The sequence below is a fragment of the Dasypus novemcinctus genome, chromosome 6 (genome assembly GCF_030445035.2).
Source record: "Dasypus novemcinctus isolate mDasNov1 chromosome 6, mDasNov1.1.hap2, whole genome shotgun sequence".
In the NCBI taxonomy this organism is placed as follows: Eukaryota; Metazoa; Chordata; class Mammalia; order Cingulata; family Dasypodidae; genus Dasypus; species Dasypus novemcinctus.
The window spans coordinates 10,674,590-10,912,495 of NC_080678.1; the positions used below are offsets into that span (position 1 = coordinate 10,674,590).

The 237,906-nt window shown below is 45.3% G+C and overlaps 1 protein-coding gene, 1 long non-coding RNA gene, 1 other non-coding gene and 1 pseudogene across 4 annotated transcripts; all 4 read left to right on the plus strand.

Annotated features, from left to right (window-relative positions):
• The first annotated feature begins 400 nt into the window (after nt 1–400).
• Nucleotides 401–230,909, plus strand: C6H10orf90 (chromosome 6 C10orf90 homolog). 2 transcript variants are annotated; one of them, XM_058298147.2, is made up of 10 exons: nt 454–1,230; nt 20,233–20,305; nt 122,057–122,148; nt 131,436–132,516; nt 205,835–206,125; nt 209,525–209,709; nt 213,210–213,387; nt 226,969–227,032; nt 229,839–229,938; nt 230,025–230,909. In XM_058298147.2, the coding sequence occupies exons 1-10, from the start codon at nt 991–993 to the stop codon at nt 230,061–230,063; spliced, it is 2,343 nt and encodes a 780-aa protein (XP_058154130.1). In that variant the 5' UTR covers nt 454–990; the 3' UTR covers nt 230,064–230,909. The 2 variants fall into 2 exon arrangements, with proteins under 2 accessions (XP_058154131.1, XP_058154130.1); XM_058298148.1 differs by lacking the exon at nt 205,835–206,125 and having other exon boundaries at nt 401–1,230.
• Nucleotides 143,659–180,746, plus strand: LOC139439137 (probable E3 ubiquitin-protein ligase makorin-3; annotated as a pseudogene).
• On the plus strand, nt 222,228–224,869 carry LOC131278658 (uncharacterized). The gene is made up of 2 exons (XR_009186037.1): nt 222,228–222,499; nt 224,078–224,869. It is a non-coding gene; the product is annotated as an uncharacterized lncRNA (long non-coding RNA).
• Nucleotides 230,910–233,723: 2,814 nt separating the features above from the next.
• TRNAK-CUU (transfer RNA lysine (anticodon CUU)) lies at nt 233,724–233,797 on the plus strand. The gene has a single exon. It is a non-coding gene; the product is annotated as a tRNA-Lys (tRNA).
• Nucleotides 233,798–237,906: the final 4,109 nt, after the last annotated feature.

The window sequence follows — 237,906 nt, forward strand, 5'->3', positions numbered from 1 at the left end:
TGCTTTTAAATTCAGATTCCAATAATTTTCAGCCTCCTATAAATCTCCACACCATTATATATGTGTGTGTACTGAGAACTCCGTGCAGGATTTGGGCAGAAAATGAGCAACCGTGCTAGGGAAACGACACCTCCATGACTCCACTCCCTGCTGCCCGTTCCTCACTATTCGGCCCACCTGACCACCTGATCCTCACACCTGTGAGTGGCAGCAGGTGGGATATTATCATTCCAGTCCCCCCGCCCCCCAGCCCGGGAAATCGAGGCTCGGGTGGCACGGCGACTTGCCACGGTTGAGCCAGCACGAGAGCACTGAGCTGAGCTGTGCCTCTTTTTCCCCGGGGCGGCTCGACGGGCTTCCTAACAGCACTGTGTCCCAATGCCCATTTGCCGCCGCTTCTGTGTCACAAACGCACTCTTTCCCTTGAATGTGTTTCTTATCTTCTCCAGGACTGAGGTCACCCTTTGTGTCGGCAGGCAGTCTGCGCTCGTTCCTTTCAGCCCTGGCAAGAAAAAGTCGGAATTCTAACAAGCTGCAACGATCACTCCTGGTTCCTTCATTCAGAGCCCTGGAAATAACTGATTTGGAGTTGAGGGGTTGGAGACCGAACACACACCGGACTTGCTGTCACTGGGCGAGTTCTGCTTGCAGAGCTCGAATGCAACAGGCAGGAGAAATGGTTCTTTGAAACCGGAGAAGACTTCCAGTTACCGGAGCGCACAGCGGTGAGCCCTGGAGATGGACGACCAGCAGCGAGAAGGAGGTTCTGAATGGCCTGGCGAGGGCACCTTCAAAGTTTCCACATCCACGTTGTTCTTCGCTTAATTGCAAGTGAGATTTCGGAGCAGCTAGCTGTGGAGCTGGAAAATGCCGGGTGAACTGTGAGCTGGGGCAGGTCCCAAGTCCCTCCTGCCGCGCTCAATACCTGGATGAAACAAAGAATTTGTGTCTGCCGGGCTCACCTGCTGGAGCCACAAGCGGCCCAGGATCATGCAGCACTCTGGAATTCCCTCTAAAACTTACCAGAGGGGGCAGGCAGGCCGCCTCGTGGGGACAGCAGCACATCGGACTTTTCAGATAACGACCTTTAGTACAGGGTTGAAAAACCATGTGATGGTCATGGATTTTGTGAAGAGTAACTGGTTTCCCGCTCAGAGAAGCGCTAACGTTTGTGTCATCCGTATGTGTGAAGGTCTGAAGTCAGCTGAGCAGGCCGCCAGCAGATACGAGGTAAGGCCAGGCCTGGGTGGGAAGCAGGGCGGCCACGGCTCGCCCAGAGGAAACCGAGGCACCGCTCATCCAGCAGACAGCCCACGTGTGCTAGCCTGGCTGGTCAGATAAATTAATCATATCGGATTATAATTGCTCTCCAGGGATTTCTCAGAGACTTTTCATCTCTTAATTTGTTTTGGTTTTTGAAATATAGGGGAGGGGGCACGTATTGGATGAGTGTCCTTTATACATGACGTACACCTGCATTTGCAAACATTTTAAGAATTTTGGGTTGGATAATTCGTATCCCTTTTTGGAAAACTGCAGTCTGTTGCTGTGAGTAAAATATTCTTAGCTCTGTAAATTTGCAACTGCCTGTTTTCAAAAATGAATTCCTGTCTTTTTTCTGGTGAGTTATGCAGGAGAATATATGTGACTTTTCTTGATCGAGTTAAAATGGAATGATTTATGTTAGGCTAAAGAGAAGAGTCTTTTATTTATTTGAGAGTGAGCACTGATTTTCAGGCAGAAACTACTTTGTGAAAATAAGGAGAACTTCAGAGATTTAAAATGTCAAAGTGAGATAAACACATTACCCAGAAGCATTTTGGTATTCTGCAGCTAGCAGGAGCCATAGCGGTTATCTCTCAGAAAGTAAACACGCATGAAATCTGATCAGCTCTTTATTGTACATGGAATAAATTATGAACAACATTGTAATAGACTCCTGTACAGCTCACTTATCATCTCCGTTGATAAATGCAATCTGAAGTTTACCAATGCTGTCGAAAATGGTAACCTTTCTGTTATTAGGAAAGTCCTCCTGAACGCTGGCAAATACTCCTGACGTTTTGTTTGCCACAATGGGCATAAGAAAGCAAGAGTGATGTGAAAGGAACAGGTTCTGCAAGATTCAAGGCTTGTGCTTTCCAGTCCCAGCCCTGGGATTGTGGATTTCCACATTTGCAAAGATGATTTAAAGGACACAGAAATAATGGTGTCAATTAAATTCAGTAATAGTTGTTCATTAATTCATTGCCAAAATCAACCAGAGTAGAAGGTGCACAATTGGAATATAATTGAAAGAAACAGGGACGTTCTTATTCACAAGTAATTAATCGGATGGGGACAGAATTTTATCATTATATATTTTTTATTAAGATCATTTTTCAGTCTTCCAGGGAGAGAAAAAACTTGTTGAATTATATTACCTTGAATTTTACAGAAATGCTCATGACTCCATTTTGACCCCTAAGTGGCAAGCATCACTCTTGTTACCTTCTCCCTGACTTTTTCTTCTACATACAACTTCATTTATTTCTATAGTGCAGTTGAAGACAGTAGGAAAAGTGCATTTTTGTAAAAAACAAAACAAAACAAAACTTCTAATATACTGTAAGTCAGAGTACAACATTTGTGTGTGTGTGTGTGTGTGGTCCAACCTGGCACTACCCATTTCAGCTAAAAACTGCGGTTGTCTGTTTGCTGCTTGAAGGTAACCTTGAGCCTGAAGTCTCAGGTTTGCGCTGATCTGAACCCTGGGGAACAGACCAGGAGTTGAGGCTGGTCCCTGGATTGTCCTTGTCTGAGTCTCCTGGGGCTTAAGAAGTGGTCCGAGCAGAGCAGCTTCCTTTGCTCCAGAGCAGGCCAGGTTTGAAAACGATCAGATAGCATCCGCCTTACCTCTGAAATGTGAGCTCTGCCTTTGACTTTTAGTAGCAAACAGTTCAGACTTTAAAATATTCTGAATCCCTTGAACTGTTCTTCTTCATATTCTTCTCACTGGGGCATGTCAGCACCACTTATTTTAGGAGCCCAGGAAGCAGGAAATTCCCTTGCTCAATTTCCCAAGCTGAACTGATGAGAGAGCCCAATTAAAAAGCTTCTGGGTCCTGCCACTGGACTCAGGCCATTGACCCCTTCTCTCTTGTCAGCTCCAAAGCCACCGATTAACCTGCCCTGAGCTTTCACCATAAAGTACCTGATGGGGTGAAAAATGAGCAAGGTCGCTGGGATGAACTCTCATTGCACAAAGGTGCTGGGTTAAAGGAGCGGGTTGGCTTTCCACTAAGAGTGAGTTTGGACATTTTATTTCTGTAAAAGCCTCATTGCTCTTCCCAGGAGGACCTGCAAATCTGCATGAGTAGAGATTAAAGATCTGTGGCCTGTGATTTTTCTAAACTGTGGTTATGCCAACATTGGGAAAAACCACCTCTGACCCAGGACAAGGCAGGACCCAGTGTGATACTAGCCCAAGGAGGGCGCAGCCACACACCCATTCAAGGGCCTTGGAATGAGGATCTAATTGCAGAACCTACTGTGCTGAAAGGGAGGGAGGACTGGGAGCAGGTGCTGGTGGGCGGGACGTGCCTCATCCTCATATTGGCAAAGCCTTTTTGATCCCTGCTGACTCCAAAATGCCCCAAACAGTTAAAAACACAATGTGGTAAGGCATTCCCGCTCCTGTGTATGGATACACATCAGAATGGCCATTGCGGGGCAGTGGATGTGTCCCGTATTGGAGTTTTCACAGCGGTCAACCCAGAGCACACCCTGAGACTCCCTAGAAGGCAGAACGTGTGGTTTCACTCCTTCAGGAAGGGGAACTGCGGAGAAGTCAGGGATGTGCTGTCATCTCGTGGGTTTTGAGTGTGAGGAGGCGTCTCCTTACCTGGGGCTGAGATCTTTCTGATGGTGTATGCAGGCCGGGGCATGCCAGCTAAAGCTGGCTCATCAGTCCACTGTGATGCTTCTAGCCCATTTAATCACCATTTGGCCATGCCTTTCAACATTTTTCAAAACATTTGTTTGCATCTCCCCTTCCTATTCCTTCGGATTGACTGACTGGTAGATTGATTACATTTGCCCAGTGGTGCTCAATTCCATCTGAGTATAAGAAACACAGTTGGACATTTAAAAACGACATATCCCCGGGGCCCTGCTAAGGCCATTCTGACTCACTGGGCCCAGGGCAGCTTCCAGACATCTGCACCAAACAACAACAAAAATGAACAAACAAAAACACTTTCCAGGTAATTTTTAAAAAATCCTTCCATTTCTCTCCTTATCGTGTTCCTGCTTTTCTCCACCTTCACCAGCCTATGGAACATATTTGTAATAGTTGTTGTAAGGGCCTCATCTGCTCATTTCATCATCATCTCTGCTATTTCTGTATCTGTTTCTACTGATGGATTTTTCTGCTGGTTATGGATCATAAATTCCTGCTTCTTTGTGTACCAGGTAATTTTTAATGAATTTTGGGTATTGTGAACATTACATTGTTCTGTTTTTGTTTTCATTGTATTCCTTTAAAGAGTATTGGATTTGCTCTGGCGTGGGGTTAACTTGTTTGAAAACAGTTTGATCCTTTTGAGGCTGGCTTTTGAGATTTGGTGGAGCAGGTCCAAAGAAAGCTTTACCCTAGGGCAGTGGTTCTCCACCTGGAATAATTTGCCCCCACCCTGGGGAAATTTTGCAATTCCTAGAGACAGTTTTGGCTGTGACAACTTGGGGAGAGTTGCTTCTGTACCTAGTAGGTAGAAATCAAGGATGCTATAAATTCCCTGCAATGGACAGGACAGGCCCCTACCACAAAGAATTATCCATTCCCAAATTTCAATAGTGTTAAGCCTGAGCATCTCTGGCCTAGGGCTCTACTTTAGTCCCATAATTAAGGTGTGACCCTTCCGAGGAGTCTACCTAATATTGCATGTAACAAGGTCTTTCTGCTTTGGCTAGTGGGAACGTAAGCTGCTTCCTACACCACGTGAAGCCTAGAAATTGTCAGCCCTACTGCTTTCTGGCAATTGTTTTCCAGATTTGGGGTAGTTTCCTCTCAAGCCTGTTCAGGTCCGTGTTCAGCCATGCTTGTGGGAGCCTTCTGCAGGTTATTTACACTCTTAAATATTTTGCCCCACAAATTCTACCTACGTTGGCCTCTCCAGACTGAGCTGTGCCTCCTCAATTCAGTGAGCCCCAGAGTTTGCTGCATGTCCCCTCTCTGAGCTGTGACCGGGAAATGGCTTGCAGGCAGTAAGCAGAGGCAATTGTAGCACCAGCTGGCTTGCTCCTCCTCTCCCGGGTCACAGGGCTGCACGGCCTGCTGTCCAAAGGCTGGAAACAATGGTGCTTCCTGGCTTCGCTCCAGCTCGCTCATGAATTAAGGCCGGCAGGTAATTCTGGTTGGAGTTTCTCCATCACTGCCGGAAGCAGACATCTCCCAGGTGATCCTGAGTTCCCACCACGGCTGAGAAACTCCCCTTCAGGCTCTCATGAATGCTTTCAAGAGATTGCAGTGAGCCTTAGGTCCCGGGAAATAAACACACTCCAGTTTTAAGTGCTTGGACTTCAAGATAACTTTATTTAGGGAATAAAGATGTGGCTGAGAGGAAACAAGAGGTAAAACAAACATTCTCTTTCTTCTTGCAGTTATCAAGAGGCGCAAAACAATTTCTCTTTCCAAACCCAGCTAGAAAGATTTAGCCAGATCAATGTCTTCAGAGGCTCAGTTTGCTTTCTGAAGCCCTGGCCTCCGGGTGATGCTTTTTCGGGGATATGCTGGTGGCTCTGGCTGCAAGGAAGGCACTGAGCCCTCGGGAGCAAGGAGGGTTGAGAAGAGGCTGCCTTATGGCGGAGAGTAAACACTTTGATTAGCTTTGCCTCCTTGTGAACCTGCCGGGACCTCCTGTCTCTCCCTGGAAGGGCTGCTCTCTGAACATGTACTTGATGTTCCTCCTAGAAGCTTCAGTCACTCCACCTGCACTGGAAGTGGCTTGTGGCCTCTGTCCAAATTCAGAAGAGGAAAATCCAAGAAGTGACAGGGAAACGGAACGCCCACCTTGCAGCCACCGTTGCACACTCACCGTATTTTCCCAGGCTGAGAATGGATTAGCACCACCCCGGGCTGCCAGCTGGGGGGCTGACCACCTGAGGGTCCACCCTGAAGCACCGCGAGGGGTCAGAGGCCACCGCCAGCCTCTACAGCTAGTTCTGGTGCATCAGGAGGTCCGTCTGGTGGTTAAGTTCTCCAGTTTCACGGCATTGGGCACTGTTATGTGCTAGGTGATGAACTTTTTGATCCAGGGCATTTGCAGCCAGGCTTTATGGAATATACCTGATATCTTTCTGGCCAACCGCCACCAGAGAACTGGGAATTGGTGGTGACACCCTGTCCACATTTCAGCAAAACCAAGTGAGAAGAGATGGTAGATGAAAGGTGACGTGGCAAAGAGTGAGGCTTCTGGAGAGAGACCTCTGTGTTCAAATCCTTGCTAGCTGAGGGACCTCATCTATGTCCAGGAGAACAATGATATCTACCATTTAAGGATGGGGAAGGATGAAAGGGCTCCTTCTATAAAAGGGCTGGGCCGAAGGCCTGGAATGGGGGCACACTCCATAGAAGGGAGTCATCGTGGATCAAGTCTCAATATGCCCAATATGTCTTTTGTGTGCGTGTGTATTTTCACAAAAGCTTTTAAAAATTGTATTGAGGCATATCATCTGTACATGGACATACATAAATAATAAGTGTATAGTAAAAGTTGTGAACTTAAAAAGCAAACATGCAAAACTTCATACAGGGGTCCCATATATCAACCTACGACCAACAAGTTGCATTGTTGTGAGACACTTGTTCAAATTACGAAAGCATATTATCAAAATCTTACTAGTAACTATAGTCTACATCTTACTTCTGGTGTATTTCCCCCCAACCCACCCTATTATTGTTTTTCAAAATATGTTTTATTACAGAAGTTGTGAACTTACAAAACAATCATGCACATGTGTAGAATTCCCACATAAGAAAGACCCCTTCACCAACACACTACACCATGGTGGAACACTGGTTACAGATTATGAGATAATATAATCAAACTATTACCACAATCATGGTCCATAGTGTACATTTGGCATACTTTTTCCATACTCCCCCATTATCAATACTGTACATCTTTGGCATAGGTGCGTGGATATTACAGTATTGCTGTTAACCACAGTCCATAGGTCACACCAACTGTATTTTTCCCATGCTGCTCCCTATTCCCACAACCCTGCAATAGTGATGTACATCTGCTCTAGCTCACAGAAGGACACTCTTGCATCTGTACCATCAACCATATTACTCATCCACCTCTGGGATCACTGTGTTATTCAGTCCCTAGATTATTCTCTAGCTTTCTCTCAGGTGATATTTACATCCCTAAACTACCCTTTCCAACCTCAATCCCATTTATAAACCACCTGTTACTATAATGTGTTACCATCAACTCTATACATTTTTACACTTTTATATTAGTTAATTAAAACTTCTATTAATACATAATTGAACATCAGTAGTCTTTCTCAACTCTCTTCTTATTTCCTAATAACCTATACTCTATGTTTTAACTCCATGCATTTATCTTTTATATTTAGTTCGTATTAATGAGACCATGAAATATTTATCCTATTGTATCTGGCTTACATCACTTAGCATAATGTCTTCAATATTTATCCATGCCCAATATGTCTTTTTATGTTACCCCCAGCCCTGCCATAGAGCCCTGTCATGAAGTTGTAGCCCCCTGGGCCCAGAATATCTGTGCTACTTTCAGATGTTCCTGCAAGCAGTCCCGTTTAATTTAGTGAAACCCTTCCCTCCCTCCTTTCCCATGCTCAAAGTGTTAGGTGACATATGCAAGTGACCTTCCATATTACTGGATTGGGATAACCCCCGGATCCCAAACAACTCAGAGCTCAGTCATTCAATCGGCCATGAATGGAGTGCTCAGTTCCCACTCAGCCCACACTCTCCTGTATTCAGATTTAAATTCCATCTTTGACAAGAGACTCTCGAGAATGTGAGCTCACCATATCTGATTCCTGCATGATAAAGCCAGGGTTCAGGCCAAAACCATTACTGGACATTTTTCATGTAAGATGGAATGTCACATATCGGCAAGGACCTAAATGGGGCTTTACCCCCTTATAAATGGTTGAGTGACTCTGTCTCTCAAACTTCATGTCCTTTAGAGCCCTCAGGAGAACTTTCTAATAATACAGACCCCTGAACTCTGGAAGTTGTAGAGCCCAGGAATCTGTGTCTTTAACGTGAGAGCCAGAGGATTCAGCTGTAGGTCTAGCACCCATGTCTGGAAGTTGTGGTCCAATATTTCCTAAACTGCATGAACCCTGGAGAAAATGACCAGGAAGCCAATGTGCATTGCCTTTGTTAAGAAAGCTGGTGTGTGACGGGGCATGGGGGTTGAAGATGTGAGTCAGAGATGAGAGTGGGGAGGGCTGAACCACTGTGTACAAGGAGAGATGAGAGTCAGGGAGGATGAACAAAGGAGATTGGTATTGGGTGAGCTGTGAATCGCCTCATTGATAGGCCCCACAGCTGTGTGAAGCATATTTGTCCTATTTTTCCAAAGTGAATATTTTGCGAGCCTAGATGATGTGGGCCGTACAGTGACATAGTTAGGAGTGGCAGAAGGAGGAGAGCAACCCTGCTCTGACCCACTCTGAGGTCTGTGCTTCTTCCATGGTCCTGGGGAAGAGAGGGAGAGGCAGCATATCTCTCAACACAGCATCTGGGACACCAAGAGGATGCAGAGTCAACCAAGAGAAAGTCATTTATGCCAGAATCAAGTGGAAAGAGGTCGTTATGAAGGCTTTCTGACTCTTTCTCTCCCTCTTTGCTTTAGACATCTTTCCTCCCACAGTCCTTTCAGGAATCACCTTATTCCAGGCCTTAGACCTCACTTATGTCCTCACCACCCTCTGGTTTTGCTGATCCATGTTGTCTTTCTCTTCCAACAGAGGAAATGAATTAAAGAGGAAATGGTGGCTTTCTATGTGGGATGACCTGTTTATTTAAAACAGCCACAGTGACAGGATATCAAGGACCTACTATGTTCTAGAAACAGTGCCAGGTGCTGGGGACACAGAGGTCAAAATATTCAGGTTCCTGCTCCTGCTCTTATGTGGTGGAGGAGGGAGACATTCCCTTGGATGTTTACATAGAGCAGGAGACCAAGAGAACTCAGCAAGACTGCATAGGAAATGGGGTTTTGGGGTACATTCTTCATGGAAGATTTAGAGTTCTCCAGGTCTGGAGGAGAGAATAAGAGTGTGGGGCAAAGAGCCAAGAAAGGGAAGACATTTTAGGCAGAAGAAAAGGCAATTTATACCCTGTGGTGCAGGAACAGAAAACCTAAACAAAACCCAGTAATCTCTCTGAGCTGAGGAGATAGGGGTTGGAGTTTAGAGACACCAAGGCAGCTAGAATTTTCAGGGCACAGTGCCCAAGTGGAGGGAGCTAGGCAGAGAAAGAGCTCCAGAAACTTGCATGAGATTCCCTCAAGTCTTTGGCTGTGCTGTGAGGGTGAAACTCCATGAAGTCAAACAAAGAACAACTCCCAAAGAATGAACAGTTACTGTAAGGTGAACATTCTCAGTGCTCACTTAGGGCCACAGATCTTTCAAGTTCCCCACCAGCCTGAGGGGAGAGACTTTACTGAATATGGGGCATTCAATAGAAACCTCAGGAGGGCCATGCCTTGACAGTATGACTAGACCAGCCCCACAGTAAAGGTTACTCTAGACCCATTCTCCAACAAGTTTAAAAACAACGCTCAAAAAAATCAGTTTGTACCACAAGCAGCTCTGCTACTCTCAGAACAAAGTTTTAAACTCTTTAAAGGACTACAACATAAACCAGCAAGCAATAATATAAACTTATGATGTCTAACATGCAATAAAAAGTATTAGAGAAATCATTATGATAAGTGAAAAAAAACAGACACAAAAGACAATATACTATAAAATTCCATTCATATGAATTACAGATTTGGGAAATCCATACTCACAGAAAGTGGATTAGTGGTTGCCAGGCACTGGTGGCATGGGGAAATGGGGTGTTAACACTAATGGGCATGTGTTTTTTTATTTTTATTTTTTTGGTGTGACAAATGTATTCTAGAATTAGATAGAGGTGGTTGTTGTACAACATTGTGAATATAATAAATTCCATCTAATGGAATGTTTTTAAATGGTGAATTTTATGTAATGTGAACATCAATTTTAAAATTACTAGACATGACTCATAATCAGGAGAAATACTAGTTAATAGAAACAGACCCAGAAATGACAGAGATTGAATTAGCAAGCAAGGACTTTAAAACAGCTCTTACAAATATTTTCTTTTTCCTTTAAATTCAAGAATTCAAGAGAAAACATCAACAGAATGAGGACATAAATAGAAAGATACAGAAAAAGAACCAAATGGAACTTTTAGGCAAGAAAAAACACAATCTACTTTAGGTAAAAATTTTATTGGGTGAAATTAATAGCAGATTGGATGCTGTAGAAGAAGAGATTAGTGAACTTGAACTTGAAGACTTAGCAATAGAAACTGTCTAAACAGAAGTCTTGAGAGAGGAAAGAAACTGGAAAAAGAGGGCAAAAACTCAGTGACCTGAATAACAATACCAAAAGAATAAACATGTGTATAATTAAAGTCTCAGAAAGAGTCAGGGGTGGAGGCAGAAAAAGAATTCTAAGAAATAATGTTGGACAATTTCAAAATTTGATGGAACACAAGAAAAAAAAATTGCTTGTCAATATATCCAACATAGTGGTACACAGGTTATCATTGGGGAGCTCAGGAGAAAAGATTTGTTTCCTCATGATTGTCCTGCATAATTTCACTTTCACTACAGCAGCCAGTTTCTTTACTTATGGCTGGGACTTTATCAGTTTAGTGTAGAATCACAGATAAATCGAAAAAGGAAAAATAATTTGGTAGATACTATCTGCATTAGTGCTTTATTGATGTGAATTACCACAGATTTAGCAGCTTAAACAGCACCCATTTATTATTTTACAGTTTTATAGGTCCGAAGTCTAGGTGTTGGTTAGCTGGATCCTCTGTTTAGGCCCTCTCCACTTTGAAGCAAGTTATCAGCTGCGGCTGCAATCTTGTGTGAAGCTCAGGATTCTCTTCCATGTCCACTGATTGTTGATAGAGTTCAGTTCCTCATGGTTGCAAGACTGAAGTTCCTTGTTTTCTTGCTGGCTGCCAGCTGGGCACCACTGTCACCTCCCAGAGACCACCTTCAGGCCTTGCCATGTGATCCCCTCCATCGGTAGTTCACAACAGGACTGTTGGATTCTTCAAGGCCAGCAGGAGAATCAGTGTTGCTTGGAATCTCTCTGACTTATTTTAAGGGCTCACCTGAATAGGTCAGGTCCATCCAGGATAACCTCTCTTTTGATGAACTCAAAATGAACTGGTTAGCAACCTCTGTTACATCTTCAAAATCCTGTTTGCCATGTAATGTAACTTAATCATGGAAGTGCTAATCATCATAGACACATTCTGCTTGTCCTTAAGGGGAGGTGCTTATATGGGACATGTACACCAACAGGGTGGGAATCTTGGGGACAATCTGAGAATTCTGCTTACCATACTATATTTTAAATTTTTGGATCTGAAGGAAACAAACAATGAAAGCATTCCTAGGGAGAGCAGATGTGGCTCAAACAGTTGAGTGCCTGCCTCCCACATGGGAGGTCTCAGGTTTTGTTCCTGGTGCCTCCTAAAGAAGACAAACAAACAATGAGCAGACAATGTGCAGACATTGAGAAAAAATAATGAGCAGACAATGAGCAAAAAACAATGAACAGACAATGAGCAAAACAAAATGAGCAGGGACTGGATGTGGCTCAAGCAGTTGAGTGCCTGCCTCCCATACAGGAGGTCTCAGGTTTGGGTTCCGGTGCCTCCTAAAAACAAGAACAAAACCAAAACAAGCAGACAATGATCAGACAACAAACAAAAACAAACAGATGAGGGAGCCATCTTGGGAGAGGAGGAACCATCCCTAGGAAATGAAGGCCTAAAGGTTAGAGCCTCTGTCTGGATGCTCCATGAGGAAAGGAACCCCTGTCTACTCTCACTCAACACTGTGTGCTCAACACCAGGTCAGCCTTTAATGAACATTTGTGGGATGCCAATGTGAATAAATGAAAGTGCATGAAATATGGTTTGGATGAAAACCTGAGACCAGGGTGCATGACGGTTGATTTACTTAAGAGATCTTCCTCTGAGTCAATACTTATATTTAGGATGCCTTCAGCTTTACTCATCTTTCAGTGATCAACAGACAGAGGAACATCAGCTCTAGTTTGCTCTAGTGAAGCTCCAAAATGGAGGTCACTTGTTTCATCACTCTTTTCATTAATCAGATTACAAATAGAGAACTTGTTTAACCTCCTCTCTGAGTCTCATTTGCATCCCTTCTCCCTCCAGAAAGGACTTTGAGGCAGCTTCATAAATGAGGTCCTTGGAAAATAGCCAGAATTTAGGAATAATAATGTATCACACAAACAAATAGGGCTGAAATCAACTGGGGGGAAATATTTTCTCAAAGTAGGCAACAAATTGTTCACCATTTTGTATCAAAAGTGAAAAACAACTTCCTAGCAAAGCAGCCTTCAGCCAGCAGTAAGTGGATTGGTCCCCACGAGACTCCTCTGCATCAAGGCTCAGATGCCTGCGATTCAACCCTCTATGTACAGAAAGTTCAGGAAGCCCATTATTTTAGCTACAAATGTGCTCAACTCCTCACTAATGAGTTCTGCACAGGGCTGGCTGCTCAGCGCTTGGCTCTAGATTCTGAGGCAGTCTGTTAAAGGGTGATGCGCACGATCACGTGTGAAAGGGACTGTGTCTCAGAGGGTGAATATAGAAGGAGAAGTCCAGGAATCTATGGGAGATGCGGCTGCCCAAATTGGCACAGTTTGCTCCTCACTGCTGATTTGATATCCAGGAAGGAAGATTTTGCAGCTCCCCCTGTGTATATACCACTGTGCTCCTGGCAGCTACCCGGGAAACAAAAATACGAAGACTCTCCATGACACAGTTTCACAGGACATGGGCACTTAGTTTTGGCTACCTAATTTTCAGGAACCAGTACAAAATAGAAATGTGAGTTCCCTTGTAGAAAAAGCAGGGGAAGTGCCATCATAACTACTAAGATATCTTTTTCCTTTCTTCCATAGTCTCTTTCTTGATTTGTCAAGGTGTTTTTTATTTGTTATTGAATGCCAATCTAAGTACAGAAAGATTAAAGTTTTAAGTTATTACCATGAATTTTACCATTCATCTGAATACTAAGTTTTCAGTGCAAATATAAAAGCATTAAATCATATATGGAATCACCTAAATGTCCCAATTCTTGTTTTGTAGCTCATATATGCCATGGATATATGTATTTCATTCTTAATGAAGCAATGGAAACGCCGCACAAACCAACTCAATTGTTTTCATTTCGCTTCTTGATGCACTTTCAACCATCTCTACTTCTAGATGATTGATGAGCAGGGAAAGATGGAAAGGAAAGGAACCATGTATTGCCTGATCTTCCCCTTTCCTTCCATGCCATCATTTTCAGTGTCAGTAGTTGGATCTCACAGGGAAGTCACATGAGGAGAAGGATGTGACAGGGCTCCTTAGTCATTAGATTTCTTAGAAATCCATTGTCCTCCTGCATTTGAAACAAGTCTGCTTCCAGTGGAAAGCATGGCTTCTCAGGACTTTCTGAGCCCTTGCTTACTCCATCATAGATGTAACACACCTATCTTTATTCATTTTGAGTTTTTGTGAATTCCCTCACACTGTAGAGCCTCCAGAATTCTGTGCATATGTTGTTTTTCCAATACTTTCTGTGAATGGGGTGGCAAGAAAAAGCAGTGGACATGCACCCTGAACAAATCTCCTCTGCCCAAGTGCACTTTCCATTGTCCCATTGGCCCTCCCTCACAAAACACAAGTACAAAGGGAACATGAAGAATTTCAAGATGGCAACAACAGAGCATTCAACCATGTGCACAGGTTGTTTGCCCCCTGGATCTGGCCCTGCACTTGTGTTTACATGAATGTGAGACATAAACGTCTAAGACAATTCTCGGTTGTAGAGTGTTCCACTAGACAGGGTAAGATCCCAGAGGTTCGGGTCCGGATACTATTTCTTGCACAAACTGTGCGTTTGCGGAATTGAAACTCTCAGTTAAACTGGGGCTTATTCCTGACATGTATTCTAAAAATCAGTCTTATTAAGCTATAATTTATATATATTAGCATTCATACTTTTTTAAAACTATAGTTTTTAATTTATTGAAGTATATCACTCATACATAAACATACATATAAACAATAAGTGTATAGTAATAGTTGTGAACTTAGTATTCATACATTTTTAAAGTATACAGTTCATTTTGTACTGACAAATGCATATAGTCATATCACCAGTACCATAACCATGATGGAGAACATCTCTGCCAACCCCAAAACTTCCCTCGTGTCTTTTGGACTCAACGCTCTCCCCCACCCAGCCCCAGGCAACTGTCATGATAGTTTTGCCTGTTCTGGAATGTCATCTACTGGAATCATGACTTACATTGTCTTTTGTGACATGATAAGTTTCTTATTATGACTTCTAGCATCTTAATTAAATAGACGATGTTACAGTGGGGCAGCAGAGGGGTGAGAGCTTGGTCCCTGATGCAGGTAAACTTGGAATCTTAACCTGACTCTGCCATTTATGAATCCTGTGACTTTGTACAAACTCTTACCTTCTCCAAGCATCATTACCTCATTTAGTAAATGGAGTTAATAACAGTGCCTTCATCTAGCATTGGTAGAGGGCTTATATAAAATGAATGTGGAAAACACTTTGGGCAGTGCTCAGCTCTTAGCAGGAGCTCAATAATGTTTAATTGTTTATCCCATTATTGCTGATATTATTAATGATACTATTGAGAATAATGATATCTCACCTGTAGAATGGGATTAATAGCAGTTCCCTCCTTGTAGAGTTGCCATGGAGATTGCGTAACATCTGTGAAGCCCTGTGCCCCGTGCCTGGCGCCTGGCATGTCCTCCAGAAAGTGTAGCTGTTATGAATATTCTGCCATCAAGCCTCTAAGGACCCTATTCTGGTATTCTTTTGAGGAATAAAAGTCATCACTTCCCCTAAGTCTGAGAAGGTGTGAGGTGTCCAGATGAGCTATAAAAAAGCTTCTCTAAGATGGCTTTCTATCAATTTAGGGGAAAAAAAAAATGCAGAAAGCAACCACCACTGTGAGAAAATAAGGCCTTTCCCCAAGGGAAAGGCCAGAGAGTTCCACACAAACAGATGCGCGAGACAAAGCCCAGGAACGCCTTCTCTCTTTTCTGTTTTTCTTCATTGTTGGTCTGGGGTTCCTTTGAAAAAGAGAAAAGCAATAGCAAATGAGTTCAAAGTTGTAGGGTTGAGTGGGCGGTTGAATTCTCAGAACTTTCTGAGATGTTCCCAAGTCAGGATAACTACAGTGTGTTCGATTTTGAAGTATTTCAAGCTTTTCAGGATCATAATTGAGGGAAAGTAGACAGTGAGGGTAAACAATTACTGGGAAAATGTTTCCATGTGGTACAAGGAATGGATTTAGTTTCAGGAACCATCAGATCCCATTGTGAAGTAAGAAGGAAATGTTGCAAACGATAGGGGACATAACAAGCCAAGCTGAAGGGAGTACTTAGGGAACAAGGGGAGATCTACCTCTTTGATATACAAAATATTTCCTCTAAGTTTGACTAACATGCCTCCTTTTGGAGTTATTCCCCACCCCACCCCCAAGCCTGATGTTTGCATGGAAATCTCCCGCCAGGTGCTTCATCCTTGCTGCTCTTATTTATTTCTACCTGTAAACAGACGGGGGCTGAAGGCTGGCATCACCCAGGTGGGGAAATGAAGAATGCTCTCTCCGCAACCCTCCTCTCACTAAACAGCCAGCAGGAGGCTGTCTGCCTCCTAGGGTGGCTCAGGAAGAGGCATGATTGTAATAATATATCCTCTTTGCATCTTGGTTCATCTCATTTTCAAATCAGAACCCCTAGCAGACACCACCGTTGAAAACATAAGTGAAGGAGAAACAAGGGGAGACGGAGAGACAAACTGCAGCGTATTCAGTCAGCTCCTAACGAGGGAATCATCCCACCATTTGCAATCAGATAAGGGATATTATCTCAGTAATAAAAGGCAATTGAGAATCTAAATGAAAAATCTAATGCTTTTCATGCTGATTTATTTTAGATTAGAAAAAGTTAAACCAGATGTAAACATGGAGAGATGAAGCATGAAGAAGGAATCATAGCAGAGGGATAAATCTCGATTTTGAGTTATTATAGGTGCAGGGTTGCATTAACCAGAAAATACAGTTGATCCATAAACTGGTCTGACATTAATTATTGTTGCAGAAGAGAGTTCAGGAGATTGAATACAAACATGGAACGTTGGCAAAGATCAATCGTGCATCCAAATTAGCCGCAGAGAGTATACACCTTTCCCTGGAGAGGCTGTGCTAACCACCTGTGTCCCACTAGAACCATTCACCCCGTGGATGGCCTGCTGTCTAGCGGGCACCTCCTACACCCTGCCGGAGGAAGGCCTTCCTTCCTTTCTAGACTCCAGAGGTGTCTGCATTATCCCAAAGAGAAGGCCAAGTCAAAAACTCTACCTTTGGTCTTTGGCTCCTTCGGGTATAAGTGACTGTGGGTCTTCTCTGTTTTCTCCCTGAACCCGGCATGTGTGCAGAAGAGGCAAAGTGTGGGGTAATGGGGGTGGCATGGTGTGTAGGCTGGACACCCCAACTGGTGTCTCTCCTGTCTTCTTTTCTGGGGTATGAAGCTTCAGTCCCCATTTGGCTTGCTCAGTGCTTTTCAAAGCCCTAGTGCCACCACTCCCTCTGCCCCCACCAATACCCCCCCCCCGACGTGCTAATATGGGGCGTGCTGAGAACATCTTCTTCCAGACGGAGGAGAGGAGCCCTGCGCGCTAGGAGGCAGGGCGAAACGTGTGGGCGTTTGATTGGGGCTGGGCTTGAATCTGGCATTTAGCAGCTCAGTGACCTACAGCAGATTACTTCCTCTCTCCAAACCCAGTGTCCTATCTCTTAAATGCAGGTGGGAATGCCTGTTTTATGGAGGCTCATGTGCAAACTGGGTGAGGGGATATATGGAAAACCCTAAACCCAGGGGCAAAGGCATGAGGGGTGCTCATTAAGGGCGTGGGGTGCGACCCACCCACCCCAAATGCAGGGCCAAGCCCGAGGTACCTCAGTGAGCGCCCTCCTGTTATCCTTGGCTTCAGCTGAGCCCACAATCCACGGTGAACAGAGCTGGACGGGGCTCTTCAGTCTTCCCCCATTGCGTGGCTTTGATAAGCCACTGTTTCCAATCTCTAAAGAGCACCCTAATGGCTCAGCAACTTAAGGGAGATGCAGTCTTGAAAGGACTGCGTTAGGGGTCACTAAACGCTTGCTCACAAAGTGGCTGGGGGCCCATCAGTCTCAATCTGTGAGGAGTGAATAGCAAGAGCTCCAGCCACGCTTTTGTTTCTTCCTGTAGGAGGATTGCCATAGATCCTGGGCACTGCAGGCCAGGGGCAGGGGTCTACCTCATCCGTCCCGACCCTAGGCCGAGAGCGCTGCCTTCTCCCTCCATCTCCCCTCACCACCCGTGTCCTTCTCTACCTCCCACCTTCCCACATCTGCCCTCCCTCCCGATTAGTATTCCTTTTTTCTTCTTCCCTTGCTTCCTCTTGTTTTCCCTCCCACCCCCCCACCCCCGCCTGAAGGGGTTGCAGTGAGCATTCAGCAGAAAGGAGAATCAAAGCCACGTTTTTCCAGGACCTTCCACCGCTGTTGGATTGAGAGTACGGTCAGTTGATGAAAGAGGTTCCAGAATCACCCCGTCATTGGGAATTCCTGGGTTGGCCGTGCCTGGAGTCGCAGAAGATGGCTCTCAGCCTTGGGAGGGGCCGGAAGTTGGGAGAGGGTGGTGGGGGCCGGTCTGCCTCCAACCACACTGGCGCACTGCGGCACTTGCTCCTTCACCATGGGGCCGGAGCTCTCGGAAGAGCACTGCCTGGTGTACCAGGAGCTTGCCAAGAAAAATTAATTCTCTGTTGTCAATGTCCTGGGTTAATTAACTTGCCAGACTTGATAGAGTTTCATTTAAAAAAAAAAATACACATAAGAGTCTTTCTTAAAAGAGCCATACAGAACAACAACCTAGGAGAGAGGCAGCTTAAAATCTCTGCTCTGCAGATTCTCTCTGCACCCCACACCCTTCCAGTATCTTCCAGACCCGCTAGATCAGGTGTTTGAAGCAGCAGAGCGATAACTCATTGCCTTCTGCCGAAGTTGGAATTTAAATGATTTTCCAGCCCATTCCAATGTTGCTGTACCTTTTATTCCTTCCTGAATTTTTTTCATCTAGTATCTAGTAGCACCTAGGACATGTCCGTATTGAATTTCATGAAAGAGCATATCTATCCCATACGTATAGCCAGCTATGGTCATATAGCCAAATTATAATACTTAGGGAAAAAAAAAAAGCAATGACTATTTGAAACACACTGACGATTAGCCCAGGCTCTTAAGGTCTGAACACTGGCCCATTGCAGCTACTGTGAACTTGGCCTCTTACACTCTCATCTGCCGCAGTGGGGCTGACAGCCACACACGCTTCCGGCAGTTGTGAGAATTCAGGGAGACGATGTGCAAAAAGCAGTGAGCACAGCAACTGGCATGTACAAAGTCTCAGGAGTTGTCGGTGTTTATCAATGATATCATCACCACTCGTTGACAGTGACTCAGTTAAGCCCCGAGTAAGGGAATCCCCGGGAGGTGGCAGGCACGGGGTGGGACTGGTCTCGCCCCCGCCCGCCGCCAGGCCCCGCCCCCATGTGTCTTTCTCACAGGGGACTTCGGGGAGGCGCCGCTCCTTTTTGGGACCATTGGCTGCAGCTGTCCCCCTGGTCATCCCTCCCTGGTTGCCCAGGTGCTGGGGATGCTGAGGGGCCCAGAAAGGGGATGAACCTCCACATCCTCTCCCTCAGCCCAGCAGCCTCGGGTCCGAGCACGTGGCAGAGGTTCGGAATTAGAGGCAGAGCTTGGACTCCAAAGACGAGTTGCCCATTCAAATAAGGCTAAAATGATCACCGGAAAGTTGGATGAGCTAATTTTTTAAAAAGATTTATTTATTTATTTATCCCCCTCCTTTGTGGCTTGTTCCATTCTTTGGCTGTCTCTACTCTGTGTCCATCCGCTGTGTGTTTTTTCTGTATCTGCTTGTCTCCCTTTGCTGCATCATCTTGCTGACGCCAGCTCTCCACAGTGCACAGGACGTCAGCTCTCCTCGTCGCTTGTCGGCGAGCCTGCCTTCATGAGGGGGCTCCGGGCCTCGAACCCAGGGCCTCCCATATGGTAGACAGGAGCTCATCCAATTGAGCCACAGCCGCTTCCCTGGAAGAGCTAGTTTTGAGCTTTGGAGTGAGGCCATGGGATATTCAGAGGGGATGAGGCAATGGTGCTAGACCTAGCGTGACCGAGATGCTTCGCGACTGCCTTGCAGCTTAGACCTTGGAACCAGGTGTCCCCCAACGTGCTCTGCTTCCAGAATAAACTTCCAAAATAAACCTTTGCCTCCGGGTGGGAAAATCAGCATAACAATCATACTCACAGAGAGAAGAATACTTTTGTATATATAAATCTTATTTCATTGGGCCTTGAAAGCTAATGCCTGAAATTTGATTGCTCATGGTTAATTAATTTATCAGTATTTATAAAAGTGTGATTTTATTTCTACACTCTTTCAGCACTGTCATGGGATAGAACAGAAATATTAGGTGTGGTTCTTCGATCTACTGGCAAAATCCCTGGTAAAATCAATGTTAGCTGATTACAACTTTTCTCCTTCCCTTCCTTCCTTCTCGTGCATTAAATAACCAAAAAACCTACCATTTATTCATCGGCAGAGGTAACTCAGGAAATAAATGGAAATCGGTATTAGTTACAACCTGTAGTTCTTCCTTGGAAGAATGGAAAGGCTCTAGGGAGGTTTCCTGATTTTTTAATAATAATGTACATTATTTATGATTATGTATCTGTCAAATAAAAAAATAAGACTGAGAAAGGTTTCTGTTTATCTTACAGATCCACAGTCGACTCTTTTCATCCCCCAAAGATCATGCTGCCTGGGAAAGAAATGAAAGTCTTTCAAGCACAGGTAAAGAACCGGGCTCCGACTGGGCGGCGTTCTCTTTCAGGCCTTTATTTACTATCTCTCTCGCCGTTATTTTTATTAATAATGAAATGTACTTTGGAGCCTAGTTTCCCCCAACAAAAGATGATAGCTCTGTGGCCCCAGCAGGACTGGAAGCTGATTTGAATTTCTAAGCACACAGACTCTGAGGCTGGCAGTCTCCATAAAGCACACAATGCAAAAGAAATATCGGTGGCCTCGCGGAGCGCACGGGGGAATCTGAGATGACCGCAGATGGCCGGCCGCGGTGCAGGGCTCTGCCAGGAGCGAGCAGGGGGACGAATCTGGCATATTCTCAGAGCAAGGCGGATGCAATTTAAACATCGGCGTCGTATCTTGGCATTCACAAATCATTTCATGAAGCTTCAATTCATAGCTACCAAACGGTCAAAGCTCTAGGTGAGACTGATATCGTCCACAGCTTTTATTAAGTTTGTTAACAAAAATGATGCAAAAACAAGCTTTTTTCTCCCCCCTTTCATGAGAGAAATCATGTAGATTTGGGTCAGCTTTTCTATGGTACTGTGAAAGGACTACTGAATTCAGAGAATCTTTCAATTCACAGACTCTAGAAAAAAATAATTTCTAAAAGGATGTTTTAATATAGCAACTTTAATTTTTTAATCCTCATTTTAATTTTAACCCGTGAATGTGGCAGATGAGTTTTTATATGTGGGAATGTATGTGTATATGTGCAGGTATATATGCATGTATGCATGTGCATGTGTATGCGTACACACATGCAGCGCTTCCTTCTCTTTTCATTACCCTCCGCCACCTTCCTATGTCAAAGATATCGGTGGCTTTGAGTTATTTCCATAACTGACAAAGTCCGCCCGAGACAAAAATATTATTGAAAGAAGCTTTCGTATTTAATCCTTTCTGGAAGCCCCCAAAGCATGGCTCACAGCTTACTCTTTGGTAGTGGCACTTATTTAGCTCGGCTTTTTGAAAACCTAACCCAGAAAGTGCCTGCGGAATGAGAATGAAACCACTGATAAAAGTTTCTGAGGGCGGAAACAGCAAAGGCAGATTCAGGGAATGCGGCGGGCCTTCTGCACCCCGCCGGCGGGCTCGGGGACTTGAGAAGAATGCCAAGTTTTCCCTTGGATACCCTGAGGAGGATCTGAGGACAATTGGGTACAGTTGACCTACTCTTTGTCTTAGAATAGGGTCATCTCTAAATGGGCCTAACCAGGCGTTTCATGGCGGATGCCTGCTCGCCAGGTACTTAGCCGCTTAATGACTAGGAAACCAGGTCCACGCTGGCCCAGAAGCCAGAGGTTCACGGGGCAGGCTGCAGGAAAGCGTGGCAGCTTCCCTGGGGGAAGAGAGGCATGCATCTCTTGACGGTCTCATTTTTTTTCATTAATTCTATCTATCTATGCAAATACTCCTTATGGAAGAAACTAAAAACAGTCCGAAGCCTCGGGCGTGCTTGGAGAAGTCAAGGAGTTGTTACCACAATGGGCACGTGCTTCCCTGGAGGTTTTCCACAAGAGGGACCCCCTTGTACTAGCTTCCTGGAAGGTTGTTTCCACCATCTCTACAAAAATGAGTCTGCATCCAGGCAGCCACCTGGGTCCTCCAGACCATCCATGCCAAGCTTGCTCCTCAGGAGCTGGACTCCCATGCCTGCCCATGTGAGCAGGGCTGGCTCTGGGATGAGTCTTTCTTGGCCTTCTCGGTGCCGTGGGAAACTCAGTGAGCAGAGTTTTAGGGCTGACTCTGGATGGCAAAGATCAGAAACCCAGCATCATAGGCCACGTGGAAAATGTTGGAAGGCAGTCAGTGAACTTCCTGGAGGAATGAATGACCATGTTGCGGGATGTCCAGGGATATAGTGTGTCAGAGCCCCCGTCCAGAGCTGCTGTCCCAATCTCTCACTCCACCTTCTCAAGAGACAGTCTGGATGGACTACTCCTGGTCAGGCTCCCACTCCTGGTCCCATCACCTCTGCTCAGGAGGCAAGGACATGCAGGAGGCGCCAGGCTCTGAGGACGCAGCCTTCTGGGTGGTGGGCAGGGGGACAGTTCTCCAAGGATGTCCAAGGATCAGGCACATGTTCCAAAAGATGTCTTCTCTGAGTAGACCTATGGAATCTCAGGTGAGGGCCGGGGCACAGAGGCCATTTGGTTCAGCTTCTTTCCGTGTCTGATGTCTGAAACCCTCCTTATCCTTCCCATACAGGAGTGGGGAAGCCTCTTCACAGCAGAGTGGCCACTAGTAAGCTCCATGGACAGAGGACTCGCTACTTTGTGAGGTGTTAGAAAACTTTTAAATTGTGTGGTACCAAAATAAATAAGCCTTCTTAGATTTCTCCAAACGTTTTGTTTTATGAAAATTTTCAAACAGAAAATTTAAATTTTTACAGTTAAAATTTTACAGTCAACAACATCTACCTATCACCAAGTACTATTTTACTATACTTGCTTTATTGCATACATATCTATCCATCCACCCATCATATTTATCTTTAATCTGCATTTACTATGCAAGCAAAGTGGAATCATTATATATTTTTAATTGGCTGGAACACTTGACCTTGTGTATGCTCTACAAAGAGAAGTTCCAGGTAGGAGATGATGTAGGTTAGGCTATGGTAGTGGCAGCGGGTTCTAGAACCATTGGAGTGCTAGGAAATGACCAATTATTTATGGGTTGATGGGGTAAAGGGGAAGTTAAGGATGTTTCTAGGCAGATAGTGCTATCATTAATGGGCTAGGAAATTCAGGATCCAGGAGATTTATGGGGACAAGGAGTGGACTATTGGGATGATCCTGAATGTCACTCTAGGGGAAGAGGCCAGTGTGACATTGCCCCAATGTCCAGGAAGCAGCTGGCAGCTTGGTCCTCGGTTCAGGACACAGGTCAGGGTGATTATCTCCATTTCCTGGGGCTGCCATTGCACAGTACCACCAGCTGGATCGCTTAATACAACAGAAACCCATTGTGTCAGAAGGCCGGAAGCCTGAAACCAGGATGTCAGCAGGGCCATGCTCCCCCCGGAACTTGTGTGGAGAAGCCTTCCTTGCCTCTTCCAGCTTTGGGGGTTACTGGCAATCCCTGATGTTCCCTGTCTTATAGAAACATCCATTTCCTGCCTCAGTCTTCATGTGGCCTTCTCCCTGGCGTCTGTGTGTCCAGACTTCCTCTTTGTATAAGGACACCAGTTGTGCTGTGACTCATCACCAACGGGTTTGGCCTCATCTTAACTAATCATGTCACCTAAGACCCTATTTCCAAATAAAGTCACATTCATGGGACTGCGGGTTAGGACTTGAACCTATGTTTTTGGGGATGCTGTTCAACCCATAGCAATTACAGTCATACCTTGGTACTCGACTGCTTTGAAACATGTCGGATATGGTACGCAATGCATTTGATGTGAAAATTATGTCCTGGTACTCGTTGTTTGTTTGGTACTTGACATGGAAGCTAGAACTTGTCATTGTGGGTTGCCTTCTGACTCGCTACCCTTTCCGCTGAAACACATGGTAGCTCTTGCCCTGTGCACATCCCATTGCAGTCTTATCTCAGCTTCTGTGGTCATTTTGTGTATTTTTGCGTTTTTTTTTTTCTCATCATGGATCCTAAGAAAATGAGCAGTGGTAGTGCTGAGCAGAAAAAAAAATTACTTTGCACCACCATTGAGCAAAAAAAAAGAAATAATGTGTAAATACGAGAGCAGTTTTCGCATTAGTGATCTTCTTAGGGAATATTGTATGCCCCAGAATAATGGTCCCCACCAGCATTAACAATAAAGAAGGGATTTCTTCAGGTGAGGAGGGGATGAGGGAGGATATCCCCAGTTCCTTGATAAAAAGAAATATGTGCAAGATGGACAAAAGTTCAAAATTCTATGGAGAAGTACCATCTGGACAAAGTTTTGAAAAGCAGAAATGTGAATTTATTGAACGACCAAACAATTTCACACTTTTGAGGAACTCTGAAAAGAAGACAGAATCGGTCCTCATTGGATCAGGTTTTATTGAAGGTCACAAAAAGTGTCAGAGCCTGTGGTGCAAGTTGAAAAAAGGCAGAAAAGAGAAAGAACCCTGGAAGTACAAGTGCCTGCTGTTCTGTTGGAGGGGACCCTCCTTCCAGCAGCACTCCATGGGGCCTCTCTCCTCACCACTCTCCTCCCACATCCCATCAGGCCATAGCCTCTTCTCAGTACAGGTAAAGTGAAATTTTTCCAATTTTAATCTAAGTATTTATTAATTTTTAGGCTTATTTCTCATGGAAAATAATGATATACAACCCGATCTTTTTACATATTGCCTTAAAAATGTGCATTGTCTTTGATTTGGGAACACATTAAATTTATTTACATTATTCCATACATGAAAAATTTGTTTGGTACTCATTGTTTTTGGTACTCCCAGAACCAATTAATGGCAAGTACCAAGGTGCCACTATTTAAGTCTTGATATGATCATTGTTTACATGTGTGTGATACAAGAAATCATGGGAAGAGGTAAGATTAGTGCAGCAGAGGTTCTATGAGATAGGAAGGGGTGGGGCTATGAAACCTGAAGGAGCCAACATTCACATGCGGGGGGTGGGAAAAGGAACCTCATCCTGGGAACTGCAGACCTGCTTGCAGCGTACTGTTTTTCTGTTGAGGGATGTAGTTCCAGTGTGGACTTTGCTATCTGTTGCCTTTGTGTCTTTGGACAAGTGCTTCCACTTCTCGGGTCTTGGTTTGCTCTTAGACACTGGTGGTCCAGGATTCACTCATCTCTGAGGGGTGGAGGGGCAGGGGGTTGCTCTAAAATGCAGTGAAGTGGGTAGAAGCCAGAATGGTGGGTTATTTGGTCCAGACAGGATGCAGAGTGCAAATGAGGGAAATCAAGCGAACGTCATCTCTGAATTCTCATTTCCGCATCCTTCATTTGCACTGTGCAACTGTTCACCATCTCGGGCACTGGAAATTCCAAGACTGGGAAGGGTGGAAAGCTAATTTCTAATGGTTACATTGTCCTCTTGGCAAAGCTTTTAAAATCTGTTGGCCTGTGTCAAATTTCTGTTTACTATGATCAATCTGATCTGAACATTAAGGGAGAAAAAAAAATGTAGGAAGGATGACTATTTCTGCCCAGACACACATTTGTTTTCAGCGTCAGAGGGAAGTAGGAAGTCTCTTTCAGATTTCCACCCAGCATGTTATAAAAAGATTCTGTTCACCATTTTCCCTTCCCTGGGCTACCTGACTGCAGATGAGACTACCTGGAGTCATGAGTTGGCAGGGATTGGGCGAGCCAGGTACCTAGTTAAGCCATTTTGGGTGAATCATTTTGGGAAAATGTATATAAAGGGAACTGGTGAAGGTCACTTGGAATTTTTAATAACTGATTCATTTGGCTTAAGAAGGTGAAATTCTCTCCCTCCTGATCAATGAAGCCCGACCATTAAAAGTGGTGGTTTTTAAAGGATGGGTCTTTGATGGATGAGTGGGATGAAGTAATTATATTTCACTTAAAACTTGAGAATAATTGAGACTTCCTTCCAACTTTGATGAGGGCAATGACCTGCTGCCTTTGTGACAGTAGTTTTGGTTCCATTAGCAATGAGACGAAGAGTTCGTTGCCCCACTAGTACATATACCCTTGATCGTGTTTCCAGGAAGAGCTGGTCATTTATTCCTTAAATGCCACCCTGAACCTGATGTGCCATTTGGTTCTATTTCTTTTCTCTTCCAGAAGTCATGCATAATTGTAGTTTCCCTGTGAACAAGGTTATGGAAGGGATACAGTATGTTTCTGTTTGTGTTCCCTGTAAAATCTGGTTTTTATTAAGATTCTAACTGTTGGAGTTGAAAGGTGGACTGTTTTCCATACAGAAGCCATTTTGCTAATGCCACAGTCTCAAACTCTCCAAGATTCCTTCCTGCCTGTCAGGAGAAGTCACCTGGTAAACAGGTGTATAAGTGGCTTTAATCAGTGCATCTTCTCTGCTCACAAATCCCATCAGTTCCCAGGACACACAATATAAACTCCTTGGCACAATATTCATTGCCCCTCTCCCCGTGACCCTGGTTTTTCCTTCTAGAGTTTTCTCCAATTACATTGTTTTGTCAGTACCTGCACTCAACACTTGCTTATATTTCTGTCTTGTTCACAGAGGCTCTTCTGTCTGAAACCCCCTCCTGGATATGTCTGCAGTTAAAATCCTCCCTTTTGTGGGAAGCTTTCCCTGATCCGCCCTTCCCTACCCTCACCTCAGCCTGCCCAGTGGTGCCCAGTCTGTTTCCAAGCGTGGTCTGCTCTGTGTTGTGCTGTGCCCTGAGGCAGAGACCTTGACTTGCCCATCTCTATGCTCCCAAGTTCAGGGACCACAATCGGTTGAACAGCATCATTTGTACACCGCAGCTACTTGGAGCTGTGTCTACACTAGGAATCTCACTTGATCCTCCCAGCCAAGCCCGCTGAGCAGGCTGGGAGTCAGATCCCACAACAGCAGTTGAGAGAGACTGACAGGGGAAGCATCTGCCTTTGGGTTTCCCCAAGATGCATGCAAGTGCTGTGCACAGCAGGCCCCTCTCCTGCTACTTGGTTTCCCTAGTCTAAAGTGACAGAGGCTCCCTCCAAGTGGAGCTGCTGGGCTCTCACTGAGTCCAGCGTCCAGCCTGCTCTGCCACAGGGGAGGTGGGGAGACACAGCATCACTTTTCTGACTCGCTGGAGAACAAGGAGCACATGTTCCTACTTTCTGCGGGAGGCGTAAAGAGACACGTCTGCGTCTGTCATGTGTACTTGTGCAGGACATTACCGGAAAGAAAATAGACCAAGCTGTTTTTGTCACAGGGGGGATGTGACAGCCCCTGTCTGCTCCTTTATGAATAATCATTAACCCCACGACACCCCCTGACTACTGCTCGGTGGCTGCTGGCCTTGACCCTCACTTTTGCTGCAGTCACCCATAATGAGTGCCAGAAGCAACTTTTTTTTCCTGTATAAGTTTCTGCCTCTAGCTTCATCTTTGCCCATCACCTGGTTCATGATCTAATTAAAATAATAATAGTAGGTAAAATGATGTACTAATTAAAGAGTTCAGCTGCAGACTTCCAGATTTATTTGTGCAGCTTCATGTCAGAAAAAATATGTCCAGGCAGATTTAACTGCTTCTGCTCAAAGGCATGGGGGCTCAATTATTCCTTGGCTGAAGGACCTCATCTCCATCTGGGGCTGGGGTGTGAGGAGATGGGAGGGAGAGAGGGACGTCAAGTGGAATCCACGAGGGTAACTATGTGTCATTTTAGAGGCAGAATGGGGACACCCATCCACAACTTCAGTTCATGCCCTAAAGCTTACGAGCCCTTCCAGACCCTCTGTGGGTGCCAGCTAGGGCATCCTGGAGCATCAGTACTGTGACCTGCACAAAGAGACTTGGTCTGGGGGTGGACATCCAGCACTGGGCTATTGCTAGAAGGGACACCCCTTGGGGAAAGCACCCTTAGGAAGCCTGCATAAGCACAGCCACCCCGTGCTGTCCGGCACGGAGACAAGTTTTAATGAAACCACTGAGCAAGGGACTTGGCTTGCTGTAGCCATTGACCTTGTCTGCAGGGGTGCATCCGAGCCAGCCAAGGAACCGAAAGCAGAAAGAGGTCTCCAGCCTCCACCCAGACCTGCAGCATCGGGTCTGGAGCCCAAGACGCTGAGATGAGCGTTCCTGGCGAAAACCATCGCTGAAGACTCTTGATTTCTTAGGAAGTGAAGGTGCAACATCTGCTGGTCTGGGTGATATTCGGTCATTTCCTGCCCTCCAGGAGTCACTCAGCAGAAAGCCCTTCCATGCTAGGAGAGGCCTGGCGTGAGAGATTGGAGATGGGGACGGTCACCCTGAGCAGAGGGGCTGGGACCTGGGATCGTCCCCGGTGGGGCAGGGAAGACAGAGGGAAAGCCTGGACCCTGCTCCTGGGAGCTGGGTGAGAGCCGGGGGGAGACACCAGGCAAGAGGTCAGTGTCTGGAAAGTGCAGCCGTGGGACAGCGGAGGCTCGTCCCGGGGGTGCCCAGGAACCGAGGGCGGGGCCGTGTGGGAGAGAGGCTGCAGGCAGGACCGCGCGGCCGAGCAGGTGGACCCCAGGGGGTGGGGAGGGCCCCAGCGTCGCTCCAGGCGCAGGGCTGTCCACCTGGCCAGCGCCGCCGCACCCCTGGGCCTTGTCTGTCTCTCCCACCCTCCCCGTGCCCAATCCATGACCGAGGCCTGGGGCTGGCCTCCTAAGGTCACTGAGATCCCCCTCTCTTCTCCATCCCTGCCGCTGTGGCGGCCTAACCAGAAGGAGCTTTCCAGACGGCGCCGCGTCCTGCTCACGACCCTTGAGAACTGGACGGTTCTTACTTACCTAAAAGGTCCAGAGGCCTGGCCCTGGTTCCCTCCGCCACCCTCCCTCCCTCGGCACCACCTGCTCTAGGCACCGGCCTCCCGCTGCCAGGCCCCGCCCAAGCTCTTCCTTGGCCTGTGCTCCTTCCCCTCGGGAACACCGACCCACTCTCGGGGCCCCTGCCCACGTGTTGCTGCCCAGCGAAGCCTTCTCAGACCTCAGACCAAGCCGAGCCTCGTGGGAGCCTGCTTTCCTCTCCTCTGCTGCACGTGTCAGAGTCAACATTGTGTGTTTCATTGTATTTGGTGACTGAGCGGCCGCCCTGGCTGATCCTGTTTGCCAGCCCCAGGCCCGTGCTCAGGGGCCCGGAAACATCCGTCGTGGGTCGAGTGGGTAGATAGAGGGAGCAGCCAAGTCCCCTGGAGGCTGGGAGAGCTGCGGGGATGGGGACACGAGCACGTCACGGTGGCTGATGTCAAACAGGCTCGGAGAGCACACGCTGTGACGCAGAGCCTCTCTCCCATCTGTGCTTTCTCCTCGTCCACCCCCGGGACAGGCCACCCCTCTGGACCGCCGGCAGCTCCACCTGCGCCCCTCGCCTGTCGGCCCCTCTCCTCCGGGCCCGCCTGGCCCAGGAGCCCCAGCTAGCGCGGGCTCTGAGTCAGGCTCATACCTTAGTGTCGCTGTGATCTGGGGCTGTGTAACTAAAGTGGCTTCCTCGTTCCCACTTCCTTGTTAATTGTTAGCTGTAGCTCAAGAGCCCCCACGAGAAAAAGAACACTTACAAATACTCGGGGAAGTCACACCTTCCTTCCCAGGGCTGTATATCAGAGGGGAAAGGCTAAAATGGGAGGGTACATCGCTGTGCTCTCGCAGGCCCTGCTGTGCGGAGTGCTGCTTGTTTGGGGTGAAATATCATTTCATGTGCTGTGGACTGAATAGACTGGATTCTGGGCTAAAGGGGTGTTTTTTCAGTTGTCTTTGCCCAGCTGATCATCTACGGAAAAGATTTTTTAAAAGCAAAAAATGCATATAAGCAAATGCAGCATAAACTGAAAGTGGCACAGGGAATTAAATGCAGTTTTGAAGCTTATCACGTTACTTAACGTAACGGTCACGCAGTGTCCTGCTTCCCAGCACGAAAGGAATATTTATGTGGCAGCTCAGTGGCATAGTCAGCGGGGACCAGGGACACTTGGGGGCAAAGCAACCCAAACAGACTCGGCTGTCTACCCTCTCATCGCACACCTATGACTCTTCATTGCTTATTTGGCATCTCGGTAAAAATACTGAGACTATCAGGCCTAAGATGGTTCTTGTAAAACATCTGCTTTTAAACGAACTCTCTCCTGACCTGCCGCTTTCTCTCCTGCTTTTTTGGGAGTGTTTCTTTCTCTTTCCCTGCACCTGTGCTTACCTGCAGGTAACTTCCTTTTAGCTCAGGGTGGTGAAATGCAGTGAGCAGGGAGGCCCAGGACTGGACCATCACGGGCTCAAGAGGTCACAACTGCCGGAGAAAGAAAACCGGCGTCAGTAACTCCTCTCCAGCCTACAAGGGACCACAAGGACCTCGTGTCCCTGGGAAAACTGTTTCTGTGTTTGCATGGGGGACAGGTAAGGTCTGGCTTCCCATTCAAAGGGGCTCTTGTTCTTGAAAGGGCCTTTGCTTCATGTTACACAGCTTCTTTGGGTACAAGAGGAGGCCTCATGACTATCAAGCCATCTGGAACATTCTCCCCTTAGGCTGGTATTTGGCAAAGCTGCCAGACCAATGGGTCAAGGGCAGAGCACATGAATGACGTTTATGTGGTTCTGCCGGGCGGCTTCTGTTTTCTACCAACGAGCCTGAGCATTTCCAGTAAGCACAGATAATGGACGGCTGGGTTTCTTTAAACCGGTTTATGCTACTTTGAGGTGCTACTTTTCCTTAAGATGGAATCTTGGGGGAAACCAATTTGTAAAACAGGTAAAAGCAGAGGGGCTCTGCCTGCAGGGGGCAGGTGGGGATTCACACCACGTGGGCCTTCTCCCCTAGGAGTCGACAGAATTGCGGGAGTGCAAGTCAAAGGCCATGGTCCAGAGGGCTTGGAAGGAGGTCACAGATCATTTGAATAAAAGTTGATTGCTTTCTCTTTGCACTTCGACATTCACGTGGTTAACCGGGCGCCCTGTGGAACAAGCAGGTTACTGCTGTGGGTCAGTCTGTTTTAACCTAGAGATATCCCCCTGGTCCTTATTGATCTGCCCCAGACCTTCTAAATCCTGAGCCCATTTATTTTACGATGCTCATGGATGTGATTATCTAGGTGCCTTTAAGTGGAGTTGGTATTGGAAGCTCTTCAAGGGTGCAGCTCTGGCACCCTCTGAATGGGCAAGAGGAGAGAATGTGCCGTGGGTTTTCCCTGGGAGATGGGATGCAGCAATCATCTATAATAGGACCGTGCTTTTAAAAGTCTCTTCCTTTTCCGGTATTAAATAGCCTTACTTTAATGACCCTCTGTGTACAGTTTCTTTTAGATCCTTCATGCCAGCCCTGGCAGGAGTCCAGCTGCCTTCTCGACTCAGAATGTGGCTTTCTTTAATGGCTCGCACGCCCTTATGTTTGATTTGTTCTTTTTATAGACTCAGGAGGTGATCTATGGGGGTGATTAAACATTGAGACAGGCAGCCTGGGGAGGTTGGCCGGGCTTTTTCCTGCACGGCTTTGAAAACAGGCACCCCTGGGGGTCAGGCCCCTCTCCTTCCAGAAGGCTGTGCTACATGGTGAGGTTTGGAAAATAGAGTCTGAGCTTGGGGTGCCCTGAGCATGGATTAAATTTGGGTCAAGGGATAAAGTCCCTCCCCTTGGAGACACAATTGGGCATCTGGATTCTGTAATAAAAATTGCTTTGGAAAACCCCAGCTCTTCCACTATTCACTCCACAACCTTGGGCTCTTAACTGACCTCTGTGAGACTCAGTTTCACGATTTTTAAGATGGGAATAATTATATCTACCTAGCATTGTTGTTAAGGGGAGTGGTTATAACAGACATAAAACATCGAATCATTGATAGTTATTTTTTAATTAGCATTGCATACTATTAATCCTACTCTCTCAAAAAAAAAACTGCAGGTGTTGTCTTAGTGTGCCAGGCTGCATGCAAATACCACACAATGGGATGGCCTGAGCTACATGTGTTTATTGTCTCAAATTTAGAGAGGCTAGAACTCCAACCTCAAGGCATTCATCCACGAGGTCATTTTTTCTCCCCAAAGTCTGGCGCTGGCTGCCCGCGGTCCTCAGGGCTCCTTGGCGGGCATCTCTGGCCCCGGTCACGTGGTGCTCTCTCTTTCCTTGCATTCACTCTTCTGTTTTCCTCTGACTTCTGGCTTCTTCCTGTGTGGCCTTCTTGCTTCTGCTTCTCTTTATAAGGCCTCTGGAGATAAGGATTAAGACCCACCCTGGTTCAGCGGGCCACCCCTCAGCTCAAAGTAAGATCTTCACAAGGTCCTACTCACCAGTGGGTTCACCACAGGGATCTGGACTGAGATTTAGAACATGCCTTTTGAGACGGCATGATTTTGCCCACACAGATACTCTTCTATGCTTATTCCTTTTATTTTATTTTTTTCTGGAGCTTTCCATCTGAGCTGTACATTGGGGGAAGGAGGGAAAAGTTTTGGTTGGGGAGAGGAAAAAGGGTGTGGGTTGAGGAGGGGCATGTAGTGGGTAAGGAGGACCTGTCAGACGACCTGGGGGTGCCACCAGGTTGTGCTGTCATGGGAGCCACTGTTGCCAGGAAAGTAGCTGGCCACAAAGCCAGTAGCCCTGTGGAGCCCTGGACTGTAAAGTCCATTGTGAAGGGTGGGCTACAGGGAGGGTGGAGATTAGGACCTGCAATGCAATCCCTCTACCACAATAGCTTTCACTGATCGGAACCAACGCGGCACCTGGCAATTTCTGGGCATTGACATCTGTTTGCCCTGTTTTTCATAATAACCCCACGAGGAAGCTACAAATATTCCCACCTGATAGACAGGAATATTGAGATTGAGAAAAGTTCGGTAATTTATAGAGTTGCTGAATCCCATCCATAGATAGAGACTGAATTTTCCACCCTGAGGTCTGCTCTGGGGGTAAATGCACCAGGAAACAAGAAACGCTTGGTGTACCAGCGCTCAGCCTATGGTGAACATCAATAGATGCCCACTACCCTCAGCCCGGGGACCACACGCATCTGGGCTCCCCTGCGTGCTGGGCCCAGCACATTGCCCAGAACATGATAATTAGCTGACACCTGGATGAATGGCAACAGAGTGTCGTGGGCCCTCCAGGTCACACAGACCTGGCTCTGAAACCTGATCAGTCAGTGATTAACTGTGTGACGTTGGTAGGGCCTAGCAGATAGGATGACTCTTGAAGATTTCCAGTCTCTCCTCTCCCATGTTAACTCTACAGTTTCGATGTCTGGGGGCTCTGGAGCTGCTCTGAGGCTACTGTGTCCCACCTTTCCTGGGGTGCCTGCAGGTACACAAACAAGGGCCATTTCTGGTCCCCACCAATGCCTGGTCTATGCCTGGCCCCATCCAGCAGAAGAAGTCAAGCCCTGTGGCTCGTCGTGGATGTGCTCTTCTTTTCTGCTGTTGCTTTTGCATCTGCTCCTCAGGCCTTGGTGTTCCTGCCGTCTGTCCGTCGGTCCTCGATTTCTACCGTTCATTGTTTCTTCAAGTCCCTGCCCTTGAGCAAGGTCAGAGGCCTCAAAGGCCGAGAAGGTCAAAATTGGGTACATCAAAATGATGGCTTGCCAGGCAGTGTGCCAGGTCCCATGTGAGCCATGCTAAACAGGACGTGGAGGGGACCGGCCCTCCTAGAATGTGTATTCTAGTGGCCAAGGATAGACAAAACTCTAGTGAAAAGACAAATGTGCCAGATTATCGCAACAAGAAGATGAGAGAGAGAAAGAAACGAAGAGATGCCCACTTAGGTTAGGAAGGTTGAAAGGGATTTGCCCTACAAGGAGCAGGGCGGGGTGGAGGGGTATTTCAGAGGAGGCAGGATGTGCAAAGGTCCTGAGGAAGGGAAGTGGGTGGCACATTCAAGGAGCTCAATTGTTGTGGCTTGATTGTAGTTAGCAACGGGGAGAGTGGTAGGATGAGAGGCTGGAGAGGTGGGCAAGTGTGGGTCCAGGCAGGCACTGGAGGGCCATGGTGCCAGGGATGGGCCTTCTGCTAAACTAAAGAGCTTTAGAGGAGGGAGCGAGGGGATTCCTTGTGCTTTGTAAGAAGACCACTGGTGTACGCTGGGGCAGAGTCAGGTCTGTGAGACCTGAAGCCCATATACTTTGGGCAGCCCTGGAGAAGAACACGAAATTACAAGTTTAAAAGTGCTGGGCACATCCGGCCATTGGAAGGGCGTCCGTGTGAGAAAAGGGCCCGAAGCTTCAGTTTCATTGGCTTCCCATGAGCCCCCTTTGATGATATGAATTAAGGGGGGCAGGAGTGAAGGTTTAGCCTGCTGAGCTGCCCAGGGAAGGGAGGGAGGTGATGAGACCCAGCGTGTGGCTGTGGAAGAGTGGACGCTCTTGGCTGGGGGTTGAAAATAGAATCCGAAGGCTTTGCTCATGGACTGGTTGTGGGTGAAGAAACATGGAAGAATTGAGGAAGACGGGATCCTCTCAATAAGTCCACAAGGAGCTAATTGGACTATAATGCCACAAGAAAAGAAACTGGGGCGCAGAGAGGCCTTGCGATTTGCCCAGGTTTTCCTTGTTCACATGCGGTAACCATCAAGCCACACAGTCACCATGTAGCCTGTGGGGTCTCCAGGGCCATTTGAGGGAATGTGTTGACTTCAGAAGGGACACCCCCGGGGCCCATGGAGCAGACTTGAACGGAGGTGCAGTCGCTCTGCCTTCTCCTCCTTGCCCTCCTGGCTGTCAGCTCCCACCGTTTCAACCCCAAGGTCCCTCTGCTGCGTCTCAAATCCCTACTTTGCACCATCTTCCCAAAGGGCCCTCAGCCCCCATTAGCTCATCCACAGAGGACCCCCTGGGCCACATCCTGTCATCTCCACCCCATCATCTACAGGGCTCAGCTCAGAGTAGGGGTCCAGGAAAGTTTGGTGGAAAGTTTTGTCTCCTGCGCAAAGGCAGGGCAGCAGGCGGTTAAGTGAAAGGCTGCAGGGATTTAAGCTCTCGAGCCTGTTTGCTTTTTGCTTGTCGTTAACACGGGGACAATGGCAGTCTCCGCATCGGAGGGTGGTGCACCTTACCCACGTCCACGCTCCTAGTGCTACTTTCATCATCTCTTTGAAGAGGAGAGAAAGACGAACAATGTCATATAGGTAATGTAGGATAAAGCTCCAAGGAATATTTGCAAATTAAAAGAGAAGTTGGTGAATCCAAAAGGATTCTAGTAGTGCAGGTTGGTGGGCTACCTTCGGGGCTGGCAGCATCGGACCCCCTCTGCCTGGCACTGTCCCTGGACAGAGCTTTTCAGGGTTGGCAGTTCCCATCTTGAATACAAAGGATGTGGATTCACTAATAGGAGGGATGTGGAATCCACCCAGAATGCAAAGCATTCGAGTCATGCTATTTTTAAGCCCAGTTGTTTTTTGTTTTTTTTTTTTTGTTTTTTTGGTGAGGACCAATTTCTCTGATAAGTTTAACTAAAATTTTAAATATGTGGAATTTCAAACTACTTTGAAAACTTTGCCGCTTTCAAGTCATTGCATAAAGAGTAGCTCCCTTCAGATGTCTGCATCTGCCGGGCAGCTGGGAGCTCTGTCTCCTGCGCTGACTTCTCACACCTGCCGTTCGGCTCCACGCTGCTTCTGCTTGGTAACTGAGATGTGCTGTGCGTGAGATGGGGGTCTTATTTGAGGGTGCCAAAGAGATGGTCTCCAGCCAGATGTTTCCCCTTCACCTCACCGGAAGTTTTTGCCAGAGGGAAGCTGCCTCTGTGGTCCTTTTAGAGACGGGTAAACTGGGCTTCTTGTTCCCTGGCCCAAAAGACAGAGTTAGCACTTAAGAAGCTGTTGTGAAAGCTTTCACCCTTCACAATTAATGCAGGGAGAGGTCAATGGTGGTAAATTAATGCTGCAGAAATCAGCCTCCATCATTCATGAGCGGCGCGGGCCCTAAATGCCACATCCGAAGGCGGCCTCTGCCTCGGATCCTGATGAAGACGTAATTGTATGGAACATGGCTTGTGTTTGGAATCTTAATTTCTGCATTGGCAATGTCACAAGGAGCCCTATTTAGGTCCCAGCTTCTTACAGAAGGGCCTTTTACAGATCTCCCCAGAGGCCAGGGTGTGCCATGGAGTGTAGCAAGTGGTCAACAGTGGGCTCTGCCACCAGCCCATGGGTGGGGACTCATGGAAACATTCCCAGCCCATGGCAACCTCCATCAGGACCTTGGGGTCGACAGGTGCCCTCCTGCCTGTAAGAAAAGTGGAGAACATGTAGCCTGGTCTCTGGAGAAACTGCAGGGGCTGGCTGAAGGACAGGAAGGAGATGCCACATGGTCAGGAGCTGTGACTGCCAAGAGTTCAGAACTGCCCACTTGGTAAAACTGGCCCCAAATTAATTACCAAACTGCTGTTCTCACTGCTGAGAGGCAGAAGCTAATGGGACTTTAACCGACCTCCAGCAAGACTGGCATCCCTTCCTGGGGCACCACACAACGTTTCCACTGGCAGTCAAAACTCAAGCAAAGGGCTCATTGTGAGTCCTGGAATTCTCCACAAATAAGAAACCTGTGAAATTATGACAAACATAGCATCTATTAGCCCAATGTCACCATTTCCAGCCTATCCTTTCCTTCCTTCCTTCCTTCCTTCTTTTCATCCATCCATCCATCCATCTATCCATCCATCCAACCTGTAATGGGTGCCAGCTTTCAGACAGGCCCTGAAGATACATAAAAAAGTAAGACACACAGGCCTTGGTGTCTTGTTTTTACTACAGCAAATAGTTAATTGACGTGCCCAAGAATATCAAAACCGAAGAGCTCTTTAGAGACCTCGCTGTCCTATTTGACCAATAAGAAACAGATGCATGGTCCAGCAGGGCTGGACTGGAATCAGGCCTCATAATCGCCCATTGAGGGAATCTTCCTGCACCACAGCAAAGGACTCATCTTCATGATAAGAACAAACGTGCTCTCCATAGGTTGGGAATAATTCCATGTATTTTTCTAGAAACACCTATTATTTTTGATAAGGGTAACTAACAAGCAGACCTTATATCAAGGAAAATTGTCCCGGGAGGTTGAAAGTGGACCAGAGTATTCACCCCGACACAAAAACAATTCTGCCAAGCCGCTGGCATCTGGGTTTTCTCTTTGCTGGAGGTGCCAAGAGAAAGAAAAATGCATAGCTTAGCCTATTAGAATTCCCCACCCCCTAATCTCTAACTACCAAAAGTCAGAAATGAACTATAAATGAGTTTTCTCTAACATAGGATCTCCTTCTGCCCCTTGCCTCACCATTTTTTTTAAACCTTGATACAGTCAAACTTCTGGAGTTCTAATCACGGAACTACAGGAATGGTTGTATGAACCACCTGGAGACAAGGAAGGGACTCGTTTCTTTGCAGGTTTTCCATTGAGGTATCACTCCCCGTAAACCGGGTGTCCTTGCATTGCTACTTCGCCAACATGGACCATAATGAGGTTTTCCTTATCTTCCATGGAGCATGTGAAGCTAGAATCCTTCTCTAGAAAGTAAAATAACCAGTTTGTCTCCATTATTGAAAACAAAAACAAAATTGCCATTCCTATCTGGCCAACCTGGTTTGATGGACTCTTTTTAAATTCAGCAAGATGACCTTTGTCATGCAAGCTGAAGTAGCTGACAGATGGAAATATCCTTGCATAAAGTCAAAAAGGAGTTTGGAAGTTTTGACAACCCCAAAGACACTTCCACTTAGGAATCAAGGTTACATGCTCCTGGTGAAGCCGTTTTAAAGTCAACCCTGTTTCTTTAATTGCCAGCACCAGCTGACCCAGGCAGCCTGCAGCGATGGCACCAATATAGCTCAGTTCATTGATCCCTGTGATTCAGTGTTTTTGCTCAAGGCATATTTTAACACTTTTAACAGATCAGCACAATAGTTCAAGGATCAATCATCGTTTCTCCCTACTGATCCATTTTAATTGTGATATCAAAGATGCAGTAATCCTTTCCTAAGTTGGAAGAACATATCTAAAGCCATGGTAGGATTTTATTATCATAGTAATGAGCCTTTCACATGTGATGGAAGGTAGAAGGTAGGAGGCTCATCTGTTCCTGAAATAACCCCAAGCTTCAGGCACCCTTGAGCTTAACGGAAGCTGCTGCAATCAGTGATTCACCCAGCCGGGTGACCTCTTTTCCTCCCTCCTCATCAGGACAGCTGTGGGTTCTGGGAAGTAAATGGTGGCTGTAGGACAATAGAGAGGCAAGCCATAATAAAGTAACAATGTCCCTCCAGGGTTCAGCTGGGCTGAGGGGGGTGGACAGGGCACCTTCCAGGAGAAGCCATCTTTATTTCCAAAGAAAGTAGGCTCTTGACCAGGACAAGAAAGCCACCTGAGGCCTTCCTCATTTTTGCATTTGGTGGAAGGTCTCCAGTCTCAAAGCTATCCTCTGTCGATGGTGGAGATGGTAGCACAACATGGGTGAATGCAATTAAGAACACTGAATTATATATTTGAATGTGGTTAAAATGGGAAAATTTAGTTTACCAGAATGTATGTTACCAGAATAAAAGTTAAACAACATCATAGAACTCTACAACGAGTGAAGCCTATTGTAAACTATGGACTATAGTTAATAGTATAATTATAATAATATTGTTTCATCAATTGTAATAAAAATACCGGAGTATTGCAAAGTGTTAATAACAGGGAAAACTGTGTGAAGGGGGAATATATGGAACTCTGTATTTCATGAATGATTTTTCTGTAAACCCAAAACTGCTCTAATAAAACAAAAAAAGCCAACCAAACAATCAAAAAAACAGCCACCCCACTGTAGGAATTAAAGATTGCAATAATAAAAAAAATAAAATAAAATAAAAGATTGCAATAAAAACTCTGGTAGACAATTTTTTAAAAAATGAAGCTACTGAATTTTCCATGCTCAAGTTAATTCACATATGGCCTACTCTCTACTTCTTTTGAGGCTATGATGCCTCTTGAGAAATTACCGAACTGCCCAAATAAGGCTAGCCAACTTAAGAAGAACATGCACTGGTTCTACCCAACGTGGCTCCCCCCATGTCTCTGCCCTCGGAATGTCTATTTCCCAAGATGCATAGGAACCAAACTGGGTCCAGTTTCTCAGTGTATGTTTCACTGGACACTAATTAAGAAGGATGCTAATTCTTGTTATATATTTTAAAAGTGTTGCTTGTTGAAATCAGTGTGGCAAACACTGGATTAATGTATGGTTTCTTTACTGAGGACCTTCGTTGTATGGGACACACATTGGGAAATGCTGCTCTGTCTCAAGGACTCCCAAGATATTTATCAAATGCCTGTTCTAGGCTGGGCCCTAAGGCTACTGATGGGAGAGGAGAGAAGAGTGGCTGGTTTGGTACAATTTCTCTATTTTCAAGAAGAAAGGGAAGAAAGCATCCATGGAGGAGAGGACTCTAGCCCTGCTCACAAAACCCAGGATCCCATCGGGCACCCTCTGCAAAGCTCTCATAATTCCTGACATCTCACCATTGGGCCACTTGACCTGATGCATCCTTCCATTGTGATTTATAATAAACAACCATGAGCCAAAGCAGAGGGAGCATCTGTCAGTCTTGGCTGCCCAGGAGCCATTTCCCTTTCCTGCCAGCACGGCAACTCCTTCCTGGGCACCAGCCTTCACCCCCTGTGTGCTGCCTTGTTGGGAATATATAGGGATGACTGGCTCTCACCATGGAAGCTAAAGGCATACTTGGGCCGATTTCCTGTTGAGCTATCCCTCTCTGTGCCCTGTACTTTAGCAAGTTCTAAACGGTGCTCTCCTGGAGTGAGTAACATAGGAGAAAAGAAACCATCAGAGGTCCTTTGGCTCAGTCCTCTTATCCTGGCCTGTCTGCCTATAAAACCATGCCTGACTCTTTATGCTCTTTAGTCCCCAGGAGACCACTTAGTTCCTACCAGCTTCCACGTCTGGTTCTTCACTCTTCTCAACAATTTTGTGAACTCCCCAAACCCTTCCAATAAATTTCCATTGGCTTAGGTTAGCCAGAGGCAGTTTGCAATGAGAACTCTGGATGGAAAACACAAAAACACCATGTTTCAATATCTTGTAATCATCCTATAGTGTTTTAGCCCTTGGAAAACACCTAGTTAGATTTCAGTTCATACTTGCTGAGTTGACCAGTGAAGTTTCTCATTTCTTTGCCTCATGGGGCTAGACCAAAAATGCCATGAAGGAATTGTTCATTCAACACATATTTTAAAAATGAACTTTATGTTCTAAAATTGTTCTAGGGGCAGGAACTATAACAATGGACAATCAAAGACACGGCCCTCAAGAATCTTCCATTCTATATGAGGAGATAGATAAATCAAGATATAAATTGTCTGGGATACGGACTTGGCCCAATGGATGGGGTGTCCGCCTACCACCTGGGAGGTCCGCGGTTCAGACCCCAGGCCTCCTTGACCTGTGTGAACCTGGCCCATGTGCAGTGCTGATGCGTGCAAGGAATGCCGTGCCACACAGGGGTGTCCCCTGCATAGGGGAGCCCCACATGCAAGGAGTGCGCCCCGTAAGGAGAGCTGCCCAGCGCAAAAGAAAGTGCAGCCTGCCCAGGAATGGTGCTCCACACATGGAGAGCTGACACAGCAAGATGACACAACAAAAAGAAACACAGATTCCCTGTGCCGCTGATAAGGATAGAAGCGGTCACAGGAGAACACACAGCAAATGGACACAGCGAGCAGACAACTGGGGGGAAAGGGGGGAGAAAAATAAATAAAAAATAAATCTTTTAAAAAAATGATATAAATTGTCAAGGAATGGTGAGCCCTGCAAAGAAAAATGAAACAAAGTAGAGAGAGATGGGGGTGCATATCTTATACGGGGGTCAGCGAAGGCCTCCCTGGAAAAGGGACATCTGAGAGACCTGGGCGGAAGGAGAGAGCAGGCGAGGTAGAGATGTGGGTCAGGACAAGGCAAACCCCGGGGCCAGGTCCTGTGTGTGATGTGTGAGAAGGGCAAGGAGGCGGTGTGATTGGAGAGGACAATCAAGGGTGGTGATGGGCGGGGGTGGAGTCGGAGGGCAGGAGGGGGCCCTAGGGCCATATTATGGGTTTTTGACTTTCACTCGAGAGGAAGACAGGAGCCCAGGGAGGGTTCTGGGCAGGGGAGGGGCGTGCTCTGACTTGTATTCTTAAAGGCGGCTCTAAAGCCCACAGTGGTGTCTCGCTGTGAACTCACCCAGAGGCTCTTGGAGCTGCGGTGGGACAGGGATGGGACTCAAGACCTTTCGGCTTTTCCTCTGACTTCTGTGTCTCCCGTGGAGGACAATGGCATGGAGCACTTTCAATTTTTATTTTTTAAAACCAGAACATTTATTGCATGACTCTTCAGGGAAATCCTTAAGGCGCCCTGGCTGCTGCCACAGCTGCCCTCCTGTGTTTAGGTGCAGTTCCCTCACGGGATCCGTGCCTGAATCGGTGGCACACAGTTTTTAAGTGCTTCATTCCACCAGTGGTATTTCGTCTTTTAGCCTTGGCACTCCAGTTACACTTCCTCTTGTGCTTGGCAGGGCAGCCACATTTGCCACAGGTCGGCCTTAGGGCCACCGTGGCGGCACACGGCGCGCGTCTCTCATTATGACGCTTTTCAAATGCTGGCGTGCCCTTCCTCGACTCATCTCTGCGGCTGAGACCAAAGACCACTTCCGCTATTTCACGTCAGAAGCTTCTCTGCATAGAGCGTTTTGAGATTGGATTAGGTTGTGAATATTTCATGTGAGGCTCTCCAATAGTGCTCCTCAGTTTGTGGCAATGACAGGATGTGTGAAAATATGTGCTTGCATCTGTAAATTAAATGATTTTACGTCAAGTGGCTCCCTGACGGGTTGTCGAGGTTTCTCTGCTGCCCGGATGTGGGTGCTTTTCTGACTAAGCGTGGCTGTCTCTGTCAGAGCCGGGGGCTGAGCCTGAGACATGGGCTGCTCAAGGGGCGTTCCGGCCAGACCCCCTGAAAAGCCTCTCCATTATTCAGGCTTTGGGGAAATGGAGACTGCAAAGGCGATGGAGTAGAGGGGAGGCTGAAGTGAGTGGGAACAATTTCTTGGAGCAGGGTGTCAACGCTGGCATTTTGGGGCTGAGTAATGCTCTGTGGTGGGGTCTGGTTGAACACTGTAGGATGTTTAGCATCATCCTGGCCTCTACCCACTAGATGGGAGTAGCTCCCTCTGCCCCCAATTAAGACAACCATAAATGTCTCTACACATTGGCAACTATATTTTTGGGTTCAAAATAGCCCCTGGTTGAAAACCACTGTCATAGACTATCCAGACTTAGAAACAACACTGGTAGAAAGAGAAATCTGGATTATTTCTTCCAGGTTACAGGGGGCGGCGAGCAGAGCCCACCAATGGGCAGGGGTAATGAAGAGTGGAAATTCGGGTCTGGGTCACTTTTCTAAACCTGATACAATTGTTCGTCAGTTGAGCTAGAGAAAACTGGTGGACATTCAAGTATATGTTTCTCTTCTTTTCATTCACTCAACACTAAATCTTTGATTGCTACTGTGTCCCAGGGACAGCGATAGACTCAGGGTAGGGGCAGCAGTGAGTTTAAGAAAGAGCCAGACGCTGTCCCTGCTGGCAGTTCTAAGATGTCCTGCGAAGTGCTGTGATGTGGGGAAGTCCTGCGTGCCAGGAGGAAATAGGGGAGGAGTCGCCCAGCCAGCCATGGGAAGGGCAGGTCAGGAAGACCTGGGCTACACCAAGCATCTGAATGAACTGGGCATAAACCAGCAAGGGAGGGCAAGTCAGGTAGGGGTGGGAGAAATGGAGAACTGCATGTTCAAAGGCCAAGGGGCAAGAGAGAGAGTGCAGGGTGTTCAGGGGACTGCACGTAGTTCAGCATTGCTGATGCAAAATAATCATAGAGCACGAATAGCTGTGTATTGATGAGTTAAAGGGAAGTCAGGGCGTTCTCGGTAACGTTTCCATATTTATACCACATTAATCTTATAGACAAATTAATATCAAGAATGAGTGGAATGGCCTCAAATAAAACAATCCATAAGGTTGTCAGACTGAAATACCCAAATTGGGACCACTTATTCACGACGGATGTCACTAAAAATAAATATACCATATGTCATCATTATCATAATAAACAATCAACATTTATTAATTCCTTCCATGTCCAAGGCACAGATGGCAACAATAGATGGGGAAGAATACTTGAAACAAATATGACTTCATTCACTCAGCAAATATCGATTGAACACTAACTGTGCGCCAGTTTCCGTGCCAACCATCAAAGACACAGAGATTAATGAAACCTTGTCCCTGACCTGAAGGAGCACAAGGCCCAATAAAAAACCAATGACTACCATATTTATCATCAAAAGAGGTGCCATGCAAATTGGTAAGAAAAGTATTAAGATCTTAGTGCTGTATCACTGCACAAAGGACAAAAGAAGGAGATGCCACTAGGAAACACATGGAAAAATAGTCAACCTCACTAAATGCAAATTAATTCATAATGAGTCTGTTGAAACTGAACATTGCTGGTGGCCATGTAAACTGATAAAACCGACTGGGAAGGAAGAATTCAACAGAAGGAAAACAGCTGTGTACCTGAGATGTTCATTGCAGTTTTATCTATTTTAAGAAATAATTGGAAGCAGCTTAGAAGTTGAGAGTAGGAAAAACAGTACATAAAGCTTGTAATCCACTCAATCAAATATATTTTCATTTAAAATGGAGATTATGAAGATGTTGCAAGCATGCAAAACTTGCTTATAATGCTTTTGTCAAAGAAGCAATGATCAATTATGTATATGAAATAAAGTCTAAGCAGAAATACATTGAATTCATAATTATGAGTTAGTAGGGAATATAGATTATTCCTCCCTTCCAATTATTGAAATTTATGAAATGTTTATATGGCTCCTATAAGTTAGTAAAATAAAACCAAATGATTAACAGACCATCTTTCCAGTCTTTTTCTTCTCCCTGACCAATTAAAAGGACTCTGGATTCTCCAACCACTTCTTCCACCCATGTCTTTTACCCTTTCACACCCTCCAAAGAGGGCCCGTTTTCTACTTTTCCTGGTTTTTGAGATGGAAAATAGAGGAGTGGGCTAAGATGGGGCAGGCGCAAGTGCTTAAGAAATACAAGTAAAGTTCTTGGATTACTTTAGAATTACTTAGTTGCCATGGACCACACCCTTTTGACCAAGACAGTGTTTGGGGGATGAAATGCATGGGAGACAATTTAGTAATGTAATGTAATATAACTTTTAAAAATATGGCTTAATTTTTAAAAATTAATTAAAGCAAACGTAATCAAGACTGCATGCCAGGACAGGCAAACAGACCAGTGGTATAGACTAGAGAGCCCAGACACAGACCAGTCTCATCCAATGAATGAGAAAGGGACCGCAGCAAGGCAGTGAGAGGAAGGGCCTGCGTCAGATAGAAATGCATGCAAAAATTAATTCCAGGTATATTGGAGACCAAAATGTAAAAGGCAAAACAAGCTGGCACAGGAAAATACTTCCACGATGGTGGGGTAGGCAACACATAAGGCATATAACCATAAAGGGCACGACTTTTCAAGTGGATTATTTTAAAAGAACTTCTCATCAAAAGACACCATTTAAAGGAATAAAAAGGCAAACCACAGAGTGGCAGAGGACAATTGCAATTATATATCTAACAAAGGATTTGTACGCAGTATTCAGAATATGTAAAGATTCCTACAAATAAATTAGAGGGAAAAAATCCAGTTCTTAAAAAAGTCAGCCTTGAATGGGTCCTTCACAAAAGAGGATATCCATCTGATGGCCAAAAAGCCTATGAAAAGTGAAATTGTTCTCAACATCAGTAATCAGCAGGAAATACCAATAAAATCTGCCACAAGACACCACCCACCAGGGTGGCTAAGACGAGGTGGAGCATGTCCAGTGTTGCTGAGGACGTGGAGCATTGCAATGTTCACCCATCGCTTGTGGGAGTGTGAATTGGTATAACACTTTGGAAAACTAGGGCTGCCATAACAAAATTACCACAAACTGGGTGGCTTAACACAATGAAATTTATTCTCCCACATCTCTGGAGGCCAGAAGTCTGAAATCAAAGTGTTGGCAGGGCCGTGCTCCTTTCAAAGGCTCCAGGGGAGAATCTTTCCTGGCCTCTTCGGGCTCCTGGAGGCTCCTGGCACTGCACCGCTGGGCGTCCCTTGGCTTGTGGCTACGTCGCTCCATTCTCTGCCTTCTTTCTGGGGTCTGCCCTCCATCTCTGTATCTGAACCTCCCTCTCCTTTTCCTTACAAAGACACTAGTCACTGGATTTAGAGCCCGCCCTAACCAGCACGACCTCAGCTTAACGATTCCTTTTGCAGAAACAGATATTGGGGTTAGGACTTGAATATGTCTTTCGAGGGGGACCCAAAATGACCAGGCAGTAAGTTCTAAAGTTGAACATGCGCCCTCTGACCAAGTGACCCAACCAGCAGGAACGCACCCCTGTGTGTCCTGAGGGACATGCAGAAGGATGCCCATGACAGCATGAGCCACAACTGGATTAGTGGGAAGCAACCCAAATATCCATCCCCAATGCAATGGAAAAATATACTGTAGCAACGAAAAAACTGGTGCCACACGTGGCAAGTAGGGTGCACAATGCTGAGCACAAATAACCAGATGCAAAGGCATATGTAAATGCTGGAAATTTCCATTTATGTAAAGTTAAAAACCTTCAAAATGAAGCTCTGGTGATCAAAGACAGGATGGTTCTGATTTGAATGGCGTGGGGTAGGGAACTAAGGGCAGAAGGTGTGAAGGAGGCTCACAAAAATTTTTTTTAATCAATGTGGTGGTTACTCAGATACGTTCACTTTGTAAAAATGATCAAGCGCTACACTTGCGATTTGTTCCTTCTTTGCATATATCTGTTATTCAAAGGAACTGAGGAGGTTTGACATATAGGAGAAAAGGCTGGGCCTGCTTGGTTATTGTCTCTAAGTAAATACAGGATTTTATTTAAAATAAGGAAAGAGAAGTCTAGCTTATATCCAAATCATTGGAAGTTCAAACAAGTTCAAATTAAAGAAACAGGGAATTGGACCCGGTAGGGAGAAAAATTTCCTGAGAAAAAGGGTAATGCAGCAATGGTCTGTGGGAAGATGGGAAAACCTCAGTCTCAGGAACCACCAGAAAGAAAACAGCATCCCAGCACCAACGGCTTGAAATTTCCATGCCAGTATTAGAAGAACCAGATAAAATAACATTTCATCAATTCCAAAATGCACATTTCATTACATTTTAACAGTTCTGAAATGGAGTTGCATCATACAGTGCATCGCACGTTACAATTAATGGTCATGTCTTTCTTGGCTCCAGGAAGTAATGGTGCTTCAAAGTAAGACCGTAAGATTGAAAGTCACCTTCAATTTGATGAAATATGGTAATAAAACCCCTTCTAGTTTCAAGATTCCCTTTGGAGTCTCATAGTATGGGAGGCTTATTCCCTTAGGAAAGCCTTTTCTGTTCCTCCTGAGGAATGTTCTCTAAGAGGGTTAGAAAGGACCCCATCCATTATGAGCACTCAATAAATATTAAGCACCAGCGCTGGCCCACAGCCAGCTCCAAATAAAAATTGGCGTATGTTAACATTTATTGCCCATGGATTTTATGACTGATGATTTCCCTCTCTGATTGTATACTCAGTGCTGGTAATGGCAATTCCCAAGGTAGGATGGAGAGAGAGCCCATGGTAGTTGCTTTTTGGGAAGGAATCAGAGGGCTTACCTTGACATTTGTTGTCACAATGAAGAGTAGGATGATGGAGGAGGACAACCTGACAGACAGAGAGGAGCCCAGGACAAAGGCAAGGACAAGGGTTTTGGTATCAGGCTTCCTTACCCTGGCAAAGCCCTTAGAAGTCCTTCTAGCAAATGAGAGGCAGTGTCGGCAAACACTTATCTTACAGAAAATAACCCCAGTGGCTCAACCATAACGATAGGCCTGCTGAGAGAACTGGCTCTGGGCGGGTGGGTCTAAAGAGGCCCAAGCCATGTGGCTCAGCCCAGTGGTTTGGACAAAGCCACACTAGTCAGGGTGCGGGGGAGGCCCAGGGCCTCTGCGCACACATTGACCGCAGTGCTCCAGCTTGCCAATCTGCAGGCAGAGCATTCTTTTCATTGGTACCCTGGGAAGAGGGTGGAGATCAAGCACTGGTCTCACGACTGTTCAAGGTTGGACAAAACACCTCAAATGTTCTCATTTAGGGTGGGATGGAGGTGGGTATCAGAGTCTGGAAGAGTGTGCAGTTCAGCCTCCGTAGAGAAATTTGAACTGTTTAACCGTGCACAATGTGGGTTTTTTTTCCCCTCATTTTCTTCTTCTTTTTTTTATTAGAGAGGTTGTGGGTTTATGAAACCATCACGACACCATGAGTGGTTAGACTTTACCTCTATTTGGATTATTTCTCTGGGTAGGAAGCAAATCAATTTGGTTTTCTGACAGCAAACGGTGCCTGCCAGATTTAGAAGAAACCAAGTCCAGGGATTTGAGGCTCCCATTGTCTTCCAAGTTAGGTAAGAAAAGGGAGGGCCAGGAAGCAAGATGCCAGGTAACAGATCAATGTTGCAGGCTCAATTTTGCCAGGGCAATGAAGGTCACTGGGGCAAGGAGGGTAGACTTGCTGTTATTTTTCTTTCTCGCTGAGATTCGGTTAGAAGGAGACAAACAGAGAGCCAGGATCAAAAGGTTTTGCTCTTCAGGCGGCACGAATTGCTACAAGCTTGGCTTTAATCATGAGCGGCCGTTAATTAAGGAGATAAATTGTACAGACCAGAGGGATGGGGTTCGGACACTCCAAAGCCCTGCCACTGACCTCCATCAGGCTACTAGATAAAGAGCTTCCAGACGTTCCGCTTTGCTCTACCCCCCATGTGCCTTTGTCCACATCTACAATGCCTTCTTGCCTCTTTCCAAGGCCCAGCTCACATTCCACCTCCTACCGGAACAAATGCAATTGGATGTCAGGCGCTCTGGTAGATTCAGCGCAGTGGGTGGAGTCCCATTTTAAAGAACATTGGCATGCTTCTCCCCTAACCCTTGCCCCGTGCTCATCAGTTCCTTCTGTTGAACTCTGAAAGCTGTTCCCTTAGGACTGCAAGACACGGGTCACCTACTATTTATTCAAACAGGGTCACTGCAGACTTGGAAACATAGGTGGTGGCAAATACTTGATTATTAAGTTCAAAAGCCATTGGTTTAAGTAGGAGGCAGACAGATTTGGAGACACATTTATAGAGCTAGTTTATGTTACTCCCAGAATAGATATAAAAGACTCACAGGCTCAGAAGGAAGGTCCACTCAGACAAGAAGAGCAGAGAATTGAGAGGCTTCTGGTAGACCATAAACCCCCGCCATGAGCAGCCAGTGTATCAGCGATCAATTGTCCAACAGAAGGATGCTCCCTGGTGCCCTGAGATATTTCTTGGTCCCTGATACATCTAGCTCGGAGGCAGCTCCCTGGTCAATGGTCCAGGACCCTCTAAAATCCCCTAGGACTGATGCCACAATCTTTGGATGACATAAAGGTGGCAGAGGCCTGGAGGGAAGGCCCCAGCACACAGCCAAACTGAAATGAGAAGGAAACTGCTTGAGGATTCCAAGCAGCTATAAATGCGAGGCTCTTGACCCATTTGCATTTTCTCTGCCTCTCTGCTCCCATAATGCCTTTTCCCTCTCTGAAGGCAGGAATTGAAGTGATCTGGGTAGAGAAATTATCTCTTCTCAGTGCAGTAGAGATGGCATCTTACTCACTTCTGGGTTTCTGCAGTGCCTTACACACAATAGGTACTGAAGAAAGTTGTTTGATGAATTACTGGAAGAAAGCTAAAGGGTGCAAAACACAGGGATTTGATTACAGAATAACATATAAGGAAATTAAATGTGTGAATTGAATCAGATTGTTGTATTTATATTTTATTGTCTTGTTTCTAATGTATCTTCTTTCATAGAAAATGGTTAGTTAAGTTGAATTATGAATTACTACTAATAAGTATTATAACTTGTCTTAAGATACCATTTCAGTGTCCTCTACCCCTCATTCAGCAGGAGAGCTGTGCTTTGTTGGTTTATGGTGCTCAGGCCCCTGTGTCGGGGGCGCCTTGTGCTAGGTTGTCACAGTAGTGCTCCCCAGTGCTCATGCCTCTTGTAACCACGTCCTTGGATGCTCCCTCCCACACTGACTCTGGACTGGGCCATGTGACTTGCTTTGACTGATGGGACATTAGTAAATGTGATGCAAGCAGGGGCTTGACAGGCTCTTGTGAGTTAGGGCTTGGTCTCTCTTGTTTCTAGGCACCTTTTGGCCTCCGCATGGATAAGCTGGGGCTAGCCTCCTTGGAGGATGAGGGGCCACATGGAGGGAGACCCAGCATCCCAGATAAAGACCCAGTGAGGCCATTCTAGACCACCCAGCCCCAGCCATGCCACCCCGGAAAAGAAGCAGCGTCTGCTAAATACAGAATCATGAAAAATCAGAACTAGGTGCTGCTTTTTTTATTTTTTTTTGTCTTTATTAAACATTAAAAAAATATGAGATTCCCAAATACCCCCCATCCCCCTCACCAAAATCCTCCCCTCATAACAACCACCTCCTCCATCATCATGAGACATTCATTGCATTTGGTGAATACATCTCTGAGCACTGCTGCACCTCATGGTCAATAGTCCACACCATAGCCCACACTCTCCCTCAGTCCACCCAGTGGGCCATGGGAGGACATACAATGTCTGGTAACTATCCCTGCAGCACCACCCAGGACAACTCCAACTCCCGAAAATGCCCCACATCACATCTACCCCCAGCAGCCACCATGACCCCTTCTCCATTCCAATGCCATATTTTCTTTGATTACTAATCACAATAGTTCATGAATCGAATGTCAGTAAGTCCACTCTAATCCATACTCTATTCCTCCATCCTGTGAACCTTAGAATGGTTGTGTCCACTCCACATCTATATCAAGAGGGGGCTTAGATTCCACATGGATGCTGGATGCAGTTCTCCTGCTTTCAGTTGTAGGCACTCTTGGCTCCCTGGTGTGGTGGTTGACCTTCTTCACCTCCATGTTAGCTGAGTGGGGTAAGTCCAATAAACCAGAGTGTAGGAGTTACAAGTCTGTTAAGGCTCAGGGCCTGGCTATCACATGGTCAGTCCAGAGATTCAGGTCCCCTGGGTATACATTAAACCCCAGCACCAACTACAGTTCTGGTGTTGTTTTAAGAGGCAGAGTATTGGAGTGATTTGTCATGCCATAAAGGCTAACTGATACACAATTGAGTCCAACATTTGGCAAAGAACAAAGAGTATTTCTGCTTCTATAGTTCTTAGATAATTTCATGTATTATCACTTAAGTAGAAGCTTATTTCACCCCTCTTACTGGCTTCATGCCATACCTTCTAATGGGATAATGTCCTTTGAGGTCCCTGAACAATGCTTCTCTCTACTGACTGCTATTCCTTAAGTTTGATGAGCCTTCCCTGGTGACTGTTTTAACCATATTTGTCATGAATCAAATGCTGACATTAGAACACCATGGAGGAGGATTTGCCCTGGGACTGGGAGCTACCCTAAGAATGGGATAACTGGTCTCCTCATCTACAAACCCAAGGTTCCACCTCCACCCCCAGATGTCAACTTCAAGCCACAGAAGTGGGAAAGAGAGGTAATCTAGATCTGATGGCTTAGCTTCAGATTCAACAGAAGGAACTATAAGACTCTCCATAGGCTTCACATGCCTCCTTCTAATGCCGAGTCCACTAAGCAAAGGTGAGCTGTGTCTATCCTTGACCTTGGAACATTCTTTGGATGTGCCTACCATATTTTATGGATGTTTCAGTTACATTTTGGCCACAGGTCACCTTGGTTCCTGTTCCATGTAATGAGCTTGAGTGACTCCTTTAATTTCTGTGGCCTGCTTTATAAATCAGGGATGATAAGAACTTACCTCCTCAAAAGTGGGCAGGTAGAGTCACAGGGGCTCATTGCAATCACCTCTAAAGTCTTGCACAATTATGCTTGGCCTATGCTTGGGCCTACTTCACAACTACATTGAACTTCCCTGATATCTTTTTATTTATTTATTTATTTATTTAATTTATTTATTTCTCTCCCCTTCCCCCCACTCCCCAGTTGTCTGTTCTCTGTGTCCATTTGCTGCGTGTTCTTCTTTGTCCACTTCTGTTGTTGTTAGTGGCACGGGAATCTGTGTTTCTTTTTGTTGCGTCATCTTCTTGTGTCAACTCTCCGTGTGTGCGGCGCCATTCCTGGGCAGGCTGCACTTTCTTTTGTGCTGGATGGCTCTCCCTTCGGGGTGCATTCCCTGTGCATGGGGCTCCCCCACCCTGCATGGCACTGGCACTCCCTGCATGCATCAGCACTGCACATGGGCCAGCTCCACACGGGTCAAGGAGGCCCGGGGTTTGAACCGCGGACCTCCCATGTGGTAGATGGACGCCCTAACCACTGGGCCAAGTCTGCTTCCCTTCCCTGATATCTTGAAGCTACCATGGGGACCCACAACACAAGGGGATTAAATGTGTGATTTAATAATTGCACTTAATCCACCCATATTATCCATGAGGAATAAAACATTTATCCTTAAGGAAGGAGCATGTCATTGGTCTTAGTGCACCCCATGGTCTCCCAGGCTGTCCGTCTGCAGCTATGAGACAAGAGGAAGATGTCAGGCCATCTCCATCAGTCATATTCTGTTCAGGTGTAAAATGCTGAAAGCTTCGGCCCATGCATAAATTGGAGGCTCATCTCCAGAGGGAGGAGGCCCCCATCTGCTCTTCAATATCTGTTTAGAGGTTGTCTCCTTGTGAATATGATTTATCCTGATTGAAAAGTTGCTGGATGCCTCTTTAAAACAAGCCTGGCAAGAGCTAGTTTGTCTATAGTGATTTAGAGGAGGGAAAGAAAGCTCTGTGGAAAACTCAACTTTGAAGTTGCTTGGTATTATTTTTCTGATTCGAAGTGGTAATTGCAAAATGTTGTACACATGCATAGAAGTGTTCCTCTGTAGGTTTGGTCCTTGGAGATCATTTAACTAATGGCAACACTGCAGTGTTGTAATGAGATAAGGTCCATTGATACCTTATGTACAAATAGTAAGGAGGGTTTATCTCTCTTTCAAGATATAAATGAACATACTCTTTGAATATTAATAATAATAATGATCAAAGAGGTGTGAAATCCAGCATTGGGCATGCCTCCCCAGATACTAGCCCCCAGAATTCAAGACCAACTCTGCTGTCGTAGATAACACATCATTGCTGCTACAAGGACAATTTTGTTTCTCCTATAAAACTACCTAACATTTCTAACATGCTGGAAGTGGAAAAGTGTTATCTGACTGCTATGTATTAATAAGACATATGCAACAATTTCTTTTTTTTTAGAAATGCCTGAATACTGGCAGTCCTTACCAGAAGAGTTTTCAGCAAGAAACCATTTTAGATGAGATATCATTCATGCCAGACATTGAGGTTTGGATAGTTGAACTCTGAGGAGTGAAAGGAAGAGCTTAAATTTATCTCAACATGAAAACCTACCTGAGCGCCCTCAAGCTCTACCTTTCTGCATATATCTGTCAAAATACACACCCATCTCCCTTCTCTCCAGCATCCCCAACACTCCTGAGCCTCTGTGGATGAGGGACAAAATGAACCACAGAAGGAAGGTGTGTGGTGGTGTACTTAGTTGAGGGTCTGGAGACAAACCTCTCTGATTAGCTTCTCTCACAGGTGGTGATTTCCAGCTCCTTTGATCACAGATTGCCATGTTTTAACCTTTCTTCTTCGGCATCTGATAGAATTTTCTACAATGATGGAAATGTGCTATATCTGCCCTGTGCAATGTCGTAGCCATGAACCACATGTGGGTATTGAGATGTGCCTAGTGTGGCCACGGAGCTGAATGCTTAATTCCCATTTAATTTTAATTAACTTAAATAATAGCCACTTATGGTTCATGGTTCCCAAATTGGATGACCCAAGAGGATGAACTGAGAGCATGTAGAATTCATGCCATTATGGAATTTGTCTGAATTGTCAGTTGTGCTACTTGGGGCCACATCTGCTCATTGCTTCTGGGGCCTGGAGAGAGCCCTGGTGATAGTGAGATGCTGGGGAAGCAGATCTAAATTATCCCTTAAACATGTGGTCAGTGAAGTGGGAAGTCCAGACAGCTGACTAAAGCCACCTTCAACAAAATCCACTGTCTTGGGGGAACTTAAGGATGAACATAGGTCTGTAATAGAAAAAACAGATAATTACAACTGTTGTCAATCATGTGGAGCAACTGGGACCTTCATACATTGCTAGTAGGATTATAAAATGGTATAGTTGCTTTGGAAAATAGTTTGACAGGTTCTCCCCAAAGATAAACATAAAGTTACCATATGACCAAGCAATTTGATTACTAGGTATATTCCTAAGAGAAATGAAAACATACATCCAAGTACATATAAAAAAACTTACACACCAATTTTTCATAATAGCTAAAAAGTAGAAACAACCCAAATGTCTGTTGACAGATGAATGGATAAATAAAATGCAGTGTATCTATAAGATGGAATGTTATTTGATAATAAAAAGAAATGAAGTACTGATACCTGCTACAACATTGACAATACTACGCTAAGTGGAAGGAGTCAGTCACAAAGGACCACAAATTGTGTGCTTCCATTTGTATGAAATGTCCAGACTAGGGAAATCTATAGTGACAGAAAGTAGATTAGGGGTTGCCTTGGGCTAGGCTGGGGTGGGGGAGATGGGGCAACTGCTGGTAGGCATGGGGTTCTCTTTATGGTAATGAAAATATTCTAAAATTGATGGTGGTAACGGTTGCACAACAATATGAATACACTAAACACCACTGACTTTTGAATTACACACATTTTTAATGGGTCCATTTTATATGACTTACATTTCATTCAAGCTGCTATATTAAAAACTACCATAAATAAAATTTTTTTAATGGGAAAGGAAGATGGGAGTAGGTGTAGCTCAAGTAGTTGAGCATCTACTTCCCATATACAAGGTCCTAGGTTCGATCCCTGGTACCTCCTAAAAACAAACAAACAAATAAGAAAAAACAAAAAAAGCCAACTCTCTTTGGGGAGCAGATGTAGCTCACTGGTTGAATGTTTGCTTCCCATGTACAAGGTCCTGGGTTCAATCTCTAGTACCTCCTAAAAAGAAAGAGAACGTAGGTGCAGAGTAAAACCATCTTGTGTGGTTTGCTTAGGAGAAGTGCACTGGCAACCTCAGGTCCATTTTGAAGATTTTAGGATGATAGAAATTTTGAAGTGGGATGACCTACAAGAGCACAGAAAGGTAACCCCTCTCCCCTCCACCCCGACCCCGCCTCCAGTCACAAGCTCTGGCGTGAAGAGCCCGGGATAAGATTTTCAGATGTGGCTCCGTGCTGGCTGTCCTTTCTGCTAACTTGTCATGTGCTTGTTTTTCACTTGTTAACTGTGGGTGAGTGGAGGTTTGACTGTAGTTATGAATTAAAACAATGAATAGGGGAGGCAATTAATTCTCATTCTAAAAAGTTTTGAAGCCTTTGATTTAATATGTTGACAGAATTAAGAGGAAAAATCTTCTAGCATCCACTCATTCAGCAAATATTCAATAAGTGTCTACTATGTACCTGGACTCCGAGCAGCCAGGAGAACAGCAGTGGCCAGGACAGGAGGGCCATCCAAGTCCAAGGCTTTCAGCTGGACCTGGGGGGGTCCCAGAGTCAGGCATCCTGGAAGGAAACAGGGGGCACACCACTTGGGTCATGTTAGGAGATTTTAAATCAGAGAGCCTTCATTTTTTTCTCCATCATGAACATTTTCTTTTTTTTTTTTGTCTTTATTTTTTTAATGTTACATTAAAAAAATATGAGGTCCCCATATACCCCCCACCCCCCTTGCCCCATCCTCCCCCCATAACAACCACCTCCTCCATCATCACGAGACATTTATTGCATTTGATGACTACATCTCTGAGCACGGCTGCACCTCATGGTCAATGGTCCACACCAGAGCCCACCTTCTCCTACATATCAGCACCTCTCTCCAGCCCCTGCTAGGGGCTGCGAGGGGAGGCCGGGAGGAGGGGGAGGCCGCCTGCAGGAACTGGACTCAGTTTGCCCACGGGTGCCCTCAGGAGGGACCCCAGGAGCGAATGCCCCAGCTCCCCTATCTCCCATAGCCCACCGTGGCCCCTGTGCTGAGCCCACGTAGGAGCCTGAGGGGTCCGGGGCCCAGCAGGCACGGGGCGGCTGGGTTCAGGAGAGGCCGCCGGGAGATGCCCAGTACCCAGGACCCTTCTGACCTCCAGGGCCCAGGAGGAGCACACCGGGGGGCCGCGTGGTCTAACTGGAAGCTCCCACGCAGGCCCCAAGCCCAGGTCCAACATGATGGGCCCGCAAAGACGTCCCCAGGCAGGCCGGGCAGTTCTGGGGAGGCGCGCAGGTCGGCACCTGCTGTGCCCCGGAGCCGGGTCGCCCTGTCGGGGCCCCCAGCGTCCTGTACGGCCTGCTGAAGCCACTGCCCCTCGGCATGGCGCGAGCCAGGCTGTCCTCGCCCGGGGCCCAGGGCTCTCCAGGAGCTGTGGGCCTTTCCGGGGGACTTCCCCAACCAGCGCCGGGCGGCGGGGGACAAAGTCTCATTTTGCGCCCTGTCATGGACGCGGCCTGTGGACGCAGCAGCTGCCCCTCTCCGAAGAGGGCCTGGGCTCGCGCTGCACCTGCCAGAGGAGCGACGGCGTGGGGGGATCGCGTCTCCGCCCCCGCGCGCTCTGGTTTGGCACATCCACAGAGGTTGCTCCTCTGAAGGGCTTGACAGCCATCCATATTTGTGACATCTTGGCCCGAATTCTGATTCCACTTAGCATAAATATGAGGCCATTTTTCAGAATGAAGTTTTGGTGGTTGTTTTTTTTTTTTTTTTGCCTATTTTCATTGCCAAGTTAAAAATGGCCATTGGGTAATTGGCAAGACTGAAGACACACAGCAACCCTCGTTTGGATATTCTTTTAACGTGTGCCATCCATTTTATTACAAGGTATCTTTTACAGTCAGTTTTGCCTTTTTCCTGAGCTTTCTTGAGGTGGCACCAGATCAAAAGGGTGCATTGGAGTGAAATGTCTACATTTTATGCAGGTACTGTGGGACCAAATCCCAACATCCATTCATGGAAAAATGTGCATCCTTCTTTTGTCCTACTATGAAAATGTGCCTTGTCTTACCTGATCAGTCCATCAGCCTTCTTACATGGATCCACGTAGCTAAAGAAATTCAAGTTTGGTAGAACTTGCAGAGAAGTGCAGATAAATTGTTACCCTAGGAAACCCTGTGTCCATTACCAGGTCTTCAGCCTTGCTGTCCCCCAGGACGTAGAGAGACCTAGTAAAAACCAGTCGTCTCACACGATGGCTTCTGAGGGAAAAAATCCTAAAATTAACTTTGCTAGTGAACTGAGGAGAGGGGCCGATACCGTACGCACGTTTGCCCCTCGGTGTTTACAGATAATCCTTCCAGCCTTGAACTGTAGACCTGAGGCTCTCCCTGAAGATCAAGGACATTCTTGCTGAAGCAGTTTTCTCTAGGTCTTTTTGAAAAGTATATGTGTATTTGTATCTGTTTTCCTCCTTCAATTAAAGAGCTCTTCTGAGAAAGGAAATGTGGAATTGAGACAATTCGGGCAAAAAAAAATTGGATAAAATACATGCAGGACTTTCCTTGCTTTGTGAAATTGTGGCTTAGGAGCGGGCCCTCAGGGGCCACCAGAGGCTGGAAACCACCCCCCTCGGCACCAGGGAGGGTCAGGCACAGGGCCAGGGTGTAGCTGCCTCCAGCCAGGAGCTGAACGGGGCTTCTGGGAGTCCTGCGTGGGGCTGGCTGGAGGAGGAGTCGTACGGCGAGGAGCTGGGCACCCGGGGAGGGAGGTTTGCGTACCAGGAACACGAGCTTCTCTTCTTCCCAAGCTTCTCCAACCTAACTTCACCTCCGGGTCTTTACAGTCACCCACCCCTGACTAGCTTGTGTGTGTCTCCCCATTCAGGAAGCTCTAAGGTCCTGCCCTTCCTTTGCTTAGAGTTCTCCCTGCAAACCAGCAAATGTTTCCCCACAACCCAACATTTTTGCTGATTAAACCACATCTCCAAGACTGCCTCTTGGGCCTGGATGTGGGATAAGCACCCCTTTGCAGGTAGAGTTTAAGACCATCTAATAATGAGGTGTTTTCATCACTTTACAGGCATTGACACATCTAACCTTCACACTAACCTTGGGGTAGCTACAATGATTAACTCCCTTTTATAGATGAGGAAACTGAAGCACAGAGAGGTTGAGGAGCTGACCTAAGGTCACACAGCAAGCAATTGGCAAAGCCAGGAACCAAAACCAGGAATATTATTTTATCCATGACATCAGGTGATACCAGTAACTCACAGATTTCTACCTGGGGTCTCCACTGGCTTCTCAAATACAATTGGTCCAAAACATCATCTCCTCCCCCACAACCTGTGAGTACTTTATTCTTAGTCTCTCTGAGTCTCTCCCCTCTGACCTTCTGCCCTAATTGCTACTCTGCATTCGTTATTTTAAATTTTGAAAACTGCTCTTTTGGGATGTATTTCACCAATGAGGTGAATAGACATTACCATATTTACTCAAATCTGAGATCCACTCAGTGTAAGATTCACCATTATTTTATGTGCAGCTAAGAAGAGCATTAAAAAGAATCCCTGCCAATTAAATTATTACACACCATCCATTGTAAGTTGCATCCTGATCTGGAGAGGTTGGATTGCTCTCGCCAGCAGGGCAAAGTTGCCTCTAAATCATATTCCAAGTGCTTGTATTCATAAGGGTTCTCCATTCCATGAAGACATCGAAGGCGCTGAGCATAAAGAGGCACAGCTCCCATCGGAGGGGACCGGGTGCTCGGGGGCGCCTGCAGGCTGTGCACAGAGGACAGCGTTTGGGAGCAGGGGTTCTGTAGAGGAGCTGCCTAGGCTGGCATCCCGGCTAGGCTTCTCCACGCTGGATGACCTTGGGGACTCTTGATGACGTTGGGGACTCTTTCCCTTGCTGTGTCTTGGCGAGCACCTTCCTCCCCATGAGGACACAAGAAAATATTGCATGTAGAGCACCTGCCAGGTGCATAGCCCGCGCTCACGGATTGTTGGCTTTCATTGCTGCTGGCGTTATTATTATACTCACAGCTGTCTGTTTGCCAAGGTGGATGCTCAGGGGCTAAGGGGAGAATGTCCTGGCAGCGCATCCCGTCCTCCGCTGTGGCTCACGGACAGGAAGAGGTGATTCGTATGCTCACACGGAACCTCTGTTTAGGGCAGTGATTCATCAAGAGGGCCTGCCCTGAAAAATGAATAGACAATTCAGGGGGCATTTTTCTTGGAGCTAGCTCTCACTCTGAAGACCACATCTGCTCTCGTGCTTGGAGGGGCAGGCTCTAAAGAGGAAATTTGCACAGGAACATAGAAAAGGGCGCCCGTTGGAAGAGCCCTGGCCCCCTCCTAATGCAAGGTGCTTGCCCGGTGTTTATTCATCCTCTAGGATACTTTGTGGCATTTGGAACTGCTGTCCAGGTAGAAATGGCAGAGTTGAGGGTACAAGAACGTCGTATGGTGCATGCACATGGCCAAGCACGAGGCGGGCCACGTTCCCTGCTGTGCAGTGAGACTCGTGGCATCCCCGTGGGCCCTTGGGAGCCGGCGTGTTTATTATTCTGGGCCCAGGAGAGAGTGGCCCTGTGTTAAGAGCCTAGAACATGGAGCTTGGTCCAGGCTCAGACTCCTAGGGTGTAACTAGAACCACCACCGTATTCTATCATCAAATAAAAAACAGCCTTTTAAATCAAAGGAGGTAATTAGTGCTAAGTGTTTCTTAAATGGCAAGGAACTCTGGGAACACTGGTTGTTGATGCCAGACATCACAGAAGATGCTTTGGGAAAACTAAAGCTAAATAAACCCCAGCCCTGTCTTTAGTGCCCCTTCATTAAGATAATGCATCTAAACACAACCGTGTGGAAACACTCACATTCAATTTTTTAGCCTATAGTTGGGTGTGCAGTGCATCTTGTATAGTTTTTATTTTAGCAGAAAAGAGGCTCTAGGCATCTTTGGTTTGGGTGTAAAGTCAGGGTTTTCCCAGGGCAGGGGACCTTTTCTGGACCCTCTTTAGCCTCTGCTCACGCTGTTTGCTTGGGCTGCTTGGTGTATGCACGTGGGCTTCCCATTGCACCTGTCCATTTCTGCGTCACGCCAGGCCGGCACCCCACCTGCCCACCCCACCTGCCAGGTGCCAGGGTTTGCATTCTCTGAGCCCTCTCAGCTCTAATCTAAATGATGTGACTGCAGCAGCCAATAAGAAAATTCCCAGGGAAGGGGCGATGGACATTAATCTTATGTCTTATTACTTGAGAAAATTCTGACCAATAAAATGTGGGGAGTTCATGCTGTGCTCTCCTTCCCCTTGTCCTTACGTACATCACAAAGTCTATGCTCCGAGAAACCAAACGCACAGAGCTTAGTGGAGAAACCAAGCCAAATATTACCCAAGCAAAGGGCATTCTCCCTTTCTCTCCTTTTAAAGAAGTCTTTAGTGTTTGTTGCATAATGAAGGAGGAAAGCATTTTAATTAATGTTAACAATTGGAAGGGGATTAGCACCCAAATCCCCATTACCAGTTTCTCTAATCCACCTCTAATTGTGTACGCAGCTCTCAGCGAAGCACTTAAAACCCGCAAGGCACAGCAGGCCACGAGAGGGTGAGCTGCCCTCTGTCTTCTGGACTTTTCTGACTGTCCAGCTTCCATCCACCCGAGGGCCCCGCGGGCTGGCCCCAGCCTTGCCTTTTCCAGGGCTGATCTCGGTGAGCCCCACCTCCTTATCTTTGTAGCGCAGGGAGAATTCTGCTGCCTGTGCAGGGGAGCTCTTAAGAGAAAGAAACACGACTGGGGAAATGCGAGACAGGTTTAAGCTGAGTTCCACTGTCCCCAACTGGAAATGTCTTCCTCAAGTTTCTGAGTTATTTTCAACAAAATTAGCAACAGGAAGTTTGCCAGCATGTATCATGTGAAGGTTTGTTTTGAAGATCAGAGCCAAGCTGAATTGTAGGTAATCACAAACGAGTCCCTCATCATTAATTGGAAAGGAGAAAAAAGAGAGAGAGCAAGAGGAAAGAAGCCCAGTAGACCTGACTCCCTGGAGTTTTCATTCCCCCCTCCCTCCTCACCTCCCCACTCCAGTCCTGGAGATGCTCCCTGGTAAACGAATTAATTTCACTCTGTTTTGACAGACTGCTTAAATCAGCTTAGAAATGCCACTGCTGAATGAGCCCAACCAAGGGCTGATTGCTTCCTCCTAAAGACCAGCTCCCATGCCAACAACAAGCGAAGTGGTGTGTTGAAAGAGTGGCTTAATTACAGGTCTGGAAGAGGAAGACACAGAGAATGTGAAGAACCAAGGAGACCGGCAGGCAAGGGGCGTGAGGACACGCAGGTGTGATGGATGTTTAAATCATAACCTGTGAGATGGCCCAGCTGGACGACGAAGTGGGTTTTGTTCTAAACATCGACTTCCAATGGATTTGGTGTTCAAAGACATTAATTCCCATATGGTCAGATTATAGGTTGTTCAAAAGAAAGATGTCAAGAAGATATTTGCCGTTTCTTTTTCTGTTCCAAGAAAAGCACGCCACGTGCAGCTATCCACCTCAGTTTGTAGCACACTGCACAGGAGGGCCCAAGGCGAGACTGGTCAACCGAATCCAGAGGTGCCGGAGAAAGGGCAGGAGTGAATGATGCTCAGTGTCCTGTGTCTGGGACCAGCTGTGCTGTCACTGGTGGGTGACAATGGGTAAGGACTGCGAGCAAGTATTTGGAGATCTCTAGGGGCCAAGTCGGTTTTCAAGAGAGCAAGTCTTGTCATGCTACCTTTCTTCATTTTCCAACATGCTCACCAGACCAGTGGGTCAAAGAAATACCATGGAAAGAAGGTATCTGGATGCCCCAGGGGCATTTGATGGGTCTCTCGTGATATCCCAGATGGGAGAGTGGAGAAGCATGGGCCAAGCAGATTCCTAGTTGATAGCGTGAAGGGTATTGTTGCAAGCCTGCATGGAGGAAGGGGCTCGTGCCATAACGTACCTTACTTTGCTTCCACATCTGTAGTGAAGCCTGGGATGACACAGAGGGACACTGATGATCAGTTTTGTGATGACTTACTTACGTGCTGGATGACAGAGTCCAAAATGAACAGTAGATGCAAAGATGAGGACATTTCACAGGGATAAGTAGAATGTCTTGCTCCAATCCAATCTTCAGCATGTGGATATATTCTCTCTTTTTTTTTTAAGATTTATTTTATTTATTTCTCTCCTATCCCATTCCCCGCCCCCCACACCAGCTGTCTGCTTTCTTGTCTTGTGTCCATTCGCTGTGTGTTCTTCTGTGTCTGCTTGCATTCTTGTTGGCACGGGGAATCTGTGTCCCTTTTTTGTTGTGTCATCTTGCTGCATCAGCTCTCCATGTGTGCGGTGCCACTCCTGGGCAGGCTGCGCTTTTTTAGGGTGCACTCCTTGCACGTGGGGTTCTCCTATGTGGGGGACACCCCTGCGTGGCATGGTACTCCTTGCACTTGGCAGCACTGCACGTGGGCCAGCTCACCACACAGGCCACTAGGCCCTGGGTTTGAACTCTGGACCTCCTATATGGTAGGTGGATGCTTGATCAATTGAGCCAAATCCACTTTCTTAGATATATTCTCTTAAGCCCCTCTTGAATGCACCTCTTCTCTCCATGCCCACCACCACCCTTCTCACCCACGGTCCTCTTCTCCCTCCTGTCTTACCCTCATTGTCCTCTTGGCCTCATTCCTGCTTTTACCCACTATATTCTCTGTCCAGTAGCCAGCTATCTCTTAAAATTCAAATCTGGTCAAGTTAGTCCCGCACATCAGCACTTTGAGACACTTTTCCTTGCCCTTAGTTTTATAGGGCTCTCTGGAATCTGTCCCTAACCTCCTTTCCAGCCTCCGCGATCCTTTCCACTGTCACTGCCCCAACCATCCAGCTCCTTGCACACACTCTGTGTTCTCCACCTGCAGGCTCTGGAACGTGGCGTTCCCTCTGCCTCGAACAGGGATTTGTCCCTTTTCATTGCTGAGTAGTGGTCCATTGTACGCAATGCCACTAAATGCTTAATGCGGTTTGAACATTCTGTTACAAGTCTTTGTGTGGACCTCATTCTCCTTTCTCTTTAGATAAATCTCTAGGGGGTGGAATTGCTGGGTTATAGGGTAAGCATGTATTTAACTTGGTAAGAAACAGCCGAACTATTTTCCAAACTGAGCTGTGCCACTTTACCTCCCCACAGGCAGTAAGTGAAGTTCACATTGCTTCACGCCCTTACCGACATTTGCCATCGTCAGTACTTTTTATTTTAGCTATTCTTGTCAGTGTCTAGTGGTATCTCATTGTGGCCTTAATTTGCACTTCTCCAATAACTAAAGATGTTGTGCATCTTTTCATGTGTTTATTAATCATTTGTTATCTTCCTTTACAAAGACTACTGTTCAAATCTTTTGCTCATTTCTTAAAATTGGGTCATTAGTTTTCTTACTGAGTTTAGGACCCATTATATAATACAGATACAAGTCTTTTGTCATCTATATGTGATATAAATATTTTCTTCTGGTCTGTGGCTTGCCTTTTCATTTTCTTAATGGTATCTTTGAAAGAGAAGAAGATTTTAGTTTTGTTGAAGTCCAATTATCAATTTTTTATGGTTAGTGTTCTATCATTCTAACTAAAAATATCCTTGCCTCTCCCATGGCACAGAGGATTTTTCTCTTCTGTTTTATTCTATAAGTTTAGGTTTTAGCTTTTGCATTCAGGTCAATGATCTATTTCCAACAGATTTTTGTATTATTTTGTGAGGTAATACTTTAGATGCATTTCCCCCTAAATGGATATTTTCCAGTGGCTTTTTTTTTTTAAAGATTTACTTTATTTATTTCTCTCCCCCCCCTCCCGCCCCGTTGTTGTGCATTCTTCTGTGTGCCCTTGTGTTCTCAGTGGCACTGGGAATCTGTGTCTCTTTTTGGTTGCATCATCTTGTTGCGTCAGTTCTCTGTGTATGCGGCACCACTCCTAGGCAGGCTGCACTTTTTTGCGCCGGGCAGCTCAATGTGGGGCACACTCCTTGTCCAGGGGACACCCCTGCATGGCACAGCACTCCTTGCGTGTGGCAGCACCGCATGTGGGCCAGCTCACCACATGGTCCAGGAGGCCCTGGGCTTGAACCCTGGGCCTCCCATATGGTAGGTGGATACTCTATCAGTTGAGCCATGACTGCTTCCTCCAGTGGCTTTTAAACTGTGAACTTGAGGAGTCACAGGCCCCCAAGATTAGGGACATGCTGGCTTGGTGTCTATGTGTCGGGGTTACTGACCTATGTTTGGGTGACCTCTAACTCCAGTCAGGGCAAGTGCACTCTCACCTATGCCCTTACTGGTCTTCCGCCCAGGATTTTATTTGAACGAAGTGCTTCACGTCTAACAGTGTTTGAATTTTGCCCAGTCCCTGTGTTACAAGATGGGGAAACTGAGCCAAGAGAAGACTGTGGTTTGTCCAAGCAAGTCAGTGCCAGAACTGGAGTTGGGAGCCCGGCCTCCTCCCACCACCACTGAGCTGCCCCGTGCCCCACCCTGCCTCTGGTTGAGGATACTGGAAATTCCTCCAAATGCCTTATTTGCAGTTTGCCTTTTCAGCATTTTAAACATTGGAAATGGGCAACCCATAAAGCTAAATAATTTAGAGCCTCTTTTTCTGATGCTGTCACTTGCAGGGGAGATAAAAGACAGGCTTGTCAGGAGGGGTGGCAGTTGTCCAAAGACTACACATGCACATTCTGAATCTCAGTGGGAGAGCCCCATCTAGCAATCCACGTGGAGCGGAGGTCAGCTCCATGGGTACCAATTAGGATATTTTTCTACTTTCTCAAGTGCAGCCTGACATTCTAATGATCCGCTTGGCTTTCCAAAGACTTTGCATTCTTGCAACCTAACCGATAACCGTAAGTGCAGGTGGGATCACAGTAAGGGCTGCGCTCCAGAGTAGAACGAGGCCAAAGAATTCTGGGAATCCTTAATGGTGGCTTTTAGATAGCAGTTAGGATGGTGCCACCATGCCCTGCACCTCCTTTTGTTCTTTTGAAAACTTTACATTTGTTTGGGAACTTTCTCCAGCACTAGAGAGAATGTGAACGTAGTCTCTTCTCCAGCACGCTGGCCCAGGGCGTCTCCCTCCCACCCCTGAGTCATGGTTATCAAGGGCCCAGGGGAGGCTGGGCTGCCCCTTTTCCCTGCACTGTGCTTGTTCTTGCAGGAGCATCTGTGGCAACTCCTCCCTTTCTTCTCCCTGAGCCTTTTTCTGCTCTACCCATGGTAGCCTCTCACTCACCTGCTGCTCTGTCTTCCTTGATGGCTCCTCCTCCTTCCCCAGCCTTAATGTTGACGTGCCCAGAGCTCCTGCCTCTTCTCCACCTGCTGTCTCTCTAGGTGACCTTATCTTGCTCCAGAATGTCAAACACTCCCCCACCCCACCCACAGAGGTCTCTCTGGTTGTCAGCTTCATTCCAAAACGTCCCCTCAGCTCCACACTTGTATATCCTGACCATTTCAACAATGGAACTTCTATCTACTAAGCTCATCAAGACATAACTCCAGGGTCAGAGCTGATTCTCCTCTTTTGCCATGTTCCACACCTAATTCTTCTGGAAATCCTGCCAAATCTTTCTTCAAAACAGATCCTGAAAATGACTTTCTCCCATTTCTACTGATTCTTCTCTCTCGATAAACCATTTCACCTCCTGTCTGGGCTACTGAAATATCCTCCTCGTGGGTCTCCTGGCCTCCGTAGAAGCCAGAGTGATCTTTGGTAGCCTATACCTGTTCATGTCCCTCCTCCCCCACTGTGAAATCCTCCAGGGTCTTCCCATGTCACACTGAATAAAACCCGGAGCCCTGGCCTTGCTGATGAGTCTCCCGCCTACCTCTTGTGGAGCTCCCACTAGCTACTCTCTGGATGTCTCCCTTTCCTCTCCCTCTCCTGAATATGTCACGCTCTTCTTGACTCAGGACCTTCGCTCCAGCTGTTCCTTCAGCCTGGGATGCTCTTGGGTCCCCATGGGTCAGCTCCTCGAGAGGCCTTCTCCTGTCCCACCCCACCCCTCTCCATCATGTCGCTCTCTTTAGCTCTCTCCATGGCATTGAGTTGGGACTGCATTTACTTACTTATGTGTTTGCTTATGCTCTTCAACCAGAATGTGTGGAAGAAGGCGCCACTTCTCAGGCTGGTTACGCTTAGCATCTAGAAGAGTGTCCAGCTCAGAGGAGATGATTTTCTGTAAAAGAGTCAAAGAATTCAGCAGTATATTTGGCTCCTCATCTTCCCAGCCCAAACTCCCTCCCCATTTCTGTGTATCTCTTTCCACAGCTTTTCTTCAGGGTCTTTAATGCCTATATTTGAGCTTTTACTGAACACTGACCTAATTTGTCTCTATTTGTGGCTCTTTCTGTTGTTTTTTAGTGAGGTCCTTCCACACTGTACTGCAACTCCTCTTATCACTTAGGAATGTGTCCTGAGGAACTCTTTCCACGCCAGCACCTACACTTCTACTTCATTCTTTGTAATGTCTGCCTGGTCTACCATAATTAGGTGACTATCCAACTATTGGTGGACCCATTTCAGACCGTCACCTGCAGTCCCCTCCTTGGGTTGCCCCTGCTTCTTAGCATTCATTTTGTCTACCCCTGCGGAAGCCTCTTTGTGCCATGGCCCTCCCGCCTGCCTTGCCTGCCCTCCCATGCAGACTGAAGTAAAAGATGCCTTGTCCAGAATGCCGAGATGTTATCCCTGGAGCGTAGATATTAACTATAACTCCCCCAAAGCCCAGTATTTGAGAAAAAGGGACTTTTTAAGACAAGGTATCATGGAACACAATAATTGGTTAAAAATAAGTTTAAAAACAGGAAGAAAACAAACAGAACAAAAAAAGTAGGTATGTTACATGTCAGAAAGCACCATATTCCTGACAATTCTGAGATCTTCACCCTGTGTCTCTCTACCACCCTTCCAGCTTTTGCCAACAATAAATCTGATTCTCTTTCTCTTGTTGCCACTTGCTCCTCCCTGAAAATCCTTTGCAGTGTCTTCTTGGCAATTTATTTCATTATGTAGATTATAGAATGGGATGTATAATCCATGCCTCACAGTTGCAATTCAACAAGGGCCTTTTTATATTAGTTTTCTTGGTCACAATGCTTGGGCCTACCAAATTTTCAAAGAGCTATGAAATAGTTGGGGCCTAAAACAATCATTTTACTAACTCCAAAATGCAAAAAGAAAGACTGAAAAATTAAAATTAACCAATGTTTCATTAAGTATCTACAAAATATCTCATTATGACAACTGATCAGCCTTACCTCTACTCAACTCTTAAAGTTATATGTGGGGTCTCTCACTAGATTTAATTGGATGTGGACAGTAAGATGCCCCAGTTCCTATCCACACCTTAAAATACTTTTTATGCAATAAAATATATAAAAGGCCAGGAACAGAGAGGCCTCCCTGATGTTGCTGCTGTGATGTCATCAGGCTATGACGTCACTGAGCGGTGACATCACTGGTGGTCACACATTGGTGGATTCTGTCATCCTCAGATAGAAAACACCATCACAGTGGTGTGACTATCAAAATGGGTGGCCATAAAACCACTTTTAATCAGTTCTATTGTTTGGATGCTACTGGAGCCCCTCACCTCCTTTCTTGATAGAGAAGGGGCTGTGCAGGGTCCATTTGGGCACTGGCTCTCTAAGAAACTTTTCATCTTGGACTTTTGTCCACTGAGTCAGATTCTGGAGGTTTTGGGCATAGGGCTGAGAGGATTTGGGGGTGGGGAGAGTGGAAAATCACTGAGGAGAAGAGTGTGTGGTGGGTAGGATAAACATGCTTTGAAATTTAATAGCCTTCTCATTAAACTGATGTTTCCATCTCCCTCCGGAAATGTTTACCTGCCTCCCTCTTTTATCCAGGAACTTAGAAAGTCTCCAGAGTCCCCCACATTCCAAGTCTAACACTTCTTCCTCCAAACTTTTGGGGGATTAGGGAATCTCATTAAGAAAATGTTCCATAGCACTTAAATGAAATTTAAGACCTTTAGGAAAGAGAAGGACATAAATGGCCATCTTGAAGGTGCTGGGTAACAATTACTGACCTGGTTTTTAAACTATGGTTTTGTGAAACAAGGGAAGTGAAGAAAGTCACGTCCTGACCGCTGCACCTGCATTTACTCATGAAGGGATGTTGCATTTGCTCAAGACGCCATCTGATTTCCTTCGGGTGCCTTCTGATTTTCTTTTACCTGATTTCCCATGTCAGCAACTGGGGACCCCTTCTGGCCTGGTTCTACACACACTCCCTGTTTGCTTAATTAAGGCAAAAGTTTTAGAGGCTGCACCTGCTGGGGAGTCCCAGCGCGAGGGATGCTAAAAGCTTTGGTTTTGACAGGGTACGCTTACGTGTCTCTCCTCCTTGAACGGATTCCCTGTGGCTCTTATTAATCACCCCTGGATATTGGTCTACAAAGGTTGTTTCTACCTTGCAAATATTATAGTAGCACAATTGCTTCTGGGATAATTGGGACTGAATATTAGAAAATGTCACGGAAGGCGTTTGTATTAAATTAGGTATTAACTTAGGAGGTGAAACCACTTAAACCTGAATTTCCCATTCATATTTTGAGAGGCTGGGGAAAAAATAAGTTGCTCAGTTTTTGACAGAGGTGCTCTTATTTCCCTGCTCGATAACCTTCAATGATTACTGATAATAGCGGGCAAACTTTAGCAGGAATTGCCTGGAGGGCTTCTTCAAGCACAGACTTCCTGACGCTGTCCTGGAGTGTCTGACTCTGTAGGACACCGGCACCTGAGCATTTGCATTTCTAACTAGTTAGCTCCTGGAGAGCCCTGCCCTCGCTGTGCTCATGGGACCCTACCTGGAGAAGCACCTGCTTATAGCATAAGGTCCGAATACCTGAACCTGGCCTGAGCACTCTCTTCCCTGGGTCAGACATCCCTTTTCAATTGACCCCCAATTCAAAATCCTTCATTTTAATGGAATGGGATGACTGTTCCTTGTACTTGCCCCATACATGCTGCACCCCTCCCTCCCTCCTTCTCTTTCTTTGTGTGCCTCTCTTGCTGTCTTTTCCTCCCTCCCTCCCTTCTTTCCTTCCTTTTCTTCCAGTGCCTAAATCCTAACTTTAAGAACTTGAAAATCACCTTCATTCCCACCTTCTTCATCTTCAGGCAGTTGGAGTGGTATCCTAGCAGGAACCTGTGCCTGCGGCGGGGCCCTGCCACCGCCCTCTCTCCTGCTGGGGGAGGCGCCCCTCGGGGACGAAACCTGGCTGCAGGCCTGCTCTTCTGCTTGGGCCCCTTCAGGGCTCCGTGAGCTCACTGGCCCACTTGCTGGGGGTGGAAGTGTGTGCACACGCACGTGTGTGTGTGCACATAGAGGGGGAGGAGGGGGCGGAAGGGCTCGTTAGACCCACCCAGGAGACCCTTTCTAAACACAAATGTCCATCAGAGTCTCTCAGGGTTGGACGTGGTGGGCCTGAGAACTGTAGAAAACCACCGTGGGTGGTGACATCCCTCAGCCCCCACCTCTGGCTTCTGGGAGAGTCAGCTACTCTCCACGCCTCTGGGTTCTGAGAAGTGGCAGGGTGGGTCCCTGTCCTCTGGTCCCAAGGAGAGGCCCGGAACCCTGGGCAGGTGAAAACAGTGGACGACCACTAGAGATGGGAAGATCCAGGCTGGCGCCACTAGGTACTTCCCAGCCCCCAGGAGACACGGCCTCAGCTGGACGTGGCTCTGTGCGTGTCCCTAGACGTCACCCACCAGATGGAGTGTCACTGAGCACGCTGGAACAGAAGAGTTGCTGTGGCTTTCCCCTTCGAGATCAAGGATGCTGAAGTGTTATCCAGTTTTATTTGTTGCTTCAACTTGCCTGTTGGTCCTTGGGGAGGTGAGGAGATGGCCTCTTCTTTCCTGAGAGCATCTTCTTGGTGGCCCCAGAACTGCCGAAAGAGCTGAGTGGGGAACCCCGGCCAGCTCGTGGTGCGTTTGGAAGCAGAGACAGCTTTAGTGGCCTGGTGCCCTCCGTGCCATGGTGTAGACGGGGCACAGCTCCTTCAGGGAGGTAGGAGGAACCGTCTGCCTTGCCAGTCTGAAGAAGCCCACACAGGAAAATGCCAGGAAATGATTGTCAAAAGGACAGAACCGATAGTGCACTACCTCATAAACACGAAACAGAATGGAATTTAAGAATATAAATTCTGAGCTTTAAAGCCTGAAATATAAAGTTGGATAAGAGATCTTTTAGACAACCTAGGGTCTGTTTTTGATATAGAATCCCAAATAGAGGAAGATGACTTCTGAAGATGAGAGCTTTTTGAGCTCTTTGTATTAGAATGCATAATGGATTTCCTTCTCCAAATGTTTCAGAGATAAAAGAAAATTACCTTGAGATTTAATGCACAGTGCTCATATTTTTGACCTAAACATATCCTTTCTTAAGCTAAAACACTTGTGCGCATGTCCACACACACAGTCACACACACACACACGAGTTTTCCTGTCTGGCAAAGTGGTTTATCGTCTCAACTTCTAGAACAGTGGTTCTCAACCAGGGGCGATGTTGTTCCCTAGAAGCCAGGGGAACTGTCTGGACACATGTTTGGTTGTCAGCTGGGAGGGAGTTGTCCCACAACAGCTAGTGGGGAAAGGGTCCTGCGGACCCTCCTACAGGTGCCCAGGCCAGCCCCGCCCACCCAAGACTCACCCAGCTCACAATGCCAGCAGTGCTGCCCGAGGTCGAGAAGCCCTGCAGATCGGCTCTGAGGGAACAGCCACCTGGTCTGCGACTTGATGGCACCACCTGCCTCCATTCAGAAGATGGCACCTGGTGCCTATTTTCAAGTTATCAGCCATCCAATATATCTTTAATTTTACCTTGGGATCCTTGGAGGTAGCATGGGAAGTTGCTCGCATCCTTGGATTACATTATTTTTATATCTTTAGAACATAGGAAAGAAATATCATCATGAGAAGATATAAAGAGAACCAAATCGAAAGATGCAAATGTCCTCCTGCATTTCCATAATTATATTATTATATAGGTGCCCCTGCCTTTATCGAACAAATTGGGACCTTTGCCTCATGTTTAACCGTGAAAACTAAAATGGAATCTGGAAATACCGATGCCTCCTTGCTGTCCTACAAGAGTTCAGCTGATGCTTCCCCAGTGAAAGCCCGCACTAGCCAGCAGGTTGCAGACGTGTCATCTTCATTCCCTTGTTTTACACATCTTCCCGCCCCCGCGCATCATCAACAGCCTCAGGTTACATCTGATTTGTTGAAGAGAATAAAGGAAACCTGAAGAGATGGGATCAGGAAAACTGAGTAAGGAAGGCAACTGCATGCTTCAGATCAAAAATGTAGAAGCTGTGGAGGAGGAGGTGAGAGCGGGGAAGATGACGGCGTAATCCTTGAACGTGTTGGTAACACACGCGCAGCGCAGATCTGTTGTCCTGGCCACAAAATCCCCTGGTGCTCATTGGGGATGATTAAGGGGCTTCTCAAGGAGCAGGTTAGCTCCAGGAAGAACAAGAACTTGCAGAGAGGACTCTGCTGGCCCTGTCACCCTCAGGAGGTGGCTGCTGTCCCTCTCCTCCTCCAGGGAGCCCACCGCCCCTGCGAAAGCAGGAAATGCTCACTTCAGCTGCCAACCTCAGGACCACATCTCCTCAGTGCGCCCAGAAGCTGCTGCTCCTGAGCAGCAAGTTGGCACCACATGTCTCCTCCCTTAGCTCCTTCCCAACTCAGAGTTCTACGGGGTGGAACTGAGTCACACGTCTGCATCCTAGCAGCAGAGAAGGCTGGAAAATGGAGTTCTTTCCATTTTCATTTTTTTCTTTTGATTCTATACTAAGAATGAGCCAAGTTCAAAACATGGAGAAGAGGAAGAGCATGTTTTGAAGCAGCTTCGTGTGTTAAAAGCCCACCAGTCCACAGGTTATCCCAGCCAGTGGGAGCTGCCATCCAGGTTAGACCCTGGCAATCTGTTTGGAGCCTCCGAAGAGGGTGACTAACCTGGAAAAAGTTGGAGGGCAGGTCTGCCCCTTAAGAAGGGAGAGGAGAAGCTACACGATGGACACGCCGAGGGAGCAAGGGCCCCGCGCCTGGGACTGCCCTCGGGGCTGCCAGGCAGAGGCGGGAGGCCCAGTGGCGTGAGTGGCATGGATCCAGCACCCTTGGGCAGCTCCGTACCAGCCGTCTCCATCTCTGACTCTCCCAACTTCAGGGCGCGCTCCTAGGAAAACGCAGGAGAGGCTGTCTGCTCTCCCCTGGTGCATAGCGGCTCATCAGGGGCTGGAATTCTCACCACCATGGGGCTTTTTTCCCCCTCCCAATTCCTTTGACTTCTTCAGAGCAAAAGGTCTGGTAAGAATTGCCCTATTTTGCCAAAAGAGCTCAGTGAAAAAGCTGATCCGGGTGTAAACAGCAGGAGGCCCGCGGTAGAGTTCCAGGGTTCCACTCTGCAGCTCAACTAGTCTAAGCGAGTTATTTCTGAGAAGCTGTGCATGACTTCTTTGGTTGGACACCTGCAGTTTTGCCTTCGAATGGTAAATTAATGCATCCTGTAACCACTGTAAATGTCAATCATGCCTGTTGGACAACAGAGCTGAGGACATGAACAAAGCAGAGAAACGGGAAAATGTGACTAGTCTCTAACGAGCAGGGCAGTGGGAGACTGCCTGGTGGGGAGAGGGAAGGTGGAAGGCTATCTGAAACACTCATCACACACACACATTTCTTGTTTATGCTGTGGAGAAGTAGAGAAAGAACATCTTGTCTTAGTGCTCTTTTATTTTTTTCATTCTGGTGAAAAGGTAGCAACTCAAATGAGCATTTGGGAAAAGATACAGATCTCCTAGGTCCAAAGAAGAGCTGAATATCCAGATCTCAGGAGGGGACAGAGCCAGGGCATCTGGCAACCACAGCAGGAAGAATCCACGCGCCTTCAACATGCTTCCCTCCCCACACCTCTCACTGGGTAGCTCGTAGAGCAAATGGATCAGTTCCCACGGATCAGGTGTCTACCCCTAGGAAGTCCATTGGGCTAAGGAAAGGCAAGATCCCATGCATCAGACCCATCAGGACCTCATATTTTTTTAATGTAACATCAAAAATTAATTAATTGGGAAGTGGACTTGGCCCAGTGGTTAGGGCATCCGTCTACCACATGGGAGGTCCGCGGTTCAAACCCCGGGCCTCCTTGACCCGTGTGGAGCTGGCCTATGCACAGTGCTGATGCGTGCAAGGAGTGCTGCGCCACGCGGGGTGTCCCCTGCATAGGGGAGCCCCACGTGCAAGGAGTGTGCCCCGTAAGGAGAGCCGCCCAGCGTGAAAGAAAGAGCAGCCTGCCCAGGAATGGTGCCGCCCACACTTTCCACGCCGCTGACGACAATAGAAGCGGACAAAGAAACAAAACGCAGCAAATAGACACAGAGAACAGACAACCAGGGGTGGGGGGGAATTAAATAAATAAATAAAAAGTAATTAATTAATTTAAAAAAGAAAAAAAACACATGTCACTGCTAAAACAGATATATAAAGACCACACTGTATTTGATTGGGGGAGAAAAGTTTGTTGCTGTATTATATTAATAAATAACATTTATTTAGTGAAAAAAAAAAGACCCACCAGGATATATAATCCTGCCATAACCCACTGAACATACTGGGGGAGAGTGTAAACTACAATGTAAACTATAATCCATGCAGTGCAGCAGTGCTCCAAAATGTATTCACCAAATGCAATGAATGTGCCACAATGATGAAAGAGGTTGTGAATGTGGGAGGAGTGGGTAGGTGGGGCGAGGGGTACATGGGAACCTCTTATATTTTTTAATGTAACATTTTTGTGATCTATGTATCTTTTTAAAAAAAGACAATTTAATAAAAACAAACAAATAAATAAAAATTTTTAAAGACCCACCAGGTTCACCCCTGTGAGTGAAGATCATTGCCACCCCAAATCCTGAACGCAGGAACCAGACAGCTGGGCTGTGCTTTTAATACACACAAAGCACTCAAAATAATCCCAGGCATGCAAGTGTCCATAAGATTCAGCTCCCTTTTTCACTATTTCACCAACATTTATTGATATGTGAGATATTCTGCAACAAGATGCAATAAAAGCATGGCAGATTTCAATAGAGCTCATGCCTGAAATGCTTTACTTCTGTTGGTTTTTTTTTGTCTTTTCTCTAGCTTTCAATAATATACACACTAATATTTTTCTGAGTCTCAAATGGTCTTTCACTTTGATCAGAGTTAAATGAAATTTGCCTGGTATAAAAGTGCATAAAAATAAAGATTTGTGAGACTCTTTCAGAATAAAATCTCAGTGAAACACCTGTGTGCAGGTTGTTGATAAGACTGCCCCTGTGGCCCCTGCTTGCTTAGAGAAGAGGTCTACCTTGTGTGCTGTTGCTACCTGGGTACCTGGCAGCAAACACTGACCCATAAGAGCAGAACTGACTTTTATTTTTTTCACTTTTAATTGAAGTGTGCTATCTAGACAGCTAAATGCGCATATCACCAGCATGCAGTCCTGCTAACTTTCAGAAAATGAGCCCACCTTTGTAACCTGCTCCCAGCTCAAGTAAGAGAATATGGCCAGTCCCCGTCAACGTCCCTTGGGTCTCTCCTCACCATCCCTCTCCCCTGGATCACCGCACTGACCAGGTGGTAGATTTCTCTTGCAGTTTGTGTCAGTAGATCATGCTGCATGTATTTTTGATGGCTGGGCTCTTTTATGAAACTTTCATATGTGTGTGAGAGTTTCAACCATCTTATTATATGCTGTCTGATTCATTTATGTACATTGTTGAGAGGAATTCCTTTGTGCAAATGAACAACTTATTTATCTTTTCTGTTGTTGTTGGGCATTTGCATTATTTCCAGTTTGGTGCTATTATGACTAGAGCTGCTGTGAACTTGCTTTTTGGTGAACGTATGTAAGCCTGTAGGGTGAGTAAACTGCTGGTCACAGGGTATGTCAAACAATTGTACAAAATGGGTTTACTAATGCACACTATCAGCAGCACTTGAGAAGTTCAGTGTCTCTACCTCCTTGCCAACACTTGGTAGTTTCCAAGTGGTTCATTTTAACCTTTCTGATAGGAGAGTAGTTGGTTTCTCATTATGGTTTTAATTAGTATTTCCACTAATTGAAAATTTTCCCCTTACCCATTAGGATGTTCTTTTTTGTGAAAAGCCTATTAAAGTACTTGGCCCATTTTAAATTGGGTCAATGGTTTTTTCGGTTGTTGTTATTTTCTTACTGATTGTAGGAGTTTTTTATATAATCTGGATGCAAGTTCTTCATTGGATATATATATTACAAATATCTTTTGCCACTCTTGTGAATTGCATTTTCAGTCTCTTAAAAGGGTTTTTTCATGAATAGTAATTAGTTTAATATGCTCTGATTTATAAATGTTTTCCCTTATGAATTATGTGTTTTTTTGTCTATGACATTTTTTCATACTTCAAGGTCATGAAGATGATAGCTTCTAAGTATTTTCTTCTAAAAGTTTTATTTTTGATTTTAAACTTTTGCATATTTATTTTATCTATCTGAAATTTATTTGTAGGTAGTGATATAAGATAGAAATCCAGATTTTTCCCATATGGGTATTCACTGGACCCAATGCTATTTATTGAAAAAATTACCCTTTCCCCTTACATTATAGTGTCTCATTTATCATAAGTCAGGTAACATACATGTGATGGTCCATGTCTGGGTTCCCTATTGTTTCTGCTGGTCACTTCAGTCTTCCCTTCACAGTATCACACTGTTAATTTCTGTAGTTTTATGATGTCTTACTATCTGGTAGTGTACGCCTTTCAGCTTGGTTGTTCAGAATTGCCTGGAATTTCCATATGAATTTTGGAATCACCTTGTCAATTTTCAGAAAACTCCTGTTGGAATTTTGCTGGTGACACTGATGGGGTTAAATTGAGCTTATGGAATTTTGTCAGAGAAAATTGAGATTATGATATAAGGTCTTCTAATCCATTAACATGGTATGTATTTATTTTTGTCTTCTCTATTTCAGTAATATTTTGACGTTTTTAGCTTGGAGGTTTTACACAGCTTTTACTAGATTTATTCCTGGATGTCTTATATATTTTTTTATCCTATTAAGATAGCATCATTTTAAAAATTCATTTTCTATTTGTTTGTTGCTCGTAAACAGAGCTTCAATTAAATTTTGTATCCTGCTCTTATACCTAGAGACTTTGCTAGTTTCACTTATTATTTCTAATAGTTTTTAGATTCTCTTAGATTTTCTACATATGTAATATTCTTATATTTAAATAACAAGAGGTTTTTTTCCCCTTTCTCTTGCTTCTGCATTTTATTTCTCTTTTTTGCCTTTTTTCACTAGGTCAGGCTTCCAGGACCAGTTTGACGAGAAGTGGTTATAGCAGCCCTTTTTATTTCATTCCTAACCCTGAGGAGGACAGCGTTCAATGTCTTATCATCAAGAATGAAATTTGTTGTGGATTTTTTAATACTCCTTTTCACATTAAGGATGTTCCTTTCTAGTTTTAGTTTGCTAAGAGTTTTTTAAAATATCATGATTAAATATCATAAATTTTATCAAATATTTTCTACATCTTTCAAGATGCTTGTGAGACTTGCATTTCCCCCCCTCTATGTGTATATTACATCAATCGGTTTATTGAATGCTAAACCACCCTTGCATTCCTACTTTATCATGATTTATTGTTACTTTTACGTATCGTTGGCTTTGATTTGCTAATATCTTGCTTAGGATTTTTGCATTTTTATTCATAAGTGATATTGGTTTCTAATTTTCCTTTCCTGTAATAATTTTTCAAGTTGTTACATAATTTGCATTTCTTTCATTACGTTCTCCTAAGCATATTCTTATATGTGTAAAAGCTACTTATAATTTTTCCTATGTACTACTCTTTTTCCAGTTCTCTCTTCTGTTGTTTCTTCTTTTCTTGCTGATTTGTAGGGTTTCTTTATACATTACAGAAATTCATCATCTGACATATATTTCTGCCAGTTTGCAATTTATCTTTGGTTTTGTTTGTGGTATTATATTTTTGTCACCATGTGAAACATCCTAATTTTTTATGTTGTCAAATTTTCCAGTTTTCTTAACTTCCAGATTTGGGGTCTTGCTTTGAAAGGTGTTCTCACTCAGAAGTTATAAAAACAGCAACGTCCCATTTATTATGTTCCAATGGCAACGTTTAGATCCATTTTCTTCGGCTTGTGAAATGCCATCAAGCGACCCTCTTGTGCCAGACATTCCGTTGTGTGCTGCGGAGCAGGCAGGGGACCAACTGTCGAGCTTGCTGAGCTGAGCGCTGGGGTGACTCTGAGTGGGGAACTCATCTGTGCCAAGACTTCTCAGAAAGGCATCCATTTCCCCTGGCCGTGAGCTGGGCCACAGGGTCAACCCCGCAGGCTTCCCGGGACCCTCCCTCCAGGGTCTCGCCCGCTCCTCCCTGGAGGTGCTTCAGCGTTTGAGGCACAGGGGAAGGGGTGCCTCCTTGGCTCATGATGGGAGGGAAAATGAATTCATTATTCATGTGCTGCCTCCTGCTGGGCCTCCTCCGGCTCAGGTGGCAGGGAGGCTGCCTGGCGGCCGAGGCAGAGGTGGCCGTCCAGCCCGCTGACCCCGACTGCCCGGAGTCCCCGCAGCAGGCACAGCCCCACCAGCCCCGCCACCTGTGGTCCCGACCGTTCCCGCCCTGGTGACTCTGGGCCGGGCTCCCTGCCAGCCTCACCCGCCCCCACTGCACGAGAGCACCCTGGTCAGTCCCAGCAGACTCCCAGGCTTGGAACGAGATTGTGGGCGCCCCTGGGGGTGAGAAATGAACATGTCCTGCCCTCGAGTAGTGACTGCATCACGCTTACTTTTAACAGAAGTCCCCCTGTCCCCAGAAGGACACTGCAGGTCAGCGGCTGGCTCCCTTGCACTCGCTGGCTGCATCTTCTAATTGCCTTTATGTTTCCATTTGCAACTCCTTTAAAAGGGACTGGAGCCAAGCACAACCTTTATTTCCCTCTGGCGATCGCCTGCCAGGCAAGTGCATCTATTTAATGGAAGTCGATAAAGCCTGGTCCAAGAGAAAGTGCAAAGGAAAGGGGTGGAAATGGCACTGGAGATTGGCATCTGTGGAGGTACTGCAGGGGCGCGGGAGGGAAATGCTTCTGGGATCTGATAAAGATTCTATTGTGACTGGAATTATTTTACTTTTTTTTAAAATGAGATCACATTGATTTGAAAGACCGAGAGAGATGGAAGTGTGGAAAGAGCGAAGCTGTAGTCAGCATAATGAAACATAAAAGATATTCATGAACCCCGCAGAGAACACCGAGGTGGAACAGTCACATGGGATTCGCTTCTCGTAGGAACGGTGGCATTCTTGTTTGGTTTATTTCTTTTCAGCAAAATATCTTCAGTAAAATTGTATTGAAATAGTACCCTTGAGAATGACTTTATAATAGTCTCCCACACTTCCCCTAAAAGAAACCTTTCCTGGATTTCCCTGAGATAAATTGCAGGAATTAAACTGCATTATTCCCAAGTTTTCAGGAAATTCAGTAAGAACCCTATATAGTCTCTAAATTTTCCTAATTAAGTTTAAAGGATCTCCTTTTATTGCTTTAAAATCATTGAGCATTACATTAGAGTACCACGAAATAAAATCACACTAACTGGGTTACAACGTATTGGCTTCTAAATGCATCTGACTCTAGCATCTTCAACAAGCTTGCAGCCTGCATTGGGGAAGTTCCCGGCGGAAAGAGGGCGGTGTGGAAAGTCCACCGTGTGCCAGGGCTACTGGAAACGCACATCACTCTGGCTGATGGACACAAACGCTTATGAAGTCCCTGCCCCGAGGAGTTGCTCAGTCTGTGGGCATAAAGGATGCCATGCAGTGGAATTAAAAGAAGAGATAATGCCGCAGACACCCAGGTCTGCAATAAAGCAGGGGAGAATGGTTAGTGCAGGGCCCGGATTGGAGTGCAAAACCCGTGTTCACAGAGAGGCTCTGGCTTTATTTAATTTTTAAAGAGGTGTTTCTTGTAGCTGCACGCTGTTGCCTCTGGTTCACAAGGATCACAGTGAATCATTTGGTACGGCCACTGCATAACGCGCTGGGCCACCAGCTAGAAAGAAGCATCACTTCTCTTCTTCCTTATTTTTTTTTTTTTAAAGATTTATTTTATTTATTTAATTTCCTCCACTCCCCTGGTTGTCTGTTCTTGGTGTCTATTTGCTGCGTCTTGTTTCTTTGTCCGCTTCTGTTGTTGTCAGCGGCACGGGAAGTGTGGGTGGCGCCATTCCTGGGCAGGCTGCTCTTTCTTTTTCGCGCTGGGTGGCTCTTCTCACGGGCGCACTCCTTGCGCGTGGGGCTCCCCCACGCGGGGGACACCCTTGCGTGGCACGGCACTCCTTGCGCGCATCAGCACTACGCATGGCCTGCTCCACACGGGTCAAGGAGGCCCGGGGTTTGAACCGCGGACCTCCCATATGGTAGACGGATGCCCTAACCACTGGGCCAAAGTCCGTTTCCCCTTATTTTTTTTTTAAAGTGAGGGCGTCAGAGCTCCGTGGTTCAGAAGTCTTTCAGAAGTTTCAAGGCCCCTTCACCTGAACTTGGTGTTCCCGTGCCGAGGGTTGGTGCTCATGGGCACAGTCTCAAGAACAGTTTTGATGCTGCTGGTTGGCAGTGTGTCCTCGCTGGGCACTAGCACCCCTGGGCCCCAGGCCCCCAGCAGTTTGAGCTGGGAGATGAGCCGCCACTCCTCCAGGACATTCCAGGAAGAACATCCAGGACATCCCGGGAAGCACCCTTTCCTCTGCTCACCTGCCTTCTGGGCAAATGTTTTACATTCATGCCTCACCGCTGTCCAAAAAAAAATTGCTTTTGCCAAGAGTATACCCTTTGGCCTGTATCTGGGCAGGCACGGACGGTGATGGGCTGTGGTTGGTGGGCCGTGGCCTGCGGGGTCCTCCTGGGAAGGACACCCCCTCAGTCCTCTGGTCTGAGCACAAAGCCTGGCGCAGGGCTGGGGCTTGATGAGTTAAAGCAACAGAGACCACTCACCTCCTTCACACAAGGCAGCTGACTATAAGATTCATGTTGCAATCAAGGAGCAGAGGTCTCAGGGACCCTGGGCACAGCTGCTAATTTTTTTCACATCAAGTGTAACTCTAAGAACCGATTATCTTGTTCCTCCGAGCCCTAGGGGGTCGCAGACCTACCTGTCCCAACGTGGTTGCCCCAGGAGCCACGCTTTTCCTCCCCCACCCCTCCACTACCCCAGCTTGGAGGTAGAGGGGTGTCCTTGATCCCCACTGTTCTCCCTGCTGCTCCTGGATTATCCCCCCTCTTTCCTATAATAACCCCCCACAAACACACACACGCTTTTTCTCCCCTGGGTTGTTTCCATCAGCTTTCAAACTGTTCCATCTTCAAAGTACCATTCCTTGACCACTCGTCCCTCCCATGATACCTGCTCACTTCTCTGCTTCCCTCTTAGGCAAATGTCCCCCAAGTGTGGTCACATGCCCTGCCCCACCTCATCACCCACTTCTCCACCTGCTCCTGTCGGGGTGTTGCTCTTGTCAAGGTCAGCAGTGACGGCACCCCTCTGTCCTGCTCTCTCTCGGCCTTCCAGCAGCATCAGGCACAGTGACGCCTCCCTCTTCTTTGGCCTCCAGGCCACCACTGTCTCCTGGCGCTTTGCTGGTCAACTTCCATTACCCAGCCCGGGCCTGGACCCTGCTCTCCCCGTCATCCCTCCCGAGAGGAACGCAGAGGCCTCCTTTGTGCCGAGGACGTCCCGGTTCGCGTCTGCCCTCTGGGCTCCCCTCTGAGCTCCCGGCTCATGCGGCCACTTGCCCACTTGAGGCCTCCTTGGGGGTGGGCAGTACTCATCTCAGTCTGAGCATGTCTAAGTGAGATTTTCCACCTCCTTTCATCCCACCCCCAAACCTTCTCCCCACTGCTCTTCCTGACTCAGTAGGAAAACAGGGAACTCCGTCCCCAGCTGTGCATCGCCATCGGGGCCCGCCTCCTGAGCCCCTTCCCTGAACGCGTCTTGCTTCCTCTGCTCTCGTCCCTTGTGGCCCACTCTCAGTGGAGAGGCTTTTCCCAAAGTGCCAGCATCCAGTCCAATCCTCGCCCGCACCTCGGTCCCAGGCTCACCTTTTGCCTCTTGGACATCACCAAAGGGGTTTCCTGCTTCAAAGTGTTGGCCCCGTGGCGGTCTCTGGCAGGGCCACCCTTGCTGGGTGAGCGCCTTCTCAGGTGTCACCTGGTCCTTCCTAGAGGCTGGCCTTGGCCACTCACCAACAGGCTGCCCTTCTGTTCTTTATTTCAGCCCCTTGTATTTCCATCATGGAACTTACTGGAACATTAAAGTCATTTTTTGTGTGTGCCTTGTCTCCTAACTTTTAATATATTTGTCTTGAGGGCAAGAACTCAGTCCACCTGTTCACCGCTGCATCTCCAGTGCTTAGCCCAGCACCTGGCACAGAGGGGGCCCTCACTTAATCAGAGAACTGCTGGCTTGCCATCTTTCAAGCACAGATAGCCCATGATCTTCTCTAGAACTTCATGACACAGATATTATGATTACAAACATTCCAAGAGTGAAGAAACCAAAATGGGGTGAGTTTAGATAAATTACCCAAGCTCAGATCTGAACAAATGCCAGAGTTAGAACTCAAACCCAGGTCATGTGGCTGCGGAGCCTGACTCTCAGACCTGCCCTGCTGCGCGAGGGGTCCGCTCACAGGGGTATGGAAGAGAAATTAGTAACTAGTGGCTAAAAAGTAATTTGACAGCACAAAGAGCTGCATAGAGGACTTTTGACGTGAGTGTTGAGATGGTGGGAGATACGGGGGACCAATGTTTATTTTAACAGTCATTCCCATATTTGCTGGTGATTTGCTTGCATGTTGCAGCATTGTGTCCAAAGGATGTATTTGCTAAGTTTCCAAACAACTGGAGGAGGAGGCTGGGGCCAGCGCCTGGGGTTTTTAGAGGAATGTGGCCACATCAAAGGCTGCTGGGACATCACTGGCCCTCCTGGATGGAGAGTGCTTGCACAGGATGGCTTCTTCTCATCCCTTTGTTTTCTGTTTCCAATTTGTTCAAATGAGAAGCGGCTTTGAAGTGCTTTAAACAACCCCAGCGCAAGGCCTGGGACTGCTGCGTGGTGAGAGGTTTCCCATTTCGCTGAAAAACATACCAATTTTCCAGATGCTAATAAAGAGGGGCACTTTTGAAGCAGAGCTTGGGGCTCCTCCAAGTGCCATGTTTTTAAGGGATAGTGAAGAGACAGCAATTGTTTGTGGTACACGTTTGAAAGCTATATATACATATATATTTTAAACGTCTCGTCCAGATTCTTATTCTGAAACATTAATTGGGTCAACACAAAGACATCTTCATTTTAATAATTAATGGGGTGACTTGGAGGGGGAGGGTGTTTAGTCGTTTTGCCACACGCATGTGGGAGGAACCAAAAACAAAGACTAAAGCAAATACGTGTGCTGGAGTGCACGAGCCGCTGGCCGGCCTCTCCTCTGTCAGCTGCGGAGGCTGCTGTGGTTTCAAGCAGCCAACGTCTCCTGGCTGAGAAAGGCAGGCCCTTGCTTTCCTGTTAACCCACGCACGCTTCGTGTAAAGGCCCCACGTGTGCAGACCATGCTTTCCAGCAGAGCTCAAGGTGAAGGGCCGTTGGTACTGTGGGCCCGGACTTGGAGGCCTTCTGCCCGAGCGACCCTCCCGCCACCTGGCCCCACTGCTGGGTGGGAAGCCCTGCAGCCTGGAGTCAGGAATGTTGGTCCACTCTGAGTCTGAGTTCCAGCTCTGCCTCACCACTGGCTGTGGACCCCAGCAACGCCACTTACCCCACTGTAGAGAGAGGGAATGACCCCTTACTTACCTTATAGAGTGGCTAGAAGACTAGGTACAATGACATTTGTGACGCCCTCAGCCCAGCACCTGGATCTCAATGAGTGCTTGTTGGTGGTAGCCATTGTTTACTATTATTATTTTTCCATTTCTTATCCTCTTTGCTACTGACATTTTCTGAGACCTTGAGAAAGTCACTTTGGGGACTTGTGTGATATGCAGGGGGAGGCGTTCACTCGACAAACACTGATGATGGACCAACAGTGACTCAGGCATCTGATGGACACCAGGGATGCAAAATCAAATGGGACTCAGTCCCTGTGCATTTTTCCTGCTCAGACCATCCACAGCCCACTCTGAGAGCCTGGCTGTTCTCTCACTCAAGGCTTGTAGGTTTGACTCTTGGTTTGTGTTTGGTAGAGAATAAGGAAGGTGCCCATGGAAGGATTTTGTCCCTGCTCTAGGCTTGGTGGGAGCCACCCTTGCTGTCCCTTACACCTTGCCCTTCAGGACCCAGGTCCCAGTCACCGCCTCTAGAAATGCTTCCTAGCTAAGCCCAGTCTGGTGGAGTTTTCATCTTTGTTGTTTATAAGGATGATTGCAAAGGCCAAATGCTAGCAAAATGCTCTGTTTGGAAGGGAGACTCACTGCCCCTACTCTGGTAGTTGCTTTCCAGATTTCTTCAGGGCTTGTGGATCTGCAGAGCCAGGTGATTTAGACCCCTTCCCCAGAACACCTAGAGAAGACAGCTGTCAATCTAAGTGATTCTCTACCAGAGAGATTTTTTTCCCCCATTTGGCAAAGCCTGGAGACAATTTTGCTTGTCACAACAGGTGGAGGCAGCTGGTTTGCTACTGGCATCTGGTAACTAGAGGCCAGGGATGTTCCTAAACATCCTTCAATGCAAGGACAGTCCCTGCCACAAAGAATGAGCTGGCCCAAGATGTCAACCATGCAGAGACTGGGAAAACCTGCTCTCATCTCTTCTACTCTTGCCCTGTTCCTGGCCCCTGCACTGGACTGTGAGCTGCTTGCAGGCAGGGGCTGCATCTGGTTCACTCTTAGCAAGTGGTGGTTGAATGAATGATTGATGAGTACACAATTTAGCACATAAGGACTCCAGCCTACTTCTCTCATCTAAGGACCAAGAGGCTTCACATGTGGCATTGGCGTGAAGACTTGGGGCAGGATGTCCTGGGTTCTGCTCCTTTGGAGCTCACAGATTCATCCGGGTGTATGCTGGGAGGACACTTTCTCCGCACAGCCCCTTGACCACAACCATCAGCATGGCCTGGGCATGGTGGTAGGTGCTGGTCTACACAATTCATGCTAATTATCTCATTTAGGGCCTCTCAACGACCCTCACACAGAGGCAGCTATGGTTATCCCTGGATTACAGATGGAGAAATGGGCTCAAAAGTCCAGGGCTCTTACCATCCCATGGTACGTGGGGGCCTTGTGTTTGGCCATCTCTGGCTTCCGGTTAAATCCTGGCAAAGCCACCCAAGGCAGGGCTCAACCTGTGCTGCTTGGGATCCACTTTGCGGTGCCTTTGTGGAGACTGCCGGGTCCTCGAGGTTTTTCTGGCGCATGATGGGGGCAGTGTGGAGTATGTGGAAGGTGTGTGCCATTGACCTTCGTCGCCTGCACTCAGCCACTCACTGCGTCACTGCAGAATGGGCTCACGCTGCTGTACCCACAACAGTGCCTGGCAGGTCCAGCAGTGTGCTGGCCAATCTCTAACAACAAAACAATGGTCAGGCGACTAGAGGCCATGGGTGTTCCTAAATATCCTTCAATGCAAGGACAGCCCCTGCCACAAAGAGTGAGCTGGCCCAGCATGTCAGCTGTGCAGAGGTGGGGGCCCTGAGTGGGAGCAGCCACTGTCGGAGGAATAAATACTCTCCCCCACCACAGCCAGTGTCAAGGGATCGACGTGATGCTGCTGAAAGGAGTAGGGAAGAGACGTGCACGGTCGTCTGTCACCAGTCTGAGCTTCGACACTGCCAGCTGCCTTGGGGTTGATATCCTGCTTCCTGGGAGTCTTGGCTTTGCCAAGTGTGAAAATGCTTTGCAACCAGAGGTGAGCTCTGATAGCTTCACTGCCTCTGCTGCAGCCCCCGAGATGGGTTCTAGACTCTTCGTAGCAGGCTGTAGTATTGTCCGTAACCATGTAATCGATGTGCATTAAAGCCCAAGGTCAGATATGAATCCGCGGGGGTCCCCGTCCCCAGGGAAGGCGTAGGTGCCACCGCACCCATCATGAGCGATGGGGCAATCTGGGTATCAGCAAGGCTACCTGGGGCCCCCAGGGGGCACTGGTCACCCTTCTTGAGCCGAGATTCCCATCCGGGGTGCCCAGTCTCTTCTGTCTTAGGCAGGCCGGGGAGAGTGAAGGGAGTCTGCGGACAGACGTCGCCATGGCCTTTCTGGTTAGTAGTGGGTGCTCCACCCCTGGGCCCACCCTTTGCACTAGGGGAGGAAGAAGCCCTAGCATTGGTTACGTGTGTCAGTCCTCGGCAGATGCCGGGCCCTTGGGCTTCACTCACGTCCTACCTAGCGTGGCGCGCTGCCCAGGCACGTGCGTTTGGATGTAGAAAGTTGGCAGGCGGTGGCTCCAGCGGGCACAGCAAGAAGAGGGGCCTCTTCCCCCACTGCCCATCATGGCCTTTCAGGCTGTGCCAGCCAAAGCCCCAGGTGCCCAGTGCCGGCAGGAAGTGGCTGGGCCTGCGCCACCCCTGGGCAGCCTGTCCACTCAGCCGGGCAGACGAGAAGCCACTCAGCGCCTCGGGCAGCGAGGCAGGCCGCCCCTCTGCTCTTTGCTGCCAGGTACCAGCACTTGGTCTCTGTCCCATGGTCTTACGTTGCTATTTGCTAATTAAAGGGACGTCTTGGCCCAGCACTTACCCCTACTTCAGCTCTCAGTGGGGAGCTTGTGCCCACTTAACCTCCACGTTCACGCCCCTCCTCTCTCCCTTGCCTGGGTGCGGGCCTCTGCCCGCTTCCTGCCCGGCCCCCCTCTCTGCCCTTCCACCTCTTTGGAACGGGGTTTCTCTGAGCTCGTCCCCGTGTTTAATTTGCAGCTGCAGTTCCAAGAGATGACATTTCTCAGGCACATCCAAGTCTCACTGCAGACCTCCTGTGACTCCCCACTGCGCAGACGGGGGACATTGGCTTCTATTTTTTTTCCCCCCCAATCAGGACCACCAAAATTCTACAGCCCTGCTGCCTGATTCGGAGAGCAAATTTTAATGAATTCAGCAGAAACTTGTGCAGCAGTGATAAAATGTAACTGCCTACAATTTCACACCCACACTCGCCTCTGTTAGCTGCAGAATTCCAGGGAGCTTGCCGTTTTGCAATTTCATCACCATGGAATCGCTCACTCCTAAGGTATTCAAGCCTCGCCTGCGCTCGAACGAAATGTGTGGTGGATTCTCATTGTCATCCTGTGAGCGGAAGCAGGAGTGCTGCCATTAAGATTAATTAGAGGGTGAGGGCCCCTACTTCCCAACCAGCAGCGGGCTGTGGATTATATTCTTAGTGCACTTTTCAAAGACTCTTTCTTCCAGAACATCTCCTGATTTTTTTTTCCTGGCCGTTCTGAGGCTGTGTACTGCACATGTTGACTCAATTTTTAGTCTGCACTGAACACCCCTTTGAGAGCAGCCAGGGGGAGAGGACTAGAGCTTGGGAATGGAAATAATGCATATGGTGTAGCATCTTAAGTTACCCATGGGAGCTTAGTTTACTCTACATGGCTTTGTGGGATGCACATCATACACGGACTCCTTAGGACAAGTAGTTCATGTCCCAGAATATCAAATTGAACTTGGAGAAAACTTGAGCTCACACCCGTTGTTGAAACCTGCCCGGGGTCCAGGTAGCAGAGGGGTGGAGGAGAAGGCTGCCAGCGCTGGCCCGGCTGTGCTTCCCAGGCCTCTGTGCTGTGCTTTATCCATCAGGTAATGGTTGGGGAAAAAGAGAATTCAGTTTTGGGATTTGTGAAAGCCATATGAATTTCAGTGCAAATTTCCACGTCCACAAGTAAGGTTTTGCTGGAGCACAGCCATACTATTCATCCACACTATCTCCGTGGCTGTGCTGGGGCTACGCCAGAAAAGGTGAGCAGTTGTGACATAGACCCGCAGAGCCTAAAATGCTTGCTCTCTGGCCCTCGGTAGAATACACTGGCCGACAGAAGAGTGAGGCCTCTCCCTCCCAGTGGCGACGGCTTTGCTTCCTCGTTCATGTTCAGCACCACTGCCGTGCCGATGTCGCTTACCCGGGCGGGCTGTTTTTGGTGATGTTAAGACCACTGTGGTCTCCAGTGGCACGGGCGGCCTTTATGAGACCAGGGAGGGACACGGAAGCCGGGTTGCTTCAGAGTGGGCCGGGTCACGTGACTGCAGCCAGGCAAAGGCTCGCGGCCTCTGACCGCGTGGGAGCGCCTGGCGGTTTATTATTTGCCATGTATCACGGTGCCTTGAAGGTTCAGCAAAGTGAAAAATAGATTGCCAACGAAGTAAAGTGGAAAATAAATTTAGGTGTTCCTCCTGTGGCAGATAAATGCAGAAATTAAAAATGAAGGCTCTAACCGCTGGTGTGTTTTAGTCTTAAGTGGGGTTTTAGCCACTTAAAAATTAGTGGGGAGGAGGGGCTGCTCCTTTTCTCCTAAAGTTAATCCTTACTGACCAGGGAGAACTGACTAGTGAGAAGGAAAAACTCAAATGTAAGATTTTGGGGGAAACAATGGACTGTATAGAAAGATGAGATTTATTGTTAGGAGCAAATACCATAAACTGCAACATGCAGGCATCCTAAATATATATGTGTATATATATATATATGCTAACTGTTATGAGGAGAAAAAAAGGGCCTAGAACTTGAAAAACCAAATATGACTCAGTTCTCCAAAGTATCTAGTGTCACATTGTCAATGAATTATAAACAATTTTTTACTACATTTTCTCTGAGATTTTTGAGGTCTAATTTTGGTAGCATTCTCACCAGGTATTTTGAGCTATTAGTAAACTCTAGGAAAAAGATTCCTGACTCGCTTACTCAAGGAAACCAACCCTGGATTAAGCTCTTCTATAACATATCCTGTCTTTGCCAGGTGATACCATATAAGAACATGGTGAGGCTTCTTGGTTTGTTTCTTAAGCCATTGGGCAGTCACTTAGATACAGCAAAGGTGTATCTGCCCAAATACACCTCTCATGCCTAATTCCAGATCAGTTCCACCAGCGCTGGTCCAGGAGAGACCATTGCAAGGAATTCTGGGGCAGAGAGTGGAAGAAGGAGGAGGGGGACCAGGAAATAGTGGAAATGCACCAGCAACTACATCCAGGAATCTGGGTTTTCTAACCTCCTTTTGTTCTGCTCTCAGTGACAATTCTGTGTGACATTAGAAGTGGCGTGCTGCAAGTACAGGGCTTGACCTTAATTGAGAAGTGGCAGATGAGAGTGAAGGTCATTGACAAACATTCCTGTGGGTTCTACCATTTGAGAATGGATGCTAATAACAAGGCAACATCAGGAAAAATTGGAAACATCTTTATGGCTTACTTTAGAAATTCAAGAAAGCAAATAATCAAGGATAATAGTCAAAATATTTAACAACTGTAGGGCACGGGCACTGACCCATGCAAATGAGTATGGCTAAACAAAACAGTCCAGGGAATATTGGCCAAGAACCAGCCAAGGCATATTTTTAGAAAAATTTCTATATAATTCCAAATAAGATTGTTTCTGGCTGAAAGGGGTGAACATCACTTAAGCAGAAAACCCACATACTCAGAATAACACATTTCCCAGTAGTTCCAGGAGTGAGACAACTGCACCTCCAGGGACCATGAGCATGGAGTCGTCGATTATCAGGTGGCCTGATGCCGTTCATCAAGCATTCACCCAACACCTTCCAGGGGTGGGCGCCGAGCTGGGTCCTGGGGAAGATCACCTTGCCCCTAAGGGGTTATCTGTTCTCACCCCGGGAGAGAAAATCCACCAGCTGGGAAGCCAGTGTGCTGTCAGTGTGCTGTGCTCAGCTGGAGTTCCACAGCCTGGTTCGTAAATTGAATTTCATTTTCAGAACCAGGATGAAATGAAGAAATAATTTCACATACTGTACATTTATTGAAATTATATCAAAATAAGCAATGAAGGAAAATTTCTCTTGGTAATATAATTTCAAGGATCATTTCATGAGTTTGCAGCTAGAAAAGCATTGGAAAATGTCTAGGTTTGAGACCCACATGCAGAAGCTGCCTATGTTCTATTCTGAGCTCAAGAGGAGAAGAGGGGCCGTCCGATCCCGGGCGAGTCTCCCCCCTCAGCCTGCTCCTAACGTTTTAATACTTCTTTTGTGCTTGCAGTTGATTTTTGCAATCGTCCGCATCACAAGTTAAATATCATATCTTTGTTATGACAGAGGACCTGAAAAACTATTATGGGACACAGAATTCAGCCCGCAGACATTTTGGCTCAGACACTGGTGTTACTTAAGTGCTGAGCAACCGGCTGGTTTTGATAATGTCAGAAGGTAGATATTCATTTATGATCTGGCTCATCATAAATGGCAGATATTTTTCGCCAATTTTGGTTAAAGCGAGAATGACTCACTTCACGGATTCCCAGGCATTCACCAAAATTGTCTAATTTCACGGAAGTTTTATGGCAGGTTAAAATGCGAAATTGACTCAGGCGTAGACAGAGTGATTATCTATGGGAAATATAACCGCTGCCCTCTGTTTCTAAGAATGAGTCACTTCTCAGGTGAGCTAACTGCTCAGGTAGGGAGAGGAACTGATGCTGAGTTCACTCATTGACCCAAGTGTGAATTTGAAGGGCTCGATTAGCTTATTTTAAAACAGCTTGTGTGATAAGTAAACTGTGTCTGCCTCTTCCTGTTCCTTTTCCATCTGGGCGCTGGTTCTTGGATACTGCTGTAGTTTGTTTTATGTACCATTGCTACTGCCCTCCACCCCGAAAGCCCAATCCATTTATGCTGTAAACACTCAAGGTTAACCCAAAGTCAAATTGTGAATTAGTAGGAAACAAAATGTCATTGTGTCAGGCGGGACCAGGAGTGTCACCACCCCGACCTTACTTATTACATTTCCTATTGCTAAGGTGGAATCCCACTGATAATATACCGGTGGCACATCTCGGGAGCAGTCGCTTCTTTTGTGTGGAACCACAATGAAATCAGCTGCCCTGAATAAAAGGCTATTCAGAGGAGATTTTCCGGTATTTTAAAAGCCCCCGAGGAAGACGAGTGCTGTGAAAATGAAAGTGTGCGGCGCGGTGGCACGGGGCTGGACCTTCTGCACGGGTCCCCGTGCCCATTTTCACGCAGCTCTGATGGTGCCGCACATTTTGCAGCACCTCTCACTAGGTATAATCAGCGGGAGTAGTCATCTGAAATGAAGGTGACTTTCAATTTCATATACATTTTCTGAGACACAAGGAAAAACAGAAGGCATCTTTAGCTTAAGAAGTAGTTTATTGCTGCTGAAACATTTCTAGAGAAAATTGGAAGCAGAGAATGGGGTTGGGAGGAAAAACTGTGATAGTAATAATAACAGTAATGACGTATCACTCACTTTTTGGAGTGATTACTTGGTATCCTGCACTGTGCTCAGTATATTTTTAATATTGCTTTTATTCGGATACAGAGTGGATTGAATTGTGTTCCCCCAAAAAGCTGTGTTGAAGTCCTAACCCTGGTAGTGGTGAATGTGATGTTTTGTTTTGTTTTATTATTTATTTATTTAATTTTATTTTATTTTTAAATTTCTCTCCCCTTCCCCTGCAACTCCTGGTTGTCTGTTCTCTGTGTCTATTTGCTGCGTCTTCTTCTTTGTCCACTTCTGTTGTCGTCAGCGGCATGGGAATCTGGGTTTCTTTTTCTGTTGCATCATCTTGTTGTGTCAGCTCTCCATGTATGTGGTGCCATTCCTGGGCAGGCTGCACTTTCTTTCATGCTGGGTGGCTCTCCTTATGGGGTGCACTCTTTGTGCATGGGGCTCCCCTATGTGGGGACACTCCAGAGTGGCAGAGCACTCCTTGCGCGCATCAGCACTGCGCATGGGCCAGCTCCACACAGGTCAAGGAGGCCCGGGGTTTGAACCACGGACCTCCCATGTGGTAGGCAGACGCCCTAACCACTGGGCCAAGTCCACTTCCCTGAATGTGATGTTATTGAAAATAGGGTCTTTGTTGATGAAATCCAATTAAATGAGGTCATATTGGATTAGAGTGGACACTAAATCCCAATGACCAGTGCCCTTACCAGGAGAGGGAGCTCAGGAGACAGGCAGACACCCACGTGGAGATGGAGGCAGAGGTTGGAGTGACGCAGCCATAAGCCAAGGAGAACTGGCAACCTCTGACAGCCGAGAGGGGGGCACAGAACGGTTTCTCCTCAGAGCCTCCAAAAGGAACCAAGCTGGCCAACACCTTGATTTAGGGCCTTTGGCCTCCTGAACTGTGAGAAGACAAGTTTCTGTTGTCTTAAGCCACCCAGTTCGTGGTTCTCTGTAACAACAACCCTAGAAACCTAATACAGAATATGACACAGGGCAGAGAAGAACGCAGGTCCTGGGCGTGTGGTGTGCTGTGTTTCTACATAGGTGTATATCCCTAGAACCACCACCCAAATCAACATATGGGATGTTTCCCCAAATTCATAAGGCTCTGTCATGCGCCCTTCTCATGCATAACTGCTGCGCCCAGATGCCTCACCAAGGGAACCATGGTTCTGACCCTAGTGCAGTAAACTTTTGCCCATTGAACTGGGTGTGAGTGGAATCAAACGACAGGTGCTCTGTTGTCTGCCTTCTTCTGCTTGACATCTTGTGTGGGACTCATCCATGTCCTGGTGTATTTCAATACACTTTTTGCTATCGTGTAGCATTCCATCAACTGAACCCTCCGCTATTTATCTCTTGGTGTGCATTTGGGTTGTTTCCAGTGTTTGGCTGTTGTGAACAAAGCTGCTGCAAACATCCAACTATGCATTTTTGGGACATGTTCATCCATTTCTCCTGGGTGTTTACCCAGAGGTGGAATGGCTGCATCAGAGGGTAGGCATAGGGTATGATGAGCTTTGTGGCTCAGGCCCAACAGTGCACCAAAGTGGCTGCATCGATTTGCCTTCCTGCTGGCTTGTGGTTGCTCTAAACCTCTCTAACACTTGGCAATTGTCAAATCTGTAATTTTAGTTCTTCTGAGATGTTTTCTTAACTTAGCTATTCTGGTGACTAGTCGTGTGGAGCTTCTCAAATGCTTATTGGACAATGAATGTTCTCCTTCATGAAGTGCCTTCTCAAGTCCTTTGCCTCGTTTTCGAAACTGTTTTCCATCTTACTTCTGTATATAGTGAAGACACAGGCATGTTTGCAGGTATCTTTTCTCCAGCTGTGGCTTGACTTTTCATTCTCTTAAGGTGTGTTTTGATGACTCTAAGTTCTCTTGATTTTGCTGAAGTCCAATCTATCCATCTTTTCCTTTAGGGCCAGAGACTTTTTTGTCCTCTTTTAAAGACTCTTTGCCTACCCCAGAGTCATAAAGATATTCTCCTCCGCTTCCTTCTAGAAATGTTATGATTTGACTTTTCTAACTTAGGTCTAGGATTTTCCTGGAAATATGGGGGTGTATGGTGTGAGGTCACCGCCAGGCCTCAGCTGCTGAAAGCTGAGCTTGGAGAGCTAGGAAGGTCTGCCTACTGCTCCCCATGTGGCCTCCACCACCCTGAGCAGGGTGGCCTGAATCCCGAGTAGGTCTGCAGTGACACTGCCCCTTGGGGAGGAGAGTGAGCCCTCGTTACTGCTGGGTTGGGGGGGATCCTGGCTCCCCAAGGGGTCATCCCTGACCCCATGGGGGTAAGCTGCATTACCAGTGGGGATGAAAGCCCAGCCCCTGCTTGGCCTTCTCTGACAGCACCCGGCTGGAGGAGTTGGGCCACTCCTTAGGAGCCTGCGAGGTGGACATCTAAGCTTCCTACTGGCCTTGGTGGCATGGCTGGAGGTGGGGGCCGCAGAGTTTTCTGTGGTATTTGGCTGGTTGTTGTTTAAAAGTTATCTGCTGAGCTAGTTTCCTCTTTCCTGGTCTTTGGCTAGAGAGGGCAGGCTTGGGGGAGGAGAAGTTTTTCCTCTGTGAACACTGACATTTCTGGTTTGCTGGCTTCTGCAGCTCTAAATCTGTGACATATGAGGTAAAAATAAAACCCAGGGAACTCATTCCATGTTCACTGGGCCCCTGGTTTTCCTAGCCAGGCTGCCTCCTTTTTCCTCCTTTTGGAGGCTTTTCATGTTTGTTTTATATTTGATGCCTAGGATGTTTAGTTGTACTTAGTGGGAACAAGGAAAAGCACGTGGGCTGCATCTTCCCAGAAGTGGAAGCAATGCTGCGGTGAAGCCCACTGGGGCAATTGTGATTTTCTGTGTTTGTGTTTTAAATACGTGCCTTAAGTCTCTGTTTTCTTCTCTTGTCTTCTTTATTAAATAATCGTTTTATTGAAGTGCACATTTGAAAAGAACTGAAACCAAAGCTGTAGGGCTTGATGGATTTTCACGATGCTGGCTCCAGTCACCGAGCGGACGGCACCAGCCCTGGAGCCCCCGGGCCCCTCCCAAGCTCACCACCATCCTGACTCGCAGTACCTCAAGCGGGTGTTTAGAAGTCGAGGAACAGTTAACTGGGAAAGAATAAGGAGGGGAATTCTGTGTTGATGGTGGGAAAGCAAGAGGCATGCCCAGAAAAGTGCTGTACCCTGAGGGGGTGCTATTCTCATATTTAACCTTCAGGAATTTCCACAGGTGGGTTTGCCAAAAGGGGGAAAAGGAGAGAGCGTGCTGTTGAACTATGTCGAGTGATGTCTGCCTCCAGCCTTCTCCACCATCTTGGATCACAAGCAATAAAAAGAGTCAAGCCTGAAACAGCCATAGCATATTAGTAAGAATAAGGGAATGATCTTAACAAATTCTTTACCAGTGACCAAAAATGAGTCTTTTGTACCACAGTTGTCCAAATACGCAGACCATGAGGCCTCTGTTGCACAGTAAAGGGGAGGAACGAGGTATGTGCACTGCCACGAGGGGTTGGGATATTGGAAAACCACCCATGAAGGCTCCCAGGCAGTGAAGTGATGCACCAAAAAGACGATGACGCAATCAGATAAACAAATAAAAGAGAAAAAATGAAAACTCATCCATGGGAGTGGATGTGGCTCAAGCAGTTGGGTGCCTGCCTCCCACATGGGAGGTCTGGGTTCTGTTTCTGGTATCTCCTAAAGAAGACAAGCAAGACAGTGAGTTGATGCAAAGGGATGGTGCAGTGAGCTGATGCAACAAGGAGATACAACAAGAGACCCAATAAGCAGGGAGTGGACATGGCTCAAGCAATTGGGTGCCTCCCTCCCACATGGGAGGTCCCGACTTCAGTTCCAGGTGCCTCCTGAAAAGAAGACAAGCAGGCTTAGAGAGCACACAATGAACAGAGAGCAGACAGCGAGCACAAACAATGTGGTGGGGGCAGAAATCAATCATCAATCAATCAATCTTTCAAAAAATGATCCATGGCTCACGTGCTTTGTCCATGCCACAGTCATGTATGGGAGACTTACCATTCAATTTTGCCTCATGTCACACTGGATTCTAAGGAGCAGAGACCTGGCTCTGGGTGAGAGAGCAATCAGAGGCGAGCTGGGTGCGTGGAAAGAGCTGGCTAGGCAGAGGGGAGCCAGGCATTAGGACTGGGCTAGGGGTGGTGGTACATTAGGCATGACCCTGGCTGGGCGATTAGCTGCTCTCTCTCACACCGAGGGTGCCACACGCCCCACCCTTTACCCGACAGAGTCATCGTTGATCTTTTCTAAAGGTGACTGTATTTAAAAATCATTTTGCCCACAACAGGGATGGGGGTCTAGCCTAGGGGTTGGCTTCAACATCTGTCACCCTGCCAGAACTGAATAAGAAGGAGCCCACCAGAAAGTCAAAAGTCCTCCGTCCTTTCGGTGGTGAGCATCATGGGAGGGAGAAGGCCAGGTGTCATGGAAGGAACGGTTTCCAGAGGCCCCCTCCCCTGCCACAAATCCTGCCATCATTCACTCAACTCACTTAGGAAAAGTCCATTCTGCTCCAGCGTTGCCTGGTGGCTCTGTAGTTTCTTTGCCCCTTACTCTGCTCATTCTTTCTATTCATTTAAGGTGCTCTTTCTAAAAGTTCCACAGACAAGGCTGAGAAACTGAATGTTACAAATTCCTTTGATTCTTTTAATGAAAAGGAAAGCAAAACTCCCATGTTGTCTTGTTGGAGAAGGCATCTTCTGATTTGTGGGTGTCACGTGAGTTCTGTGTAACATGCTGTATGTCATTGTGGGTGTTTCGACGATGCCCTGGCGTGGGGGCAGGGCCGAGACCTGCAGCAGATGATTGACAGACGTGGGCTGGGAAGACATCACACACCCAAGGGTGGGCTTTGCAGGATCTGACGAACACAGCAGATTGTTTTCCAATGACATCCACTGCCTTGATTTGTGAGCATCTTTAGATGCACAGTTTCAAACCTACAAGGGCAAGTATGTGTGGCAGATGTCAAAACTGGTAGCCTTTGGGATAGGTTTATCCCACAGAAGTATTTTGTTGGGCCCAAAGAGTGTTGTGTTTTTTTGTTGCTGTTGTTTGTTTACCTTAAATTGGTTGATGATATTAAAATATTGGGACATTTCATATAAAAATTCAGGAATATAGCTTTTCTTAAAAATTAGATCTGGCAATACCAAAACCTGTACCTCCACCAGCTGAACTGAGTGGCTCCTGCTCCAGGGGAGGAGGTACTGGCCCCCAGCTTGTCCCAGCCCCACCACTTTTCTTATTTATGACACCAGCCTGGCTTCTGCTGGCATGTAAGTTTGTGACCCTGGTAAACGGGCTATGATAAGATGACAGCCTTGAAGCTCAACTCAGTAGCATACTGTCTTTCAGAGAAGGTCGAGAGGATATCAGCTTTTGGAGGGTCTTTTACCACTTTTATTTGAGAAAGGATTTTCTTGAAAGTAATGGCACAGTTAATGAAAATTGATTTTTCTTTCCAACAGTTTATTTTCTCCACAACAAACCCAAGGGACTCTTAAGCATATGAGCTGATGGTAGGTAGCACAGGGATAGAGAAATGAAATCTGGGGCCACCAGGAGAAAGCATTTCAGCCGTTGGTCTCGGAATCAGAACTTGTAAATGGGAAGCTTGCATATGGACTGAGTGGAGCTGGGCAGGGACCATCTCTGTGGTCAGCCTGGCTCCCGAGCCCTTCTCTGTGCTTGACGGCGCCCTGTGCCTACATCTGCTATAACCCATATCACATCGCATCATACACAAATGGTTTGCAAATTATCTACTTCCCCTTCAAATGGCAACCCCTTGAGCGCCTAATATTATCCCACGTTTCTGCATTCTTAAGTTGTGCTGGGCTTCACACTACGGCTTCAGCTGAGTGAACTCACTGTCACTCTCAATAGCCCTCTGGGTAGGCAGGTTTACCATCCCATTTGTCAGAAGAGAGAATGGAATTGCAGAGATGCCTAGTTATTTATCAACAAGAAGAGCTGGCAAGGTTGAATAGTGACAAATTTGTTGAAGTGTGTCTAAGAAGGAAGCATAGCACTTGAATGATTTAATTTTTATTACGACCACTTTATGGAACTACATATTTTACATTATACTGTAAATTATATACATTTTTACCGCTCGACAGACTTGTTTACACAAATCACATGCATGTTCTTTACGGGTGATTGAAGGGATGTTCCGGGGCAATTAGAGATGAGTTGATTCTTCAGTTTCTTCTTTGAGGATGTTGACGAAACCAACCCAACACCTATTTGCCAGATTTTTATTTTTCATTTTCTTTCTTTTTAAACACATAAAGTGAACATAAATATCTATCTTGAGACACATGTAGATTTCAAATCTGTAAGTGAAATTGACAGTCACAGGTTATGTACTTTTACAATTTTAATACATACTGCCAATTTCTCTCCCCAAAAAGCTCTGCAAGTTTACATTTGAGCCAATAGCATGGGGAAGCACCCTCTCCCCATCCTCAAACACAGGAGCTTTTATAGATGGGGGCGTATGTGGAGGGTTGTGTTTGTGTTTGCCAAACTAACGAAAAGAAATGCCATCTCATTTTTTAAGACTGAGGTGGAAATACTTTTAAGGTGAACAGTCCATTGGCCTTTGCTACAGTTCGTGGTGTTGAGCACCACCACCTCTATCCACTTCCAAAACATTGTCATCACCCCCGAAGAAAACCCCATACCCATTTACTCTCCATCCCCCCATCCCCCCCACCTCTGCTTCCTGTTTCCATGGATTTACCCATTCTGGATATTTCATACAAATGAGATAACACAACATGTGCGTTTTTCTGTCTGGCTTCTTTCATGTAGTGTAACATTTGTGAAGTTCATCTACGTTGTAGCATATATCAATACTTCACTCCTTTTTATGGCTGTTCCAGTGTGTGGATCGACTACAATATGTTTATCCAGTCATCCGTTGATGGACATTTGGGTTGTTTCCACTTTCTGGCTCTCGTAAATAATTCTGCTATGAACATTCATGTACAAGTATCTGTTTGAGTCCTTGTCTTCAATTCTTTAGGGTATAGACCCAGGAGTAGAATTGCTGGATATATGGTAATTCTAAATTTACCTTTCTGAGGAACTGCCAAACTGATTTCCACAGCAGCTGCCCCAATTTACATTACTACTGGCAATGTATAAGGATTCTAATTTCTCCTCATCCTTGCCAAACATGTTATTTTCCTTTTTTAAAAAAAAATTGTAGCCATCATAGTGGATGTTAAGTGTTACTTAATTGTGGTTTTGATTTGCATTTCCCCAATACTTGATTTGCATCGACTATTAATGTTGAGCATCTTTTCCTGTCCTCACTGGCCATTTGAATATCTTCTTTGGGGAAATGTCTTTCAAATCATCAGCTCCTTTTTTAAGTGGTTTGTTTGTCTTTTCGTTGTTGAATTGTAAGAGTTCTATGTATATTCTGGATACTAGATATGTATAGTATCATATCACATATATGCTTTACACTATTTTCCCCCATTTTTTAGTTTTTTTTCACTTTCTTGATAATGTCCTTTGAGACACAAAGTATCTCATTTTTTAAAAATTTATATTGTTCCAGTTGTTAAAGAGCTCTGACATAGTTTTGATGCATTATTTCTTTGTATTTATTTTTCTATGAGATCATGTTTAAATTATTTACTCATCATTTTTCTTCAAGTGTTCTCTTCTAATGCAACCACAGGAGTTTCTTTTACAGCCTGGATGTTAATGCTTTTAATAGTTTCTTCCAGTCTTTTGCTTGTCTTTTAATTTTGTATGTAGGAACACTTGCCATATAAAACTTATTCATTATTTTATAGTCCAATTGTTTATCTGTTATGGCTTCCAGATATTTTGACTTCTAGTATTATAAAAAGTATTCTTTGATTATTTTTTTCAAATGACCACCTTTATTTGGGGGTTCTCACTGCTGCATGGTCACAGTCAGCTATGTGAATACTGTGATATGAAAAAAGAAGGAAGCGGACATGGCTCAACTGATAGAGCATCCGCCTACCATATGGAGGGTCCAGGGTTCTATACCCAGGGCTTCCTGACCCGTGTGATGAGCTGGCTCACGTGCAGTGCTGTCGCATGCAAGGAGTGCTGTGCCACGTAGGGGCGCCCCTGTGTAGGGGAGCCCCACATGCAAGGAGAGTGCCCCGCAAGGAGAGCTGCCCCACGTGAGAAAGGTGCAACCCACCCAGGAGTGGCGCTGCACACACGGAGAGCTAATGCAGCAAGATGACGCAACAAAAAAGAGACGCAGTTTCCTGATGCCACCCGATAATACGAGCAGAGGCAGAAGAACACACAGCGAATGGACACAGAGAGCAGACAACAAGGGGGAAGGGGAGAGAAATAAATAAAATAAATCTTAAAAAAGAAAGACAGCAAAGCAGGAGGAGGGAGCTGGCTTAAGGAGAGGAGAACCTGCTGCAGAGCAGAAGGCTTTGTGTGCCGCTGTGCTGGACAAAGTGAAGGAAGGGGTGCTTTGCCTTGAATCTTTCTGTTTGGTTCCATCATGGCACCACTGAGGCCCACGCAGACACTGCTTCCCTCCTCTGTGCCTTCCTCGTCGACGTCCACAGGGGACTTGTGCTTGGACAGAGACAGGTCTCTCTGGGACAATATTCCAGAAAAGTCAGCCTTGTCTTCATCAAAGGCAACTGCAGAGGACAGGCTTCGTGCTGTAGTTTTCTCATTTAAATCTGGGGAAGGAGACTTCCACCTCTTGATTGCCTGTTAACTGGTTTTGTCCGGTCACTGAGTTTTTCACAGGGAAGCTCCCTTCCCACCGTGTTTCGTTGGGTGTTGCCATGGGAAGCAGAAGGGCTGTGCTCAGCTCCGCTCCCACGTGGGGCAGCTCCGGGGGCGGGGGTGGGCTGGGGGGAGTGGTGGGGTGGGTGCACCCGCCTCCAGACACCGTGAAACCGAGCGTGCTGAGGCATCGTCCACCCCAGCTGGCTCTCATTCTTGCTAACTTAAAAGGCTTTTCTTTTGCGTGTTTTCCAATGAACCGCTTAGACCACTTTCCTTTGAAGTATACAGCATTGATGAGGACCGGCTTTGTTAATGAGTTAATTGAACTGGCAGGCAATACCTCTTCAGTGTTTTCCGCAACCCGGGCGCTGATGTGCAGTCTCAGCAAAGGATGGCCTCCTGGGTCGGCCTGATGAGAGTCCTGGCAAGAGCCTTTAAGGTCAGAGAGGAATCTTAAGTTTTCTCTCCAAAGGTTTGCTCTAGGCAAGTACACAGCTGCCAGCTTGTTAAACTCAGGGAGAAGGGACGGGAAACCCCGATGAGCGTCTTCACCTCTGTTGAAAGAGAACACCTGGAACATCTGGACAGCAGTGCTTCCTCTTGCCACCAGAAGAGCAGAGGGGATAATCGGGAGAAAATGTATAGCATGAATGTTTTCCTTCACACAGCTTCTTAAAAAGGCAGTTGGCAGGGAAACAGATGTGGCTCAAGCAATTGGGCTCCCGTCTACCATATAGGAGGTCCAGGGTTCGATACCCAGGGCCTCCTGGTACAGGCAAGCTGGCCCATGTGGTGAGCTGGCCCATGCGGAGTGCTGCCCCGCTCAAGGAGTGCTGCCCTGCACAGGAGTGCTGGCCCATGTGGAGAGCTCACGCAGCAAAAAGAGACACAGAGGAGAGACAAAAAGAGATGCAACAGACCCAGGAGCTGAGGTGGCGCAAGAGAATGATCACCACTCTCCTGCTCCGGAAGGTCCCAGAATCGGTTCCCAGAGAAGACAAGCAGACGCAGAAGAACGCACAATGAATGGACACAGAGAGCAGACAAGAGGGTGAATGGGGTGGGGAGGGAGGAGAAATAATAAATAAATATATCTTTAGAATATGCCATTTGCTTCAGAGGGAGCATCTGTAGTGCAGGGTTCTTGGGCCACAGGGCCCCCAGGAGGTGAGGGAAGGAGCTGAAACAGGAAGAGCAGCAGTCCTGCCTCTCTCCTTCCCTTTGGAATCTCATAACTGTCTGTCCTCCTCCTGTCAGTTCCGGGCCTCAGAGCCTCCAGGGCTGTGGCCAATGCCCTGTGTACCACTCCACTCAGGCAGGGCCCCTCTCCTTTTGCACTACTTTTAAAAATTCTACTTTTTTTTAATCCATTTGGAGTTTTGTGTATAGTTTTAAATATAGGCCATAACATCATTTTATTCTCAAATGAATTGCCAGTTTTATATGCTGTCCTATCACACCTTTGACTTGAAATGCCCTTCTCATAAAAATAATCCTGAAATGTACATGGATATTTTACTCTGCTTTATTCCTTTGATCTATTCATCTTTTCCTGGACTGAGACCATGCTGTTTTAATGAATACAACTTTAAGAGTCAATTTTGATAACTACCATGGCAATATCCCACTCTCATTGTTTGTTACCAAAATTGTATTTTTTTTTTAAGATTTTTATTTCTCTCCCCTCCCCTGCCCCTGCCCCTCCCCCTTCCCCTCCCCCTCCCCCTCCCCCTCCTCCCCAGTTGTCTGCTCTCTGTGTCCATTCACTGTGTGTTCTTCTGTGACCACTTCTATCCTTATCAGTGGCACCGGAAATCTGTGTTTCTTTTTGTCGTGTCATCTCTCCGTGTGAGCGGTGCCATTCTTGGGCAGGCTGCACTTTCTTTCACATTGGGAGGCTCTCCTTATGGGGCACACTCCTTGTGTGTGGGGCTCCCCTATGTGGGGGACGCCTCTGCATGGCAGGGCACTCCTTGTGCGCATCAGCACTGCGCATGGGCCAGTTCCACACGGGTCAAGGAGGCCGGGGGTTTGAACTGTGGACCTCCCATGTGGTAGGTGGACACCCTATCCACTGGGCCAAGTCCGCTTCCCCCACCAAAATTGTCTTGATTATCCTTACACATTATTTTTTATAGACTACAGATTTTATAAATTAATTTCGGCAAAGCTGACTTAAAATTTTAATTTTTTCACCTGGAAACATTATACTTCTCCATTAATTTAGTTCTATGTCCTCTAGTATAATTTTGTGTTTCTCCTGATAAAAGTCTTCCATATTTCATGTTGATGTGTTCTTGGGTGTGTGTCTTTTTTTTTTTTTTTTAATTTTCATTGCCATGGTCAATTTGCTTTTCTCCTGTATTTTCTAATTGACTAATACTACTTTTTATGAAAGTTATTGATTCTGGGAGGTTGCTTTCGATTCTGGTTAAATTATTGAATTCTCCTGGTAGTTCTAATAGTTTTTCATACAACCTCTCAGGTTTAAAATTAGAAGGTCACATTGTCTGCAAAAGATGACAGTTTTGTTCCGTACACTCCAACATCATGCCTCTCACTTCTTTTTCTTACTGTATTGGCAGTACCCATGGTGATTTTAGGAATGCTTGCTTCATTCCCAGCTTCTAGAGTTTCAATTCTTTGGCATTTCATGGTTTGTCACAATAAATCTCATTGTTTATGTGAAATTCCAAAAAATCCATAAGTGATATATAACATGTTTAAAAGCTACATGTTTGGAAAATTTAATTTCATAACTTTTCATAATATATGAAATTTTCTGCATTTTGTAAAAATCCCAAATTAAGAATTATAGTTTTACTTCACTTTTAAATTTTTCCCAGACTTTAATATTTGATACTATCACATGGAATGAATTTATTTCTATGGTTCATTTGGCTGAAGCTCTTTGTGACTAGAAGAATCTCTAAAACATATTTCTGTGGTCTCACCTTTTAAATAACGTACTAGATGGGGTGCTTCCTTGGTAGGAAAACTTCGTCGCCTCTGTAATAAAAGGTTACCACAGAGACTCCCTTGAACAACGAAGACTTCTTTCACACACCCCTGGGCTGACTTTTCTAAACACAGTGACTTGCGCATACTATACATTCACCTTCCCCTGCCTGCAATGCTTTCAGCTTCTCTCTGCTGTGGAACAGAACCCAACTGTGGGATTCTGACTCCTTCCACAGGAGTTTCGCTTTTCCTGTTAAATGCACTAATCCAAACGGCAGTGGGACTGCTGAGTAGGCCAAATGTGAAAATACTTCTGAAATGCCAGGTGCGACCTGGGGGTGCAAGGTTTCCCCGTGCAGCCTCGCTCAGCCATGGGGCTGGAGGAGCTGCTTCCAGGCTCTTTCTTCTGCCCGTGGCCACAGCACGGCTGAGGTTTAATAAACTTCAACGCGAATTCCGCCTGCTGCAGCACACCTCTGCCCAGCAGCCCTGGCCTGGGCCTGGCCTGGCAGCAGCAGCCTCTGCCCCTGGGCTTTCCTTGCCTGTTGAGCAGTGAGCGTCGCTGATGGTTCCTTCTGGAGGATCCCCCTTGCTGAGGGAGGCGGGGAGTTCTCTGCGGAGCTGTAGGATGTCTTGAGCATCCAGAGAACTCTTCGGGCACAACAGAAATTAAATGGCTGTGGAGCCAAGCTGTAGGGGAACTTGGAAACTGGTGCGGCATCCAAGGATCTTCACGGAGGAAAACCAGGCTCTTGCATCATTCGCACGGCAACTCTCGGGAAGCAGAGTAGGAGGCGCTGCCCTGTTGCGTTTTGCTTTGGCAGCAGCACGGGATGCCAGATTGCTGAAGAGGTTCAGTTTTCACAAGCACCAGGTAACCAGTTTTAGGGGGCGGGGTTGCTAGGTGACAGGCTTCTCAGTTCCTAGAAAGGCCATGAGCACAAAGAATCTCATTCCCCTGTCTGAACACCTCTTCTTAGATGAAGGCTACATTTAGAGAATGGTTGACTATTTAGAGCTTCCTTTTCGGGAAAGGAAAATATGTATATAATCAGTTATCAAAAGCTAAACACAAACCCTTCCTGTTGGAAATGACGTGGTTGGGTATTTTTCTTATTGAATGGTGTGAGGGTATCAGGGAAATTTGACTCTGGGTCCTTAGCGGAAGAAGTGGGAGTTAAGGATCCAGAGACTGCCAAGTTTAGGGGTGATATCAAATCTTGCTCCTCTATTTTCAAATTTCAAGTGCTAGAGATAAAAAAGCAATTACCTGTTATCTTTTGTTGGGAAAGACGATAAGTAGCAAATCCACTTCCATTCCTCTTTATTTCCACTTTCCTGTGTTTGTTTAATCTTAGACAATTAAGATTCCAGCTTCCAAGTAATTGGTGAAGAAGTGGCCGAGGTGCCAAATCCAGCCCTTGCACGCTTTGTGTTTCGTGTGGAACTCAGAGGCTCTGTGGCTCTGCAATCCCGAGCCTACCGGCCTCGCCAGGCTGCACAAGGTGGGATTTGCACGTCTGCCTTCCAAAGGTAGACAGTTTTATCAGGCTCTGACAGCATTGTGAAAGACTTCAAGGGCAATTTTGCCTGTGAAAACCCAAATAGAACTTTACTGCCTGGTTAGTGGCAGGTCGCTTGTTTGGAGTGCAGAGCTAAAACCATTGAGATCCCTGAGGCCAGAGTCCCTGGTGGGAAAGCACTGGCTTCTGAGTCAGGGAAACCTGTGCTGGACTCCCTGCCTCTTTGGGCTGGTGCTTCACTGCTCTGGGCCTGCGCCTTCTTTTCTTTAAAATGGGGGGCTACCGTTAGCTAATAAGGTGATTGTAAGCCCAAATGAGATGGTGCTTATGAGGCCTGGAACATGGAGCGGGGGGCCATCTTTACCATTTCCGGAAGTTTGGGGCACAACCAAGAGCAGGGGCTGATGGCTGCGAGCTGGCAGTGGGGGAGGGTCTCAGGTGTTTATTCCAGGCAGGAAGAAGTACTTCTCTACCTGCACTGCCCCTTGCCAGCCTGCTCACCCCAGACGCCCCTCTGCCAGGTTCAAAGTTGAGGAATTTCTGTGTCTAACAGTGGAGCTGATTATTCCAGACAGAGGACCTGGTTCCTGAAATCAGACGGATGAGGCCCCTGGACTCCCAGTGCCCTGTACCCCTGTGGGAGCCCCTTCCAGAAGTGCCTTCATATGCAAATTGCCCTCTCTCCTAGTCAAGTCTTCCTGGTAACTTTGAAGGCCCCTTAGAGGGTTGTACCATTTTTCCCACATCAGAAGAATAAAACAGGTGCAAATCAAGATTCTTCTCCACCTGCCATGTAACAGTGCCCTCTGTAGTGACTTAGATTTTTCTTGGGGAAGAGAAGCAACTGGCAGGGATTTGGGGGACCACACCAAATGTGAGCCTTAGCTGAGGAGCGTAGAAGTTCAAGGGCAGCTTTGCTTCCGATGGGCTTTATGGCTCATTGCTATTCATGCTGTGTTCTGTAACAGGATGTTCTAAAGGGACAGGCCCCAGTAAGGCAGAAGGAAAGCTCCTCTCTGTTTTCTGCCAAAAAAAAAAGTCTATATTTTCTCCCCATTTATTTCCAGTGGAAATATCTAAGATGAACAGAAGACAAATCAGAAAAATTGACAGTTTTTTTTTTTTTTTTGACAACGTACATATGTATTTCAATCAGAATCCCTGCTGCCAGGTGTTTAAGTGGTCACTACTTCTATCACTTTTTCCTTTACAGCTAGGAATCTCAAACAATGCAGTGACTTATGGAGATCTGAGTCCAGCTTTGCATCTTACAATCTTGTAGCAGGAAGCTGCTAAGGATATAGTGATGATATATCCTTTCCTGGAACTGAAATTAAAACAGGTGGCTTTCCCCCCAAGCTTGTCCTGGACAAGGTGGGAAGTGGCCTGGTTTCTGCTGTCAGTGGAGGAAACACTCATGCTAGTGACCTTGATCTCCACCTCGACCTCTACAGGGGCTTGAAAGGGATAAGAGTTGTGTGCAGGCCCCACAAGGTTAGTCAAGGGCAGTGGCATCTTACCAAGATGTGTGTGCCAGATGAATGGGGGCTTACCAATTGTCAAGCCCACCAGCTGCTCTCCACTGCTGTCAATTTGCTAAGGGGAGATATTTTTAAATCCTGGAATTCATTTCTATGAATTTTGACATTCTTAGCAGGAAAATGAAGGTCATTAGGATCCAATGGAATTATCATCTTTTCATTGGAAGAAAAGAGATGTGGGAAATCTGTCACCATAGACTAGAAGCAGCTGGATTTGATGCTTGGACTTTGGCTTCTGACATCAGTAAGTCCCTCCCAAGGAAGGAGGGACTGTGTCTGCCAACACTGCAGAAGCCCGTGATTGGCAGAACACTTTCCAGCTAGATCCAAAAGGCTTGGAGAATTGGAGTGAGAAATGTCAGTTAAAACTGTTAGAGCAGGCACTGTGGAGCATGGCAGATGTGACACCAAAGAAAATGAAATTGCAGAGGAGAGATGCCCAGTAATTCTCAAGTGACAAAACCAGAGAAGTATTACATTGTGCACAAAATATAGGAGTTCTGAGGACCGTGTTAGAAGTGCAATGCTTGAGCAATGCAGTAAACCTGAACTTGACACCAGCAATGGGAACTGTGCTTTGGAGGTGCAATGCAGAAGCCTTCTTGAGGGAAGGAAAGTGGTCTAGTTGGGACGAGAAGGAACTCCTTCAGCCTGATGGTACAAGTGAGGCTGGTAGCGCCAAGGCAAGAGTACGGAGAGAGAGCAATGGCAGATGCGTCCTCTCCTTTCAGATCATTCTATTTCCTCCTTCCTCTTTTTTATGTTGCCATGCATCTTCAGGAATCTGGTCTGTTCTGGCCCAAGCCTCCCTGGGGGTCCTGATCTCAAAGGCCATGTATTATCTGGGCACCCTCGGTAGGCTCCCCAGCTCTGGAGGCCCAGCACTCATAATGGAGCCCAGTTCTGTGAACCTTTAGCTTTCATGCTCGTTGGCAGCCTCCATTACTTAGTTTCTGCCACGTGCCATGTGCCAGGTGCTTGTGCTAAGAGGTTTCTGTGCAGTAAACAATTCCATGTAGCAAGGTGTGACTGTTATTTTCATTTTACAGATGGGCACAGGCTCTGAGAAGTTGGCTAAACTCAAAGCTGGTTTCAGGCCTCAGGGACTCCAGGGTCCATGTTCATTCCTCACTCCCCAGTGTGTAATGCAACCACCTCAGTCACTGCACAAATTGCGGAAAAGTGCTAGGAAACCTGGTGGAGAAACCGGTTTGTTTTCTCTGGGGCAAGGGCTTCAGAAGAGAGTTTGAGGTGGGCCATAAATGATAAGAGAGAGTTCCCCTAGAGTTTAAATGGATTCACTTGTGTGGTCAGGGAATTTAGGAAAGCTATCCCATTGACCCTTGATTTTCAGGCCTGAGATCTGCATGTTATGGCTGGGAGGAGATTTAAGCATAAGCATATGCAAATATTAATTCTGAAGCCAGGGAATCCCCTGCATTTATTAACAAGCCAGCCCCAAGCTCTTCTGCACCTGAGTCCAGACCCCATTGACTGGGGGTTGTTCTGGAGGCAGCCCTGATTTGATCACGCCCCATCAAGCCTCCAGGCCAAAGCTCAAAGAGAAAGAGGGGGCTGTTCTGCTCGAGATTCCTGGAGGCTTAGGAAGTGCTGAGTGGTGGGCTAATAGTGTAGCTGTAAGTGCAGCCGGGTAGGGGGCCTCAGGTGCAGCCCCCACGGCCCCTGGGAAGGTAATATTTGTAGTAAGGAGTCAGCTCATCTACCTAACCTTTGGAACCACCCAAATGGATCACTTTAAAGTCATTCACCATCCCCAGCAGAGCTGCAGGTCAAGTCAGGGACATGAGAGGCTGGGATGGAAAGTGATGGAAGTGATGGAAGCAAACCGAGCCTAGCCTGGACAGCCTGCACTCACACCTGAGAAAGGTGGAAGGAAGTCCATCCCAAATCCAGACCCATACTCCTGGATCTGGGCACTGTCTGCCTGAGCTTGTACGTCACACACAGCTGCCAGTTACCAGCCAAACATGGGTTATTTCCAACCCAATTGGAGGGATTTGAATATTTGGTAACACCATTTTTTATTGGGTTCTCTTTTTATTACTAAATTGTAGGGGTTCATTATATAATCTGGATATCTGTCCTTATTCAGAAATATGTTTTGCAAATATTTTATCCCAGTCTGTGGGTTGTCTTTTCATCTTCTTAACAACTTCTCATGAGCAGAAGTTTTTTATGTTGTCTAATTTATCATTTCTCTCTTTTATGGTTATTACTTTCTATGTGCAGTGTAAGAAAACTTTGCCCACTCTTAATTTACAAAGAGTGTCTGCTTGTTTTCTCCTAAAAGTGTTGTAATTTTAGCTTTAGGTTTTTATCCATGATTCATCTCAAATTCGTTTTTTGTGTGTGAATGGTATTGAGATAAGAATTGGGGTTTTTCTTTTTTTCTGCCAGCTGAGTATCTAGTTGTTCCAGTACTATTTGTTACCTTGCAGGGATAAACTTGGCTTGGTCATGATGAATTGTTCCTGTTTGTATATCGTTGGATTCAATTTGCTAATCTTCCTTTGAGATTTTTTTTTTAATCTATTCCAACCTGGGAACTAGTGACAATATGGGCTGGACAATTCTCTGTTCAGCGAGGGCTGCCCTGGGCATGTAGGATGTTTAGCAGCATCCCTTGCCTCTGCTCACTAGATGCCAGCAGCACTTCACCTGCCCCCGAGTTATGTCTCTCTATTGCTAAATGTATCTTGGAGGGCAATATAACCCATTGGCCTATATTCATGAGGACTATGGGCCTAATTTTCTTTTTTACAATTTTTATTTTTGTAATGTCTTTGTCGGGTTTTTCTATTAGAATTATGCTGTCTTCTTCCTCTATTTTCTCAGGGATTTTGTAATATTGCATTAATTTTCCTTAAATATTTGAAATAATTAATTTTTACCAGATGTAACTTCAGACTGCCTGGGCTAAGGTTTGGTTTCCTTTCATCTCATTTTATCCAAATTTCTCATTTCCCTGCCACCAGTGAAACCATCTCGACCTAGAATTTTCTTCAAGGGAAGGTTTTTGATAATGGTTCATTTCCTTTAATAGGAATAGGGCTCTTAGGATTTTCTGTTTCATCTTGTGTCCATTTTGTTAAATTGTATTTTTTCAAGCAATTTGTACATATTTTAAAGTTGCCAAGTTTATTCAAATAAAAGTTATTCATAATATTACCTTATTAACCTTTCATGTCTGTAGGCTCTGTAGTATAACATCTCTTTCATTTCTGATAATGGTTGAGTGTGTTTTGGCTTTGCTAATTTTATCCATTGGCTGGTTTTCTGTTTCACTGACTTCCCTCACTTTGACTTGCTTTTTGTCATCTAATATTAATGTGTGAGCCTGAATTTTATTCATTTTTACTGCATATGAATCTCTCACAATTTATTTATAAATTCTCCAGGAGAAGGACATTTTGGTTGTTTCCTTTTTTTTTGCTGTTACGAACAATGATGCTATGAGCAGGCTTGTATATGCTGATGTACTATATAAGACTTTCTTTTATGTACATATAATATTTCATTTGTTCTAAGACATTTGTTTTATGATCATTTTATTTATGAAAGAGATTATTTTACATTTTAATATATTTGAAATCAGAATATATATTAAATTCGATGGCATCTCAGCATATAATTAGCAGCCTCTTTTTTCTTTCTTAGTGATACATAAAATATTGGTACATCTCGTAATCAATGGAGTTTTGATTTTGATGAAATACTGTAAATAAGAGCAGAATTGCTGGATTGTTGAGTATGCTCATCTTCATCTTTACCAGACTATTTTTCCAGTTGGTTGTATCAGTTTCTGCTCCCCAGTCATGTGTGGGAGCTCCTTGCTGCCCCACATCCTTACCAGTATTTAGTATTGCTGACTTTTTGCAAATCTAGTAGGTGTGAAATGTTCTCTTTCAGTAATTTTATTTTTCATTTCTCTCTTTCCTAATGGGGTTGTATATCTATTCAGTTACTTAGTGACCATTCCTCTTTTGTGAAATGCCTGTTTTGTTTTTGCCTATTTTTTTCATTGGGTTTTGGGTCTTTCTTGAACAATTTATGGGCATTCTTTATTAGTTTTTATACTAATTCTTTGTCTGCTATATGTGTTACAAACATCTTTTCTAATTTGTGACTTGCTTTCTATGTGGTGTATATTGATAATCAGAAATTCTTAAATGAAAAAGAGTTGAATTCATCAAACTTTTATTTGGTGATGTTTGTTTGGGGGACATTTGAAAGATATCCTTCTTTAAGATCATAAAAATACTAATCTACTTTATCTTTTAGGTATAAAACTTTTACTTTTCACATTAACATCTAAGATCATCTAGCGTTGATTTGTGGGTATGGTATGAAGTAGGAATCCAAACTTGTCTTTCAAATTAATGAAAATTAATCATCCCAGCATCACTTAGAGTTTGTTTTATATTTTGGTTTTTACTGCACATATTCATTGATCTACTTTGCCATCTCATCATTTTTCATATTTTTCTGCATGTGTGGATTTCTTTCTGGGATCTTATTCTTTTCCACTGGTCTGTTTTTATCTTATCCTTCGAGCAATACACTGCTATTTTTCTGTATCTTTACAAGAAATGTTGATGCCTGATAGGGCTGGATCTCTATGTGTCTGCTTATGTTGCCAAATGGCAGCCTTATTGATATTCCTGTCTAAGTTTGTCTAATCCTTTCACATGCCTACATCTCAAATTACCCCAGAGAATCCCACGATGAGCTGGTCATCCACAACCAGACAGTAGTACAGCCTTGCATCCTAGATGGTGGGGACGTTCTTTCAGAAAGATTCAAGAGTTTATTCTGCCAGATGAGGTAGAAATTGCTGAGCACGCTTTGCAGATGAGGGAAACAAGATGAAGTAAGTGACTTGACCAGTTTCCCACAGCTAGACCATGGGAGCTGTCCAGGAGCACAGGTCAGTTTAATGCAGTTTCCAGGGTGGAATGAGTACCCTCTAAACAGATGAGCCTTTTCCATGATCCCGTGGCTTCATTTGCTCAAAGGGTTCTCCTGCCACTCCTCAGAAAAGTCCTATAGACTAGCAGCTAGCGGCTTCACTCTTTACTCAGGTTCACCATCAGACTCACCAACCCCCACTGGCCTGTTGGTCAAGCAGTGAGAGCTATACTTCTCTGCTCTTTCCTCCCAAGCACATTTTCATTTCCCTCATTCTCCTATTGTTTTGTAGATATCAAGTGTTCTTATGCCCCTAAAACTCCCCCAGATAAGGATGTGTGTACAATCCCTCTCTTGGTCTGACATTTAGAGGTTCTGAGATTTTTATCTTTGCTCCTTTTCTCACAGTCCTGAGACCTTGTAGACACACTTCCAGCGGCTTCTCGGGCACCTCTCCCTTTGTGTCTCCTTAAGGAGAGACCACGCAGTAGAGCCGGTAGCAGTAATTACTGCAACTACTGCTGTGTTTCTCTCTAAAGTTCATGTTCATTAGTGCAACTTCCTTTATCATGTCATTCCAGTTTCTGGTTTATTCTTATTTTTCAATCAAGAGTAAAAATGTTGAATTATAATAATAACTAGCATTATTACCTTCACTAGAAGGTACATATATGCTCCATGAGGTCACAGATTTCTCTGTCTATTCTGCTCATTGCTGAGACCCTGGGGCCTAGACCACAGTCTGGTCTATGCAAAAATAGAGTACAGCTTAAATTTAGTTTAAATTTGTCAGTTAAATAAGGAAATGAATTTTGGGGGGCACTTCCTATGTGTTGGGCAATGTGCTCAGGGCTTCTATGTTTCTACTCTCTTAGCCCTTATATAACAATCCAATGACATAGATACTGTGATCGCTGTTTTTCAGATGGGGAAACTAAGGCACAGAGGTGTTAGATGACCTGTCTAAAGTCACAGACTTTACAAGTGGTCAATCTAGGATTCACGCCCATGTCTATGGGACTGCAAGGAACACCTTCTTAGCCTCCACGCTCTAATACCTCTGCTACTGAAGGTACATAGCCTGAGACACTGCAATAGGGGAGTCTGAGAGACACTGCTGTTCCTTTCACTCATTGAGGCAGATGGGGAGGGGGGGCACATGGAGCATCTTTTTTCCTGGATCTGTTCTAAAAAGACAAATAGCCCAATTTAAAAATGAGCAAAGGATCTGAATAGACATTTCTCCAAAGACAATACTTAAATGACCAGTAAGCACATGAAAAGATGTCTAACCTCATTAGTCATCAGGGAAATGCAAATCAGAGCCACAGTGAGGAGCCACTTCACAACCACTACAATGACAATGATCAAAAAGGAACGATAACAAGTGTTAGTGAGGATTTGGGGAAATTGGAACCCTCATACACTGAGTGTGGGAATGTAAAATGGTGAGGCCACCATGGAAACCATTTGGCAATTCCTCAAACAAGTTAAACACAGAGTTGCCATATGACCCGATGATTCCACTCCTGGATACATATTCTAGAGAAGTGAAAACATATCCATGCAAAAAATTTGTCCGCAAGTGTTTGTAGCAGTATTATCAAAATAGCCAAAAAGTGGAAACAACACAAATGTCCAACTGATGAATGGATAAACAAGATGTGTTATATAAACAATGGAATATTATTTGTCCATAAAAAGGATCAAAGTCCTGATACATGTTACAACATGGATGAACCTTGAAAATATTCTACTAAATGATTGAAGCAAGACCTGAAGGGACAACTATGCTTCCATTTACATGAAATGAATGGGATAGCCAAACCCATAGAGACAGAAAGTAGATTAGTTGTTGCCAGGGGCTCTGTGGTGAAAGTTGGACTTGATCAAGTGAACTTGCCTCTGCCTTTCCTAGCTGAGGGGTTCTCTGGCAAGTTTCACCCCTCTCTGAGCCTGTTTCCCTTTTTTGTGTAGTTGTGGGTGTAAGCAGACTGATGTCTAAGGCAGCCTTTAATTCTCACGCTCCTATATATTTAAAGGGACACAGATTCCTGGCCTTGCCTAAGTTAGGTCTGCTGTACGGCAGGAGAGACTTGTAGGTGACAGGTCTTGCTAGGACCTTTGCATTATTAAAGAACAACAACAAAATAAAACAAGAAAACAAAATGACTCAGAGCAGAACAAAAACCACAACAGGGCAGATCAGAAGCCTGCTCTAATTGTCCTAAATAGCTGACAAGCGGTTGGAAAGTTCTGTAACGAGGCCACTTCTGTTTTCTGAGTAGGGAAAAAGGATAATGGCAATGGTGTGTGTGAGCATCTCCACGCCTGGGTGTTTCTTCTAATGCTGAGCTCTTGGATTTGGTCTGTTGACAGCAATTCTCTCCCCAAACCTGCACTGTGCAGCGTGTGGGTAGTGGCTCTTATAATGAGAGATTTATGACTTGGGGCTTTCAGATACTGCACCAGCCTCGTGTGTCCAGTTTGTGGCAGAGCCTGTAATCATCTCCGCAGGCTCCTGCTCCAGGCCCAGACACACTGCTCTGGCCAATTTAGCTGAACGTGAAACCAGAAGCTGCATAGACCCACAAATGCGAGTCATGTGGTTCCTAGAGAAGGAGAGGAAATTCATCCTGACATTTTATGAAAATATTTGTGTGTCTTGTTTACTTAATGAACCCCAGGCTGACAGCAGTTGGGCAGGTCCTTTTTGTCTTACTCAAAGTGTGGCTTTGCAGCTGGGCTGGACGCAGCGCTGGGTTCTCTTTTGCAGGAGATTTCAAAGTCTCATTTTTCTCCCTTTGTGTATTGGGTGTCATCCAGACCTAAACTAAAAGCAAATGACCCGCCCTTGGTCATCCTGCAGAAAGTTGCCTGTCTAATGAGTCAATTGGAACCCTGCTGCTGCCTGGGTCTCACCAAGTCTGGGGGTGGGGTCTCTTTCTGGTCACTGGTGTCAACATTAGGGCTCCAGTTCTCTGCCACCCACTTGCAAAGGAAAAAACAATCACCTCTGAAATCAGACCCCACCGTGATCTTGAATCAAGTGCAATAATAATTCTCGTTCAATGAGCCGGACACTCCTCGAGTTTGAGGAAAAGGACACACAAAGGTGGTTTTCCACTTTGTGGAAGAAGCAAGCTAAAGTGGAGAGGACTGCTCTCCCACCACCAGAGGCCATGCCCCCGTGGCAGAGCCAAACAGCATCAGGGAGGTCATGTGGGCTCCGGAACACTCCCCTTCACAGCCCCGGAGATGGGCTTGACCTGCTCAAGGTCACAGCTGAGTCTGTAGCTAGTCGTGATCTGGAGCCTGCATCCTTGCTGCCCATCTGGACTCTTCCAACTTCATTACACTGAGTCTCTTTTAAGGCCAAAAGAAAGGAGGCAACATTCTCATCTTCCAACTCTCCCAAGGTTGCCTGTGATGGCTGATTGCCTTCGTCCACTTGTCCAGGTGCTGGTCTCCAGGTGCTTGGTCAAGGAAGCACTGGCTTGATTGTTACTGTGGGGGTATTTTGTGGATTTAAACCATTGATCAGTTGATTGCATCTACAATCAACAAAGGAAACTGCCTTCGGCCATGAGAGAGGTCTCCTCAATAAATCCGTTGAAGACTTTACAGCCAGAACTGAGGATTTCAGCATTCAGAAAGAAGAATGTCTATTTCTGCTTGAGCCAGCCAGTTTCTCCTGGGGAATTCATCAAAACCTTCATCAGAGTTCCTAGTTTGCAGCCTGCCCTATGGAATTCAGATTTGACAACAGTCGTGTGAGCCAATTCCTAAACTAAAAATCTTAATTTCTCTGTTTCCCTGGAGAACCCTGACTAATATTCTGCCCCTCGCTTCCAGTGCCCCCTTTCTGCTGCCTGAGCCTGGGCCTTCCCCCACCCGTTGCCTGGTCCTCTGACTTGTCTCAGCAGCAGGGACTCTCTTTCGGGGGTGGGGGCATTTGCGGATTCTCTCCCTCTCCCGTTGAAGCGCACGGTGGTGGTGTCTGGGTTAGACATCAGAGGCCGGCTCTGCTGACCACTGTCAAGGTCTTAAAAAGGGGACACGCCCCCCCCACCCACCCAGCCTCAGGCCTCTGGGCATGCAGGGAGGAAAGAATAACTGTTCCTACATATTACGACTAATACTAAACATGATCTCTCTTGGTATCTACACTTTAGTCCTGCCTAACTCTTAAAGAAAGGTTCTAGTGCTTGCTAAGAAAATATATAAGACCAAGGCAGGACCACAGAACAGAAGGCAAAGGACACCCCACAGGGAAAGGGTCAAATCCACACTGTGCTGGAAAAGACCTCTTTAGGTGTCTCATTCCCCCCTGGGCTACGGGTGCTGCCAAGGCAGGGACCCTCTCTGTTCAGCCTTGTCACCCCAGCACCTGACTCGGAACCTTAAAGACATTAGCTTCTGCCAAAAGGTTTCTGAACTGAGAAAGACCTGATCCCGTCACGCTGGCCCATGAGCGCTTCGCCCGTGTTATCATGCTGGGTGGGCTCGAGTCCTAGAGGCCGGGGGCCTTACCCCATCCTCCAGAGGAGCCTGAGCCCTGTGCCCTGGGGAAGGCAGAGCCACACACCCCGGCTCAGAGGCAAAGCACCCCAGGAACAGGGCTTCCCATCCAGGCTCCTCAGAAACCACCTAGAATCCAAGTGACTACAGAATTCAGTGGCCAGGCTTTTAAAATCACTTTCTCACACACCACAATCTTCTGAGAGGTGAAAATTATACATAAAACTGGCTAGCAATACAGTCCATTTTTGAGGGTCCTTATGTGCCAGGCACTGCCCCAAGCCTTCAAAAACCTTGTTTCCCACATGTACTATTTCCCAGCCCGACACAGTACATGTCCCTGGTCCTCTTTCATAGACGAGCTGGGAGTTCCTTGACTCATCCAAGGTTACCACGTTGGCACGTGGCCACCTCCAGTCTGATGTCAAAGCCTAAACTGTAGAATCAGTCAACTCAAAAGAGCTTCCGGGGAGCGTTACAGGGCCCTGTGGGTTCTGCCCCATCTCCACGTGCTCTGTACCTACAGCGGCTATTCATATTGCAAACTCTCAGCTGTACACTATGGGATTGGTGACCCTTGACATGTTACTGAAATGAGACTCAACTTCTCCATCTGTACAATGGGGGTAATTGTAGTGCCTGCCTCAGAAGGTAGTTTCCAAGTGTTAAATGAGAGGACACCTGTATGGCGTTTAGCCAATGTTGGCCACACAATAAGCATACAATAAATTTTACCATTAGGCTGTGATAGTGACACTGACCAGACTCAGAACCTGGGGATTATTCAGTTAAATTTACATTTGGCCCAGCGTTTGTGAAACTGTTTACAAAGGCGATATACACTGAGTGGTTTAAAGTCCCTTATATAATGACCCTTGCTGTAAATGCCTTATCCCAGGGGACTAAAACGTCTCTCCTTTAAAAAGGTGAATTTCACTTTAAAAGCGATGAGTTGTACAGTTTATCACGTCTCTCTTTTGCCTTGGCTGTTGAAACTTATCCTTCGGTTGTGATTCTCCTGTGCCTACACCATCTATAGCCAGGTTTTTGTTTTGTTTTGTTTTGACTTAATGATTTCTCCAGCTCATTTTCTTCTTTTATTATAGTTTTACTGACTTTTAGATAAACTATCCCATATTTGGCTGTCTATAAATTATAAAACATTGTTCATTATAATTATAGTGTCAACTGTGTTTTATTAAATTGGATGAAATCTGCATGGTACGCTGGTTATCATAGTGCCCAATCTTTGGGATAAACTGGTTTGCTAAACTTGGCCTGTTAATACATATCATAAGTAGGTTAAATAAATTAACGTTGTGACGTTATTGGAATATATTTTAATACTAAGGAACATTTTAAACACACTAAAGGAAACCAGCAGCATCCAAACAAAGCACACAATTTAAAAAGGACTGAGTGTTGGGAAGAGAGAGGAGGAATCTGTATCTGACTGTATGAAAGGTGGGGTTTTTTGGTCTCATATTTAACAATGCTCTGCCAAAAACTTTTAAAAGATGCTTGTGAAAACTTTCCCTACTTAATCAAAGCAGCCTCAGAAGTAAAAGTCAGAGAAATGATTGCTGCTACCGCTAACAAGAAACGGCTCCGGGCAGCTCCCGGCCCCTCCCGTGGTTGCCGAGCAAACATTCTGATGACTTCATCACACTGTGCAGCGCTCCCACATTCTCCAGCCCAGGACGGAGGGTTGGGAGCCTGACCCACTCGTGAGCAGTTACAGATGTTCACTGTGGCCATTTTTTCTCTCATTTAACCAAACACACCCTTACTATCTGAAGACCTTCCAGACCAAGTAAAATGTCTTTGGAAGTTCAGTGGAATATGATCAAATTGTCTGCAGAAGGTATGTTCTGATGTCTCTCCTGCAGCTATAGCTAACAAAATATGAAATAATTTGTTCATTTAATCAACGTTCGACCAATGCCAGCCACTGTGCCAGGCAAGAGGGGGACAGAGATGAAAAGAACATTCTCTAAAGACCTTGGTCAGCTCAGGGGTACAGGCAATTACAGAACACTGCAGTAATGTGGATGTGTCACACACACAGGAGCCCGTGACAGGGACGCACACTCAACCTGGGGGTGTGGGAATTGGCAAGCGCTCCCAAGAGGAGGTGCTCGAGAGCTGGCTCAGAGGGTGAGAGGGGAGGTGTTGGCCCAGTGGGTAAGGTCATGGAGTCGCTGATGCCAGACCTCTGGGGACGCAGAGAGGGCTTGTTTCAAAGATTCTTATCGTGAGCAGCTTGGTCCCCCAGGAGCACCCAGACGGCTTCAGAGAGCTCACTAGTCTCTGCATGGGGGCCCAGATTTTTATGTGTGTGTTTCATGAGAGAAATGTCTACCTTTCATTAGGTTTTTCACAGGAATGTGTGACCCCACAAGGCACAAAGTGGTGGGTGTCAAGGGAATTTGGGGGGGACCACAGGAGAGGAGGCGGGAAGGGTGCTTGCTTGATGGTGGCCTCTCTCTGCGATGGGGCAGAAGCAGGAAAGATGACTAGAAGGATGGAGTGGAGTCTCTTTGAAGGGATAAAACAGTTTTGACTTTCAGCTGGATATGGGAGGTGAGGGAAAAGGAGAGGTGTGTCAGGTGACTTCTCAACTGTGGGTGGTGGAAGGATGGTGGCCACTCACAGTATCATGGGCAAAGGAGGGGACACTTGATGGAGGTAAGTCGGTTTCCTCTCAATAAAGCCGAGTTTGAAGTGACTTGAAGGCAATTGGTGTTCACTGATGGCATCTGGCCCATGACATGATTTCTTGCCTTGGCACCAGTCTTCAAAGAGACCGAAGCCCAAGGTATGCCTGAGGTTTGGTAAGAAGGCAGAGAGGAAGAAGAGCGGGGCAAGCAGAGAACCCACAAAAGAAACGTGGTAGCCAAGAGAGAGGAAGATGTAAGAAGACCATGTTGTTCCAGAAGTCAAAGATGGAAAGACCCTCCAGAGGAAGTGGGTTGTCAACAGGGTCAAATCCCACCAAGATGTTTCATTTAATTTAAATCTGAAAATCTCTGAGATGTGTCTATTTTAAAATAGTAAAAAGGGGCAATCTTAAAGATATGGTAAAAATTCAGAGTAAACCTTGACTTCTCTAAGACTGGAAAGGATGGAAGGCATTTAAAATTCTTTGAACATGCCTTGTCTGCCCCTGATGTGAATGATGTAGAATGGAAATATGTATACTTAAAACAACCTAAGGCTTGATCTTGAGTCATTTCCACATTACTTTGATGGACTGATTCATTAGGCAATATATGAAGTTGCCCGCTTGCTATTTTTGTTGTGGCAATTCAAGCAGTGTTGGGTGCTGTGTGCAAATTGGATCCAATTTCTTACCCACGTCCTAGGCTTCCCCTAATGTGCTCCCTGGTTCTCTCTAAATATACAGGATTTTTCTGCTTTTCTATTTGTGGTGGACTGAATGGTGGTCCTCCAAAGATATGTGCACTTTCTCCCCACTGGAACCTGTGAATGGTACTTATGTGATAAAAGATGTGATTAAATTAAAGACTTTGAGAGGAGGGATTTATCGTAGATTATTGGATGGACCCAATGACAAGTGTTCTTAACAAGAGAGAGGCACTCAGAGTCATGGCGACGTGCCCAGGAGGCAAAGATTGATGTCACGTGGCCCTAAGCCAAGAAATGCCAGCACCCCTGAAAGGAAGAGGCAAGGCATGGGTCCTCCCCTGGCACCTGGCCAACACCTTGATTTCAGACTTCTGGCCTCTAGGACGGGGTTGTTTTAGCTGCTCAGGTTGTAATCATTTCTTACAGCAGACACAGGACATGCTCACAGGCTTTACCTTTAGCCCACCTTCCCCCTTCTCCTCTGCTTGGGCTCTGCTATCTTCTCCCCACCCCCAGGTCTACTTTTGTGTAATTTCACTCCATCCGCAAGGTCATTTCAAGCACCCCCTCTCCACCAAGTCACCACCAGCCTTTCCTGGGTCCCCAGCTGGAGGTGCTCTCTCTGTGGTCTATTTGGCCCCGAGAGCATGGTCACGGGTGGCCAGCTCGACACTGTGGGAGGGGAGGGCGTCTTGCCCACCTCTCCCGGCCCCAGGGCCCCACACACCCTGAGCACTGCATAAACGCCTGTTGAGTCGGACGCCATGTTGAAGCGCACCTTCCTCCAGGGAGCAGACCTGGGGTTCCAGCAAGCCTGCCTTGACTCAGCTGTGCAGCTGTTCCCTAACTGTCACTCATGTTGGCTGTGGCTTCTGGGAAGGGGCTTGCCAGGGGAACTGGCTTTGCACATGGGGCTCTGTGCTGACCAAGACAGAAGCACGTACAATCTTTCCAGACGTCTCAGGAGAGAAAAACATGCTTGTGGGCTGATGCTTGTCCCTGGGGCTCAGAGGACCAGCACGCTGCACACACACTCAGCTGATTTGTAAAACAAGAATGGCTCTGGGTCATTAGCTGGGCTGGTTTTTAATGAGTTTCAAGATACAAGTGAGCATGCTGCCTTTCATGACATCATCAGCCTAACTTGTAGCAGTTTAATATTATTTATAAATCCCCCAAAAGAGAAAGACGGTTTGTAAACTGGTCTGTTCCTCTGGGTACGATAGCCTTTTGAATGCATTAGGTTCAGCTGACATATCTTGATTAAATTACCCATTAAGATTAGGGCTTTGATTAGAACACATCAGTAGGGCATGACTCAGGGTTGAGTCCCACTCCCTTGGTGGGCTGATATAAATAGACACTCATCCAGGAAGAGGGAGAGCGCCATAGACACCGAGGAGAGAGAACTTTGTCAGCTTTGATCCTGGAGGCCCAGGGAGAGAGGAGCCCTCTGCCAGCCTACAGCTGAGATCAGAAGAAGCTGGGCCCATGGAGCCTCAAGAGGAAGAAGGAAGGAGAGACCAGGAGAGATCACCTGCCACCTTGCTTCAACACGTGGCAACAGACTTTGGTGAGATAGTACCTCTTATGGTACCTTGAGCTGGACTCTTTAGGGCCCTGTAATGTAAGCTTTTACCTCAAAGAAATACATTTTATAAAAGCCAACAGATTTCCAGCATTTTGCCTCAACACCCCTTTGGCAGATTAATACATAACTGAAGGTACTGATTAAAAGCCCCGTTTGGGTCCCAGTGCCCAAATATCATGTGTGGACTCCTAAGGTCATGCATGGTTTCAAATCAAAAGCAAAAGGTTCCCTGCTGGGGACTCAGACTCACCATCTGCAAAGGAGCCTGTGCAGCTCACCGACAGGTATCCCTGGACTCAAGCTGTGTCCAGCGCCCTAGCATGGATGGCCCCACCCCTGCACGGATGATCCAATAGGTCTGTAGGTCCTCGGTGGGGCCCAAGGTCGTGCATTCCTAACAAGCTTCCCACTGGGGCTGATGCTGCTAGTTGAGGCCACACTTTGAAAAGGCTGCTCGGCTGCCATGCAGTGGGCAGGCTCCTCCCTCGTTTTCTGGGACTGTTTCACAAAGCACCACACACTGCGAGCCTTAAACCATGGAGATGCACTGTCTCCCAGTCCTGGAGGCTGGAAGTCCAGAATCAAGGTGTCGGCCAGGCTGTGCTCCCTCTGGAACCTGCAGGGCAGGCGTCTTCCTCATATCATCCAGCTTCTGGTGGCCACCAGCCAGCCCTGGGGCTCTGTGGCAGCATCTCCCCAATCCCCAAGGCCTGTGTGGTCACACGGCCTCCTCCAGTGGTCACATGGCCTCTCCCCCAGGGTCTCTGCCTGTGTCCAGTTCTCTTATCAGGACACCAGTGATACTGGGTCAGGGCCTGCCCTACTCCAGTTTGGCCTCATCTCAGCTAATCACATCTTCAAAGACCCTATCTCCAAATAGGCTTACATTCATGGGACTGGAGGTTAGGACTTAGTAGGCACAATCACCCCATAACAGATCTTGTCTTAGGTGGGATTTCTACGAGGCAGAGCCCAAGGCAGGCATTCTGGCTAGCACCGCCCTGCAGTTGTTTGGGGCCTGCACACGCATGGCCAGTTTCCTCAAACCAGGACAGGTTCTCAACACTGAGTGGAGTTAGCCTGGTGAAAAGATGATCAAAACTCACTTGGGTTTTTTCCAGGTTGGGCAACCACCTGTCCTTTGTGAATGCTGAAGCCTGAGGCTTCAGTGGCCCCAGGGCCCTGGGACCAACCTCCACAGCAGACCGCTCGGTGGCCTCCTGTCGTTACATCTCGATCTCCTATAGGAATCAAGGCCAGCGTGTCACTCCTAGTTTCTGCCTGTTTTTTTGTATTGGAGTCTCAAGTCTTCTCTGAGAAACCGATCCATCTCAGCTGCTGGAAAACACCAAAGCTCCTGTTCTTGCTAACCCGCCCCAATGCCCACCCACCACTCAGCAATGCCAACGAAGCCACTGGTGGTAGAGGCCCTGACAGTGGAGGTGGCACTGTGTGTCCTAGAGTTCTGGGCAGGGATGTGCCCTCACCATAGGCCAGGCACTCTGCTAAGCCCCTGAAAGCCGTCGTCACGTTATTCATTGTAACCACCCGAGGAGGCAGGTCTTCTGTCCCCTCTTAAACATGGGAGAATGAGACAAGGCTGGGCAGGAAGTATCATTGTCTGCATTTTATGGATCAAGAGCCTCAGAGCAGTAAAGCAGCTCACCCACTGTAGGTCAGGCTTTGGGACAGGACCTGGCTGCCCCCAAATCATGTTAACTCCGAAGTTCTTGATCATGGTGCCACAGAGCTGGAGCCGGTAACTTCCATCTTCATCACCTTTATTGCCAGTTCATCATGATGTATCGACACTGTACAGAAATCCATGAGACCTTTCAGGTCCTATAGTTGAGCTTTATGAAAAGCAATCTGTGCACATCACCTTGGATGATTGTCTCTGTCACTCAGTAATGTCATAGAGGGAGACAGAGCTGCACGCCTGGGTGAGAGCAGAGGGAGGTTCTGTCATCACCCAAGGATGAGACAGACAGACACAAGCTGTGGACTGGTCAGTGAAATTCCCCAGAGCCCTGGCCCTTTGCCAATCTGCCGAATTTAAGAATACCATAGCACATACTTTGCCCCATGAAATTATATAAAAAAATTTTCATAAGCCCTTCCGATGATTTTCTAATTGAGAGAGCTACTTTCTTAAATCTCTTCTTTCTCATCATCAGCACTAGCAATTGGGGAGCCATCATGCACACCCTTTTTTAGAATCACTTTCCCCAGAATCTGTACTGCAGAGGCAAACCTGTTGCCCTGGGCAGTGGAAGCTGATCTCTGAGCATGTTTGCTCGCCCATTCCTTTCCTCACACCGCCTTCCCGTGTTTGAGTCACACCCCTGATATAGCAGCATGACAAAGGTAATCATTGGACACCTTCGAAGTGGTTGGTGCCGAGAAAGACTCTAACTTATGGCTGAAGACTGGTTTTGCGGACAGTGCTCCTCCCCAGTGCTTGGTGAGGCACACAGGGCAAGTTTGGAAGATGAGGCCATTCAGGCCAAGAGCAGTTCTGTACCTGATCCATCCTTAAGGTGGTTGATGGTGAATCCAGGACTGGGATCCAGGTTCTCCCACCCTTGGTCCACCGCCGTGGGCAACGGGAGCCGATGGGATTCTTGGCTGTCATTTGGCCAGCGATCTTGAAGAGCTTTGTTGAGTATGAGGGACTGTCCATGTATGTGTGTCAGTTATCCTCACAACACTCTTGCAAGATTATCAGGTCTTCCAAAGCAGTTTCAAAGTCAGTGTCTGAGCTGCTTATGCCCTTTCAAGAATGCTTGCATTAGGAGGTTGAATGGAAGCCAGTCTTGTGTTTCAGCTTTTCTTAACTCCAGCAGTATTGGGAAATCTATAGATATGATTCCCATTTCTGCTGGGTATAACCTCAGGACCCTGGTGAGAAAGGGCTAAATTTTTCAATTATGCTGAGTCTAAGGAACAAACAACTGTATGGAAGATGGAAACTTCCGCCTAATAAACCAAATAATAATGAACTCAGGGACTCTACAATGGGGTGGTGGGATGCAGAATGAATGAGGGAAAGGATTCACTATTGGAAGTATAATACATGAGTAGGTGACATTAAATTTTATAGTCATGTTATATATTCCATTTTATCCTTTCATATACTAAGAAGTGGCAATGTTATCACCTTTTGCCTAGGATTACGGGACAACCGATACAGTACAAATGATCAAATTGCCATTAGAAATCTCCAGTCTGATGTTACAGAGAAGAAATCTGACTTCACCCAGGTAATGCATGTTTCTCACTCCGAGTAGCCAGCAAATGCAGCCAACTCTAAAGCATGATTATTTACAATGTGTTTGCATTTTATTTTGTTTGTCAAAATCTGAATCAATGCATGAGAAAATCTACACACTCAAGACTGAAGCTCGTTACACTAGTCACAGTATCTTTAATTATTCCTTTACAGTCTTCGCCAAACAGTTTGTAAGTTTGAAGTAGCTTAGGAGAGTATGGTTACTGAACTTCAAATTTAAACCAAAATTGATCTTGATCTGTGTGGATAGTAGATGGGTGATAGGTAGGTAGGTATTGTTATGCCCTATAGCATTTTGAAGATGAGGAATAGATAATATGAAATCTAACAAGCTAGTATAGGTGGTTATGATGGTAAAAAGTATCCATGGTCTGAAATAGGGAAGAAAATGAGAGACCATATCATAAAAGGAAATATTTGAGGTTCTGGGGAAAAAAGAACTCTGTACACATGGTTAATATTGCAAGCTGATCCCACAGCAGTCTCTTTCTTTTCTTTGTAATTTTTTTTAATTTTTATTTTTAAAGAAGGTTTCAATTATATAAATGTTACATAAAAAAGAGAGGGAATTCCCATATGCCCCACCGCATCCCCCTCCTAACTGACCGACTCATTTAACCCTGCCCCGCCCTGGGAGGGAGGTTATTATGCCCATTTTACAGGAGAGAAGGCTCAAGCTCCCACAGGTGACGCCCCAGCCTCGTGGCTCGGAAGTGGCAGACCAGGCTACCCAGCCCCAGAGCTTCCGTTCTCAACCATTCCACGGGGCTGGCAGAGAAGAGGCCTCGTTCCAGCTAGAGGAGCTTAGAGGGCTGCCTGGGGCAGTACCGTTTACAAGGCACCCACTGTCTTCCACAAATGTGTATTCTGCTGCCAACTTTTGTAATTCTACGCGAGAGTGGAATTTTAAGAATCGACCTATCATAGCAGATTACAATAGAAAGGTATCTGTAAAATACATTTCCCCCAAACACTTACCTTGGGTATTACTCTATGATTTAATGCTTCATTTAATAAAGCTCAAAATTTCCCTCAGAGACCCCAGGTCTGAAATCCCACAAGATGGAGAAAGGATGCTATTTTGAGTCCTGACATTTAGTCATCAATAGTGAAATCTTTTTCTGGAAGCACCAAGATTGCTTTCCGGAGATGTAAAGATGACTGGTGATAACTAATTTGTTCCCTGGGAGGGGGAGCAGGAACCCTGGGGGCAGGGAGGAGCTGGCAGGAGGACCCAAGGAGCCGAGCATGTCCCTGGACTGGGAGACTCCGGTTAGGGCGCCTGAGCTGCAGGGACAGGGGTGGACCCTGCTGGGGAGGACACTGCTGGGTCCTGGGGTTGCGATTTGGAAGAAGGATAGATGTCTGCTGAAGAGCTTTCCCCCTGATGGTAACATTTAGCTGGCGAATTTCAGCATTCCCCCTACTGATGTCAAATTTAATCCATTTGTCCTTAATTAAGATCTAGACCTTTGGGAACGTGTGGGTGGATTCCTATAGCAGAAAAACACACACACTCATATGTACTCTTTTTTCTCTCTTTATTTTTTTTTTAAATGCTACATTAAAAATATATAAGAGGTCCCCATATACCCCCCACCCCCCTCACCCCACTCCTCCCACATCAACAACCTCTTTCATCGTCGTGGGACATTCACTGCATTTGGTGAATACATTTTGGAGCACTGCTGCACCACATGGATAATGGTTTACATTGTAGTTTACACTCTCCCCCAGTCCACCCAGTGGGCCATGGCAGGACATACAATGTCCAGCATCCGTCCCTGCAGTACTACCCAGGACAACTCCAAGTCCTGAAAATGCCCCCACATCATATCTCTTCTTCCCTCTCCCTACCCTCAGCAGCTACCGTGGCCACTTTCTCCACATCAATGTTACAATTTCTTCCATTACTAATCACAATAGTTCCATAGTAGAATATCAGTAAGTCCACTCTAATCCATATTCTATTCCTCCATCCTGTGGACCCTGAGATGGTTATGTTATTGGACTTACCCCAGCCAGTAACAAGGAGGTGAAGAAGGTCCACCACATGCACTCAATTTTTTTTTGTAATTTTTTCTTCTTTATTTTCTTTTTAATGTTACTTTAAAAAAATATGAGGTCCCCATATACCACCCCCATCCCACTCACCCCACCCCTCCCACATCAACAACCTCTTCCATCATCGCGGCACATCCACTGCACCCGGCGAATACATTCTGGAGCACTGCTGCCCCACATGGACAGTGGTCCACATGCGCTCTTAAACTCACATGCGCGCACTCACACCCACACCCACACCCACACACATACACCTAATCTAATCTAGCTTCATCTGATTTGATCCTACCAGCGGTGTGACTTTCACATTTCTTCTCTCCTCACTTTGAGCTTTTAAAATCTTGTCTGTGTGTGCCTGTCGTGGGGATGCTGTAAGGTGATGAACCACTGCCGAGGGTGCCCCAGCTCCGTCAGAGCCGTCAGTCTCTGGCTGCCCCCCAGAGCCAGCACAGGATTGATCACTTCTCCTTTCACAGTGTGTCAAAGCTGGAGAAACGATAAGCAGGCGCCTCTTCTGCCAAGGGATTATGAAAACGAAGGGTGGAAGAGTTCCATTCATTAAAAACTCAGTTTAAATGTTTCCTGATAACAAAATAATGGCAACTCACTGTAGAAACTTATGAAAACATAGGAATATATAAGTAAGGAAATATGTATAACTATTTTCCTCCTCGTTTTTCCTATGAACTTTTTTACATGAGTATAAGTCTGAAGTGAATCCACGTGTTTATAGCTTTCACTTTTGACATGATGCTCGTCATTCAAATTCTTCTTAGTCTTTACTTTTTAATTTCTGCAAAATATAAGAGGCAGTTGTGCACATTATTATTTACTAACCCATCCCCCCCTTTCAAAAAAGCATTGAGACCTTGCCAGCTTTTCACTGTCTTACAGTACACTGCACTGAACCCTTTGGTTTTTAGTAAATGCGTGGAAAGAGAAAGGTTGCACAGAGAATGAGAAAAGTAGAGATATTTTTCATGTGACTTAAAATCAGCTTGCCCTGTTGCCACATGCCAGAGTGAATTCATGCATTTGAAAACATTTCCTACATTCAGGATAAAATACCACTAGTTTGACAGATTATCTACAGATAAAGATTCTAGATGAACGAAGTGGGGGTCAGCATGTCTGCAGCTAACACGGAGGAAATGCCACACAGTGTAGGGGGTGGAGAGGCAGCCAAAGACTCCATCTGGCAAATATAGTTGTAGCTTGCAAAGTAGCAAGGGAAAAGGAAAGAATAAACTCATGGAGAAAAATACAGATTTCAAAGGTCTAGATTGGAATAGAGGCTTCTCCTTTGGAGAAATAAATTGCTATGGGAATGTAGGCCTCCCCCATCGAAGGGCTCAAGGTCTGATTTCTTTTATCACTCACTGCTTATCTCCTTACTTCAATTTATGAAATGGTACCCGTCTCAATAATATGCCTTAAGGCACAAACAGAAAGTTAAAAACAGGCAATAAAGTGCCCAAAACGATGAAAGCAGTTACCGGCACTGCAAAATCACGTTTGAAACATTTAAAAGAAATCAATATCTTAAAGCAGCCAAGGTGAGAAAGAAAACGTAAAAATATGAGTATTAAATGCGGTGGTCAGGAAGCAGATGGATTCCTACCAAAGCAAGACACAAAATCCACCGATTTATCTGATCTCTCTTCAACCTTGAACATTCTGCTTTAAATATGAGGTTACTTTCTTCTTCCTGTCAATCAAATCATACACCAGTTACTTTTATTTTAGATAAAAGAAATCTTTTTACAAAGATTTTAGTTGACCTATTTTAAAGGACAGAGTGTCAGTCTAAAACAGCTTACTTTGGGGAAGATATTTGATGTAAAAGATATGATTATATTTTAAAGAAAAGTTGCCTTGTTGAAAAAGTAGTAGGTTGAGTTAGGAATATCAAGTAGTCCCTCTCCTTATCTCTTTCTTGGTTTCCCAGACTCGGCACGGCTAGCCACAAAGTGATGTGCTGCAATCTTAGAGCTGGACCTGCTTTTTAATTATACAGTGGATCTCCAGGAGGAAATAGGATTTGAGAAATTGAACGTCCCATGCTAAAGAACTAGCTTTATTGAAGCTCAAAGAGTCCAGTGTTTGCTTTTTAATTTCTCTCCATTTATTGGTTGTGACTTTTGTCAAAATTGAGGCTAAATCCCTGTAAAAAATATACTTGTGTTTAAACTAGAGATCCTTGTCCTGGCTACTGGATTACCTGCTCGACCTTGACGCTGCCCTCCAGGCTGCTAATCCATGAGGCCAGGATTCCCCCCAGGACCGTGCACAGTGCCTGGCACACAGCAGGCACTCCATAAATATTTGTTGAGAGAATAAATAGGTGGTTTGACTATGTTGTGAATAACGGAATTTGCATCTGAAAAAACTATACTAATTCTATATTCGCATCAACACCATTTCAATTTATTGGCTATGTAATGAGTTATTTTCATTTATACAATTCAAATAAACTCAAGACATTCATTATAAATTCCACTGAAAGATATATAAAATCCCCTTATTCCTCCATAAGATTGATTATATCATATAGCCACTGATATCAGCTGAATCACAGAAAAAGTAGTAACAACTTTGATTTTCATATTGTGAGAAGCAGTTTCATGTCCACATTTTTTTTTCTCCATCACCTCCCTGTGAGGTAGAGAGGACAAATCTACTTTTCTTTGCACCTGGGTTGCCATAAGCATTTATCCCCCAAGAACAGTGTCACCTTGACATGTGGAACAATTCCAGAGCTTCAAAAGTAACTTCAAATTCATGCCATTCATTACAGCTCTACCCTCGTAGACCTGGTGAGGTCAAAGCCACAGGCCCACTCGCCAGGCCCAAGATCATGAAGAGATGGCCGATTCTTTACCCCATCCTCCGCAGCCCCCACTTTGGTCCTCCTGCACCCCAGTGCTGCCCCAGGGTGCTCTCCAGCCTGTGTGACTGTGGGCGCCTGGCTGTGGGGCTGCCTCTCGTCCAGGCATGGCCATTACCAAAGTCAGGGTCTTTTTTGTCCTTGTTTTGGGCCAAGAGCGATTCACTAGTTCCTAAAAACACACCCTCTGTTTCTAGCGGCTTTATATCAGGGCCAGAGCTCTGGTGGGATTCTAAGCCTGAGGGCTGAGCTTCCCTCTTGATTTGGGCAGCCTAGAGGACAAGAACGCCTGGAGTCTCCGTAAGCATCATCTCCGTTTTCTCTTGCTCTACAGCTACGGAAATCAAGGTCTTGAGCAAAGTCGGCTAGCCTGTCTGGGAGCCCCAGGTTCAGGGTGGGTCCCAGGTGGTTTGAGTCCTGGCCCAGCACCCTTTCCAACATGTCTGTGCATAAGGCTTTTCTGGGAGCTCACTAACATTACAAGTTCTAGGTCTTGTCCCACAGACTGTGAGTGAACCTTGGTCTGAGGAGGGTGGGGTCCAGAATCTGTATTTTTAACACCTCCTTGTCCAGATGTTTTTCTTTGGAGACTCAAACACTTTTGAGAAACATTGCATTATAAAATAAGGCTAATATTGCACCATTTCCAAGATGGGTATTTGCTTTTCCCTTCACTCAAAGGCGTTCCTCCTGGGTTTGATTATGCACCTCCTTGGGTACGCAGGAACAATTATCATCAGAATTTAATCTAATGAAAGTGGAAGGGATCGGTACCAACCCAAACAGGCAGGTGAGCTTCAGTTTCCTCCTATGAAAACCACAGCCATGAAAAGTGAGGGTGAATGTGTATCGAGGTGGGGAGTGGGGGATACACCTAGGGATTTTTATCTTTAAAATATACTGATGCCTGTGTCCCACCACCAGGAAGTCTGCTGTAATATTTGAAAGATATCTGCAAGCTCCCCAGGTAATTCTAAGGTGCAACCACTGCCCAGGAGGCCCACCCAGAATAGGGTTTCAGGAAGAGCTTGATTTGTAGCAGAAGCTCCCCCAAAGAGGTAAACTCTGAAGGGTGAGTTAGTCAGGCTCAAAGGGAAGGTTGGATTTCCGCATTCTTGGGTCATGCTCTTTCATTGGCCATCTGCTTAGAGAAAGGTATAGCTATAATAACTTGCTTTTAAGAAAATGAAATAAAGGTAGAAATGACTCTCCTATCCTTTGCTGCTTCTTTCTCTGTCTCTCTTTACCTTTTGTGTTTTTTTGTTTTTTGTTTGTTTGTTTGTTTGTTGAGTTAGGCCAGTAATTTATTCAGGTAGGGAGAGAAGAGAAATGGGAGAAAATAACAGAAAATAACAGAGCAGGGATCCCAGGTAGTGAGGAAGGGGATGAAAATGGATGAAGAGGGCTAATTTACAAGCTACATTTTCCCATTATAGATTATAAATCCTCAGGGTTACTTGCGTGGCCAGTGGCAGAGGAAAAAAGGCGAAAGTGGCACAAAGAAGGGAGGGAACAGGTCCAGAGGCAGGAGAGCAGGGCAAGAGAGCACTCAAGCCTCAAGGTTTGCTTTTAAATTGGTAATTATTCCGCCCCTTTGCTAATGAAGGGGAGGGGGTTCCAGCTGTTTGCTGTTTTGATTGATTACCCCACCTATCAATTCCTTAGTGAGGATCCAATGATAAAGTTCCTAGAGAGCATCCAGGACTTTTCCTTGTTTCCAGGAAGAAGTCTTTGTTCTAGGTAACAGAATCCCGGGGGTGGAGTTCCTCCAGCAGACTCTCTTGCCAGGTTCCAGATCCGACTATTAATTCCCTATCTTATTAGCCTGCTTCATTTCCTCCTCAGAGAGTTCTACACCTTTAATCTTAAAGGGGTGCTGAAGCAAGATGATTTTTCTTCTGTAGCTACTTCCTGCTGGTTAGGGGCTTGCAGACCCTGCCTAACAAGGTGCAGAATTCCCTTGCTCCTCTATCTCCACTGGAAGAAGAACAACCCGGCACCTTGAATGAAGTTGGATGAAGTCCCCATCTCATTACCTTTTGAATTTGCAGCTTCTCACACATCTTTCAACAATAACCACGTGTAAGGTGATGGAGATTTGCCATGGAAAACAAGGAAAAATAAATAAACAAGAAAGAAAAGCCGATGACTGTCCCAGGCCTAGCAGTAAGGAATGTTAACGCCCTTGGCTGGGATTGCTTCTTACTGGGCCATGAGGACTTGTAGCATCAAGTGTCTAGCTAAGAGGAAAACACTAAATTGTTTGCGTAAATGAATATTATCCTGCCTTGAAGAAAAGAAAAATGTTCCTGTGCTTGTTTATCACTTCCTAGGAGAAAGCCCAGCCGCTCCCAGCATGCATAGGCCCTTCTTCCCCTCCAAAAAGCACTGCCTTGAGCAGGCCAGCCCATCCCTCCCCCGTCCCCCCGTCCCCTCCCCCGCCAAATCTGTCCATGTCTCTCAAAGTGTGCTCCCCAGAAGCTTTACATCAGAATCACCAGGAATATCTGTTAGAAGGCAGATGCCTGGTGGATCCTCAAAAATTGAAACATAGAATTACCATACGCCCTGGCCAGTCCTCTCCTGGGTCTATACCCAAAATAATTGAAAACACGGACACAAACAGATAGGTGCTCACTGATATTCATAGTGGCACTATTCACCCTAGTGGGAAGGTGGGAGCAAATCAAGTGTCCATCAACAGATGAATGGATAAGCTAATTGCAGCCTATACACACAATGGAATATTATTCAGCTGTAAAAATGAATGAAGTTCTGATACATCCTATGACATGGGTGAACCTGGAAAATTATGCTGAGAGAAAGAAGCAGACAGAAAAGGATAAATATTGTATGATCCCATTTATATGGAATATTTAGAGTAGGCAAATTCTTATAGACAGAATATAGATTCACAGTTACCGGGGGCTTGGAGGTGAGGGGAATGGGGAGTTATGGCTTAATGGGTGCAGTTTCTGTTTAAGTGACTAAAATGTTTTGATGATGAATGGTGATGGTAGCACAACTTTGCCAGTGTAATTCCACTTCAAAATGGTTACAAAGGGAAATTTTAGGTTATACATAACATGTTTTCACAATAAATTTTTTTTAAGTGCAGATGCCTGGGTCCCACCCACAGACCTACTGAAAACAGAATCTCTGGGGCCCTGAGAATCCTGCAACTGTATAATCTTGAGTGATTCTCATGCACTTTGGGGTTTGAGAACTGCTGCTTTAAGCACCAAGCCTGCCTCAGGCTCTCAAGACAAAGATTCTTTGCAAGCAGTGAAAGTTTGGTAGTAGCTGATGTTATTTTGGCTTCTCTACAGTTTCACGCATGTGTTCATTGTAAGCACATATCATAGGGAATGTCAACGTGGGGGCTCAGGACCCTGAGCATTCAGTAAGTCCTGGGGGATTGTGTCTTCTGTGTAGTTTTCTGCGGGGCTTTGCACATAAATAAAATAGATAACAGGAAGACAGAAGAGGCTTATCTCTTGGTCTTGACCTGGTTAGATGCTGTGTTTGAAATCACAGCACAATGCCCTAATTTACTGGTAGGATACACGGTCTGCTGATTGGGAGCATGAAACACCTCAACACCTGACTGCACCTCACGTTTCTGCAGCAGAACGTTGCAATGCCACCAAGCCACACCTGTCTCCGTCCAAACCCTCGGCCTTCTGATAAGTGAAATCACCTGATTATCGTGGTCAGCTTTAGTCTGGGCAATGGAAAAGTATAGGCTTTTGATATTCACTTCCCTGTGAATATCAGGGACCTGTCGTGCCAAGCGGCAGGGAGCAGGTGGATTAGTCTAACCCAGCAAAGGCATAGACTGCATGAGGGAGGTGGGGGTTCCGAGGGGGCTCCCCGGGACCCCCTTTGCTATCGTCATGTGGGAGCCCTGGCTCATTGCCCACATAAATGATGCCCCTCAGTCCCAGCCACCTCCAGAGTTCTGCCTTCACTGTCCTTGCAGGTTGTACCCTGCATCCAGGTGCCACTGGAGGCAATTTATTGAAGTTTGATGATGCCCCATTGACACATACATAATTAAGTAAGCTAAGAACAGATACCCAGCAGAGAACGCTTGTTCACCAGGCACGCTATTTTCTGAGAGTGTGATTTTTCATAAACAGATCTGTTTCCAGCCTCCTTGGATGCTTAGAGATGGCTTCAAGTGCATTAAGAATAAACCTTGGAGGAGAAAGCCCCAGTGTTAGGAACCTAGTTCTGGAGCCTCTTGCATGCCCGTGTTACAGTGGACGGCCCCAATAACTGGAGTCTTTCTTTTCCATTTGCAGGAGACTCTGGCATCGCAAAATACAAAAATGATTTCATCCATCGTCATTTCACAGATGATTGATGAGACAAAATCAAACGAAAACGGGGCCGCGGCACTGAGGCCGCCCACGCTCGCCCAGCCCGCGGCGTGTCCCGTGCACGGATCTTTGGCTGATCACAGCAGAGTCGACGTGAAGAGGGCGTTTGCGCTACTTCCCGGCAGATTAGGGGTGCAGGACTCCGCAGAGTGGCGAGGCCCCGGAACAGAACTGCTGCCCCAGGAGGAGCCCCTGGGCGGCGGTCCCCGCAAAGGGTTTGCTTCCATCACCGTCACGGCCAGGCGCGTGGGACCCCCCACCAGCACCCTGGTGTGGGAGACCGTGGGGGACCCGCTGTGCACCCAGTGCGGGGCAGAGGACGCCCTGCTCAGGGACCCCAACGCCGCGGCCAGTGGTGCCCAGCCGCTCCGGCACCGCCCAGCTTTCATTTGTACGGAATTCTTCAGCAATGGCTCTGTGGTGCGGCTGAAGGTCCCCGAAGCCCCCGCACGGCTGGGTGAGGGACACGAGTACTGGATCACCAACGTGGAGGGGGACAGCGAGGACAGGCTGCCTCCGGGCAGCTCGCGGTCAGCCAAGAGCCCGCTGGTGTTCAGCTCTTGTGTGCACCTCCAAGTCTCCCAGCAGTGTCCAAACGCACGCTACCACCTAGACGGGCCGCCGCCCCCCGGCAGCCCCCCGCCGCGCAGGGCCGCCGTCTCGCGCCACCTGGACTGCAGTGCCCGCGGACCAACAGCAGGTGGAGTCGACGGCGCGGCGCCCGCAGCGCCCCCGCGGGAAAGCCCGCCTCCCCTGGCCCCGCGCTGGCCCCCGGGCTTGCAGGGCGCCTTCTTGCAGCCAGACCCGTCCTTGGAGCGCGCGCCTTTGGGGTGCCACGCGCGCCCGCGGAGCGGCTCTCCTCCGCCGGGGGGTTCCGAATCCGCAGCGGTGGGCCCTGGCCGCGTCTCTGCCCGCAACGGGAAAGGGCCCCTGACCCGCTTCCACACCCGCGGCCAGGCCAGCCAACTGTGCATCCGCGTGCCCGGCTGGAGTTACGGCGCAGGTGAGTGACCGCGGGCGCGCAGGAGCGGGCTCCGGCCGCCCAGGCCCGTGCCCTCGGGCAAGGGGGCACCCAGCCCGCCACGGCGGACGCCAAGTGGGTTTCTTCTCCGCACCGCGTCCCAAGAGACGCTTCTCGGGGCTGCGCGCCCGGCTCTGCTCCACGCTGACGGCGCGCGCTCAGCGCTGGTGGCTGCGTTGGGGCGTTTGGGGCGTTTGGGGCGTTTCTCCTCGAGGGGACTTCTGTAGGCTACAGCACACCTTCCCTCCCGTTTCGGTCCTCAGCAGAGCTCATCGTAACTCGTAGAACACGCAGCCCTGGGTGAAGTGAGTTAGACGGCGCCTGCGCCTTTCCGGAACAGACAGAGAAATGCAAAATGCAGGCCATGTTTTGTCTCTCTGGTGCCAAATATCTGCTTAATTTGGAAGTGTCCCGAATTCCGCACTTTTTAATTTTCAGTCAGAGGGCTGGTATTTATAGTTCAGCCTTAGAAACCTAAAAGATCCATAATGGAGTATGTGTTTTTATAAAATGTAGAAAATACATGCATCTATATGTGTATATAATAGACATAATTGTGTTGTATGTGCAGGCATTCACTCTATCTGTGTATTTGTATACCTATGTGCATGCATGCATGTGTGAATACTTACGCAAGAATGACTATCCCGCTTCCCCCTAGGATGAGAGAAGCCAGGGGGTCTCTGGGCCCAACGGCAGCCGCAACAGCTTTCTGCCCCCGGGGTGTCTTCTGAGGGAGCTTGGCTGGGATTTGTTGCTCTTTCTGCCCTTGCCAGGGCCAGGCCCAGTTCTGGGGGTCAGCAGCCCTGGGAACCCTTTGCCTTTCTGGGGAGAGAGGGGAGAGGAAGCGTGGCCTAAGCCAGAGGCCAGATTTCTTTCCCACACTGCATAAACTTCCAGCTTTCAGCTTTACTTTACGTGAGAGGCTCTGGTTTATGAATTGGTGAGTTTCCACTTGGGAAAAATATTTAAAGATAGTAGTAAAATTGAAAATGCAGCATATACATAATAATTTTACAGCACAACTTTTGTCCATTAAAGCTCTATTAATTAATAAAAATGACTGTAAATCATTTTAAACTATAATGAGTGTGGAAATTTTAAATGATGTAATTAATTTTAACAAGTGTATGTATATTGAATGCTCTGAGAGATTTTTAAAGCAAACTTGACATGGTTTTTAGGCTGATTAAACCCCTGAAATGCCTCTGAGACCTACAGACTTTTGGTAAGAAGGAAAATGCAAGCAAATGTTAGTGTTCCAAAGATGCCCACCCCCCCCAACCCCCCCAGTATTTGAAGGCAGTGTTCAAACCAAAGTCTTCAGCTTCCTTATTGACAGTATCCAACCTGCACTGTTGTGTACTCCTCAAGGTAAAGCACGTCCTTGTTCTCATGCTATGCCTCATGATGTGAAAGAATAATTTGGATTTATATATGTAGTAGTTTTTCACCAAAGGATCTTTAAACATAACAATAGCCAGATCTCAAACATTTGTCTCAGAGGAGAGGAGCAAGAATGGAAAAAGTTCCCCCAAATTATTTTTGGCTCTGGCACAGAGTTTTTTGATTGTGACTTTTTGAAAGGACTCCTCTTGTGATTGATTTTCTTGGGCAAACAGTGGATGCTAATTTTATTTCCCAAGAGCTGATTTCTCTCAGAATAGTGAGCGACCCCAAGGAGCCACAGGGGGAGCCCCTGAGCGGCCTCATCCCCCGTTTGAGAGGAAAGCAATTCCAAGAGGCCGAGTCTTGAACAGCTTTCTGAGAGTAGCTGATCTCTTATTTTCTAGCTTGGTGAACTTGGACAAGCCACATTAACTCTCAGAGCTTATTTACTCATCTGAGTAGACAGAGAAGTAATGGTATTTGGTGTTCTTGAAGATTCCCTTCAAGCTTAAAAATATTTCTGCTCTGTTTGAGCTGGAATCTGTGAGGAAAGAGGATCTGTGTCACCTGGGCCCCTCAGTCACGAAGTCCAGAGCTACAGAACTTTGGACTCCTGGGTTTGGCGCACATGCCTGAGATGTGGACAAACATACATTCTCTCGCCCATTCTCTTTTACCCACTCACACACACAATCACACATATATCCTTGTGCTCACTCATACTCTCTCACTCAGAAACTAATTTGCGATGGAATGTATTTCTTCTCAGATGACAAGAAAGCACTTCACATCTATGCTATAGAAATCTTGCCTGAAATGTATAAGCACAATTCATCATCGACTCTCAGCTACCACAATCTGTCCTAACACGTTCTACAAAACGCTTTAAGGATGAGCTTACTGACCTTCAGTCTTGACAAAGCTTTTCAAAAGCCGTGCTGCAAAGGCCTTCAGACAGTGGCAATGCTCATTAAAACTCGGAGGAACTATTTGTATTTTCCAGTCTGTAAATGGAAGCTTGTCTGAGACATTCTTGACAGCCTCCTGTGGCTACATGTGCTATTAGCAGTCTTTGTACTTCATAGTTACTGAACTTGATTCTTTTCTCTGACGGATCCCAAGATAACCCATGAACAGCATCCTAATAGGCTCTTTTCCCGACATTCAGCCTCTTGATTGGTGCATCCTGGAAGATTCTACAACCGAGTAGAGGCAATTTTAGGAGTTAGCTCTTCGAACAGAAGATCCTACAAATTGTATTCTTGAATGGGTCTCCATAACATACACCCAGAAAGATCACACACATTTCATGTGTGCACTTACTCCATGTCCACTAGGACATAGCATCCCAACAGACTTATGAGTACCTGTTCTTCAGAGGCTGAGGGTTTAGGAATTGGCTTCCTCTTTCCCCATCTCCTCAGTCCCTATATGTTGAATCTTTGTATCTCCTCTATTAATCAGCATCCTGCCAGTACTGTGCTAGGTATGCATTGTACAAATCCCTCAATATATTTTAAGGAGCAACTTCATCATCATTGTTGGCATTGTTGTTATCGTTGTCATCATTATGATTGTCATATCAATAACCACAGCATGTATGGCCCTCCTACGTTCTGAACTTTGGGTTATATCCATTATTTTGAACAATGCAAACCATTTTGTAAAAAGGCTAGTATTGTCCCTAGTTTGTGGAAGAGACAAATGAAGCTTGAAGATGAAATGATTGGCCTAAGTCTTCACGGCTGTTAAGTGCCAGAGCCAAGCATGGCCCAAGGTATTTGTCTCCTGGCCCATTGCTGTGCCCTTCTCCATAACAGCCGCAAGCAGTGCAGTTAGGATGGTGGTGGGCCCAGCACCACTGTCGCTATCAAGGGTGATATTTGAAGACCATCATGGATGTAAGGAGTAATTCCTGTATTTGGAGGTTAGTTATCTTGGTGGAATCTATTAGGAGAGTGAGCTACCCAAATAATTTCTAATAAATTGTAATAAGAATGTCATTTGATGCAGTTAGAATTTCTGGGCTCGGAAATTCTTCCCAGCCTGAAATCCAGCCCTTTGTTGTATGCTATGGAATACGCAATATTGATCTGAATGACTCTGTCCTCACTGGGTGTTGCATGCCTGAAACAATATTGGCTTCAATACATTAACTCTTGCCAAATTCATTTTGCATTTGTGGCCGAGATCTTTACCCATTCCTTAGCCGTCTAGGTAGATGCTCTTGGAGAAGGGACTAATGAGCATGCTGTTTGCCCACATCTATTTGCCCCAAATAGTGATGTTCTATGGTGGATCTTTTATCTTGGAATTCCCCAGCCAGTGCATGGCTTATGGTGGTGTTGATCTGAGAAGACCCCAGTGGAGTTTAAAGACAAGAATGATTTGGGAGGAAGAAATCTCTGCCAGATCACCAGATGTCTACTAGTGTCCCTAGGGCATGAGCTGACACAGTAGAAGTGACTGAGGCTTATTTCTTAGAAAAAGCATTTGCCACTCAAGGAAAAATAAGAGATTATCTGTACACATGTTTGTCTATCTGTGAGGTGCAGGTCTGCATAAGACTCCGCTCCCTCATTTCCATGAGGGCCTTTTCTTAGAGGGGTCAGAACCCATTTGAGGAACCCTTATTTTGTAAATGTGATTTTTCTTTAATAATCTAGAGTTGAGGTTGGCAGACGTTTTCTGTAAGGGGTCAAATAGGAAATGTGTTAGGCTTTGCAGGTCATACAATCACTGTAGCAACTACTCAACTCTGCTGTTGTAGCAAGAAAGCAGCCACAGATGGTGCGTACATAAAGAAGCATGGCTATGTTCCAATAAAACTTTATTTACGTTCCCTGGAAATCAGATGCTGAGCTAAATGGGCAGGTCATTTGTCCGGGAGTGGTAGGAAGGGAAGGAGGCAAGATTGGGCAGAGGGAGAAGTTGCTGGATGATGCAGTCGTCGCAAGGGCCTCAGCCCTCACTTTGGGGAGCTCTGAGTTTGGAATGACCCTTCAGAGTTATTCTAAGTTGGGAAGAGGAGGAACCTGGCCTTTCCACTCCCAGAGAAGGGGATGTGAGCTTGAGTGAGTGCCCTCTTCAGCCAGGCACTTGCTAAAGGGTAGACTGTGAGGGCTGTCTGCCTGCAGCATGCCCAGCAGCTGGGGTAAAAGTGCTTCATTCCCGAAGGGGGATCTAAGTGGCCCATCGCAGTGATCTGCCCTTCAATCTACCCTTCATTCTGCCCTTCAGTCTACTCCTTCCACTCTGTGGCCTCATAAATCTCTAAAACAGGTCAAGGATCTTACTAGACTAGACCTTGGGATGGGGGTGTGGGGCAATAGACCTTAGCACCTGTGAGGTAATGGTGAAGAATTCTACTCTCCCACCCTTGATCCTTGTTCAGTCACTCAACAAATATGGATTGGGCAGTGATCCAGGAGTGGAAGAGTTTGAACCAGGTTGGCAATAGGGAAGGCACTGAGCAGTGGTCACATCCTGGGATAGGCTTTGAAGCTGGAACCGACAGAGTCAGCCAGTGGGTTGGATGGGTTGTTAGCCCTGCAGTAACTGGAAGTACCTACAGTGTGGGTCCCCCCTCCCCAGGTTTCCTGAGGCTGCCTCAACCTGATTGTGCTTCCAGAATTGATGGGAAGCTTTGTTTGCCCATGGCAAACCTTTACTCCTTGACTACACACATTCCTGCTCATGAAAAGTGGGTTGCTGAGGACCGTGTGAGCAAGCCTATGATGATGTTTCCTTACCTTTTGAGAAGCCATAAGAGAAGAACTTGGAAGGAATGCATTTGTTTCTGTGTTTTGTTTTATTAATAACAGCAAGATAAGCCAGGGAATGTTAGAATCAGCTGATAAATTAAGATGGACCCTGGCCTCTAGCATCAGGTGTAGACCAGGGCTTTGTGAAAAATGGCCCAGGAGACAAACCCAGCCTGCGATCTGTCTTTGTAAATAAAGTTTTATTGGAGCACAGCCATGTATATTCATTTATGCATTGTCTGCAGCTGCTTTCTTGCTACCACAGCGGAGTCGAGTAGATGCGACAGAGACTAAATGGCTCACAAGGCCTAAAATGCTTACTATTTGGTCCTTTTTGGAAAAGGTTTCCACCCCTAAGTCCAGAGTAAGCTCATTGGATGAGTTTGGAGATCACTTTTCCGCAAGGACTCTCTGTGTTCATCTGTGGAATGAGAGAACTGGACTAGAATATCTCTGTGTTCTTCTCTGTTCATCTAGTACTTTATCTGCTTTTCAGTCTGTGGTTTCAATGACAACAGCTGCCCAGACAAGCCAGTTTTCAGGTGGACTCTTAGCATGTGTTTAAGGAGAGATGCTGATCCTTGACCTCCAAAACCTGTGGCTTCTCCTCCACCTCCTGAGCCACGAGTACCTTTCTGACTCTCAGGTGCTCTCTTGCTTCCCGTTCCCTAACCGGCGTGGGGTGTGTGGGGAGGGTGGGGGCTTCCAGCTCTCCTCTCGGTTCACACCGACGCCGTCACCACCTTCCTGCATGGCGTGGCTCCCCATTCTGAGACGCACCCCGGTCACGGTGTCCCGTGCAGGAGACAGTGTGGTAGAGAGCCAACATCCCGCAGGGCCCTAGAAAATGTACGTCATGACAGGTTGTGGTAAGGGCTGTGAGGGGAAGTGAGGAGCCACGGAGGGTAACGGGGAGCCCCGTTGTAAACCGTGGGAAGGGCCACAGGGACTTCTCTCAGGGAGGGCTTTGAAGTCCTGTGAGCTGAAGCCCCACTACGCGCCAGCCCCGCTCAGTGCTCCCTGGGTAAATTACCCCGAGGCCTTAGTGGAGGGGCCGGCTGGCATGGCCGCTTGAGCCCGGGAAGGGCCAGGTTAGTGCCGGTGCTGGGGAGGCCAGCGGGAGGGAAACGAGCAGGTGACGGGCGAGGCTGCCGAGGTGGGAGGCGGGGTGCAGGGGTGCAGGCCGGAACGAGGCTTGCCAGTGTAGCGCAGCGCATCGCGGGGTGTAATTTAGGATTTCAGAAGCTCCCCTTGGCTCTTCCGTAAGAGCTTGGGGCACCAGGCCCTTGGAAATGTCTGAGGAGGAAGTGGCGGCCTGGCTGGACGCTGGACGAGGCAGGGGTTGGGTGGCTGAAGGAGCCAGCCCTGAGGGCCGCGGCAGTCGCAGAGGCGGCCGGCACGGAGAGCCGGGGGTGACATCTGCGTTTCGGGTCGGAGTGTCCGGGGGACGTTTTCCATTCGAGTTGGGGAGACCTGCGAAGGGCCAGACTGCAGCGGAGGGCCCAGGCACCGTCGGGCAGGCGGGGGGCAGGCGGTCGGCGGGCCGCCGGGACTCACGCCAGCTGGCTGTTGGGCACCTGCGTCGGGTGCTCACAAGAACGTTTCGGGCTAGAACTGTGGTTTGGGAAATCTTCTTCACACCACGGGTGTTTTATGCCACGGAAGTGTGTGAGAACATCCAGGGGGAGAGAGAGACAAGGGGCGCAGAGGCCTGGGGCGCTGACATTTAGAGGCCTGGCTGGGGCGGGAGCATTTCGACCACAACGCCTCCAGGTGCTGCTCTTACTTACTGGTCTCTTACCGTGTACCAGGTGCTGTTCCAGGTGCTTTACAAGGTATTTTATGATGATTGTAGTAGAATACATAGAACATAGAATTTACCTGTAGTGACAGGTAGTGCATTCATAATATTGTGCAGCCGTCACCACCATCTTCAGGGCATTTTCATCACCTCAAAAGGAAACCCCAGACTCATAAGCAGGCACTCCCCATTCTGTTCCTACCCCCTGGCCACCGCCTCTCTGCGCTCTGTCTCTCTGGATTTCCCTAGTCTGGACATATCATGTAAATGGAATCATATAATATTTGTCCTTCTGTGTCTGGCTTCTTTCACTTGGTGTGATATTTTCAGGGTTCATCCATGTTGTAGTATGTATCATTCATTCTTTTTTTGTGGCCAAGTAATATTCCATTGTGTGGCTATACCATTTTTTGTTTATCCATTGGTTGATGGAGTATGTTATGGGCTTTAATTCATTTACTCCTCCCTAAAAGTTCATGGAGTAGGTATATTATTTATCTCTGTTTTTCAGGTGAAGAAACAGACATACAAAGAGATAAAGTGAATTTTTCCAGAGCTACACAGCTAGTTAGTGGGGGCTCCAGACTTCTTGCCCATGTGATCTAACCATATTTCCATGGTCCCTCTGATGGTGTATCCTGGGCTGATGTCATCAGCCTTCTGCTCAGATTTGTTCCTGCTAATGGTCATCTCACCTCCCAGACCCCAGGCTCAGAAGCTGGAGTGATCTTTGACATCTTCCCTCTCTTTGGTGATGTCAAACAAATTCATCTCCAATTCTCTCCATGTTCATCTCTTTTCCATGCCCACGGCCACTATCCTTGTTCAAGTCTTCATTAGCTGTTTCTTCACAAAATTTCTTTGCGCAAATATATATATCTTCTTAACTGTGAAATATATTATAGGTAACCAAGAATAACAAATGCAGAATAGTAAAAAGCAATTAATGACATAATTGTTAATTTTTTATGTTTTCGTCCATCCTTTCTCCATGCAAATATATACATATTTCTTGTAAAAGTTGAGATCCTCCTAATTTTGTAATTTCCCTCTTGGTCTCCCCTACTTAGTGCTACACCATAAACATTCTCCTGATATTAGCACTTTACAAATATAACTTGGATTGACTATAAAATAATGTTTTTTATGGATCTATCAGAGGCTTTTTAACTCTTCCTTCATTGCTGGTCAATTAAATTTTTACTAATTTTCACTTTGTGGAATAATATCAGTGAGAACATTTGATGTATAAAGCTGTTCTGTGTGCTGGATTATTTCTTTTTGAAAAAATCCTTGAAATGGAATGTCTAAGTCAAAGACCATCTTAAGCCAGAGAGTACCAACCCCTTGCAAGGCTCTTGATGAGCCGGGCCAAATTATGCTCCTGAAGAAACCAAGCCTAGAGCTCCTCCCTCAGGGTGGCGGAGGCCCTTTCCCTACATGCTTGGCCACAGTGAGGTGTCAATTTGCAGATGTTTGCACATCTCAAGATGAAAAATATCACCTTGTTGTGGTTGTAGTTGGCGTTTCCATGACTCCTAGTGAGGGGGAACGTTTTTTCACGGTCCTGTTTCTCACCTTGACCACTGCCCTGCTGCCTGGGTGCCCTCCACCTGCAGAGCTGCCTCTCTCTCCAGCCCTCAGCGCCATGACATCTTGGAGGGAGCTGTGCTCCGTTTTGGTGGGATGTGTCACAGCATCCTTGCCCTCTACCCACTTAGGGCCAATGCTCCCCAGCTCCAGTTGTGACTAACACTGATGTCTCCAGGCATTGCCAAGGGTCCCCCGGGGGACAGAATCACCCCCAGTGAGATCCACTGGGCCACGCTGTGCCCAAATATCCTTCTAGCCCCCTGGGGGTCACGGGTCTCGACTCTCCAGCTCAGCAGGGAGCTACCGAGCTCAGAGCAGAGGCCAGTGAATGTGTGCTGGGAGGAGGACAGCTTGTTCTGATGACCCAACAAAGCCCCATGAGTATGTCAGGGTCCCTTGGTGCATCCCTGGCTTCTAGCGTGTCCTTCCCTCAACCCCCTCTCCCAGTGGCCATGCTCCCAAACCTCTCCGGCGGGGAAAGGATGAAGAGACATGTAAGAGTCATTGCAAGAGGTAGGTTTTGTGAAAATAAAGTAAAAACTATAGACTCCTTGGTTTTAAAATGGAGGGAGAAAAGTCTCAAAATACTGTTTGTCTCCAGGAACTCAGTAAGAATAATCATGTTGGCCGGTAATTGCTTTATTGACCTCCAGGAGGCTAAATTTAATATTAAGAAAGAGAAAACATGAACAATGTCACAAAAATATTTTGAAGATTTGTTTTTATAACTATATTTTTCTTATTTAAAAATGTTATTGTGATATTTTGAAGACTTGATATAAGAAAATGTAAATTGTCTCAAAAAATATTATTGTGATATATATAACATAGTATTTGCTATTTTAGCCATTTTTAATTGTGCCATTCCATGGCATTAATTACATTTACAATGCTGCACAACAATCATTACTATCTTCTTCCAAAACATTTTCCTCACCTCTGTACCCACGTTAAGCAATGATCCCCCTCCCCCCCAAGCACCTGCTTACCTTTAATCTACTTTGTCTCTATGAATTTGCCTATTCTAGATATTCCATGTAATTGACATAATAGAGGTTTTGTCCTTTTTTGTCTGGCGTTTCCCTTAGCATAATGCTTTTCAAGGTTCATCCATGTTGTAGCATGTATCAGGATTTTATTACTTTTTATGGCTGAATGATCTGTTCTTGTATGAATATACCACATTTTGTTTAGCCATTCCTTTGTTGGTGTTTGGGTCATTTCCTTGTTTTGGCTATTGTGAATGCTGCTGTGAACACTTTGAACAGGTATCTGTTTGCACCTTGATTTGCAGTTCTTTGGGGTACAGCCCTAGGAGTGGAATTGCTGTGGAATTCCATGTTTCACTTTTTGAGGAACTGCTAAAATATTTTCCACAGTGGCTGTACCAGTTTGTATTCGCAGTAACAGAGTATGAGGGTTTCTATTTCTCCACATCCTTGCCAACACTTGTTTTCCATTTTTAAAATAAGAGCCGTCTTCATGGGTACAAGGCAGTGTCTCATTGTCATATTTAACTCTTGATAAAAGTCCTGATGGAATTGTTTCATTTCCCCAATAAGCTTAAACGTGATAGTCAGATCATTCCCTGGAATCCATTTTCACTTCCCCAGTTAGCTCCTTGGAGTAAGGGTCTGTTTTATTTGTCTGAGCCGCCCCTTCAGTTGTACAAATGAGTTGTGGTTTAGGAGCCATGTGGGCCATTTGCTCAGGTTTTCCAGGGGCAGACTGAGAGAAATGAGTTCAAGGCTGAGCACCTCATGTCCAATTTTTGACATTAGGAGACTGCAGAGTTACTGTCTATATATTGAAGGAAAAACTATGATCATCAAGAGGCCCTCGCCGAAGTGTAGGCTTAGGGAAGAGGCACATCTGAGTTTGATTTCAAACTCTTCCAGTCCCTTACCATGTGTCCTTTATGAGGTAATTTACCCAAAGAGCACTGAGCAGTGCTGGTGCATAGTGGGGGTTCAGTACACTGTGCAGTTAGCATTAAACTCCAGTATCACCTGAGCCGTCTGCAGAAGTCAGCTTAGTCATAATAGCAAGGAGAATTTGATAAGGAAAGTATTCCAGAAAGAGATGATCCCTGGAAATAGAAAACACTGTGAGAAATAGATGGTGTGTTTAATTCTTTGACTAGATGTGTTATTTTCCCAATTACCTTCAAGCAGAAGTGCAAGTCTTTCCATAAAATGTGGTCTTCTTTTCAGCTTTACCGACTGCCTGACTTTGGAGAATGAGAAAGACCTGAAGATGGTAGGGCATTAAGATGATCTTCAAATATTCTGTCAAAGTAGTTGTTAAAACAGAAGTGTCTTTCCTGTTGCTATCACGTGCCCATCTGTTTGCAGTGTTAGGTCATAGTTATGTCAAAGCATCACTGCAGGAAAAGGACCACAGTCCAGATAAGGAGCATCTCAGAGCGTTCTAGTGATCTCATGAAACGCAGGGGGTGTTAACTGAGCGCAGACAAGGTGTGCTTAGCCAGGTGAGGGTGTGGGACCCAACTGGGGTGCTTTTCTAAAATGCCCTGCTATATGCAGTGCTGGGATCAGTGCCCCACTGCTTAAGAACATGATGCTGGAGGGCAGCCTGTCCCTTCTGCTGTGCACCTTGAGCCAGCTCTTTAGGGGTCCTGGTGGGCTCTTCAAGTCCGAGGGCCGGGTGAGGTGCTCCAGGCAGGTGCACAGCACAGGTGCTCCCATGGCAGAGAACCTAGCCTTTGTTGTGCCACCTAAGGTTAGGATCTGCTCCCTCCAGTGTCCACTCTGATGACTGTGATAACTGTCCTGTGGAAAATTTAAAAGTCATGGGCCAGGTGAGGAGTTAAGAAACTAGCCCAGTAGGTGGTGGTGATCTGTAGAGTCAGAAGTTGAAGATGAAAATCTACACAAATTCAGTTTTTCTTAATCATTTTTGCAGTTTGTTGAAACATTGGCATATGAGGTCAGCATTGGTTTGGTCTCCTGCAGAACTGTGTGTTTTAATCATATTTTAATCATGCTTCAGTGTTGCGCCATCCAAGCATGTGGGTCATTGAAAATATTACACAACGCTACTTAGGTGAGCCTCTCCGGGAAAGATGTCTCCACTCTCCTGGTTCCCAGAGGTGCATCTTCTGAGCAGCTCTAGCTTTTCACTCTCAGCCGTTTGATCCATGGACTCCCAATGTTTCTCTCTCATTTGCTAGAATACTTGGAGGCAAATTTGAGGCCCATCTCCAACAAAGATACAGGGCCTTATGGTGACACTTGGTGTGCAAAGCACCATCCTGGCTCTATCTTATCTTACCCATGTATAAATACACACATTGGATGACATAAAGGGGAACACTATATAGTTTGACTTAAAATCTGCTGACCCTGCAGGCAGGATATTAAATTGAAAGGCCTTCAACTTGCAGTTGACCAAGGAGGAAGATTGTGTCAAGTGGCTGGTGAACACAAAGCAGACGAATAGCTCTGTCATTTGAAGATGGAGGCATATTTCAGTATTTTGATCAAGCTGGCTTGTGTAGAGAGTGAACAAATGACTTTGAGTTCATGCGGCATCCTGGCCTGAGCCCTCAGAAATGTCACTGCACATGTGAGAACAAGTGGCCCCTTTCAGTTCAGAAATTATAAAGGAGCTGTGGCAAGTGGGACACCTCCCCACGCAGTGTGTTTGGGAGGGTGGGCCACCACATGCATTATGCTCCTGGGATATCAGTGAGTGTGTGCTGCCATTACTCGGTGTGGCAAAACCCAGTTCTGTCCACCCCTAAGCCTGCCCTGGTGGTGGCCCCATTGGGTCTCTCTCTAGGGTTAACGGGATCCATGAGAAGGCACTCAGTTTCTTCTTTGCTTTACTGACTGCTTTTTTCCCTTATTGAAAAAGTAAAACATATGCATCACAAAAATTAAAATACAGATAGGCAAAAAGAGGAAAATAATAAGTCAACCAAAATCCTATTACCCAGAGAAAAGCACTGTTACCAGTTTAGTACATCCTCCCTATATTACTTGGATTCTCACATAAATCCATGAAAGCTTAACTCTTCCCTTCTCAACAAAAAGGGAATCATGTGAAAACAGACTGTTCTAGAAAGCTGCTTTCCTCAACAAAGGATTGTCACCTTCTTTGCATGTCCTACATAATCCCCTATTAATCATTCAATGGCTGCATAGGCTTCCATGGAATGATTTCTCAGAAGCTATTTGCTTTTAAGAACTTTCTTGTTAAACATTTAGATTGTTACCATTTTTATATTTTTATACCAATGTGTTGATGAGAGTCATTGTAAAGAAGTGTTTGTGAGCATTTCATGTGATTTTCTTAAGCCAAATTTCTAGAATTTCTGGGTAAAAAGATAGACACAATTTTAAAATATTTACATAAAGATTTTCAAATGACACTATAACCATATATCAAATTACACTATCAATTTATAAATACCAGTTCCCTGAACATGTATCAGCATTGGCTATTGTCGTTACAAAATTTCTATTCCATTTTGCTGAGTGAAAAATGATATTTTGACATATTAATTTGCATTTTTATAGAGAGGCTGAAGTTTTCCATGTTTTTTATACATCTGTATTTATTCTTTTGAAAATTGTGTCTTTATTTGCTCTGCTCATTTTTCTCTATGCATTGCTGTCTTTCTTTTGAATTTTTATATATGTTATAAATATCTTTTTGTACTTTGTAATGCTGTTTATGGTAATTTTTAAAACCTTTCATTTTTAAATGATTTTAGATTTTCAAAAGAGCTATAGACATAGTACAGGCAGTTCCCACATACCCTTCGCCTGACTTCCTGACTGTCAGGGTCTACCGGACTAAACGAGGGTTAGTACTGGTCACCTCAGTGCTGTTCACCTTTGGAGCTGGATAATTCTTGGGGGAGCTGGTTGTCCTGTGCACTGAAGGATTTTTAGCAGCATCCCTGGCCCCCACCCACTTAATGCCGGTAGTGCCTGCCCCTCTCCCCACAGTTGTAATGACCCAGAATATCTCCAGACCTTGCCAAACGTCCCCTGGGAAGCAAAATCACCAGAGACTAAGAACCACTGGTCTAAGCTAAGCAACTAATAATGGCACAGCAGTATTAACTAAACTGCGAACTGTGGTCAGATCTTACCAGTTTTGCCACTAATGACCTTTTTCTGTTCAGGGATCCAATCCAGGATGCTACGTAACATTTAATCAGCATGTCTGTCGATGGTAATTTTTGATGTTCAGAAGTTCTTGTTATCTTTTTAGTCTTTTTTCTGTTGACAGCCTAGAAAGGCTAGCACCCCCACTAGGACTTTTATTCCATTTAGATCTGCAATTCTTCCGGATAGATTTCCCTGTGTGGTAGAAGGCTGGGGTCTCTTCTTCCTAAATGGTTTGCCAGTTTTCAGACCAGTGATGAGATAATCTTGCTCCACTGGTTGGAAATGCCAATCATATATTGGATGCTTGTTTGTATAAGGATTTCCCTCACTTATGCAATCATTTCCTCCTAGACATTTTCATGCAACTTGAATATTGTGTGAGTCACAAAAACTACTCTGCTACCTTCTATGGATTTGAAAGGTGGGGAATCTTTTCGATAGTCCTAAGTGTGAACTGTTGACACTCAAAATATATGTTACCACAGTAGTTAGGCAGCAAGAGTCTTGATTACCATCATACTTTCAAATTTTAATAGGTTAATGTTGCTCTCTCAGTTTGGTCGTATATGTACTCTATTTAAAAAATCAATATGAGGTATGATTTGCTTGCATTAAAATGCACACATTTTATGTGTATGTTAATGTAAGCAACACTATAATCAAGATATAGAGTATGTCCATCATCTCAGAAAAATCCTTTGGCCCCTGTGCAGTCAGACTTCCCTTATCCCCAGCCCTGGGAAACCCCTATTCTTCAGTCACTATTAGATTAGCTCTGTGTTTTCTAAAATCTGTATAAATTGAGGCAAATGAAGCATTCTTTTTTTGGTTTAAGGTTTCTTGCACTCAGGCTGTTTTTGAAATTCTACCATGTTGTTGCATGTATCTTTAATTTCTCTTGACAATATTTTATAGTTTTCATATTATAGAGATCTATTATGTATTTTGTGAAATTTATCCTTATTTTCTGTCTGGAATGTTATTGGAAATGTATAGTATTTTTTAATTTCATTTCCAATTTTTTGCTCATATGTAGACATGTAATTGAATTTGATACACTTTAAATATTCTTAAATTTTGCAACCTTACTAAAGCACATGATACCTATAATAGCTTTCAAAAATAGATTTCTTAGTATTTTCTATATACATTATAATGTTGTCAATGAATAGAGAAGTTTTACTTGTTCTTTTCCCATCTCGATGCCTTTTATTTCTTGCCTTATTGCATAAGGTAGAACTTCCAGTAAAATGTTGAATAGAAGTGGAGAAAGTGAATATCCTAGCCTTAGTTCTTTGTTTCCTGTAGGCTTAGAAAAAATATGTATCTATATAGAAATAGATAGATACTTAAGGGTAGATTCTGTTTATCTAGTTAAGGAAGGTTCCTTCTGTTTCTAGTTGTGATGAGAGTTTTTTTTAATCATGCATGGGTGTTGAATATCGGCAAATGGTTTTTATGCAACTACTGGGATTATAATTTGTTTTTTCTCCTTTATTTTATAATTATGGGGAATTACATTGATTTTCAAACGTTAAGCCACCTGTATATTTCTAAGGTAAACTACTTGGTTATGATTTTTATCCTTTACAGGATATTTAAACTTATTATTTATATTTTATTATATATTACATTTAAATATAGATATAATATGTTATTTATATATAATATATAATTGGATTCTATTTGCTACTTGTTTAAGGATTTTTTTTTCATTTATGTTCATGAGCAATGCTGCTACGTCATTTTCTTTAAAATGACTGGTTTGTTATCAGGATGATACTGGCTTTATAAAATGAACGTTCTTTCTACTATTTCTGAGAGAGATTATTTCTTTCATATGTGTTTGTTAGAAATCAGCAGTGAAGCTATCTTGGCCTGAAATTCTGTGGGAAGGTATTTAATTATGAATTTTATTTATTTGCTTGCTGTGACAATGGTCAGTTTTTCTACTTCTTGGATCTCTGGGTAATTTGTGTCTTTCAAGGAAATTGCCATTTCATCTGAGTTGTTGAGATTATTGGTATAAAGCAGTTCATAATATTCCTTATTATTCTAGGAACTTGATGATGGTCACTAATTTATTTCTGTTATTAGTAATTTGTATCTTTCCTTTATCAATATAAGTAAAGGTATATGCATTTAATTTAGTTTTTTTCAAAGTTCCATGTTTGGTTTCATTGATTTATTCTTTTGTTTTTCCATTTTCAATTGTGTTGATTTCTGTATTTAGCTTTATTTTTTCCATTTGTTTAGTTAGTTTGTCCTGAATTCACTCTTTTTTCCTTTTCTTTTTTAGCTTCTTAGTTGGGAAGATTAGATCAAATGTTCATATAAAATATTTTAATATAATCGTTTCAAGATATAAATCACCTTCTAATTTTGGTACATATTATTTTAATTTTCATTCAATTCAAAACATTTTCCGATTTCACTTTGATTTCTTCTTTCATTTATCAGTTATTTAAAAGTATGTTATTTAATTTTCAGATACTTGAGAACTTTGTTAGTGACTTCTAATTTAATTTTCTTTGGTCAGTGAACATACTCTATCATTTTGATCATTTTAAATTCACTGAGATATATATTTATAGTGCTGTTTAGGATCCCTTTTGTGACATTTCATATGCAATGGAAGAGGACGTGTAATCTGTTGTTGAAGCTAGTCTCCACATTCATTTGGGTCGATTGTAGCGTTGTTCAGGCCACCTTTATCCTTATTGATTTTCTGCAGGAAGTTTCTATTCGCACTGAAAGAGGAATGTTGGAATCGCCAACAATAACTGGGCACATCTCTCTTTCTCCTTTCAGTCTGTCAGTTTTGTTTTGTATTTTGAACTTTTGTTATTAGGGGCATACATATTTAAGGCTCATATTTCTTCTTGATAAGTTGACAACTTTAAAAATTATTGTCATAATATATATATAACAAGTTTCCTATTTTAACCATTTTTAAATGTACAATTTAGTGGTACTAATTAAGTTCATAATGTTGTGCTACCATTGCCACCATCCATTATCAAAATTTTTCTTTACCCAAACAAACTCTGTACCCATTAAGCAACAGCTCCCTCTTCCTCCCTCCCCGCAGCCTCTGGTAACCTCTAATCTACTTTCTGTCTCTGAATCTGCTCATTCTAGGTATTTTGTATAAGTATGGAATCATACAATATTTGTCCTTTTTCGTTTGGCTTAGATGAGGACTTCATTCTTTTTTATAGTTGAATAATATACCATTGTCTGCATATGTGTGTGTATATATATGTATATATATATCACATTTGTTTATCCATTCATCTCTTATAGACAATTGGGTTTCCACCTTTTGACTATTGTGAATAATGCTTATATGATCTTTGGTGTAGATGTACAAACTGAGCCTTTATCATTGTGAAAATAATTCTCTGTCCCTGGTAATTTCTTTTCCTAAATTCTACTTTGATACTAATATAGTCAATCCAGCTTTCTTATACTTGTTTGCATATTGTATCTTTTCCCATCCTTCTACTCCTATGTTTCTTTATATTTAAGGTGAGTTTCTTCTGGAGAACATATAGTTGGGTCTCATTTTTTATCTAGTCAGCCATTCGCTGCATTTTAATAGATGTATTTAGTTCATTTAACTTTCAGGTTATTATCAATGTGGTTGCATTTATTTTTGCTGTCTTCCTATTTGTTTTCTGCGTATTCCATCTATTCTTCAACATTGCCGGCTTTCTTTTTCTTTTTAATGAAAAGTATCCTTTTAGCATAGTATTTTATCTGTCCTTGACTTAATAGACACATTTCTTTGTTTTACTGTTTTAATGGTTGCTCAAAGGTTTATAATATGCATCATTAATCAGTCTATTTTGAAATATTGTATCACTTCCTGTACAATGTAAGAACCTTACAGCAGTATAACTTATTTCCCCTTCCATTCATTCTTTCTGCTATTGTCATAATTTTACTTCTCTATATAACCCCCACAATACATTATTTTTGCTTTAAATGGTTAACTCCTAAAGAAATTAAAACATGACAAAAATTGACATTTCTGGCACTCCTTTTTGGATGTCTAAATTTCTTTGTGCTATCATTTTACTTATGACTGAAAAATTTCTTTCTAATATTATTGTAGTGCAGGTCTGCTGATAACAAGTTCCCTCAGTTTTTGTTTTAAGACATTTTCATTTTGCCTGACTATTGAAAGATATTTTCACTGGATATGGACTTCTAGGTTGAGGGTATTTTTCTATCAGCATGCTAATGATGTTGTTCCATTATCTTCAGGCTCTTGCAGTTTCTAACTAGAGGTCTGCAGCCATTCTTATCTTTATTCCTCTGTGTATAATGTCTTTTATTTACAGGTGGCTCTTAAGATTTTTCTTCTCTTATCACATTTCAGCAATTTAATTATGCTCCTCGATGTGGGTTTTTGTGATTTTATCCTGCTTGGAGTTTTTTGAGCTTACTGGCACTATGGATTTTTGTTTTTCACCAAATTTAGGAAAATGTGTGTCTTTATTTTTTCAAATACTTTTTCTGCCCCCCTCACCTTCTTCTTTGGATTCCAGTTACTTACATGTGAGACTGTTTTATATGGTCCTGTAGATTACTGAGGTTCTGTTGTGGTTTTCCCAGTCATTTTTCTCTGTACTTCATTTTAAGTAGTTTTTACTGCTGTTGATTCAAGTTTACTAATATTTTCTTCTGCCATTTCTAATCTGTTAATATACCATGAAATTTTCATTTCAGATATTGTATTTTTATTTCTGGAAATTCCATTTGCCTCTTTATTGTATCTTTCTATTCTTTCATAATATGCCATAGAGCATATTAATAATATTTACAATCTATTTCATAGTTCTTATCTGCTAATTGCACCATGCCTATCATTTCTTGGTCTGTTTCTTTTGTCTTCTTGTTATGGGTCATAATTTTCTGCTTCTATGCATGTGTGTTGGGCTTTGTTCTAGCAGGCAGTCAAATTAGTTCAAGGTCAGCTTGATCCTTTCCAGGCTTGTGTTTAAGATATTTCAGGTGGGTCTTGAGTAGCTTTTACTCTAGTGGTGTTTTAACCCCACTATTAAGGCGTGACATTTCTGGCATCTCTCCTGAATGCCCTTTGAACTTGAGGAGTCTTCATTCTGCCTGGGAGTAGCTCAGACTCTTTCCAGACCTGTTTATGCTCTAGGAATTGTTTAGCATGTAGCTATCTGGTCATTGTTCTTTCCTTGGCAGGTTTCCCAAACCCTTCCCTACCTCCCAGCTTCATGGAGTTTTACTTGATCTATGTTCAGATTTCCATCAGTCAGAGTCACGGTGTCCCCATGCGGATTTATGGATATCTTTCTCCATCTAGTTCTCTCCATCTTGGTACTTAGCCCTACACATTAAAGACGCTTCAACCTCACAAATTCCTGTGTCTCTGACACATGTAACTCACGAGACCTCTGGACTCTGTTTGGATTCCTCTCTGTGCTGCTGTTGGGGAATTCCCTCAGACTGGAAGCTAGGGTGATTGTAGGACCACCTTGTTTGTTTATATTCTCTCAGCAATGATATTTATGCACCACTTGTCTTCTATATGAAAACAGCTGCTACATATAATTTTTCCAGTTTTTGTTGTTGTTGTTGTTGATTATGATTGGAGAGCAAGTCTCAAAGCCATTATCCTGTCATGGGTGGAAGCTGAAATTTCTGTATTTTACTCCTTATATGATTTAATTTCCTAGTCACTATCAGAAAACAGTAAAAGATAAATATAGCATATAAACATTGATATAACATGAGCTGAGGAAGGAAATATGTATGTGTAAAATATCAACAATGTTATTTCTCCTGTTGGTAGCTGTTGTCAGATTTACAATTTCCCTTTTTGGTATTCTCCTGAGTTACAGATTACAGATTATTTTGTTTTACTATATGTTTTGTAATTTATTTTCACTAATCCGAACCTGCATTATATAAAATGAATTTGCTTATATTAAATATTAAGCAAATAGGGCAGTGTTTATAGTTTTTATTTATTTTGGACTTTTCAGTTTCCTCTATCTTGTATATATTCTATTAAAACTACTTTAATTGTATCTTCATAATGAGCTTTAATATCAGATAAGGAAAGATTATGATTAATACCTTTTTGAAAAACTTTGTTAGCTATTCTTATACATTTATTTTAACTACAAAATTTAGACCACTCACATTTATTTTAATTATTGATATATATGGATTTATTTCTCATTTTATTTAGGCTTCCTATTTTCCCCAAGTTCTGGTTTCTCTTTTTCTCTTAATAAATTTATTGGGTTAATTCTCTTTTTCCTCTGCTTTTTAGAAGTTATACTTTTTAGTTCTATTATTTTGTGACCAGCTAGGAATTGTAATATTTGACATTAATGAAGCCTAAAGTTAATCTATATGTTTATCCATCTCTTAAACTTAGAATCTTAGACAACTTTAACACCCATAACTCCCTCAATCAGATACACTACTGCTATTTTGTTTTAGTTTTATCTTGTTTTGTTTTTATGACTCATACAAATTGAATATTACTTTACAGTCAATGTTTTGATTTACTTCATGTTTACCATTGCTTTGCCCTCCATTTCTTTATGCATCTCAAAATTTTTTCTGATATCAATTTTCTCCTTTCATTCATGAACATACATAAACAATATACGTATAGTAAAAGTTGTGAACTTACAAAATAAATATGCATAACATCATGCAGGGCTCCCATAAATCACACTACCACCAATACCTTGCATTGTTGTAAAACATTTGTAACAAATTATGAAAGAGCATGCTCAAAGTTACTACTAGCCATAGTCCATATCTTACATTTGTTGTATTTTGCAAATGTAAATACACTAAATATTCCATTTAATGTTTTAAATATATTTTCATTACAGAAATTGTAACCTTACAAAACAACCATGGACATGTGTAGAATTCCCATTCAGCACCCCTTCACCAACACACCACACCATTGTGGAACATTTGTTACAGATTATGAGATAATATTATCAGACTATTACCATTAATTGTGGTCCATAGCATACATTTAGCATATTTTTCCATAACCCCCTATTATTAACACAGTACATCTTTGGCATTGATCAAGAATATTACAATATTGCTGTTAACTATAGTCCATAGGTTACGTTAATTGTATTTTTCCCATGCTTCTCCACATTCCTCCTGCCCTGCATTAATGACAAATCTGTTCTAGTTCACAGAAGGACATTCTTGCATTTGTACTATTAACCACAATTCTCATCCAATTCTGAGTTCACTGTGTTATTCAGTCCCTAGATTATTCTCTAGCTTTCTTTCAGCTGACATTTACAACCTAGACTACCCTGTTCAACTGCAATCTCATTTATAAACCATCTGGTACTCACTATAATGTTTTACCAGCAACTCTATCCATTTCCACACATTTACAGTCAAGTTAACTAAAACTTGTACATACATTAAGCATCAATACTCCTTCACAGTCATTCTCTTATCTCCTAATAACCTATACTCTAGGTATTAATTTCTTGAGTTTATTCTTCATATTTAGTTCATATTAGCGAGTCCATGTAATATTTGTCCTTTTGTGTCTGGCTTATTTCACTTAGTATAATATCTTCAAGATTCATCCATGTTTTCATATGTGTCCCAATTTTCATTTGTTCTTACTGCAGCATAATATTCCATCATATGTATATACCACATTTTGTTTATTCATTAGTGGATGGACACTTTGGTTGTTTCCATCTTTTGTCAAAAGTGAGTAACACTGCTATGAACATCGTTGTGCAGATGTCTGTTTGTGTCTCAGTTTTCAGTTCTTCTGGATATATTCCTAGTAGAGGAATTGCCAAATCATATGGTAGTTCTATATTTAGCTTCCTGAGGAACCCCAAACTCTCTTCCACAGAGGCTGCATCATTTTACAATCCCATCGAAAGAGAAGGAGCATTCCTATTTCACCACATCTACTCTGGCACTTATTATTTCTTGTTTGGTTTTTGTTTTAAATAATGACCATTCTGTGCAGAGTGAGATATCTCATTGTTGTTTTGATCTGCATTTCCCTAATAGCTAGTGATAGTGAACATTTTTTTCACGTGCTTTTTCACCATTTGTATTTCCTCTTTGGAGAAATGTTTGTTTAAGTCTTTTACCCATTTTTAAATTGGATTGCTTATTCTTTTTTTGTTGAGTTTTATGATCTTATTATATAGAATAGAAATCAAAACATATATGGTTTCCAAATATTTTCTCCCATTGAGTGGGCTGCCTTTTCACCTTCTTGATGAAATCCTTTAAATCACAAAAGTGTTGAATTTTGAGGAGGTCCCATTTATCCATGTTACCAATGTTTTCTTTCATTGCTTGTGCTTCTAGTGTAAAGTTTAAAAATCTACCACTAGTTCTTGAAAATGTCTTCCTGCATTTTCTTCTAGGAGCTTTATGGTTCTAGCTTTTATATTTAAGTCTTTGATGCATTTGAGTTAATTTTTGTATAAGGTATGAGATAGGGGTCCTCTTTCTTTCTTTTGGTTAGGGATATCCAGTTCTCCCAGTACCATTTGTTGAATAGACTGTTCCATACTGCTGGGTGGGTTTGACAGCCTTGTCAATAATCACTTGACCATAGATGTGAGGGTCTATTTCTGAACCATCCGTTTGGTTCCATTGTTCTGTGTGTCTATCTTTATGCCAGTACCATGCTATTTTTTACCACTGTAGCTAGGTAATATGATTTAAAGTCTCAAAGTTAGAGTCCTCTAACTTCATTTTTCATTTTTAAGATGTTTCTGGCTGGGAAGGGAAAGTGTCTCAAATGATAGGGTTTCTGAAGCCTACCATATGGGAGGACCCAGGTTTGATCCCTGGGACCTCCTGGTGAAAAAGAGAAGAGAAAGCAGGCCTGCGTGGTAAGCCAAGTGCCCACATAGCAAGCCAGTGCCCACATACCAAGTCAGTGCCCACACGGTGAGCCAAGTGCCCATGCAAATGAGTCACACAGCAAGATGACGACACAACAAAAGAGAGACAAAGGGAGAGTCAAGGTGAAGCACAGCAGAAACAAGGAACCGGGGTGGCACAGATGACTAGGAACCTCTTTCCACATCAGAGGTCCCCAGGGTCAAATCCAGTGACTCCTAGAGAAGGAAAAGTGAGAAGAGAAGATAAAAAGAGAAATAGATACAGAAGATCATACAGTGAATGACACAGTCAGCCAAAACAGTAGGGTGGGGTGAGGGGGAGGGGAAGGGGGGGAAATAAATCTTTTTTTAAAAGTTTCTGGTTATTTGGGCCCCCTTACCCTTCCAAATAAATTTGACAATTGTGTTTTCCATTTGTTTAAAAAATGCTGGTGGAATTTTTGTCAGGATTGCATTGAATCTGTATATCAGCTTGAGTAGAATTGACATCTTAATGATATTTAGTTTTCTAATCCATGAGCATGGAGTGTTCTTCCAATTATTTAGGTCTTTTAAAATTTCTTTTAATAATGCATTGTAGTTTTCTGAATACAATTGTTTTATATCCTTGGTTAAGTTTATTCCTAAATATTTGATTCTTTTAGTCCCTATTGTAAATGGAACTCTTTTCCTGACTTCCTCCTCATTTTGCACATTGCTAGTGTATAGAAACACCACTGATTTTTGCATATTTACCTTGTATCTTGACACTCCACTGAAATCGTTTATTACCACTGGAATCGTTTATTACCTCTAACAGCTTTGTTGCAGATTTTTTTGAACTTTCTAGGTACAGGACCATATCGTATGTAAATAGTAGAAGTTTTGCTTCTTCCTTTCTGATCTGGATGCCTTTTATTTCTTTTTCTTGCCTGATTGCGCTAGCTAAAACCACTAGCACTATATTGAACAACAGTGGTGACAGTGGGCATCCTTGTCTTATTCCCGATCTCAGCAGGAAAGTTTTCAGTCTTTCACCACTGACTACAATATTAGCTGTGGGTTTTTCTTATATGGACTTTATCATGGTGAGAAAGTTTCTTTCAATTCCTATCTTTTGTAGTTTTTTTTTTTTTTAATCAAGAAAAGATGCTGTATTTTGTCATATGCCTTTTCTGCATCAATCAGTAGGATCATGTGATTTTTCTTCTTTGATTTATAAATGTGGTGTATTATACTGATTGATTTTCTTGTGTTGAATCTCCCTTGCATGCCTGGTATAAAATCCACTTGATCATGATGAATAATTCTTTTAATCTGTTTTTGAACTTGATGAGCAAGTATTTTGTTGAGGATTTTTGCATTTGTATTCATTAGGGAAATGAGTCTGTAATTTTGTAATTTTCTTTCTTTTTTTTATAATACCTTTATCTGACCTTGGTATTAGGGTGATATTGCCTTCATAGGCTACCATGAAGCATTCATTCTTGTTCAATTTTTGGAAGAGCTTGAGTAAGATTGGTATTAAATCTTTGAATGCTTGGTAGAACTCAGCTGTGAAACCATCTGGTCTTGACTTTTCATTTTGGGGAATTGTTTGATGACTGTTTCAATCTCTTTACTTGTGACTGGTTTGTTGAAGTCTTCTATTTTTTCTAGGGTCAATAGAGGTTATTTGTATATTCCTTGAATTTTTCCATTTCGTCTACATTGTTTAATTTGTTGGTGTACAGATATTCATAGTATCCTCTTATGATCTCTCTTATTTCTGTGGGGTCAGTAGTAATGTCCTCATTTTTATTTTTTATTTATGCACCTTTCCTCTTTTTTCTTTGTCAGTCTAGTTTATTAATTTTGTTAATCTTTTCAAAGAAGCAACTTTTTGTAAAAGATTTATTTATTTATTTATCTCCCCTTCCTCCCCCCCACACCCCGGTTGTCTGTTCTCTGTGTCTATTTGCTACGTCTTCTTTGTCCACTTCTGTTGTTGTCAGCGGCATGGGAATCTGTGTTTCTTTTTGTTGCATCATCTTGTTGTGTCAGCTCTTTGTGTGTGCAGCACCATTCCTGGGCAGACTGCACTTTCTTTTGCGCTGGGCAGCTCTCCTTATGGGACACACTCCTTGGGCGTGGGGCTCCCCTATGCGGGGGACACCCCTGCACGGCAGGGCACTCCTTGCGCGCATCAGCACTGTGCATGGGCCAGCTCCACACGAGTCAAGGAGGCCTGGGGTTTGAACCGCAGAACTTCCATGTGGTAGATGGATGCCCTAACCACTGGGCCAAGTTCGCCGCCTATTTTTTAATTCTATTGTTTTTTCTCAATTTCATTTATTTCTGCTCTGATGTTTGCTATTTCATTCATTCTACTTGCTTTGGAAATAGTTTGCTGTTATTTTTCTAGTTTCTCCAGCTGAGTAGTTAGGCCAATTGTTTTAGCTCTTTCTTTTTAAATATAAGCATGGAGAGCTATAAAGTTCCCTCTCAGCACTGCCTTTGCTGCATCCCTTAGGTTCTGATATGTTGTGTTCTCATTTTCATTTGTCTTGAAATATTTATTGATTTCTCTTGTAATTTGTTCTTGGGCATATTGATTGTTTAAGAGTATGTTGTTTAATCACCTTATGTTTGTGAATTTTCCATTTTTCTGCCTCTCGTTGATTTCCAACTTTATTCCATTATGATCAGAGAAAGTGCTTTGTATAATTTTGATCTTGTTGAATTTATTGAGATCTTCTTTGTGACACAGGTATGGTGTATCCTGGAGAAAGATCCTTGAACACTTGAGAACAATGTATATCCTGCTGTTTTGGGGTGCAATGTTCTGCATATGTCTGTTAGGTTTAGTCCATTTATCATATTATTCAGTCCCTCTGTTTCTTCATTGCTCCTCTGCCCAGATGTTCTTTTAATGCTGAGAGTAGTGCATTGAAGTCTCCAGCTATTATTGTAGAGATATCTATTTCTCACTTCTGTTTTTGCCAGTGTTTTTCTCATGTAATTTGGGGCTTCCTGGTTAGCTGCATATACATTTATGATTGTTATTTCTTCCTGGTAAATTGTCCCTTTTATTGACAAATAATGTTCCTCCCTGTCTCTAATAACAGTTTTGCTTTTAATTTCTGTTTCACCTACTGTAAGTATAGCTACTCCAGCTTTTTGTTATTGTTGTTGTTGTTATATGTGTAGAATATCTTTTTCCAATCTTCCCCTTTCAGTCTATTGATATCTTTGGGTCTAAGGTGAGTCTCTTGTAGACAGCATATAAATGACTCATATTTTCTTGTCCATTCCTCCAATCTGTGTTTTGATTGGAGAGTTTCATCCATTAACATTAAATGTTATTACTGTAAAGGAAGTTCTTCTTTCACCCATTTTGAAAATCTTGCTGGATATAAGATTCTTGGCAGGCAGTTTTTCTCTTGCAGAATCTGAAATATATCATTCCATATCCTTCTTTCTTTCATGATTTCTGATGAGAAATTGGCATTTAATCTTATTGGTTATCCCTTGTATCTTGCGCACCACTTCTCTCTTGCTCCTCTCAGAATTCTCTCTTTGTGTTTGGCATTTGACATTCCAATTGGTATGTGTCTTAGAGTTGATTTATTCAGATGGGAGTACACTGTGCTTCTTGGGCAGAGATATCTATGTCCTTTAATAGGGTTAGGAAATTATCTACCATTATTTCTTTAAATATTCCTTCAGACCCTTTTCCCTTATCTGTACCCATGACACTTATGTTTGCATGTCTCGATGTCATTTTGTTCCCTGTGACCCTGTTCAATTTTTTTCCATTCTTTACTTCATCTGTTCTTTTGTATGTTTGCTTTCAGAGGCCATATTCCTCCTCAAATCTGCTCTTATATGCTCTATTAGTTAGCCAAAGGGGTGCTGATGCAAAATACCAGAAATTAGCTGGTTTTTATAAAGGGTGTTTATTTGGGGTAGGAGCTTACAGATACCAGGCCATAAAGCATACGTTCCTTCCCTCACCAAAGTCTATTTGGAGCAAGATGGCTGCCAACATCTGTGAGGGTTCAGGCTTCCTGGGTTCCTATGTCCCTAGGGCTTGCTTTTCTCTGGGTTCAAGGTTCCTTTCTTCCCGGGGCTGGCTTTTCTTTCCTCTGTGTGCTGACTTCCCAGGGCTCCAGCTTAAGTCTTCAGCATCAAACTCCAAACCCTCAACTTTGTTCTTTGCCATGCCCTAATCATAACTCAATCATGCCCAGGTACAGATCAGATTACAAGCATAATCCAATATTTCTTTTTGGAATTCATCAATAATATTAAACTGCTACATATGCCTACAGTGTATTTTAAAATTTCATTTACTGTGTCTTTCATTACCATAAATCTGCTATTTTGCTATTTTTCTGTATGTACTTTCAAATTCTTCTTTGTGCTCACCCAGTATCTTAATATCTTTATTATCTTTAGCCATCTTATCAAATTTATTAAGGAGATTTGTTTGAACATCTGATTAGTTATCTCAGTTCCTTTATGTCATCTGGAGGCTTATCTTGTTCCTTTGACTGCGCCATATCTTTCTGTTTCTTAGTATGGATTGTAATTTTTTGCTGGTGTCTTGGCATCTGGCTTCCTAGATGTATTTATTCTGAGTGCAGATTTTCTCTTTAGTTTGGGTCTCTTTTACCCTTTCTCCCATGCTGGTTGTGTAGTAGGAGTTGAGGATGTAGTTTACACTGTAAGTTGTGGAGGCTGAAGCTTCCAGAACTTTCTCTTCTACCAGGGGTAGGGACAGAACCACAGCCATGTGTAATAACCCAAGTCATTTGGGCCAAGACCGTTTGTAGTTGTCTGGAGAAACTGATACAGCTTCATGTCCCTTCCCTGCCAGTGCAGATGCCCCCAGCTTCTTCCCTGATGTAGGTGGAGCTGGAGCCTAGGCTAGGCTATAATCAATCTGGGTGGAAAGAAGCTGGTCCCTTCCATCATTGTGATTTTCAGTCAGCCCCTCTTCCCCTCAGGCTGGGTGGAGTTAAAATAGTGGCTACCAGTCTCTTTCTGACATGGACATGTTCAAGTTTTATCTGTTCTGAAGATTATACTCTAGCCAGCCATATTTACTAATCAGTAACTGAAGACACTGGCCAACCATCTCTTCCTTCCCCATTTTTGGGAAATGGAGCTTCTAACTTTAGCCACAGAATAGCTCCTACAGTGGCTTGTGCCACTAGTGGAGGATGCGAACTGGCCTGCATGGTGTGGCGTGTTCTACTCATGCAACTTCACTGCAGATAGGCAGTCTCTTCCTTCTATTCTTTCAAGGGTGTTGCAGCGTACTCTTCTTATCTCCTGGGCCCCCAAACAGGTGCTTTAGGTAGTTCTGTTTAGACAACTAACTGCCCTTTAGGATGAGCTGACTTTTGGAACATTTTACTCAGCCACCATCTTGCCCCCATCGCTATACAGATACTTATTTCACCCTCCTCTTGAAAGAGAACTTTACAAAGTATACTATTCTATGTTGGCAAATATTTTCTCATAACCCTTTGAAAATATTATCCTAGTGCCCTTGGACTTCCACTGTTGCCATTGAGAAGCAGCTATCGAGTCTAATTGTCATAACTCTGAAGGCGATCTGTCATTTCCTTTGAGCTATTTTTAAGATCTTCTCTTTGTGTTTAATGTTATGCTTCATTATGTTATATGTAGATGTGGGTTTATTTTTTATTACCTTCATGATTTTTACTTCATAAATTAGGTAGTTCTTGTTTTTATTCTAGAAATTTCTCACCCATTGCTCTGTTTCCTTTTCTTCATTTTCTCTCCTATCTCCTTCCAGATCTATGATTAAATATATTTTATATGGTCTAACTCCTTCCTTTTTTCTTCTGTCCTTTCTTTCATATGTTCCACTTCTTTGATTCGCTGATACATTCAGTGTATTTTTTGAAATATGTATATTCTACCTTACTGATCCTGTATTTGGCTGTGTCTAAATTCCTCTAAGTTTTTGTTTGTTAATTTGTTTTTACAACTTTCCATATCCATTCAGGTTTTAACAATTTTTATTTTCATTTTTTTAAAGGCACTTTAGATTACATAAATATTGCATAAAAAATAGAGAGGAATCGCTTATACCCCTCCCACTCTCACACTTTCCTCCATTGACATATTTTATTAGTGTGGTACATTTGTTACAATTGATGAACACATATTGATGTATTGCTACTACCCATGGACTATAGTTTACATTATAGTTTACATTTCCCACACAATTTTATAGATTTTGACAAAATGTATGCTGGCCTGTATCCGTCATTGCAATGTCATGCAGGACAATTCCAGATGCCCCCCATATTACACCTCTTCTTCCCTCTCCCCTCAGAACCTCTGGTGGCTACTGCCTTTATATCAATGATAAAGGTTATTCCATTGCTAGAATAATAAGCTTACTTAAGTCCATAGTTAGTTCTCCCTTATATTTGTTCATTCCTCAATCTTGAGGATTTTGGAATGGTGATGCCCACTGTTTCTGATTGAGAGATGCCAATTGGGCAGATGGATGGAACTGTCTTGCTTGCACTTGTAAATATTCTGGATTTTTTTGACGTGCATTGTCCATCAGCCCTCTACAAGTTATTTTTAGGCCTTTTCAAATCACTCAGTTCATTTTATAGTCCCTCATTCCTTTCTCATAATTTTAGTGGACTCTTTTATTCCTTCAATCACACTGATTATTTCACATTCTCTATCTGTTAGTTCCAACATTTGAGGTATGTGCATCTGATTCTGCTGTTTGGCTTCTTTTCTAACTTGCTTATGGTAGTTTGTTTCTTATATGTATTTTGATTCCTGGTTTAGAGATACTTTGACTATGATTTTGAGCTCATGCTTACTGAACCTTTGTGGAAATTCTGATCCTCGATTGAGGATAAACTCCTCTAGAGGGAATTTGCATGCTTCTCTTAGAACGGTTCCCACTATACCAAATTTTCAGCTTATTGTTCATACTTAACAGATTGTATGAATTTGGACCCTAAACCTGAAAAAGGGAGAGCTAGCAATTGTGAAAGGAGCCTTTCTGCGGGGATTTTCAGGCTGGCTTCTCATACTCTCAGGTCCCAGGTTTTGTCTCCTGGCTTTTGTTTGACCTTAAATTCCATTATCTTGGTGACCAGAAATTAGCAGTTCCCCTTAGAGCAGCTGAACTTGTTCTATGGTTTTCTTCAAGACCCCTGAAGAATTTCCTTACTTTTTTGCAAGCTCAGCATATGTTTGTGGTACAAACCAGGAAGTTTGTATAAACCTCCTACTGCAAATTATTTATGAGAGTTTTGGGGTGTCTAGTCTACCATATTACAGGAAATAAAAGATCTTGCATTGGCTATCTATAAAAGAATTTTTGGGTTTTATTGGATCTTCTAAAAATAAATGTTTATTTTTATGTAATTGTTATTACAATATCATTTTAATATTCATGTACATGGTATGCCTCTTCATTTCTACAAGTAGACTTAGTGTCTATACCTTAAGATATTTTTTTGCTGACATTAAGGTTTTCTAACATTGTTACAGTTTTATTAAACTATAAATCGGAGCAACCTGTTTCCTACATTATTAAAAGTTAATGACAGGGAAGTGGACTTGGCCCAGTGGTTAGGGCGTCCATCTACCACATGGGAGGTCTGCGGTTCAAACCCCGGGCCTCCTTGACCCGTGTGGAGCTGGCCCATGTGCAGTGCTAATGCGTGCAAGGAGTGCCGTGCCGTGCAGGGTTGTCCCCCGCATTGGGGAGCCCCATGCGCAAGGCGTGTGCTCCATAAGGAGAGCCGCCCAGCGCGAAAGAAAGTTCAGCCTGCCCAGGAATGGTGCTGCACACACAGAGAGATGACACAACAAGATGACCCAACAAAAAGAAACACAGATTCCCATGCCACTGACAACAACAGAAACAGACAAAGAAGAATACACAGCAAATAGACAGAGAACAGACAAACTGGGGCGGGGGGGGGGGGGGCGGGCAGGAAGGGGAGAGAAATAAAATAAATAAATCTTTTAAAAAATAAAAAAATGAAAAGTTAATGACAAACATATAAAATAATTTTCTAATATTCAAATTGTTTTGCAATATAAACTTTTAAACTATTGTCCTAATCTTGGGCATTTAACTTGATTTCTGATTTTTCATCATTATGAATAACAATCAACGAGTAACTTTGTGTATAAAACTTTGACCATACTGCTGATTATGTCCTTAAGTTATATTACTGGAAGAAGAATGGTTGAGTAAATGGTTTGAACAAGTATAAGAGTTTAACAATTGCTTTACAAAAATGTTGCAGCAGTGTGCATTCTCATTGACAGTATAGGAGAATTTGTCTTTATAGGTTCTCTCTAGAATTGAGTATGTGTATATATATTGTGTGTATATATATATATTTATACCTTGCTAATTCAATGAAAAATAATTTTGGTTGAAAAATAAATTTTTAAATAATTTTTGGCAAAAAATTGTCTTATTTTTGTTTAATTTCAAATAAGGTGGAATTTTTACACGTTTTTTGACACGTGTGTTTTCTACTTCGGAAGTTGTCATATATTCTACCTCCCTTTCAGCTCTTTGAGTGTTAGAATTTTACCCAACTGTCGTTGATATGTTTGTTCTTTTGTGTCACTCTGTACCATGGAGTCTAACCCCAACCATTTGAGCCAGCATATAGTGACCCTGAAGTCATTTTTGACTTTGGGTTTTATATTACCACTACTGTATTCTGACTTCTTTGTCTTAAGAGAATGGGAGTGGCTGTGAAAACGTAAAATACTGATGGATCTAGAGGGAACTGACGTGTATGTGAAGATATCTGGAATGCAAAATGATAACACATTTTTAAGATTAATTGAATACAGAGTACATATGAACTACAGTGCTTGGTGCTACTGGTGACAGAGCATCTCTCCTAAGGTGCTCACAGTCTAGTAGAGAATGACATAAAAAATTAGTCAAAGTCAGGCCTATGGGATAGTGGAAATAGGCCCAGACTATGCCAAGGCCACCAAACGAGGGGTGACTGATTGCCAATGAAAGAGCTGGCAGTTTCAGGAAGAAGCAGTGTTAGTGCTGAGTCTTGAAAGGATGGGAATGGTTCCAGGCGAGATGGGAGAAGGGCAGTCAGGTGGTGAAGCAGCACCAGGCAGATGTAAAAACGCAAAAAGTCTTGCAGAATAACAGATAGAGCAGGTGCTCAGATCATTGGCGCCTGATGGGTTGTAAAAAGGATATAGACATGGGACAGGAGTTTAGGACCAAGCTCCACAGGCAATCCACACCGAGGATTTCAGACCTCACTCTGAGGCATGGTGGAGCTCTCCAGAATGGGAAGGAGAGGCATAGTGATACCTGTGTCCCCTTGGTAGTAAGCTAATGCTAAAGTCCTGTTCTTAAGATGTAGTCCTACTTTCTTAGTATTTCATTGTAAAATTGTATCTGATGATCTCAAATCACAAACCAAAAACATACATGTATGTATAGACAACTTTGACTAGACTAAAATTCCATCCACCATCTCAGGTTCATCTCAGTACTTGCAAATGAGCTTTCTGCTTTTCTCCTGAGCATCGATCAAGTCAATAGACAAGGCACAGAATCCAGGATTAGCAGAGAAAGGATTGGAAGAGGATTTTTGACATGATGTAATTGGATGTGAGTCATTAATTACATTATGAAACTTAAAGCACAAAAACCAGAGCCTCTGTAGTGAAGTTGAATTAGTTTCTCAACCAAAAGAAATTGGAGTACAAGTCAAATGACTAGCAAAGACCAGAATGTTAAGTGCAGAACAGCACATTTCATTTATGATCCACCAGCTAAGCATGAAATGCTTTTAGTTGGGAAACATGCAACCTCCAGCTGTCCCTGACTTGTTCAGAACAGGCCAGCCACATGCCTTTTAGCATTTTGAATGGTCTTGCTTTTTTAAAAACTTATTTAGTATCAGCTTCTTACATATCTATATTTCACATACCATGATTTTTGCATTGTGTTTCTTCAGCTAGCAGTACCTCCCAGAGGGGTAATTATTAAAAATTACATTGCACTTCTGAATGTTGCTTATTACATTTTAATTCAGCAAGAGTATCTAATGTCACAAATGTAGGTAACTTAAATTTAAAAGTACCCCAAATCAAACTCATTCCTTAACTCTTTTTCCAAAAGAATTTTCCCCTGAAAGTTTGGCTTCTTTTTCCTGCAAGGAATCCTCATAATGTATACCTCCTAATCCCAGACAGAGTTTGACCATCTTATTTTTCCTAGTAACACATCAGGGTTTTCTGTTAGGTTTGTATGGCCTGTAAAGCTGATCTGCTGCTTCCTTCTTAAAAATTGTCCTCACTTGGCAGAGTTCTGGTCTTGTAAGAAATGAAAAATGTCTAATTTTAAAATGAGGTTTCTGGATAGAGGCAACTACTAGCTATTTAAGAAGTAAATGATCTCAAAGTGTAACTGAGGTCTTTGATTCTCTGTCTTCACTCTTCTACTCACTTTGCTTTTTGTCTAATTTCCTAACCTATTTGTGCTTTTGCTAAGAAATTGTGCAGGGTGAGAAAGCAAAATTGAAATTGGTCAAGTTCGCCAATTAGGTTATAAATGTTTTGGAGTAGAAAAGGACAGAAACCGATGACCATAGTGAAATGGTTATAACAAAATCTGTAAATGTGCATGCTTGCAAATGTCCAGTCCCCACTGGGTTGGGATACACACAACCCCACGTTCTCCCACTTGCCCCTTTTAGCCAAATGAATCAGCAGCACCTGCCAATATGGCGGCCCAGTTAAGGCAGTCAAGGCCTCCGACATTCTCTTGACCAGAGTGAATGATTCAGAAAAGTCAGAGAAGAAGAGCTGAGAAATTTCTCTCCTGTTCAGAATGTAGACTTATGCTCAAAGCAATTTTTTCTATCCATGAGGTAACTGAGATTGTGGGAACTCAGGCTTCTCTTGAATAAGATGCTTTTGTCATCACAAGAGTGAGGATAGAATTTTCTCTGGATTTACAACATTTATCCTTCCATCACAAAGTTCTCAGCTTGCCCTCTTAATGATGGCAGTAGCCTTGTTGCTTTCTCCACTGTTCTATCCCCAGCTCATAAAAAGTTGCCTGGCTGTGGGAGGTGCTTACAAAATACTTTTGAGTTATTGAACTAATGTTTATTCCTAAGAGAGTGTCAGAATTCCCCTGATGATGCTTTAGTGGGGAGGGGGGGGTGGATTCTTCATTAGCTCCTATTATCTACAGGCAAGTGGTCTTCAGTACTTTACTGGGCTCTTTTTTTTAAAAGATTTATTTTATTTATTTCTCCCCCCTCCCCCCATCCCAGTTGTCTGTTCTCTGTGTCCATTTGCTGTGTGTTCTTCTTTGTCCACTTCTGCTGTTGTCAGCAGCATGGGAATCTGTGTTTCTTTTTGTTGCATCATCTTGCTGTGTCAGCTCTCCGTGTGTGCAGCACCATTCCTGGGCAGGCTGAACTTTCTTTCGCGCTGGGCGGCTCTCCTTATGGGGTGCACGCCTCGCGCATGGGGCTCCCCTATGTGGGGGACACCTCTGCATGGCACGGCACTCCTTGTGCACATCAGCACTGTGCACAGCCAGCTCCACATGGGTCAAGGAGGCCCGGGGTTTGAACTGTAGACCTCCCATGTGGTAGATGGATGCCCTATCCACTGGGCCAAGTCCACTTCCCCTTTACTAGGCTCTTTGTAGGCTAAGATGATGCCAGTCACTTGACAGATATTTATTGTGTCAGGTGTCATCTAGATGTTAGGGGTGCTGCAGGAAGCCAAGCAAGGTCCCTGCTCTTGTGCAGCTTCCCTTTTAGTGGGTAAAGATGGCTAGTAAATAGACACAGCAACATGAGGAATTTCAAGTAGCGATAAGACCTTTTGTAGAACACTGAAACTGAATGATGTGAAAGGGTTGACTAATTCTTGGCTTCCTCAGGTCTGGGAAGGCTTCCCTGAGTAGTGACATTTAGGCTAAGCTCAGTACGATCCGAAGGGGCCTGTCTTGTGAAGATGAAAAGGATGAGCACGTGTGGCTGGCATATTGAAGGGACAAGACCGAGGCCAGTGTGGTCGGAGAGTGGAGGTGGTGATGAAGGGGCCATATGAGTCCGGGAAGCTGGGCAGAGGTCCGGTCACCTCGAGGAGGGTTGGGGGCTATTTTGGGTGGGATGGAAAGCCGGTGGAGGTTTTCAGCGGAGCCATGATCTGACTCGCGTTGATCTCAGGGCCTCAGATGGGAGCAGAAGGCAGCAAGGCCTCTGTGGCTGTCCAGGTGGAAGGTGGCAGTCCCTGGCCTAGAATGCTGTGGGCACAGGTGGAGAAAGGTGGATGGGCTCGAGAGATGCTTTATGTAGGTAGCATGAACGGGACTTGCTGACGGCTTCCACGTGGAGAGGAGCAAAGAAAGGAGTCGAGGTAACTCCTGGATATGGGAGTAACCCATTCTTTAATTAAGGGTGCATAGGTGCAGGCATGTTTGAAAGATGCCTGCAAATGCAAGCAAAGGGAAGAGGCCCAAGAGGGAAAATTAGAAATGCTACAGCTAAAAGAAGACTGAGCAAATTTAGCCAAATCTAAAAACTACTTAGAAATTACCATGCTTATGTGAGACAAGGCAGACCAGGAGTTCCTTTTCCGTGTTGTTATGTAGTGACAGTTTGAGGTTAGCTCACGGTGCTGTTAGCACTTGGAATGGCATTAACAATTTATCGCTGCCTTTTCTTACACACATAACTTTCAAAGGATGTTTGTGTTCTTAAATGTGATTTTTTTTGATGTCCAGGAGCCATGTTTTTATCCTTGCCATACATCATCACAAGTCAATCAGGAGCATCATTTGGGAAATAAAATTCTCTTTTGAGGAATTTTCTTTACAGTGAACTTTTACAGAACACAGCTTTCCTGTTGAACTGAAATGAAGGACTATTCTATAATCTTCCAGCCAATGAAAACCTTTCAATATCCTGATCCTCCAAGAAAGAGTGGGATTTATTTTGCAAAGGATAAACATTGCGTTACTTAAACCGTTAATATAATATTGAGCAAGATTTCACATTATCCTTTATCTAAACCTACACTGTGACAAGTGGCCTATCTGCTATTATAATCGAGAAGGAACTCGGTCTCTAGGACAGCGGATCTCTCTGGTTCCTTTGCGTGTGGTTTTAAAATCCCAAATAGAAACAATACATATGTTTTCCTTCTTGACATTTTATTTTTAGAAAATCTGGAAAATGAAATGTCTTTCGGTTCAGCCACATGACTTCCATTAGTCTTGATGGGATAAAGGCATCTGCACGGAGGAAAAAATAATCCCCAAGTATATAAATAAGAGTGGGCCCCTGGCCATGGGGAGGCTCTACTGCTGCACACCATCAGCTGTGTCCTTCCAAAGTCAGACTCCCAGGGGGGACAAGTTGGGATTGAACAGGCAGGGTTCCTTTGGTGCTCAGCCCTCAGAGGTACCAGGTCTAGATAGGGTGGTCTCTGCAGCACTTGATGGGATACACCATTCATTTCTGTTGAGCTCCTTTCTCACTGCCTTCTTATTCCCAATTCCAGGGCATAAGAGTGTTACACCAGAATTTGTCCCATTGAGACCTGAATTTTCAAGAAATGAGCACACTTGATCATTCATTCCAATTCATCCAGCATAGACTTGAGGCCCGGCTCCACAGAAGGCCCATAGAAAGGGCCACCCACACTGGAATAAGGCACATCCCTTCCCTCTGTGCTAACAGCTTTGTAATAGAAGATTCCAAATGTTCCTATTTGTGGCTTGACCTTCAAAGATTGTGTGTGTGTATGTGTGTGTGATTCCTCAGGGTGGGGTAGGGTGGAGGTTTGACACAAATCTCACTATGTGGCTCTTCCCTTCTCCCACTCAAGTGCAAATCTTTGTATCCATGTGACTCCAACTTTACTTGTCAGGGGTATCTTTGAAAGTGAGAAGGGTTAATGTGTGTTCACCCAAAGGCAGCCTGTCCCAGCAGGAGAGGGTAGGGAAGGGCCAGGAGGTACTGTTGATCCCCCTTCAAGCCCCAATTTTTGCATCTGAGGTACACCTGTGGTTCTGGGATCTTCTCCAGCTCCTGCAGGTGGTTCCACATTCTCCTCTGTCACCTGCTACCCAGAGTCGAAGCCCCCTCCCCCCAGAGCTCCTCTCAGGCCCAGGGCAAAGCTTTGGTTTGTCGTGTAAGGTGTTCCCACCCCCAAACCATGATGACCTTCATTTGGCTTTCATCATAAGTTTGATGAAATGGGCAGGAAATAGTAGCCTTTGAGCATGGGGATGAGAGACAGTTCAAGAATTTAGTAGACTGTCTCTCTGCCTCTCCATGTTTCCTTGTATGTATTTTTGTTTCCTAGACTTGAATAGAGGATGAAATCTGTCTGTATCACTTAACGATCATCTCTCTATGTTGTGTCTTAGATACAGGCCATCTTACGGCTGGGCAAGTGATAGTGAAGGCTCAATCTTTGCACCAAGCATTATTCTCTTCCGAGTTTTCACCTTTTCCATTTGTTCCTCATGGATACTCATGGTGTAGACCAGACAGGGTACCACATAGTTAACTGGAGACAGAATCAGGTCTCTCATTCTGTAGATCCCAGGTCTCTGGGCCTGTAGCCTAAATTCTCTCCTGTGCCTTTGTTTTTGTATGGAAGCCAGCAAAGGCTTGTTGAAGCGATGTCACCTTGCCAACTTGGCCATCTTGGGAGAATTCTGTGCCATGCACACCTTGGCAGGATCCAGAGTGGCTGATGACCCATCGTGATTCCTGATCAGTTGATTGAAACTATGAATCACGATCGGTTTGCATCTGACAGCTTTAATCCATAGAGCCCAGGATTTTGCCAATAGGTTTGTGCTATTTCTGGTGACTCAACAGATGCAGAGATCATGAGTCAGATTACAGAGCTACTGAGAAGTGACTTTCTACTCTATGGAAAACCACCACTCTGAGAGATTTTTAAAAACTGAGGCCATACTTTAAAGCATTTTCATATGACCTAATTTTAGACTTATCGGGGGACAAAAATTGTACCATTTCCTCATGTCTAGCCCTTACCCTGCTTCCCTTAATGACATGTAAGATGTTAACAATGACCATTTTGAAAACAATTTTTCTTAAATCGATAAACACCAATTCCACCCAAGCACTAGCTGCCTATAAACTCATTTTAAAAGAGTGCTACTTCCTCTATAGCCTGACCCAAAATATGTCATTGAAAATTGTTGCTGTGGGTTGACATGGGCCCTCAAAAAAGCTCTGCTGACTCCCTAGCCTCTAGCAGCTCCAAACATGACCGTTTTTGGGTGTAGAGCCTGTGGAGATGTGATTAGTCAAGATGAGGCTGAACTGGGTTGGGGAGGGCCCTGATCCGGTCTGAAAGGTGCCCTCAGAAGAGCAACTCTACACAGAGACGCACACAGGGAGAAGGCTCTGAGAAGACAAGACAAGAAAGACCGCTGCATGGAGATGGAGGCGGGGACTCGAGTGGTAGGCCTAGGAGCCAGGGGGTGCTAAGGGTACCGCAGGTGCCAGAACTGGACCAGGCAAGGGCACATCCACCCCTAGAGATGCAACGGGAGTGGCCCTACTGACACCTCACTTTTGGATGTCTAGCCTCCAGTACCATGAGACAATAAATGCTGTTGCTGTAAACCACTGAGTTCGTGGCACTTTTATTTCAGCAGCCCTAGGAAAATAAGTTAATCATTGAGATGGGAAACAGAGAGGGCTCAAATGTGGCAGGAACCGGATAGAACCCGACCGTGCAACCTGGACAGACATCTTCCTAAGAGAAGCTTCGGAAAAACGTGATTGGGGTGTTCAGAGTTTGCAACTTGAAAAAATGAACTGTATTTTTGTTTTGAAATTGAGACTAAGATATTCAGACAAAAAAATAAATAAAAGCGAGGAGGAGGGGGCTGTCAGGAGGGCAGTAATTCACTGCCAATGGTGCCTGTTTATATAAAACACCACTCAGCTGCGAGTATTAACCGAACATTTAACAATGTCAGAAGGAAGTTATTTCCTGGCCTCGTCAACATTAGACAGCTAGCATGAATATAAAAAAGTGCTCGGGGCCTCTCTCCTTTCCCCAGGCTCATATATTAGACATTGGCTAAGGAAAAAAGCTTTTAATTCCCAGTGATTTTGTCTCCTCTACATTGCTCCAAAATGACCATTTCAATCAGATGGTAATAAATTTATTTTCACAAAGAAATCCGTCCCTTCTTTCGGGCTAAAGGAAATGCTCTATTAGACACAAATACTCACTATCACATTTTAAAAAAACAGGTAAGCATCTTTCCATTTTCCCCTACCTAAGTGGTCTCATGGGACAAGCCCAGAAACTGAATTTGTTTGTTGCTTATAAATTACTCTCAACGCAGAGAAATAAATAACTCAGGGAAGTCCACACTAAATGGGAGTAATCAGAGAGGGGAGCACTTGTCGGTGTGACCCCACCTGTTCATTTCATTGGGAAATGATGGCCATTGAGGGAGGGAATGGGGGAATGAAAGACTGTTAAATGGATGAGCCTCGTCATCACAGGAATCCAAGGCAGAGGAATCCAGCTGGGTGAGGGCTCCTTCCCCCAACCTCCTGATCCCACAGTGGCTTGATTTATTCTTAGTTACTATTTTCATGTGGCATGTGCTTCTCTTCAAAGGCCCTAGGGAGGCTCTCCAATTCTGATTTTCCAAAATAGTTCGTCAAAGGGCGCACCAGTGTGAGAAGATGTGCAACAGGCCGCGTGTTTCCAGCTGCATTTGGGTTGACATGACTGAGGTTTGTAAAAAGCATCTGGAAAAAAAAAACAGAAAAATGATGTCAGCCCGCCTAGAAAGAGTTTCCAGTGGTCCCCACAGCGCTGAGAAGGGAAACTCAGAGCCTTTGCCACGGGATTCCAGCAGCCTTGGAATTCGCTTCCTCCCCTGACATGGAACCCCTGCAGTATTTATGTCTTCCGGAAATGGAGTTTCCAGATCGCACCATGGATGGTAGGGGCCACTTGGGACTGGAAGGAGAAATGGGGCCGGCTGGCCTGGCAGACGCCAGAAGCCGAGGGCTGTGTGTCACGCATCTGCGTCTTCTCCTGACCCGGTCACGCAGAGCACCAGAACGCAGGGGATGCCTCTTAGGGCTGGTGTCCCGAAATCACGTGGAAGTGACTATGTGTCGAAATGTCCTAGAGAGGGGTTTCTGTGGCCAGAGCCCTCGACAGGATTACAGAAATCTGAATTTACCGCAGACTTTCGGCCCAGTCTTTGATGGCATATATTTAGCATTTCTAGTCTGCCTTTTTTTCTCATTTCCTTTACAACTCAGCATGAAATCAGGCAGTTTCTAACCTAAGTCTAGGGACCGTTTAGTGAGGGTTAAAGATTTGCATCTAACAGCCACCTAGTATTTCCATCTTCATCTTAATTGCATTAACTTTCTGGGTCCCAAGCACATTCATATATCCATTTTCTGCTCAGTTTTGTAAAAAGAGAGAAATGCAGTCTGTTCAAATTATTGCTGGCAAAGGCTGTGCAGACAAAGGTAGCGCCATTGCTGATACTCAAGGCCGCATCAGGATGTTTGCTGCAATGTACAGACTTCCAGTATCCAAGTATGGACATTGTAGTGGGGTGTGGCTCTAGAACGCAGGGAAATTAGGAATGGGAAAGTCGAGATCTGCCCGTGTGAAGCCCGGCTGGCAACTTACCCCCAAGGTGTCCATCCAGCCGAGGAGTGGGCCCTTGAAGCCTCACGCTGGCCTTTGGGAGCCCAGGTGTGTTGTCGCTCACCGATCTGGCTGGAGCTCTCGCTTCCCGACGGGAAGCCTTAGTCTCCTTCGAGATGTTTTGGGTTGCACTGCCTTTCAGTGGTAAAGGGGTCTTTTCTAGGCCACTTGACCGTGTGCAGGAGCTCGAAGATCCCACTTGGGTCTGCCAGCCAGCTCCCACATGCTGGCATTTTTCATCATTCATCGCCCAAATGAGAATGAATATGGTGCTTGTCCATTCGATCCCCCACTGGCCTCATCCCCTCATCTTTAGATTTGCCTCCTTGCCCTTGGCTTTCTTGCCGACAGAGGGCAAAAGCAACCTAGCCAAGGATGCGAGGCCAGGGCTGTGGAGCATCTCGTAGGCCCACTGGGGTGGATTCCTAGTCACGGGATGCTGGGTCAAAAGGCAAGTGCAGCTGTGGTTCTCTTAGGCCTTGCTGAATTTCCCTCTGGAGGAAATGGAGGAGAGGCCTGCTTCCCCCCACCTTGTCAGGAGTGTCAAGTGGGCATGCCTTTTAATGGTTGCCAGTCTGATAGGGGAGATCTGGTACCTGTGTTATTTTATTTTGCATTTCTCTAATGAGTGAATTTGGCTCTTTTTTCCACATGTTCAAGGGCTATTTTTGGATCCTTTCTTGTGGGTTGTCCATATTTTCTTCTAATTTTTAAAAATGATTGGTTCCCTGTCTCTCTCTTTTAAAAACCTTTTTTTTAAAGATTTATTTTATTTATTTCTCTCCCCGTTCCCCCAGCCCCAGTTGTCTGTTCTCTGTGTCTATTTGCTGCGTCGTCTTTGTCCACTTCTGTTGTTGTCAGCCACACGGGAAATCTGTGTTTCTTTTTGTTGTGTCACCTTGCTGTGTCAACTCTCCTTGTATGCGGCGCCATTCCTGGGCAGGCTGCACTTTTGCACTGGGTGACTCTCCTTATGGGGTGCACTCCTTGCGCGTGGGGCACCCCTACGCGGGGGACACCCCTGCATGGCATGGCACTCCTTGCGTGCATCAGCATTGCACGTGAGCCAGCTGCACACGGGTCAAGGAAGCCCGGGATTTGAACCACGGACCTCCCATGTGGTAGATAGATGCCCTAACCCCTGGGCTGAGTCCGCTTCCCTTAAAGACTCTTTATATATTAGGAATATTCACCCTTTGTCTATAAAATAAAGTTGTATTTTCTCCCAGTTTGTCAGGTGTCATCTGGCTTTGTTTTGTCCTAAAATTTCTATTTTTATTTTTCTGTAGTTAAATTTATCAACCTTGTCTTTTATTACTCTGGGTTGAGTCCTACTTAGATAGCATCTCCCTATGCCAAGGTTACAGGGGACTTCACCCCTGTTTTCTTTGAGGACATGCACATTTTCATTTTTTACATTTCAATCCCTGATTCATTTGTGTGGATTCTTATTGTGATGTGAAGTAGGAATCCAATTTTCTTCAAATGGCTACCCAGTTCTCCCAGTACCATGTATTAAAAAGCCCATCTTGCCCAGTGTTTAGAGATCCACCTTTACAATCCACCATAATTCCGTATGTACTTGGGCCAATTTCTGGCCTTCTCATTCTGTTCCACTAACTGTGTGCCCATCCACGTGCCAGTCTACACTTTTCATTAGAGAAGGCTTAGGGGAAGTTCTAGTAACTGGGAGTACCAGAGCCCCTTCACAGGTTTTCAGTGATTTCCTGGCTGTTCTTGCATGTTCCTTCTTCTATATGCACTTTAGTATCAATTTGTCTGAATCCACAAAATAACTTTTATTGGAACTGCATGAAATTTATAAATTAAAGAGAGCTGTCATCTTCAAATCGTTAAATCATCTTATCGAAGATCAGGTAATCTCCTTCCATTTGTTCAGCTCTACTCTTGGGTCTTTGGGGAGTATTTGAAACATTTCCACATAGATTTTGTACATTTTTTTTTGTTATTTATTTTTTTGTTAAATTTATCCTATGTATTTAATCTTCTTTGCCGCTAGTGTAAGTGGGAGTTTCTCTACCATAAGGTCCTCAATTTAGGGTTTTTAAAATATGAAAACCATTGATTTTTAAAATTTTAATTATTAGTTTCTTTAACCTAATATATTCAAAATATTGTCATTCAACATGTAATTAATTTAAAAATTATTAATGAAATATTTTATATTATAGTTTTTAAAATACCAAGTCTTCAAAATCCAGTGTGTATTTTATATTTACAACATATCTTGATTTGGACTAGACACATTTTAAATGCTCAGTAGCCATGTCTGGCTAGTGGCTGCTATATTTGATAATGCAGCTCTGGTAGATTTCATTTTCTTTTTGTTTCATTTCTTGCAAGAGCAGCTGACTTCAAAATGTGTTGTCCTCTGAATTGCTTTTTTAAAAAAACTTTATTGGAAGTGGACATGGCTCAACTGATAGAGCGTCCACCTACCATATGGAGGGTCCAGGGTTCGATACCCAGGGCCTCCTGACCCATGTGGTGGGCTGGCCCATGTACAGTGCTGCCGCGCGCAAGGAGTGCCGTGCCACACAGGGGCACCCCTGCAGGGTGCCCCACAAGTAAAGTGTGTACCCCACAAGGAGAGCCACCCTGTGTGAAAAAAGCACAGCCTGCCCAGGAGTGGCACCACACACACAAAGAACTGATGCAGCAAGATGACACTACAAAAAAAAGAGACACAGATTCCCAGCACCTCCTGATAATGCAGGTGGACACAGAAGCACACAGTGAATGGACACAGAGAGCAGACAATGGGGGGAGGGAAGGGGGGGAAGGGGAGAGAAATAAATAAAATCTTAAAAAAAAAAGCTTATTGAGGTAACATGTAACATCAGTTTTGCCATTTGAACTACTTTTAAGTGTACAATACAGTTGCACTAATTTCATTCACAATGTTGTGTTACCATCACAACCATTCATTCTTAAGACTTTGTCATCACCCCAAACAGAAAGTCTGTACCCATTAAGCAATAACTTCCCATTTCTCCTTTTCCCCTGGCCCCTGGGAACCTTTAATCTATTTTCTCTCTCTGTGAATTTGCATATTCTAGGTATTTCATATAAGTGGAAGCATACAATATTCATCCTTTTGTGTCTGGCTTATTTCACTTACCATAATGTGTTCAGTATTCATGCATGTTGTTGTATATATCATGACTTCATTTCTTTTTATGGCTAAATAATGTCCCATTGGATGTATATACCACATTTTGTTTATACAATCATTTATTGATAGACACTTGAGTTGCTTCCACCTTTTGGCAACTGGCAATAATGCTACTATGAGCAGTGGCTTACAAATATCTGCTTTGAATCCTTGATTTCAATTCTTTGGGGTACATATCTAGGAGTGGGATTGCTAGGTTTTGTGGTAATTCTGCTTAACTTTCTCAGAAACTACCAAACTATTTTCCATAGTACTGCATCATTTTTCACTTCCCACCAACAATGCTTGAGGGTTCCTATTTTTCTGCATCATTGACAACACGTATTTTCCATTTTTTAAATAATAGCCATCCTAGTGAGTATGAAGTGTATCTCATTGTAGTTTTCATTTGCATATCCCTAATGATGATGTTGAACATCTTTTCATGTGTTTATTGGCCATTTGTATATTTTCTTTGGAGAATGTCTATTCAAGTCCTTTGCCCATTTTAATTGAATTGTTTATCTTTTTGTTGTTCAGTTGTAGGAGTCCTTTATATATTCTTGATATGAAACCCTCGTCAGATATATCATTTCAACTCTTTTCTCCCATTCTGTAGGCTTTTACTTCCTTTGATGCACGAAAGTTTTAAAAACTTGATGAAGTCCCATTTATCTATTTTTCTTTTGTTCCTCACTCTTTTGGTGTCACATCTAAGAAACCATTGCCAAATGCAAGATTAAGATTTTCCCATGTGTTTTTCCTAAGAATTTTGTGGCTTTAGCACTTATATTTAGGTCATTGTCAATTTTGAATTGATTTCTTAGGCTATGATTTTTGGATGTAAATATTTTGTTCTGTTATTTATCTGAATTCTTACAGCTGTTCAGTTAGTTTTATCATTGGTACTCTGAGGTTTTTTTCAAGAACACCCCACATAGAGTTTACCTCTATTTTTATCCATTCTTATGCTTTAAATCATATCTCTTATGTAAAGTGGCATCCTTGCCTTGTTCCTGATCTTAGTGGAAATATCTCTAGGGTTTCACCATTAAATAAGATACTAGTTTTAGAACTAAGAGATGTATTAAATCATGTTGAGAAAGTACACTTCTTTTTCAGTTTCATAATGTTTTCTATCATAAATGCGTATTGATTTTTTTAATTTCAGTCAAAGGCTTTTTAGAATCTTTGGAGATATTGATTTTTTTTTTCACTTAAATCTTTTTTTTAACTTACATGTCCATGAAAATGTATTTTTTATTTTTTTACACATTTTTAAAATTAAAGTTAATATGTCAGACACAAGGTTACATTAAAAAACATGCGGTTCCCATATAACCCACTCCCCACCCCCACCCCTATCATTTTTGTAAATTATATTTTTTTGAAGAAATATACATCACAAAAAATGGTACACTAAAAAACATAAGAGGTTCCCGTATACCCCCCACCCCACTCCTCCCACACCATCAACCTTCCCCATCATTGTGGTGCACTCATTGCACTTGATGAACACATTTTGGAGCACTGCTGCACCACATGGATAACAGTTTACCCTGTAGTTCATTCCTCCAGTACGTTCATTGGGTTATGACAGGATATATAAAGTTCTGCATCTGACCCTGCAATATCACTTAAGACAATTTAAAGTCCCAAAAATGCCCCAGCATCACATCTCTTCTTCCCTCTCCCTGCCCTCAGTGAATGCTGTGGCCTATTTCTCCATATCAGTGCTACAGTTTCTTCCAATACTAGTCACAATAGTTTTATAGTAGAATATCAGTAAGTCCAACCTAATCCATATTTTATTCCTCCATCCTGTGGACCCTGGGATGGTGATGTGCCCTCCACCTCTAGATCAAGAGGGGGCTTAGATTCCACATGGATGATGGATACAATTCCTCTGCCTGCAGTTGTGGGCACTCTTGGTTCCCTGGTGTGGTGGTCGACCATCTTCACCTCCCTGTTAGCTGACCTGGGTAGAATCTCTGGACTGCCCATGTGCCCGCTGAGCCCTGAGCCTCAGCAGAGTTGCAATTCCTGCTTTCTGGTTCGTTGCACTTAAATCTATTAATATATGATATTGACTATAAATGGGTTTCCTAATATTAAGCCAACTTTGCTTTCCTGGAATGAATCCCATTTCATTTGTTGGATTTTGTTTGTTAATATTTTATTTCGTATTTTTGTATCAATATTCATGAGCCATGTTAATCTGTAGTTTAATCTTTTCAAGCTGTCTTTATCTTATTTAGATATCAATGTTATACGTGCTTCATAAAAGGAGTTAGGATGTTTTCCTTCCTTTTCATAACTCTGAAACAATTTATAGAGAATTACAATTATCTCCCTTTTGAAGGTTTGCTTGAATTCACCTGTGGAAACATCTGAGTGTGGTATTTTATATAGCGTAGTTCATTGATAACTCTATTTCTTCAATAAAATTGGTTTAAGATTTCTAAATCAAATATGATCAATTTTTCTAGTATGTATTTCCCTATGAAATTGTATCTCTTTCATCTGGACTTTCAAATTCATTTGCATAGAGGCCTGCAATGGACTCTGCTGTGATTTTTTAAATTTCTGTTTAAATGGTTATTTCCCTCTTGTCATTCCTTATTTGATGTATTTATTCTATTTCCACTTTTCTTGATCAAGTTAGCTAATGTTTTGTCTATTTTATTTAGCTTAAAAAAAAACAGGACAGATACGGTAATTTGATCTATTATTTTTCTATTCTCTACTTTGATAATTTTTGCCCTTATTATTATTTTCTTCCTTCTGCTTTCTTTTTAGTTACTTTGTTATTTATTATTAATTAATTAATTTTTAGGTTTTTTAAACTAGGAATTTTTTTGTTAAAATTTTTTTAAGTTTTTTTATTGTCTTTTTAAAACAAAGAAATAGATCACATAAAATGTTACATTAAAAAACATAAGAGGGCTCCCGGGCCTCGAGCCCAAAGGAAAAGATGCTGCTGGAGCCGCCGGGTGGTTCTGGCACCATTTCGGGGTGAAGAACCTGCCATGGAAGAGCCTGCAGCTCCCATAGAAGCCCATGAGGCGGCACAGGGGGCCTCCCCACTCCCGAGGCCCCCCCCCCCGCCCCCCCCTGCTGCCACCGGCACCTCCAGGCCGTATCCCCGGCCCGACCCCCTTTGGTGCATCAGGGCGGGGCCGTCCGGGCCTGGGGGGGCGGGGCCAGGCCGCACTGCCTGCAGGGGGGCAGCGGCGGCAGCTGGACAAGGCAGGTCATGTGCAGGTATTACCTGCACGGGCTGTGCAAGGAGGGGCAGAACTGCCACTACTCCCACAACCTCTCGGACAGGCAGCCGGCGCATCAAGGCCGCGCATCGCCGACCCTGACCTCTGCAAGCTGAGGCCCCAGCACGGCTGCGCGCAGCGAGCCCCTGACTCAGGAAGCGGCGGAAGCCCCCCCTGCTGCGTCCTCACGCTCCTCTCTCTGATTGGCCCAGCCGCTGAAAGGAGTTTCTTTGAAGCTGAGACAGACAATGCAGGCTCCGAAGCAGCTGCAGCAGGTGCAGAGTCCTGGGGAGACGCCATTGAGTTTGTTCCCTGGCAGCCCTACAGGGGCCGGCGGGTTCTTTCTGCCCCGAAGCCTCTTGTATAAAGCCCAGTGTCTGAGAAGGAGCAGGTGGCAGCGGGCTCGGAGAAGCAGCTCTGCCCCTACGCAGCCCGAGGACGATGTTTTCATGGGCAGAATTGTGCTTACCTCCATGGAGATGCATGCGACATGTATGGGCTGCTGATCCTGCGCCCCTTGGATGCTGCCCAGAAAGCAGAGCACATAAAGGCCTGCATTGAAGCACATGAGAAGCACATGGAACTCTCATTTGCTGTCCAGCGCAGTATGGACAAGGTGTGTGGAATCTGCATGGAAGTTGTCTATGAGAAAGCCAACCTTAGTGATTGCCGCTTTGGCATCCTCTCCAAATGCAACCACACCTACTGTCTCAAGTGTATCCGTGTGTAGAGGAGGGCCAAACGTTTTGAATACAGGATCATTCAGTCATGCCCACATCGCAGGGTCACCTCCAACTTTGTCATTCCCAGTGAGTTCTGGGTGGAAGAGGAAGAAGAGAAGCAGAAACTAATTCAGCAATACAAGGAAGCAATGAGCAACAAGGCCTGCAGGTATTTTGATGAAGGCAGGGGTTGCTGTCCATTTGGAGAAAACTGTTTTTACAAGCATGCATACCCTGAGGGCCCAGAAGTGGAACCCCGGGTCAGGCTGCAGAGGAACCTGTGGGCAGGCTGCAGAGGAGTGGGACAGACTGCAGAGGTGCCCGAGGGCCAGGCTGCAGAGGAACCTGCGGGGCAGGCTGCAGAGGAGCCCTAGGGGCAGGCTGCAGAGGTGCCTGAGGGCCAGGCTGCTGAGGAGCCCGAGGGCCAGGCTGCAGAGGAGCCTCCGAGGCAGGGTGGTGGGGCATACAGTACTTACTGGAATCAACTTTTGGAGCCTGTGCATGTGGGAATGGGCAGCATACCCTTTAGAAAAATTAAAAAGGAGCTTGTCACATGTAAGCTGGCCAATTGGTTGTTTAAGCATTTTCTTTCACTGGGTGGTGATGCCTGCTACTTCTCCAAGGAACTGTGGGACTTACTTCAGTATGAGCTGGAAGAATATTTTAATTTGAATCTGTAATCTTGTGATGTGGCATGTGGTTTAATCTGCTGAGGCTCTGTCACTGGGTGTTACCTGTGTTCCTTTACTGATATGTGTATCACTTGAAGTGGCTCTTGGAGCAGATTCTGTACGGTGTCCATCCCTGTTTTCTTCCACAATTCCCAATTATTTTCCCCTAGGATTATGGTGTTTCGTTGTGTTAAAAAATGAGGAAAAGTCCTTAAAGTTACTGTTTGGTGAAGTGAATATCACCTTTAGTTAATGTATTATTTTGTCACCTCTGGTTTCAATGTGATTGACTCAGTTTTAGATTAATGTTTACAGAAGTTTTACACTCACTTTGAAGTGTGAAGGGAGACGTCTTAACTGATGAAGCTGCTTTTTGCTACCACATTCTTCAGAATGGAACCCTGTGAGGTCTTGTGGTGCAGTTGCACATCTGTGTTTGTTGTTCATCTGGTCCCTCTACCCTTTCAAGTGCACTCTTTATCTCGTGGTTATCTTATGATTTAATGTTTTACATGGGGAGAACCAGTCCATATGTTTGCAAGTTTTTATCCTGTTTGGCTTGACGTAAAAATTATTTATATTTTGGAAGTATATATTTACAAGTTTATATATTATACATATTTGTGTGTATAAAATTAATGTATTTGACTAATATATTTAAAAGAGTATGTATATGAATATATATGTTTATGTAATTAAACAAATACAGTTCTGGATTCAAAGGTAAAAAAAAAAAAAAAACATAAGAGGTTCCCATATACCCCATTCCCCACCCCACCACCACTCCTCCCACTTCAACATCCCCTTTCACCAGTAAGGCATATTCATTGCATTTGGTGAATACACCCTGGAGCACTGCCACACCGCATGGACCATAGCTTACATTGTAGTTCACACTCTCCCTCATTCCCTCCAGTGGGTTATGGGTTATGGCAGGATATACAGTGTTCTGCATCTGTCCCTGCAGTATCATTCAGGACAACTCCAAGTCCCAAAAATGCCCCATACCACACCTCTTCCTCCCTCTCCCTGCAACTCCCATGGCCACCGTCTCCATATCAGTGATATAATTTCTTCCATTGCTAGAGTCACAACAGTTCTATAGTAGAATACCAGCAAGTCCACTCCAATCTCTAGTATATTCCTCCATCCTGTGGACCCCGGGATGGCAATGTCCACTCCACCTCTAAATCGAGATGGGGCTTAAATCCCACATGGTTGATGATGTGATTCTCCTACTTGCAGTTGTAGAGTCTCTTGATTCCCTGGTGTGGTGGTTGACCATTCTCACCTCCCTGTTACTTGACCTGGGTAAGTCCAACGAACCAGAGAGTAGGTGTTACAACTCTGCTGAGGCTCAGGGCCCAGCTGGCACATGGACAGTCCAGAGATTCAAGTCTCATGAGCATACACAAACCCCAGTGCCAATCACAGGTTCAGTAAAAGTGACAGTAGAGGCATGTGTGGAGAGGTCACATTTGAGTCCAGTTCCATCATAATCAGGAGCACAAATTCCAAAGTAGGGCCCACTGGCAAGGCAAAGAACTCCAGAGCCATCTGTCATGACTGTAGAGCCTGTATGTCTATAGCCCTTAGGAGCACTACTACCTGGGATTGTACCTACTTTGGCTGTCTCTGGGATCCTACTGAGACATGTGTAAGTGTGACCCCTCTGATGACCTCCCGACTCATTTTGAAGTCTCTTAGCTAGATAAACTCATTTGTCTTTACCATTTCCTCCTTTTATTCAAGGTCTTTTTCTAGTTGCATCACCAGCTGGTGATGGTAATAATCCCTTGGCGTGAGGGAGGCTCATCCCCGGGAGTCATGTCCCACTCTGGGGGAAAGGCAATGCATCTATATGCTGAGTTTGGCTTAGAGAGTGGCCATATTTCAGCAACATGGAGGCTCTCAGGAGGTAACTCTTAGGCACCCTGCAGCTCTAGGCCTACTTGAAATTTCAAGCACACAGGCTCCTATGCATAGTCATCAGTATCAAGGGCCCATCATTGGACCATCCTTCTTCACTAGTCTTTGCCCTTGCACTTGGGGGATTATTGCTATTCCATTGGGGAATGCGACAGAGCTCCTCAGGATGGGAACTCAGCACCCCCTCAGTTGTCATGTGTAGCTCTGTCCACTATGACAATACCCAACAAATATCTGAACATATCTATATGCCCTGTATGCATGCCCTCCCACCCATGCATCCCCCATCAGTGACGCCCCACACCAGTGCTCCTCTCCTACCATAGTTGAACCCCTCTGTGATCTAAAACTTCTTCAAAAATGAAACCTAATATATTGCCAAATTCAAAATTAGTAGGAAAATGAAATAGTATTGACAAGTTTAAATGTTAGAAATAGAGTACATAATAATTTAGAGAAACTAAAATAAAGTAAAAAATAAATTGGTGTATTAAAAAATGAAAAGTATCATAAAACTTTGTTTTTGGCATTTTGCCTTTCATCACAGTAATAGGTGTTGCCCTGCATGTACAGTAGCAAGGCAATTTCTTCCATTCCTTCCTCAGTGCCTACATCCTTTTTTTTTTTTTAATTTTTAATTTTGTCTTCTAAAAAGTTTTAGATCACAATAAAGTCACTATATGATATAGGGGACTCCCATATACCCAACATCAAACCCTTTTCCCCCTTCCCCAGAAATGATCTTTTTACATGTGAATGTTATGTTTACTACAGCTGATATACAGATATTGAAACATATCTACTAACCATGCTTCCATTATGGTTTATTTTTAGACTACACTTTTCTAAATTTTTGATTACATTATGGTTTACATTTTAGACTATACACTTTTATAAATATTTGGTGAAATTTAACATGGCTTATATCCATCATTGCACAATCTTATGGAACACTTCCATTGCCCCCCACTTACCCACTCTTTCATCTATTCTCTTCCTCACTCCCCCTCCCCTCAGGGCCCACAGTGACAAGCAAGCTTCACTGCTTAAAGAACAAGATTCATAGATACTTGCAACAATGCTTAGGGCTTGACACACTAGTCTGTCCTCCCCAATTGGGAGCCACCCATGCTCATAAGAGAAACCCTCTCATCTGTTTGAGAACATCAGGCCTCCCCAGGATGGGGGTACAACACTTTCCTGCTCATTGTATGTGTCTCCACCCACTGATATAACACAATATCACAAGATGAGCACTCATACACTCCCTAGAAGCTTGCCCCAGGTGCACTTTGTGCCAGAAACCACCCGGTCAAACACCTTAAGTAACCCTTCCATTTTCTAAAGAGTTTTATCAGCATTATAATTTCAACCATGTACCTGACAATTGTCCATGTTCACCCACTCCCCCCAAACCCTCCCCCCAATTCCATGGGCCATCTGACCCATCCTCCCAACCCTAGCCCCCCTCAAGCCTGCAAAGCCCTGCCCAATAGTATCCCTGTGTCCCCATCTTATCCCTGTACTGCACAACTACTTACCTCCACTTTATCATAGATTTCGCCTGTGTAGGCATCCGCTCACAACCTTCCTCTCCCTCCCTATTTCATTTGCATTGGTAAAAATGTTTAGTGCAAGGAATTTTCCCCTGATCACTGCTTCAAATATATCCCATAAATAACAACAACAAATATATCCCACAGATAATGATAGGTAATATTTTCATTGTCATTTTTTTTTTTTTAAATCCTGTAATTTCAGTCTGCAGTTTTCCATTCACCCAAGAGTACTTCAGTAAGAGATTTTTCTTTTCATTTCCAGATGGAAGGGCCTATAGATTTTGGGATTTTTTGTTAGTAATTTTCTGTTCTCTTGGATTGTGATCAGAGTATATATTTTTATAATAGAGCTTCTTTGTATTAATTACTGATACTTTATTAACCTATATTTGATAAGTTTTTGCAAATGCATTTGAAGAAATTGTATTCTCTATGACCAAGTTACAGACTTTGATACCTATAATATCTACCCCATTGATTATATTTTTTAGATCTTCTATTGCCTTACATAATTTTTGTTCACTCAATCTGTCTTATACTTAGAATAGTATATTAAAGTCTTCTACTGTTATTCTACTCTAACTTTGTCTCCTTGCATCACCTGTGATTTTTTACTTCAAAAAGGTTTTTGCTGTGCTCTTCAGGGCATGAATATCTTCATTATGAACTTCATTATGACTTTTAGCATTTAAAAAGTCTGTCATCATCATGTCATGTTTAATGCTTTGAGGCTTGAATTCCACTTTGTCAGATGTTAGGATCACTGCCCCTGCCATCTTTTTGTTTTCATTTGCCTGGTATATCTTTGTCATCCCTCTATTTTTAGCTTTACTGAATCACTTAGTCTTAGGTGTGTCTCTTGTATATAGAATATAGCTGGGTCTTATTTTGCAAGCCAAATCGAAAATCTTATTCTTTTAAACGAGGATTTAATTCCATTTGCATTTACTGATAAAACTAATGTTTGATGCCAGTTCTTACATTTTGTAGTTATTTGTATTTTGTTGTATTTGCTATACATCTTTCTCTACAAGATATATATTATTTGCTCATATATATATATATATATTATTTGGATGTTTAGGAAAGTTTGTATTTTTGTTCTAGATGTTAACTTTGAACTGATAGCTTTTAAATTTCCTTATTCCCTTGTTTCTTTATTTAGCCTTTTCTTACATGGTTTCTGGTTGTTGTTTTTCTCCTTTTTCAGTATCTTTTAATGCCTACCTAGTGCCTATACAACAATGAGCTCTTTCCATTCCTCTCTATCCCTTTTTAGCTGCAATATTTATGTTTTGTCACAATACATAATATTTGTATATTAGTCTTCTACCTTCATCTCTACCTTCATTTTGATCTTAAATGTGTATTTATTTTTATATGCTATCAAACCTTCTGCTTCATCAATCATTCGGTTGAGTAAAGTTCTCATAGAATCCTCAAGTAGTATTAATGGATATAGAATTCTCTATTCTTTTATATGAAAAATGCTATTCTATAGCCTTGATATTTGAAGGACAACTTCATTGGGTATAAAAAACATCATTCATGATCCATTGAGATTTTTTTGAAAAAAAAAATGCTGCTCTATTGCTGCTTTGCTTTATATGTTGTTATTTAAAGTCTGATACCAATCTAATATTTTTCTTTGTAATTTTTCTTTCTGGAGGCTCTATGGACTTTCACCTTTACCTTTGAAGCCTCATAGTTTTATCAGTCTGTGTCTATGTACTAATCATTCTGGGTTAATTTCAATGAGTAGATTCAATTCTTTTCCTATTTCTGGAATGTTTTCTTGAATTTAGTTTTAAATATTAGTTCTGTTCCACTGCTTTGTTTTCTTCTTCAGGGACACCAATAATACAAATATTATTTCTTTTTGCTAATCTTCCACTTCCACTATTTTCTCTCTGACTCTTTTTATTTCTTTGTTAACATCATTTTTCATTTTCTTGTTGGATTTCTTACCTTTCTTCAAAGTACCCTATTAAATTTTCACTTAAGTATTTTCTCCCTTGAGAACCTTGTAATTTATTCCTCATTTCTGAGATCATTTTGTCTCTTCCATTTATTTCCTGAGTTTAGCTGTGTTTCATTTCCCTGATTTTAGTCTTTGAGTTTCTTAACCAGGTGGTTTTTCATATTCTCATATGCTTGTTTAAGTATATTTTCATTCTGCCTGGATTGTTGACTTAACTTTCTTCTGGTTTAGGGTGGTTCATTTTTTTATGTTTGTGTAGGGGTGGTGAGAATTTTCCTCAATTAATATGCATGAAAATTTATTTTCTGATTTTCTATATTTATATATGGACTTCACTTTAGTTTTGGTCCTTTTTATGCTATTGGTGGGTTTTACAATATTCCTTTTCAATGGCCACCTATTTTGTCAGTATAGGACAAGTTCAAGAGTTTTTTTAAATGGTTGTTTTTGTCATTGCTTGTTTTAACGGTCAGGGAAGGATCATGAGTCTTCCAAAAGAGAATATTTCATGAAGAAAAAAGTGATCATCATAATCATAGGTTGATAAGAGAACAAGTAAAGCACATCTAGAATGTAACTTTTGGGTTTAGGGATAAGCAGTAGTTACTGATCTTGGTGAGATAAGTTTCCATGTTGTGTTTGGGTGAAGAAGACAGAAAGGGCTAAGGGACAAGAGGCAAGAAAGTGTTAACATTTTTTTTTTAAAGATTTATTTATTTATTTAATTCCCCCCCTCCCCCAGTTGTCTGTTCTCTGTGTCTATTTGCTGCGTCTTGTTTCTTTGTCTGCTTCTGTCGTCAGCGGCACGGAAAGTGTGGGCGGCGCCATTCCTGGGCAGGCTGCACTTTCTTTCGCGCTGGGCTGCTCTCCTTACGGGCACACTCCTTGCACGTGGGGCTCTCCTATGCGGGGGACACTCCTGCGTGTCAGGGCACTCCTTGCGTGCATCAGCACTGCGCATGGGCCAGCTCCACACGGGTCAAGGGGACCCGGGGTTTGAACCGCGGACCTCCCGTGTGGTAGACGGATGCCCTAACCATTTCCCGGAAAGTGGTACCATTGAATGGAAATAGTCCTCTAGAGATATTTGACTATGAAATGAAGGTATGAGAAAACACCAGAAAAGCAACACATAATCCAGGCAGAGGTTGTCGCTGTTGTGTTAAGATGGCAAACTCACCTAGGAAAACAAGTATCAAAGGAGATATTTTAGTTTTCTTGGCTGCTTAAAGCAGATACAATGAAATGTGTTGGCTTTAAACAATGGGAATTTATTAGCTTACAGTTTGAGGTCATGAGAATGTTCAACTCAAGGCATCATCAAGGCAATGCTTTCTTTCCAAAGACCAGCTGCCAGTAATTCTTGGCTTCTCTGTCACATGGCAAGGCACATGGCAGCATCTGCTGGTCTCTCCCTTCTCTCCCAGGGTGTTTTGATTACAGTGTATTATTTCTATGGTATGCCCCCATTCCCCCTTTCTCTGTGTTCTTTCTGTTTATAAAGAACTCCAGTAAAAGGATAAGACCCATCCTCAATGAGGCAACTCATGCCTTAGCTGAAGTATTCTCATCAAAAGGCCCTACTTAGAATGGGTTTGCACTTATAAGAATGGATTAGAGAAGAAAGAAAGACTGGGGCAGAAGGAATATTCAAAGAAATAATGACAAGATACTTCCCAAACATAGCAAACAACTTGAATATGCAAATTTAAGAAGAGAGAAAATCAAACAGGATAAACATCAAGAAAAACACACCCTGTCATATATTGATCAAACTGTTGAATTCAAAGGCTAAGGAGACTGTTCTAAAAACTGCAAGAGAAAAACATCTTATGTACAAGTGAGTCCCAATTAGACTGAGTGCAGATATCTCATCAGAAACCATGGAGCCAAGAAGGCAGTGGGTTGAAATACTTAAAGTGCTGAAAGAAAACAACTACTAGCAAAGAATTTTATATCTGGTGAGACTTTCTTTCAAAATATGGAAGAGGTTAAGACATTCCCAGATAAACAAAATCTCAGGGAATTCATCACCACTAGGCCTGCCCTACAAACAATGCTAAAGGGAGTTCTCCAGACTGAAAGGAAGGGACACTAGACAGTGGTTCAAAGCAGCATAAAGAAATAAAGATGTCCAATAAAGGTAACCATTTGGGTAATTATAAATGCCAGTTATATTGTATATGTTTATATGAAACTCCACTTTTTACTTCTTACAGGGGGAGAAATGCATTAATAGTAATGATAAATCTATGGTTTTGGACATAAATGAACAAAGATACAAGTGGGAACAAGTAGGGAAAAAAATGGAGAGAAATAGGAAAAGTGTATGTGTATGCTACCAAAGTAAGTTGGTATCAAACTAAATATGATTGTTATATATTAAAATTTCACTCCATGGTAACCACAATGAAAATATGTGAAAAATATATCCAGATAGAAATGAGAAGGGACTTAATAAGGTACAATACTCAAAAAAGTCAAATAAATATAAAGTAGGTATTAATGAAAGAATTGGAGGGAAAAACAGTACAAGATTTACAATGACTTAAATAACAAAATGGCAGAAGAAAGCCCTGCATTATCAGTAGTGACTTCAAATGTAAATGGATTGAACTCTCCGGTTAAAATGCAGAGGCTGACAGAATGGACTAAAAAAGCACAACCCTTCTATATGCTGTTTATAAAAGATTTACCTTAAATTCAGTGGCACAAGAAAGTTGACAATGAAGGGATGGAAAAAGTATATACTTTGCAAGTAGTAACCAGAAGAGTGCTGGGGTACCTATTCTAATAGCAGATATCATAGACTTTAAGTAAAAACCAATTACAAGGGAGAAAAACAGTCATTATATACCAATAAAGTAGTCAATTCTATGAGAAGATGTAAAAATTATAAATGTATATGTACCTAAGAGCAGAACCCCAAAATGTATGAAGTGAATACTGACAGATTTGAAGGAGAAACTGATGGTTCTACATTAATGGTAGTAGAGTTTAATATACTCACTTTCAGTAATGGATGGACTATCTAGGCAGAGATCAATAAGGAAATACAAGACTTGAATGATACACTGAAAAACCTAGGCTTAACACACACACACACACACACACACATAGAACACTTCACCCAACAACAACAGAATACACATTCTTCTCTAGTGTACATGGATTATTCTCCAAGATGGACCATATCTTAGATCAAGAAACATGTCTCAATAAATTAAAAAATATTGAAATCATGTAATGCATCTTCTCCAACCACAACAGAATGAAGCTAGAAATCAATAATAGAGGAAGAAATAGAAACTAACAAATATGTGGAAATTAAACAACATACTCTTAAATAACAAATAGGTTAAATCAGAAACCACAAGAGAAATTAAGAAATATCTTGAGGTGAATAAAAATGAAAATAGAACATACCCAAACTTATGGGATGCAGCAATGGCAGTGCTGAGAGAGAAATTTAAAGCTCTAAATGCTTATATTAAAAAAGGAGAAAGATGTCAAATCAAAGACCTAACCTCAAAACAGGAAGAACTAGAAAAAGAAGATAAAACTAAACCCGAAGCAAGCAGAAGGAAGGGAGTAACAAAGATTAGAGCAGAGATAAATGAAATAGAGAACAATAGCAACCACAACAATGAAACAATAGAGAGAATCAACAAAACCAATATTTGATTCTTTGAAAAGATCAATAAAATTGAGAAACCTTTTGCCAGGCTGATGAAGAAAAAAGAGAGAGGACATAACTATAATCATAAATGGAAAGAGGGGCATAAGTACCAACCCCACTGAAATAAAAAGTACTATAAGAGGATACTAAAGAAATCAAATATCTGGAAATAAATCTATCCAAGGATATAAAGGACTTGTGTACACAGAAAACCATAAAACATTGCTAAGAGAAATCAATGCGATTGAGCCTGGATCCAAGATGGCATTAGAGCAGCTCAGGAGGGTGCAGCACTCTTGCAAGATAGGGGAAAAGGTGGAGAAGTCAGCCAAGAGAGCTGCTTTGGGGTCCTGCACACCAGGAGAATGCCACACACATCATCTGGGAGAGACTGAGGAAGGAGAGGTGGAGAGGCCAAAGTGAAAACTGTGAGTTGATACCCCAGCCCCATGTCAGGGAATACTGCCCAATCTCCCACCCCTGAGGTGAACAGTTTGGGGAAAATCTACAGCTGAGTGGCCAGCGCAGAAGAGAAAGGACAGATGCCTCCTGGGAAGAGAGAGTGTATGGTGGAGGGCTGAGTGTGGTTTCTCTTCAGCAACAACAACTACAATAATTTGCTGGTTCAGAAGAGCTGGTGGAAATTGAAGGATTCAACTTTGTGGCAGGGTTTGCCCAGGAGTACCATTTGTTGGACAGCCAGGAAAGTGAATGAAGACAGGCTTGTCTCTCCATTTCTTTCCCAGGTGATAGATATGGAGCCATTAGTGGCTCCCTGCCCCAGTTTTGATTATCTAAGCAGGGTAACATTAAAGTTTTAGTAAAAATTAAACTGAAAATCAAAGAAGAGCTGTGAAATAAAACCACTAGGCAAGAAAGAAAAATTGATCAACCGAGCAAAATCACCAACATAACCAGATGCCATACTAAGAAACAGTAAGATATGGCCCAACCAAAAGAATAAACCAAGAATCCATATGAAACACAAGATTTAAGATAACTAATAAATGATCTTTGCACTAACCTCCTTAACCAATTTAAGGAGATGAAGGAAAATATGACTAAAAAGATAAATGATATTAAGATGACACTGAGTGAGCATAAAGGACAATTTGAAAGCCTGCAAAAAAAAAAACAGCGTATGGGAATGAAAGACACAATGGATGAGAATAAAAATACATTAGAGGCATATAACATCAGTTTTGAAATCTTAGAAGAACAAATAAGTGAATTCAAAGACAGAATATTTGAACTTGAAAAGATAGGAAAACAGAAAAGAATACAAAAAATTGAACCAGGTCTCAGGGATTTGAATGACAACATGAAATACACAAACATGTGTTATAGGTGTCCTAGAAGGCAAAGAGATTCGAAAGGGGCTAGAAAGACTATTTGAGGAAATACTGACTGAAAATTTTCCAACCCTTATGAAAGACATGAATATGATATTCAAGGATCATGTACCCCAAAACAGAATAAATCCACATAGACTTACCCTGAGACATCTACTATTCAGAATGTCAAAGACCAAAGAAAAAGAGCATTTTGAGAGAAGCAAGAGAAAAGCAATGTATTTCTTACAAGGCAGCCTCAATAAGGCTAAGTGCCAATCTCTCATCAGAAACCATGGAGGCAAGAAGGTAGTGGTAGGATAGATTTAAGGTATTGAAAAAGAAAAACCACCAGCCAATAATTCTTTTCTGGCAAAACCATCCTTCAGAAATTAAGGTAAGTTTAAAGTCTTTACAGACAAAAACTGAGAGAGCATGTTACCAAGAGACAGGACCTACTAAGAGCTATTAAAGAATATGTTACAGATCTGGAGAAGAGTGTAGAAATGAGAACATAAGTAAGAGAAACTAAGAGGGTTAAAAGACAGCAACTGTAAGATATGACAGCAGAAAGCCAAGGGATAAAATGGATGAAGTAAGTAATGCCTTTACAGTAATAACACTGAATGTTAATGAATTGAACTTCCCAATTAGACACAGACTGATAGAATGGATTAAAAAACATGAGCCACCAATTTGTTATCTAAGAGACTCATCTTAGATGCAAGGACATAATCAAGCTGAAAGCAAAAGGTTGGAAAAAGATACTCCATGCAAATAGCAATCAGAAAAGAGCAGGTGAGTGATACTAATATTGGTCAAAATATATTTTAAATGCAAAACTGCCATAAGAAATGAGGAAGGTTACTATGTATTAATAAAAGGGACAATTTACCAAGAAGAAACAAAAATAATATTCACCTAAAATAGGTGCCCCAAAATACATGAGACACACACTGGCAAAACTGAAGGGAGAAAGAGATGTCTCTACAATAATAGTTGGAGACTTCAACATTCCACTCTCAGCATTAGGTATAACATCTGGATAGAGGATAAAAAGGAAACTAAGAGCTTAAATAATATAATAAATGAACTAGACTTAATGGACATTTATTGAGCTTACACCCCAAAACAGCAGGATATAGATTATTCTCAAGTGCTCATGGATCTTTCCACAGTATAGATCTTATGCTGGGACATAAGTCTGATCTCAATAAATTTAAAAACATTAAAATTATTCAAAACACTTTCTCTGATCATAATGGAACCAAGTTAGAAATTAATAACAGGAGGAAAAAGGGAAAATTCACAAATATATGGAGATTAAATAATACACTTTTAAATAATCAGGAGGTCAAAGAAAAAATGGCAAGAGAAACCAGAAAATACCTCAAGACAACTGAAAATGAGAGCACAACATGTCAAAATTTATGGCCTTCAGCAAGGACAGTGCTGAGAGTGAAATTTAAGCCCTCAATGCTTATATTAAAAAAGAAGAAAGAGTTAAAATTGAAGACCTAACTGCACACATGGGAGAACTAGAAAAAGAGCAGCAAAGTAGTCCCAAAGCACGAAGGAAAGAAGTAGTAAAGATTAGAGAGAAATAAGTGAAATGAATAATAATAATAATAATGAAGAGATAATCAACAGAACTATAAGCTGGTTCTTCCAGAAAATCAACAAAATTGATAAACCCTCAGCTAGATTAACAAAGAAAAAAGAGAGAAGATGCAAATAAATAAAATCAGAAATGAGAAGGGCAACATTACCACTGACCCAGCAGAAATAAGAATGATCATAAGAGGATACTATGAACAACCATGCCAACAAACCAGGTAATGATGAAATGGATAAATTTCTGGAAACACACAAACCACACTGACCCTATAAGATACAGAAGACCTCAACTAACCAATCACAAGTAAAGAAATTGAAACACCCATCAAAAATTAAAAGTCTGGGACCAGATGGTTTCACAAGCAAATTCTATCAATCATTTAAAGATGATCTAATACCAATCTTGCTCAAACTCTTCCAAAAAATTGAACAGGAAGGAATGCTACTGAACTCATTCTGTTAAGCTAGTGTTACCCTAATACCAAAATCAAATAAAGATATTACTAAAAAAGAAAATTACAGACCAATATGTTTAGTGAATAGAGATGCAAAAATCCTCAACAAAGTACTTGCTAACTAAATCCAAAAACATATTTAAAGATTATATATTACAATTAAGTGGGCTTTATTCCAGGTATATAAGGGTAGTTCAAGATAAAATCAACCATGTAATATACCACATGAATAAATTGAAGAAGAAAAATTGCATGATCATTTCAATAGATGCAGAAAGGGCATTGGACAAAATACAGCATCCTTTCTTGATAAAAACACTCCAAAAGATAGGAATAGAAGGAAATTTTCTCAATATGATGAAGTGCATATATGAAAATGCACAGCTAACATTGTACTTAATGGAGAAAGACTGAACGCTTTCCCACTGAGATTGGGAACAGCGAGAATGTCTACTCTCTCCACTGTTATTCAATATAGAGCTAGAAGTTCTAACTAGAGCTACTGGCAAGAAAAAGAAATAAAAGGCACCCAAACAGAAAAGGAAGATGTAAAACCTTTGCTATTCACTGCTGATAATATGATACTATACTTAGAAATCCTAAAAAATTCACAACAAAACTATTAGAATTTATAGACAATTGAAGTCAAGTAGTGGAAATCAAGATTTATATGCAAAAATCAGTAGTAGTTTTATACACTATTAATGAACAATTTGAGAAAGAAGTCAGAAAAATATTCCATTTATAATAGCAACTAAAAGAATCAAATATCTAGGAACAGCAAGCACAAATAATGACAGCGGTGATGGTGGGGAGGGGGAAGGATAAGTAAATAAATCTTTAAATTTATTCATAGATATATATTTTTAATCTATGACATAAAAGACCTGTATTCAGATCTGTATTCGGAAAGCTATAAAACATTGCTAAAAAAACCCAAAGATTATCTTAATAAATTTAAGGATATTCTGAGTTCATGGCTTGGCAGACTAATTCCACCCAAACTGATCTACAGATATAAATGCAATCTCAATAAAAATTCCAATATCCTTCTTTGTAGAATTGGAAAAGCCAATTATCAAATTTATCTGGAAGCATAAGGATCCCCGAATAGCCAAAAATATCTTAAAAAGTAAGTATGAAGTTGTAGGACTCTCACTTCCAGACTTTAAAGCATATTGTCTAGCTACAGTGGTTAGAAAAAAACCTAGCATAGTCCTGGGATAAAGATAGACAAATTGACCAATAGAATCAAGTCAAGAGTTTGGAAATAGACCCTCACATCTGTGTTCAAGTGATTTTTGACAAGGCTGTCAAACCCACTTAGCTGTTCAACAAAGTTGCTTGGAAAACTGAATATCCAGTCTAAAAAAAGATAGAGACCCCTATCTCACACCTCATACAAAAATTAATTTAAAATGTATCGAGGACTTAAATACAAAAATTAGAAGCACACGAGTCCTAGAAGAAAATGTAGGGAAATATCTTCAAGATCATGTGGTGGTTGGTGGTTTCTTGGACTTTACACCCAAAGCACAAGGAACAAAAGAAAAAATAGATAACTGGGACTGTTTCAAAATTAAACATTTTTGTATTTCAAATGATTTTGTTAAAAAGGTGAAAAAATAGCTAACTCAATGGGGAAAAAATCTTTGGAAACCACATATCTGATAAGAAATTGATCTCCATGTTATATAAAAAGATCACATAACTTAATGACAAAATGACAAGCAATCCAATTAACAAATGGACAAAATAATTGAATAGACATTTTTCTGAAGTGTAAATATAAATGGCCAAAAGACTCATGAAAAAACATTCAACATCACTAACTATTAGGGAAAAGCAGATCAAAACTACAATGAGATATCATCTCACATCATACAGAATGGCCATCATTAAAAACAACAACAAGGGAAACAGACTTTGGCCCAGTGGTTAGGGCGTCCGTCTACCATATGGGAGGTCCGCGGTTCAAACCCCGGGCCTCCTCCTTGGAGCTGGCCATGCGCAGTGCTGATGTGCGCAAGGAGTGCCGTGCCACGCAAGGGTGTCCCCCGCGTGGGGGAGCCCCACGCGCAAGGAGTGCGCCTGTGAGGAAAGCCGCACAGTGTGAAAAGAAAAGTGCAGCCTGCCCAGGAATGGCGCCGCCCACACTTCCCGTGCCGCTGATGACAACAGAAGCGGACAAAGAAACAAGACGCAGCAAATAGACACAGAGAACAGACAACCGGGGGAGGGGGGGAATTAAATAAATAAATAAATCTTAAAGAAAAACAACAACAACAACAAAACTGCAAGTGCTGGAGTGGATGTGGAGAAATAGGAACACTCCCCTCACTGTTGTTGGCAGTATAAAATGGTGCAGTCTCTGTGGAAGATGATTTGGCAATTCCTCAGGAAACTAAATATAGAACTACCATATGATCTGGCAATCCCATTACTAGGAATATCTTCAGAAGAACTGAAAGTAAGGTCAGAAGAACTGAAAGTAAGGATGCAATCAGATATTTGCACACCCATGTTCGTAGCAGCATTATTCACAATTTCTAAATGATGGAAACAACCTAAGTGTCCATCAACCAATGAGTGGATAAAAGATGTGATACATTCATACAATGGAATACTATTCAGCTGTAAGAAGAACATAACAGTATGGAGGGACCTTGAGGATTTATGTTGAGTGAATTAAACCAGACACAAAAGGATGAATATTGTATGGTCTCACTGATATGAACTAAATATGAGTAGACTTATGGAGTTGGACTATGAAGTGTATGTTGGTGGGAGATGCAATATGGGATGAGAAAGGGGAGGTGATCCTGGATATATGTAGAATATTTAGTAAGGTCAAATGTCAATAAGTGGTAATGGATAAACTTGGTAACACATTATAAGGAATATAACAAACACTGTTGATTTATGGATGTGATTATTACTGAAACAAGTAGTCTAGGGAGATTGTTAGTTCAAGCTCAGCTGGAGGATACTGTAGGGAATGTATAATAATGATTTTGGTGATAGGTGAGATTGTGGTTAAATAATACAAAATACAGAAACTTAAGAATATGGTGATACATGGGAAAATATGACTAATCAATTTATAGACTATACTTAATAACATTGTAAAGCTTTTGTAGCAAAAGCAAAGGAGGTACTAAGTTAGTGCTAAAGGTAAAAAAAAAAAAAGAATAAGGAGTTTGGTTTTGTGAGATGTACATATGATTAAGCATTTTTTTCTCTTCATTTTTTTTTCACTAATAAGGAGACCTTGACTATGTCATTTAACTAATCTGTGTGTATCTGTATGAACACTAGAAGAACTATTGAATTAGTAGTTGGAATTAGATGAGACGTAAGTGGCTGGATAGAACATTTTAGGAGTAATGTTTCCATAACTAGCTTGAGCTGCTTCCTTCTGTTATTTCATTTTGTTGAATTTGAAGTAATGTTTGAATAAAAAAAAAAAAAAGAAATCTTAGAAGACCTAAATAAATAGAAAGACAATCCTTTATTGGAAGAATAAATATTGATAAGATGATACTTCTACCCTAAGTTATTTGCAGATTCAATATACTTCCAATCAAAGTTCCAACAACCTTCTTCACAGAAATGGGAAAGTCAATGATCAAATTGATATGGAATGGTAAGGGGTCCTGAATAGTCAAAACTATCTTGAAAAAGAAGAATGAAGTTGGAGAAGTCACCACACTTCCCATTCTTCGCACTTATTACAAAGAGTTACAATACAGCATGGTACTAGCACATGAACAGATATGTAGACCAATGGAATTGAATGGAGAGCTCAGAAATCAATCCTTACATTTATAGCCAAATGATTTTTGAAAAGGTGGCAAAGACTGCTCAATTAGAAAATAATAGTCTCATCAACAAAGGGTATTGGGAGAATTGGATCTCCATTTGCAAAAGAATGTAGGAGGACCTTTACCTAACACCTTATACAAAAATCAACTCAAAATGGATCCAAGACCTAAATTAAGAATCAAAACTATCAAATTCCTAAGAGAAAACATAGGGAAGCATTTTCAGGACCATGTGATAGGTAATGGTTTCTTAGACTTATACCCAAAGCATAAGCAACAAAAGAAATAATTGATAAATAGAATCTCCTTAAAATTAAAAAGTTTTGAGCCTCAAAATACTTTATCATGAAAGTAAAACTATCTACACAATGAGAGAAAATATTTAGAAACCACATGTCCAAAAAGGCCTAATATCCAGAATATATAAAGAAATCCTTCAACTTAACAACAAAAAGATGAACAACTCAATTTAAAAATGGGCCAAAGACTTGAATAGACATCTCTCCAAAGAAGATATACAAATGGTGAAAAGATGCTCAACATCATTAGCCATTAGGGAAATGCAAATCAAACCCATGAGATAACACCTCACACCCACAATAGAATGGCTATTGTTTAAAAAAAAAAAAAACAGAAATTTACAATGTTAGAGAGGATGGAGAAAAATAGGAACTCTCATTCATTGCTGGTGGGAATGTAAATTGGTGCAGCCACTGTGGAAGACAGTTTGGCAGTTCCTCAGAAAGTTAAGTATAGAATTACCACATTACCTGACAATCCCACTTCTAGGTATATACCAAAAAGAATTGAAAGCAGGGACTAGAACAGATATTTGCATACCTATTTTCATAACAACATTATTCACAACTGCCAAAAGATAGCATCAACCCAGGGGTCTATCAACCAATGAATGAATTTTTAAAAATGTGATATATACGTATGATGCAATATTATAGTAAAAACGAATGAAGTTTTGATACATGCGACATCATGTTGAGTGAAATAAGCCAGGCGCAAAAGGAGAAATATTATATGATTGCACTGATATGAAATAATTAGAATAAGTAAACTCATATAGCCAGAAACTGGAATATAGGTTACCAGGGGATGGGCTGGGGATAAGAAATAGAGTCAAGACTTAAAATGTACAGAGTTCCAGTTTGGAATGATGAAGAACTTTTGGTAATGAATGTTGGTGATGGTAGTGTAACATTTTGAATGTAATTAGCAACACTAAAATATATATCTGAATGTGGTTAAAAGGGGAAATGTTAAGCTGTATATATGGTAATACTATAAAATTTTTAAAGAAAATCTGCGGAACTGCAGTTTATAAGCAATGAATCTTAAGTTAAACCAAGGACTATAATTAATACTACAATTATTAAAATGTGCTTTCATCAATTGTAACATATGTATCACACCAATGCAAGGTATTAATAGGTTGGCATATGGAAATCCCGTATTTTATGTATGATTTTTCTGTAAACCCACAACTTGTCAAATAAAAAAGAAGTTAAGCAGGAGAGGCCAACAATAAACCTTGTTTTCTCCTTCCCTTGAACACTGACACTCAGAATGGGGTAGAAGCCTGAAATGGAACCTACCCGCCACCATTACCACGACCTCCACCTCCACCAAACCCTCCTAATCACACACACAATGACTCTCAAGTGAGCATCTGACCCTGAGCACACATTTCACCCTGCGGGAGAGTTGACCAGAATCCTCTGCTGCTCCCTTTGACACCTGGCAGACAGCTTGAGGCGGATTCATTTTTAACATGCAGTATTTCCTGCTTGCTAATTATCAGAGAACCCAGGAATAAGGAAAAGAGGAGGAGAAATGGGAGTTTGCCCGAATTGTCAAGCAAAATGGAAGAGTGGATATCAACATATTACGCTTCCTCTCTTCCCAAACAAGAGTATGTTAACGACCCTGTACTTTTATGAATTGCTGTATATGGAGGAGAGTGATCATGTTTAACTATAAGCTATACATAAACTGGAATAAAAGAAATGAAGGGGAAAAGTCATGTATTACTCTACTAGGCATGTGCCATACCTCCCAGAGAAAACCACAGTGAACATTTTGATGAGTAATGAGTTGTCAATGATTTTTAATTTCTCATATGCTTCTCTATATTCCAGATTTTTCAACAGTGACCATTTATTGCTTTTAAATTTTGAAAAGTCTTTCTCAATGGAAATATGCTTTAATGAAAAATTATCTAACATCTCAAATGGTCACTTTTGGAACCTAGCAAAAAATTTCAAGGAAAGCTTGAATTTTTTTTTTTTTTTCACTGTGCACTTTGGGAAGCAGAGTTGTGATTTAGGATAAAAGATTATAGAAACACATAGTCTGGGCCTCTATTTCCTGAGTTTAAGGTAGAAAAACATGATCTAAGAATTCATTGGAATTTGTGTGTCTTGCCTTATCACTTGCAATGCAGTTAAGACAATCCTGTCATCCGGAAACACACAGGCAAATATGTGAGTGTGCATATGTTTTATTTCTGGTTTCTGAATATTTTTGTAGGTTTTCAAACTTTTGTTCATTAGTCTTAAGACCTTTAGGATTATGGCATGATTAGAAAACCAGCTCTGGCTAGTTCTCTGGTATCCTGCTCTTGATATTTTCAGGGGAGCAGAGGGCACAATATATGCATACCTGCTTTGAAGCTACTGAATGTATAAGCTTTTACTATAAATAGGAGTTGCTTGCACAGTTTCTCACATCTTGAAACTTGATCGTAGCACAATTACACTGAATATACTGTCTTTTCCCCTTTTTCTCCGAACACACACATTTATGTGCTCTGATCACTGCCTACTTCTGTTCCAACACTGCATTGACATCTTAATTCCAATTCTCCCTTCCCCAAGTCAGGCTTCCGAAAAGACTTGTCATAGATCAACAGCTACTGATAACAATTTTTATAATTCAGTCTTATTTCTTGCTCCCTCCCCCATACCCCCCACTCTCTTAGATCTACTTCTGTTGGGAGAAAAGGCTCTACTGGTTGACTTTTCTAGCAGAAGAAACCTGTGTACTGTTTGCAGACAGCAGGCACTTGCAAGGAAGCCTCATTTCCTGAAAAGGCAAGGACTCATTCACTGTGTGCTTCCTCTGGCCAAGCCGTCTTTGGATGACCCCCCATCTTGGCTTTTTGATTTTCACGTTGGCTGTTTGCCTTGGTGCTCCCATTCCTTCTCTCTCTTTCCTCTCCCCAATGGCACAGGCTCCAGCTCTGCTTTTGCTATGTGGATTGCCTTTGTGGGTAAAATTGCACTGCCAACACAGCTTCCTGCTCTCCTTCCTCTCTGCTGGGAGCTGTTTATCCCATTTGCTGCCTGCCTACTACTCCCCCCCCTTTCTGACCCTCCCTTACTTGACTGTAACAAATTGCTATACAGAAATTTAACCAAAATATGCTGAAATAATTATCAGTTGATTTTTAACAGAAAACTGGATAGGGTCGGATGCAGAGGTACCAATGGGGACTAATTTCCACCTGAAGAAATTTGCTGCAGCCCAAAGCTGAAGCCTTTGTCAGCAAAAGATGAGAGATTTCCACCAGCCTCATCCATGTAAAAGGCTTGTTCTTGGTGTTTTCTCCCCATTGTGTCAATGGGCCAGGCCCTGACTCTACTTCCTTCTATTTCATCTTCATGTATCATGATTGGAGGTAGTTGGAGATTTTCTTCTTCCTTTGAAAGGAAAGAGAGAGAGCAAACAGCGTTGCTAGAGAAGTGGTGTGCTTACACAGTTCCTTCCCCTTTGGTGACATTCAGCTCCACTCAGTGCACAGAAGGCAGCCCTGTGTCTCCCTCTCCCAAACAGAAGAGACCAGCAAAATCCTGAAAAAAGCCCGGTGGAACCTTGTCCCCCCAGCCTGGGCTCCATTCAGAGTGGGTTTCCTTTTGGTTAATCAATTATCTGACCCAGCTCAGTTATTTGGTCTCCATTTAGATGCTGTATTTATGGTGTTTGCAGCAGATATGGGAGCAAGATGGTAAACTAGAATTAGATGAGACTTTAAGAGCTGTAAGAAATGGTGCCTGGGGAAGGGCAGTTTGGAGCTGTTTAGGATAATCTCATTACATGCGACCTTTAGGAGAGCCTGAGGCCCACCCAGTAGTTGAGTTTTGGAATTGCCCTTTAATTGTTGACCTTCAGGCAATGGCACAGGCTTCCATTACAGAATTTCTATGACATAGTCAAGAGTAAAATGTTCCCACCTCTGGGATAAGGTAAAAAGCACCACATTAAATGTTCATAATTACAATTAAAGGTAAATTGTAAAAATGCACCCATTTTAGAAGCATTAAGATGTGGGGGGAGGGGAGAAAGTGAGGGTCCTAGGGTCAGGGAGGTTGGTTTTGTTCAGAAATGTCTCTGGTTAGATGAGTGTGTAGTTTGGGTCAGTTTTAAGAAGGTAGGAAGGAGCACTGTGCTGAGATCCTAACTCCCTGGGAAAAGTCTTTCTCTACATGGATGAGTTTTCTGGAGAGCTAGAATTTTATCTGAACAGCCAAAATCCTTTTCACAACATTAATTTGCCTCTACGTATGTCTCCAATGTGCTCAATGTGTTATTCACCTGCCTTGGCTACTAAATGGCCCGAAACAGCAGCCCTCTCTGGGTTCTTGTTTCTGCTCCTCCTGGTTTCCTTCCCCTTCCTTTGGGATCTGGCAAAGATCACGTCTTGCTGTTTTGCTAGGACCTCCCTTAGGCTACCACTCTGTGCCATCCATTTTCCTGTTGTGAACCAGATTGCCCCAGTGTCTAGGTTATATACTGGGGAAGGTCCACTGGCTCCAGAGGGGCTCATCTAACAGATTTGTAGATCACCTGCATTTGGGGAAGCAACCCCATTCTACTGAATGGGTTTGTTGCGACATTGCCTGACTGATGTGTCTTGAGGAAAGGGCAACTTTCTCTAATTTTGTACTATGGGTCTGTGTGGACTGGCAGTGTCCTTGCCTGGCCCAGATTTGTATCTGTTGTCAGCTTGTCTTGATGATGCATTCCAGTTCCACTCCCTGTCCCACTTTCTGGGTCAGCTGAGGACCAATATTTCACTGCAGAGAAGTGTCATGCTTTGACCCACATTTGTCACCACAGGGAAGTGTCAAGCCTGTGATTGAACATGATGGGGTCAGGAACAGAAAATCCAGAGTGGCCCATGCCCTGACCCCATTCCTGCCACCCAGCAGGCCCGGCTCCCCCCAGCCCTGCCGTGGGCCCTGACAGTGGCAAGCCCCATGCTTTCTGACCTCCCACACAGCTTGCCACTGTGTTCCCCAGAGGCCCAGCTTGTAGACTCTCAGGGGAGTTAATGCCAGAGTCTGGCACAGAGAATCTCTTGTCCTGGAAGCTTCTGCCTTACAAAGGCAATGATATCCTTTCCTTAAAAACAGCTAGAGTTGTACTTCCTGCTCAGATTTTTGGCCTTGAAAATATGTTGTGTATGGATACCGACATAGGTGGGGAAAGCGTAGGGAGAAGACGACAGTCCAGGCTAGCGGTTGTGCCTGGGCAGGATGTGCAGGATGGGGTTTGGAGGTGGCTCGCAGGCATGGGAAGTTTTCATTCCTTAATCCAGGAGGGCCGCCACAGGTGCTCAGCTGAATATCCTTGAATTGTACACTTAATACATTTCACAATTAAAATGAGTTTTAAAAAAGCAAAAACGGGCACTACATGATGGTTCAAGGGGCACTTCCTTGAGCCAAGTATATAAGTGTTGTAGAATGGATTTATGACTCTTTGGCAGGGTCTTTTTGTTTGTTGGCTTTCTAGTCCATAGCTCAATTCTGGATAGGCAAGTTTACTGGAAAGTTGAGCTATAGAATATCAAATAATAGAATATTGTGTTTTAGAAAAGAGAATATAGGGAATGCTACTATTTGAAAGAAACTAGTGATGCCCCACTTCTGTGTGTCAGGCTCAGGACACAGAGATGGGCTTCGTTCTGAGGAATGGAATTCCCAGAGAGGCTGCTGCTTTGTCATTCTTAAGATAGGTAGAGTCGGGGGTGGCAATGGGTCTTTACTGGTGTGATGTAGTTTTAAATTGGGGGCTTGCACAGAGATCTGTAAGTCCAACTTGTAAGCATGATGTATGGAAAAGACAAACGACATGTGCTCCCCTTGAGCACATGTCATATCTGACAAGTGTACATTTCAGAATCCACAGAGAGAACCTTGATCAATAAGTCGTTAGGAAAGTCCTTCCTTGGCCGCGGATTGTTCTTTACTCCAGCACAACGATATTCTACGTTCTGATAGTTGTTTGAACTCTTAAGTTACAAGTGGAACCTCCGCCTTGCACAGAATCATTGACACAGAATGTACATTAAACCAGACAATAAACATAGACAGATAAATCAGAGAGAGAGAGATAAGAAGAGAAAGAGAGAGGAATGATAGTGATAGTGTCTCAGTATCCCAGGGCTGCTATTGCAAAACACCACACCCTATTTGGCTTAAACAGCAGGAATTTATTGTCTTGCCATTTTGAAAGTGAGAAGTTCAACATCAAGGTATTGCCAGGCCAAGTTTTCTCCTGGAGACTGTAGCATCTGGTGCTGGTCTGATCTCTGCTTCGTCACATGGCAATGTGTCCCCTTCTCTGACTTCCACTGAACAGCTGCATCTGAATTTCCTCTGCTTCAGCCGTGTTGGCTCACAGCCCATCCTCGAGTCTGATCACACCTTAACTGATATCCTCAAAGACCCTTTTATAAATGGGCTCACACCCACAGGACTTTGGGTTAGGGTGTTAGGGCTAGAACATGTTTTTTGTGCGGGACATGATTCGGTCCCAGATAAACAGACAGATGGGTGGATATTCATAAACCAATAAATAAGTATATTAATTTAAAGACCCTAACACTGGGGAGGACCTTTATTACCTAATGGCTAGGGACTGCATCACAGATATTAATTTGGTTTGGGGGATTCTAAGTAAAGGAAGCAAGGTAGAAAGGATAGATAATTTTAGGACTTTTTCTGCTTGCAATATTATATACTTAGAATGGGTGGTTTTGAAATTAAAGTTTGGAAAGATTTTTTTCTGTACAAATTGCAAAGCCCAGCCTTACACTAGATGGACATCTGTCCTCTCCAAATGCTGAGGGACAGCTAAGAACAACTGCCACTTTGTCGAGGACCTTCTAGGCCCCACACCCTGTCCCCTAGTACATGCTTTATTGAAACTTACCTACGTTTTGTTTGTTTGCTTATAAGGACTTGGAAAGCTGGTTTTCCCCCTTGGTAAACAAGGAAACTGGTGTTTGTCTGGTTTGACCGGAGCCCAGAGCTGGGAAGGCACGTGACGGGGCCCCCGGCCCTGAAGTCTGAGCTCTTCCCGTCGTGCCGCGCAGCCTTGCCCACACGCAGCCGGTTCTCACTAACCGGGGTGCCAAAGACTCGGGGGCAATGGGACTGGGACAAATTGCAGAACCCAAGACAGTGTTTGGGGAGGTGGCAGGTAACCATGGGCTCCTCTCCTTTCCCTGAATTGAGAAAACACAGGGAAAACAAGAACCCATGGTATTCCAGCAGTGCCCGTTATTATTTTCTGCCCCACCCCACAAGAAGGACCCAATCATTCCCACGGACAGTGCAGCTCTCCCTGAGGTGCCCGGCCCTTCTCCTCGGGTGCTGGGTGTAATCAGCATATTGGGCGGATGGGGGGGGGGGGGAATCACTGCCTTATTTTTAAAAATAAACTTTAAAAAGTACAGCAAGTATTCCAAAAGAAAAAGAAAAAGTAAAACAAAAACAAAGAGTCTAAAAAGGGCAAGCAGTGCAAAGAGAGTCTCCACTCTCGGTCCGCAGCCCTGCATTGCCCTTTCCCAGGCAGCGTGGCTCCTGGCTTCTTCTGTGTCCCTCCACGGTTGTTCTGCACCAACAAGCATCTCTGAGAAAGGCAACCCGAGACACGGGCCCACGTGTGGCTTTGTTCACGTAGGAAAGCGTCTTAGAGAGGATTCCATATCTACACGCATGCATCCAGCCACCACATTCTTTGTAACTGCTGCGAAGCAGGGCTATGCTGAAATGTGTTCAACCAGCCCCCTAGTTCAATGGGCATTAGGTAGTTTCCAGGCTGCAGCAGGCAGCCCCGATACACGTCTTTAGACTCCCTGCTTTATTAGACGTGCCCACCGTGAGGTGACAGACATGTCCTTTCTCTGGACTTGTTCGAGGGCATCACCTGGCATCAGTGCTTCTGCAATCATAATGATAATTAACCTGCATTAAACGTTTATTCTATATCACCCCCTGCGCTAAACACCTCATATGAATTATCCCCTTTGACCTTGAGAATAGAGCGCATTATTACCTCCATTTTATAGATGAGGTCATAGAGCTTATAGTGGTGGAGGTAGGATTTGAGCCCAGGTAGTCTAGCCCCAGAGCCACTGTGCTCAACCACCCACTCTGTTGCCCCCTGTAGAGAAGGTAATTTGAGTTTCTGCAGGCGCCGGTGAGCACAGACTTTTTAGAGCCCAGTAAATGATAGCAGTAAAGCTCCTGACTGGAGCTGCCAGGAATGAGGGTCACAGGAAGCCCCAAGCACACGCAGGATGTTGGCCACCCATTTCTCCAATTTTCTGAGGCAGGGTGGCAGTGTGTGAAGCAGAAGTCAGTATGTTAGATTTGGGGTTCCTCAGATATTTTGAGCACAACTCTCATTTTATTTTTAGTAGAAACAAAAGTATTTTCTGGAAGCAGCGAGAAGCAGCAAGGAGAGATGCATGTGGCTTTCTCTGCTGCCCCGGTGGCACAGAAGCCCGTTAAAGACTTCCTTCCCGATGAGGACAGCTCTCCCGGTGCTGTCGGTCAGTCTAGCAGCCTCTCTGAGCCCACAGAGGGCCGACTTCAAAGCTTCCTGAAGCCCGTGGCCTCTTTGCCTGGGTTTCTCTGCCCCTTGCAAGCTTTGTCTGCATCTTCAGAGGAGGACAATGGTGTTGAGCTAGAGAGAGAGCATCCCACAGGTAAGGAGCGAGGGCGGCAGAGGGAGATGGCCCCTCCTTGGGGTATCCACATGGTGCCTTCCTCGGCCTGGTACACACAGGCTCACCTTCCAAGGCTGTCTCTTCTCCAGCTGGGAAGCAGCCAAGCGGGGTGAAGTGGGGGTGTGTTTTACCTGCCAAGCATCAGGAGGCGCGGCCGGGTTGGGGATTCCAGCCCTCCTGTGCGCAGGCCAGGCTGAGCGGGGCTGGAGGAGGCCACACCGCAGCGAACTGCAGCCCCCACGCTTGGCTAAGGGAGGTCTAAGGTGCTGGCGCTGTCGGAGTCACTAGGAATCACTAGATAGTCACTAGGAGAAACGAGGCAGTCACTAAGTAGTCACTAGGCAGTCACTAGGTAATCACTAGGAATCATTAGGTAGTCATAGGTAGTCACTTGGAGTAACTAGGTAATCACTAGTGACTAGGCAGCCACTAGGCAGTCACTAGATAACTCTAGGTCGTCACTAGGCAGTCACTAGGTACCTCTAAGTGGTCACTAGACAGTCACTAGTTATCTCTAGGTAGTCACTAGGCAGCCACTAGGCAGTCACTAGGTACCTCTAGGTGATCACTAGGCAGTCACTAGGTACCTCTAGGTGGTCACTAGACAGTCAGTAGGTAATCACTAGGAATCATTAGGTAGTCATAGGTAGTCACTTGGAGTAACTAGGTAATCACTAGTGACTAGGCAGCCACTAGGCAGTCACTAGATAACTCTAGGTCGTCACTAGGCAGTCACTAGGTACCTCTAAGTGGTCACTAGACAGTCACTAGTTATCTCTAGGTAGTCACTAGGCAGCCACTAGGCAGTCACTAGGTACCTCTAGGTGATCACTAGGCAGTCACTAGGTACCTCTAGGTGGTCACTAGACAGTCAGTAGGTAATCACTAGGAATCATTAGGTAGTCATAGGTAGTCACTTGGAGTAACTAGGTAATCACTAGTGACTAGGCAGCCACTAGGCAGTCACTAGATAACTCTAGGTCGTCACTAGGCAGTCACTAGGTACCTCTAAGTGGTCACTAGACAGTCACTAGTTATCTCTAGGTAGTCACTAGGCAGCCACTAGGCAGTCACTAGGTACCTCTAGGTGGTCACTAGGCAGTCACTAGGTAGGCCACGCTCCCTTCTAACTGACTAGCAGTGACCATGGGCTCAGGCTAGTCATCACTAGACCCTTCTGGAGTGTGAGTTCCCTTGACCTTGACAATACTGGTAAAGTAGCCTCCTGTTGCAGATGAGGGTAACAAGAATTAGAGGCAGCCATCATCTTTCTGCAGGCCAAGCTGCTGACGTACTAAATAGCGCTGTGCGCATGAACATATCAAGAATATAGATAATGTACAAGGAAAGGTCTATAATAGCCAGTTATGTCAGTGGGCAGATTTAGATGTTCTGCCACTCTAAGGAGTTTTACAAAAGAGCTGTGCATAAGTTCAGAAAGGAAGACACTGGGTGAAGTGTCTTTGGACTGTAAATGTTAAAATGGAAAGCATAGGCTGCTTCAGCAAGCTGCCAGGGGGCTAGCAGAGAGAGGAGGGGTTGGGGTGAGTGGAGGGTCTGCAAAGGCCCCTGGTCAGGTGGGGGGCTGGGACTGAAGGCAGGGCCAGGACCTTAAAAAAGAAACCTAATTCAATTTGTTTAGATGAAGCCACTGTCTGAACGATGTGGAGCGGGGGCAGGGCAGGGGGAGACGAGCCCCAGCCAGAGATGGGGAGTCAAATGAGGGAGGGCCCAGCCCTGCAGGAGGGGCCCCAGGGTAGATGCTTCACGATCCAGTGGACAGGCCTTCCAGTCACGAGCAACGCCAAGGATGGTTGGTTGCCTTAGGACTAGCTGGGTCTGGTGAGCAGTGGGCGGCGGAGAAGGATGGCAAAGCACTGTGCAGGCGCTGAGCTAGAAGGAAGTTTCACAACGAGAGATGGGGTGGGTGTGGCAGAAGGCATCCGTCACCCCAGCTGGAGGGGGCTGGAGTTGGACAGGGAATCAGCAGGGAGAGTATTCCAGCAGAAGCAGCAGGAACAAGTGCTTACAAGAATGAAAGGACACTCAGAACGTCCAAGCAGAGGGTCGAGAACCCAAGGTGGTGCCTGGATGGGGAACCTCCCCCAGGAACGAGCCGTAAGGTGCCTGGTCGGCTGGGACTAGGAGGCAGTAGAAACTCTTGTTGGATTTCAAGCTAGAGAGGACCCCGGAAGGACCGGTGGTCATCGTAGAGGGGGTTCAGACGAGAGCTGCGGGAACCCGTGGCCAGGTGAGCCTCCTGATTGCCGCCGCTCTGCTCCTAACTGTCTAGCTGCTTCGGGGCACCTGGCTCTAGCAAGAACTGCAGGTGGATGTGCCCTGGCCCAGCCCTGGAGAGAGCCAGAGGCTCGTGGGACTAGACTATTGTTACAAGCCACCAGTAACAACCCAGGAGTGGGAAGATTGTGCCACTGTGGGAATGCAGGGGCCAGGGATGGATTCCACCTTGGGAAGGTGAGGGGGATTGCCTGGAGGATTCGAATTCAGCCTGGAGGTAGCTGCTCAGAGGGTCGAGGGACTCAAGGGGTTTGGCAGAGATGGGTCCGCATAGGGAGGGGGGCTGAGAAAGCTCCTGTTGAGTTTCAGACCTGGGGAGTTTGGTAAGGCTGGAGTGGGGGAAGGGGCAGTGGGGGGGGGGGGAGAGCGCTGGGGGCGGGTTAAAAGCAGATTCTCTTCTAGTGATCGTTTTGGGATCAGTGAATATTTTATTAATCCCTCTGTCCATGGACCCCACCTTAGGGAGACCCAGAGCCCAGCAAAAAGGCTGCCCCGCCTCCGTGCTGTTGAATTTCCCACTCATTCCCTGACCTTTTCCAGGAAGGAAAGTTGCCGTGGAACCAGGAAGAGGCCACAGCCAGCGTTGAGAGAGACATAATTCCAATTATTAATGTAAAGCAGCAGCGGCGGTCTCTGGCAGATTAAGGGGAGAAGGGATAAATAATTGAATACAATTCCTCCATCTTCTACCATTCGTGTAGCTAACATAAGATAGATTAATATGCTGTCCCCATACAAGCCAAATGTAATCATTGTACAGGACACCCTTCATGTGAAGCACAGACGAAAAAAGTTTTTTGCTACAAACAAATGCATTTTAAACCTCAGAAGCCAGGAGAAGACCTAAATGGTGGGATTAATTCATCACCAAGTCTGGCAGGACGCCAGCGTTCCTCCCTGCTGCCCGGGGGTGGGGGCAAGAGGTCGTGATTAGCCATGATCTCGTCGGCTTAACGAGGCCCATTAATAATCCACTGGCATTTCTGTTTTCAAAATTGTCCTCTGTGTCTAATGGTGCTCAGGAGCCCTGTGAAACTCGCTTGGTGCCCTCTAAATGAAAGCCTCAATCTTCTCTCCTAGGAGGTTATAGGTGTTGTGACTTGGTTGTAAAAATAAAGGAATGCAAAAAGAGCGAGGACCCAAACACGCCGAAGCTCAAGCCAGTGCCCCCCGAGCCAGCGTCCTCCCAGGAACCAGAGGCCCCCGCGCTGCCGGCAGACTCTCCGGAGCCTCAGCAAGCGCCCGCCAGCACCTTGACCTTACAGGTAAGCCACCCTGCGTCCGGCTTGATTCCTGCCAGGAGGAGACATTTCGCCCGGAGCTGGCGGATGCACCACGTCTCCTGACGCTGTGCCGTAGGCTGTGACTCCGGACAGGCCGCCCAACCTTTCTGGGCCTGCCTCATTGTTTGGATAATGGAGATAGCTTCTTCACTGGGTGAGAATGGGATCACATACTAGTGATAGTGATGGTAATTGGGGCAGTAACAATTGGTTTTTGCTGAACCTACTGCGGCCCAGATGTTGGCCACTTCATAGGTACCTGCTCCTTCGATCCAGACAATGCCTGTAGGTGAGGTCTTGCGCCTTGGAAAGGTGAAGGAAGTTGTCCAAAGTCCCGTGGCCATGAGGCCAAGGATGTATGGAAGCTTTCGCTTAGAGTATTTTCCTGATTGTGGAAGTGATATAAACATATATATGTATATATTTTAAATAATTATAGAACAGTTACAGGTATGCAGAAAAATTGCACAGAAAGTATGGCGTTTCCAGCTACACCGCCCAAACAGTCGGTTTCCCCTGCTGTTAAGATCTTGCATTTTTAGTGTGGTACATTAATTACAATTGATGAAGTAATATTGATACATTATTGGTAACTGAAGTCCCTAGTTTAGATCAGGGTTCATTCTTGGTGAGGTACGGGTCTATGGGTTTTGACAAATGCAAAATGTCTTGTATCCACCATCGATGTATCATACAGAATCATTTTACTGCCCTAGAAAGACCCTGGGCTCCCCCTATTCACGCCCTGTCCCTCCACCCAGAACCCCTGACATGTACGTTGGCAACCACTGACCTCTTTAATTTCTCTGTAGTTTTGCCTTTTCCAGAATGTCATATAGTTGCAATCATATAGTATGTGGCTCCTTTTGCAATATGTATATTTAAACTTCCTCCATATCTCCCATGAGCTTGAGAGCTCATTTCTTCTTATTAATGACCAATACTCCACTGTATGGATGTCCGACAGTCTGCTCTCCATTCACCCTTCACCTAATGGAGGGATCTGAGTTACTTCCAGTTAGGGGTCATTAATGAAGAAAGCTGCTATAAACCTTCATGTGCAGGTTTTCACATGGACATAGTTTTCTTTTTTTTTTTTTTAAAGATTTATTTATTTATTTATTTCTCTCCCCTCCCCGCTCCGCCCCAGTTGTCTGTTCTCTGTGTCTATTTGCTGCATCGTCTTCTTTGTCCACTTCTGTTGTTGTCAGCAGCACGGGGATCTGTGTTTTCTTTTTGTTGCTCATCTTGTTGTGTCACCTCTCCGTGTGTGCGGCGCCGTTCCTGGGCAGGCTGCACTTTCTTTCGCACTGAGCGGCTCTCCTTACGGGGTGCACTCCTTACACGTGGGACTCCACTATGCGGGGGACACCCCTACGTGGCAGGGCACTCCTTGCTCGCATCAGCACTGCACATGGGCCAGCTCCACATGGGTCGAGGAGGCCCGGGGTTTGAACCGCAGACCTCCCATGTGGTAAATGGACGCCCTAACCACTGGGCCAAGTCTGCTTCCCTGGACGTAAGTTTTCAACTCCTTTGAAGTCCAGCACAATTGCTGGATCATGTGGTAAGCCTATGCTGAACTTTGTAAGAAAATGCCCAGCAACATTCCAGAGGGGCTGGCCCATCCTGCATTCCCACCTGCAATGAGTGAGCATTCCCGTTGCTCCACATCTTCACCAGCAGTTGGTGTTGTGGTGTTTTGGATTTTAGCCCTTTTGATAGGTGTATAGTGGGATCTCCTTGTTTTTATATCCATTTTTTAAAGTTCATAAACTCCAGAGATATAAAAGATGAGAGAAGGCAAACAACCTCAGCGAAAGCCCCAGTTAAGAGTGTGTTGCCCACCGAGCCACACCTTTTAGGAAGGTGTATCGTAAATGTCTGCGAACGTGGGGAGGGGTTCCTCCCCTATGGCTATGCTCATGGGACCCTGGTTAGGCCCGGGTGAAGTTTCCTTCCTGGTGTGAGAACATCATGGTGCCCCCAAAGCATCTTGAGTCCCAGGGTTCCTTGGGCAGGTGGCCAGACCACAACCATTCCTGGACAAGCAGGTCATTCCCAGAGGCCTGGAACATTCCTGAAGCTTCAGCACAATCCAGCAACTTGTACCTGGGGGCTGGCCCCAAAGATTCCTTTCCCAGCACGGCCTTAGAGGGCCTTTCGTGAAGAGACTGACGCCAAGCTGCTCCTCCTAGGTCCTCTGCACTCCCAGAGGGCTGGGAAAGGCAGAGGAGCATTTCAGCCACAGCAGCCCTCCCAGCCCATCTTTGCTGAGCTCCTCCTCTGTGCGGACCTCAGGGCAGTGGCTGTGAGGATGTGACATAAAAATGACATGACTGTGCCTCCTGTAAACTCACATAAGCGCATCTTGCAGAGGCATCTGGTCGACCTGTGATGTTCAGGTTGCTTGGGGAGCTCTGGCAGGGCTTACTGGGGAGATGGAAATGAGGCTGATGGGCTGGGGTAGTTCCCAGCCAGGGAGCAGCCTTAGGCCAGAGTGGCAGATTCTGCCAGTGGAAGGCAGAGTGGGCTCCTAGCTGGGTTCCAGTCCCATCATGGGATCTTGCACAAATAACCAAACTGTGATGAGCCTCAGTGTTTGCATCTGTCCAGTGGGGATTAACCTACCTGTTTTCCAGAGTCCCGAGTAGGGATTCCAAGAGACACATAAAGCACCTAGCCCAGTGCCTGGCACAGAGCAGGGGTGCAGTCAGTGGAGGTTCTTCTCTTTCTATTGACCTGCATGGGGCTCAGCTTAGTGTGGGGAGCAGGGTTACAGTGAGAGATGGGGCTGGCATGGAAATATGGGGAATTTTGACTTCTACCTTGGTGCTTATAAAACTATATTATGTAGGCAAAGGTCGCCTGCAAACCCTTTCTCCCCAGAAGTTCTTCACCTTTAGCCATGGCTACTCGCTCCTGTGAAGCTGCACTTCTCACTGGGCGGATGGCCCGTGTCTGTGCATCCCCAGGCTTCTCAGCCACAGCCGAACACAAGCCTCCGTTCCTTCCCCAGCCCTGGCTTTTTGGAATATGCATTTTAGGGCCCCCCGACTTGGGTCTATAGGAAATGAATTGATTGACAGGGTAGGAGGATGAATGGTAGGTGTTTGCTTTTGCCCGTGTAGGCTTCAAGGCTCATTACAAGTTCATCTGCCTCAGTGTGGGCCTCGGTGCCGGCAGGCTCGGCCGCAGGAGCTGTGCTGTCAGCACATGTCACAGTCGTCACATGAGGCTCTGCTAACGCACTGTGGTTCTGGGTCCCTATGTGTTGCCTTTTTGAAAAATGTTTTTCATTTTCAGGAGGTAACAGGGATCGAACCCACGACCTCATGCATACCGAGAAGGCACTCAGCCACTGAGCTACAACCACTCCGTTGTATTGTTCTTTTCATCTGTTTTTTGGCCAAATTAGATGGATCTGTGGCCTTCCTGTGTTGCTTTTCCTAAAAAGAAAATATTTTCTTTGCTCCAATTAGGAAGCACTGGAAGTGCATAAACCTCAGTTCATTTCGCGCTCGCAAGAACGGCTGAAGAAACTAGAATACATGGTACAGCAGAGAAAAGCACAGCGGGACACGAACCTGGGACAGAAGCAGAGCCTTCTGCCAGTCCGCGCCAACAAGAAGCAGTTCACTGTTCCCCATCCTCTCAGTGGTAAGCTGCAGGTGGCTCGGGAGGTCGGATGAGACCGAGGGGAATCTCTGGGGCTGGAACCTGCACCTTGGGGTGATGGCCCGTGATGCCGCTGATACGTGCAGGGTTTGTATTAGCTCTGAGCAGCCAAATCTCAGGGTCGTGAGGCCTGCTCTGGCACATTCCACAAGGGCATTGAATTCAGTGGAAATAACGTGTGACCCAAATCTACCATTAGAGCTGGAGAGAAGCCCCACTGCTCTAGCAGCCAGGGTAGCAAGTTCAAATTCTTGGCTCCTCCAAGATGTTTGCAAGAGATCCCCTTAGCCCTTTATAGATTGCAAAACAGACTTTGGGTTGTGAGGTTGACTCCAGCTTGTCTACATCAACATTCGTCATCCTGAAACCCCTTGCCTGCTGTGCACTCAGGGGAAGGATGGCCGGCTTTCAGAGCATTGTTAGGCCAGTATCGAGCTGACCCTGTGAAGGAGACACCCATTCTCTCATGGGGGAGAGGGATGTCAAGGTCACTCTCTGGGCCAGGCAACATACTAGGAACTGGGGACAGCACAACAAGGAAGATTCCTTTCTTCACAGAGCTTATAAACGCACTTTAAACAAGCAAGAATAATAATGAAGAGAGGAGAGCAAGAATGGGGGATCGGAGAGTACATACTTATGGGCTGCCAAGCCAAATCTTAAAATCTGGAGGCCTGGAGAGATCTCCAGGCTATTCCTTTGATATAGGAAGTTGATCTTTCTTCCTAAAAAAATGTTCAAGCCCCCAGGAGGTAAAACCATCAGTATCATCCTGAATAAAAGTCCCTGGGGGAATAACCAAGTTCAATAATGTGCAGTTTAGCAAACATTACTAAGATCTTGCAGGGGTGCCGGGGGGGGGGGGGGGGGGGGGGGACAAAGGAGAACGGTTTTGAATAGAAGAATCTTAGCTTCCGTGGTCTTCAGCAGCTAAGTCTCTCTTCGTCCCCCCAAGAGCATGGCTATGAGAGTTGTCCAGAGACACAGGGCAAGGGTTGACGTGAATGCATCCTGCTCTGGGCAAAGGATTCAGCTAGACACCTGCCCCTATCCCTAGGTGACACTGGCAGGTGTGCTCAGAAAAAGGAATAAACAAAATGAACGTGCAGAAAGTCCCCTCCTTGAAAACGTTTCTCTAGACAGCGTTTCAAGCTGGTTGGCAAATATAGGCTCAATTTGGGTGTGTTTGCCAGGGGACTGATTCGTTTCTGGCTCAATAAATTATGATCTGAGATGAGGGACAGACTTCGTAAGTTTGCCCCCTTCCATTGGGGATCCCCCTGGGGACGTCTCTGCTTATGCTTGCCCTGGGGAGGACTGGGTGGGTGCCCAGGGCCTCAACCTTTTTGAAGGTGTTGCGCAATAAAAATGGCAAGGTGGCCAAATCTGTTGTCAAAAAATATAAAACGATACCGCTTCAGAGTTGAACATATTCACATACACCCAGCACCTGGAACCTGGGGCCTCCCCTTTGGGTCAGCTCCCTTCGATCTGCGTAGGAGGCGGTGGAACCCCAGGCGGCAGGAGCTCTGCTCAGCCTGATGCTGTTCAGTAGCAGCTCTGGGTCCCTTGTCTCCTGGGCTGCCCCTTCTGGAAGCACCGCCCTGCCCACAACAAGCTATGATACCACCATACCAGATACCAGCGGCGCTTTTGCTTTGGCCTCCACCTGTGGTCTTTGGCCTGAAACACACATCTCTACAAGTCTGCATTCCTCAAATGAAAATGTAAAAGCCCGAGATGACGAAAGACAAGCCCAAGGTTTTAGATAACCAAAGTCCCTCGTTATTCCGCAAAACCCGAGCAGTGCTGGCGACTGGAACGCTCTCGGCGGGACGTGGCCGGCTTGGGTTTTTACAGCCATTCTGGCTGCCCCTGCGGTATTTATGTGTTGAGAGCTTTGCTTTCATGTTTGTTTGTTTGAGGTCAGTCAAATCAGACGACTTCTGAAACCGGAGCCTCGTGTGAGCGTGGGCAAAAGTCGAGGGAATGTCGGAGGCCCCATTAAACAAGTCTACAGTTATGCATCTTGTCTTCAGCCTGTCTGCTGGCAAGATGATAAAAGCAAAATGCAGATGTTTTTCTTACATGCGAAATTAGTTAATAAATCACATGCGTGAACGAGCTCTAGCTAGTGTCAAGGTGTCTGTTAAAAATGAGAGTCGCGCTTGCTTTCCCTCGGGCGTAGCAGCCTCTGCCCGGCCTGTGCTCTTGGGTCGACAGTGGACCTGAGATGTCCAGTGACTGACCATCGCCCACGCTGGGCCTCCGGGAAGAGCGGACATGCAAGGATGGCGGCGGCGAGGGCCAGGGAGGCCTTCTGTTGGCTGATGCATTCCGAGTGGTCTTTGAGGCTCATAGTGGGGTGCCCGGTGCCCCGTGTGCACGCGTGTGTACGCGCTGGCTGCTAGGGGGCAGGGGGTCTTACTGAACAGCTGGGGCTGCAGAGAGCGCAGGAAGAAGCATTGCCGAGGCCCTGCGCACAGGTCAGGCCAGCCTTTCCTGTCTCATCTCCTGTAGCCTGAACTCCCCACCAGACCTATAAACTCATGAATTTCGTTCCTTGCCCACCTTTGCATGGCTGAAGCACTGACGCAAGGAACTTGTGCATTCAACCCTTCACAGAGCTGCTCTGAGAACCTGCTCTGTGCTGGGCATGGGTGCTGGTCTCGGGGAGCTCACCACCTAGCGGGAAACAGACTTGCACAGAAGCAGGAGCAGTGCGAGGTGCCCAGGTTGCCGTGGAAACCCACATGGATCTCAGAGGAGGAGATGGGGAGGCCTCTGGGCTGCATTAGGACGAGGAGTCCTGCGGGTGACGTGGGATGCAGGGTGGGGAGGGCAGGGCTGGGGTGGGACTGAGAGGCGTCCCAGGCAGAGGATGCAAATTCAGATCAGTGAGGGGAAGCTGGGGGTGCCAAGGTGGACGGCCTCTTCTTCCCACGTCAGACCTCGACCAGCTCCGTCCACCAGCCTTCCTGGGAGCAGGGAATCCCCACCAATGCCATGGGCACCTGTGCTCCCAGCTGAGTTTGGGCAGAGTCAAAATTGCAGAATTAGTCGTTGCTTCTTCCTGGCGGGATTAAAGTGGGTGGGACATACCGTGGGGGGTGCTGCATACGGCACCTGCTGCGGGTAGGAGGGGCTTGTCAATGGCCACTCTCACGCCCCACCTGGCCATCTGTTGAGACACCTGTGGTTTCATCCTGTCGCACTGAAGCACCCCGAGCCCAGCCCTCGCATCCCGCATTGGGCTGGGGACCCAGCCAGAGCCTCCCTGGCTTTCACTCCCCACCCTGCAGCCCACACCCCTCTGCCACACCTGCCCTCTCCAGATGGTCTCATTTGCTGTCCTTTCTTAACTTGGGGGACATCCATAAACAGGGTCCCCAAATCTCCTTTCACGCCTCTCTTTTTGTGGGTCCCTCCACTTCCAATGTCCTTTCCTCCTCCATGTCCCACAAAATCCCACCTCATCTCGCCAGTCCAGCTTCTTGGTTAAAGTCTCCCCGGCCCAGCCCCCAGGCCTTTCTTCTGCTTCCTGTGGCACATGGGCACCTGTCCGGTGGCCTTCACTTCTCAGCCTGAGCGTCATTGCTCATTTTAAATTGCCCACGGCCCCTGAACTCCTTGCTCCAGCCAATTGGGAAAGCCCGGCGTCCCTAAGCACGGCCGTGCCACCTCGCCCTGTCCCTGCTCATTTTCTCCTCTGTCCATCGGGTGCATCTTCCAGGCTCTCCCCGGTCACTCCTTGGGGTGGGAAACCCATCGGGAGCAGCCCCTTCTTCCACGAAGCCCTCCCCATCTGACTCTGTCTCTGTCCCCTCCATTTGAACACATGTGGCATCTCTCCGTTTCACCCGCCTCCCAACCCTCTTCTGTCTTAGAGTCACTTGGGTATGTGGGAAAAATTCTCACTAGATTAGAAGCACCTGAGGGCAGACAAAAGGCCCCTTGACTCTGGTTTTCTCTGCTGCTTCTGGCCAAAGCAGGCTGAGTTCATCTGCTGCTGCTTCTCCGTGCTGCCTGAGATGAGCCCAGTCAGCCGTTCACATCTCCAGCCTAGAGGCACGGAATCCTCAGGAAGTGCTGCAGAGGTCCTCCGCCAGCAGATCTGCCTTTGCTGGTGATTTGTGGCTAGAGCCAGTATTAGAATTAATTTGCATTCCCGGAGCATCAGGCTGGAGGGTGACCCAGCTGATAGGAGATGGCAGCGGGCGTCCTCGCTGCAATAAAAACGTGCTGCAACCCGTGCAGCTTGCTGAGCGCCAGCCCGCCGCCCTGGCTCTGGCCTGATCTGGTCCGCTGAATGGATTTCCACAGAACACTTAAAAAACTATCTGGGGCAGGTTTTCCCAATGTTACTCACAAAGGAATTTTTTCACGTGCTTATCAGATAGAAGTAAGTTAATTTCTACTTTATCAGTCCACAGAAAATACAGGAAATATAATTTAACTGAAAGGCCTTTTCCCCAATTCAGGCACTCACATGGGCTCATTGTTAGGGCCCTTCACAGGCCGATGAGAAATGTGCGTGTTTTTTAAGAAACGTGGGAAGGACGTATCAATGTATGTCTATTGATTAGAAGTAGGCTTAAAGGACAGTAGAACTGATGGAAGGTCAAAACAATTGCAGAATGGTCAGGACCCCGGCTTTACGGAAGACTCCTTTTCCCAGTTGCCTTGGTTTTCTTTTCCAAGGGTGTCCTTTCTATCCCTCTGCACGTTTCTGTAATAAACCTTGCAGTGACACTAAGGAGATAAATTCACTTCATATCCGTTGGTTCTTAGAGTTGGCAACCAGCATGAGGTTTATTAGTCATCTATAAATCACCATGTTTTGCGGTTCTCTAAAAAATGCTTGGAAACCCTGGAATTGGAGCAAACAATGGATTTCTGTTACTTGATCATTATTGTACTAGAAATAGCTGTTTAATGGTGTGGCAGGAGGTTTGGGCCATTGTTCAAGGGCCTTTAAGTGAGTAATTTAAACTTGGCATTCCTAAAAACAAACAAAAAACCCCACATTTTTAAGAAAACGTGGAGAAAGTATACCAGATTTTGGTTTTATACCCACAGATTGAATCCTTTCCCACGACCAGGAATAGTACTTTTGAAAACTGAGAACTAATTACACCTGTTAATGTTGCCAGTTGACCTCACTTTTCTTCCCAGTATCCTCACATTCCAGAGGAGGAATGAGCCTTTCTGATTCCTTTGAGAAATGTTCTGTACACTGTATACACTTGTAGGTTCCCATTACCCAGTGTGTGCCAAAGGCACTGATAAGTCCTACAGCAAAGAAACCACTTAACTTTAACTTTTTTTCCGCTAAATTTCTTTGACCCTGGATGCATTTGTCTAATTCTTCACTTTGAAAACACTGCTCCAGGAATCTTCGCTTACAGAAATGTTTACCATACCTTGCTAAAGAAATCCCAATTGGAGTTTCAATCTGCTGTTGTCCTCAGAAATCTGGGACTGTGGGCAGGTGGTCTCGCTCTCAGCATCTGCCTTCCTTTGGTCTAGCCCTGCTGGGGAGTGATGGCTGAGGGCCCCCGGGCACCTGCTGGGCAGAAGGCTGTGGTGCCCATTTCACAGTCTGGGGTCGGCTCTGCCCCCCTGGATGCTTGCCCAGCAGCAGGCCCTGCGAGGAGAGGTGGGCAGCACCCCCGACACCTGTAACGAAGCTGCCGAGCTGGAGGAGGCAGTCACCATCCATTTGGAAAGTGCATCCCAGGTGTCACAGTGTGAATAACCAAGGAGAAGAGAGAGCCAGGTCAGAAGGGAGGGCTCAGCCATAACAGTGAGCTGAGAAAATGGCTGGTGGAAGCAGTAAACTGCCGGGTAGCTAACCGCAAACCCAGGCAGAGGCTGCCATCCCAGCATGCCCCTTACGGGTGGCTTCAGGCTATGGCATGGGGGACTCTGGCTAGGGGATCATTTGCTGCCATGGCAAGGGATGCCCTCCAAGTAGGGTTCCCGGGCTTATCTAATTAAAATACAGGGCTCCCGAATTTTCATGTCAGAGCAACAACAATTTTATTTTTTTTTAGTATAAGTATATCCTAGGCAATATTTAGGTTATATTTATACTTTTTAAAAAAAGTTCTTGGGAAACAGATGTGGCTCAACTGATAGAGCATCCATCTACCATATGGAAGGTCCAGGGTTCTATACCCAGGGCCTCCTGGCCCATGTGGTGAGCTGGCCCATGCACAGTGCTGCTGCATGCAAGGAGTGCTGTGCCACGCAGGGGTGCCCCCACGCACAAGGTGTGCACCCCGCAAGGAGAACGGCCCCATGTGAAAAAAGCGCAGCCCGCCCAGGAGTGGCGCTGCACACATGGAGAGCTGACTCAGCAAGATGACGCAATAAAAAGGAGATGCAGTTTCCCAGTGCTAACTGATAATGCAAGCAGACGCAGAAGAACACACAGCAAATGGACACAGAGCAGACAACAGGGGTGGGGAGAGAAAGAAATAAAATAAATCTTTTAAAAAAAAAAGTTTCTTGCTCTGACATGGAAATTCAACTCTGTGTCCTGTGTTTCACCTGGCAATCCTTTCTCGGAGCCTGAAAACCCATGCAAGGGCTTGACTGTTTCACTATCTCTCTTTTTTCCTAAGATCAGTGGGCCTTTCCCTTGCATCAGAATCACTAGATGGCTTTCTGAAAGTACAGATCACTGAAACAGCCCCAGAATTTCTGGACTGTCCAAGAATTTGAGTTTCTAACAAGTCCCCAGGTGACGCCAAGCTGCCGGCCTGGGGGCTGGAAGGCAGGTGGAAGCCGCATGAATGCTGGCGCCAAAATGAAAGCAGAAGCCCCACCTTGAGAACCATTTCCTAATATCTTCTGCAGAGGAAAAAATCCCATTAATTCCCTCAGGGCGGAAAGCGGACTTGGCCCAGTGGTTAGGGCGTCCGTCTACCACATGGGAGGTCCGCGGTTCAAACCCCGGGCCTCCTTGACCCATGTGGAGCTGGCCCATGCGCAGTGCTGATGCGCGCAAGGAGTGCCCTGCCACGCAGGGGTGTCCCCCGCGTAGGGGAGCCCCACACGCAAGGAGTGCGCCCTGTAAGGAGAGCCGCCCAGCGTGAAAGAAAGTACAGCCTGCCCAGGAATGGCACCGCCCACACGGAGAGCTGACACAAGATGACACAACAAAAAGAAACACAGATTCCAGTGCGCTGATAACAACAGAAGCAGACAAAGAAGAAGACACAGCAAATAGACACAGAGAATAGACAACTTGGGGGGAAGGGGAGAGAAATAAGTCTTAAAAAAAAAAAATTCCCTCAGGGCCTCGGTTCTCAGGACTGTCACCCACTTGCGTGGGACCTGCGGCCAGCCCCTTTCTGGAGTCCTCAGCTGTGAAGAAGAGACCAGGAGGCCCCTTTCCTCGGCCGTGTGAATTGGGAGCCTTGGGGGCTGTTGGGGGCTGCAGGAATGGCAGCCTCCAACCTTCAAAGCAGTTGCCGTTCCCCCAAGTGCAAGGAAGGAACCACATCCGGGACAGCTTAGGGCACCGGCGCCCAGTGCCCTGACCTGGCCCCGCCGGGACTCAGGCATTTGACTTTGCCAGGGATGGTCAGAAAGACCAAAGGAATCCTCCTCTGCACGCCGTGAAAGCGTAAGATGTAATTTACTGGTACTCGTATAATTTTTATGTGTGCAGAAGGAACGTAGGCAGAAATAAACTCTGAATTTCCTGCCCTGTTCGTGTGAGGTCACTCACTCGCAGAGGTCGCGCAGCACTGCCCGTTCCACAGCTGGTCGGCCCTCGACTTTGCCCGGGGTGTGCTCACTGCAGAAACCACTGGGCACTGCTTGGCCCGCTCCCATGAAGCTCCCTGGGGGATGGGGCATGGGGGACAGCGGCCGCAGCCTGTGCTGGAGGTGCCCTTTGTGAGCTTCTGGTCAAGAGCAGAGGTCTGGTGTCGTTGGATTGTGGGGACATGGGGTTATGAATTTGCATGGGGGGTGTGCTGTCGCATGGGTCCTGGCTGCCTGCCCCCCTGGTGGCCCAAGCTACAAGGGGGTGCAGGAGGACCCACCGCTGAGAAAGGACAGTCCTCTGCAGTGGTCCCCATGGCTCTGACGGGGGCCGATGGAGATCCTTGCGCCTCTGTGTCCCTTGCTGGGCCTCCTGGGGAGTGACCAGCCACGAAATGGGAATAGTAAATTGTTGGTGTCTTGTGACCTGGGGATGGAGTGAAAGTGGGAGGGAGTGGGGACGTTGGAGGTGGGGGACTAAAGCAAATGCAGTAGAAGAGACTCCTTCTTTTAGGGGTGCATGTGCCTCTTGGAGAGTCTTGGAAAGCCCAGAATCACAAAAGAAGACACTGAGGGAGAGGGGAGGAGAAAGGGGCTGATGATACAGCATCTGCTCACTCCACTGGTACGGACATGCATGACCTTAAGAGATGCAACAGAAGAGCACCCCATTTCTCTCCAGAATGCTACTTCATGCCTTGTTTGACTTGGGGAGCAGGGCTCCCCTAATTGGAGAGGCCAAAGCCCTGGTTTGCGGGTCCCATCACATCAAGGGACGTCCCTTTGGGAAGATCCGTAGGAGGCTCACAGGTTGCCAGTGCGCCTGGAGGCCCTTCTCGTCAAAGCCCTGGTGGGGCGGACCCTCCCTGGAGCCCCTCCTTCAGCCCCTGGGCACCACCCCTTCTCCTGGAAGCCCCAGGCAGTGACCCTGCTCTACCTGGAGGGTGAAGCTCTGCAGGAGCTCGGCCCTCAAGGCGAATGAGTCACATGCCCTGGCCAGGAGCCCCTTGTTTTTCAACCTGAGTGTGCAAAAAGGAAGGGGTTTCTCTAGAGACCTCTTGTTTATTTTCCATTTCTTAAGATTGTAGTCCTTCACCAAAAGGGCCTAAGAGCCTCCTTGCGCTTTTGAAATTGTGACATCACATCTCCCTGCTCTGTCTGGGTCATAATTGGTAGGCGGTGTCCTTTTCGTATAAATGCCAGCATCTGGGCCACTGCCACTTACCTTCCTGGCCCTAGAACAAGCTGTTTACCACATGTAATTGTCATCCCTGTGCAGGATTCTGCAGAAGGCTAGACAAACTTCCAGAGAAATGTGAGTATTTATCCAGCACCAGATTTTGTCGTCATAAGAGCACTTTGGAGCCAAACAACCTACGGGCGTTTTACTTGCTTTTGTACTATGTAGCCTACACGCTGTAATTTCTGGAGGGCTAATTAGTCCAAGATACACCACTCCGCTGTTGACGACGTCAAGGAAATTAGAAGTCCCACTGTGGTGAGCTGAGCAGAAACAATATTCACGTAAAGGGATTTAAATCTTGAAAGCCATGATGTCACACTCCAGTGGCAGGGCCACCAGCTGCTCATTGGCTTTTAAATAGGCCTAAGCCACCTGTGAGCTTCAACTACACCTGTATTGGGGTTGCTTTTTAGGGTTTAGGAAAATACAAATGTGACATCTCCATTCCAAATAGTTATCTCTTGGTTCCCAGCAAGATGCTCTTGGTTTTGGTGTTTCTAAGGGAAGCAAACGCCTGAACGTTCTTCAGAGTTCAGGGTAACTGCAGAAAATAGACTTCTGGAAGGGAATTATCCTAATACATCTGGTGTGAACTTGATTATCATTTAGATTACTTGGTCAATAGGGAAAACGAAGCTTTGCAATCAGCGCTGTAGACAGCAGCCCTGGCCCATAAACAACCAATCCTGCCCTTGTCAGTGGGCCTGCTGCCTCTCATGGCGCTGTCAGCTGTCTGCGTGTTGGGGCCACCTGTCCGTGTGTGCACACACGTGTGTGTGCAGGCCTGTGTGTGTGTGCAGGCGTGTGTGTGTGCAGGCCTGCGTGTAGGCCGGGCTGGTAATAAACACCCACGCGTGTTTAGCGAGGTGGCTGGGATGCCGCGGCCTGGGTTTTACTCGGCTCGTGCTCCAGAGCAGCCTGCAAATCTCCATACCTGGCTGTTGGCTGACTTTGAAATGGAGGCAAGGGCTGAGCGAGCCTGGCCTTGCCAAATTAAGTTAACAACAGGCCCTGTAGTTTGGATACAGTAACGAGCCAGAATGCAAAAGATTCAGGGGGAAAAAAAGGATTTTTCAGAAATACAGAAATGGGCAATATACTTAGCAATTTCACTGAAAAAAAAAACCTCCTCCATTTGAATGATTGTGGGAGATGAATACAACTTCAGTTCTCTTTCCTCCATGTTAGCAAATTAGAATGCACGAAGCTACCAGGAAAATCTGTAAAAGACCCATAAGCAGGCTGGAAATGATCCTCACCAGTCGCTTTTCCTTTATGAAGGCAGGATGTCCATTTTAAGGAAGTTGATAGTGGGGTTTCACTATTTTTGAACCAAGTGTGTGCAGGAAGGGTTTCCTTCCCGTGAACCGAGATGGCCCCTGGTTCCTTGAAGAACCGTCACCAGCTCGGCAGGTCCATGCAGCGCTAGTACCTACGCCCGGGCTGCCCACCCCCCCACCGCCGCTTCCACCCACTGCCAGGAGCATCTCTCTTTGCCGAGGCTCAGCTCAGCTTTCTGCTAGGAAGCCGTTCCAGACCCGCCTGCTCCTCCCTGGTGGACCTGACCTCCCCCCACCCCCCCCGACCTCTCCCCTTTCCCTGTGGACCTCAGTCCTTATTTTTCTGATAGTTTCCTTTGTGTCCCTACAGCCCAGCACCAAGCAGGCGAGAGATGCACAGCCGTCACATGAATGAGTTGCCTGAACCCGAGGTCTGGGCACCATCCTTAATTCTCCCCCAGCCCCTCACTCATCTTTGAGTCCTGAATCCTCCCACTGCCCAGCCCCTGAGGCTCACTGGGTTGTAATCACGCCGTGACTGGACTCTGGCTGCCCTTTCTTTGCATCTCCTCCACCCAGTTCACGGGTTGGAAAGCAGCTGGCATTATCTTTGTACAAGTGCAAATTAGATCTCCCATGTGAAACACCATGTAGTTCTTACTCCGTGGACCAAAAGCTCAACGTGGGTGCTTCCCAGTGCTGGCCTCGCATTGGAATCATCTGGAGATTCTGGTTCTGGACCATCTCCTCTCCCAACAGATGAAGCCTCATGAGGACAGGAGGGCTCTTGCCTGATTTTTTTCTCTACGGCATCCTCTAGCAACATAGTAGTTGCTCATTAAATGTAGAAGGAGGGCAGAAGGAGTATCTGGGGAACAAATTTTGGATTGGCCTCCCAGGAAACAGCTGAGCTCTGGTGCATGGCTCCCAGAATGCAGGGGTGGTGGTATTCCAGGCTAACTGCCTGCGTGGACTGGGCTGATGTGGCCTGAAGCCCCAGCTCTGCACCGAGCAGGACAACTCAGAGCAGGAGTTGGGCCTTTGAGCCTCCTCAACCCTAGATGGCAAGAATCATGGGCGTGTTACTGGGTCTGAAGAAGAAATGAGATACCGTACAGAGGCATCCCATAAACGCCAGCAGAATTATAAATAATGAAACAGACCCCTTGGGCCTGTCTCATTGCTTCCCCGCCCCGACCCCCTTCTCAGACTGCCGCGCGGCTCTCGGGCAGGTGCTCTTCATACTCTGGTGAGGGCGAGGTCCCTTACAAGGTGCCCTTTGCTCTCTTTCAAACAGCCTCCTCCGGGGAGGTCAGATCCCCTCTCCTCCTCTCTCCCCTCCCAGCTAGTCCTCAGTTGCATTTGATGCTGTGAAAACTCCAAGCCAGCGGCAACCGAGGTGCAAACGCTTCCCGCAAGGTGTGGGGTCGAGCCCCCAGCTGAGGAGGGCCCCCTCGGATACAGACCTGCTTGTTTTGCACCAAACATGGGCTGCTGGGCCCAGAGTTTAAACATCTGCTATGGCCCAGCAGGCTGTGGAGATTCCAAAAAAGAAAACAGTGGAGGTGCCAAAGAGCTCACATTTGCTTTTGTTTCCTCTTGGAAATAAAACCAGAACTTAATTGTGGTATCAGGTGCTTTAAAGAAACAAACTAAAAAAAAAAAAAAAAAGAATTTCCCAGAGCAGACCACATGCAATTGAACTGAGATTAGGAAAATCTTACAAATGCAATTTTTATCTCCTTGGGACACTGTCCACACTGGCCCCACAGAAACATGACTAGCTCCTGACTTGAATCTAATTCTTTATACAAGCTTCTTTCTCCCCATCTGAGAAGGAAACTTCAAGCAGCCAGCTGTTTGCTGCCCAAGACCCTGTCTGACTAGCTGACTCCCCATTTCTTTGGAGATGCCACTGGTGTTTTCCCGAGGCCTCGCTCTGGCCCTGTTTTGAGGGAAAGCTGAGGGTGGGCCGGGGAGGCAGCCGAGCACTGGCCTCGTTTTCCTTTAATCGGCAAAGTTCCTGTGGTTTCTTCCTCCCTTCGCCTATTTCTCCTCTGAGTCCAGTCTCTGAAGTAGCATAATGGTGCCATTTTTTCCTCTTGTGTGTGAAATAAATCGTGGAATACAAGCTCAGCCACTGTGTTGTTTTCTGTATTGTAAACAGTAGCTGTTGTATTTCTCTAGGAGGGAAAAATAACATCCTAAATTTTCTTAGTGTCCCTGTCTCTGTTCCACCTTCTTGGAGATTCTGGAAAAGTCTGCATATTCTGAAACCCACGAAGATCACATTTGCTCCACAGGAGAGTTGAGCAAGGGAGATGGGCCGAGCTATGGGAAACACCTTGGGCTCTTCTCTGGGGGTGACTGAGCACCCACTCCAGCTCTCCGGTGCTTTCCAAGGATGCTGAGCTGCCCGCCTGCTTATTGTGAATGTCCAGGTGTTCTAGAAAGCACAGAAGCTGCTCAGCCACACCCGGGAACTTTCACTGTGTGCCGAGCCCACGGCTAACCTGTAGGGCTGAGAGGCCCAAGGGGATTTCGGAGTTATGGCAAATGACCCCTGGACACAGTCTTTTTTTTTTTTTTTAATTTAAATAAAACATACTATTGGCTTGTAAGTGTATCCATAAGCATCGTTGTGATGAGTAATGTGCCTTGATACTGAAAAGCATTCCATAGTCACAGGGATTCTCGGTCACTGTGACCTTCCCAACTGAGTGACACTATGCTTTGCGATCATGTCAGTTTTGGTCCATCACGTTGGGATGTCAGAAAGGGAGCAAGGCGAGCTTCACATGGCGGAGGCGGGCATCCCTGGTGGAGGATGACCAACGACAGTGAAAGCCCCCGCTCAAAATGCTCTCGGGAGAGCTGGGGGAGTCCCTTGTCCTTAGAAGCAGCAAACACCTAGGATGGGACTTCTAAGCGTGGGGGAAGGATGGCATTTTAATGCTGCCCTGGCGCTGCCCCGGAAGCCACGACTCTCCGTTGCTAAGTGAAGCATCCAAAGGAGTCCCCATGGAGTAGCTGCCACCCTAGTACTGCATGCCCTCGTTTAGCTGCTGCCAGGACCAGCCCTGGGCATGCCACGTGTGGTGAGCCTCTGCCGAGTCCTGCAGTATCCGTGACAGCCCGTGGCTGAGACCAAGGGTCAGTACAGAGCTCGTGCCAGTGTCCACACCAGAGCGTTGCTCTAGAAATGGGTACATTCCATACCTTCCGAAATTAACCCTCTTTCCTGTTTTTTTTTCCTACCAGATAACTTGTTCAAACCCAAAGAAAGATGCATTTCAGAGAAGGAGATGCACATGCGATCTAAAAGGTACTTGGTTCGTGTGTGTCGTTCAGAGACATGTCTCTTTCTGCCTGGTCAGAATATCCAGTCCCCCCATGCCGAGAGGGCGTCCCCAGGGTGGCATGTCAGTATACAGCTGGGGGAGGAGAGTGGGGGGCTGGATGGACCCACGTGCCGTCCGCCAGGGCCTCCATTTCAGGCCCGTGTGTCCGGTTGGAGGTCTTCCTGGCTGCACATCTGAAAAGCTGGTTAAAAGGGGTGCCTTGGGCAAATTGCACCTCCGAATGTCGATGCTGCTCTTGGAAAGAGCTCAGGAAAGTGGTAGGTCTTGGATTCCGAACCGACCCAGTAATTGGTCTCTAAGAGATCCTCAGGCCCTTAAGTTGAACTTGTCTGCACATTCGCGTCGCGGCTCTGGGCAGGTGTCGTTTGTCACCATGTGCCTTTGAAGCTAGTTTTACGAGGAGGAGAGAAGCTAAAGGAAAGGCTCTGAACTTGGAAGCCAGTGGCGCGTGGGAGCCAGGGATGCCGCAGAGGGGCCACAAGCCGCCCTTGCTGGCTCTGCAGCTGTGGCGTGCTTGGCAGCCCACTGCCTGCAAATGCTCCCTGCTCCGCTTGGCTAGTTGCTCTTCTAGACTCCCACCAGTTCTCACCAGCCTGATGCACACAAAGGCTGCCATTCATTCTGAGACCGGCCTCCTAACCCAAATGGAATAGCTCGGCAGTGCCCGCCAAGGTCATGCAAGTAAAACGGCCTTAGTTCACAATAAAGTATCCGGCACTGGGAGGAATTATAATAATTAAATAAAATTGATAGTGCACTTAGAAAACCTAATGAAATAGGAAGAATACTTTTCTCCCCACGCCAGGCACAAAATCTCTGCTTTGACCACGATTATATTGTTTCCATGATAATTAGCCAACTTGGCTTGTCCTTAGGGAGAAAAGAGAACCTCCCATTCAGGGCCTGATTCACAGCATTCTATCGGGTTTTTAAAGGGCCACTGGGTTTTAAGACTTGCTGTTTCAGAAGTACAAAGTTGCCTATACCTTGGCCCAAAAGCATTCCTTTTTCAACTTAGTGAAAAAATTCAGCCAGATGCTCCCTGCCCTGTCCACAAGCCCAACGCTACCCTAACAGAGCCTTGCAAACTGAGCAATTAAACTATTAGCTCTCAGAGCAGCATCAGTGGACAGGGAACGTTCTTGCCCTACCATTTTACTGAAGAGGCAACTGAGGCTCAGCGGGGGCCGTGTGAGTTGGATAACGCTGCATCCAGAGCCGTGGGCCACCCCCCCACCTGAAGCCAGGTCCCCTCTGATGGATCCGGTAGCTGGGTTTTCACTGAGCTCTGTGCCTTTGCCTGGGTGCTCTCACCCCAGCGCTCAAGCCTCACTCACCGACAGAATCATCAGGGGCTTGCTTTGCTTTTGCATCCTTCACTATTAATTATATTGTTAAATTCCATGTTCAGTGTCCACATTCAAACAGTGGAGATAAAGTTCAAGTCCCTCATGACCAACTACCCCAGACCCCCACCCAGTTCCTGTCTCCGGAGACGTGGGTCATTATCAGCCTCTCCTGTGTCTCCACATCCTTCAGGCCTTTCTTTTTTGCCTGAAAAGAGAGATCTATTTGCCTACATACAATTATATCATTTTAAACATAATAGGATCAAACTATATCATTTTTTGTAGCTTGCGTTTTTCACGATATATAGGTCCATGAGCTTGTTTCCTAAGTATCTGCAGAGTGTCCTGTTGTATGGGCGGACCATGATTCACATGGGAAACTTCCTTAACAAAATACTCCCAGCTGGGGACCTTTAGGCAGGCCTCTGACCTCTCTGGAGTTTGGGCTCCACGTTTTTATCATGACAGCAGGTACTGTATGCCTCTGGCCATTGTTGTGCAGATTAAATGAGATAATCCTTTTCTAGTGATCAGCCTAGCCTAGCTGATAACCAAGATAATGTTACAGCTAATATTGGCGTCCTTATTTTATTCTTTGTTGTAATTATTTTAACAGCTGGCCATCTTAAACAGATTTTGGCTGGCTTTTAAACACAAAATGTAAATGTTTTAACTGGAGGCCCTGTGCATTTCAAGTCCAATGCTTGGGCTACAGTGAGTCTACTGTGTCAGTGCGTTCTAGCAAAATTTTTTAGTATCACCACATAGACTTTCTAAGAGGAGGTAGGGGGTAGGAAAGAAGGGTCCAGGAGAAGGGCCCCTTGGGTTCTGCTTATAACTCAGTGTTGCCCAAGTTTACAGTGGAACAAGGACATAAAACCTATGCCTAAGTTTAGTTGGAACCAGTTTAACCAGAAACACCATAGGGCATACAAAAACATGAACTTATTCCAGTATAACTCAGTACTTTCATTTACTTCCCGTGCCTTTTCTGTCAATTGAGTGGCAAAAGGTATTTTTGGGGTTAGTGTAAACCTCCCAATTGGCAATGCAGTAGGTTTGGATTCCTTCATTTTGTAAGGAAGTCATTAATTGTCACAGAGTGGAGGGGGGAGAGGCAGGAAAAGTGACTTCTAAGTAAATCAGTGGCCCCTCCAGCTTTGCCCCCTCTGTGCACTCTGCCCATCAGGTAATGCTCTGCCCTGGGAAGCACAGAGACAAGGAACTATGAGCTATCCTGGCAGCCCCTCCTTGGAGCTGTCAGGGCATCTGGTCGGGGCATCCCATAGTTTCGAGGTAATCCTTCCACAGCGGTTCTTCCCTTCGAGACACAGGAGCCTGCTGTCAAGACAGGAGGTAGCACCACAACAGGTACACGCTGGCAGCATAACATTCACAGTGCTTTCTGAATCTGTTTCAGAATCTATAATAACTTGCCGGAAGTTAAAAAGAAGAAAGAAGAACAAAAGAAAAGGGTGATCCTACAGAGTAACAGACTTCGTGCTGAAGTCTTCAAAAAGGTACCGACTCCTCCGCCAGCAGGGGGGGACATCGTGGAGCACAGATGCCGAATCTGAACTTGATGTCTTTGTTTTCTCCTTCGTAGCAATTACTGGACCAGCTTCTCCAAAGGAATGCAGTCTAACTGCCGGCTGCCTGGGGCCCATGTCACCGGAGCTGGGATGACCTTAAGTGCTGGATAAGCCATTAAACTTTGCATTATCTTCATTACCTGAAAACACTTATTTTTACTTTGGATTTTTTCATGAAAGAAAGCAGCTTTCTGGATTACCAACCCAAAACACACAGAAGCAACAACTCTAGAGGAGTCGATCCACAGCTCATCTTAATGTAGCTCCCTCGGCACTATCGCCTTCATTGTTATTTCTAAATTTTACCTTTTCATCTCATTTCCCCCTGCCCCACCATTTCTACAGGGTAAAAAGGACTTACATGCTCAAATTTTTACCAATTTCCTGGGACCAAAACCCATTACTTTTTTATTACCAATCCGACCTTCTGCCACTTCTGCAAACTCCAAAATCCTGGGCATTGCATAGTAAGCTTTAAACCTCTCTGGACTTGTGTTCCCTGTTCCACGGAACACCAGAAGCTGCCTTTGGAATCGAGGGGCGCGGTGGCAGACACGAAGGGGCAAAGCTGCCTGCGTTCCCCTGGGACCTGGATTGGTCAGAGCAGGCCTGGCTCTGCTCCACCTCCACTCTCAGCACTCTCGTCCTTTGGCTAAAGTCTATTCCCCTGGAAGCTGCGAGGGCAAAATGGGCTGAAGAAAAGGGTCAGTAAGTCGGTTTTCTGCCCTCCACCCCCAGAATAAGCTGTGTTGTTAAAAACCGCCAAAGGGCTCCAGCTGTGCTCTTTGTGCTTGGGCACATTGCAATGTCCATTATTTACAAACATGTGTCCTAGGAGTTAAGAATGAACTAGATTTTAAACAATAATGGAAATAAATGTGACGATTACAAAACTTAAAGGATTTGTATTTGACTTCTGTTATGGGCTGAGCAGCTGCCGTCTCTGAAGTGCTGCCAATGCACAGGTGCTGCGGCTTGCTCGGTCGGTAGAGGTGGGGTCTGGCTGCGGACGAGGGGTCGGTCCAGCTCTGGACGAGGGGTCGGTCCCGCTTGAGACGAGGGGTCGGTCCCACTTGGGACGAGGGGTCGGTCCGGCAGCAGACGAGGGATCGGTCTCACAAGGGGTGGCGCGGTTCGGCTGACGGGGTCGCCCGGCGAAGCCGGCGACGAAGGGGTCGCCCGGCGAAGCCGGCGACGAAGGGGTCGCCCGGCGAAGCCGGCGATGAAGGGGTCGCCCGGAGAAGCAGGCGACGAACTGGGGACAAGGGAGGCCAGGCCCTTGTCGGGGGCTCTCAGGACTGGAGGGCGCACGGCAGAAGAACCACCGCGGAGACAAGGTAAACACGCAAGTCCACTTTACTGAGGGAAAGGCAACAGTTTTATAGGGGCTGGGGAAGGCTGATTGGTCGAAGCCACGCCCTGTTCTGATTGGTTGCTGGCGAAAGGTCAGTGGGCGGTACTGGACGGGGGAGGGGTGGTGGTTAGGGATTGGCTGTCGCTGTTGCTGGGGGAAGGGGCAGGATTTAGGGATTGGTGGCTGCTGTTGCTGGGGTGGAGGGCAGACTGGATTTTTCCGCCCACGCCTGGCTGTTGCTGCTGTCGGGGGAGGGGAAAAGGGCGGGCTGGATTTTTCCGCCCACACCTGGCTGTTGTTGCTGTCGGGGGAGGGGAAAAGGGCAGACTGGAATTTTCTGCCCTGCGCCTGCGCAGGGAGAAGGAAGGCATCGTGTGGCGCCATCCGGGAGGAGGGGCGGCCGCGGAAGCATGGCTGCCGAGAAGGGGAGACCCGAGGGCACTCTGCGCCCATGCCGAGCTTCCTTCAGGGGTGGCGGTGAGTCCGACCAACTACCCTATTATGGGGGCAGTGGAATTAGGCCTACCGCGGCCGCTCCCCTCGCCAGGCCAGCAAACCACACTTCAGCCCGAGGGGTGACCGCATTTCCCCCTTCTTTTCAAATAAGGGCCAGGGTGGCAGCAGCAACAAGTAGCTGAAGCCCAAGAGGCAGTAAGCAATGAGGGAAGCGGGGCTGAAGAGGGAGGTGAGTATGATGGGGATACAAATGTACAATTTGGGGGGCGGTATCTTGCCGTTGCAAGCAAGGGTGGCCAATGTCCAATTCTCGTTGATCTCGGTGGCTATAAGGTCCATCTGTTGTTAAAAGTCCCGAATGACAGCGCGTTACAGGTAGTTGATCTCTTCTTGGCTGTGAAGAGCGGTAGAGGCAGACTGTGTGATGGTCTGGAGGATCACAGTTGTGAGGACAAGTCGCGTCAGGGCACCAGCGGCGGTGGTGGCGGCAGCGTCGGGAGTGGTGGAGACGTAGGCGAGGACAATAAGAAGGCCAAAGTCTTCATGGGCGCGAGAGAGGCTGATGTTAATGGGGCGGGCCGACATGGGGCGGCCCAATCTGCAACACAGTAGGGGTTCAAGCGAAAAAAGGAGGGGGGCGGGGGACGCTTTGGATGGCTGAGAAGAGGAGTGAGGTCGAGATAGGAGGAAGCTCCGCAAGCTGCGGGCCGGGGAAAGCGGGTTGCGGGCCGTTTAGCAGGGCTGGTGAGAGGGGTTAGCTTGGCCAGAGGTGGCGAGGGAGAGCATAAGGAGAAGGAGAGAGACTATGTTAATTGGCTCGGCAGCATGGCGAGGGTTGCGGCGTCTGTACTGACGGTAGAGTGCGAGCAGTGAACGGACTTCAGGGTTGGATGGTTGCCTCTCGGGGTGGAGGGTGAGCTGGCTCAGTTGGTGTTGGATCACTCGCATCTGGCGCCGTGCCCTGCGGGACATCCGCTGCTGAGGTGGCGGGTTTGACGTATCTCCCGGGGACCCAGATTGGCTGAGCGGCATCCTTGAGAGCGCGGCGATGGGAGCCGAGGTGCGCGGTGAGACGAGGGGTCGGAGCCGGTGGGGCTCTGACGGTGGTCGCGGGCCAAGAGAAGGCCCCGACGAGGGGAGGGCGGGACGACGAGCAGTGGAGCAAGGCAAAGGGGAGCAAGCGCAGAGGGGAGGAGGCAGAGGTGAAGGCAGGAGTGGAGGTGCTCAGGCACGCACTCCTGAGAGTTTTATTGGCGCCTCTTAATCATAGCGGGTCGGTATAAGCCCCCGACATGGAAGGAGAAAGCCATCCAGCGATTCTCCCAGACCGCCGTGGATCATATGAGGTCACCAAGGTTCAGAAGCAGCAATGCAGAGCGAAAAGATAGGGGTGAGAAGAGAGGAGAGCGTAGGGCTATGGTAGGGTTACTTCAGACGTGCAAGCGCGTGCTCCCGAGAAATCCAAGGCTCCTCTTAATCATAGCGGGTCGGTATAAGCCCCCGACATGGAAGGAGAAAGCCATCCAGCGATTCTCCCAGACCGCCGTGGATCGTATGAGGTAGCCAAGGCTCAGGTAGCAGCAATGTTGCACGAGAGAAGTCTCAAGGTGAGAAGAGAGGAGGGCGTAGGGCTGTGGTAGGATTACTTCAGACGTGCAAGCGCGCGCTCCCGAGAAATCCAAGGCTCCTCTTAATCATAGCGGGTCGGTATAAGCCCCCGACATGGAAGGAGAAAGCCATCCAGCGATTCTCCCAGACCGCCGTGGATCATATGAGGTAGCCAAGGCTCAGGTAGCAGCAATCTTGCACGAGAGAAGTCCCACGGTGAGAAGAGAGGGGGGGGCCGCCAGGTTATGGAGTGAGGCTGTGGTGGAGTTGCCTTGCCCCACGTTGGGCGCCAACTGCGACGGCTTGCTCGGTTGGTAGAGCATGAGACTCTTAATCTCAGGGTCGTGGGTTCGAGCCCCACATTGGGCGCCAACTGCTGCGGCTTGCTCGGTCGGTAGAGGTGGGGTCTGGCTGCGGACGAGGGGTCGGTCCAGCTCTGGACGAGGGGTCGGTCCCGCTTGAGACGAGGGGTCGGTCCCACTTGGGACGAGGGGTCGGTCCGGCAGCAGACGAGGGATCGGTCTCACAAGGGGTGGCGCGGTTCGGCTGACGGGGTCGCCCGGCGAAGCCGGCGACGAAGGGGTCGCCCGGCGAAGCCGGCGATGAAGGGGTCGCCCGGAGAAGCAGGCGACGAACTGGGGACAAGGGAGGCCAGGCCCTTGTCGGGGGCTCTCAGGACTGGAGGGCGCACGGCAGAAGAACCACCGCGGAGACAAGGTAAACACGCAAGTCCACTTTACTGAGGGAAAGGCAACAGTTTTATAGGGGCTGGGGAAGGCTGATTGGTCGAAGCCACGCCCTGTTCTGATTGGTTGCTGGCGAAAGGTCAGTGGGCGGTACTGGACGGGGGAGGGGTGGTGGTTAGGGATTGGCTGTCGCTGTTGCTGGGGGAAGGGGCAGGATTTAGGGATTGGTGGCTGCTGTTGCTGGGGTGGAGGGCAGACTGGATTTTTCCGCCCACGCCTGGCTGTTGCTGCTGTCGGGGGAGGGGAAAAGGGCGGGCTGGATTTTTCCGCCCACACCTGGCTGTTGTTGCTGTCGGGGGAGGGGAAAAGGGCAGACTGGAATTTTCTGCCCTGCGCCTGCGCAGGGAGAAGGAAGGCATCGTGTGGCGCCATCCGGGAGGAGGGGCGGCCGCGGAAGCATGGCTGCCGAGAAGGGGAGACCCGAGGGCACTCTGCGCCCATGCCGAGCTTCCTTCAGGGGTGGCGGTGAGTCCGACCAACTACCCTATTATGGGGGCAGTGGAATTAGGCCTACCGCGGCCGCTCCCCTCGCCAGGCCAGCAAACCACACTTCAGCCCGAGGGGTGACCGCACACAGGGGCCCCGGGGGCCTCCCACCTGCTCCTGGCCCCTCTGCCTGCTCTCCACCCCAGAAGCCCAGGCCGGTTTACCTTGTGCTTCCAGGTACCCCAGCGGAGAATGTTCGCCCAGAGGTGGATCAAGAGAAGCAGGGAAAGCGGCGGAGGGCCAGGGTTAGGTCCCCGAAGGCCCCCGATCGCACAGGAATCCCCTAGGGGTGGGCAGGCGGGGCAGGGCCGCCTGCTGCTCCTGAGCCACCCCCCTTCTCCCTCTCGCCCCCTGCTCACACTGCCCCCTCTTTCTGGGATGCCTTTTTTTCCCACATCTGCTGGAAAACCGCGTCAGACTCCACCTCGGCATCCTCTCCCGACAGCTTGCCCTCTCTGTCCCGGCCCCCCAGGGTGAATTAGGCGCCTTGCTCTTAGCACACGTTGCACCAGAGCCTTTGCCATCTGGTTGGTTTGAGTCTCTTGTGGACCCCAGCAGATTATGTTCTTAAACCCATCGTGAACCTGGGATTAGATTAGCTTAGTTTTGGGCCATCTGATTAGATTGCTCCAGCAGGGCATAGCCCAGGGTGGGTCTAAATCTTACTGGAGTCCTTCATAAACAGGGGAATCAAAAGCCATAGGCAGAAAGATCTGCAGAGACAGAGAAGAACCCAGAAGCTGAGACGCCCTGGGAACCAGAGGCTGAGAGGAAACCCCCTTAGCCAGCAGTGACGCAGCCAGGCCTGGAGGGGGGGGAAGGGGGGCCGACGCCACCATGTGCCTGATGACACAGCTGCAGCCGGGCTGACGGCCTCCCGATGATGCCTTGACTTGGACCCTTCCGCAGCTTCAGAACCGTGAGCTCTTAACCTGATAAATTCCCGCTGTGAACACCAACCCATTTCTGGTATATCGCTCCCAGCAGCTTTCAGCAAACCACCACACCATCCTGCCCACGAGTGGCAGTGTGGTCACAAGCAGGGACTCAGGGGCCAGGTGGCCTGGACTCCAGCCTCAGCGGCTCCCGAGCCTGTGACCTTGGCCAAGAGCGTCAGTCCAGGTCCAGCCAGGAGAGAGAAGCCACATTGACCCGGGGCGGGGGGGTGTCAATGTAAAGGTCATTAACCAGAAAGGGGGGGCTGGGGTAGCAAGGACTTGGCCAGTCGGAAGCAAGGAGGAGGCTGCAGGATGCTGGTAGGGGCAGCAGCCAGGACCCTGAGCAGAGCGTCCCCTCCCTCACCCCAGGCTGAGGTCTGGAGAGCGGTGACCAGGGGATGGCTGTGGCTCAGCAGGGGAGCAGGCGGTGACTTGGTGCTGTGCCCACAGGACTCTGGGATGTCCGCCCTCAGGGTGCGTGGGGAACTGCCTCTCCTGGGGTGCTCCGTTGCAGACCGTCGGGCTGTGCACTGCAGCCAGGCACTGGAGAAGCCGTGCAAGCCGCGGGCCCTGTGGAGGGAGCGCAACAGCTCCAGGGAGCAGCCTTTTGCTCCTACCATTTCTCTCCAGCTCCTCTGTTGACAGCACATGACATGGTGCAGCTGGCAGAGGAGAAGTGAGGAAAGGGCCCGGATCCATCTTCAGAGAGCAGGCAAAAAGGGTGAATCTGGAGCTGAGAGATAATAAAAATTAGCAACTGGTGCAGCTGGTTATTTAACCTTGCCTCGGTGTCCTCATCTATGAAATGGAGACGATGCTGGTACTTCTTCATGGGGTTCTTAAGCAAATAGAAGAAGTCAGCGTGTGTTGAGTGCTTAGAAAAATGCCTGGCCCAAAGCAAACGCAGCACAAATGTGTCTGTTCTAAGTAGAGGTGAAAAACCTGGAGTGCAGGAGCCTGGAGTTCCCCCCATAAGCCCTCTCGGCATTGACCAGGTGCTCCAAAAAGACAGTGGGTTGGAAGAACGTGGTTGCTAGGGCAAAAATCAAACAACCAGGATGCTTCACAAACTTGTTTTGTTTTCTTTCATGCTCTTCTTATGTTAGAAACAATTTCAGCATCGAGGTGAGCATACCCTTAAGGTTAATTCCTGCTTTCCTGAGCTTATCGGGAATCTTCTAGGATGCCACACTGAATTTTCACTGACATTTGTAGTGCTTTAAAAAGAAAACATTTTAAGCCACATCTGTGGTATTAAAGGGCAGTCTTTCTTTGTAAAGACATTGGTACAGCATTTGCCTGTTTTTCTTTAAATATCTTCAGAGAATCCAGAACTTCTCATAATTAATAATTTAAGTTCAGGGTCTGACCACTTCTAGACTGTTCTGTGACACTTTTCAAGAAGTGGATTTATGTCAGCTAACATTTCAGTATCTCAGGGTAAAAGGCTAGATGGAGGCAGCTTTCCCAAAATGCCTGTGAAGAGTTTACCTCTTTATAAACCTGATGCCAAGTCTTAAATCTAAAGAATAAATAGTCACCTTGAAATTAAAGACCCTTGAACAATGTATTTCTAAGGACAGTTCTTTATTAAGGAAGCAAATATTGGATAAGCAGATAAGATCTGCTTTGAGCCTGTCTTCTCTCTGGACAACTGCCTGGACAAGGTTGGAAATTAAAGTTTTGTTTTCTGTTCAACTGTTTTTCCCCCTTATCATTGTAGCTCTCAACTGTTGTTGTTTTCTTGGTTTTTAAATGCTGATAAGTGAATTTCAGATGGCCAGCATTTCTTTTCTGTTGTCATGAGATTATAACAGAAATACGATCTTGTGATAAATAGGGAATTAAAGGCATGTGGAATTATTATTAACAGCCATACCTTATACTTCTCAGGAACTGGCCCATTTGCTGGAGTCTCTTATTAAAATCAGAATTCAGGAAAGACTTGGAGCACTTAAAAAATTCTAAGCGGAATTTGCCATTGTAGCTTCACTAATCAAATTCTGTTCTCCAGATGATTTTTTATTTGGATCTGAGTGTGTTTTGATTCTGGCACAGAACAATCCTTCAATAACGCAGCAGGTAGTGGGTTCGAGACTCTGACCTTTATGTTAAAATGGCCCTGCCCATGCTGGACCACACAACATGTGGAATCGTTGTGGAAGCTCAGACAGGAGCAGCACCCGGCTTTGTCCCCATGGGGTCTGTGTCTTCATGGTGAAAGAGAAATTCCTATTTTGGTCATTTGTCCTCTCTGCCAGCAGTAACAAAATAATGGAAAAACAATTGCCTTGGGCTTTTTTGGCCA

Coding starts and splice junctions, on each gene's coding strand:
- C6H10orf90 (XM_058298147.2), top strand. CDS start 991: ATGCAGCACTCTGGAATTCCCTCTAAAACTTACCAGAGGGGGCAGGCA. Junction 1,231..20,232: donor AGGCCGCCAGCAGATACGAG/GTAAGGCCAGGC, acceptor TTTATCTTACAG/ATCCACAGTCGACTCTTTTC. Junction 213,388..226,968: donor TGTTCCCCATCCTCTCAGTG/GTAAGCTGCAGG, acceptor TTTTCCTACCAG/ATAACTTGTTCAAACCCAAA.